The sequence below is a fragment of the Macrotis lagotis genome, chromosome 6 (genome assembly GCF_037893015.1).
Source record: "Macrotis lagotis isolate mMagLag1 chromosome 6, bilby.v1.9.chrom.fasta, whole genome shotgun sequence".
Classification (NCBI taxonomy): Eukaryota; Metazoa; Chordata; class Mammalia; order Peramelemorphia; family Peramelidae; genus Macrotis; species Macrotis lagotis.
The window spans coordinates 12,432,302-12,720,659 of NC_133663.1; the positions used below are offsets into that span (position 1 = coordinate 12,432,302).

The window sequence follows — 288,358 nt, forward strand, 5'->3', positions numbered from 1 at the left end:
AACATATGTTAAAAAGGTATATTCTTATAAGGTATTTTAGGAAGCAGGATCATTAGGGAGTATGTGGATAAAGTTAAGTGAAAGGGAAAGCTGAAGTAATGTTTTTCAGTTGAATAGACTGCAGACCACCAGTTCAGAAAGAGGAAATAGATAAGGTGAAATGTACTTGGGTCAAAAAACCCCCAGATTTTTCTTCTTTCACAATATGGCAAATATGGAAATCTGTTTAACATGATTGTACACGAATAACCAATATCAGATTAGTCATTATCATAGTGGTGGGAAGGAGGAAGAAGGGCAGAAAAATGTGGAACCAACGTTTTATAGAAAAGGCATATTGAAAATTTTGTTTACATGAGGTTGACAAAAAAAACAAAATTAAAATAAAAAAATCAAGTTTACAAATTCAAGACAGGGGTCAAGAAAATGGCTTAGTTAAACAAAAAAAAACCTATTTGGGTTTTAGTGGATTGCAATGTTTCAGCAACTTCTAAAATAAGACAATGATGGGTTTAACATTGGTCAGACCACATAGCATATATTACCTAGCTCTGGACTTTACCTTTAGGAAGGACATCAGTAAGGTACTGAGGAAGAACGAATAGGTGGTGAATGGTCTTTTGGGTAGTGTAAGTTCAGTGGACTCAATCCAGAGATGTCCTGAGAACCTGTATGCTTTTTTAAAAAACATTTTTAACTGTTGAAAGCAATAGGGTTAAGTGACTTGTCCAAGGTCACACATTTAGGTAGCTATTATGTGTCTGAGGATGGATTTGAACTCGAGTCCTCCTGACTTCAGGATGGGAGCTTGATCCACTGTGCTTCCTAACTTTCTGCAGGGAACAACTTCAACATTTTGATATATAAAGGGGGTAAAGGTTTCCTACGCATTGGCAGTGATCATCTTCCTTCTGAGCTCCTGAAAAGCCAAGTCTCACTCCCCATGGGTATCCACATGTGTTCAAATGGTGGCTTGCACATACATGTGCTCACCCACCCATGCACATATATGCCAGCCCTTGGCTTCAGTTGTCTGGGTAGCTCAGTAGTAGAAGGTTTGAATGTTTTCTTTGCTTGCCCTGGCACAGCAATTGTGGTTACACAGCTCTAGCATAAGAGATGAGCTCGGGGCCGCTGGGACATCATTTATTTCATTTCAGTCTCTGCTCCCGCTGTCCTCTAGTTTTTTTCTTTTACTACCAAAACGTGACAGGAACTGAACTAATGAGGATTTGAGACTAGTTCTCTGTAAAAAAGAAAGAAAAAGTCCCCCAACTCCAGGCCCCACACCTGCCTGCTGATCTTTGCCACTGGACCTGGGGGAGAAGATAACTCTTGATAAGAAGCAGTAGCAGCTTCTTGATACTCTATCTCTGAGTCACAGAAGTCTGCAGGAAGGAAATAGAAGACCTGGGGATGAGAAACCACTACCCAGATTCCAAGAAAAAAGGAGTTTCGCTTAGCCCTCCTTGCTTCTCTAACCTCCCCCCACTCAAAACAGATGTTCACTCTCATATTAACATTTGAGTCATAACCTGAAGACTTAACAGTAGTTGATTTTAAAGTGTGATTCCACTCTAGGTGAGCCATCCCTTCCATTTGGAGGGACAGGATCTATTTCTCGGTGACTGTCGTGCAGTGAATCCTATTTCTTTCCCAAATTTTGCATTTTCATCTCTTGAGTTTTTTTAAAAAAAACATAGATACATGTGAAACACCGCCTGTTGCCGTGGTTACTATTTTAGGATGTGAGTAGCTAATTTCATGTTCTCTATACGATTTGAAAAGCATAATTATTCTGGTCTTCTACTACTTCCTCTTTCGTTGGCCCACCATCATTTACTGGGGGGGGGGGAGGGGAGGAGGATGAGAATGTGGTAATTAGTTGAGAGCCTACAGCATTCACCACATCTCTTTGAGGCACTGGTACCGTTATCTAACCAGGCAGCTCTGAGTCTTGAGTTGCAACAAAGACAAACAGGTAAGAAGGCACATTTCTAATTTTTGTCAAACTAATCAATTCGTATTTACGTCACATCGGTTGAATTACTGGCCAAATTACGAAGGGGTGGTGGAACTGTCTGGGCAGTGGGCAATCACTATTTCTCATAGAAATATGTTGAACGCTCATAAACTGAACAATTACACACAAAAAAGCAAGACTTGAAAATTCCAAACTCTAACTTTGTTTTTTGATGATTTTAATGGTAATCATAGAAATGCATTCTTTCATAGTACTACGAAAAGTTGTTAGTTTTGAAACGACTTTGGCATATTTTCTAGTTTCCTCACTAACTCTTTGCTTTTTTTCCTCATTTTTGTTTGCTCATAGCCAGACAGCCACATTTAGCAGGTCTTTGAGTATTTACTATTTTCTTTGCTAATCTATTATTGACTTTATTTTTTTAAATAAAAAATATACTGTAACATTCAGCTTCTACATTTTGTTTTCTTAATGCAGAATTTGGAACTACAGAACATGTTTCTTCAGATAGAGAAGTGTTATTATAAGTGAAATCCTTATCCTTTAATATTTGCCTTTTCCTGCTCTTAACTATGCTTCTCATAGCTACTGATGTTTAAGAATTAAAAATGGTGCAAGAATTGCACCAAAGTTCTCTAGGGTCCTGCCTCTGGACTCCTAATGAGTCCTCTGGACTCATTAGAAGCTCAAGTGAAGTTGACTTTCCTGTATCTGTCAGCAGGAAAAGGCTCTTCAATAAATTGGCCAATAAACATGAGTGTTTAGTTTTCAGTGACAGGTTGATGAATTTTCATCTTCTTTTTTCATTGATGTAATTTTATAAAATTATCCCATTCAAAATTTGTTTCTTTGAGCAACGCCATGAAATCCATATCAATGTTTCATTTTCATATAACAATTGAAAAAATCAGAGGGAAACTGTAGAAAAAAATTCCATTTTATAATATTTTTATTATGAATTCAATCTATCAAATGGAAACACATCAATATGCATTTTTTTAAAAAGTTGGTTGGATATGATATTTTGAATGTTTTATACAGTTTGATTTACTTAAGGGTATATATCAAATTTAATGCCGTTTCTTTTTAAAAGAAAGACTTTTTATTCTTTAAAAAATTTTTGTACTCTATTTTTTAATGGTAGTCAGTAATATTTCTAAATGTTTTGAACTTTAAGAAAAATAAGTTTATTAGGAAAATGACATTTATGTGATAGTGAAATTCCTGACAGCCTTATAGGTAGCCAAATTTATAGTTTGGCTAGTAGGTTCAACCTTACTTTTTAATTTATAAATAGTAAAAGATGAGAAATATGAGACCTTCAGGGTTTCAGGACTAAATGAAGAATGTGCGAATGCTTAATATTTAACATGATTTTGGTGAGACTAAACCTATGGTTTTTGCAAATAATGTTCATTTTGCCATCAACCAGTGATTTCAGTTAAGAGACACATCCTTTTTTTCCCCTGGGTTAATTTTACAAATGGTAATGGATGTTTGTGCTGACTTAAACATAGAACATAGAATGGAGAAGCAAATAGGCCACAAGTATCTTAATTTCATTGTTGTTGCCATATATGTTCACATAACTTGCTACTGTTTGACTTTAGGTAGAAGGAAAGTCTATCTTCCATTTTGTTTTGTTTTTTAAGTATGGAGATGAAAACTTTAGAGAAAATTTCACAGCTTAAGCTGAGTCAGAATTGCGTAGTTAAATTGATAATAGCATGAGGCTATTGATTTCTATATCAATATTTTTATATTATTTGAACTGAGATAATTTGTAAATCAAAATATTTTTCTTTTATTAAAGAACTGAAGAATCATTTTCAAGCACTGTTTTTTATTTATCAAGCCTTTCATTCTAATAAGAAAATATTTTAGGGATCTATAATGCATTTTAATAGTATTCTTGCAAGTCTTTGTGTAAATGCACATTTGTACATTTATATAGTTTAAATATATTTTATATATTTATAACATGAGAATATAAGCTACAAAGGAAAATAAGCTATGGACCAAACTATTATAACTAAAATCTGCAGTTGTATTATTCAGAAAGGATAAGCACCACCAACTGCAATTTAGAAGGGTCTACAATATTTCTAATAATGACGTCTTAGTTATGAAATTTGTATATCTTCCAATTTACGACCAATAGATTTTCTTTCTTTACAATTTTGTTTTTGTGGAAATCTTTGAAGTTTCAGCACTGACTACATGGGTGGGTGCTCTGTGATACAAGGATGACTAGAAAGACCATTTGAATTGTTTTGAGGAGAAGAGCAGGAAGAATTGCAACACCCATTTGTCATTTTGCATGATTCACAAGGGGACAACGCGCCGGATCTTAACTACGATTAAGTTAGACGCTAGCCAGCTCTCCACTTGAAGATGTTAGTAATTAAAAACTATCCTATGCACACTGATTTTAAGCCACAGATAGCATGAAATTGTGAGAGTTAGAGCTGCAAGGTTTAACTTAAGTATTCTTAACCACCATTAATATCCAAAGTGAAACAATCAATTGAATATTTCCAACCAAAGTTGTAATCATTTGATTTTGCAGCCCTGTTATATATTGATTTTTCAGTGCCTTAGGAGACAGAGTTTGCCTCATCTATTGATGCAAATTTCTTTGACCATATTTTAACCCTTTCCTCATCTCTCTATGACAAATAGGAGGAATGGTGTGGAGGCAATTTAGATTTCTATGTTATTATTAATTTATATATATATATATATGACTATAATAATAGCTACAAAAAGTATACCTAATTACACATGTACATATATATTATTTATATAACATATGTATATATTTATATATGTGTGTGTATATATATATATATATATATTTCTAGAGAGTCTACCTTCTCTCAAACACAAAGACACACATATATATCATATGTTATCTACATCTGTCTATTATATACACATGCTTAAGGTACCATTTAACCTAGAAAAGAAAAGAAAATCTCTACAAATGAGGTACAGGAGCAGACTGGAATTGACAAGGCACTCAATCAAAATAATGCTGAACAACAACAAACTGAACATTAAAGCTTTGATAGTAAATGCATTATTCATGGTGGAGAATTCTAAAGAAGAGGCTAGGGTATCATATCTTTGAGTCATAATTAGGTTAATGCTTTTTAGTTAAATAGTGAAATATTTTAGCCAGAAATCTTTCTATTTGACTGCAGCAGCATGTGTCCTCAGAAAGATAAAACATTCAGATTAATTTGTTTTAAGGCAAAAATTTTTTTGACTGGAGTATATAATTTTTATTCAAAATTCTATTTCAGTTTCTTGCGTTAACTGGTGAGCTCAACAGTGGATCAATGATAACTTATTCCATTTAGGTCCTAGCATTAATAACCAGAATATCCACGGGGTGACTCAGGTTTTTAAGAAAGATTTTATTTATTTTGAGTTTTACAATTTTCCCCCATTCTTACTTCCTTCCCCCCCACAGAAGGCATTCTGTTAGTCTTTACATCATTCCCATAGTATGCATTGATGTAGGTTGAATGTGATTAGAGAGAAATCATAACCTTAAGGAAGAAAAATAAAATATAAGAGATAGCCAAATTACATAATTAGGTAATGGTTTTTTTCCCCTAAATTAAAGGTTATAGTCCTTGGACTTTGTTCAAACTCTACAGTTCTTTATCTGGACAAAGATGGTGTTCTCCATTGCAGACAGCCCCAAATTGTCCCTGATTGTTGCACTGATGGAATGAGCAAATTGATCAATGTTGCTGTTAGGGTGGACAGTGTTCTTCTGGTTCTGCTCATCTCTCTCAGCATCAGTTCATGCAAATCCTTCCAGACTTCCCTGAATTCCTGTCCCTCCTCCCTTCTAATAGAACAATAGTGTTCCATGACCTACATATACCACAGTTTGCTAAACCATTCCCCAATTGATGGACATTCACTTAATTTCTAATTCTTTGTTAAGGCAAATATTTAAGATGGCAATAGAAAAGGGTTTGACTTTAAATAGATCTAAATAGATTTTAAATTATAAATGGAATCTGAGTTAGTACTTGTGATAACTCACATAGGCACTCTACTGGAAAAAATGATTGCATTGAACATATTAATTTTCTATATTGTTTAATAGATAATTATTCATCTTAGAATAACTATCCACCACCCCCCCCAACCATATTACATGAGCCTTCCACTCTAAATTTTTTTAAAGGGGAAAAGCAATGCAGACAAATGAACCGCTATGTAGAATCTGAGAGTATGTACATTCTTGCATGTTTGGGTCTACATAGTCGCAAGTATAGATGTCCCTGTGCACATTTAACTAGGCATATATTTATATTTCTTTGCACACACATAGATATAACTATATACCCATAAGTGTATGTGTGTGTTTATAACATTCCCACTCATAGTCATTGTCTTCTACAATGATAGGAAAGAAGCTGTGGATGGTTATTTAAAATAAAAATGCAACAGCATCTTCAGCTGTGTGATAAATTGTTATTTAGGGGCATAGTGGATAGACTGCTGAGGCAGAATTAGGACAAGTCTATCCTCAGGCCCTTATTACCCATGTGACCCTGGGCAAGTTACTTCACCTGTTTGCCTCAGTTTTCTCTTCTGTCAAATGAACTTGAATGAAATGATAAACTACTGTATTATCTTTGCCAAGAAAATCCCCAAATTGGGGCAACTAGGTGACACAGTGGATAGAGCACCAGCCCTGGAGTCAGGAGGACCTGAATTGAAATCTGGCCTCAGACACTTAATAATTACCTAACTGTGTGACCTTGAGCAAGTCATTTCACTCCATTGGTTTGGGGGGGGGGGGCAAGAAAATCCCAGATGGGGTCACAAAAAATCAGACATGACTGAACAGCAGCAATGACAAATTGTTATCTGGTTTCGTCCTGAGGTGTGCTAGCTATGTTCCCTAAGCTTCAAAATGGGTATTTTTGTTTCCATTTCCCTTAAAAAAAGCAAGCAGAAAAACAAACACCCAATGTATTGGAAAGTGAATGTAAATGCTTCATGTTCCAATTGGGTAATTTCAATATTGCGGAAAAGAAGGCATTTGAGTCAGAAATGTAAAGTAAACAAAATTCATTGAGTTGCTCCAGAAGCAATTATGAATCATCTGCTGTGCGTGTGTATGTGCTAAGTGGTGGGGGAATGCGGAAAGGCAAATGTGCCTCTGCTCTCAAGGAGCTCACAATCTAATGGCGGAGACAGGATGAACATAGTTCTGTACCAATTGGCTAGCACATGACTTCCTTGAGGGCACAATCTGTTTGTGCCTCTCATTTTCTCCTGCAATATAATAGATGTTTAAGGAATATCTCTTGACTCTTGTAGAGAAGGAGTAAGATTCTTCACTTTCTTTTTTTAAGGGAAATCATGTGATGGATGCTGGCAAAGGGCTTCTTCCATAGTGATTGCCCTTGATTCATCCTGAAGCTATGAATTGAGAAGAAGACATCATTATTTGTGGTGTATTATGGAGGGGGAGTAAAATCTCTAGGATTAGGCCTAGACCCTATCTTTCCTGATCTGTATTTTATCGGAAAGTGAGATGAATGCAAGTTGTGAAGGTTTGGCAGATATGATGAGATGCCCTCTGGAGGGATGATCCATGGTATAGGAACACACATTGTAATCGTTCAAACAGATCCAAATTCTCAACTAAAGTGGAGAAGATGGTTGGAAAAAAATAAAAAATAAATAGGGGCTAATGTCAATTGCTATTTTTAAATTTTGAACATTTCATTAAGAAGCATCACAGATTCCATGGGATCTTAATAGGACTGAGAAATAGAAGTCCAAATCTATTTTCAGATAAGGCAACTGAGGCCCAGAGGTAATGAATGATTGATCCAAGGATAGATAGATCAATAATCAGGATTTAAAAACAAGTCCTCTTCCTTCTTCCTTCTCACCCATACTCCCCATGTTGACTATGACTAATGGAAATTTCACTGGAGTTCTTTCATTTGTAACTTTGGCTGTGTAGGTGAGATTTTATGCTTTGCCAAAATCCTTCTAAACTTGGAAACAAATTCATTTCATTCTGGAAAAATCACAAGTCATCAAGTTATCCTGGGTGTGTAAAAAAAAATAGCGTCATAAGTCTTTTAGTACCAGGCTTTTTCACTCGAGACAAGCCAATACAGTTATTTTTTTCACACGTAAGTTTCATTTTTAGTGACCTGGAGTAAGCATGTTTAAGAAGGACCAAGGCAGAAGCTCTTCCAACTGTTTTAAGTCACACCTAATTAAAAGTATAGCCCTGATCTTCAGGTACCGGAAAAGTCCCCATTAGGAATATTTCAACCAAACCTATGCCAAGTGACTCATTCAGGCTCATATAACTAATAAATATCCAAGCCAGAGCTTGCTCCATTTCCATTCTTCCATCCACTCTCCTCCACTGCCTCTTGAACCAGTTGTAATACTGTCCTTCAGTGGCCTCCTCCACCAATACTTATGGTTGCCTTCCCAATGTGACACAATTTTTACCACTTCCAAAGAGCCAATCCTAAATTAATCCTCATAATAATAAGTGATATTGTCAAAGAAGTGTAAGATTTGCAAAATGTTTTCCAAATGTTTTCTTATTTAATTCTCACATCTCCAAATGGCAAATGAAAACAACTGACACAGGCAGAAGGTAAATGACTTGTCTGTGATCACAAGTCAAGTTTGAACTCAGCTCTTCCTGATTCCTGATCTGTCATACTCTGTATCTACTGATACATCATCATCAACTGCTTCATTCCCTTTTAATCTATGTACTTTTTACCTTTCCTGGACATTGTTCATTCTGCCTCTTCTTTTTCTTGTCATTTCCATGTCACTCTATAAGTTTTCTCTGAAAAATTATGGTGATACATTTGTGCTTTTCTTCCTTCCTCCCTCCTATTCCCAACCAGCTTAGGCTGAAAACAACTGAATACAGGGAGCTGATTCATTTATACATCTTTCTAAAAATGGCTCATTTAAAAAAAAATGGCTCAGATTGCTTTGGGCCTAGGGTTGGATTATTCATTCAACAAATATTCATTAAGTGCATATCGTGTATTTCTTTGGTAAAAATCCAAACTTGGGGGACAGGTTGAAGAGCATCAAGATGAATAAGACCCTTGAGTCACCGAATGTTAGGACTGCCAATTAGTCCAAACTGTAACTGCAAGAAATCCTCAATAACATTCTACATTCTTAGAGAATTCAATGCCTGAAATCCTTTTCATCCTCATTTCTGCCCATGCCCAACTTGTTTAGCAGACTTTTCCAAAATTCCTTAATACTGGAGCTTGCCCATGGAGACTTGCCCATAGAGACTATCTCCTAATGTGGGTTATTTGTGTCTGACCTATGGCACAACCTTCTGAGCTCATGATAATATTTAGCCTTCATTTTCAAGGAAGAACATGACATTAGGGAGGTGATGCCAGGTCACCACATTATTTGACTTTGAGTGAGGGGAGCTGTGCTGAGTCACCACCTTCACTTTCTTCTTCAGAGCCATCTGAGTCTAATGACCAGATATGAATCGGGACAACTGGAGATGACCTTGGATGTGAGGCAGTTAGAGTTAAGTGACTTTACCAAGGTCACACAGCTAGTAAGAGTCAAGTATCTGAGGCTGGATTTGAACTTCTGTCCTCCTGACTCCAAGGCCAGTGTTCTCTCTGAGCCTATAGTGGCCTGATGAGCCATGGTCAGACGCACTCTACCTTGAACCAGGTATAGTTGATGCCATTTGGTCCTCTTTGAGCATGAAGGACAACCACCACCCGTGAACACTGCCACCTATAAGCGCCACCTCCATGGGTTCATCTGCACATAGTTGTTTGCATGTCTTCTCTCCTATTAGCACATGACTTCCTTGAGGGCACAATCTGTTTTTACCTTTTATTTTCTCCTGCAATATAAGAGATGTTTAAGGAATAGTTCTTGACTCTTGTAGAGAAGGAGTAGGACTCTTCAAGAACCTTAATGTAGTAGAAAAGATAAACAATGTCTACCAAGGAGCATGAATTGAAGGAAACGCATTTATACAGTACTCTGCTAAGCACAGCAAGCAAGTTCAAAGAAAGGCTCTCAGTCCCTTCCCTCAAATAGCTTAAATTCCAATTTGGCAAAACAACAAATACAACAATTTTCGTTGAAAAGATAGCAAGGGCAATTTGTTGTCTCAGATTCTTCGTGATCACATTTGGGGTTTTCTTCACAAAGATATTAGAGGGTTTCGGCATGTCTTCTCCAGCTTCTTTTAGAGATGAGGAAACTGAGTCAAATGGTGGTCTAATGAATTGGCCAGGATTGCACAGCTAGTAAGAATCTGATTTGAAATTGGGAAGATTTTCCCAGGCCCGCTGGAATCTAGCCTTTTTCTACTCCATCACCTAATTGTCCCACAGATCCACCTAGCTAGAGGATCATTCACTTGTGTTACTATCTTCAGTACTTAACAGTGTTTCTGGTTTCTTGTCAGTATTTAAAAATCATATATCTATGTATATCTAAATCTATATCTACATGTATACCTATCTATCTAGATACAAAAATCCATATTTATATATACACATATGTTTGTAAATGTCTATGTAGATATGTATGGATTGATTGACTGAATAAAGTGGATAGTTGGCCTGGGCCTTAATGTATCAATTCATTAGGTGAATGGAAATAATAATAATAGTAATAATAATAATATTGTTGTTCTTACAGTAAGGGACTGTACCAAGGCAGAGATCCAGGTGAACTTCTCCCACGTAAGAGCTGACCAGGCCAAGATGAAGGGGGTCAGAGCAATGGACTGGAGTGTGTTTACTTTAATCTTAGCTTTACACGATCATGGCGCCAGGCCCTATCTTTGATACGTGCATCTCTGTACTTTTAGTCTTTGGATGTAAGAAGGTGCTATTCATGTCTCCCAAGGCTGTAGATTTTCTAAGTAAAAGGGCCATTTAAAGTTGAGATTTTAACTCTTGCCCTGAATTTCTATTTTCCCTTTATCCTATGATATTGCAAGCTACATTTGGCGTGTGTGACTGTTCGTTTGGACTGAAGACACCATCAGGAAACCCTTTTGTTTCACAAGCAGCAGGCAGTTGCAGGCAGACTGAAAGATCTCTAGTGATATCAAGTCTAGCATGCACGTGTATTTTTAGGTTCCTTTTTTAATGGCTCAACATAAAATATCTCAACCAGGATGCTATGGTGAGTAGAGAACATGATCTGGGAGTCAGCAAGATTGGCATTTCAGCCTGGCCTGTAACCTCAGAGAATTCTCTCTCACTCTTAATTGTAGAGCCGGCCCTGACCTGCTTTGGCAGAAAGGGGTTCTTTCACCAAATCTCAAAAAAAAAACCAACAAAAAAACAACCACAATATTTGCTATTCTCTGTATTGCCTGGCCTTGACTGGACCAATGGCAGATGCTTCTTGGATGTCCTCTTCTTCAGTGCCTCCTAGAAAAAGAGAATGGGGAAGCTGTTAGCTTTTCAATGGAAAGGCACCATCTCTGGAACCAAGAAGAGAGGTTCTGATCCACCAAGAGAGTTTTACATGGATGATCTGGTCTGTGTATGATGACCATCTTATGACGACATTTGTTGTACTGTCTTCCTCAATTAGAATTTAAGCTATTTGAGGGAAGGGACTAAGAGAATTTCTTTGTACTTGCAACTCTGCCTCCCATGTTTAGCAGAGTCCTCTATAAATGCCAGTTTCCTTCAATTCATGCTTATTGGTGGACACTGCTTATCTTTTCTACTACATTAAGATTCTTGAAGAGATTCTCCTTCTCTCCAAAAGTCAATCATTTCCCAATTTGTGAAAAAATAGTTTTGGTCTAGGGAGTCTTTGACTTCCTTTGGGCTTCATCTGCCATCTCCCTCTCCCCTTGGGGCCCTTTTCTCTCACTGACAAGTTCTTTCTGGAACCTTCACTTTGAGGAAGGCCCCAGATCAGCCTTGCTTCCCTCCATGATTCTCTTCTCCCCTCCCCCAACTTTTTAACATCCCTTATTATTTTATGGGTTATCTTCTTCAGTAGAATGTAAGCCCTTTGAAAACAAACACTATCTTTGTTTTCTTTTTTTTACATATTTGTAGTTCCAGTACTTAGCATAATGACTGATACATAGCAAACTTTTAATAAATGCTTGGTGACTCTGGATTTCATTAACCTCTCTAGACCTCAATTTCCTCATATGTCAATCCATTAAAGGAACTGGGCTAGTTGATCTGGAAGGTCAATTCTTATTCTCAGTCTATGATCTTGAAGTTTCTTTTGTACAGCTCTTGTAGGTACTGCTGACTAGTCCTCTCCCACCCTGTAGCAAATAGATTTCTGATGAACACCAACCTTTCCCTTCTTGTCTTAGCCCAGTGACTGGCCCCAGCTTGGCCCTAGAATCCTACATAATTTTAATTGTACTGAAGAACTGTGCTTCTTGGTTTTAGTAATAAAAAACAGAAAAAGCCTGAGGGTACCTATCAGCTGATCCCAGGAAAAATAGGGTTTTCCCTCTTGGTTTCTGACTCGAGAGGAATATGAACCAACCAACTGCTTGGTGTTGATTCCATCCAAACCACCCTGCTTCTTTTTCATTTCTGAGCTTCTCCAGACTCATCCCTTGCTGGTATTTACCATGTGACCACTTCTTGTAATTTTTTTCTAAGTTAGAGCCTTCCCAAGAATTAATTGCAAACAATATCTATGACTTTTGGTGGTTTTTTTTTTTTTAGAAATCCAAATTCCCCCAATTATTTCATTTTTATTTGCAGAAATGAAGCTCAGATCTTGCCAGGATTTTCTAATATAGGATTTAATTTTCTCAGGGAACCATTTGTCTAAAATGTAGGTATAGAAAAAGACCCTTTTGAAAAAGTAATAATAGATGAAAAGGTGAAGTCAGAGGACCTTGGTTTGCCAGGTCTCATGTGACTAAAACTCTTTGGGGGAAATAAAAAGCTTGCCTGTGTGTGTTTGTGTCTGGTTCTGGGGCTATGATCACTGATTTAGACTATAATGTTTAGAACAAAAAAAAAATCTACTTTTGCCCTCTCTTGCCAGACTGACAATCTATTCAAGAGTCAGTGAAGTAGTACCAAGTAGTACCAAAGTTGAAGTTGTCTATTAATAACAACAGAATTCTATAAGGGTGCTAGCCTGGACGCATAAAGAAAATGTTATTTCTACTTCTACTGAGCATATTGGAACAAATTTTACCAAAATTATTAATATATCCATAGGAATACAACATAGTTTATGGCTGGAATTGTGTGTGTGTGTGTGTGTGTGTGTGTGTGTATTGAGACACAAACATGATGACAATGATGATAATACATGACTTTCCTGATGATGTGGTCTTTTGTATATGTTTTCATATCTCTATATGGAGACACAAAATAATAAATAATTTAATTTAAAATATCAATGTAAAGCAATAGGTGACACATTGCTTAGAGAACTGAGTCAGGAAGTTGTGAGTTCAAATTTTGCCCAAGACACAAACTAGCTTTGTGACTGGGTAAGTCACTTAACCTCTGTTTGCCTGAGTGTCTTTAATGTAAAAATGAGCACAATAATGACACCCACCTTGCAGGATTGTTGGAGGATCAGATGAGATTATTATTATAAGGTTGTATAAATATAAATGATAAAGTGCTATGAATGCTGATTCTATTTCCCTTCCCTTTCACTGTCTAAGGATTGTGAAGCACTTTACCCAAAATAATTCTGTAGTATAGTTAAGATTTTTAGAAACTGAGGCACAGAGAAGTACAGAGAATTTTTTTTTGATGCTACTGTTAAGAGTTAAGATTGAAGCCTAAACCCAAGGATGTTTGTTCTTCTCCTACAAAATTGTATAGACAGGGCAGTTAGGTGGCCCACTGGATAGAGCACTAGCCCTGGAGTCAGGAGGACCTGAGTTCAAATCTGCTCTCATATATTTAATAATTACCTAGCTATGAGGCCTTGGACAAGTCACTTAACTCCATTGCCTTGCAAAAACAAAACAAAACAAAAACAAAACCAGAAAGAAATAACAAACAAAATCAAATTGTATAGACATCCATAAATGTATGTGTGTAAATTCCTTGCTTCCTCTGCTCTATGTCAGGTCCTGGGGGTTAAGTATTGAAGATACATAAACAAATAGTCTCTCACCTCTGGGAATTTACTTTCTATTAGGGGGTAAGGAATAGGCATAGTAAAGATAAATGCAAAATAGAAAGAAAACCATGAAGTCACTCTCCAAGGTAAAACCAGTTTATCTTTTATTCTAGAGAAAGAAGGGAATCCCTTGTAATTTATTGAGAGGGAAGTAATCAGGTCATATCTGGTCTTAGCAAAAATGATTATGGTAACTATTTGAAGGATGAATTGAAGAGGAAAGGGACTAGAAATCTCCGTTAGAATGTTGGTTCCTTGAGGAACTTTTTTTTTTTTTTATTCCTTTCCTTTGTTGGTAGCTAGAGTGGTCAGTGCTAGACTGTGATTGAAAAAGTCTTGAGTACAAATCCAGACCAAGGGAATAGGATGGTTAAAAGTAATGAAATCAAACTTAAATAGAAAAGAGGTCCGTGTTCCATGAATAGCTGATGCCCAATAAATGCTTGCCGAGTTGACCACTAATCTTTCTCTCTATATTTGCTATGCTTTAACTTAGGATTTAAAAATGTATTAAAGGGGGCAGCTAGGTGGCACAGTGGATAAAGCACCGGCCTTGGAGTCAGGAGTGTACCTGGGTTCAAATCTGGTCTCAGACACTTAATAATTACCTAGTTGTGTGGCCCTGGGCAAGCCACTTAGCCCCATTTGCCTTGCAAAAAAAAAAAACCCCTAAAAAAAAATGTATTAAAAGTCTTGCGATGAAAAAGTGGTCACCAATTTATAGGCATGTACTCCACCACTGTAAACAGACAAACTGACACCAAGTAGACCTTGGTATGTCCAGTGGGTAAGCCGAACTGCTGCTTCATCTGGACAAACCCAGTTCATGCTCTTGACATGCCTATGGAAGCAGGCCAGGGATTGGCAGCCTCCTCACAGATAGCATGCCAAAGTTTCAACTCCTTTCCTTCTGAGTGAACTCCTTTGAGTGGGGGCAAATAGCCGAGAATGGGCCAAATGCCAAGTTAATGAGGGAAAAGGAAGCAAGACAGTGGGAAAGACAGCATGATGGCATCAGCTGCTCTACAAGTCAATTGTCCTAGATGTCTGTAGAGGCCAATGGCCAAGGGAAAAAGAATTTTACCATGTTCATTTTTTTTGAATTAATGAGACACTAAATTAAAAAAAAAAACACTTTGTTTTAATGGGGACTGAGGGAAGGGACAGTTAACCAGTAATGACATCATGCAATACCCTTCCCTTTCTGATTCCTAATGATCCCTTTTAACTCCAACATATCAGCTAGTCTTTGTTGCCAAACACTTTCTATCATCTTCCAGGCATTAATGAGAATGAAAACTGAAGAAAACAATCTATTTAAGGAATCTCTCAGTGAAGGCAGCATTTTCTAAGAATAAATACCTTTTCAGACAGATACCAAAAAAAAAAATCTAGACTGGTTAAGCCTTTAAATTTGGTTTTCTTTCGAATGGTAGAATTTATGGAGAAAGGACCTGGTGTGGATAGTATCCTTAATGCTTTTATCTTTTAAAAATTTTATAGTTCTTAATAAAATGTAAGGAAGGAAAAATCTACATTCAGGGAATAGAAGGGCAGTTAAATAGTAATAGATGCAATAGACTTGATATGTAGTAATGAAATGCATAGTTGGGGATCAGATGAAAGCTTTTTACTTTATTATAATTTGAGACTATTATAAACTAAAATTCCAGTGTATTCTTACTTCTAATCAGTTTGAGTTTACTCTTTGTGTCTTCTCAGGGATTATTTTCTCTAAATGGCTCTACTTCTGTTTATTATTTCCTTCTCTTCTCTGCAGTTAATAAAATTAAAAAAACCTCTCACCTTTAGTGTGATTCCTAATCCTATTAGTTTATACAGGTAAGATACTTCACAAATTCTCAACAATTTTTAATTCCATCACATTAAGTTATTCTAGCATTTTTTTCGAATCTCACCAAATGTTTTCCAGGATGTAAATTTGAAACAGAGAGATTAAAAAGTTATGTACTTTTTAAAAATAAAATTTTAATGAAAAATACTTAATTTTTCTATTACCCAAATTTCTACCCATTTCTAGAGAATTCCTCTAAAGAAAGGATTTAAAATAAATAATAGGAGAAAAAAGCTCAACTAAATAATCAACACATGTAATATTCTCCAGTCATAAACTCTAGCTTTGAAAGGATTGAAGGGAGGGCTTCAAGTTTGTGCCCTAGAATTTTACACTATTCAATTGTTCTGCAGTTACTAATACTTCTACTTGCTGTTCTGTCTTGTGCAAAATGGGAGTAATAGCACCTCCAGCCAGTGTTGTTGCAAGAGAAAATGAATGAATATTTTAACGTGATTTGCAAACTTTCAAGTGCTATATAGTTATTCTTATTGTTGTTATCAAAGTCTTGAATCCATTGTTGCATTGTTTCTGCTCACATCACTGCATCAGTTCATACAAGTCCTTTAGAGCCTCTACTTCCATCATGTTCGTTGTTCTAATAATTCAGCAGTAATCCTTTGCATCTATGTTCTGTGTTTTATTTAACCATTCCTCCATCTGCTTGCTTCTGGTTTTTGGGGGGCAGTAAAGTGCTACCGTAAATATTTTGGTATATACATGACCCTTCTTTTTGACATTGACTTTCTTGATGTATTATGCTTAGCAGAGGAATTTCTAATTCAGGAATATTAACATTTTTTTTTTTAGATTTTTGCAAGGCAAATGGGGTTAAGTGGCTTGCCCAAGGCCACACAGCTAGGTAATTATTAAAGTGTCTGAGATCACATTTGAACCCAGGTCCTCCTGACTCCAGGGCCGGTGCTTTATCCACTCCGCCACCTAGCTGCCCCAAATATTAACGTTTTTCATCATTTTATTTGCTGAGTAATGAAGTGCCTTTCAAAACTGTTGGACCAATTCACATTTCCATCAGTAGTGCATGTCTTTTCTAAACTCTCTAATACATAGACCATTCTGGGTCTTTAAAATTCACTTTTTCTTTTAGTTTTTTTTTTTTTTTTTTGTAAAGTGATGGGGTTAAGTGGCTTGCCCAAGGCCACGCAGCTAGGTAATTATTAAGTGTCTGAGGCCACATTTGAACTCAGGTACTCCTGACTCCAAGACCAGTGCTCTATCCACTGAGCCACCTAGCTGCCCCTTAAAATTCACTTTTTAGCACTTTTTTGAGTATAAAATGGAAAAGTTATTTTGATTTGCATTTCATTTAATTATTACTAATTTTAGCTTTCAAACACTTAGAAATAAAAAAATAAGGGGGCTAAAAAGAAAACAATTTTCCAATCTGGTTTGCTCAGTCAGATTGAGGACTCTTTACCCCATTCACTTTATAGATGTATAGGAATTAGGAAACAGATCAAGATGGAAAGAATCAAAGATGTCTCCACTACCAAGAGTGGAAATCTCTAGAGATTTTAAGGTGGAATATTAAGCTGGAATCACCCCTACACCTGGCAATCTTTAGGCTCTTCCTAGAAGCTAGTTCTATATGTGGCCTATGATAGGCAACTAATAAATACTTGAAGATTTATTGATAATAATCTCACTATACTAGATGGAAAAGAAAAGAGTCAAAGAGGAAAACAAAGAAATGAACATTCAGGTTTTAGTATCAAATGTAAGATTGGAATTCAGGTCTTCATGTCTTCAACTCCATCACTCATTCCTTTGACCCTTGCTGCCTCACTGTTACCAAATTTTCATACGTGCATATTAGAAACAATATGAAAGAATTAAACTTTTCAGTATTTTTTGTTTGTGGAACATTTGGGTTTTTTATATTTTTACTTCCAGATTCTCTTTCTTCCTCTTCTCCCTTTCCTTATGAAGGTGAAAATTTTACTATAGACTATTCATGTGAAGTCTTGCAAAGCATATTTTCATATTGGCTAGGATGCAAAAGAAAACTCAAAACAAAAATGAGAAACCCCCCAAATAAAGTAAAAAAATGCTTTGATCTGTATTCTAATTCTGTTAGTTCTTTTTCTGGAGGTGGATAACATTTTTCATCATGAGTCTTTGGAATATCTTGGATCATTGTGTTACTGAAAATGGCTGTGATTGACAGTTAATCATTTACAAATATTTCTGTTATTGTTTAAATTGTTCTCCTGGTTCTTTTTTTTCTTGTTTGCATCAGTTTATACATGTCTTCCCAGGTTTTTCTGAAATAATCCTGCTCACCATTTCATAAAGCACAATGGTATCCCATCTCTATTAGATATCACAACTTGTTCAGCTGTTCCCCAATTGATGGACATCCCCTCAATTTCCAATTCCTTGTCACCACAAAGAATTCCTACTTTTTCTTTACATAGGTCCTTTGCATTTTTCATTTGATTTCCTTGGGATACAGGCTTAGTAGAGGTACTACTGGATCAAGGTCCATGAACAATTTCAGTCTTTTGGGAATAGTTTTAAATTGCTCTCCCAAACAGTTGAATCAGTTCACAATTCTACCAACAATGTATCAGTGTCCCAGTTTTTCTACAACCCTTCCAATATTTATCATTTTTCTTTCCCATCATTATGATGGAGTTCTGATCTTCCATCTTCTACTATAACCCCAAAACTTGGAAGCAGGAGTTCTGATTAATCCTGGGAAATAAATGAAAAACATGAACTGAGGTCATAGTAAGAAAATCAATCTGGTGTTTCTTTTGTTGCTGACTTCAACAACTTTTTGATTAAAGCTCTTCCCCTCCTTCGAAATAAAAGACATACTTCATGGACCATGAAGGGTGGGAATGCTGTGCTAAAGAATATTGTGGTTTTCCAATAACATAAAAAGTGTTGTCATAAATTCACCGTTGACGTAGTCATGACAATGGTTCTGGAAATTCCAGCTTCATTTAGAGTTTAAGAGACTATAAAGGTAATGGATTACATTCTCCCATCACCGCTACATTGGTAGCTACTTGTTCAGTCTTTCTATGGGCTGATATATAGAGGATATGTTCAATGATTAAGTAAGTTACATCTGCAGGGCACTCTAGCCAGCAAACTTAGGTTCAAATAGACTCAAAAATGGCAGGTGATCAAAACAGCAAAGGAGTTTGAAATAATGAGCACTTTAGCCGAAAGAGATAGTGGGTGGGGTTACATATGCAAGTTTATTGATAATAATCTCACTATACTAGATGGAAGAGTCAAAGAGGAAGCCTTGCGATGTTTGTAAAGTATTGGAGAATCAAAAACTCGCAATCCTTTTTGAGGTCTGGTCCATGAGTATTATAATCCCATTTTCAGAGATGCAGATACTGAAGAAGTGAAATTTCATTTGACTAGCCACAGTTACACAATTTATAATTATCAGTAGGGGAACTTCAGCCTTTATTTCCCTGATCTCTCCCTCTACCCTGTATGGCAAGCTCCCTGTCTCATCAGGAACATTAAGAAACAGTATTAAGGGTCATCTATGTGGAAAAATGGATATAACACTGGCCCTGGAGTCAGGAGGACCTGAGTTCAAATTGGACCTCGGGCCCTTAATTACCTAGCTGTGTGACCCTGGACAAGTTACTTAACCCCATTGTCTTGCAAAAAACAAAAAAACAGAAAAAACATATTAAAACCTCTAGAAAACAAGATCACCATGTTTCAATATCCCTCTCTTTAGCAGCTGATTACCCTTTGGAAATGCTTCCTCATGGGTTACTAGGACTTTTTTCTAATAACTCTTTATACTGTGTTCCTCTGGAATAGGCAAATGAAGGGGATGCTAAAAAAAAGCTTTGTTCAAATAATTTATATCTTTTTAAAGCATTATGTCTTCACATAAATCATGTGTCTGAAAACATTTTCTCAAAAAAAAACCATATTAGAAATGCCATCTCATTCTAAGACCATTTTTATTTGAGACTAGTGGAAGATCCTGTCATACATAAAATTTAAAAAAATATTCTCTAACATGTTAAACATGATTATACATGCACAACATGTCAGATTTATCACTGTTATGGGGAAAAGGGAGGTAAAAGAATAGGGAACTGAAAATCTTACAAAAAGATAAATGTGGAAAATAATCTTTGCATGGAGTTTGGAAAAAATAAAATAACATTCAAAAGACTATTCTATAACAAATAATATTTTTTTTCTACCTCCAAATGTCAGAAACTAGACAGCTTATTTTTGAGTGATTTTAACCTTTCTCAATTAGGCATGAGATACTTCCAGTATTCTTTTCTTAGAATTCCTAGAATACAGTTCACATTGATATTTTTGGCTCATAGAGTTTCCCAAGTTGATATAGTGAAATTGAAACTGGGTGGTCCACAGGAGAGATATTAGATAATGTTTAAAGTAATCGTGAGCAATTCCTAGAATCTTGGACCACAACAAAGTATTCCTTGATATATTAACGTCTGGACCTAAATTATTTGTGTTTTTGTATATGAGTGTGTTTGTAGTTACCTAACATTTCCAGCCTGACTAGACTATTTTGCAGCTTTTTCATCATGCCCACAGGGTCCTCATCTTGTAGGATCAAATTAGCTTTGGACTCACAAACTCATTCATTCATTTAATAAACTTTTATTAAGTGCCTACTAAGTGCCAGCTTGTGGAGACAAAAGAGGCAACTGAGAGTCCCTGCCCTTGGGGACCTTACGATCTATTCCTTACCTTTGCCCTCTGGGATCTCTCTCTGAATGATAGGTCAAACATAGAGCTACTCCTTAAAGCTAAACCTTCATTTTAAGGAAGGCCATTGGATCAGTTCGCTCTTCATTTCTAACCTGGCTCATTTTCCTCCTGTCTTTTGCCATCTACCTTCCTACCCAATCCTGTTCCACTTTTTTAGGGCAGAGACTTTCTTTCATTTTTTGCATTTTTATTCCCATTATTTAACACAGTTCCTTGCATGAGATAAATGTTTCCTGATTGTTTATGATATCATAGATAAATGTATCTTTGTGCATAGAGAAGCAGCTTGGCATGGGGTTGAGAGAGTCTAAGTGAAGAAGACTTTGGTTTAAGTCCTCCTGATACACATCAGCTGTGTTGTCTTAAAATCTGAGCACCTCTGGTTTGTTTATTGAGGAGTTTGTTGCAGATAGCAATATGTTTATATATAACACATGTAAAGTATTTTTATAAAGAGATGGTGCCCAAATATGTGTATATAAGTATATATGAGTATATACACACATACATACACAGAAGAGCAAGTCCCTTTCAGATTTTGAGTGTCTTACTTTGAATCTTTTAAGATCTTTGTGAGATTGATTTGTACATGAATGCACCAAAAACCTGAAACAGACTATGAGCTGCCCATTGTTGCTGCTTCTTGGCCAATTTACTGATGGTGGCCACCAACAGGAGGACCAGAGAACTTGAAGCAGAACCTTCAAAGTGATTGAATGAAGAGGCTCGATGATTGAGCAACATGGAGAGCAGGACCAGCTCTTCCCCAACTAAGTCTATAAGTGGAGAGTTTTCACCTCAGGTGGATTGGAAATGTGGACAGATCATGACCTCTGGGATACTAACTGAGAGTAGCTGTTGGATGGGTTTTCTCAGGGGTGCCATGTTTATATATGATCTCATATATGTGACTGGTATATATATATATACATATATATATATCTGTCTACATCTGCAATATGTATGAATATAATAGACGGAGTATATTCTCTCTGTGGTCTACCATGGTTGTGTCTCTGGGTAAATCATGATTTCCCTGAGTTTCATCATAATGCTCTTCCTTCTCCTTGCCTTGGCCTCTTGGAAACTGATTTCCTTCAGGACTCAGGTCAAGTATCACCTCTAGGAAATCTTGGTGGCTTCTCCAGCTAGTGACTCCCCTATCCTTCCAATAGCATTCACATGTACACATGTATGTATGCTTGTTTGGGTTTCTGGAGGGCAGGGATCCTTTTGCTCTTTTGTTTGTCAGGCCATCTGTGTAAGCATCTCTCTAAGTTCAGACTTACAGCTGAGATGCTGGTCTACATTAGGAAGCTTTTGTAGATCCTTTAAAATTATAAAAGATTCGGGCAGCTAGGTGGTGCAGTAGGTAGAGCACCAGCCCTGGAGTCAGGAGGACCTGAGTTCAAATCCGGCCTCAGACACTTAATAATTACCTAGTTGTGTGGCCTTGGGCAAGCCACTTAACCCCATTTGCCTTGCAAAAACAATTTATGAAAGACTTTACATAAGGTTATGTTACTTGCTCTCACTAGCAGGTAGGAGCTGTAATTCTCTGCATATTTTACAGTTGCAAAAAACTGAGGCAGAGAAAAGTTAAATGAATTACTTGCCCAAGGTCAGTCAGCTATGACATGTCTGAGGTAGGATTTGAACTCAGATCCACCTAGTTTCAAGTAAAGCCATCAATCCACAATATCATTTAGTTTATTATGCCTTATAGGAAGTATCCCCAATTGGTGCATCACAGTATCATTGATTTTAATTTTGAAAAGGTTTTCAGTATCATCTCATTTTACTCCCTCTTCCTTTAGAGAAGCCCAGGGGAGTTCAATGACTTACCAAAGTCACACAGACTTTGAAAGATCCAGGATTCCAACCCCGGTTCTATGACCCCAAACCTAGTCCTTTTTCTGCAGTCTCGGAAGGTTTACCTGGGAGATTTCTTAGCCAGTTATGGCTCTTTATATACTATTCCTCCCTCCTTCCTTCTAATGTTCTCAATTTCTAATCCATATAAAAACTGTAGTAAAAATAAATCAAGAAAGTCACCTTTCAGACTCATATAGATCATTCGCTGTCATGGTCCTTTATCCCAATCCCCACTTAGGGACCTCATTGTTGCTATTTCTACAGATAGTGAATTTAAGTTTTAAAGTTAAGAAGAATCTGAAAGATTGGGGACTATCATTTCTCTTTTTCTCTAATTTTTATTGTTTTAGTTTCATTCTTTTCATTTCATAGACTTGATCTCCCTGACCTAGTGGTCATTTTGGGACACACTCCATAACTGAATCACATGGAATTGTTGATCTCACTTTCTGACCTGAATCATTTGTCCTTTCCTAAGTGTTTTGTCTTTGTCTCACCCACCCCTCCCCTACAGGCAAGGGATGGGGGAACTCACCACATTTGTGCTAAATTTGGTGTGGACATCTGATCCTCCCTCAGCTCCCAGCTCTAGAACCACATTCATCCACCTGTCTCAGCTTCCCCACTAGCAGGGATAATGATACACTACTATGTCTGGTTTTCTTATTGATTTCAGAAAAAAATAGAGAAAATGGTTCTGGTCACGTTCATTTCACCTAGGTTGATCTTCAGTTAGAAGTCTTTTCATGACTATATAGATATAGATATAGACATAGATATTCAGATTTTTGCAAGGCAATGGGGTTAAGTGGCTTACCCAAGACCACACAGCTAGGTAATTATTAAGTGTCTGAGCCCGGATTTGAACTCAGGACCTCCTGACTCCAGGGTCGGTGCTCTATCCACTATACCACCAAGCTGCCCCCCATGGTAGAATCTTAAGAAACACTCACTCAGTTGACTTGAATTTGTGGTGAGCCATGTGAGAGAAGTACCCAGAAGCACCACTGTTATTATCCTGCCAAAAAAACTAATCGCAACCTGAGCAACCTTCACATAGGAAATGATTTATGGACTAGGTGATCTCCCTCCAGTCATAGGGTGCCTTTAGTTGTTCTCTCTGGGCTGTTCCCAAGGAAAACCTTTCTTTTCCCTTTGGAAGGATTCAGCACATCTACATGCGCAGACATTTTGATAATGTGATATTTCCCATCATGTTCAAAACCTTGGTTCCTCAGGAAATATTAACAAGAAATAGCCATGCCTGAGGATCTAAACCCAACCCCTGTGTCATGTTCCTGCTTGTAGGGAACAGGAAATGGCTCCAGGCAACCCCTAACAATTGCAGGAATGGAAGGAAAGGAGTAGGTTGGAACAATAACAGAGGATGGGAGGAGAAGTCGAGGGGGAGAGTGAAGGGAAAATGAGGGCGCTGCCTCAATTTGGGCTTTCTAAGACCTTCCCCTTAAGCCAGAATTTTTTTTTTTATTTTTAATTTGCTTAGAACAGCATCCACATATATGAATGCTCTGATACCTTCTGGTAACTCAGATTATGAAATCCCTGTCTTTACATATTTTATACCATGTCTTTTCTGCTCATCTCCCTCTGCCCTTCCAACTCCCCTTTCCCTGCTACTTTTCTCAGTCTCATCAGCAGACTTCTTTCAGAGTGGTCGCCTTAGGTTTTCCAGGTAATCTAAAAACCTGGTGGTTTCTGCTCTCTCTCTCCCATCCCAGAGTAGCACATCTATATTAATTTATTAAAAATTCTTCTATTCTATGATTTGTCTGCCCATTCGTTTTCATGCTTAGCTGCCACTAAGAGTTGTAATTTTGCAATACACCCAGACCTAGCTTCCTTAACCTGGTCCTACTCATCCCTCCAACCTCAGCCCTATCTTCATCCTTTGGGCAAATTCTATCTATTCCACTGTACTGTCCCTCCCATCATCCTTCTTTAGAAAAACTTAAGAGTCCATTGAAAATGAGAATAATTAGAACCCAGCCTGAACAGTCCTTGCCTCTAATGCTTCCCACTCTTTGACCCTTTCTTTCTGAGGGGCAGAACAAGGAGCTATCTCCAAAGGTAAAAGGAGGGTCCTCACTGGAGTACCTTTTAACCAGTGAAACCTTAGGTTTGACCCATGTTGGCCATGAGCAGTGAGTTTCCACTCATTTCTGACTGTCTTTGCCATTTGCAGAGAGGATCAAATTAACCAACTTTCCTTCAGATGCTGTGTTAGAACATAGCATCCAAGGAGAATAAAAATCTGGAAAGGACCTTAGAGGCATGATATCCAGGTAGCTGGCACAGTGGAATGAGCCCTGACCCTGTTATTAATAGGACTTGAGTTCAAATCTAGTGTCATACAATTGACATTTGCTAGCTCTCTGTCTTTGGACAAATCACTTAATCCTGATTGCTGTGCATCCCAGGTAATGTCTGATAGTCCTAATTCCTATCTGGCCACTGGATGGAGAAGACTCTGGAGAGGAAAGTGAGACTGGTGACTTAGCACAGCGCTGCCTCACTCAAATCCAATTCATGTGCTTGTCATGGTATCATCTTCCTGATGCCATGTCTTCTTTGAGAATGAAGGAGAAAACAATACAACCTGTCACATAGTAGGTTCTTAATCAATGATTGCTGGTTACTCTGCTCCAAGAGTTTGGACCTTTTTGTGTCCTGGGGTATTTGGCACTCACTCTTGCCAAGCCTGTGGAACTTTGCTCAAAAATCACAATTTTAAATTTATCAAAATATAAAGGAAACCAGTTATATTAAATGTAGTTAATAATGCATCCATGAAAAAAACAAGGTCATGGACTCGGGGTTAGGAACTTCAGATCTCACCCAACGCCCCTCCTTTTGCAGTTGAAAATATGTTAATCAGATGAGGTCATGACTTGGCCAAGGTGGCACTGGGCAGTTTTGGAATCTGGATCTGCTGACGTCATCTTTTCAAGGGCTTCTAAGTAGATGAACCTCAGTTTGTCAGCCAGTGATATTTGATTTCTGCTTCCCCATCCCTCCCTCCAGTGGGCTGATGTTGAGGGTTTCTGATGTTTTACACAATGTGGCTTTGTTTTTTAATGGTCATATGTTTATTCCATAACTAATATGTTTGTTCTTTATTTTTTAATGAAGGGAGGGGAGGCCATGACAGCTGGGTGAATTGGATTTGAATGAGGGGAATGCTGGGCTAAGTCCCCAGCTTCATTTTCTCCTCCAGAGCCAGATATGGATCAGGACGACGGGAGATGGCCCTGGATGCCAGGCTGTCGGGGTGAAGTGACTTGCCCAAAGTCACACAGCTAGTAGGTGGCAAGGGCCTGGCTCCAAACTCCCGTCCTCCTGACTCCGAGGCCTGCGAGGTGGTACGCGTCTAGTAACTGTATCAATAAATAAATCCATGAACAGATTAAGAGCTAAATAAGTAAAAATAAGTGTTACTCAGCACAGGGATGCTTAAGCCAAGGTCCAAGAACACTTCAAGCACTCCTCTGATCAGATTGTCCTCTCATTGGCTTCCCTTGTCCTGCTGCCCTGATGCTGAGGAAAGGGGCTCAGACTGGCAAGGGATGGGCTGGCTCTGGGGCTCCAAGCGGCCGACGAGCTTCTGCACTAGGGCGACATGAAGGGACATTTGGGGTGTCCCTGGGGTCCCGGCCAGGATGCCCAGGAAGGCCCGCCGGCCTCAGGGGCCTCCTTTGCAGCAGGCTTCTCTGCCACCTTCGGGCTCACCTGTCCCCCCCGCCCCCCTTCCCGGTGCCAGGTGAGGGCCCCTTTCCTCAGGGCCCGTCTGTGGGGCCAGGCCGAGGCGCTCCCCAGGTTCCAGCACCTTCCCTGGCAGCTGGAGCATACCACTAGGAGGGAGGGGGGATGCTGTCCCGGGGCCCAGGGCCTCCTGGGCCCCACTCCGGCCTCCCTGGCCAGCAGGCCCGTGGGCAGGGGCTCCCGGGGGCAGCGGCCGCCCGGCCGGCCCGCAGGCCCCAGCTGCCCCCAGCTGCCCGCCGCTCTTTCCCCGTGTGCATGCTGGAGGCTGGAGCAAGTCCGCCCAGTGCTTCCTGGTCGCGTTGGCCCCGGGGGGGAGGGGCGGCGCGGCGCAGCCCGGCGGCAGCAGCAGCAGCAGCAGCAGCAGCGGAAACCAGACAGCAGAGAGATAAGAGGCTGCCCGGCTGGCTCCGCCGCAGCAGCCCCGCGGCCCGCAGCAGCCCGCCCGCCCGCCCGCCCCAGCAATGCTCCTGTGACCAGGGCCTGCCAAGTTCCGCTGCCCAGCTCGGTCATCTTGTCACAGCGACTCCCACAATGCCTTGGGCAGGCCGTCCCCGCTCTGGTGGCCTCTGAAAAAATGGGAGAGGTAAGTTTCCCTTTGGGTAGTTGTTCTCCCCCCTTCTCCTCGGTGGTGGGGACTCCGGGGGGCCCAGAGCCCTGGAGCTGCCGGAGGAGGAAGTGAGAGCAAGCTGGGCGAAGGGACCGGAGCGCCCCGGGAGGGGCTGGCTCACCACGCTCCATGGTTGCATATCACACACCATCTCCAGCCCAGAGAAAGCAGAAGGGCACAGCTGCACCGGGGTTTCCTGTGCGTGCAGGCGTGTGCGCCTGTGTGTGTGTGTGTGTGTGTGTGTGTGTGTGTGTGTGTGTGACAGTGACAGAGAAAGAGACAGAGTGACAGAGAAAAAGGGAGAGAAGAGAGACAGAGAGAGAAAGAGAGAGGGAGGAGAGAGAAAAGAGAAAAAGAGAGGAGAGAGAGAGAGATTGAAAGTCAGAGACAGAGAGACCAAGGAGGAAGAGAGATAGATGAGAGAGAGAGAGAGAGAATGAGAGAGAGAGAGAATGTGAGTGCCCTACAGGCTCTGAGGAGAACAGGGAGCTGTGTCCCCCAAAGTCTGGCTTCTCAGCCCTCTCTCCCCCACCCTGCCATCCGGCCCGCTTTTCATATGGGCCAAATATGTTCACCGAAAGGTTAATTCTCCGCCGCCTGAACATAAATTACGCATGACATGTTTAGCTTGGGCTGCCTTATATGGGGAGTGGAGTATTTCAGTACAGTTTGGTGTTTGCCAAGTTTCTGGGGCGGAAGACGCCCTGCATGAGAGTGAGGTTTTCTTTCTTTCTTTCTTTTTTTTTCTCTCCAGTTTTCTAGTGCGTCACTCAAAAACCATAAAAAGGCTCAGTGGTGAAGCTGTCTCGGTGGACCCTGGAGGGGGCTTTTTCCTGGCTTTCACTCAGAGTGAAGCAAAATAATCAATAATCCCTACCCGGGGCTCTGGGGTTTGGACAAAAGCAGGGAAAATATGTTGGCTCCCCACCCCACCCCCCTTTTTTAAATGGAGTCGGAATCTTTTATTGGTAGCGTTGAGTCATGTGAGAATACTTTGATTCTCTAGCCTGTTACAGTGGGTCTATGGTGGAGGGCTTTTTTAAAAAAAATAAACTCCCCCGGCGTTAGTTTACTGCTGCTCGGCTAGAGACAAAATCATCATTTGTGCTCTGAGGTCTGTAGAGCCCAAGGGAGCGGCTGCTTCTGTGTGGAATCCATGAGCGATCTGTGTTCTCCTCTGTTCAAACAGGAGAGGACATGTCACAAAGTTGATCACCATTAACTTTGTAGGGCGTTCGCCTTGACACGAGCCCGTGGTCGGAAAATGGAGTCAAGGCGACAAAGTTAGGCCTGCACTGAGGTTTCTTTAAAAATCAACAAGAGCACCAAATGAAAGCATACACACACACGCACACACGCACCCACAAATGAGCCCTAATTAATGCCTTTGGATTTGCAGACCTGCTCCAATGGGCTTTGAAATCCTACACCCCCCCCTCCTCCGGACATAGTATTCCCTGCTCCTCTCTTTGGAACCAACCTCTTAATAGATAGACAGCGGATTCAGGCTCATAGCCCACCCCACGCTCTTCTGCTCCATGTTAACACACTGAACATATGAAGCCGTGGGAAGCCTAGTTCTGTGTATCGCTGCTTCTGAGCTACTTGAAAATCAACGGTCGGTAACTCTAAAACGTCACTTTCTCTGGACCCTTTGAAAATACACAGTTCCAACATTGTATTTGGTACTTATGGCTATTACTGTGTGTTATGTGCTTTGCTGTTGAATCACAAAAATATAAAACTCACTTAAGGTTAGCCCGTCACTGATATCCATAGTTTTTGAATCAAATTGAAGCCGTCACCCCCTGAGATTTAGCTTCCCATGAGTTCAGATTTCCATTAGGCCTTCATCTATTTTCTTTTCTTGTGGATTCTCACACAGGTAGCACGGTATTGTTTCTCTCCTTGAAAGAGAAGATAGTCAACTGAAAAAAAATATAGACTGGGAAATAGGATTTTGAGAGGCCTCATCAAAGGTTTCAGTTTTATGTACTTAATGATAGGTGTTTTACTGAGGTCGGGCAACCAGAATAACCTTTGAGTTTTAGGGAACAGGTCATCAACTCCAGAAAATCTCTAATTACAATGCTGCTTAAAATACAATCATCTATTTTTATTATTATCTGGAGACTCAGAAAATCCACATAGGATTGTCCTAGACAGATTTTTTTAATCTTTTTTAAAATCTAATTTTGTACTGTGAAATATATTTGTCTAACATATCTATTTCTTAAATGGCAAGATGGAAAATAGAGAAGCAACTGTGAAATATGCTTTGGGGTAGCATGACTGTGTTTATGTTTGCATACTTCAAACAATTTTATCCTCTCAGTTTATCTTCCTCTTTTTTGATTCTGGCACCCAGGCCTGTCTTTGGCCAAAGGATTTTTATGAAAGGAGATTGTTCCCCCCCAAAAAACAAGCTATCTTCATCCAGGGATAATCAGAATATTCTGATTCTTCTTGGGAAATTATGATTATGCTTCCTATGGGAGAAAGCTTTGTGATCTAAGAGTTAATACAAGGTAACAAGCGCAACATCTTCACAGATTTAAATGCCGAGTCGGCCATTGCAATTTTATTTCCGAAGATTGATTTATAGGAACATATAGAAAATGGTTGGTTTATCACAACAGGGTGGGTTAGCACAGGAGAGAGATAGCCTGAGGGTCAGGAAAATGGAAATCTTGAACTCCAAGAAAAGCAGAAAGGAGTAGAAGGTGTTGAAACCTGTGCATTTATATTAGTCCCATGTGGGCTGGCCAAGGAGCAGGGATGCTCTTTCAGGTTCAAGGACCTGGCCCCAAATTTTAACCATGGCGCTTATCCTCGGCTGACCTCAGACAAGCCATCGAACCATTCTCAGTCTCAGGAGGGTCATCCATCTCCAGGCCCTTCCAGTTTGATAGTAATTTCCCATGAGTCAGTATAAAATCCAAAATGTGGCATTGATCAGAAAGAATATTCCTCTGAAAAGATTCTAAATGAAGTTATCTTTTAAGTTGGAGAAAATGAAGGGCCTGCTATTTGACAAACTGGGATAAAATTGAAAAGCCAGGCTCCAAGAAGAAAGTCTGTATGAAACTTCACTTACTCATTTAGAGATTTGGCCTGGCCAAAAGCAAAGTAACTTCTTTGTTATGAATGGAAAAATTATTTGATCTAGAAATCTCCGTGAAAATAAAGATAGTCACCAAGTTACTGGATAAAAACCCACTTCTTTAAGTTCTATTTTTATTTTCCTTAAACTGCTGTTTAGTTTAGAGATTTAATGGTGAGGTGGTAATAACAGAGAAAAAGCTTATAATTATGGGATGAGTCTTAACACCTCTTGTAGGCCAGAATAGAGTCTGATTGCTACTTAGGAACCCTTTAGAAACACCACACTTATCATTGTCCTGAACTTCCAATTTATTTTAAAATAGAGTTTTCAGTAAATAGTCATTATCTTGAAATGCCTAATATGTGTTTTCTTTTCCCCTCACTTTTTCCCGCCCTAGAGGGGAAAAAAAGTAATGTTGATCCAATATTAATAAAATTACTCAAAAGAAAGGCCTTTTCCTGTAGATAATAGTTAGTTGTTGTAATAGGTAAGGGAAATAGGAATTCCTTTCAGTCTGAAACAGTTGTTTTAGAATGGGAAATAGAGTCTGTAATCCATCCAATTGTTGAGAAAGTCTATAACAAATAAATTTTAAACAATGGTTTCTACCCTTATGATATTCTTTTCATATCTTTTCACACTTATACTTGGTTAAAGATGGTGACCTGAATCCTCTTTGATCCATACAAAGTAGAAGTTTTTCTCTGCAAAAAAGGTGAATAATGGGATGCTAATGTATTCTTTTGGTGGGACCACATTGCTTATTCATGGCAAAAGGAGGCATGGTTTATAAGCAAGTTTGGGGATATTTTCCCATCAGTGTCCATCCGAGTCCAACTCATATATTCTGAGAGGAAGATCAGACCCAGTGATTATATCTGAATTCCTATATCTGACTACTCTTAGATCATATGGAAAATAGAAGATTCAATAAGAAATCTTTGTTGTATGACACCCTAGGTATTAGCCAGGTTTTGCTTTTAAGAATTCATAGAGTAGGTTTTATATCTTGTTTCTGTCTTCTTGAAAGTTCCATGCAATATGAAAAATTTAACTCTGTCTTCTCTGACAAGAAACTCCAAAATACATTATTTCATTAAAAAAAAATCTTTTATGTTTATGGTGCAGAGTCTGGCATGTCTTTGTCATAGGTTCATTTACTTTTTCAAAGACATCATCTTGTCTAATGGGCATGGAATAATCTTAAAAATGAAGCCTTCTTGATGGAGTGTTTATATTATATTTTTATAAAATATGTCTATGTATATTATGTATGTTACGGTTGGTACATTTTTCTTTAAGATCTTTCTCTAAGTCTGTGATTTTCCTTTGTTATAACAGTTCTGGGTATATTAATCTCAAGATGAAATCTGGTCATATATCTAGAGAATTACTTTTCCTATGAGATCAATTATTATAAAAACATACATGTGCTATCTGTGAAATACGATCATGCTTCAAGTCGTGGCTATGTCCCTGCAGAAAACCATCATCTGCTTTGATATTAGTGGAGGTGAAGTGAGGAGGAAGGAAATGAGATGACACATCTTTATATGCCAAAAGATGTGAATAACAATTTAGACCCATAATGTCAAAGCTCTTATTAGGAACAAATCCATTCAAGTACATTTTTTTCCTAAATAGAAAACTTGTCTCCAATGAATTTATTCAGACCACTTAGAATTTATTGATATCATACAATTATTGATATCATATCAAAAATATGAGAAGTATTCAAAAGTTGCTGCAAAGATTTCTTCTTTGCTATATATAGATTCTTGATTTTTCATTTCCAGGCTAAATTTTCCTTAGTTAAATCCTCAAAATTAAAGGATAAAAGCTTCTAGTGATGTAAGGCCACATATCTAGGAATTATTTTTGATTGTAATCTGTAATTACAACTCTGATTGTAATCTGTAATTACATTTATCAGATGATGTAATAGATTCAGGCAGCTAAAGATATTCATCCTTTTTAAAAAAAAAAAGTGCAAGAGAAATCCACATTTTAGGATTATCAGACCAAATCCAATTGTAAAAAAAAAATGAATAATTTTTATCACCATTTTATCAACATTTAGTTAGATGGGGGAGGATCATTTTACATATATTTCTATCTTCTGTGGTAGGGATGATAAATAAAATGAAATAAGGTAAAATGACAGAAATAATTTTTCTTAGGATTTTATTACTTTTTTTTAGGTTTTTGCAAGGCAGTGGGGTTAAGTGGCTTGCCCAAGGCCACACAGCTAGGTCATTATTAAGTGTCTGAGGTTGGATTTGAACCCAGGTACTCCTGACTCCAGGGCCGGTACTTTATGCACTGTGCCACCTAGCCACCCCAGATTTTGTTGTTCTTAAAGAGAAATTAAGGGGCAGTTTGGTGGCACAGTGGGTAAAGAACTAGTTTGGGAGTCACATGGACATGAGTTCAAATGTGACCTCAGATTCCCGCTTTGTGAAACTGAACAAGTCACTTCATCCTCATTGCCTCAAGAAAAAAAAAATGTTAAAATACTATAAATAATTATATTTATTTTGACTAATAGAAATGCATGCTCTTGCCTTCGATTTGACATGCCTTTATTAGTTTTTCTAATATATTTAATTCTCAATCTACTCTTAGTATGCAGTCAGGGCAATTTCTTTTTTGTCTCTTGATTATTCTGTTATTATTATTTATATTTATTTGAGATCAAAAGTAGAGGCCATTTTTGTTCTTTTTTTCTAAATAAACAAGAACTGTAACATATCCTCTTCTACCTACTTGAAAGATACTTTGTCCTCAACCTCATATTCCTGAAGATAATAGCTTTTGGCATTCAGTTCCTTGTTTGGCTCTTTTGCTATGAATGGATAGATACACAATAAAGAATGAAAGAATAAATGTTGCAAAAGCACCAAATAGGAAAATGAACCTATGCTTGGGCACATTCTCCTCAGGGGAAAATAAAGCAATAACAAATTAAATATTGGCCAAAGTCAAGGTGATTGGACAAGTAGATAAATTATGAATCAGTCTATTCTAAGGGTTTTAGATGCTTCACTAAAGAAAGTAAGTTGATTCAAACACGTGTCAGAAATTTTGGGTTGCTTTGGTTCAGTCTAGAGTTTTCATTAAAAAACATAAGTAGCTTTTTGGTTGTGCCCAACTCTTTTTGGGTCTTCTCCAGATACAGGAGTGATTTGTCATTTTCTTTTCCAGATTATTTTGAGATGAATTTACTTAGGCAAAGAGGCTAAGTGGCAATGTCATACAACTAGTAAGTGTCTGAAGCTAGATTTGAACTCAGAAATATGGGTTTTCCTGTCTCCAAGTCTGGTGCTGTATAGGTGCCCATATATCACGATAGAAGACTCTTTATGTTAAAACTCCTATTTTGGGGCAGCTTGGTGGCTTAGTGGATAAAGCACTGGCCCTGGAGTCAGGAGGACCTGAATTCAAATCCAGCCTCAGACACTTAATAATTACCTAGCTGTGGCCTTGGGCAAGCCACTTAACACCATTGCCTTGCAAAAAAACAAAACAAAACAAAACCCTAAAAACCTAAAATTGCTATTTGAAGCTTCAGTAACTTCAGGACACAACTTCAAGTGTTACAGAGTCATTAGTCTTAATCCAAAGTTTCTTCATCTCTCAGAAAAAGGGGTTGCATGGAAATAGGCAAGCCAATTTTAATCAGAAGCTAAAAAAAAACAAGCTTGGATTTTAGTATGAGAAAAGAAAGGAAAATGTGATTGAGAGATTTCTATCCCTGGGGGAAGAATCATCATTGGAAACACTAGTTTCTATATCACATTTAGAAAATCACTTATTTCTGTATCATCTAACAGATGAACAGAAGGCAAAGTCCTGGGTAGTGTGGGAGATCCTGAGAAACGTTGCACCTCAGTGACTATGGAGCAGTTGTTGAGGCAGGACCTAGGGATATATTCAAGGTGCTCCCTGTTTGGATTTCAACTTCTCTCATTTACTCTCTCCTCCACCATACTCATCCTTGTCTTCTCTTGCACTTTTGTTTGCCAAAATTCAATCCAATATTGGTCCATATCCCAAAGAGATCAATGGAAAATGGAGACTAAAATGTACAAAAATATTTCTAGCACTTAATTATGAAAAAGAACTGGAAATTAAAAAGATGTCCATTAATTGAGGAACAGGTAAGCACACCTATTATGATTATGATAGAATATTACTGGGTCATAAGAAATGATGGGGATGGATTCAATAAAAATATTCTTATCACAATTGTATTAAGTGATGCAAAGGGAAATGAACAGAACCAGGTGAATATTCTACACAGTTATAGAAATATTTTAAGTATAATTAAGACAGATATTCTGATTAATCTGATGAACCATTGACAATTCCAAAGGACTTGAATTGGAAAGTTCTTTAGTACACATTTAAGCATGTTTTTCACTTCATTTTTTCCAACATGGCCTAAATTAAAATGTTATGTATGAAATATGTTATGTATGTAAGGATCATGCTGCTTGCCTTCTCATTGGATTGGGAACCTGGAGAAAGGGAGAGAATTTAAAGCTCAAAGTAAAAATTGACTGTTAAATGTTTTAAAATACCCCAAATCCTATCAATTCTTCAAGAATAGCTCAAATGGGGGTGGCTAGGTGGTGCAGTGGATAGAGCACCAGCCCTGGAGTCAGGAGTACCTGAGTTCAAATCCGGTCTCAGACACTTAATAATTACCTAGCTGTGTGGCCTTGGGCAAGCCACTTAACCCCATTTGCCTTGCAAAAACCTAAAAAAAAAATCAAGAATAGCTCAAATGGTGGTGGTATTATAGGTTCTCTGTATATGGGCTCTTTTATTCTCAAAAACTCTGTAAATTCATTCTTTCATAAATCTTCTTAAGTTTTCTCTTTTCCCTTTGGACACAGTATCTCCTTCCTCTAAACTTTGATAGCATTCTTTTGTTAGTCAAATATTTTTCCATCCTTCTTTCTACTGTATTCTTGCCCTGAGCTGAGCCCTGGGAAGACAAGGAAAGGTAAAAGGCTGTCCAGTTTCCCACCCTGTAATGGGAGATAAAACATGCAAAAAATATGTACAAACATTATATTTACAAGATAAATCAGAGATAATCAACTGAAGGAAGACACTAGACCTTAGGCAAATTGGGAAAGGAGAGACATGAGCTGGGACTCTCAGAAAGCCATGGAACCCAAGAGGTAGAGAGGTGAGGAAGGAAAGAGACTTCTCAGCATGGAGACTACAGGGAAAATCCCTGGAATTGGGAGATGGACCAGTTTCTTGCAAAGTGGGACTGGGCTGTTAATATTTTTGACCTGAACACTGTGGTTTAAACATAATAAATATTCTAGAAATTTTTCCTGAGAAAATGAATAAATGATCAGTATTATCATCTAAAATCATTTCACTCAACTCTATAAATTAAAAGAGAATAGGAATAGCCAGTATTATTATTTATAGATCACTTAAGTTGGAGTTTTATAAATTATTTCACTTTTTCTTAAGCTATTTTTTCTTTTGTATAGTAATGGAAGATTAGGAGACATATGTGTCATTGATCTCTTAATGCTGAACCTAGAGTCAGATCATTTTCCGTAGTTCAAATCGAGCCTCAGATACTTGCCAAATCACTTCACCCTGTTTGCCTCAGTTTCCTCAGCTGCATAGTGAACTGGAGAAGGAAATGGCTCAATCACTCCAGTATCTCTGCCAAGAAAACCCTAAATGGGACACAGCTGAAAATGACCAAACAATAAGAAGCCAGTAACTGGCCTGCCTCTCTGGTCATGTCTGCCCCCCCCCCCCCATTTTCCACTTCCTTGTACCCTAGGTTCTGTTTCCTGCCACCTTTTCCTGCCTTTGTGCCTTGCTAATTCCCTTCTTCCTCCTTCAAATGTTCTTGTCCCTAATTTCTATCCTAAGATCTCCTCATCCTTCGGGGTCCAGTTTTAATTCTACTTCCACTTTGACTCTTTTTCCTGATCTTCTGCAGAATTAATCTTTTTCTCCTCCCACTTCCCCTCTAGGACTTTGTCCCTCTGTCATAGTTTTTATCACCATCTGCCTTGCATTATAGTTATTCATGCAAATATCTTATCTTCCCTAGGAGATTGTTCCTTTTGTAAGGGCTAGGCCGACATTTATCTTTGGCCTGGTCCACCATTTTGTACACAGTATATATAGGCACAATAAATGGTTTTTGAACTAAAAAGGAATGTTGTGGGAAAGACTTCTATTTCAAGTTGCATTGGAAAGATTCTGTGTGAACTACAGCCTAGGTTTAGCATCCTGCCCCAGGCCTAGCCTTGACCTCTGAAATCACTTCTTGATGCTAGACCTGCATGAGTCGTCTTACTGTCCTGAACCCCGACTTGTCCTGGGATCTGCTGACTGCTCTTTGACTCTACAGTCTCTTTCAGGGAGTCTGGGGAAGTCTTTCTATATAGAGAGGCAGACCTGAAACTTGTGTCTGGCCTGCTCACTTTCCCTAGGGATAAGAACACATTAACAGAATATAGTGTTTGTGATAATTTCCTGTTCTGGTTTTTCAAAAATTTTTTCCCATTCCAGTTTTCTGACACTGAGGCTAATAAACAGAAAAATGGTCAAGGGGGTTGGTATTTGGAGTTAGAGAAACAGAGCCTGAATAAATCCCACACCAGCAAATCAATGGCTAAATAAGCAAGAGATGGACCTACTAGAATCACTCAAATAGTCCCCACCACAAAGTGGGAGAGATTCACTTCTGGACAAGGCTTCATGACTCCACACCAGGGTTCAGGCTCTGGTGTCCGAAGCTCATTGGCCTCACTTCCTAGTGTTCAAAGTGATACACTTTCCAATAACCTAGCGTTGACATGTCTGTTCTTCGTCTGCAAAGAGGTGGTTGAATTAGGTGTTCATCGAGTTCCATTTTATTTTTTAAAATGGAAAATTATATACCCTTAAGTGACTTTACATATAAAATGCATACTGTAGCAGTGTCCTAAAAGTCTTAGGGCAATTTGAAAGTCTTTGGGATACCCATAAATACTTCTAACCCATATTTAGGCTTTAGGACTCTGGGCAATCTTATTTAACCTCTGAGGACTCCAGGGGGCCTTCTAAATATATTGATTGTAGATAGAACTCCGTCAGCATGGGTAAAGAGAGAGTTTTATCACCAGGAACTCTCTAGAACAATGAAACTATAGGTCTGCTTCTCCTTGGTATGTGTGTATGTGTGTGGTCAATCAATAAACATTTATTATAAATAATACCTATCATGTGTGAGACATTCTGGCAAGGATTGAGAATACATAGAAACATAAAAAAGAATGTCTGCTTTCATGTAATTATATGTGAGTTTATTTATAAAGCTTAAATTATCTTTTGGAACACTGTGTGCATGCATGTGTGAATGTTTATGTGTTCATAAACAAATCTTTATATCAATATACATAGGCAGATCCATTGTCTGGAATGTAGACTGGGGGCAGAGGATTTGGAAGGAAGGATTTCAAGGGTCAGGAAGAACTGAATTTGAAGCCCACCTAGAGGCTTTCTTGACTGTGTGACTCTGAACAAGTCCTGTCATTTCTTTCAGATTTAATTTTCTCATCTGTAAATTGGGAATAATAACACCTTCTCTACAAGATTGTGGTGTAGATCAAATAAACTGAAAGAAGACTTTGCAACCTTAAAGTCTTATACAAATGTGAAACATTTTATAATCATATTTATGATCTAGTAATATGGGATATTTATATTATATATGCATAGTATAAATATAATTTGTTTAATATTGTATATACATTCATGTAACTTGAATGTATATAGGTATTTATATATTATAAATTGAGCTTTCATACTTAATCATGGCAAACATTATCTCTAACCAATTCCATATTTCAATGAGTAACTAATTTGAAATGACCCTGCCACAGTGGTCTATCATATATATATGACAATGGGGAAGATAATCTCTGAGCTATGAGATATTACTAAATCATAGGTGTTGAGCAAAATTCTTCCTAAGCATTCAGCCCCACCCTCTTCTCTAATGACAGCCTTATCATTATCATCTGCACAAGCTAATGGCCAGAGCAAGGGGAAAACACACACACACACACACACACACACACGGAACAATGGCTCTATTTTTATCTCCTATGTGAAGGCTAATGCCCTTCCTCAATTTAAGACACAAAAGAACTGGTTTAGCTCTGATTCTTAATGTGAAAAATGCCTGACTGGTGAGGCAGGGGACTTGTTTTTGAATCCAACTGTAGGTACTTTCTACCTGCTCACTGTCCCTGGATCTCGGTTCCCTGATCTGCAAAATGAGGGGCTTGTACTAGCCCCTTTCCAGGTCCAATGAAATACCAGTCTTGAAATATTTCAATATATCTGGAAATTAATTTTGGGGGTGATAAATGCCACAAATTGCCATTTTTCCTAAACAAGTCTTTTAATATTTGAAACAAAATAAAAATCTAACCAGCATTTGTCAGCTACATTTCCTCCTGACCTGATTATTTATTGAATAAAACAGATTCATATTTAAATTACTCTCTGTTACCCTAAAGCATCTAAGTAAATGGCTGCTATGATAAGTGGGAACTCTCCTTAGGAGGGGGAGATGCCCATTCCTTGCATGTTGAGACATGTACCATCGATGTAGATCATACTTCAATCCAAATTATTTATATGGGAATAAGTTTATTATATCTTTTGTGAAGTGACTTAAAATTGATATTCTAAATTACCTAAAATTTGGGGAGAGCATACCTTGTTTTAGTTCTGACCATACAGAGATCATTTGATGAAGTGACTTTTTTTTAGTCCCATGATTTGAGGGTGATTTACCTTTGGCTATATATTGGCATTGGGTAATTTCATTTGTGTCCATTTCTTTGTGACCTCTCTTGGGGTTTCCTTTTTTCTTTTCTTTTTTTCTTATTTATTTTCTTTTAACATTTTTTTTCTTCACAGAGATACTGGAGTGATTTTCCATTTTCTTCTCTAGCTCATTCTACAGATGAGGAAACTGAGGCAAACAGGGTGAAGTGACTTTGTCCAGGGTCAAATAGCCAGAATGTGTCTGAGACCAGATTGAAACCTAGGAAAATGACTCTTTGATAACATGCCCAGGTCTCTATCCGCTGTAACACCTAATTTCTCGGTTACATAATGGCTTCAATTTTCTCTGCTTGTTTTCCTGGCAAATATTTTGAGACCTTGTTCTCATTCCTCTTTACACTGTTAGAACCTTTTATCTGATATCTTTGCTTGTGTGGAAGACAAACGTCTATCTCATCTCTTTACCTTTTCAATGGATTCAATAAACGGAAACTCCCAATAGTAAGCTTCACTCAAAATATTCACCAAAGGAACTAAGGGCAGTTTCTTCCAACTTCACCATTTCTCTCGTTTGATGACTTATGTTTACCTAAAAACAGAACTGTTTGTGTTTTTCTTGGAGAAAACAGTTTTAGATAAAGGCTTCAGAACTCAACTAAACTCTGAGCTTCCTCTCTTTTTGCAGTAGTTTGTAAAATCAATGGAGAGGTCCTTGGTATCCTTAAGAGAAAAATTACTTTTCTTTCTGAGTTTTGAATTTGTCCTGAAATTTAAAAAAAAATTGAGTAATTATTTCATTTAAGGAGATAACACAATAATTAGGGTGTTTGTGTGTGTATGTGTTTCCACTGTGGTAACCAAATTTAATTCCTCATATAATTATTTCTACTAATAGTTCTGCTTTCAACCAGGAATCTATGTTTTAGAAACGAATGTGCCTCAGTGGATGGCAGACTGGTCTCTGCAAGAGTCTGGCTTTGGTTCAGTACTCACCCTTCCTACTGTACAATGCTATGCTCTGTGGCTCTGGCTTGGAAAACTCTTAATCATAGTTTTCTCAAGTTTTCTTTAAGCCTCTCTTGGTTGTTATTAAAATGGCAGCTTGTGTTTGCAGGGGGAGTTTCCTCACCTGGAAGAGTCTCATTAACAATGCAAACACAAATCCAGTGACCATCCCTTCTAAAAAGATAATACGAGTGACCACGATTCATTTTTGTAGGAAGCTAGAGCATCTAGAAATTTATATTATAAATATATTTTAGCAACAAGTATTTGGTGAACTAATTAGGTTTTCCAACTAGTTGAGTAATTATAAAGGCCAGGATTGACAACTGTAATCAGTAAACCCAGAATTAACATCCAGAAAGTTTATGTTGATTACTTTGCTGACTAATTTTTTTTTTCTAATTTTTTTCTTATGTCCCTAGCTTTAGGTTGTTCATTTTCATGATGTAGAAAGTCTAAATAGTGTCTTTTTTGATGAATATACTGACATATTACTACCAATCATGCTTCCCTCTAGTTACACTACTTTTTAAATCTAATCTTGTTAATTTTTTGTGAATATGCTGTTTTTTTCCCAAATGGAAGGATAACTCCTTGAAAGTAGGAATTATTTTATTTTTTTTTTGTTAAAGTCCTGTCATGTTTCCAAGGACAAGATAGTGATTGGCACATGGAAGGAACTTAATAAAAACCAGGGAGATGCAGGATCAATCCCACAGAATCATTACATTCCAACAAGTTTAGGCCGTTTCACATAGAATAGAAATTTTTGTTGCTGCAAGAATTATTTGCATTGGGTTTCTTTACATGTTTTTAAAATAATTGATGAAAGCAGTTGTTTTGTAGAGGGGGAAAAAGGCTGTGTCATTGAAATGATGGATTATGTTGTGTCTGCCATATAGACGACCTCATCAAAACAAGAAGGTCTTGCTCAACGTGATTCCATGATTAAATGTCCACTACTTCCTGCTGATTTAGACCTTGTATCATCTCTAACAAGAAACACTTAAAATGTGCTATTTAGTTTTTATAGTAGTGTTAAAATACTATCCTTTATAGGCTTAGCAGTAAACACAGGGTGCCTACAGAATTGTGACTTAAATCTTTAGAGTTCTTTGTAAAGACTCAGTGAAAGGAATCGAACCTGAACTTCATTTGGGAGCAGGGTGACTTTTTTCCCATTTAGCAATTGATTTCCCACTCCTTCCACTGAAACTATGATAATTCCATTTTGTGGCTCTGCCTTAGAAGGTATGCACAGAAGGCATCTTTTATGAGTAATTGAGATTTCTGGATCTTCAAATTGGGAGTCGGTCTTTGGTCTTTTAGCTTATTCCTTTGCCCACCTTATTAATATAGAATAAACAACAGATTTCTTGAAGTGGAATCCTGGATTTATTCCTTTTGTGACTTTGGCAATTCGTTGATATTCTCTTGGACTCAGTTTGCTTTTCTGTAAAACTAGAGAGTCGGTCCTACCTTGTAACCTACCATTTAGCTTTTGATATTTGTTTCATCTATGACTTAAATATAAATTATTTTGTTTCTTTTTTTAGAGTTTTACAGGTTTTAAATTTGAGGATAATGGATCCATATGCCAGTAATAGTCAAACAAGATCATTTGACAATTTCTCATATCAAAAGACTTAAGAAATTAAATTAATATAATAGATCTTCCACTTTCTGTAGAAAAATAGTAGGGGACATGAGATTGTGCATTCCTTGAGAGTAAGGACTCTCTTTTTTCCTTTCTTTGTATCCTCCATCACTCAGTATAGTACCTTAGACATAGTAGATGTCTAAGAAAATTTTAATCCTCAGATTCACCTAAGGGATCATATGATTTCAAAAATGTGAAATATATATACACATATGATATAACCCCCCCCCCCAATTGGAAAATTTCCTTATAGAGAACATCGTGATTCATTTCAATTAGCACTAATCTGTCTAAGGCATTGTTTATTTAGGGGTCAAAATTTTCTGATCATTTTGTCTTGCTTCAATAAATATGTTTTTTGGACAGGGCTTTAAAAGATAAATCTTATATTAGTAGTTAATAATATAGGAAATCTGTTTATCTATATTTCAATGAGGTTGAGAAGCAAATTAGCCCCTTATTTATCATTCCCAAGTTCTTTTCTGTTGAAAAGTTATTTGGCTATTTTGTTACCCTGATATCTCCACAAAACCTAAGGCTCAAAGGAACATAGTTTCTCCTATTTAACGATCAACCATTTATCTTTGCTAAATTTTTCAAGTTCAAACAGGAATCCCAGCCCATCAGAGGTTTGGTGTCCTGTAAGAATTTATTCAGATGAAAAGGAAACTACTATAACTGGTCAGTAGATGAGAAAAGCAATTGTTATTTATTTGGATTGGAATATTCTGGAGAGTCTTAGTGGAGAACTTGTAGATTGAACCTGCTGTTGAGAGAGGAGCAGAGCTTAGTTTCAGTGTACAAGAAGCAAGTAAGGGATTTGTATGTCTGAGCACGTATGAACATGTGAGGTGAGGGGGGATCTGTGTTGTGAACAAAGACCTTGCAGGCTAAGCCTAGCCTCCTAATAATACAATCAGTCTAGTCGAGTAGATTGATTTATGAAGAAGAGGTCATGAAGGAGATGAGGTTGAAATTAGGCCACTGGAGTTAGATTGTAGATGTCTGACCTCAAAAGCCAAACAGATATTCTGACTTTAACCTGAAAACCGAAAAATCTAAATGTTTTTTGATTAAAGTAATAATAAATCAGAAGATTATTTAAGAAGGTTAATTTGCTAGTTTGCGGAGAAAAAATTGGAAGAAAGATTAGTAAAAGAGTTAGAATAGTGTTCAACTGATTGGGTAGAAATAGATTAAATAATAATTTGTGCAAGGCTCTAAACTAGAGTACAGGAAAGTGAGAGGACTAAAGGAGTGACTCATGGAAGAAACACTTAGAATGGACCCAAAGTGTTGATTCATTGGATATGGGGAGGGGAGGGACATGTCAGAGATGACTGTGGGCCAGACTGGGAGTGAACTACAAATAGAAATAGGGAGGAAAAATGGGAGAGCTAGCCAAGTGGAGGAGGAGTCATGGGTTCTCTCTTATTCGAATATGATATTGTGAAGCCTGGCCATGCAAAACCCGAATTCTTAGTGCATGTTTTCTGTGGTCTGTTGACTCACACAATGGTGGGCCTTATTTTAAGAGGGATGATTTTCATTTGTCAAAAGCATTTCTTGAATTTGTATTGAATTTGAATAAAAATGGACTATTTGTTGACATGCATTAATCTTTATTTTGTTTTCATTTTTTGGCTTTTATTTAATTTTTCCTTTGCCCCTGTTTTTTTCAATTCATTGGACTTCTGTTTTTTATTTACTTCATCATTTCAGTCATTTTTTTTCCAGTCATGTCCCATTCTTCATGACCCCATTTATGGTTTTCTTGTTAAAGATACTGGAGTGATTTGCCATTTTCCCCCCCCTGTAATTCATCTTAATGAATGAGGAAACTAAAGTTAAGTGACTTACCTGGGTCAAACAGTAAGTGTCTGAGGCCAGATTTGAATCTGGGCCAAGCAGTCTTCTCTACCTCATCATGTGGCAGTCACTTTTTTTCACTACAGCGCTTAGAAAAACCTGTTTATCTTGAATCTCTATCAAAAGAGAAACTTCAGCAGAAGATTTGTTTGTTGGTTTGAATAAGAGGTATGGGGAAAATGTGGGGCAATCCATCCACCAGTGCAGACTTCACTCTGCTTGGCCTGAACATGTGAGTCCCACCAAGTGAGATTGAAAGCCCTCATCTATACCACAGCCAAAAATGCACATTTTCCGAGGGATCGTGGACAAATTTCAGTATATGTGGCATGTTTTGGGGTCTATAGAACTTCCTGGGGATTGTACTTATTTGGCCTTCTTACCTCTGTGGTCAACATAGACCTGTATTGACTTCCTATGAGTGTGGCAAAAATATTCTAAGAACTTTTACTAATGATCATGTGTTAATGAGAACCATGAGCCAGTACTAAAACATGCCTTAAGTCTATTAGTTCTTGAGTGGTTTCCACTAGGTGGTGCAGTGGATAAAGTGTAGTATCTGGAGTTAGGAAGACTTGAGTTCGAATGCAAACTTAGCTGACTCCCATTTATTTAACTGTAAAATGAGGATCAAGAAACCCCTCTTGGGGCAACTAGGTAGCGCAGTGGATAGAGCTCTGGAGACAGGAAGACCTGAGTTCAGATCATAATAATCAGACACTTAATAATCGCCTAGCTGTGTGACCTTGAACAAGTCACTTAACCCCATTGCCTTAAATAAATAAAAGTTAAAAAGCAATAACCCCTATTTCCTAGGATATAAGTATCATATGAGATAATGTTTATAGAAAGCTTTTTAAACTTTGGAATGCTATCTAAATACTTGTTTTTATCAGGTATCATTAACTTCACTTTCTAAATAAAATCATCATTGTAGAAAAGGGAAAATAGGTTACTATCAGAAGAATTTCAGTTCAAGTCAACAAATACTGATCAACACCTACAATGTTCTACCATTTTTGCTAGCCTGGGACCAGTAGGGTTACGTGACTTGCCCAAGGTTATACAGCTGGTAAGTATCAAGTTTCTAAGTCTGGATTTGAACTTGGGTCTTTCTGACTCCAGGGCTGGCGCTCTCTCCTCTGGGTCACCTAAAACATAAAGTAGAGATAATTTCAGAGGAGATGGGGATCATATAATTCAAAGTATAAGACAAAAGGAAGCATATAAACTTTCTGCACAGACATTGGCTAGAAAGATAAAATTATACACTATTTTTAGAAATTCTTTGATTACTGATTTACACTGTTCATTTTTCCTGTTAATTAGTTATTATATCAATATCTATATCTACATCTATCTTTCTATCTATCTATCTATCTATCTATACACTAACTGATCGCTTTAAGCACCTAGAAAATTGGATATATTTCTGTACCCCATTCCAAGTTCCTCCACCCCTAATCATGATGCTTTTCTGGAAAGATGAGGGCATAGAGTATAATTTATCTGAATCCTATTTGTACTGATTCCCTGAGGAGAAATAAATCAAAACACCTGAAAGTGACAATTGAATTAACTGGTTCAATACAGCTTTTAACAGAAACCAGAATCTTTTGTGGATCAAGCTATTTTGTCTTTAAAAAACATTTTTTTTTAACCTCAGGATCACCTAGTCAATTATTATTGATGGTCCTGTAATTTAAGAGTTAAGATGCATATGATTGGCTAGGTGGTGCAGTGGATAGAGCACCAGCTCTGGAGTCAGGAGGACCTGAGTTCAAATGCAGACTCAGACACTTAATAATGACCTAGTTGTGTGACCTTGGGCAAGTCACTTAACCCCATTTGCCTCGAAAAAACCTAAAAAGAAAAGAGTTAAGATGTATAAAACTTATTAATTTTAGAGCATTTCCTGGGCCAATGAAAGGCTAAATGATTTGATTAAGGGTCATTGCTGTTTGTACTTCATTCTTGAAGACCAGGACATGCAAGTGAGTTGGAATTAAGTGTTGGGTTGCTATTCAGTCATGAGTTTTCACTTTCTCTTCCTCTGGAACTATTTGGGTCCTGTTGCCAGATATGAATCAAGATGACTGGGAATGTCCCTGGATGAAGTGGGGAAGTCTTGGGTTTTGTTATTTTGTTTGTTGGTTTTGGGGGGTTTTTTTTGGTTTTTGTAAGGCAATGAATGGGGTTTAGTGACTTGTCAAAGGTCACACAGCTAGGTAACTATGAAGTATTTGAGACCAGATGGTTGGTTTTTTTTAAACTAGGTCTGTCTCAGAACACAGTATGAGATTCAGCAATTCAGTCACTCAGTTAAGAGAGAGATGAGGCAGAGATTAAGAATGATCTTTTCCAAAAAAAAAGAAGGAAAAAAAATTGTTGGGCGGGGAAGACCCTAAGAATTTCTCAGTGATTAAGATTGGTATGAAGAAGAAAAAGCAAGGAGTTTCTTTTGAATATTCCAATCCCAAAAAGAAAATCAATCTGGGAGGTGACCCCTTGTGGGAGAAGAAGTATTTTAGACTGTAGCTTGATCTTCTGAAGCAAACACAATAAAATAATAAGCAGATAATAAGCACTATGTGATCTTTTAATGTCTGCTCCTTTGAGCCGATGGTTTCACTGACCACAAAGACATAGCTTAATGTTGGATCTTGTCTGCAAAAATTCCCTGTTCAACCACTCAGTCTTTCATAAAAGATGCTCATAATACATATTAAGATTATTATCACAAATACTTTGTAAAGAAAAGAAAATAGACATGAGGGTCATTTGCTATTATTATTTGGGGGCTAGTCTTCTTTAATAATTAAATACTTGATTTAAAATTTTTTCCCCCCAAAACATTTTGCATCTTTTCTTTTAATGTTTTTAGAGTATATAATTCTGCCCTAAATCTGTATTGAACCCAGCATGGAATTTTTACGGATGAGTCTACTTGGATGAATGCAAATACTGATCTCTTCCCATTGTTGTTTTCTGTCTTCTGTTTTGACGTCTTAATGAAAACTTGTAATGTTAGAGTCCTAAGACAGCGATTTCTCTTTAATGATGAAAAATGTTAGAGAAACCTTGATAAATCTTTTACATTTTCTTTTTTTCTTTGGTTTCCTCCTACTTTCATATTTCAGTGCCTCTCAATGATCTGGCTTAATTGTCCTTCTCACCCATGCTTTCTTCTAAACTCCCTTTTTCCTCTACCAATTCTTAATGCTTACTGAGATGAAATTCAGGATGGAATTGCCTCAATCATACAAGATCATCTCATTTTTATTATTCTAATTCAGTGTTGATATTTATCTTTGCCCTAAGAAGCTGATGATGTGGCAGTATCTACCTGATTCAGAAATGAATTTCCTATTTTCACCCCATTTCTTCCTGTCAAATTATACTTAGAATAATTTTAAAAATTATATTATTTAATGTTAGCTATATCTGATAACTCTGGAGTCTCTCCTTGATTGAAATATTCTTTATGAATGACTGAAAATGCTTTTAGTTTTTATTCAGTGATATTTCCCTATCTTCTCCAATGATTACCTTTTCATTGAATTTACTGAATAATAAAGTGTATATTGACTTAATTATGAGTCTTATCTAAAATTAGGTAGAATTGTCCTTCCTCATCATCTACAACAGTTGCATGCACATAACTTCAATTATCTTCATGGTAGTCTTTTAAAAATGTTTGTCATAGTCATTCTTTTATAAAACCAAGAAATGAAAGACCATGAATTCTTGTTTCTTGGTGTTTCTACAAGCATGGGAAAACCAATTCTAGGGGGCAGTTAGGTGGCACAGTTGATAGAGTACCAACCCTGCAGTAAGGAGGATTTGAATTCAAATTTAGGCTCAGACACTTAGTAATAACCCAGCTGCGTTACCTTGGGCAAGTCACTTAAGCCCACTACCTTACAAAAACCCCCCCCCCAAAACAACTCTCCAACTTCCAACTCTGACTCTTCATTGTTGTTATTGTGTGTTTGTTTTTAACTGTTGTTGCTGTCCTTACATTATGTACATCTTTTCATTGTCTAGTTGCATTTATGTTGACTTTATCAGAATTGATATCTGGCTCAGTACTTCTAGGAGAATGTCCCCTCAGTTTTACTCAGATCTTTTAGAATAAAATTGAGTTGCTTTTCAGTGACATAATAAGAGATGATTCTGGGAACATTCTGCAAACCCTTTCTACGAGTGTCTCTGTAGAAAGAGATGACGGCAGAGCTGATGGTCATCTTGTTTCATGGACTGCCATGAACATAAAATTCATGACCAAGTGGTCATCCTGTGACTGCTCTCACGGAGTTTTACCCATCATTTATTGGAAGACAGTGTCCATTTCTAGGATTCCTGTTTGACATGCTAGAACTTTGCACAAATAAGTTAACATCATTCTGGAATAGCCTTTAGGACCTGGTCAGTTCATATCTTGAGGTAGACTCTCAGTAGAGTGAACTTTGCTGTTATTGATGAGAGATACATATCAATACCTCTGAAGACAGTGACCATTGGCCTTCTGTTATGTGCATCTAAGCACATAGGAAAGAGTCCTTAACATTTTTATGTGTCAGGGACATCGTTTGGGATGTCTGATGAAGCTAAGATCCCTCTCTTCGTAAGCTTGTTTTTTAAATGTATGATATAAAATGGACAGAATCACAAAGAAATTCAGTTAACTTGAAATATAGTGATCAGAATATTAGAAGCAAGTGGCCAAACTGGAAAAGCCTGGAATTGGGTAATAAAATTTATTAGTATTGTTTTCTCAAGTTTGACTATTATAGAGAACTGTGGGCTTTTTTGTTTCATGTCTACCCATAGCTCTTTCCTTAATAGTTCCCACTGCCCCAAACAACCACTTCATTTTCTAAAAGAATTTTTTAACTAGAGTGGTTATTGAAAATATGAATGATTTTTTTAAGGTGGATAGGGCGAACATGAGAAAAGATCCTAGGAACTTGTGCATCTTTATTTTTTCTTATGTGTCAGAGGTCTTCAGATGTTGGTCACCATCAGTAAGGAATTTCAGCTCCATTTATTCTACCAAAGAATAAATATTGAGCCCCTACCATGGTTCCAAGCTAGTCGTCATTAATCCATGTTGAAGGTGTCATGGGATCTTACACTCTAATTGACCCTCCTTTTATTAACAACTTGTTCGGGTGGCTATTGTCTTGAAAATCCTTTTCCCTGAATGCCCAGGACTAAAGCTTACTGTATTTATCAAAGCTAATGTATTGAAGGAAATGAGGACAGAAAGATAATGATGATAACAGTAATTCTTAGAAACATAGGCAGGTGAGCAGACAAACATTTTGCCATACATAATCCTAACTAGGAATTGCTTGGGGATTCTCTGAGATTTAAGAGGTCATGATTTTTAATTTTTACATTCCAACGATAATGGGAAACATATCACAACGTTTTATTGGTACAAAGTCAACTTTTATAAAGTGATTTTTATTAAGATTAAACTGGATGGATTAGCTTTTTTATGAGATTAAATGAGAGTCATTTTTCGATCATTTCATATATAGGCATGTTATATGTGAAATGTGTTAACTTTCCAACATGGTAATGAAGAATTTCATCATCTTTCCCTTGTTCCATAATGATTTCTTTTCCTAAAAGAAAAATCTTTGGTGTAATGCATGCATTAAAAAACATAACTATATTCAACCCCTGTTAACAACTTTTAAAAGCAAGTCAAGATGTAGTTTCTTTTTACTAAACAGTTAATTAGTAAATGAAACAGCTTTGCCATGCAATAGTTTTCTCTTTTGTAGAACTCTGAGTCTGTTCCTCTTCCCTCTCAGTAGCTTCTTCCTCCCTGAGAAACAATAATTTACTTACTTTTCTAGTTCCCTTTCCCTGACTTCCATTTCGGTTTTGCTTTTCCATTTTTCCCCGAGTCCCAATTTGCCTTCTTAGAAACTAACTAAATAAAGTGTTCATCATCAGTAAAGTCTTGATTCAAGCCACCTGCCTTGAAAGGTTGAGAAGGCATTTGGGGAGTAATGCTTCGTCATCAACAGTCCAACTGGGAGGTTCTTATCTGGTCTTGGAGAGAACTTACTTGCAGATCAGCCATACTCTCTAGACATAGTAACTAAGCTCATTGAGTTTTAAGCATTTAATTAAATGGGAGAACTCATTTACATGGCTTAAAGCTTCCTGCTGTGAGACTTCCTTTGGTGTAGTGGTAAGAGGGTTGAACCTTAATTCAAATCATGATACAACTACTTACTTTTAGGACCCTTTGGCTATTGATTCCATCTCACTTTGGTCATTTGCAAAATGATGAGTTTGTGTGGATGGCCTGAATGAACACTTTTAGGTCTCACTTAAATATTAAATTAAATCTTATTTAAATGGTATGCTAGGGCTTCAAAGAATTTACTCCTAATGGCTAATCCAAGTATTTCGCACCAGATCTTCCTCTTTCCACCCATAAAGAGCAAACTCCTCAAGGCCAGTAGCATTCTCATTTTTGCTTCCTTTGTACCCCACTCCAGTATCTGGAGATGTAAGGGGTCATGATTTTTCATTTTTAAATTCCAAGAACAATGGGAAAATATCATATCAAATATATTTTTGATGATGTTTGATTAAAAAAAAACATTGTCAGTCTTTGATCATAAAATTGATAATTATTTAGGACTTTAGTGACATACAGACATTATATTTTATGATCTTCCCTTCAACCCTGTGAAGGCAGTGGGGTTATCTCCATTTTACATATTAGAAAACAAAGGTTTAGGAAAGGTTTAGTGGCTTCAAATTTCTAATCCCTTCAAACTTGTAGGTTAGAATTCTTTTTCACTACTTCAATCCACACTATGGTGTTGTAATAATAGCTAATTAGTCATTAGGTACTTAGTGTCTTGTTATCAATGAATCAACAAACTTTTGTTGGGGGAAACTGTGGGTGGTTTTGTTGGCTTTTCCTTTTTAAAGGGAGCATTAACTCCTTCGATTATCCCTGGGGCCATCTCTGGGGAGTCTGTCAACAACTCAATAAACATTTATTAAGCTCCTACTATGTGGAAATGGGTACACAAAGAAAGGCAGGACAAAACCTCTCCTATCTAGGAACTCAGTCTAATGGGGCAGGCAATGGATAATCAACCAATTAGGTACAAACAGAAATACTTGAAATACAGATGTGTGTGTTTGTGTGTGTGTGTGTGTATTATTGTAAATAATCCCAGAGAAAAGGCACCAAGTTTCAGGAAGACTGAGAAGACATCTTGCAGAAGGTAGGACTTAAGGTGAGAGAGAAGCCAGGAGGCCGAGATAAGAAGGGAAAGTGATTCAGGTATGGTGGGAAAGCCAAGGGAAATCTCCAGAATCAGGAGAGGAACTGCTAGGAGATCAGTTTAGTTAGATCAAAGAGTACTTTCTTATGGGGTGGGGTTTGGGTGAAGGAATGTTGTGAGATAGGAAGAGTCTTGTAAAGCCAAACAAAGCATTTTATGATGGAACCTGTAGGGATGAGCCACTAGTATTTATAGGAGCGGGGAGCCAAAGATGCCATGGCCAGCATGTGTGTTAGGTAGCTCACTTTAACAGCAGAATGGAACCAGTAAGAAATTGAAATATTCTAGACCTGGGGTTATTGATGAGGACCTGAATCTGGATCGTTAAATTCTCAGAGTTGAGAGTGCAGATGCACATGAGAGATGTTATGAAGGCAGAATCGACAGGACTTGTCAAGACAATGGATAGGAGGGATGAGAGAGAATGAGAAATAGCTGGTGATATTTACATTTGGAGCCTGGGTGACTGAGAAAATGGTGGTGCTCGCTACAGTAATGGGAAATTAAAGGGAAGGAAGGTTTGGAAGGTGTGGTCGAAGATAATTATAGACTTGTTGAGTTCAAGGCAATGTAGGAAATAGCCACTGAATTCATTATTTCAAATAGTCATTTGGAGGTAACCAGACTACAGGTCAGAAGAAAGGTTAAGACAGGACAGTTAGGGGGCGGCTAGGTGGTGCAGTGTCCAGAGCGCTGGCCCTGGAGTCAGGAGTACCTGAGTTCAAATCCGACCTCAGACACTTAATAATGACCTAGCTGTGTGGCCTTGGGCAAGCCACTTAACCCCGTTGCCTTGCAAAAACAAAACAACAGCAACAAGACTGGACAGTTAGAATCGTAAATGATCTGCATACTCTGATGGCCAAGGAAAATTCTGACAATCACAATTTCTCAGCACCCCCCCCCCCTTCAATACTGGCAATATATAGTTTCAAGCATATCATGGAGTGAAAACCTTAGGGTAAAAAAAAAGAAAGAAAAGTGCAGCCTGGGATGGGGGCAGATGAAGTGATGAGGGGGAAAGGAACTGACTCACCTGCTTTTGGCATGCTAGTGAGATGCTCAGGACTCTTGTAAAAGAGTTAGTATAGCTATTTCCCTTTTCCCTCCCCCACTGACTTCCTCCCTAGCTCACAGACCAGTCACTAGCAGTACAATATCTTACAGAAGCCAAGATCTAGGATTTAAGCATTAATCACCCGGATTCAAACAATTCCATCAGATTGTCATATGGAAAAGTTTTAAAATTTTATGACCCTATATTCATATTGCTGTTGGCCACCCCCAGGTTCACACAGATGAGCAAGTTGCTCCTTTGGGGACCATGGCCTTGCAGTGTCTCTGTTCTCCCTGAAACAAACACACCAAACCTTGCAGTTCATTGACTTTACTTGTTATTGGAATTTGACCCTGTGAGTTAACTTTTCACTAGGACATGAGTTTCAGAGCCTATATCAAGGAGCACTTCTAAATGGAAAGTGAGTCAATAGCAATGGATGACCATGTTTCACACTAAAGTGAAACACAGGCTTGCTTATTGCAATGAGGTGCTGCTTTTTCATACTTTCTTGGCTGGGGTCTTCAATTCAACTACAGCTTTATCATGAATATCCAGAAATGGTTCGGCACTCAAATAATACACTTTTTTTTTTTACTATTTTTGATAATAACATCTTTTCGTTTTAGTTTTCATGGTGATGCCCATTATTGAAATTTGTGTTCGTTCTGTTTCATTTGTGATTTAAAATATTAGCAAAACTCTGACTCTCCTTATTGTCCCAAAGTGTCCATTTCTACCTCAACAGTTTTCAGATTTTTTTATGCCATTAATTTCTAATAGTGTCTTTATTCTCATGAGTATCTAATGGGGAAAAAAGAGACTCTGGGACTTGAGGATATTGTTAATTACAATTGTTCATTTTAAGAAAATGGATTTATTCCTCATTGTTTAGAAAGGAACCATGTCTTTTTAGAACAGTAGAAGATATAAGCAAAAAATCACAATGGATTATTTTATTTAATATTTAAAAAACTATCCAATAGAAATATATTAGATATGAATTTTAAAGAGAATTTAAAGATTATACTAGCCATCGTCATTTTACTGATGAAGAAACTGAGTCAGTTTTGGAGTTGGAAAGTAACTTGCTTAAGATCACAGTGATTGTACCACAGTATGATTTGAATTCAGGTCCTTCAGTTTTTTCCTGTACCTTACTGCCTGAACATGGATAGTTTGGTATATGTTATCATTTAAATAAATTCTAGTTACTTCATTTCCAATTACCTTATAAGTTTCCTGAGGAAAGAGACACGCCCCTCCCCACTTTTTTTTTTTTTTTACTTTTCTTTATATCCCCAGCACACTAAAAAAATTTTGATACATGGGAGGTATGTGCCTGTTAACTTATGGAAATGCTTGTTGGTTGGACTGTCTACTTTGTCCCAACAGTTCAGTGCTGCTATTAGAGGCTAGTTAGATAACAGGATTTAGGTAAGAAGTAGGGATCTCTACCCCTAGCTTTATTAGTGAATCTTCAACCATTATTACATGATGGATATGAGGCATACAGAAAACAATGGCATTCTCCTTTGGCAAGGAACTTCATTCCTAATGGGAAGACAACTAGTGCAAAGATAAGTAATTGTAGAATATTTATAATTGTAAGAAGATGGAATAAAAAGAAGTGAAATTCATGATACTTAGGGAAAGACGACACTAGGAGCTTGGGAAATAAAGTCTTCCTATAGAAGATCGTTCTACTGGGTCTAGGAGGAACAGAGGGGCTCTTTGAATAGAGATGGGGAAGGCATGGATTTCAACTATAGGAATCAGACTGAGGGGATCAGAACAAAAAGAGCTAATTAGACTGGATTACAGTTAGGGATGAGCAGTAATATTTAATGAAAGTGGGAAGATTCATTGGTACCAAGTTGTAAAGGTCTTAGAAACTCAACAGAGGAATTTATGTGAAGCTACTAGAGTTTATTAAGTGGTGAAATGACTTGCTCAGATCTGAGTTAAAGAAACATTTATTTCCAGGAGTACCTGGGTTCAAATCCGGTCTCAGACACTTAATAATTACCTAGCCATGTGGCCTTGGGCAAGCCACTTAACCCCATTGCCTTGAAAAATCTAAAAAAATAAACAAAAAAACAAACAAAGAAACATTTATTTGGGGATGAGAGTGATGAATGACTTGAGGTCAGTGATCAAGCAGGAGGCGAATGCAATAATCTGGGTGAGAGATAATGAAGTTCTGAGCTTAAAGGGGTGGTTAGGTGGTACAGAGAGAAAGCGTTAGAGGTAGAAAGGCATGACAGGGTTGCTTGTGAGCAACCATGAATAAGATCCAAGAAGGATACTGAGCAACAGCAGAGTCTTAGCCAGAATGAAAAAATATAGAGCTATCACTATATTTGGCACTTAAATCCACAGTTGGAGAGTTTTTTTAACCACAAGAAAGTAATTTGTAAGTTATTATGAAGTATGAGTGGGATATTTCCAACTGAGCTTAATTTATCAGTGACTCAACAGGTAAGTCTTCAAAATGTAACTGTTATGCATTATTATAAATTATATGTCATTATATATTTATATGTATATATTTTGTATATATATTATTGTCATTATGTATTTCTTCTCTGAGTTTGAGGACCATAGAAAAGTTAAGCACTAAGTTTGCCTAAGCATCCCGTTTCTTAGTTGTTTGGTTTTGAATCTAGTAATTCGGCTTGTAATTTCAACACCAAACAGCATACCAGGCCATTTCAATAAAGAGATGTGTGCAAGCATCTCTAGAGTTTGTGCTTTCCTGGGTTCCCTTTGCCATTAGCCTACCATGGGAATGGACAAATATCATCAAATGTTTGTATAGCTGTGACCTTCCTATAAATAGCTGTTGAATTTCATATTCAAAATTCATTCTAACATCGTAAAGGGATACCTTTCTTGTAATACCCATTGTGAAGAGGGAATTTCATGTTTAATTTTTTTTTTAAATGGGACTAGTTCTTCTTAATTCACCAAATCCAAAATGGTTTAACCACATTTTGCTGTTGAGATAGTTAACAGCAACCAGGGCAAGTGAAATAATTTGATAAGATAAACTGTAGAGACAAAAAGTATTCAGTTATATGAATTAGATTATTTATTACGTTATTTTTTTGCTTGGTAACCCTTTTATAAAATATAGGCATAACCTTAAAATGATAAAAAATATGACTGCTAATTTTTAAGCGTGGCATTTCAGAAGAGAAGTATGCTTATCCAGAAGTAAAAAGAAAAGTTCAGTCGCAAATCAGGAACAGAAACCTTTTAGGTGGTATTAGAAAATATCTTGTAGTCATCTTCAAAACTGGATAGGATTAAAACCTGGAATGATTCCAGGTGACCATTTTGTCCTATTGCTATGCATAGAAGAAATCATTTATTCAAAGTCTATAAAGGAAAGTCTAGTGTAATTAATAAGGAATAACAATAGAACATTGACCTGATCCTCTGCATGTATCAATCTCTTATTAAAGAACAAATAACTGGTCAATCTAACCCTAAACGGAGGCAGATTTTCAGGCACTTAGATTTTAAGTGTGTGGTTTTTTTTAGTTGATTTTTTTATGTTTAACTTTTTGTTTTATTTTTTACTAACCACCAATTTTTAGTTCTTTTTGTACACCTAGTAACTTGGGGAAATTGTTCTCTTAGGGTCTCTTCTTAGCATGCTGTTTTCTTTAGGATTAATGAGCTGGTGCCTTCTGGAAGACAGAAGGACCCTCCACGGATACGGAGAGAAATATAGAGTTAATTAGATAACAAGTTGCTGTAAAGAATTCCATGACTTTGGGAGTCAGTCCTACATATCTTCCATTAGATACACTGTTCTCTGTCACTTGACTTTCCAAAGAAACATCTTTTCATAACAGTTTCTTAAGAGTAAGAATAATCTCTAGTACAATCAGTGAAACAATAGTTAAAAATAAAAAGTTAATGTCCTTTTTATTTAAAAAAAAATCCTTGATTTCCAGTCCTGGAGATGCCACTATATTTAAAGGCTAGAAATATGATAAGGTTTGTTTTAAAATATTGGCAGAAATATTAGTTAAGTCCACTGTCTTCCAATCAAGATGGTTGTCAAAATTACGATTTAAAGCATTTGGCAATCTGGTCCAAAATCTTTCATGACTTCCATGTTATAAAACTATAATAACATTCAGAGTAAGGGAATAAAATATCTCATCATCAACTTATAATGAGAATTTTCCTTGATAAAGAGATCAGAGGAGAAACCTCTATAGATTATCTTGATATTCCAGTTTTGAACAACGTTGTAGTTTTGTGGAAGACATTTGACAGATTGAGGACATCTGGGGTTTGAAGCTAAATTTTTCAAACAATCTTCTAAATTGTCCAATGTGAGGGGGCAATTACTTAGTGAAGCAGATGGTTTTTATTTTATTTTATTTTATTTGGTCTTTGTTTTTGTTTTTTATTTTTGCAAGGCAATGGGGTTAAGTGTCTTGCCCAAGGTCACACAGCTACTTTAATATAAAGTGTCTGAGGCCGGATTTGAACTCAGGTCCCCCTGACTCCAGGGTTGGTGCTGTATCCACTGTGCCACCTAGCTTCCCCCATGTATGGTTATTAAAAGATCTCTTCCCCTAACCATACACAATAACTACCCCAGGAAGAGAATACTTATGGGTGCCCTATAGCCTTATGCCCTGAGATCAAAGATCTATCATGGAAATTCATTAAGAACAGTATATGCAGGAGTGGCTAGGTGGCATAGTGGATAAAGCACCGGCCCTGGAGTCAGGAGTGCCTGAGTTCAAATCCGGTCTCAGACACTTAATAATTACCTAGCTGTGTGGCCTTGGGCATGCCACTTAACCCCATTTGCCTTGCAAAAACCTAAAAAATAATGAATAGTGTATGTAATGAAGATAGAACTGTTCCCACACTTTTGTATTAGTCTACTCTGCTCTTTAAAATAATACATTAAATAATTTACCTGATAATTATCTAAATATCTTTCATCATTACCTGGCATTATATCATCAAGTAAATTTTAAAGTTTGTGAATACTATCATATATTGTTACCTATTGTCATTTTAATTATTGTTATTTTGAAGAACAGGAAATCATCTCCTTGCTATTTAGGAGTTTGAAAAGTATAAATGCTTTAAAAACTTTACATCAGAATTAATATCTTTTTTGAAGTCATGTGAGTAGAAAAATCATTTTAACGAAGTTTGTGATGGCTGGCTGCTAACTGGAAAGCTCACTTGTAGGAATGTTTGTAAAAATATTTGTCTAGTTCAACTATTTATAGGAAGGTCACAGCTATACAAACATTTGATGATATTTGTCCATTCCCATGGTAAGCAAGGGCAATTCTTCTTTAGGATTGATACCTTTTCATATTTGTAAAGAAAAGGACATCATTTGAAGGTTGGAAAAACAATGTCAATGTATTGAAAACAACTGATGGAAGTTATCTTTGGAATCTGTTATTTTGGAGGGGGAGGAGATTGAATCTTTATAGTCATTCAACAAATGGTTATTGTTACTAGCCCATATATATATATATACATACATATATATATATATATATTTACATATATTATATATATGTAAATTGTTATAGATATATATAGATATATAGATATATAGATATATAGATATATAACAATTTTAATTGTATTCCATAACCATCTTCCTAAGCCAAAGAAAAATAAATCCTTCTTTATGAATTCAAGCTTTGAATTCTTTGAGATTTTAAATGATTTGTCTTCTTATTACTGGAAGAGCAGTACTTACGGTCTCCCTAATAGAGGACTGGTAGAGTTCATGCTCTATCTCTGTGTGATGTGTACAGATTTTGTGACCATTGACAAGTCATTTAAGTTTTGCTGACTAGGCATAAATCTAGTGTACGACAGTGATGGAATATTGTGCTTGAAGACATGATGACTGGGATGCTATTAAAAATAAACTTGGGAAAACTTGTAGGAATTGATGAAAAGTAAATTGAGCAGAACCAGGAAAACTATTCATATAATAGTAAAGACAACCTTGAAAGACTTGGGAACTGGTAGGCACAATTTCTGCCCATAGTGATAGAGTGATGGACTCAAGAGGGCAGATTGAAGTATCTTTTTCTTTTTTCCCTCTCCCCTCCCTTCTTCCCCTCTCCAGTTTCCTTTCCCCTCCCCTCCCCTCCTTTTTCCTCCTCTCCCTTCCTCCCCCTCTGCTCTCCTCCCTTCTCTTTTCCTCTCTCCTCCCCTCTCTTCCTTTCCCTATCTATTCCCCTCCCCTCCACTCCTTCTCCCTCTCCCTTCCCCTCCCCGTCCATTCTCTTCCATTCTTCTCCCCTCCCCTCTTTTCCCTTCTCCTGTCTTCCCCTCTCCTCTTCACCCCTCCCCTCCCCTCCCCTCTTCTCTTCAGCATGGGTTCAGAGCATTTCCATAAAAATGAATTTTATAGACTTTTTGGAGTATTCATGAATCAAAAAGAAAAGAATTTATAGAAAAAACTTTCACTTGTTACTTGTAAAGTTACATTAAATTATTTTATTTATTATATTTGTCTTTTTTATTCCTTGATATACCTAGTGATTTATTTACTTTAAAGTGAATGTACCCATTGGGATGGGTATAAGGTAAGGAAAATATGCACGTTAAAAGGACCTAATAAATACTAGTTGAGTTTCTTTCCCTGAGTCCTAGCTATTAAGGACTGATCTCTTTGCTCTTCTCCCAAAGGTGCCTCTTGGAGGGTTGTGATAGTATAGTGTTGCTTTTCAGGTTGATGATAACAGTGTCAAAGGAGAGTCAGTCAGAATATAGTCCTTGCTGAGCAGGGAGCTGAAAATAGGAGAGAATGAGTCCTAGCCTCCCTTTCAGCCATGATCTAAGGCTCTCTGAAATTTCCAAGGACACACTGGATTGAAGCTTGCATTTAATAGCTTCTTCTCCAAAGTTATCAGTTCTCATTTAAGTCTCTCCCCTGAGGGGTACAGGACATGAAAGCCCACTGGCCCATTTTGTTTAAGATGCAGTCAAGTAATGACAGGCTTCCTTCATAATTAATTGGTTCTATTTATTGGATTTTCTAGAGTAGTTATTTGAGTTCTTATTGTATTTAATTAGAAAAATGGACTTTACATAGTTCTCTCATAGCAATTAATGTTTCATGTGGTCTGTTTTAAGTTCCCTCCACCATAATAACAATTGAAATTCCTATGATATGGTCATTGCATTGAATAAGAGAATCTTTCACCAAACCTTGATTCCAAGGTTTCTTCATCTTATCTCTTGGTCGATGCTGCAGTGAGACCTATTACATGGTGGCAAGTGGATTTGGAACAACTTAATTGCAGAAATGATTTTATATTCAGATATCAAAAAGAAGCAAGCATATTTATAGTTCTAATTCAACAGCAGAACTTACGGTAATCAATAAACATTTATTGAGTGCTTATTGCATATCAGATTGGGGTTTACATAGAAAAAATTAAAATTATTCCTAACCCATGCAGTAGATAGAGCACTGGTCCTGGAGTCAGGAAGACTTGAGTTCAAATCCAGCCTCAGACACTTACTACTAATTTAGCTGTGTGACCTTGGGCAAGTCACTTAACCCTTTTTACCTTGCAATAAGAAAAAAAACCAGAAACCTAGTCTTGATCTAAAATAGTTTATAGTCTATCAAGAAAGCTAGCAGGTATCCATTCAGAATCCCAATAAAGCAAATCAGTACAAGTGAACTGAGCATGGGTATTCAGGGAAGGATGGAACAAGATGACTGAGAGGGAAGAGCAGGAACAGCTTTACACACCAAAGGTGGCCCTTACCCTGTGTCTGGAAGGAAGAGAAGAATTCTAGGAGGGAGTAATAAGGAGGGAGCATAGTTTAGGTTTGTCAGATAGCTAGTAGGAAATGAGGAAATTGAAATCCTGAGTCAGATTGAGGAAGATCTTGCTCTGACATAATTACATCATTTAATTACCTATATTATTTTAAAACACATCTTTTGGCAACTGTTAAAAATCACAATTTTTTTTTTAAAAAATTAGTTACATCAGATAGTACCTGTAATAAGTGATTTATTAAAATAAAATGGTCAAATTACTCTAGCTTGTTCTTGTTCTTTCCCTTTCCTCCTGTCTCCACCCTTCAGAGGTAATAATTTACCAATTTATTATGCCATTTAAGGTTAAGAAATTGTAGGTCTTTTACAATGGGACATTGAGTCAACCACTCTCATTTTAAAGATGAGGAAATTGTGGTCTGGAGAGGTTGAGGAAATTTGCTCAGGATCACATGGCAGGGCAATGAGGTCTTTAGACTCCAAGTACAATACCTTTCTTACTCATTAAACCTCTTCAGATCCCTCTTTATTCTTCAAGTTATGTTTTCCTGATGCCATCCAATTTGCTCTCCTGTGGATATTATCTAGTCTTTCAATATCCTTTTTGAAATGTGAAAACCCAATCTGAGCAAGATTCTCTGTTGCCTAATCAGCACAAACTGTGGGAACGTGCAGGTGCCATGCTTTCCTGTATACTCTTTAAAATTAGATCAGTATTATTATTTCAAACCTGGATTGCTATTATGTCCGTTTTCTTTTCTCTCTGAAAATGTTCATGCCCCTGAGATTATTTTTTTCCTACTCAGAACTTGAGCACCTAACAACCTTTTTGTCTCTTTAACCTTTCTATAATTGTCTTGGTTATGATGACCCAGTTACTATAACTTTGTAAAATGTTAGTAATCTTAACTTGAGAGTGTAGGAATTTTCAGTTGATTGAAAGTAGAAAAAAATCTCCATTTATTCATTGGATAATCTAAAAACTTTGTTTTTTCTTCTCTGATGAACAATTAGAAGAATGGTCTGGCCATTTATAGAATTAAAAAAACTTCAGTTCTATCACATGGTTATTCTTCAATAAACATTTAGCGTCTGAGAAATTCAAACTAGGAAAGAGGCAAAAAAGCAAAATGATCAATTGAGATTGGTGGCCATATTTCTGAAGAGTTGTAAACAATTTTGATCCAGTAAAATTAGAAACTCAGGACCTCCATTGTGATAGACAGGTCACTCTAAATAATAGAAGGCTCTTGTGAGAAAGTTAGAGGAAGAAAAGATTGAGTGCTGGGCAAATATGAGGAGGGAAGACCTGAGTTTGAATGCCATTTCAGACAGTTAATAGTTATGTCATTCAGTTCAAGTAACTTAGATTCCCATATTCTATCATTTATAAAATGGGGATAATAATGCTACCTTAAACAGTGCTTGAGTGGATTATATGAGATAACAGGTAAAACGTTATGCAAGCCATAGGCATTATATAAATATTAGTTATTATCATCTTCATCAACCTCATCATCCTCTTCATCTTCCTCCTCCTCCTCCTCCTCATCGTCATCCATGTTGACCTCAGGGTCTGACAGTTCCTTATTTATGTGGAAAAACCATCAAGGAGGAGACCATTCTTCATCTTCATCTTAACTACAACAGTAGTTAAGTAGAAATCGATTCATCCTGAGTAGGTTGGCAACTGGGGAGTGGGGTGAATGTTTTTGGTTTTGGCAATCCATAAGAATGAGGAGAAATCAAGTACTATGGAGCATCTGTTTCATTTGTTATGTCTGGTACCTTGGACGTTAGCTAGTAAAATCTTTTTCATGCATATGCCATTAGCAGAATACCAACTTGGAGAGCAAATTGCTAAAACTCCAATAGTCTGCTTTATGAAATTTCAAAAACTAAAAAAATAAACTCATCATTTGAAAAAATATAATTCCATCCTTGTAGAATGGCCTGCTTTTGAAAAAGGTGATAAATTCAAATGCTCTGTTCTTTTAGAGACATTGAAAAATAATTAAAACAATGTTCTCGTCACTTAATTTTTTTAGAAAACATATTCTTTCCAAGAAGAAAAAGAAAATATTTTCTTTCATTAAAATATATTACTTATGGTAACATACAGTGGGTTTATTAGCATTTGAAATATTTTAAGCAATAAATATTCTAAATTTTGTCTATTTTAATTTCTAATACAGTCAACATTCATTAATGCATTTCATATATTCAAAATCTCTTTGGGGCCCTTATCAAAAATTTTAAGATTATAAATGGATTCTGATACCTAAATATTTGAGTATCATTGTTTTAGGGACTCTCCTCTCCAGTCGCTCCCCATTGCCACAAAAATAAAATCATCCCCTTTTGGTTAGTTTCTGAAGCCCTTCTTTTCTTTTCTCCATCTTTCTTTCCATTTGTACATTATTACTACTATCGCAGCACTGGGAAGTCCTGGCCAACTAATCTCTGTTCTTTGCACTAGATACTCTGCTCTACTTCTCTGTGTCTTTGCAGTGAGTGTCTCCATTCTGCTCCCCCCCCCCCCCAATCTCCATGGCTCCAGTGTTCTCCCTCCTGCTTCTGTTTAGTAGAATCCTCTCTTCCTTCAACATGTAACTTAAGAACTTCTTATGGAATGGTGTCTTGAAACAGCTTGGTGACTTCTTCTCAGAATGATATTTTTGCATACAGGAAATAAAATACAATGGATGCCAATTGAATTAAATACATTTATCAAATTAAAAAAAATCCATGTCCAAGATTAAGAAGCTCAATGTCTCTTTCTTGATACCCCCCCCAAATGCGAGTATTCCTCTTCATCTTGTAATAAACTATTGTGTTTTTTCTCTTTGTCCTTTTGATAGTTTCTCCTTATACTTCCATATGTCCTTGGCATTTTCCTCATTAGAATGCCAACCTCCTATGATTAGGACTTATCCTCCTTTCTGCATTTGGATTCTCAGTGCTTAGCACAGTTTCTGAACATGGAAGATCTCTAATCAATACTTAGTGATTAATTTATTGATACATATTCTAAAATAGCATATTTTTAATTCTTTATTAAGTTTGAACCCACTTTCATTTTGTTTTGTCTGAATTAGTGGCAATAGGCACTATTTATGCAATCATATTTAATAATAAAAATATTTTTAGACCATCCGTGTAGAAATTTTCTGATTTTCAAAGGAGAAGAGTGATATGTGGCTACACTCCATGACTATAAGAGCTATTATTTATAGAGCACTTTTGCCCTTGCAAAGTGTTTTACAATTATTATCTCTTTTTGAGAATCGTGTTGAGGGATGGATACAATCATTATCCCCAGTTTACAAAATGGATCGGGATCTATTATCCTCTTTTTAGATGATGAAACTGAGACAAACAGAGGTTAAGTGATTTGCCAAGTCTCTCAACATGGTTAAGATTGGATCTGAACTTGGGCTTCCTGATTGCAGTTCCTGGGCTCTCTCCATTACACCACTTAAGTGTCTCATCAATTATCAACTGGAGATTAGATCAGCAGTGTGGACATCTGTGTCTAGAATTCTTGGCCATTGATAGGTAGCATTCCACACACAACATCTAGCTAGATCACGTTTTCTTGCCTAATAGACTGTCTATCATGTTGTCTAAAACAAGATTAGGAGAGAATGGTCTAGTTGGATGCTATGTCACTCATTTGATCTTGTCAGCGAGGCTTTCGTCTTCAACATATAGATCAACTATAGTAATGCCTCATGAAACACTCCCACTCCATATACCATTATTGAGTTCAAAAGATGTTATTCCTGGTAAAGTGTTGGTGGCAAAGTGGAAGCAAAAAGAAGCAAAAGACCCGAATTCAAATCTAGTTCTAAATATTTATTAGCTGAGTGTCTCTAGGCACATAATTTAACTCTTGTTTAGCCTCAGTTTCTAAAGTAAAACACTTTCCTCTTTTTTATTTGATACTGAGTTCTGTTCTAGGTGTTTGATAGAATTTTCAGTATCAAAATCTTTAGAATGTGGCAGTTGGACTTGGTTGGAGATTAAAAAATTCTTTTGATTTGTTTTGTGAAATAGTTCCCAATTACATGTAAAAATTTTAACAATCATTTAATAAAACATTTTGAGTTCCAATTCTCTCCTCTCCCCCTTCTTTGAGAAGTAAGGAATTTGATATTTGTTATACCTGTGAAGTCATGCAAAATATTTTCCATATTGCATCTTACAAAAGAAACCACAAACAAAATAAAGCAAAATTTAATGAAAATTAGAAATCTGTCTCACTCTGAATTTAGAGTCCAGCAGTTCTCTGTTTGAAGGTGGATAGGTTTTTTTTTTCATCATGGGCCCTTTTAAATTGAATTGTCTTGGGTCATTATTTTAATCAAAATGGCTAATCTTTCATAGTTATTCATCCTTCCAATATTGCTGTTACTGTGGACAATGTTCTCCTGGTTCTGCTCCCTTCACTTTGCAAGAGTTAATGGGTTTTTTTTTCCTGGCACTATCTTTCTGGTCATCTCTTACAGTATAATAGTGTTCCATTAGAATCATATACCACAACTTTTTCAGTCAATCCCCAAATGATGAGAATCTCCTCAATTTTCCAGTTCTTTACCATCATAAAATTCTTGCTATAATTATTTCTGTACATATAGGTCCTTTTCCTTTTCCTTTGACCTTTTTTTTGTAATTCAGTAGATCAGAGATCCTTAACTTGAAATCCTCAAGGGACCCAGGAACTAAGAGGGGGAAAAAATCATTTTTGTTCCATCAACTCCTAAATGAAATAGAGCATTATCTTTAAAGATTTTAATGTTCTATTCTGAGCCAGGGGTACAGAGATTTCACCAAATTTCTTAAAGGGGTCCATGATACAACAATGATAAAGAAGCCCATTCTCATGAACAATAGAAGATGGAGATGAACAAATCCTCAAAAATCCAACTTTGATTTAGTGGTTTTTGCCTTTTGATGAGATTGACTATGGAAACCGATTCCATTGGAATCAAGATGTCATTGTTGCCCTTTCCAAATTTGTGGATGCCCCTGAATTCTATCCCTAATCCCCAAATGCAGGACTGCTAGAGGATTATTTCTGTCTCAATTGATCTTCTGATGCTGTAGATCTGATTCAGGTCAGGGAAACCTGCTAGTAAGTTAATGATTAATAGTGACCTGTGTTCATCTGCAAACTGATAGGGAGTTGAGTATTTCAGAATCTTCCTGGACCTGGGATCTCTTGTCAATTAGGGTATCATTGCTTCAAGATAGTAAATGGGACATCAGCATTTATGAGGGGATTTCAGGGAGGGGAGTGGGCATTCCTCCTACACTTCAAAAAATCATTTTTCCATAAGAGCAATTGTTTAACTCCAAGGTTTAACCTGCTGTCTTGAGGTCAGCATACTCGACTGAACAAATTGACTGTAGAATAGTAGGAGAAAATAACAGAAGAAAGTTATTCTGCCACTTAGTCAATGATCTGAGGCTTGAAATTATTGTACTACCTTATAGTCATGGAGAATGTCCTGAAAATTCTCCAAGCCAGTGTCCTCATTCCTTTTTTTTTAATCTTTTACTTTTCTTTACATTTTTGCATTTTTGATCTTTATTAGGTACTGTCCCAACCCCATCTACTTTGTCTTATAGATTAGCTTTCTACATGTCTCATTCCCCATTATGGTAGCTTTCATTGAACCACGCAAGGCAGGATAAAGAGGGGACATAGGAATGATCTGACCCACTGCTTTCCTCTCCCCATGAGGAATCTGTATTTCAGAGAAGGGACCTGATCTAGGGGAGTGGAGGAAAATGTGACTAAGAAGATAGTGGAGGTGCTAGGGAATTGGGGAGAGCCAGCCTGAGGTTAAGGGTTTAGTTTCAAAGGGAGGGACGAAGGTGGCAGAGTATCTGAGTAAGGTCGAAGTGGAGCCAAAAGGTTTGGTTAAGAAAGGGACTGGTGAGATTTTGGCATGTTAGAGAATGAGATTCTGGAAGGCATTGGAAAGAATTGTGGAAAGCAGACAGAGGAATTAACTGATACAGAAAAATGGAGGTATTTCTTGCTCTGAAAAATGGAGGAAAGGTCGAGGAGGGTGATGGGAAAAGGAAAGAGACTGGATCTATGATTTCAAAGGTGTAATAGGGAGCTAGCTCTAATAGAGAATGGCAGCATGATCTCTGTAGGATGCTGGGAAGTTATGGGGTTTCCCTGGGAGTCTCCCAGGCAGTGTGCTAGAGGTTGGAACTGAACTTGGGTATTGCTGGATCTCTATCTCACTACAAAATAAATCCAGAATAATTTGGAGAAGGCAGAGTTCTATGAAGGGCATTTGTTTTGGAAAAACATTAGCAATGACAATAGCACTGGCATACACAACCTTTCAATAAACAATAATTTCCATTAAATTGGATTTGTACCCAAATCTCTCTAAACCCATTGAACATACTTCTAAGGAACAATTTGTATTCCCCACAAATTATAGTCAGAGGACTCTGGGTACAGTAGGTGCTAAATAAGTATTGGTTGAGTAGAATTGTATCCAGGATGGGTCTCCAAACAGCTACATTTGTCCTATTTCATTTTAAAAGAGAAAACTGTTATTTCTTCCCTTATTTGTGTATTTACAATAATTATGGTTTCATTCTTCTTCACTTATCTTCCTGCCCAAAGTGGATTTTTTTGACTAATTTTCAAGATTATCTCAGTATTCAATTATATTATCCACTTGGAGCAAGGGGCATCCTCTAGCCCTCCCTCAGTTAATGGAATCTCAGATAGTGGTTGGTTATCTCTCTCCATACATACCCTTATCATTTCTCTAGTCAACCATACCAGCTTTCTCTTTGTCTCTCTCTGTCTCTCTCTCTGTCTGTTTCTGTCTCTCTCTCTCTCTCTCTCTCTCTCTCATCTATTCTATATTTCCCATCTCTCTGACTGTTTCTTTTCCTTCATTAATGCTTTAGACTGCTCAGTGGCATCTATAGTCATGACTGCACTCCTGTTGCTGCTCAAGAATAAAGTGATTATTGATCCTTGTTCCAGAGCTTTCTTTCAAATACATGGGTGATGGCTTGTTATAAAATATGGTATTGGGCCAATTATAATGCCCTAGACTTTCAGTGTGTGTGGAATTGAAATGCTGATGTCTCTAGAGGGGCACTGATAAAAGAGCCTTTTTGGGTGGGGGGGGAGAAAGAATTTTAAAAAAATATTCATAGAACCGATGCTGATCAGTATAAAAGGGCCAGTTTTCCCCAGCTATGGTATTTACTCTTTTTATTATTTTTTTAAATGATCTATGATTTAATTAGGGGTGAATGTCATCCCCTCAAGCAATGCAATCCCTCTCATCATTTTATGTTTTATTCGTCATGATTTTCTATAATTCCTTTCCTTCTCCCCTCTGAAAAAAGGCACATTTTATTCTTCATGATTTTCTATAATTCCTTCTCTTCTCCCCTCTGCAAAAAAGGGTCATATTTCCAAGGTGGAACCTCCCTGAATTTAGTGAGGCTGTTCCTTAGATGACAGATAACATCATTTGATGTCAGGCCCATGTGCAAAACCTTTGTAGCTAATGAAACTTGCTTAAACGTGGTCCCTACTAGCCTTGCCTTTGAGAATGTAGAGACAAGCCCATATCATTTGAAAGCATTGGAGTTAGACCAGTTTGGGAATAGAAATAGTTTATTAAGATATATTTTGATGTGTACAAGTCTTTGTCTCAATTAGATAGTTCTGAAACAGAATGAAATTAATTTACTCTCTTCTTCAAAAATTGTGTTTCTCTTGTTCAAGTATTTCTTGTGAATATTTCTATAACCTGAACAATGAAGACATCAACATACCAGATTGTGTCAACATGGGGAAAAAGTGACAAGAATAGGTGTGTGAGGAAGATAGAGTATTTGTATGCATAGCCTTGTGGTTCTCACCTTTTTTGACAGTTAAATGACTGACTCAAATTCATGGCTTAGTTGATCAAAGTATAGGCCTAAGTTATCTAATATCAACTTATCAAATTATATTTGAGAAAATATCAAATTATATCTGAGAAAAAATTGTTAATATAATCAAATTCCTGGTGAACGAATATTTTCAATTATTATATTTTAACCTTGATTTTGGAGAATTTCTCTGTTCTTTGATTGGTGGAGAGTATAAAGGTAAACTTATCAGAAAAGAGGTTTGGGGTTATCCCAAGAGAGCTTCCTCTCTTTTCATCTCCCCCTCAGCAACAGAAGTAGCAAAGTTTTTTTTCCAACGAAGTAGAACATCATTTCATCTCCCTTTTCTCCCCTTTCTAATTTCAGTTTCAGTCTAAATTTTGTGGCCTAGAAATGAGTTTTGCATTTATAACTTTATTCTTATTCAACTAAGTGCCTCATATATCAACTTATCAAACTATGTTTTCATGGAAATAGTTAATGACATTTCTGGGCTATAACTGTACAGTAACATTTTGGTTAATTGCAACTCAGCGAAGCCACGATTACAAGTAGCAAGAACTTTCCAGGTTTCAGCCTTTGGAGGAGTTAAATCATATGTAAACAATTTGGTAGCAGAAATAGGCTAGACAATCAACTAACTGGTATAGATATAAAGTCAGTCCCATCAGAGCCAGACCCCTTGACCTTTTAGGTAGGTACAGAGACACGGAGACAGAGAGATGTCCACTTCCAAAGGGAATTTTCTTGCCAGCAAGGACTTAACCAATGTATTTGTGAAGTTGTGATCCCTTCCTTTCAGTCATCTTTGAAGGTTATGGCAAAAATACTGCTGTTGGCCTCTTAGTAGCCAAGGGGATTATATGCAGCTGACTTCGATTTGTTTAGAACCCAATTATAGAAGCCGCAGGGTAGAGTCCATAAAAGTCTTGACTTTCCTGTCAGGAAAGTTGAAATCTTTCATCTGACCCATCCTGTATGACCAGGGAGAAATCATTTAACTTGTCAATTCTCAAGTCATCCTTTAGGACTTGAAGTTTTGAAACTGAGCTCTTTGACTTTATAAAAGTATAATTTGCCATCACTAAACATACTTTAAAAGTTGGTTAGGCTTTCTTATATTGTCATAAGATTTAATAAATGATTTTGCTTTTGTGACTTTCATTAATTCATCCAAAGCCTATATATCACATTGCAGCCCTTTCAGGCAGAACCATATTCATACAGTGTCTGCCTTCTAAAAGCACTACATATTCATGAACTCTAAAAAATAAAGGGAACTTCTTTGGGTAAACTATTCTGATACCATAAATAAACATATTGCAGTTTTTAAAAATATTGCTTTGTGTTTGAGATCTAACATTTGCATTAGTATTCTTTTATAAGAAAATCTTTCTTTTTGTCAATTCTTTTGGTTTCAGAAATAAACCTTAGCCCCCCCCCCCCCAAGCAGTTCCCAATCAAAACTCCAGTGAGCTTGTTTAAGTTGGTATTCTTCTGTATTTTTATAAAATCATTCAAACCGTTCAAACAATTTGACATATTCCTAAGACAGTTGCTTAGCCCATTGCATGGTCCATAAGCTCTTGATAGATGGTTGTTGATTAACTGACTGGTTCATTTTTTTATACAGCATAGCCCTTCTCCTCAAGGAGTTTACCTTTTAATGGGGGAGGGATATGTATAGATATGGTGAAAACTTGTAAGTAATTACAATGTAGGGAATGAGGGGAGCAAATTATTTTCAGATTAAATGTTTTAGAATTGTTTCAGGAGGTTGGAACTCATTCAGCTAGAGGAGGGGACTGTAGATCAAGGACACTGTTACTGAAAAGAAAAATGGAATCTGGTCAACTAAGGTTTCCTGAGGATTCAGAGTAGGGCAGACATGGGTTAGAATGGGACCAAAGACTTAATATGTTTGTGAAGCTTAGCTCCATCCTTTTCAATGACCTTTGAAAATTGGTAGCAAAAGTCCCACAGGTAATAAATGATGGGTGCTGGATACATCAAGTGGCTCATTTATCTGAGTCTTTGAGCTGAGCTTTGAAGGAAGAGAAAGATCTGAGCAGTACCTGGGGAAGGCAGCATGTTCTGGGTATGATGGATCCTCTGGCAAAAAAACAAACAACAAAACCCCAACAAGAAGCTAGGAAATAAAATCATTCTTTTTCTCAGTGATCTCCTGCTTCAGAGATCTGTCATTTTACAGGTTTGGGTCTTTTCTCCCCCTATCAAAGATAATTTAGCTGATGGTTTTGAATGTTGCTGTAATCAGCACATTGAAATTTCTGGGTATCACTCTGGTCAAAATCACAAATAGATTATAATTTTCTTTATCCCCTTATACCTGATTGCAAATGTTCTGAGTATTAATGCCTTTTCCCACTCAATACCATTTTCATATTCTACTGGGATCATGTTTAGGCGTGGTTCCTAGTCCCCCAATAATATTTTGAAAGACTGTAAATATGAGGACTATTTCTTGTTTCATTTCTTGTGCTGCATAGCATATATAAATGTTTGCTGATATAAGGGCTGCCAAAGGAACTACCTCTAAAGAAGCTTGAAAGGATTCTGTATTTTGAGGGTCATGGTGGTGGTCTACTCAATTTTCAGAATTACAGTTTTCATCTCATAGGGCCACGTCACAAAGTAGCCAAGATGTCATTCGAGGTTCTCCATAAGGAAAACTTCCTAGTTGGAGTCCTTCCCAGATGAAATGAGCTACCATGAGCAAAACAACCTAATAATGAGCATTGTCCCAAAATGTCATAAGCCCTTTGAGAAGGGATGGGTTTCTTCCTCTAAAAAAGATTGGTTCTCTGATGGATTTATGACAATGAATGCCGTCCCTCCCAGAGGCAGAGCTGATGGTATCTGAACACAGACTGAATACAGTTTTGTTTTCTTTTTCTCTCACTTGATTTTTCGTGAGGTTTTTTCTATCTTTGTGGGGGGAGGGGATCATATTTACTTTTTCCAACAAGACTATTGTAGGAATGTGTAAATAAATACATGGCCTTCATTTTCAAAGACCATGACATCAGGGAGGGGATGCCATGAAAAGCACATGAATTGGATTTGAGTGTGTGCGTGGGGGGGGAAGGGCTGTGCTGAGCCCCCAGCCCCACTTTCCCCTCCAGAGCCATCTGGTCCAGTGGCCAGAGAGGAATCCCCATGGCTGGAGGTGGCCCTGGGGGAGGCAGTCAGGGTGAAGGGACTTGCCCAGGGGCTCCCAGCTAGGACGTGTCAGAGGCTGGATTGGAACTCTCATCCTCTGGGTCCCAAACCAGTGCTCTGTCCACTGCACCCCAGCTGCCCTAAATAAAGGAAAGGGAGGAGTGGGTGCCGTGGTGAGGGTGACCCGGAGGATGCCGGGGCTTCAGGACTGTTTGGCCTGGAGAAAGGGATCTTGGAAGGTTTGGGGTTTTCAGCTTTCTGACTCTGGGATTATTTCCATAACAAAACAAGCAGAAATCCACAGGCCCGCCTCTCCCCAGACTGGGCGGATTTACCTGGGGGAGGGAATGGACCTGGGCAGGATCCCCCCCCTTCCCCAAGCCAGGGCCAGGGGGCTGGGCCGCCCACCCCGCTCCCTTCCTTGAGATCTGCTGCTGCGCCCCTGGGCTCGCGTCTCCCCAGCGGCCTGCCAGCCCTGCAGTTCTCCCTTTCCCCACATGACCTCAGTCTTTGCTGGCATAAAGGCTGCTTTTGTTCCTCCCCGGCCTGCCCCGGCTCTATTGACAAAGTGTCTGCGGCCTCAATGGACTAGCGGGCCGCGGGGAGGGTGCCCGGCCGCCCCCTCGGACAGCCGGGGCAGCAGAACGCACCGTCCGTGCCCCCCCCCTTCCCGTGGGCTTCACGTGTCAGGCCGGGAGGCTGCCCAGGGCTGAGCCAGGCGGCGGGCATCCGGGCAGCGAGCTGCGGGCGGCGTGCTCGCCTTGGCCTCTGGGCCGGGCCGGGGGGCTCCGGGGCACGCTCCCCCTACCGCATGGCGGGCACGTCCGAAGGCCCGGCCCGGGGCTCCTGCTGTGGCCCGGGGCCCAGCTGATGGACGCTCTCCGCTCTGAGCCCAGTCCTGAGCCCAGTCCTGAGCGGCTGACAGGCGCGACCTTTCATAAGACAGCCCACACGATTGGCTCGCTGCCCGGAATCTTGCTGCAAGGCCGCCTGTGATTGGTCCTCCCCCCCCTATCATGCAGCGCTTCGCAGAGGGAAGCGACCCCTTTTTTAATAACCCGCCGCTGGCTGGCTGCAATGGGCTGCACCGTAAGTATCCGGCGTGGCAGCGGCGGGCAGGCGGGCAGGCGGGCAGGCGAGGATGGTGGCCGGGCCCGGGGCAGCCGGCGAGGCGGCGTGGGGGAGCGCGGGCGAGGGCCACTTGGTCATCGGTAACCCCTCTCTTCTCTCTACAGGTTGGTACTAAGAAGTGCCTTTCCTGACGTCTCTGCCGCTTGGACCGCTTCTAGAACAGCCCCTGCTTTTTGCCTTGCTTGCTGCCAGCTAGACCGCGACGACAGCTCATCCGCCCTCCACCCTCCGCCTCTAGCCCAGACACCCCCAGTCTACTTAGCAGCAAGGGGGAGCCTCGCCTTAGGCTGCTTTAGTGGCAAGAGCCAGAGTGAGCCAGAGACAGACAGAGGCAGAGAGAGAGGGGAAGAAAGGGAGCTTGATTGAGCAAAGTTGGCCGGCAAAGCAAAGCCCAAAGTCAGAGCTCTTCTGCCGGACACCCACCGAGGAGGAGAAAGAAGCCACCCCAGTCCCATCTCCATGGTTGCCCTAAGGCTGCCGCATCTGTCCATGCCAAACTAATCCATACCAATTGCACCACAGAGCCCCGTTGCCAAGGCAGTCGTGGGGAGACCCCCCCCGACACCTGGCCGAAAGCAGCGTGCGGAAGGGGCTGCCACGTTCTCCACGCTTGTTTGGGGGCTCCCCGGTGGCAGTGAGAATGGGGTATTGAGAGCACAAGGCCGCTCGGAGTCCCCCCCCCTTTTGGTAAAGCACCGATCTGCTTGGGATCCTAGCATTTCTCGCAGAAGGCCCCCAACCTCTTTCGATGAACAGTTTCATGCTGGGAATTCCTAGGGGGATCTCTTTTCCTTGAGATTGACAGCCCGATTTTCCATGTACCTTTAAAAGCACAGGGATCTATTTGGGGGACAGTTTCATCCTTTTAAGTCTTGACAGTTTGGCTTTTTGGGGGGGGTCGGTTTGGTTTTGTGGGTTTGTCTCGCTGAAACAAAAATTAACTACCTGTAAAATCTAAACATGGCTGTTAGTGTCACGCCAATTCGGGACACCAAATGGCTCACACTGGAAGTGTGTAGAGAGTTCCAAAGGGGCACTTGCTCTCGAGCAGATACGGAATGTAAATTTGCACATCCATCGAAAAGCTGCCAAGTTGAAAATGGACGAGTAATCGCCTGCTTTGATTCATTGAAAGTGAGTAAATATTCTATTATTTTAAGGGTAAGGTTTTAGGGAATGAAGGAGAGAAAACTAGAAAGAAACCCTCAGTCTTCGAAGGACAATGGTCCTTGTGTAGCAGTTGAGATAAAATATGGGGGATGGTTTTATTGTTGATTTTGTGGTTCTGGTCTGTTCTGTGGGGATCTGAAATAGAGTCCTGTCTCACTTGGACTATTGTGCCTACCTCCCTCAGTCCTGCGACCCTGGCTTCTTATACAGGGCAAAACCTCTAGGTGAATCTCTGTGTCACTTAGGAGAAGACAAATGTGGAAAGAGACCTGTATGCATGTGCCTATATAGTAGCAGACATGTGGCTATGTGCCTCAGTTTGTAGATATGCAAAAATTGATAGAGATGTGTGTGTATATCAATATAAATACATTTATATTTACAAATAACATTTGTATATACACATATATATATGGAAAGATATATTGATCCATATCAAGTTGAGTCCTAGGGAAAATTGATTCAGATGCTGCTTCTGTGTTTGGGAGAGTAGCTGGAGAATCATGGATTTGAATCTCTGTGGATTAAAGAGTAATATGGATAGATGATTAAAGTTTTTTACAGGGTGCTATTTGTAATTTTTTTAATCTATTCACACTCATGATATTATAAGGACTGAGCCTAATCTGGGTGGCTAAACTATCCTACAGAGAAGGTAACATTAAGCAAAATACTCACTATATGCTTGGGTAGTTTTAGGAGAAGCACAAACTTTTTTTTTTGCTTTTCCTGTTGAAGAATTGAGATCTTAATCTCCAGATATTTTTTTAATGTACCAGAAATCCTTTCTTAGCAGTTTTTAATTCTCTTGGCTTTAGATTTGTAACTCTCTCATGTGGAGGGCCCTGGTTTCACGTAGCATCTTCTGGGAGCACCACAGTCCCCAGTGATTTCCTCTGCAATTCGTTGGCAGAGAAAGATGGCATCAGGTGCCTAGGTCAGGTGTCATGTTTGAAAATGGAACTTGTGAAAGACAGCCGAAATGGCTTGAGATTTGACTTGTAATATAAGAGGGTTGGATGGAGTTGGCTGATCCGTTGACTGTTTTCCCATCATGTTAACAGCATTGAAGCTTAGTTCACTTTCTAAATCTTTTCAAAAAGATGATTGACTCCTCTCAGATTTTCCTAAATTCAAAAAAGTGACATAGTCTCAACAGTCTCAAAAATTAGTCTCCTTGGCAAAGTACTATGGTTTGCTTAGGAGGCCTCAACTACAGTTTGGGGCCATCTCTGTTAAACTCCAAAAACTGAACATTCCTTTGAATAATCTATTTAAAAGTATATGTATGTATTTTTTTCCAAGAATATCACTTAACGTCTGGGGAGAGTATAGATGTGTGAGTGAGTGTAAGTGAATGTGCATGCATTGGAAAGTAAGAAACAGAAACAAAGTAATTTTAAAGCACAAAGAAGAAGTAAATGAGAAGCATTTCCTTAAGTGTAACAGCCGGAACTTATGGGGCCTATTTTTTTTCTTCCTTTTTTTGGTGGGGTAGAGGAGAGCAGACTGTCTTTATGAGTATAACTCATTTGCCTTTGTAATTTCACATTGACTGGATGCAGGTGTAACCAGCAACTGGTACCCATCAAATGGAGGTAAGGGGCTAATCCCCATGGCAAGGATCCACCTGTGGCCACAAGTAACCCCAGTTTGACCCAATTCCTTGCAAGCCCTGTTTTTATCCTAGCAGATGGTTGAGGCCAGACATGCTGCTGCAAAATAAAGGACAGACTTTGCCATGGCTGAGACAGTGAAGGGTTTTCACAGAAGGACCCCTTCCACAGGCTTTGGGAACCCCGTGAACCATTAAGATTCAGGGGCTTTTTTCCCCCATCCTTAAATATTTTTTTCAGTTATGGATTGCTCCTGACCACAAAATGGCCCCTGTCTGAGCAAAGACCCGGCATTCCACCATGGCGTGTGGCATGGTGATAATCTCCACCAGTGCCACCGTCAAGGTGTCTTTCTGTTTCTGTTTTTGTTTTTTTAGTTTTCAATTTCAATACTTGATGTTTTATTCACAAGGACCTGAGTGGAACAGTTTGTAACTGCACACTTTGTCCTTCCTTATGTTGTTTTTCTGTTCTTCCTAAAAAAAAAAAAAAATGAAAAAAGACCTTCAGTTTCTAAATAATTCCTCAGTTATAGTAAAAACCATTTGGTTGGATTTAGCAAAGGAAAGAGGAAAACATAATGAAAATTATGTGAAATGTGGATTGGCGTTGGACAACGTCCACTTCATGATTCCTCTGGTCCTCTGTTTCAAAGAAGGAAAGCTTTAAAAAAAATGCTCTGCACCATAATTAAGCAAACATATGTTCCATAATATCAACAGTCCCAAGAAAAGCCCTATTTGTTTCTTGATATGACATTTAATAGCCTACCTTCCAGATAGCAGTCCTCCATTGTTCAGCCTTGTGGCTACCACAGATTAAAAACATATTTAAAAATCATTAGAGACAGTCTGGTATTCCTGTTCGAAGCCCTACTACCGGGGAGAGTGGTGGAGTTTTCTCCAACCCCCAAAATGGCCGGGCCATTTGTACAAAGTCAAAATCGAAACGATCGGAATTTTACAAACTTTTGCAATATGCTGACTTATTCACTAAACAGTGTCCTAGGTGCTGCCGAAAGCCAGGGGCCAGTCTTCTGCTGAGCTTCTGAGTATGAGATAGATGTAGTCTGTGTAATCGGCTATTTTTAGCATGTTAGGAAGGCAAACAAATACTTGGTGAGAGGACCCTGTGAAATGGTAGTACCCTTCAGCTGTGCTGCCTCTGCCCTTGGCTATGTTCCCAGGTGTCTTAGACCCAAGTTTCTCATTGGGAAAAGAGAATGCATTTCATTGAAAAAGAGGAGAAAAGCACCGAAAGCTGTTCATTTATTTACATGAAAACAACAGACACGTTTCTGAATCTTAACTGAGGCAAATTAGGCGAGGATTTTGGTTTGTTGATGGTCAAGTCACCTTCACTGAAAAGAATTTTTTCCCTTCAGTTGGACTTGCTTTCTACTAATTTGAAAGTATCAGTCTCCTGGTAAAAGGGGAGGCGGGGAAAAATGAATAAATGTGTGAAGATAACAGAATATAGTAAAGTTAGGGCCTATGGAGGTGAGTCAGGCCTAAGCTAGAATATCATTACCAAATATAGCATGTACAGAACTTTTTTTTTTCCCCTGGTTTTTGTAAGGCAGTGGTGTTAAGTGACTTGTCCAAGGTCATATTGCCAGGGAATTATTAAGTATCTCAGGTTGGATTTGAACTCTGGTCTTCCTGACTCCAGGGTCGGTGCTCTTTCTGCTGTGACACCCTAGCCGCCCCCAAAACTTTGGTTTTTAATAAGATTCCCTCCTGTATACCCTAGGACATTTTATTTTTATAATCAATGTTTTTATTTGCTTTCATCTCAGACTAACTGCACTAAGTTTAGAATCAAACTGCTTGCAAGTTGCATATTGAGAGCATTAAGTATCACATAACTTTAGTGGTTTTGAAAATCTGTTTTACATTGTGACGGAAGGAGAGTTTCTTATTGTTCCTGAAGGAGATACTGATAAATGGGGAGGAGAGAGGCCTTCCTGCTGTAAGTTGTCATCAAAAGTCATGCATTTGGAGTGGATGAATATAGGGACTGAAGACAGGGTTCTCAATTTCCCCCCCCCCCAGTCAATAGTACTTTATGGGCAGTTTCAGTTCAACCAATGGGGAGCCTCAAGGGACCAGTTTTAGCTTAAAGAAAGGCAAGGCTTTGATCCCCCCTGAAAGATTAACTTTTAATGATGAAAGGAGTTATTTCAGTGGGGTCAGCAAAGCAGGAATCTTTTCTACTATAATTTAGTGATTCAATTTATTTACTTGATTTTTATTTATTGTTACATTTTTTGTCTACCTACATAAATTTTGGGGGTTCAGGTGGGTGAAATTATCAGCATTCCTTCCTTCTAAAATTACAGACTGATTTTCAGGGTATGGGGTCCAAATGTGTTCCTCTAACAACTTGGTCTCCCGGCTCTCATTGTCAGAGTTGGAGTCTGCAAATCTTGTCAGATAGCCAGCTAGCATTTGTAATGCATCTGCTTTGAGCCAGGCAGTATATACTAAGCATTGTTAAGCAATCGCTTTAATCACCATTGAGTGAGGGCTACCGTCATCATTCTATCTAGCCATTCACATTTTGTTGTTTAGCTTATAGATATTACCTTATTTTATTAATAGAGCTTGCCTGGAAGGTAGTTGCTGCTGTTATTCTCATTTGACAGATAAGGAAACTGAGGCAGACAGAGTTTAAGTGACTTAGAATCTCACAGTAAGTAACTGAGGGTAGATTTGTTCTTCTGTCTTCTTTACTTTGGATCTATTGATCTATCGTGACTTGGTTGCCTCTGATTATACAGGTGCCCTCGCATCCCATTAAGAAGGCAAATAGATCTATAGTAGATAGAGAGTAGTAATTGATGTGAGATGAGGCCAACCTTGCTTCCAACACTGACTGTGTGACCTTGAATAAGTCATTCAACCTCTGTCTGCCTCTGTCTCCTCATCTGCTCAGTCCTATTATTATTCCCTACCCTATAGGATTGTGATGATCAAATGAGATAATACACGTAAAGCTCTTACAAATCTCAAAGCATTATTAGTTTACTTTAACAATTTTATTCAATTTAAAAATAGCTCCCCCTTGTTCTTGTTTGTCAGCAAGCATTTATCAATTGACTATAGATTCGGCACTCTGCTATGTACTGTAGATAGAAAGGAAAGTGAAAGACCATCCTGGTCCTCAAGTAGTTCCCAGTGGGATGGGGGAGGTAAGACACCAATAGCTATGAATAGGTTAGATACTAGATAATTAACAGAGGGGAGATATTGTCAGTAAGATGCAATTTGGTAAAGGCTTTCTATAAAAAGTGAGATATTCATTGGGAGTTGAAGAAGGTCAGGGAAGCAGAGGCAAAAAGGAGAGGTGACATTCCCAGAGTTTGGAAGTTGAGTCTGTCACTTAAGGTACAACAAGAAGACCAGTGCTCATGGATTGAAGAATGTATGGTAGGATATATGGTAAAGACTGGGAAGTTAGCAGGCGGTTTCCATTCTGCAGGGATCTACATAATAAGGAGCCTTGGAAACTTGCCCTTTAGTTAAGTCAAATCTATAGATCAACAAGGGATTGAATTGTAAAATGGACAGATTTGAATTGGCAACTGTGTCGTTTTGAATGTTTAAATTTTTTTTGGTCTTTTTCCAATTATCTTACTTGCTTTTTTCTTCATAAAAAAAAAAAAACCAGAAGTCATCACATAATTGGTTGTCAGAATCAAGAAGACCTGAGATCCAATCTGGCTTTCTAGTTGTGCAGTCCCAGGCAATTTACTTAGCCTGCATTTGCCTTGGATTCCTTATCACTAGTTATAATGGCACCTTCCTCCCAGATTGTGGTGAGCTTCAAATGAGACAATAATTGGAAAGTATTTACTACAGTGCCTTACAATAGGAAGTCCCATTTATACATGGTACCTAATATTGACCTTAACATCTTTAGTATGTCATTTAAGGATTTTTAAAAACCATACAATTGCTATCTTCTCATTCAGGGACAAAACTGACTCAAATAAGGTAACATTTGTTTTATAAGTTTTTTTAAATTATCTAATCTTAAAAAATTAAAACATATCTCAAGTTAAAATTCCTTATGAATTCATCATCTCCTGTGCCCTTCTCCAATTGTCCTCTTAACTTCCCTATTTCTTTGGATGGCATCACCATTTCCCCTGTAAGTTGGTTCAAAATATCGGTGCTATCTTTGACTCATCACTCTCCCTCAACCACTTCATATCCTGTTGCCAAGTCCATTGGGTTCCTCTTTTCTTCTCTCACTCCCATTACCACTGTCCTCGTTCAGTCCTTTTTTGAATGCAGAACTGCCACTGTTATCTTCCTACTGATATAAACCTTTTCCCCATTCAAAATCCTTTGCTAGTTCTCTGTAATCTTGATAAAATAGATCCTCCTCACTGGGGTCTTGCACAATCTGATTCCAATCTACCTTTTTAACCTATTTTTATTCTCCTCCTCTTTATATATTCCATATTTCCATCAAAGAGTTTTTGATAATATCCTGCCTCTATGAATATGTGTTCTGGGCTGCCATGACTGGAACTTACTCTGTGTTATTCTTGCTGTGAATCTTATTTCTTTATATAAATATTAACATGTATATGTCTGCATACATATATGCATATCTGTCTGTCTCTGTCTCTGTCTCTCTCTCTCTCTCTCTCTATATATATATATATAGGAACTGGTTTATAGTACAAACTATAGTTCCAAATACAATTTTACTTCATTTAACTGACTGGATAGAGTGGTGCCAATTTAAACTTCATACTCAGGGTCCCAAGCTCCTCTCATGTTTTTTTGTAAATTTTATTTATTTAAAACAATGGGGTTAAGTGACCTGCCCAAGGTCACCCAGCTAGGCAATTATTAAGTATCTGAGGCTGGATTTGAACTGAGGTCCTTCTGACTCCAGAGCTAGTGCTCCATCCAGTGCACCACCTAGTTGCTCCCTCTCTTCATAGATTTTTGTAGCAGAAAAGACTTGAAGGGTCATTTATTGCAGCTCCCATTTTGAACTCATGAGGAAACCAAGGGTCAATGAGGCAGTGCCATTTTCTAAAGATTAAATCACAAAGCCAGTTCTTTTGACTGCAAACTTTAACACTGACCACTTCAGACCCTCTCTCCAATGTGCATCTTCAAAATCATCACCATAGTGATGCTTTCTGTTGAACATTCATGAGAAGTTTCAAGCTACAGGTACAAGATCTGATCTAAAGCAAGAATGTTGCACACACAAGGAAAACCCTACACCAGAAAAACCAGGGATTACCCTTAGTTGTCATCACAGAGAGGTAAGAAATTTAATGTAGGAATCATGGGCCAGTAAGGGAGGATAAATACCCTGCGTTTGGTTTGGGGCAAGTTGACTCTGGCATTCCCTTGGTCAAGGATTAGCAGAGGATTTATACTATCACCATCGCTAATCTGTTACCTTTCCCACTGAGCAGTGTCTCCCTTCTTACGGATGGAGACAAAGCTTCTTATTTCCTTGGCCTGGGATCCTCCTAAGAGAGTGCCAGCGCTGTAAAAGAAGCACCGTCTGGATGAGTACTGAAAAGCAATTTTGCTTATATGTTACTGCTAGGACAGATATTATAACTCTCAATAGGAATGGAGAGTTTGATTTGGGGCTGGTAACTCTTTTCATACTCCCTGTGAGACCTGAATCAAGTCAATTCGCCTCTTTGTGCCTTAGTTTCCTCGTCTGAAAAATGAAGGCTCACATGACCCTTGTGGATCCTCAGATCTAAGTCTGTGATTATGATAATTTCATACATCACAGAACATTGCCATATAGGAGGTACAAGGTCAACATTTAAGGCACTGAAATTTTGACTGACAGTGGCACCAAGCAACAAAGAAAAAACAAAACAAAACTAGAAAGATGTTTCAAATAATTAGTCATTTGAAGCTTAACTATGTTAGCATATTGCTTTTTCCTTGAACCCTAGGATTCATTTGAAGTAAGCTTAATTGCAGCTGTCCAACCCATATATGTGATGTGTGAGACTGTGTGTGTGTGTATATGTATGTGTGTGTGTACCAACCCACCCCATCCACAGTTACTTTTAATACTGAGTGGAGAGAATGGTCAGATAGAGCAGTTGAAAATGTTGGCGGGAAAGATCAGAATTCAAAATCTGGTTCAGATACTTAATAGATGTGCCATTCTTGGAGGACACTTGATCTTTGTCTTACATTTTCTAATTGGTGAGACTGAATGATTGCAAGTGCAAGATTTCTATCTCATCATGTTGTAAGGATCAAGTGTTTTGCATTTGGCTGACTATAGAGTGGTCTATAAATTACTATTCAAATCATTTTGATAAACAGATACCAAAGAAGAAAAATGAACAGGAGAGCAAAGGAATCTGACCTTTACCAACAATTCTTGGACTATATTTATTATATGATGTATGTTGAACACATGCTCTGATATAGATATATTTATTAACATGCGTTTAATTTGTGTGCATTTAAGGGTTAATCCAGATGGCAAGAAGGAGGAGGATAAAATGAGATTCATTTGTTGACTTCTGAGGGTCCGTCAGTTTTTATTTTCTTATTTTGGAGTTTTGCATTATGAAAACTATTTTAGTAATAATGGACATTTAAAGTTTGCCAAGCTCTTCAAATATGTTATAATTTATGGTCGTTTCTCCATTGATAGTCTGGAACTGTTGTTTCATCTATAGAAAGAAGAGTAACTCTACCTGAGGATAGTTCCTCCACAAATGTGTATTCAGTGATGGCACTGATTAGTCAAGGTCATATAGTCTCTACATGTCAACTGTGGATCTTGAGCCTAGCTCTTTCATGGTCTCAGTCGTCCTCTCTCCCTCTCTCCCTCTCTCTCTGTCTCTCCATCTCTCTGTCTCTCCATCTCTCTGTCTCTCTGTCTCTGCTTCTGTGTCTGTCTCTCTCCTTCCCTCCTTCCCCCTCTTTCTTCCACCTTCTTTCTATCTCTGCTTCTCTCTCTGTCTCTTTGTCTCTGTCTGTCTCTCCTCCCTCCCCCCTTTCACCTTCTCTCTGTCTCTGTGTCTGTCTGTCTCTCTCCCCCTTTGTTCCTCTATCTCTCTAGATAGAACTCTAATATTTAATGATGAAATCATATAACATAGGTGTTGAAGTGTTCATCATTTTACCTATTGACCTTGAAAATATTCCGAGATGAATGAAACAAAGACAATTTAAAGATCTGTTCATTTTTGGGGAAAAAATTTCTTAAAGGTTTACTTTCTAAAGATAGAAATATCCAAGTAATTTAGGATTTTATTCATTTTAAAATAAAACTGCTTAGCCAGATGAACATAAGATTCACCCTCATGAAGAGACTGGATTGGATTTGTGGTATTGTACAAACACTGCAGCTAGGTAATTAAGTGTCTTAGGGCAGATTGGAACTCAGGTCCTCCTGACTCCAGGGCCGGTGCTCTATGCACTGCGCCACTTAGCTGCCCATAGAATATATATACACATACATATATATATATATATATATATATATATATATATATATATATATATATATGTATATATATATTTAAAAAATATGACCTTTGTCTTATGCTTATTATATATAATTTTGTGTAACATTTATTATATGAAATGTAATAATTTAATTCTATTAATGATGATTTTTCTCTAAATCTAAGACCCTAAAAGCAGAGGATCCTTTATAAGTTGAATCACTGCACCTTGTTTCCCTTCATATCAACTATGCAGAATATATAGCAAAGCAAGTTTCTTCTCACCTTAGATTAAAGGTGTTTGGATATTTCTGACATTTTCACTAGTGGAGACTTTAAGTTAAAACCTCCTATTTGTGTGGTAAGCACATGTAGTTGTTTGCTTTTGTGGTCAGTATTTTTGGAGTGGGAATAAACACGGCAAGGCTCAGTGACATGTAAATGAACTCTTCTACTTTAGTTTCAGAGAAGTCATGTAAGCGTACTGATGATTCAGCCCGACCTCTGGATAAAATAACCTGTTGTGCAACCTGAGAAATAAAGACCGCCCCCGACACTTGCCTCAGGCACTGGTTCTTATGCTCCCTTCTTAGATCATCCTCCATCTTCAGGACTTGGATACAGTGAGGGTCTCGTAGGGTTCCCCAACAATTTATAGACTTGAATGCTTTTATAGAAATAATTGATTTCAAGGGTATTCAAGGAATGTGGCACCATTGCACACTTTCTTTTTTTTTTTTAAGAAATTATTAATTTAAGACAATGAGGTTAAGTGACTTGCCCAAGGTCACACTGCTAGGTGATTATTACATATCTGAAGCTGGATTTGAACTCAGGTACTTCTGACTCCAGGACTGGTGCTCTATTCCCCTGCACCACCTAGTTGCTCCCTTTGCTCATTTCTGATGAATTATTCCCAGTCTATTTAAGATCAGGTGGATATTACAGGTAAGATTGACAGGAATTACCATTAAATGACGACATAGCTTGTATAGTTGCTCACAGTACTCAAGGGCAGAATCTAAGAAAGCATTTGCTAATTTTTAGTGTCTTTGGCCAACAAGGTGCAAAGGAAACGACCCCAAGTCTAATGGATTGCAATTTTTTATAAGCAAAAAAAGACAGTACCCATCTCTCATGAGCTGATGAGTACTCCCAGATTTTAATCTCCTTTCTTTAGACCTGTGAGTTTGTTAGCCTGATAGGTTGCTATCTTCCTTTTAGAAAACTCCATTTCTGTGCCAGCCATTATAGAGCATTAGCCCTCTTTTCTGTTTGTGGCCTTGGTCCTCTTAGTGTGTTTTAAAAAGATTTCTGATAAGTTCTTAGTCCCTGATCATTTCCACATATGAAAAGCAGCATCTGAACTTAATAGTGAAAAGTAAAATTCACAAAATAAAAAATACAGCAAATCAAATCCTAAGAAAATGATCACTTTTTTATTTTTTAATATTTTTTCCCTAAACACTGACCTAATCAGAATTTGGAATCTCCTTCTGACTGATAAATTGCATCTAGAAGTCATCCTGTTGGTGCATTCAAAACATCATTGGCTTAGATATCTCAGTCAGCTCATTCAATATTCTAAACTCTTTCATTGGATGAAAATGAGACAATGAAAAACCTCCTAAACCGATGTAGCTTTCAATGACTAGAGACAGCTTTTTAAAAAAAGGAAAAAAAGAGCTCTTCAGATGGATGGGCTGGCTAGCAAAATAGGTCAAACACAAAATGTGATTTAGGGAAACAAAAGAGCTGAAATTAGTGTTAAGTGGTTGAAGTAAGAGCTCTCCTTGATAAGTAGTACTTTACATTAACCAGTCTTTCTTTAGGAAGAGGGAAAGGACAAAGAGATCCTCAAGAGAAGGCTCACAGGGGGACCCTTAGGAGTTTTTTGGAGGACCATATGCATTCACAAGAAACCCTTCTTGATTTGATTGCCACATTTACTTGGTCCAAAAAGTGGGAACTGTAATGTGACAACCCACAAGAAATAATCACCTGAATTAATAGTGGATTATTTTCATTATTATAAATTTCTGCTATTTAAGCCCCCATTTTTATGTGGCATGATGTAGTCATAAATGGAATAGAGATGACCACTCTATGCAATCCAGCATATGAATATATATAATTATATATAAGGACCAATTGGGAAAATTTCTCTCATACATTTATTTGATTTCATCTAAATATCTTATTTATGTATTTTTCTCATCTAAATGTGATTTCATTGGTTTGGGGAATTTCAAACCTTCCTGAAAATTTCTGGACCTTATGATCCACGAGGCTTGGTTGGTCAATTAAGAGATTGAGGGACGTGCTCTGGGTCACCTACTGAGTATTTGTGGATGGCAAGAAGTAGCAAGATTCACTTGCCACTTTTTTCCTAACTAGCATTTCAATGCCATTTTTGAAAAGAAAGATATCATATAGTAAATACTTTCAAACTCTTTTGTTTTGGCAAAAGCTTAAACTACCACCTCTTCTTCCTTGGAGGAACATTGGTAAAAACTGAAGGAATAATTTGACTGACACCAGTTGAAATGTATGTTAGGATGTACAATGAAAAATAATTTTAAAAAGCATGAGTTTCAAACTTTTTTTTATTACTGTGTATATTGAAATAGCATTAATACTATAACTTTGCACTTGAATGTTTTGGAATTTGCAATTTCTCCAGATACTCCAAACCCATGTATACTATATCCAAACATTAGAAGATGACAGATATTCTAGCACGTTTCATGAGAAGAGGAAACAAAAGAACTATTGAGAGCTGAATTTGAGAAAAAAAACTAAAAGTAATAGCAATTTTGCCTAGATTAGTGTGGTTGTACCTCTAAGTACATACTATATGTTTCCTTGAAAATGGATTAGGTTGCTTGTCTACCTAGTAATATGTCTCAGAAATACTAAACCTTGGTCTCAAATGTCAAATGTCATAGTCTTCTTGTAGAATATTGGTCCAAGTGATGTGAAGGTCAGTTAGAAAACTGGAAGTCTGTTGTTTTCACCACAGTATACAAAGAAGCACAGAGACAGTGGATTTAATTAAACATTTTAATTAATCCTCTAGTTATTTTTTAATAAGGTTAATTTTGGAGATTCACTGGCCTGATCAGACTTGTCTGATGCATGTAGATGGGAAATGAAAGTGATTACATTTAAGAGAAACAATGCAAAGGAGTGGTTGGTAGAATAATAGACATCACATGTGTGTATGAAAATGCATTAACATTTTGATTTGAAGTTTGAAGTATAGCTGAGTACATTTGAATGATGAGGTGACGAAAAGAAGTCAATGATGACAATTGTGTGAATACCCTATAGAAGATCTCACCAAAAGTCAAACATAGATGAGTTTTCTTAATGGAGATTATTTATTGGAAGAGATGGAGTTTAAGTTTCCAGGCCGATAGTTTTTTTAAATGGATTATTGGATAAATTTTTGACTAAAATTGATGGAAATATCATTCCTTAGTCGGATAAGGATGTAATTAGGGAAATTCTGTCTTTGGATTCACTTCCCATCCACCAGTAAGAGCTTGTGAAAGAAGCGAAAGTGAGCAGACACTTGGAAGGGAGGAAGTGGTCATGTTATTTATTTCAGAATTCCAAATAAGTATGAACAGAAACCCCAAGCAAAAAAACAAATGCTAAACTTTATTCAGAAAACTAGATTTAAAAAAAAATCAAAGTTGCACATGTCCAAGAAGCACTTTCCCAATCCTCAAAGCACTGTGTAAATGCTAGCTATTAGTATAATAAAAGGGAAAATGGCTTTAGAGAGAGAGAGAAGGGTCTGGAGCAAAACTCTTCAGATATGATCAGAAATGATTATAATGAGGAAGAAAATGATGGGGTGAGATAGGAAGAAACCCAGCTGACCACATTCAAAATCAACAAAAAGATTGTAAGAAGTTCCATGAAGGATAATATTAATGGACTTTGGCAATTTGAATAATCAAGAATGATTATAAAAGAATAACTCAAATCTTAAAGAATCATATTTGAAAAGCTAGAACCAGAACACATTGAGATTTCTTTAAACAAATGCTTGGCTCATTTTAAAGGTCTCTTTAATCCTTCTCCCTATCTTCTTCTTTCATCTCCTCCTCTTCCTCCTCCCTCTTTCTCTATTTGGAACTATTAGGCAGGCAAGAAACAAATGATATAACTGAGCCCATAACAGTGCAGATATATAAGGATACTTTCCCATTTTCACATGGAATCGTGGTTGGATCGAATTTGTTCCCTCCAGAGATATAGATAGTTGCCTATCTGCATTTTCTCACCACTCTGACCTATGTCCTCCCCAGAGGCCACAGCCCCCTATAAATATGAAGTTCTAACCTTAAGATAGCTGTTGATTTGATTTAGTTTTCATATCTAAACTGTATATATGGACCAGAAGAAAACGGTTCAAAAGATGTTCTTTTGAAACAATAGAACAAATAAATTGATGTTTCCATTACTGGTGAGATCAGTATGTTCCAGTGACATATGGAGACTTTCAGAAAGTGATTGCAGGCTTGGGCCATATTGGTACAAATATGGAGTCCAGGACAAGGATTAAAGGCCGGATGCCATTGGATGGAGTGTCTCAGTTTTGGACCCTCATTTCAAGAAGGGCACGTACCCAAACACTGGAGTATATCTCAGGGAGAGTGACAATGAGCTTATTGGTCCTGGGACCCATTTCCTAGGGAAACTATTTCAAAGAACTGGAGCTTTCTAGACTGAGGAAGACAAGATTTTTGGAGGGATGGAGGGAACTTGAATGCCGTGACAGAAGTAGGATTAGAGTTACCATGTGGAAAGCATACTAGACTTACTTAGGGAAGCTCTGTCTTTTTCCATCCCCAAATATGGAATGAATGAATTGGTGTTTTTTACAAGTTGTCACATTTCAGTGAAGTTTTAGGAAGAACTTTCTAATAAATAGTATTGATCTGGGTGCAATTAGATGGCGTAGTGGATAGGGCAGCTACCTACACTGGAGTCAGGAGGACCTGAATTCATATCCAGCCTCAGACACTTTAATTGGTGCCTAGCTGTGTGACCTTGGGCAAGTCACTCAAACCCCATTGCCATAAATAAATAAATACAATTTGGAAAAGTAAAAATAAAATTTGAAAAATATTGATCACTCTACAACCAGTTTAGTGAGATGCTTGGGCATATTGGACTTGGGAGTCAGAAGACCTTATTTTCAGTTTTTCATCTAGGATACCGAGTATGTGAAATCTCCAGTCTTGGTCTCGTTTTCTTTTTATAAAAATTTATTTATCATTTTATTTTCCCCAATAACATGGCAAAGCATTTTGACATTGAGTTTTCAAAGTTTAAGTCCAAATTTTCTCCCTATTTCCCACCCCCCCATAATTAGAAAACAATTTGATGTCTTATAAATATGTCATCATGCACAAGATTTTCACAATAGGCATTTTTTTAAAAGAAAATAGAACCCCCCCCAAAAAAGAAACTACAATAAAATTAAGAAAAAAATTCTCCAGTTTGTATTCTCAAAGCAGACAGTTCTTTAGGGATGGATAGTATTCTTCATCATAAGTCCTTGAGAGTTGTCTAGGGTCATTGTATTGCTGAGAAAAATTAAGACAGTCACAGCTGATTATCCTACAATATTGTTGTTTCTTGTACACAGTACATTCATTTCACTTTGCAGCAACTCAGATTTTCCCTGATTTTTCTGAGAGCATCTTACTCATCATTTCTTATAGCAGATAGCATCCCATCATAATTATACCACAAGTTATTCAACCATTCCCCAGCTGGTGGACATCCCCTAATTTCCAATACCTTGCCACCAGAAAAGAATTGCTATTAATATCCTTCCACATCTAGGTCCTTTTCCTTTTTGTTTTTCTTCTCTTTTTTGGAATACATATCTAATAGTACTATTGCTAAGTCAAAGGGTAGGCATGATTTTTTAACACTTGGGACATGGTTCCAAATATATACAGAATGGTGGAATCAGTTCATAACTCCACTCACAGCGTTTTAAAGTGTCATTTTGCTTACTTCCCTTCCAACATTTGTTCTTTTACATTAGCAAGTTTATTAGGTCTAAGGTAATTTGGTTTCATTTTCTTAATTTCTTTTAAATTCATTAAACATTTAATCACCTATGGAATAAAGAATACTAGATAAGAATTGAAGGTGAGACACATTTAAGTAAATATATAGTTTCTCTTCACTTGAGCATATCTCTAAAATGGAATATATATGGATATCTATCTAGGGATCTAGCCATCTAACTTGTTGGATTACTAATTGTGAGAGAAAGTACTTGGTAAACTCTAAGGGAGTCCATATGTAGATGAGGATTTACTGAAGTAGTCCGATCTTGAACACTTCTAGGTTAAAAGCAGCAATATGTGATATTAATAATCCTGTTTCACAGACCTGTCATTAAAAAAGCATTTTGGAAACTACATGAATAAGCTATCCTTATTGAGCTTATGGTAAAGAGAGCTGTGTCCCTATGATGGGGCACATGCAAATTGGGGGTAGGGTAGCTGCTTCATCGGTCGTATTGTAGCCCCCTCCCCGCCGGAGAGATTGCTCCCTTTCCTAGTTCAGTTGACGTCCCAATTTAACTTATATAGTCCAACAAATAGGACATCTTTGTCTCTTTGCTAACTTCATTTTAGGGCTATTATGATTACATGCTTCATTTGTAGAAGGTTGTTTCATTCTCAATGGAGATACCTACTGGTATTAATTATTAATGCATCATTTTGCAATAATACAAATTTTGTATTTGGTAATTCAGTTGCCTAAATTAGTGACTGAGTTTACCTTTGTACTCTCTATGACGAAAGGGTTTGCTAAGTAAAGTCTAATGCAAACAGGAGCTGAAAATCTGTCAGACCTCCATCACAGAACATTTTTTTTTACAGCATTGGGAGATATATAAACATTTATAATACGTTCATTAAAAATGAGTCTCATGTAGTTATTAAAACAGTAGGACTACTTTTTAATAATACTCTGTTAGAATTATTGTAATTATTTAAAGTAATACAATTTACATTTATTTTAAAATCACTCCAGAAGGGAATTTTCTATGAATTTCACTAGACCTGCCCCTCAGTTAGTGATGATTCATTATGTTTTCTTATTTGTTGTTTACTTTAGTTAATAGCTTTAAGCACCTATTATATATTCTGGAGCATAAAAAAGGGGAGGAAAAATTAAATCTCGGGCTAGTCACGTCAAAGTTTGAATTTATTTTTATTTAAGTAAAAATAACAACATGGGATAACTTGGTTAATCAGAATAGTTGGAAAAATTGTATAAGCAAGGTTAGATTGGAGGAAAAAGTCTCAGGATTTTGAGACAAAATTACTACAGAGAGACCCAGAGAGACATACAAAGATACATACCCATTTTTCTTTTTCTAACCATCCTTAGCACTCTTATTTTAAGGATTATGTCCATTTAGCTTCAGTTTCCTTATAGAATTATTATCATTTTCATTCTCATACACAGGATTATAAAATACTAAATTTGGAAAACCCCACAGAAGTAAACAAATTCATTCTCTCGATTTTGAAATTAGAGAAAATAAGATCCAGAATGATTTTGTGTTTGACTCATTGTCATGAGACCGAAATGATTTTGTCTGAGACGGAATAGCTAGGTCATGGCAGAGTTGAAACTCGACTCAGCTAGGATTTTTTTTAACCCTCTTTATGTTACATAATTTTGGTAGCAAAAAATAATGCGCTTTAAAAATGCATGGTGATTTCAAATATTCAATATGGTTTGCAATTTAAATATCTAATTTTTAAATTGCCTTATAAATTGTCGCCCCATATTCTTCATTTAGGAATCCCAACTGTTTATTTGGGGGGGGTTCCTCAAAAATGTTTTCCAGATATATTCATCTCAAATTGTATTCATTTAGCTAAAATACTTGTATTCATTTAGTTAGAATTTTATAATGGTTAGTTATAATTTTATCTTTTGACATAAATTGCAGATATATTTGAAATAGGTAAAAATGACAGGATTTCTAGGAAGTACAAACTTTTTTGAATATAGCAACATTAATTATAATAATATATTTAATGATGACTTCAGATATAAAATGTCACTTTTTCAATTCCATTTTTGGATATTGAATGTATTTCAAAGAAATAGAAAAGTATCAGTTTGCTGAATATTCTTTTCATATTAAAATGCAGAGAGTTCTAAACAATATAAGGTAAAATAAATGAATGTAAAATATATATCTTGTTTATTACTTCTGTATAACTCATTGCATTATCTATGCCTTAAATCTTGTGTGTCTAATACCCAATTCCTGCCTATTTAAGGCTCAACATCAATTGATAATAAGTCCATTCTGGAAAGTATAATAATATTTCTTAAACCATTCCTTACAGGATTCTCAGATATGTTTAACAACGTATCTCATTTTTGAATACATGGTTACCAATTTCCTGATTCAATTTCATATATTCCCAGTTTGGGAATTTAATAGAACTTCAATGTTCACTTTACTATATCCAGAAATCATAGTAAATTTTCCTATATCCAAGTTTTCTGACTCTTACCTAAGCGTAGGATGGTAAAGAAACTTGGGTTCACCAATCTCACCCTTTGATTTTGGAGATGAGGAAATGAAGGACTAGTGAACTGAAGCAGTGTTGTTAAAGCAACATGGTACATGGGGCGGCTAGGTGGCTCAGTGGATAGAGCACCAGCCCTGGAGTCAGGAGGACCTGAGTTCAGATCTGACCTCAGACACTTTTAATAATCACCTAGCTGTGTGGCCTTGGGCAAGCCACTTAACCCCACTGCCTTGCAAACAAAAAAAAACCCCTAAAAAAAACCCCAGTATCATGGTACAGTAGTTGGATGCCTGGGCAATTTGCCAGACACACATTTGTCTGGATATTTATATATGTGTGTAGGTCTACATGTAGGTATGAAACACATACACACACACACACACACACACACACACATACACCCCTTGGTGAAATCCATTGCATTATAGATTTTGAGCTGAGAAGTCCTTTGAGACTATGTAGTTGAAACCTATCATTTCACAGAACAAGTGGTATTTATGTAGCGGCTCAACTATCATGTGTGTGCTGTTATCTCATGGGGATTCCTTTCATGTTTGGGTTGGACTAGATGGTTATTTCCTGCTCCCCAGTTCTATGCAATCAAGACCCATGTGTCCATGTGTTTCCATGTTTCCTTCTTCTACTTTTTCCTTTTTCTTTCTTCCTTCTTTATTCATTTTCTTCTCTCTCTCATTGTTCAACAGTAGAATTGGTATTCTAGCTCTGATCCAGGTGGGCATCATCCCTTTTTTTTAGGAAAAATGTCTCATGTATTGTAGGTAATTAATAAAAATCTATTTGAAATTGTCATCTCACTTAACTTCAATTATCCTCCTGACACCTTCCTTCCTTCCTTCCCTCCCAGGGTTGTTCGGAGTCCAAAGCAGAAAATAACTGTATGGTACCTAGCACAGAATAAACCGTAATGAAGGCTTCTTCTTTTCCTCCTAATCTTCCTCTTCCTCTTTTTCCTCCTCCTCTTCCTCCTCTTCCTCCTCACTTTTGAGTCATTGAATCATGTTAATAAAGCTAGAAATTGAATGTCTGAATTTGACCTCATTTATGATAGAATATCCTAGCTTATTGTTAGGTACATAGTAGAAATTTCCTGATGAAATTCTCTTTTACACACTTTTTTATCTGTGCTTGTTTTGGTTGTTTCTGACTGGAATTTTTGGTGAGGGAAAAAGGGATATTAAGAAATATGAATCATTTGCTTCTTTAAAATAAAGAGTCAGATGCCAACTGGGTTCTTAGATTTCCTAAATCAGGTCTTATCTGGTCTATTCTAATAGTCTCCTAATTGGTTTGCCAGCCTTCAGTCTCTTCTCTGTTCAATCTGTCCTGCCGACATCTTCCTTCCTTCCCTCCCAGGGTTGTTAGTAGACCAAAGGAGAAAAATAGTTGTATAGTGCTTAGCACAGTACCTAGCCCAGAATAAGCCACATTTAAGGCTTCTTCTTTTGCTCTTCTTTTGCCACCTCCTCTTTCTCCTTCTCAGTCTCTTTCTCCTTATCCTTTTTCTCCTCCTAGTCTTCTTTCTCTTCCTCCTCCTCTTCTTTTTCCACCTCTTCCTCCATCACTATCTCTGGTCTGACCATGTCTCTTTCATGTCAACTCAAGTTCAGTGCTTGTGTTCTTACCTTGGATTCCACAAACTTTTAAATATATATATATATATATATATATATATATGTATTTTAATAACTATATTTTGATATAATTAGTTTCCTGTTTAAATATATTTTATTTTATGCTTTCAAAAGCATCATTCTGTGAATAATGGCATCTTAATGAAGGCTAGATTATATATGTAGTGCCTATGCTTTCCATAACAGTCTACAAATTCTCCCACTTTTTTATTTAACATATAGCATAGGGCTTGAAATATAGTGGACGCTTGTTAAATGTTCATTTACTATTACAGCATCTTTGGAAGGAAGGTGATTTTGTTATTCCCATTTGCTCTGATTTGAACTCGGGTCTTTCTGATAGTGGGCTCAGTGCGCTTACTACTAGAGCTGCTTCTGTTTTGTTTACCCGGGATGGTGGGGGTGGGGGAGGGAATCCGTGAACATCAGTCCATGATGCAAAAATGCTTAAGTTAGTGTTCTAGACAATAATTATTTTTAGTTGGCCTTATAATTTTTTTTTTTATTTATTGAAGGCAGTGTGGTTAAGTGATTTGCCCAAGGTCACACAGCTAGACAATTATTAATTGTCCAAGGTCAGGTTTGAACTCAAGTCCTCCTGACTCCAGGGCTGGTGCTCTATCCACTGCACCACCTAGCTGGCCTTTAAATCTCTTTTCAAGTTTGAGTCAATAAACCTTTGCAATCTTATTAACTCAGCTCCATGCTCTCTACAGTCTAGCCTAACTCTGTCCGTGTCACCTCTCTACAATGTTGTCTTCCCTCAACATCTCCTCTTAAAATCCCTAATTTGCTTTAAAACCACATTAAACCCTATTATCCATGAAGTCTTTCAGTATTACTTTTATAGCTTGTTTCTCTTCCTGAAAATAATACCCATTTGAAACTTTCTTCTATCTGTTTGTGGATCTTTCCTCCCTTAGAATGTAAGCCCTTTGAAGCCAGGGACTTTCCCCATTATTTTTCTTTGTTATCACAAAGATCTAGGATAGTTTAATACATGCAGATGGATTGAATGATCCCGAGAAAGAACTCAGTTTGACAGTCATGTAGATTAATTTTACGTTTGAATTCATCGAAGTCGTCAATAATGTTTGTCCTTCACTTTTTTTTTAAGGTTTTTGCAAGGCAAACAGGGTTAAGTGGCTTGCCCAAAGCCACACAGCTAGGTCATTATTAAGTGTCTGAGACCGGATTTGAACCCAGGTATTCCTGACTCCAGGGCCAGTGCTTTATCCACTACACCACCCAGCTGCCCCTTGTCCTTCACTTTTGAAGGAGACTACGACACTAGGGAGATGATGCCATGACAAGCACATGAATTGGATTTGAGTTAGGGGGGCTGTGCTAAGTCCCCAGCCTCACTTTCTCCTTCAGAGCCATCTGGGTCTAGTGGCCAGATAGGAACTAGGATAATTGAGGTTGGCCCTGGATTTGGGGCAGAGTTTAATGACTTGCCCAAGGTCACACAACTAGTGAGTCGCAAGTATCTGAGTCCAGATTAAAACTCCCATTCTCCTGAATCCAAGGCCAATGCTCTATCCACTATGCCATCTGGAATATATATTTTGATTGCTCAATTGAGTTTTATTTCCTTAAACTCCATTGATTTCTGTACTTGGTCAGACTGACTTGTAGGCACTTCCTGGGAAATACCTTGAGGTCCTCTGTCAGGTCTTCTCTTTGTAGGAGGTATGCTGAAGTCTGTTTGACTGGGTTCTTCAGCCTTGTGGGTATTTTCTGACTGTCTAGACCACATACTGAATTTTGTTATTTTCAAATATTTTGCAAAAGTGAATTATGCTTCAAAGCCTTCCTGATGAATAGTTAGTTCATCTGCTTATGACGAAGGAAAACAGTATAAAATCATTTAACCGCAATCACAAGCCTTGAATGTCTATCTCTGGAGACAAGACTTTGAATTTTGTTTAAGAATTAATTGTTAGTGAATAATTTTCAAACTTTATTTTCTTTCACATGAGAGAAATGGGATGAATGATGTTCTCGTTGGGAAATTCTAAGGCAGATTTTAAAAACTTAATCATCTTGGGAGTATGATAGCTGTGTTTACTGCAGTACTTTAAATAATTTTGAATGTGAAACATGTAATTTGATCATTTCCCAAGCATTCTGCTGGTTAAAGAAATTGTGCATTGGAAGTAGGAAAATTACTTTCTTGATCAATAGGACTAAAAATAACAGTTATAGAGCCCTTTTTCATAAATATTATCTCATTTCACCATTACAGTAACCCTGAGAGATCAGTGCTATTATCATCTACATTTAACAGATGAGGTTATAGGAAGAGACAAAATGAGGTTAAGTGATATTGCTCAAGGTCACTTGGTTGATAGCATCTGAAGCTGGATTTGAACTCAGTTTCTTTGATTCTGAGTTCAGTATTATAACTATGCCCCCTAGCTGCTCACAATATATTCATTTACAGTCTAATATGATTTCATCCTTAAGCATTTATATCACAACCAGAGCCCAAGGAAAACTACTTTTGTCAGGAAGGATGGGAGAGAAGGAAGAAAAAAAGAGACACCTCTTGCCTGACCTTAAAAGGCTAGGTGTTGTGAGTCTGTGATTCCTAAAGCACAAGGGGGATCTGTTCCTATTGATTTTTTAATGGAATGAAAGACTTTGCAGTTGTTGAATATTTATCCATTTTTTTATTCCTTCCTCCTCATCTCTCCCTTCCTTCCTCCTCCTTCTTTCCTTCCCTTCCTCCCTCTCTCCCATCCTTTCTCTCCCTCTTTTTTCTTTTATTTCCTCATACTATAGCCATGGTTTTGTTTGTCTAGGGAACTCCTGGGGTCCCAATCTACCTTCCATTAGTCATTTCAGTACCTGTACCTTTTCCTAATTGGCCTTGAGAGGTAGAGAGGGGTTGGAAGATGGTAAGTGACTTGCCCAGGTTTATGGAGCCACTAGTGTCAAGTATTGGGAGAAATTGAACTAGGTATCATTCATTCATTCATTCATTCATCCATTCCATCAATCAGTCAATCACTAAGAATTTGTTAAGTATCTTGTGCCAAACAGTGGATTTTCAAGCAAAGTGAATCAAACAACACCTTTGGTTGCAAACCACTTAAATGATTTTGCTCTGAGGGCAGGTCTTTTCCCATCATACCATCATATCTATTTTTCTGCCTTTATCCCAGGCATGAGAGTCTAAAGTGTTAAGGACACTAAGACTTGGAGAAAAATTTTTGTCATAAGATAGCAAACATAAAGTCCTTACTTCACATCTGGTACGGTGAGAAAGGCAAACCCAATTCCCCCTCTCCAGATGCTCCCAGTCTAACAGACTAGGTAGCATGCAAACAACTATTCACAAACGATACATAGACAGGATAAATTAAGCCTAATCGATTGAAGGAAGAGTTGTTTTTTGGGGCCACGCTTTTCAGAGTGTTCATCTCTATTTTGCTACTTTCCGGCCTTGAGATTTTTTCCCATCCCTAGAATTGTCTCATTCTCACCTTTATTGTTTGGAACATGATATTCCTTGGGACAATTTGTTGAGAGACCTTTTGCAGATATCTTTAACTTCAGGGGAAAGTGGATAAGGTCAGCCTGTTTGGGGGAGCAAACTACTACTACCCATCTTAGTATGGTTCAGCATGGCTGGGGAATGAGAGGAATTCCTTACTCCAACCCTTTGATCTTATCAAGCTTGGCTTCTGACAACTAGTAGCCAAGGACAAATTTACTTTGAAGATGAGATGCATTAGGAATAGACACTGGAACTGATAAAACTCTCACAACATAATGCAGAGCAGATCTTGCCAATTTGCATTCAGTCTGACAAAGAGCCAAGACAACTAAATGAGAATGCCAACCAGTTCCATTTCTTCTCTCCCAGCTGCTGGGCCTTCTTTAGATGAGAACACAGGTCACTGTGCATCATATTGCTGATGCCTATGTATTTGATGAAAGATCAAAATGATTGTTTCTATTTTTCATACAGAGTAGTTCACATATTTGCTTAACCTTCCATTTAGAAAGGGAAAAGATCCTTTGGCATTTGTACAATACGGTTTTAAACCAGTGGAATAGTATTCCTCAACTTATTTGTCCATTTATCTTACTTTTCCTGCAAAACTATTATATATTTTACTTACCTGTGAATGTAAATATGACTCTGACCTTCCTTTTTAGATCAAAATCTAATACAAAGTGTTTCTTTAGGTTCATACTGGTCTCCCCCATCTCATATCATTTTTAAATGGCTTAAAATCATATGAAATATTCTTTTAAAATCTTTTGGACACTTAATATTCCTATGGTGTAGAGATCCTTCCCCATGAGTAATTGACAGTTAAATATTGAATAGCTTCTTCTGATTGGCTTTGTCCCTGCCTATTAGCAATTTGGAAGGAATTGTTCCATTTCTAATTTTATAGCCCTATCTTATTTTTTGAGTGATAGTATTTTATTTTGTAAAAATATCTCATGTTTCTTTGTTCAGGAATGTAACCAAGCATCCAAGTCCATGACTTTTCATATCCCTCTAGTCCTTCCCCCATGACTTTTGGAAAGCTCATGCTCCTTTCAGTTTCTCCTGTTTTTTTTTTTCTCATTTTTTCTCATTTTTTGCCGATCACTTTTCAACTTGACTGAGGGATTTCTCTTATTACCCCTTAGAAATCAATCAGTTCTAACCCAATGAACTGATTCCTCTCTGTTGTCTTTGTCAGGGGCATTTCAAAAAGTCTGTGTAATTCCAATTCTGGAAAAATGGCCTATTAGATATAGAACAATACAGGTTTTTTGCCCTTTATTTTGGAGAGATTGAAGATGGGGAAAGATTTCTGATTCTACTGGGCTCTCCAAATAGTAGCGTAGCGTTACTATCGGACCCTGGAATACAAGTTGTGGTTTCCAGTCAAATCAGCACCTGATTATTGAGTACATCTTTCTCCCTGTTGTTCATTTCATTGATTATTGTCTGTTCTGTTGTTCTGTGTATTGATCTGTTATGTCTTAAATAACTGAACTATATAATTTCATTGTTAAGGAGGCTCAAAGTGCTCATAGATAGAGATTCTTACACTTTTAATTGAGTTCATTATGTCAGCCTTTTGGCACATTGCAGAGCAATTAGAGGAGAGGAGTCAGCATAGAGAAGTCCTGCTATGGGCAGGAGAAGCTCTGCAAAGTGTGTCTCTGCTTTGAGGGAGCAGCCAAGAGCACTGCAGTAAGACCTTCCTGGATGGAAGCAGTAAGTTATTATTTAGGCAGCAGTAAAGTCAAAGCTGGGATTTTTGTCATTTTTCTAGAGACAAGGCCAAGACAGAACCCCTTAAACTACCCTCTCGGCATTCAAAGAGAATGTACCTTTTTTGAATGGGGTTATTTTAACAAAATTTGCCCAATTTATTTTTGATCTGTATTGAATGTTGTAAGAATAATAAGATTTTTTATCGAAGATGTAGATGAGGTGAAGTGAGCAAAGAAAGTAAAAAAAGGGAACTGAAAATATTTATTCTTTTTTTCCTTTTCTTTCTTTTGACTCTTTGCAAAAAATTGGTGGGCAGGAGCTTGCCATGTTCTTTGGTAGAAAAATGATTGATTCCTTGCCCTTAAATTGTATTTTCCCTTTAATTTTTTGCCATTCATCTCTTGTATGATGATAAAAACATTCTCTTTGGAATGAGCTCATGGTTCAGTGATCCTCCTAATGAATATTACCATGTGTCTCATTGGCCTCATGGCTCCCACCCATAGAAAAAGTTTTTATTCCTCATCAACTCCTTTCAGTGAAGAGAAAGTTTTCCAGCCAACATAGATAATATCAGTGCTTTAAACAAAACAATAAAGACAAAACAAAATAAAATTTCATTAGTCAGTAGTGGTAAATGGAAAGTGCTGAAATAGCATTGATGAAAATTCAACAACTGGCATCATCAAAGTTTTATTTACCCCAAGTTTTGACAAAATTTAGAGAAGGGTCCTTTTCCAGTAGCTAAAGAATGCCCATGTTTTTTCTATTTTAACTATTTGTTTCACAAACCTAATGTCAAGAAATTTGATTCCTTTTTCTTGATGGACTGATTTATTTTAGTCATAGTATCCAGGATACTTATTTGCCCAGAATATAGAAGGAACTTAATAAATGCTCATTAAAGAAAATTCATATAAAGTTCAAAATAGTACGACTGCTTTCCTCCAAATAACTACTTTAAAGTATCTTCATCTGATATCTTGGCAATGAAAATATGATCCAGACTGAGATGACAATTTTGTATTGTAACCCTTTGGTTCTCTTTATTGTTAGTAAACAGCAGAGACAATGAATGGATGATTGATTGAATGAACAGTGTTTAATTAAGGATTTCTGAATGTGCTAAATTCAGAGAATTCAGATTTTTGTCTTAAAATGAGATCCCTGGTCCCTAGTAGTTGACACAAAGAGATAAAAAAATGTGGCTGAGTGGTGGCCAAAGGAATGTTTAGGGAGGTGGGGTAATGCATGGAAACAATAGCAGGAAAAAATGACTAGACAATTTGCTTGGATGGATAGATGGAATGTGAAATATGAGATGAAGAGTTGGTGGGAATCTTCTATTTTGAAAATATGGCATCTCAATATTTAAGTTATAGGAAGAATGAGGGACCTATTCAGGGGACCACTTTGCTGCACTGTCCATGACAACAGAATCTCTTATTTGTAAGGTAGTCACAGAAACATTTTCTTCTCAAAACCATTTCCGCGTTTTCAACTAGTGAGTCAACAAAATCTATTGAGTGTCCATTTTAATCGGAGCCTCTCTGCAAGTTCTAAGGTTTTAGTAACTTTTCACCCACATTGTTTGAATAAAAGATCTTTTTTAGACTTGAATTCTCTGACTTTTCAAAAAAGGTTGCTCTTTTTTTCCCCCTTGAGTTTCCCATTCCAACTACTGTTGGAGTAAGAACTCATCATCTTCTCTAGAATAGATTTAGATTGCTAGGCCTATTGATATTCATCATGAGTGTTTATTTCATACTGATCTCTTGTCCTATGAGGGACAGCATCTTCTAGGAAGCTTCCTGAATCATTGACCCATATATGTATATATATATATATATATACCTAGTTTTGGACAAATTATTCACTATGCCTCATGGGAATCAAACAACTCTTTCACTGACGTAGTCTTCTTTTTTATGTGTGTTGATGGGATAGAGCTGCTTTCTTGCTTCTTTTCCCCTAGGACCTTAAGCAAAAAGAGTTTATTTTTTTGTCTAAGAGCATTTTCTATATGTTTTACAATAAAAAAAAGCAACTTTGGGCTCATTAATAACAAGATAGCTTTCCCCCCCATCTTTTACATTTCTTCTGTTTTGTTCACATTTCCACTTTGTCTCTTAATTATAGGAAACCAGCTGTTCTACGTGTCAAGAATATGCTGAGTTATATTTTAACCAGTTAAATAAATTGGTTTGAGAATGCTTAGCTCTTAAAACACAACTACCACCTAAAGTGTATTTGAGATTGGATCTTTTGAAAAGAAACTTTTTTAGAATTGTGATCCATCAAAATACTGCATGTAGTAGTTGGCCAGTCTCAACTTCTGAAGTGGATTTTCGATGATATAAAACACATCTTTAATTTGAGAATTCTGCTAAACATGCCTTAACTCATTGATCCTCATAAATATGTACAATTAAAATTTTCTATCCATGTATTTTTGTGATACCTGTACACATAAACACATGAAGAAAGCCAACAGCTATATTTGTTTAGTTTCTAAAGGTCAGAAATATGAACTTCCTCTTGTAGCAAAATGATATGCTTTGAGCAAGTAATATCAGAACTCGCAGTTTATTCTGTGGATTTTTATTTATAAGCTATTGACAATATCAAAAGCATGAAGCTCATTGACTTTAGAAGATCAGGAACAGCTTGTTATGTTATTGTGGAAAATAGGGTGGATTGACAATCAATTTTTGCCTGCAGTTTCTTTTTCCTTCATGGTTGAGTCAAACAATTTTCCACTGTCTAATGGGATAAGGGAAAGGGCTTCTAAGGCAGTTAGACTCACTATTAGCTGAAAAATATTTTTCTTAGGAACTTTCTATAGAAAAATAAGTTACTCAGGGGAGGAAATGATTAGTTGTAATGAACTTAAAAGGATAATTTCATAGACAGATGTCTAACACAGTATCTCATAGTTCTGTAGAATATCTTCAGATGGTATGAAAGTCTCCGAGTTTTCATTCAGCTCTTGATGCAAAAGCCTTTTAGGTTTCCTTTTCTCCAGTTCTGTTTCATTTTGAAAGAAATTCCAGTGGATACCAAGGATAGCTCTGCAGGTGATGTTATTCTGATTTCTAAAATTTTTACCTCAATTTATACTTTGAAGCCACACCTTAATTAAAAGAATTTGCTTGATTGATGAGAAATCACTTGATGGTTTTCATCATTTCTTTCCTAACCGGTTTGAAAAGATCCATTGCCCAGCAGGTCCTATTCCTTTCATGACTCAGTGCTTAGGCTGTGTATTCTTGATGGCTTTATCCCTATGACTTATCTTCCTTACTCAAATCATTGAAGGAATAGAAGCAAGATCAATATTTAGTTTGTTTCAAAAGATCACTTTTTGGGTATCCTCCTACTGAAATGCTAGGAGGATGGACTTAACACAGTAAGATCAATTTTAAGAGTAATAAATATAAAAATCTTATAATTAGTTTTAAAAAATCCTTCATAACTACAATGTGCAAGAGAAGTAGATTGATAGTAAAGTTCTGGGGCAAGGGTTATTGAACTGCAAACTCAGTAGGCATCAAATGACTGATTTGGTAGCTACATTTAGATAGTAAATGGAAAGCATTAAAAACCTAAAATGTGTCAGTTATTTGCCTTAGAATTCGGAATGCTGACATGATTTTAGGTTATATTCATAGAGTTAAGATGGCAGATAGAATAGCCTTTTGTGAACATCTTATTCAATGCTTTTAGAGGAAACTGAAGTCTGGGTAAGTTCATTGAAATGTCATAAAGCCATTTCTTTTTACTTTGATGGTCAGGTGCATTTATTTCATTGATAAGATGAGAGAAGCGATCCAGATGATCTCCTTTCTACCTTCAAATCTCCATTATTTTATCCCCTAAGATTTACTTTTAAAATGTTGATTGTAGGAATCTTTAGTATAAGTTCTGTTTTGAACTTAACCCCATTAATAATGGACACTTACCAAATGGCCTAATCGCCTGAATTGAATGACTGTTCTCCTTAAAAATCAAGTGCCAGCCCAGGTTCTCTAGCTTTCATTCTTTGTCAACTGAAACACCAAACAGATTACCATCTTTTCACGGATATCTGTTGTCCCCTTCCAGAAGACTTACTGAGGCCTTGGCATCCATAGAAAAGAATATTAAAAGCCCTGGAAAATGCTTTGAAAAATATGCCAGACAACTAAATTCACAGAATCACTGAGCATGAAGAAACCTTTGAAGTCTTCTGGTTTCAACACCTAGGTAATAGCTCAGTGTAGTAACCACAACCCTGGAAGTTACCAGAATAGGAAGAAATCAGAGTCAGGTTGGACTTATCTTGCCTTGGACACTTGATAGCTGTTTGCTCTGGGGAAATCTGCTTACTTAGCCTCACTCTGTACTGCTCCTCTCTAAATTGAGAGTTGGACTAGATCATTCCTAAGGTCCCTTCTAGGTTTCAAACTACGCATTCTCATTTTTCAGAGTAGGATACCGATGCCTAGATGGAATGGACCTACTCAAGATCACGCAGAAAGTCAATGTCAGAGGCCTCTCTCCCCAGTCCAGAGTTCACTCTATTGATTGCACATCATAATGCACTAATTTGTAGCTAAGATGATGATATGTATTGCAGAATGTATTTTACTTACTCCTTCTGATTATCAAGGCTTTTAATTGACCTTCAGAGATACTCCTTGACATGTGAGAGGCATAATGGAAAACTTTGCATCAAAACCACAGACCTTATTATGGAAGATTGTGCTCTGTGGTGTAGACACCCAACTTCCTTGTTTTAGAGAAATCCCATTATGGAAAGTCTTTGTGTCTGTTGAAATTAGCAACTCATATTTTGGTTACAGTGGTAGATTTTTGTAGCATTTTGCATCTGCTCTCAAGATTTGTTCAATATTTTGATTGGTTTTCTGAATGAACGTTTTTTTCATTTTTATAAAGGATAGACCTTTGAGGGAGGGGGAAGAGTATATGTTCAAAAATTACAGTGACATAAGATATCACAGTAAAAAATAAAAATAAAATCTTAGTATGGGTGTGTGTGTGTGCGTGAGAGAGAGAGAGAGAGAGAGAGAGAGAGAGAGAGAGAGAGAGAATATCTTGAGATCGAGATCGATTGATCTTGTATGGGCATCACAAAAGAAATTGATGAATTGTCCCCCCATGATGGACACCCCGAGTCAATGCCACATCAGAAAACAGCAAAGTGATGTTCCCAATGGCTTAATCCATATTTATTGGTCAGGTTAGTCACTGTGCCCATTATAAGAGCTCTATTGTAGAAGCAGGTGGCTGCCACCACAAGGAATATTTGTTTTTTTAGAGCATCATGTAACTAGATGGTAGCGTTTTTTCAGTGATTCTACTGAGAATATGGAGAGATATATTCATTAGCCTTTGGTGTTTGTTATGAGATTTAAGCTCTTGGGAGGTTGACAAAAGCTGCAGCAATTGTATTTGTTATTGTTACGATAGTAATAGCCACAAGAAAAACGAGAAGAAATTGAACTCCTTGTAGGGGATTTCCCTTCATCCCTCAGTGTTTAGAATCTCAGCATATTCTGGTTTTAGCAGCAATCTGAGGATTGTCTCCTTAAGTGGAATTGCTTCTGGAGTTGCTACAACAAATGACACCTAAAGTCTTTCTCTCAAGTTTAAAAAAAAAAAGAAATCCTGATCAGAGACTAAAAAAGAAACTCCGTCGGATGATGCAAAATACCACCCTCCTGACATCACAGGTTAATACTAGGGGGCATGGATAAGGCAATACCCAGTAAGGTATTATGCACTTTGGACAGGATCATCTCCAGGGAAGATTAGACACTGAATGCTTTGATCCGATCATGTGCTAGAGTAGAGTAATTAGAGAGCTGGTAACCCAGTCTCTGCCACTCGCTTCAGCATTAAGAACCAATGCTCAATGAGCCATTCTGGCTGATATCTGCCAACAGTTTGTAACAGCCTTCTGCTCTGAGAGGAAATCGGGCTATTGCGTTCCTTTTAAAACGTTCATGCTTTGTTAAGAATGAAATGGATTTCCAAGGAAGAGAGGGATTTAGCAATAATCATGAAGAAACTGCTGGCTGGGTGAACTCCCCTCAGGCCCACAGTCAAAGTTATTATCATTGTGATCAATGAGCCTCATTGCAGAGATAATCCCAGAAGCCTAAAGGGTCCCCACTGGGTAGCCCTTCACATTTCGTTTTGTATTGTTTTGAATTATCTTACTGGAAGATCAAGAGGGTTATTTCACTGTCATCGAATCTGGCATATTAGGAAATAGTAATTGCAGATATCTGGCAGAAAAATAGCAAACGCATCATATAGAGATTTGTCAGTCATTGTTAGTCACAATGGGGTGGTAGCAAGAAAAAGCACAGAATCATTTGTTGGTCAGTCCATCAGTTTGCCGCCTCCCATTATTGTGTATTTCTGGCAAGTTTCATTAAAAGTATACCATTTTCTAGCAGGTTATTCTTCCTCTAAGGAAAAATAATGGAACTGAACCAAATTACATTAAATAAATCACAGATAGAGTCAAAGTGGAGAGAAGAGAAACACTGAACATGATCCCGTGTATTAAAGCTGCTGCCAAGTTCTTGAGCTTAGGCTCCCTCCTCATGCAGAAGTCAAAGATGACATAAGTAGTTCTTGTTCTCAAGGAGCTTACATTCAACCAGGGGAATTCAACAGGTAGAAACTCCCAGAATAAGAGAGGTATGATTATGCAAAAGTACATTAAAACTGAACACTGTCCTGTGAATAGATCAGTTTATCTATAATTGGATTCAGATGGGAGAAAGGGATTTGAGGGTCCTCAGGTGGTCAATTAAAAATGTTTGCTTCATTAATAGACAATAAATAAATTATTTATAAAGAAATTTGTAATAAATTTATAAAATTTTCAACTAAATTGGATATTAGACACCATGACATAGAACTTGGGATTTGGACCTGTGATTTGTGGGGGGGGGGGGCATAGGAAACTCCTTGGCAAAGAAACTTATACCTGGAGAGGGACACAAGAGAGTTTGCCAAGAGCGCAAATGAATTATGACCTCACTAGAATCCCATAGCCAGTGTTTGGTAGAGCCGGAGTACTTGGCTTTGAGGCCATCTCTCTTTCTACTAGTGAATGGAGTCAGGAAGACCTGACTTCAAATCCTACCTCAGATACTTTCCAGTTGTTTGACTTTGGACAAATGATATTACTTTTTTGACTACTTCAGTTTCTTCATTTGTAAAATGGGGATAATAATATCACTGATCACCTAGGATTGTTGGGATGATCGAGTGAGAGGGTGTTTATAATTAATAAGTGCTACGCAAAATCTAGCTATTTGCTGGTGTCATCATTATCATCATCATCATCATCTTCGGTATCATGATCATCATTACTTGCTCAGAATTGGTTAGCATTGAATCCTGGGCTAGGATTCAAGCCCATTTCTTCCTGAGTCTAGATCTGATGGCCTCTCTATTACTGCATGTTGACTTCCAGATATTCATAAAAATGGTTTTCTTTTATTTAAAGAAGAAATTCATTCTGTGGAAAAAATGATAGTTTTGAAAACAGACATAACCTATCCCTTCTCTCCCAACACCTAGCAACCATATACCTGTGTATTTCAGCCTATGAGAAGCTCCCAAAATAGAAATACACATCATGGCAATCATTACATTTGGACACACATTCATGTGTTTGTTGAATTTTTTGGCATTTCTTCTATGTCACATGCTCCTCATGAGTCAGCCTTCTCTTGGTAACTAGGGCAGGGAGCAACAATGGTGATGTTCAAGGTGTGTTTGAGTTGGAATGGCCTTGAGCTTCATTCAGAAGTATGGAAAGATTATTCTTGGGGTTATCCCAGTATCTTTTCTTTCCCTTGGGTTTTAACTCCTTCAACACCATACCTTTTTGAAGGAAACTAATCCTTAAATGCCTTAAAATATTTTTATTCAGGACTTTGATGGACTTCAGGAACAAGGTGGGATGAGCAACAAAGAAGAGTGAAATGGAAAGGGTTCTTTGTTCCTTTCCCCCCCCTTCATTTCTTGCACTTTTAGTGAAAGTCTTCATCTTTGAGTTTACCATTACTTTCCTTTTTTAATCAGTATATTCTGAATATAGTTTACTCTCCAAGTGAGAATACTTTAGCTCAACTATGGCTTTCAATTTCTCAAATTTGGGATTAAGTCCTGTAGGATTACTAGATCACTGTAGTAATAGTTATAAAAGAATGCCCTCTTGAAATGACACCATTGGTATGACTAAAGAGTGTTTTCTTTTGTAATTGCTGATTCTTCATCCCTGATGTTAATTAAGATCCCTTTAATTCAACCAAGTATTTTAAGAACCTTAAGGAGATGTTAAAATTAGGTGATAAATGCATTTAAGAGTCATAAAACAAAGGGATCAGGGAACGTATTCTGGAAGAAGTGGTATGGAAGGTTGGCTTTGAAAGCTCAAGGGTAGAAGTAGGGAGTAGGAATGACTCTAAGTTCCTTCTCCATTTTGAGGAGACTCAACTTATACATGAAATGATTAGTGACTATGATGACTTTGTTGTCCTGGTATAAATTAAGTGCTAGGTGGTAAGATCTACACAGTTAATAAAGAGGTGAGAACAAAGATGATTGGGGAAGGAGTATCTTTCCCCATGTTCTAGTAAAGGAATGAAGGACTTCCCTGTCCAAAGAAGAGTTCAAACAAAAGTTAAAGATTACTTTTTGAGGGTGCTGTCAAAGTGATGCCTCTATTTTGTCCTATTGCCTTATGGGATTATTTTTAGTATTTGACCCTGGGAATCCTACTCTATATTGTTACTATTGCATATCAGGATGGGATGAACACCTTGTTCTTCAACTTTACGTATTCACTAGATGTCATAGGCCCAAGGTTCCAGTCTTGACTCTGTTATTTGTTAGCAGGGTGACCTTGGAAAAGTCACTACCCTAGAACAGAAATGCAGAAACAATTGAGAGTATGAAAGTCTTCTGTGGCCATTCCATTCACAAATAGAATTCCCTCAAAAACATGTCAGAGAAGTGGTTATCCAGCCTTTGCCAAATGATCTTCATGGAGGCATGCCTATTTCACTTCTGGACAGCTCTGATTGTTATGAAATTTTTCCTTGTATCAAACCAAAATTTCTTTTTGGAAAATCACAAATCCCAGTTCTGCCCTCTGAGAGAGCAAATATTTTCTCTCTTCCACATGAACAATCATCAGGTATTTTAAGACAGGTATAATGTCATGTTCCCACTGCTATATCACTTGGGCTCAGTTTCCTCATTTGTAAAATCAAGACAAGATGAGTTCTAAAGATCCTTCCATGTGAAATCTATTGTCATATTACATATGAACTCATTGCCTTTGAGACAAGACATTGAATGAATGAAAAATTGTCACATCAAACCAAACTAATGATATGTCCAACAAACATCATCTATTGCATTAATGCCATATGTATGTATTTTTTTCTTTTCCAGAAACCATGATTTTATTTCCAACTACCACCTTAAAAAATTAAAAGATCTACCTTCAGCTTCTAACACTATTGAACTCCCCCTTTCCCTTTTTAACATTTAAAAATGGAAGATACTGAGACCCAGGAAGGTTAAATAATTTCTCCATATATATTGGAGCTAAGTTTTCTAAGTCACTAAGAGTCTTTGTTTCTATTATGCCAACGAAGATCCATTACTACATTTCTGACATTTTTAGCAAAAGAGGAAGTTCATTTTCCTTAGAAGAATTAAGAGGAACAGAGGATAATGGCATGGTCCTCCCTCAAAACCAAATCTTTCTAAAAAATTAACCTGTACCGATCCACACAATATTGGTATTTTAATATAAGGAATTAATCATTTTGACATTTTGCAAATAGTGACCGAGTGTCTTTCAAAAGGAAACAAGCAATTACTGTAAATTCTCATCATTCCTATTTTTGCCATTTCTCTTTTGCTAAGTTTTGATTTTTAAATCTTCCCTATAACCCTTCCTCCTAATTTCTTTAGATGATCTTTAGAGATGAATAAATGACTTTAATACTTCATGACTTTCTCTTTTCTAAAAGACATTGGAAGATAATAGATGTGAAAGAATTTTCAGTTCTTCTTTAGAAAGTTACTATGGAAACATAGGATGTTAATTTTTGTGATGACTTTATTGCCTTGCATAATCATGATGTAAATTATAAAATAACTGAATTAATTTTTTCCTTCTAAAATTCTTTATGATTTTTCATTTTTAAAAAATATTTGAACTTTATGTAATCACCCTGTCCTTTAGGTTTAAGTAATTTAAGATACTGCCCAGCTTCATTTGAAAATAGAGGAAATGCCTTGAAATCAGAGCACGTAGCATAAATCCTCAAATGCTTTATTGAAAAACAGTTTGCTTATTCATAGAAATTATATATTGTTTCTAGAAGTTGATGCAAGGTTATTTCCCAAAGTAAAGGTGGCATTGTGGGGAGAAATAGACCTTTGAATACAGACCTATTATGTCTTTTCTAGGGGAACTCCTTTTCAGGAAATGGGAACACAAATGGTATTCTCCATGTAGCATCTGGCAACCCTAGATTTGCAACCCAACTTGATTTGTTGGGCAACCAATGCATCCTTAAATCATTTCAGTGGGGGGAAAAGGTGTGGTATTTTGAATTGGCTTAATTGTACATTCTTAAGAATTGAAGACTTGAACCCCTTAAAAAATTTCGAATAAGCACTGGTTATTTTCAAATGCTGAAAATAGAAACAAATCACATAAATGAATGAAATGGAAGGAGATGCTGAAAAGTCAATGTTACTCAACCCGAAAAGTACAGCAGGGGAAAATATGACAGCGTGGAATAACAGGAAGATTAGTCACTTCTGGAAGACAAGAAACAAAAAAAAGGAAGAAGTATTTAGGACAGGAATGTGGAATTGGATGTGTGAGTGGGGAAAGAAAGAGATGAGCTAATAGGGTGAGCTGCATGGGGCTAAAAACAGATAATGACTGCCCAGATGAAACGGCAAAGTAGAAAGTTTATGATAGGAATAGAGAAAAAGGAAAGTAGAAGAAGCCTGTCATATCTGAATAAGAGGACCTGAAGAATTAGAACTGGCTCATCATTAGCCCAATGGACTTGCCTTGAAAACTATTAAAATATAGAAAAGTAAAAAATATTTCCCTCAAAACAAATTAAGCCTTCAACCAGGTATTTGTGTTAGAAAATAAAATAAGTGACTCAAACATCTTGAACTAGGTGTGATGTACCATGAAACACTGAAGCATGTTGGGATTGAAAGTTGTGATTCACACGGTTTTCTTTTTACTAAAGAGGGTAATTCGTCTTCCTCCTTTGCCCTTCCCTTCTACTCCCACCTCAATTTCAATAATTACTTCTACAGATATTATTATTTCTCTATAGGCAATATTTAGAAATCTGGTAAGAGAAACATCCCTAAACGTTCCCCACCAAATAGTAATGGAATTATATTTGCTATTCTTCCCCCAATCTTTGTTTTTTTTTTCCTTTTTTCTTTTATTTTCCTTGGCAAGATCACTGGGGATTCTTACCAAGCCCCACGTAGTGTAGTCCAAAGTTTATAGCAATTTAAGAGGCAGGATGAGATAGTGGTTCAAGTCTTCCACTTAAATGAACTAGCTGTGTGTATCACTGGGTAAGTCACCAGTCTGAGAATGTCAAAGGCTGCTCTCTGAAACTCTCAATTAGGGGGAAGCTAGGTGGCGCAATTGATAGAGCACTGGCCCTGAAGTTAGGAAGACCTTTGTTCAAATCTGGCCTCAGACACTTAGTTGTTGAGTTGTGTGACCTTCGTCACTTAACCCCATTGCCTTAAATAAATTAAAAAGAAAATAAAAAATAAAACTCTCAGTTGGAGTACTGTTGCATTTGTGGGAGAAATTTCTACACAAGAAGTTGATAAAAACTCATATTCCAGCTAATAATAGCCATAATGAATCATCACCTCAAGGATTTAGAGATGTAAGACTTTGGAGATTATCTAGGGCAATTTCCTATTTTGGAGATGAGGAAACTGAGGTCCAGAGAAGGTTAATAACAGTTCTACCCTCTGACCTGAAAATGCAGGGTTCCCTATTTTCAGCCACTGTGTTTGAAGAGGTCCAAAGGTGGTGGCTCTTGATTTCACTTCTCTTTATTAAATAAAAAGAGAGGGATCTTGAGGCTCTGGTCATATTTCTTACAGAATTAATCAACAGGAGTTATTTCCTTTTTTGGTGTACACTTCCCAAGTGGAATGAATGGCTTCATGTATACATGAAACTGGACACTGTGGTTGAAGACTCAAAATTGCCTCAAACTGTCTTCTTTGCTTCTGACAGTAGCTGGCTAAGAGGACACATACAGAATATTCATAAAGTGCGGGGGGCTAATTAGCTCTTTCCATCTGTCCTTTCCAGCCCAATGCAGTCCTACCTATGCTATCCTATACCAGAATACCATATCTTACCATATCGTTCTATATATCAGATCACAGCGCGCTCGTGTGGCTATCTGTGCCATCCTCTGCTGTGTTCGGCCACCCCTCCCACTGCCTTTCTCTCTCTAGTCTTTCATCCATCCATCTAAAACCATCCTTCCTTTCTCTAACTTTCTTTTCTTTCTTTCTTCCACTCCTCCCCTTCCTTCTCTTCTCCTCTCCTCCCACCTCTCCTCTTCTCTTCTTTTTTCTCTTCCTCTCCTCTTCTTTCTTTTCCAACCTCTTATTACTCGAGATTGTTACTTGCCCAGATTGCATAGGTAGTTCTAGATAGGATTTGCTCTTCCTTAAATCTAAAGACTTTTGTCCCCACCATGGTGGTGGTGGTGTTCAGTCCACTTCACTCATGTCTGACTCTTCAGGACCGAATTTCACATTTTCTTGGCAAAGATACTGCAGTGGAATTCCATTTCCTTCTTCAGCTCATTTTCTAGATGAGGAAACTGAGGCAAATGTAGTTAAGTGACTTGCCCAGGGTAATACAACTAGGAACGTCTGAGACCAGATTTGAAACCAGAAGGAAAACTCTTCTTGACTTTAGACATTGTACTCTCTGCACTGTAGTATGTTGCTGAGGTATCATATCACATGGTAAACTAACACTAGTAGAACCAGAGAGTTTCCAAATGCACTAAGGACTGTGAGATGAATAAGTCATTTCACATTTTTCTGCTTAGGAATGTGGGCTCTCAGGAGCTTCTCCTATCTAACATGGTTCTTCCTGCATTTATTGAAAGGCCATCTGATAAAATGGAATTGTTAGGAGTCTATGTCCATTTTCCTATGTCTTCTTCCTCAGGGACTGCAGAGGCACAGTTTTTACTGTTAACTCTACAATAATGGACTCTTTGAAGAAATAGTTTGTCAGAATGATATTGAGATGCCTCCCCATTATTAATGTCTCCTCCTGCTAAACCAGGAAAAGGCTAAGACTCTTACTTCTCAGAGATAGGCAAAAAAGCAAAATCCCCTATTCTTTTAGAACTAGGATTATGGGAGACAAGTGGGCTGTGATTGCTTCTTATGCCATCCTTTACTTAGTCCAGTATACTTTTCTTAAGGAATATGTTCCTTAAGTGAATTTCTGAATACTTTTGCTTTAAATCAGCATTTGGATTACAATGTGAAATCATTTGACCTTTTAGTTGAATCCTGTGGCTACCATACTGTAACAACTTCTCAAAAGGTGTTAGAGGCAGAAGAGAAGATTGAGACTTTTAGTAGAATGACTATTGGCTAGATCTGAGTTTGAATCCCACTTCTTCTCCTTGCTTTGTGAGCATAGGAATGCTGCTCATCAACTCTGATTGTTTTTTTTTATATTATTTGTTTAAAGCAATGGGGTTAAGTGACTTGCCCAAGGTCACATGCTAGGTAATTATTAAGTGTCTGAGATTGGATTTGAACATAGGTCCTCCTCACTCCAGGACCGGTGCTCTATCCACTGGGCCACCTAGCTGCCCACCATCTCTGATTCTTGAAGAAACTAGATATAGATTTTGTTATTGGTAAGATGAGAGTAATAATCTGTATTATAGGGTTGTTATGAGGGTCAAATGAGATAAGCGCCTTTTTTAAATCTTGGAATTGTACAAGATTGCTCAGAACTTATGTAAAATAATATCTATCTTTTTCTGTAAAAGTAAAGAGGAATAAATTCCACATTCTTCTTGCTGATTCCAGTTCACCAGAAACCTCAATGCACAATCATTATGTACATTCCTTCTTGACTCATTTTCCTGAGCTTCAGTTCAGCTTTGGGACTTCCAAATCTCAAAGTCAGCTTTAGGGATATAGGGGAAGTAGAGAAAACTCACAATGATTTCAGAAGGTTATTTATTCTCTTGTCGAAGTGGAAAAGATGAGTAGATTTTAACATTATCCAAATACTTAAAACTTTCCCAAGGAAGTCTTAAGTGAACTTACTTTGGGTTTTGACTAAGATCTCTTTGAGCTCTTGGAGAATTTGAAACAAACTCATTGGAGAGCCTTTAGGGCACAAGAGTCTCCAAGCAGATTTTTTTCATCCCCAAATTCTCTCAATCTATATCCTTTTTTAAAGGTTTTTTTGCAAGGCAATGGTGTTAAGTGGCTTGCCCAAGTCCACACAGCTAGGTAATTATTAAGTGTCTGAGGCCAGATTTGAACTCGGGTATCCCTGACTCTAGGGTCGGTGCCTATCCACTGCACCACCTAGTTGCCCCCAATCTATATACTTTCAATGCAGTTCTCTTAGGGCATATGAAACTCCCCTCTAAGTCTAAACAATTACGTGAAATTATAGATAAGATAGACTTGGAGTCAGGAAGACCTGCTTTAAACCTACTTCTAAGACTTACTTCACCATGTGAACCTAGCAGGGTAATTCAGTTAATTTCTCTCAGCATCAGCTCGCCCATCATCGCATGGGGACAATAACCCCTCAGAGGGTTATTGTGAGAATAAAATGAGTTTCTATTTGTAAAACAAATATTAACTACTGCTAGTGTTAGTAGTATCAGAGAGCACACATCAGATTCTATATTAAATGGCAATTTGAGTAGCTTTCTTTATTATAACATTTTCTGAGAACCTCAGTGGCCTGGTTTTGTTATTTGTGTATCCCGAAAGTAGGAAGTATAGTCATCTCATTCTCTGAGAATCTGTAGCAAATGTAGTTATAAAATCCCAGTGACCATTTAACATTAAGGCTATTGGGAGCAAATTGGGATCTCAGTGGAAGGAAAAGCATAGATTCATTGAAAAAAAAATGAATCTTTTATTCATCCTATCCAAATGCTAACATGGCTGCAGATCTTTGAATTTAGGGATCCTAGAGGAAGAGAGATGGTGGTTGGACTTGTGATTTCCTTGATGGAGTGAACTCCCATATAAGTTCAGTGTAGTATGACTCTGAACAATCTTGCCTTCAAGTTTGGCAGCCAACATAAGAGGTTAAGAATCACATAACACTTTCATTTTTTTAGTTATTAAGCAGGTCGGTGAGTCACACCAATCATTTCATTAGGCCTGTCGCCGTGGGCATGGTTTTACACAATCAAGTTGAAACACGTTTTCTTCTCTTTCAGCCTTGGAAGGGGGTGGTGATGGGATGTCACCTCCTTCATTGGAGACCGCAAACATGCCTCAACCCCTTTGTTTGTTGCCTGGTTGTGCTCCCTCCCACAAAAAGAAAAGCAAGGGGAGAAATTCTTTGAATGCTTTTATCAGATTTAAATTTTGACTTGTGCAAGCCATTCATCATTTAGGCAATGTTCAGCAAAGCAAACTCTTGAGATATATGAAGAAAGTCAGAATGCAAATTAATAATAAAAGCATGAGATGAATACAATGAGGAATGCCACTTTCAACTACAATGTCCTCTAACTTTTTCCATCCTGCTTATGAGAAGTCAGATCCCCTCCACTGTGGAGACTGGATTTCTTTAATATTTCTATTCTTTCCCTAATAGCCTCATGATTGGGGGAGTGATTATCTTGACTCTTCTCCAATCCCCTTGTTCTTGGATTGGTTTCGATTTAAACTGCTCTATGGATTTGTGATTTTAAAGAAATACATAATGTCACATGATGAGTCTTGAAAATGCCTTCTTAAAAACTGTTACCTTTTGCTCTGTTTTCCCATCATATTCTTCTAGCTGCCCAATGAATTCAGTGACACGGACAAACGAAGTTTTAAATGGATAACATGAGAGTGGCAGCAAAATGTAGGAGCGAAGGAATCTTTGCCCAGTCCCTGTCTGCAAGTAAGATAAAGATTCTGATGCTTGCTGCTAACCTATCTCCCAGAGGGTCAAAACCATTGCAACAAATCGAACATTTCTATCAAGTGCATTTTTCCCAGACAGATATAGTAGTCATGCTGCCCTGAGAAAAAAGGGTCCATACAATGAGTGTCTTATCATTGAGGCCTCATTGTAAAGTGCCTTTTCTTTTTTTTTTCCATTATTAGGAAATTACAGTTCTTTTCACTTGCATGCCAAAAAAAATGTTCTTTTTGCTGTTTCCTTCAGATAACTTAAAATTAAAACATGCCCAGAATGATCCTAGTAACAGTGTTTTTTTTTTTATATTCATGTACCTATCAGATTAACATGGGAGCAGATTTCAAACATGATAAGGGAGAGGGAACCACCTGTTTGGGACTATTTTAGGAACTAGTACAAGGGAACATGGACAGTCTCTTTAGGTAAACAAGATGGCTTTGGCTAGCATCCTGCAAGGAGGTGGGTCTGAACAGTCTGCCCCAGCTACTGCTGCTGCTACTGCTGCTTCTCCTTTTGCTGGCCAAGGGAAAGTGGCTGACCTGGAATATCCTTTACTCTTGGTGCTGCAGCAGGCAAACAGGAGATGGGTTCAGGGGCACCTTCTGGATCCTTAACATGGCACCCTGGCGAGAGGAAGCCGTATCTTATATCTTGAAGAGAAAGCATGGAGGTGGCTAAAGGATGCTGGTGAGTGAATCAGGTCAATGGTTGGGAGTCAGTATGATAAGATGTGGATTGGTCAGGTCTTCCAAGTGGTAACTTTGAAAGGGACTAAGAAATAATTCATGATGTCTCATCTTTGAGTAAAAAGATAACTTTAGTCTATACTTCTGTTATGCTCATATAATTTTACTCATCAATCAATACCCTATAGAGCTCATAGCCATGATGTTGCAGGAGACCAGAAGGAAAAAAGATGCTAAGTATCAATGTATGGTTTCTAAGGGATTATTACATCTGTCTATTTTTTTAATCACGTGATTCAGAGGTAAGAAAAGTATCTTGACTTCTTTGTTGGATAATTCTTTGGGAGGTGTAAAAGTGAAAGATATTTTGCTTTTCTCTCATACCATAAATATTTCCATTTTCATGGAAGAAGTAGACATTAATTCACTGGTGAAACTTAGAATTAATGGAAAGACTTAGCTGTTTTCAACTGATGAAAAATTCTCAAAGAAAATGGATGAGGTGATTGAAATGAGTAGACTGATGCTGTTTATGTTCATTTGTCTAGCTAGCTTATCAGCTTGAGATTTCCTGGGGTTTTTGGTTAACACTCATCAGCTAATTAGACAGACGCTTACGGAATGACAGGCTAGCCATGTTGGAAGGATCAGAAGATTTAAAACTAGTTGTCTTCAAGATTATCTAATGGAATACAAGAAAACTGAGAACTGAAATGAAGTGACTTTTCCAAGCCAACTCCAATTTTGAATGGCAGAGATGGGAACTGATGCCAGGTCTCTAGTTCCTGCTCCCTTTGTCCTTGCATCTACATCATGCTCCATCTTGGAAAAAATCACTTTAATTTCTCCAGGCTTACAATAAAACTCTTAAATGACATCTTCTGGCTCATGCATTCCATTATTTGTAACAAATTAATTAACCAGCAAACATTTATTAAGCACCTACACTATGTGAAGTATTGTGCTGGGGCTGGATACACAAATAAGAAAATGTCACAATGCACTGTATGTTCCATATACAAATTACTTTATCCAGTGAGACCAAGTACAGTTTCCATTCATTCACCTAAATATTTAGTTGAGTTCTTTAAGATGCTGGAGTCAATAAAACTTTGTTGTCTTTTTACAATGATGTGGCGAGAGCATCCCTGAATCCAAAGTCCTATTGGAATGGTTTTAGCTGTTGACACATCCTCTTACATTGGTGGCTTACATTGATTAGCTTACCTTGTCTTCCATCAGAATTACTTGTACAGTATAGTGTTTAGTTTCCATTTCTAAGGGTGATTTCTTTAGATATTGTTGAAGAATTGGATTGATGTTTGTTGTCAACTGAATTTCATTTAGTATTTCCTCATGCACGTAAACCTTGTGGGAATTAATTTAATAAGAGCACATTGATCAGATAAGCAAGCCAGATACTTCTCTCTTTGTGAAATCATGGGAAGTCATTCTTTGGATTCCAAGGGCACTGGGTGATTGACTATTTAACCCATTCTTTGCCACAAAGTAGTATTCTTCCTCCTCCCTTCCCCCAACTTGCTGTTCAGTATATTTTACTGATTATAATGACCTTGTGATACAAGATCACTACTCAAAGCTAACATGGCCTACATGAGGGCAAACTTACAAATTGCTAGTTGAGTTTGGCTTAAAATCAAACAAAATTCTTAGTATTGAAAAACTAGTTCTGTTCTCATCTAAAGCACGTTTCAAGAAAGAATCAACTGCAGTATCTTTTATTTTTATGTTTATTTTAGTACAACACCACAAAATAAGACTTTCAGTTTTAAAGGATCATAAACAAAGAGATTAGAGGGAACTAAAAGGTTAGTTTATCTAATCTCTTCATTTTATAGATGAGAAAAGTATCTCTGGGAAATCAAGTGATTTACTCTGTCATTTAAACAATAGAGCAAATAATGGAGAGAGGATTTGAATTCGAAGCCATTCTTCTTTGTATTGTTCCAAATCATTTAAATAATAAAAACTTAATGTAAAAAATGGAGAAAGTATTTTGAAATGATTGGTCAGCCCTTACATGGTATGAAATAATAGATTTCCTTGCTTAGAATTTAAATGGTTCTCAGTGTCTTTCTGAATTCCATCAGGGTTTTGCCCCCAAATTTACCACTTTTGTAGACACTATTGTTTTGTAGTTTGTTCAAAAAAAAGTATCCATAGTGATTCTTGAAATGTCCCAAATGTTGAAGGCAATATTTATCAGAAATACAAGTGAATGAGAAACTTCAAACATATAAGAAATCTTATTGTCATTTTGAAAGAAGGAATTCTTGAGCAATAAAGAAGCATTAAACCCCATAAGAAAAGAAGCTAATTGGCTAATTAATATTCCAATTAAAGCTACATCCCAAGATAGCAGAGTTATTGACGTGACTAGTCCTTTCAATCATATTGACTGTCTCTTCCTTTTCCTCTATTTTTTTACCTATTTCCCTCTGTTCCTCTACCCCTTTGTTTGGTGTTTCCTTTTCTGCTGAGCAGTCTCTTCTTCCCCATTTTTCTTTTCATTTCTCTACTGCTTCCTTTGGCCCTTTGCCCTTTAACCACTTCATAATACAGATCTGAAAAATATTATGAAACTTATTTTTATTGAGAAATGTTTGACTAGAGGGTTCCGATTTAGACCTGGAAGAAATTCAAAAGGTCACCTAGCCCACCTACCTTGTGTTCTATATGAGAAAACTGAATTTCGACCCTGGACAGTGGCTTACCCAAGGTCAAAAAGGTAATAAATAGCAGAGCTGGGATTTGAATCCAGTTCTGTGGACTCCCAATATAGCATTCTTTGCACTCTGATTTTTTTCTTCCCATCATCTTCAGTCTTGTTGATTTGAAAAGGCTAAGCCCACTCATTATGGGTTTTTTTTTGTTTTCTGATTCCCCGTCTACTTTCAACCCTTCCTCCCCCAAAAAGCCCCTCAACTAAACTAATCTCTACTTCTGCTGTCCCGAGACTTGACTTGTTAATTCAATGATATGTAGAACTCCTCAGTGAAGAAAATCACTCTCTCAGGACAATTGTCACCTTCTCTTATGGTTTCAGAGAATTGCCTCTAGAGCACAGGGTCCACTCCAGTTTATATCTGAGCTGGGACTCAAACCCAGGTCTTTGTGACTTTGAGGCCAGTTCCTTAACTGCTACTTGCCTCAATTCCCCTCAGTTCTTTTAGTGTTTTCCAGTTATCTCCTTTGTCTCCTTAAGTGACTTTTGCCAAAAGGGGGAAAAAATGAAAATGTTCCTCACCGTTGCTATCAATTTTGGAACTTAAGAGCTAGAGTCATTTGTTTCATGTTGATATATCCATACTTACTGTCATGTCTATTCATGACTGTGCAGCTATGATGTGGCAGAAAGATAACTGGAATTAGCCAAGGTCTGGGTTGGAGTCCCTTTGCTAATATTAGCTATATGACCTTGGGCCAGTCACTTCCTCAACCCCGTGCCTCAGTTTACCCCTCTATAAAATGGGGGAAATAGTACTTGAACTCCCCACCTCACAGAGTTGTTTTGAAAAGAGTGCTTTGTAAATCTTTAAGCACAATGGATATGGGAGTCATTATTGTCATCAGGTTTTGGCTCTCAATGGAATGTTCGAATAGCTCATTTCCACAGCCTTCTTTGTTCTCTCCCTCTCAGCTGAAGTTTGCAGGCCATAATTTTCAGTCGCTCTGTAGCTACTTGACATGACAAAGCTCTTCTCCCTTTTCCAGGGTCTTTTGTGGTGGGCGGTTCTTTCTTTCCTTCTTCATTCCTTCTTAAGTCACTGCCGCCTTTTTTGAGAGAAGGACCCATTCCTTCCCCTGCTGCCACTATTTGAATTCCTACGCTGGATGCTGAGATGCCCTTTACACCTGCTCAATTGTTAAAGCTTCCCAAGCTTTGGCTGTGGCTCAGTACCTCCCCTGTCCAAACCCTAAAGTCTTCCCAGGCTCCGATTCAGTGGTAGTAGCAGGTGTTGGACTATGACCACTCTCTCCTACCTTTTAAGACACTGGAAAGAAGATAATGGCTGTGGGACATAGGCATCTTCCAGACACAGGAGTCTTCCTCAGAAGGTAAGTTTGTTCTAGAGTTTGTGGGCAGTGATTAAGAGCTCTGGGGTGGGGGAGAGCATCCTCTGTTTCTACACTATTCTATTAGCTGCCCTTTATTGGAGATAGATCGTTGGAGCACTTTATTTGGAATTTTGTACTGACCTATGGAGCCAGCTTAAGTTCTTGATTGGTTTCTTCATGGGCTACACTATTTTTGACTTTTGCTCTAGGTTCCACATTTCTCTTTTCTTTGAGTCGCCATAGAATTCAAACTTGTCTTTGGGAGTAAAAAAAAAAAATATTGAGGCCTTTATCCCCATCTAAACCTTTCCTGTGGCATTCTTTGAACCCCCTTCCTGCCATCTCTGCATTCAGTCTATTTTGCAAGAGGAGGCATTAGAGTGTCTCCATCTCTCCTCATTTTTCTTTCCCTTCTTCCTTGGTGTGGTTTATTCAATAGGGGTGTAAATACGGAAGCTGGAAAGAGGTCACCTTGAAAGTTTTGCAGTTCCCTGAAGAGACATTAACCTAAGCCTATTTGTGAACAAATAGGACCATCCACTCAGAAGACCAGGCCTTGTGCCATTTATGAGTCACAGCTTTTGTTTATTTGGGGAATAATCTGTGATGTGGCATTATGATACCTTCTTCCCCCTTCCTTGGTGAGGTCAGTGACAATCTGACAATCTAGAGCCTGGTCTTTGAAAACTGCCACTCATTCAATAAAACAAAAGCAACAATATTTTATAGACTAATTCCTTCTTTGATTCCAATGTCAGGGATGAAGATTTTCCATTTAATGAGGAATTGAAGTTTCATTTAATTTTAGTTTAGTTTATTTTTTTAGGTTAGTTTAAATAAACAAGAATTTAATTGAATTTTAAGGTGAGGAAAGAAAACTTTTTGATGAGCGACTGACACTGAAAATGAAAATTCTCAGCTTGTCAGGATACATAGTGATGAAACATCTTGTTCATCCAGTGTCTTTTGTTGACCATTGGAAGGATTAAACCTTTCATCTTCTTAACAACAGTCAGAGAACTAAACTCCATTTCCATTGGACTCTACTTTGTAAGAAGACTGAAAATGAGGTGGCAGCTTCTCTTTTTGAGCATCCATACTTGTTTCATTTCATGTCATCCAGCAGAAGAACAAAACATTCTTCTCTTTTTGCCCAATGTATCGTAACCTCAGAGGTGGAAACAGCATAGAGTGAAATCCCATTTACTTACCCTCTGTTTCAAAGGGAATAATGCAACTGGGTCTGACTTCTTGTTTTACCATCTGTACATTAAAAAAAACACAACCATTATAAATTTTGGGGGAAAATGTGTGATTTAGCAATCTCTTTAAAATGCTAAAAAGGTCTTATTATTGAGATTTTAGAGAATGATCTGTATTTTTAAGCATTTCAATGTGATGATTTATTTGTACATTTTTTAATTAGTACAATCACATTCATTATATGTACAAATTCAGACCTAAGAGAGAATAACTAATTGTTCAAAATTAAAACAGGTAAATCTAGTCTTAGCACTTTGAAATTGGAGCTAAAAGGGGCAGCTAGGTGGCACAGTGGAAAGACCACCGGTCTTGGTGTCAGGAGGACCTGAGTTCAAATGTGATCTCAGACCCTTAACAAATTGCCTAGCCATGTGACCTTCGGCGGGTCACTTAACCCCATTGCCTTAAATAAATAAAATTAATTTTTTAAATAATTAAAGGGGCAGCTAGGTAGCGCAGTTTATAGAGCACTAGACCTGGAGTCAGGAGCTTCTGAATCAAATCCAGTCTTAGATACATAATATTTACTTAACTGTGTGACCTTGGACAAGTCATTTAATCCCATTACCTTGCCCCCCCCCCCAAAAAAAAGAAATTTGGAACTAAAAATTAGGAAAAAATAGGTCTTCTTCTGATTAACCTCATTTTATGGGCAACAAAACTAGGAAGGAATGTGGCAGGTAGCGGTGCCTAAGACTTTCTCCATATCTAGTGATCTTTGGACCAAATAAGGATGCCTCCTGAAGCTTGTTCCTATGGTTATGAAGATAATCTTCATCATCTTTCACAGAGTATTTACAGTTGCTGAAATATTTTGAAGCATGAGTGGAAATGTCAGAGGAGTTGATGAACTGGGGATGGATCATATTTGATGAGGTTCACTACAACTATTTTAATTCTTGAGATTGCCCAAAGTTCCTAAATAAAATTAAGCCAGGTCTTTTCTCTCTCCTTTCCTTTATCCATTCCCCAATTTTTTCAGGATCATCTTTTACACTGGGTTGCTTTTTTTTGAAACTGGGTGGCCAGGAAGGAGTTCTTGTGTTCAGTTCTTGAACTGAATCTTCCTGTAACCTTCTGTTTGCTCCCTCAGTTTCTTGCCTCCATAATAATGACTGTCATCATCTTATGTTGGAACTGATAGGATTGTGAAATCAAACCCAATTCCCAGCAGCTTGGTTCTCAATTTTCAAAAGTTTCCAAGCCTTTTGTTGTGGAGTTTTTAGACATCTGGCAGGCTGTTTATTTCAGTCAATGGTACTAGTAATTTGGCATATTTCAGAAAATTCGAATTCCCAATTCAACAAATTAGGACATTGTGCAAATATAAGAGATTCATCCTGCTTTACATAAGCAAAAGTAAATAAATAAATGGGTCAGGTAGGTGGTGTAGTGAATAGAGCAACAGGCCTTGAGTAAGAAAGGCTCATCTTCCTAAGTCCAAATCTGGCTTAGTGCTCTTTTGGAAGAAATCTATGAAAAGTTCGTGTAAATAAAATAGCTATTAGGAGAAAGTATTTGCCTTTCTATGAGCAGCCAGAAAAGAAAGACATGTATTAAATGACTAAAAGTCATGGATCTGTATGAGTTCTCGGACCTGAATTCGGGTCCTGGATATCAACACCTGGAGGGAGTATTTGGGGTTCTCTCAGGAAAGATATGATGAAACAAAATTTTAGTTGATGTGAGACGCTATTATTCTCCAAAGAATATACTATTAATCCATACTCAAAAGTCAGGTCATTGAATTGATTCATTCTTTGTTTCTTGTTGAGTTGCAAACATTTCTATCATGGAACCTAAGAAATCTATCACTTCTGAGTGAAGCAAAAAAGACAAGGTGTCTCAAAATTCTTAGTGTATTTGAAAAGCTGCTTAAAACTGCACAAAAACTTTTGGGACACAGTATGGCACTTCAAAGAGCTAGCCTGTTTATTAAATTTTTAGTGAAGTGTTTTCCCAGTGCTATGTCTCCTTTTCATTTAATATAGATGAAGTTGGAAAAGAATAAATGTGGTTTCAGTATTATATCCGTTGGAATGGAATTCAGTGAGATAGGACGTGTGCAAGTTGCAGACGAGAGTTGAATGAGTTTGAGTTTGGATATAGAGCAAAAGAAGAACACTAGGGGCCATGGAGACACACACACACACACACACACACACACACACGATGGTAATACAGCAAGGTCAGACAAATTACCTGGTTGATGAGTCTGTACAGGAGTGATTAGATTAATATGTGTTCATTTAGATAGGGGCCAGGGAACCTCAGGCCATGAAATCATTTGATCTGGTGTTGGCAAGGCAACCACAAGCAGGACTTGAAATTCAAAAAATCTAGGAACTTATTAGGTGTGAATAAATTAAATGTTTGACCAATGTTGCTATATGGAATGATATTATAAATATCCAAATGACCATTATCAGAAAAAAAAGGTTTCCCACTGTGATTTAGAGGGACATAGATAATTTTTTCCTACATGTATTCTTAGAGTATTTTTATCTCTCTCCCTTCATTGTAACTGCTTTTTATTTATTTTGGCAATTCAGCGTGTGATTTTTAGTTAGGTAGCAAGTTTGGGATGTTATTGGAACAATATGTTTTGACCAAAGAAGGTTTACTTTGCTGTAAAAATCTTGACATCCGTGGCTCCTAAGGTACTTGAGTGATGGTTCTTTTTCCCCTCCTATAAAATGTTATGGGACTAATCTATGTCCTGTTCTATTTTGGCTCATTTTTTGGGGTGGGTGATGTGTGTTATTGTGTTTCCTTCCCCCATCTTAGAAGATGCTGGGATAAATTCACAGAATTTCTGAACTGGAGAGAGAGAGAGGTGGGAATCCCCGCTATAGTATAACAGACAAATTGGCACCTTAGCTACTGCCGGAGGTCTAATTAAATCCATGTGTTCATGAATAGCTAAAATGCCTCCCCTCTCCTGGGGCCACTAGGTTGAGAGCAGATACACACACTGCATGTCTTGGCAGGGTGTAGGATGGGAGAGTCTTGGAATGTTCTTCTTGGTCAAAAAGCATTCATCTCCCATGAATCTGCACCCCAAGGAGTCCATTAATGCATCCCACAATTGGGGTTGTCTCTTAGCTCTTTGCTCTCTTCATCTGTCCCCAAAGGAAAACAGTAAAAAGGATAGGCCAAAGCATGATCCCTGAGGGGTTAAGTAAGAGAGAATATCCTCTCCAAGGACCTGACTTCAAATCCCACCTCTGACCCTGCTCCCCTGTGGGACTGTGACCAAATCACTCAAACTACCTGGGTCTCAGTTTCCGCAGTTGTAAAATAGGAGATTGTACTAGATGGACCAGTTCTGAAACTTCTTTTCACTTTGGGGCTATTGTATGTGTGGTCTAAGCCAGACAGTTTGACTCCACTGGAGAAAATAAAAATCGTGTCCACGAAAGACTCACTACTCTGTTAGAACATTGAATTGCTCATGAACCATCTTTATTTAATAACTTACATACGTCAAAGATTACAGATACAGTGAACTAGGTAAAACAGAAGAGTGATTACTTACTTACCAAAACCAGTGATGTTTGTTGTCTCCATACTTGGGAAGCAAATTGTTAAAACTGAACCTCTTACCTAAATGTGTCCCATTGAGGAGGTTCTACTAATCTAAACTAGTAGAATGCTTCTGAGAAGATGTGTCTTCCCCCATATTTACCCTTAAAATTGTCAATTTTAGGATTAAGTTTTGTTTATTATTCACATTATGTTTATTAATCCTCTAAACCTCTAGATTCTAGGAAATTAGCCTAGTTATACATTTCATAAAACTTTATTGGTTTTATTTTTTCCTCTCCGTTTCTTCCAAGTTTTCCCATTAAGTCCCTCTGTAGGAGGGCCTTATTTGTTTTAATTTAAAATATTGTTCAATTTGATTCATCAAACACCTATTGAATTTCTGAAGAGTGGACGTAGACCAGCCTTAGAGTTAAGAAACAGTCAGCCCACAAAACTTTTATTAAAGAGCCTATTTGGGGTAAGTGCCTTGTTGGGAGACAGGAGTAGACAAGATAGATAAAAATAAAACAGTCTCTGCCCTTAAGGAGATTACATTCCAACAGAAGAGAAAACTGATCCACATATAATGAAGTAAAAAATATATGCAGGAGTTGTACGTGTTACATTTTTTGAACAGAAGCCGTTGAGGCCATCAGGAAAGGCTCCTAAGGTATGAAAAAAGGAAGACAATTTATTCTGTGTCATGGATCTTTTGCCGTTTTGGTGAAACCTATGGATGCCTTGTCAGAATGATATTTTGTTACCTACATTCATAATAATAAAACAGAAAAGCTCACTAAATGTAAGGGAGACGTTAGTGGAAACAAAGATGGAGAGGGTTTTTCCCCTCCGATCCATGTTTATAAAATCAATCCACATACCCCAACTTGATGATTTTGAAATCAGCTTTGAGATACACTTGCTGTTCAAGTCGTGCCTGGGACCTGTGTTAACTGTGAGAGTATAAGCAAGTCATTTAACACTGTCCGAGGAAGTCCTCCAAAATTAAAGTGACTAATGAGAGTCTGATTTTGTCTAACGAGGGAGTTTGTCGAGCAAAAATCTCCTACCATTTTGAAAGCAAAGGACTGCACTCTCCTGTCTCTCTTTTCTAAATCAAAAAACAAAACAAAATTAAAAAAAATTAAATGGACTAAAAATTTGCAGAAATAGTTTTCTAATGTTACAATGATCAGATTGGCTTTGAAGATTTTGGCTACTTTATAAACTCTTTTTTATAATAATAAAAGCAAGAATTGGTATAGTCTTTACATTTCTATACCACCCACCTCAAAGTCATTACAAGCTAAGCCTTGAATAAATGGTTGTTGATTGATTGATACGTTCATGTTAGGCATCACTGCCTGAGGATAACAGTAAGATGGTTCTGCTACTATCTGCTGGGAGTATATTTAAAACAATAAAAAACATGTTTTCAGGAGCTTAGCATTTCATATTCCAGAAGAGTATATCATTTCCTCAGATACTTCAGTATTCAAATAAGTTATATTTGCAACGTGGTTCTGTAAATAATTTTCCTTCCTTGATCCCACAGGAGGAGATATTGTCTATGATTTTGTTTTGGCTTATGGGGTCAATTTGGAAGATTTAAGGAGTGAAAAATGACAAAAAACTTTTATTTTATCTTATCTTTTAATCTTTCTCTGTTTATTGCTCTACACTGTCTGTTCTCTGATTCATGTGCATCAAAATTAACCTCCAAATGAAAGGTCTTCAAGTTAGGAAGACGAGAACAGAAAACTCAAAAGGAATGAACTGACACAGCTCTGAAAAGAAACCCTGCTCTCAATACTCGCACCCCAAGTTACATCAAAGTGGAATAAATGAATCCTACAAGGGTACTAAGAAAATTTTAATCCTTCCTGCTTGTCTTCTCTTCGAGTTTCTCTTGTGTTAGTTACCTTGGAAATATGTGGTTGAAGAACCTCGTTCGATCAAAACCATCCCTGCTATTTTCTTCTCCTCATTATCATAGTGAGATAGGGGATGTATTGAAATAAGCTTAGGATGAGATAGCGTACAGAGAACTAGAGTTTGACGTTTAGTTCTTCTTTGATGCTTAATTATTTTTTTTTAACCAACAAATAGTTACCAATAGTCTACTGTGTATGAATGAACTTAATGAAGGGCTTTGTCATAGAGTAGTGACTCTTTGGTTCTTTTCTTCCTCCTTTCCATCCTTCCATCCACCTACCCATCTATCCATCTATTCTTCATATATTCATGTATAAACATACATATATACGTACACATAGGAACACATATCCCTATATACTCACACACAGAAATATGTAATTATAGGTAAATAGATTTATGTTGTTCTTTGAAGATTTTATATCACTCTACAAATATTTCCTCTTATTCTTAGAACTCTTGTTCTAAAAACATTCTGTTTTTATCCCCATTTTATAGATGAAGAACCTGAGGCAGACAAGGGTGATTTACCCAATGTCCTACATCACATTTGACTGAGATCTGTGAAACTCCAGGTCTGGTGCTTTATCCTCAGCACCACCTAGATGCCCCCTAGATTTAGAAATGGAAATGGATCTTGGCATCTATTAAGTCTTAGACTTTATTTTATAGTGGGGGGGGAATGAAAGCCCAGAGCATTACTGATCAAGTAAATGTCTGTGGCAGGATTGGGTTCCAGGTTTCCCATGCCCACCAAATAATAACCAGGCAGCTTTTTTTTAAATGAGTTGACTGCAAGTAGTAGATGGCTATGATGAGATATCATTGCTAAATATGGGATAGAAGGAAGGAAAACTTGGGGGCCAGATGCTTTTTTCATGAATCTCAGTTTCCGTAATGTAAGCTTAAAATGTCTTGAACTTATAAAACCCCAACAAATAACAAACCTAGCTTCATTTCTTTCTCAAATTATCATTTCAACATCCAAGGATCTCTCCAAAATTTAAACTTCAGAAAAGGGTTATTTCTTATTGGTGATAGCTTATTGAAAGATACCTGTCCATGCTTTTTTTTTTTATTTTTCTGCCAAAGAAATGTTATTTGTGCAATAAATGTAAGACCATTGGAATAACTGCATTACACCATGTAATCATCTTGGGATGTTATATCTACGGATGTCTATCTCTTTTTTAATGTGCTACCAATAGTGCCCTGATTCCTACAACTTGAATAGGTCTTTGATATTTTTTGAATAAAAATTCAGGCATCCATAGCTTAATTCAACAAATAAATTAGCCATCTTTCCTCATTCTTATTCAAGTGACTATATGGATGTGCCATGTGTTTTATCACATATTTGGAAAAAAGAAAACAGAACCTTCCAATTCTGCATTATAATCTTTTCACTAACCTCCTGGTTTTTCATTTCATTTTGTTTTGAAATTAACTGGAGGAAACTTTCAGGCCTTGCAAAATAATGAGATCTTTTGGAAAGGACCCTGGACAAAGGAAATTGCATCCTATTTCCGCTCAACCATTAATTCATTCTGTTGTCTTGAATAATTTATTTAATTTCTCTGCATCATCTGTAATTTGGGAATAATAATATCATAGACCCTCTGATAGTTATGGCAAGAAAATTGAAGTGGTAAGTGAAATGTATTGTATTTCTTGAAAAAAAGACAATGATTAAATTATTTTGTCCCTATACTGGTATTTTTTAATGATTAGGTACTTAGAGCTAGGAAATTAGACATTTTTAGAAGCCAGGAAGAATTGAGATCTAATTGTACAGTTTTCCCCAGATTCTTCTATTCCATTTTACTCAATATTAGGCATTAACTAACTGCAATCAGTGGAATCATGTGTCCATCTTTCCTTAGAGATGGAATGTATTAACTCAATCTTTTATTTTCCTCACAATTAGTTCATTTTGATTGATTTTGTTTTAGATGGTTTATTTCTGTTAACTCTACATGAAGATGATACTTAGATAAATGACCTTAACCATTGACATTCAACCTTTCTAAGCTTCCCGTTTCCTCATTTGTTAAATGAGCTTAATAAGATATGTGCCTTAAATCACAATGAGATAATGTTTCTCAAGGACTCTGCCAAATGTGCATCTCACATAAATATCAGTTTTCTTATTATTTTAGTTATTATCACATTATTATCTTTGACTACCTTTGGCATTTTTATGACAACAGATGTATGATGCAAATGTTTTTTCTTCAGACATAGTAATCTCACCAAGTTCTATTATGAAAACCTTAATGCTTGCTATAATTTTTTTTTTGGTTTTGTAAGGCAATAGGGTTAAGTGATTTGACCAAGGTCACACAGATAAGTATTAAGTGTCTGAGATCACATTTGAACTCAGGTCCTCCTAACTCCAGGACTGATGCTCTATCCATTGTACCACCTAGCTGCCCCCTGCTATAGTGTTTTTTGAAAGGTGATATTCATTTCCATTCTAGTTCATAAGTTATGAAAATCTAGAAGATATTTAGGTCATTCACCATGTCTAGTTTATAAATGTTGATTTTAACCAGAATATTGATTAAGAATATTTTGTCTTATAACCTACAAAATGTTATAGCTATCATGTAAAATGCATCTAATTTCAATATGCTCCCAGTAGATCATCTTTCCTTTTATGATGTAGCTAAGGGGTAAAATAAATAAAGGCCTGAACCTACAGTCAGTAAGACCTGAGTTCATATTCAGTCAAAGAGGCTTAACAGAGTGAATTGCTTAATCTCTTTTTGCCTCAGTCTCCTAAAATTAAAATAATAATAAAGGCACCTCTTTCATAGCAATGTTTTGAAAAGCAAATAACATTGTATTTTTAAGTGCTTAGCATAGTCCCTGGCATTTAGCAGGTACTATATTAATGTTTAGTTCCTTTCCTCTTTCTTCTTTAGACATTAAATGAATTATGATTCATTGGTTATATTGGTATACAGTTAAGTAATGGATTAAACCTGTGCCCTTTAGTTATCAAATTTAATGTATCAAAACAGAGAGCTTTATTCCTGAAGCTAATAAAGATATTTCACTTAAGAAAAAACAATCCATGCCTCAGGAAAAAAATTGTCAACAGTTCCAACAGTCATCTTCTTTTATTAAACTGTTAAATTTTTAAAGAATTCTATTCCTATGAAAATGCATTTTTCTTTCCATGAGTGGCTGACCAGTCCAAGGGAGTTGCATCCCTAATGACCTCTTTTCATGCTCTCCATATTACTTCTGAGAAAAAAAAAAAGGTATTCTCAAGTTGAGGTAGTTAGGAGAGTCTCCTGATAATTCCCACCTATGTTCCTGATATAGAAAGGTTTCTCCTCAGGAATTGACCTGGATCATTTGCAATTTCATGAAGACTTAGGGGCTTTTAAAGAATTATTGAGGGGCGGCTAGGTGGTGCAGTGGATAAAGCACCTGCCCTGGAGTCAGGAGTACCTGGGTTCAAATCTGGTCTCAGACACTTAATAATGACCTAGCTGTGTGGCCTTGGGCAAGCCACTTAACCCCATTTGCCTTGCAAAAACCTAAAAAAAAAAACCCCAAAAACAAAAAGAATTCTTGAAATCTCCCTCTTCATGATTTTCTTAGTATCCCCCCCCCCCCCCCGCCCCCTTTGAAAATGTGGTACAAAGAAACAACAGAACTTGGGCCATTTACTAAAACCCAGCCTTAATCCCTTTATTACACAACCCTTCCCTCATTATCTCAGTATGAAATGAGTTCACATTCTTAGGAGACCTTAGAGCAATTATTGTCTGCTTTGTTCATTTGGCAATTAATTGGTAAAATATTTTGTTATTTGGATCTCTTTGTAAATATTTTGTTTTTTTGTGTTAATGTTGTCGTTTATAGCAGATGATTTTAACTAAACTGTTTCATGTCCCATTAAAGAGCCGGGTTCTCATATAGTACCATGTCAGCTTACTCTTTTCCTCCTCCTGGTCTTTTCTCTCCTCCTCGCACCCTTCTTTTCCTCCTCTTCATTCTTCTAGGTCTTCTTTTAGCTCTTCCTCCTCTTCTCCCATTCCATAACAATGTCTCGTGCACAATAGTGACTTCCTGATTGATAGTTCGCTCCTGGATTTAGCCTGAGAAATCTCAATATGATGAATTAGAATATGAATCCTATTGGAGAATATTGCCAAAGAATTGGTTGACGTGCTGCTTGGTTGGTTTTGGTCCTTATCGAAAAAGACAAAAATGACATTACTATGTTAGAAACAAACTGCAGTGTGCCCTACTGTGGTTGATTATACCATTATGAGCTCTGAATGCTCTACCACAGGGCAGGCAGAAATAGGCTAGCCAATTACTGGCCAATCAAAAATCCTTGGCAATTCTGTTAAATAGATTATTGAAGGAATATTATATTTAATAAAAAATGCTTTATAAAACGGTGCCAACTAAAATAGCTTATAGTGGTTGAAGAAAATTGAATTTGTGAATAGATAGCTATATAATTTTAGCTAAATCACTCAGAGTAAATGGCATAGAGTAGGGCAAACAATGAATACTGAGTTGATTTGTAGAAGAATGGATGAGGGGGATTAATTTTATTAAATATGAGTATCGTCATTTATTTATGTCTTATAGATACATGCGTTATATTGTATCCCCAAGGTAAAAAACAAAACAAAACTTTTGACGTTGACTATTTACTAGGCAGTAACTAGTGATTAAAAGACAGAGGTGTTTATAGAGGTATTTTACAACAAATGTTGATGTACTATCAAATAACATAAAATATAATTTTCATGGTTTCTCCTTAGTACCATTCAAAATAATTGGAAAATTATTGGGAAAAAAATCCTTACAGGGCCAATTTCCAGTGTCGTGATCAGTAGGATAAAAGTAGTGTGCCTGAAACCAAAGGACCTGGGGGTGAACTTTGCCTTAGCTTCCAACCTGTGTGACCTTTTTTATAGGGTTTTTTTTTTTTGCAAGGCAAATGGGGTTAAGTGGCTTGCCCAAGGCCACACAGCTAGCTAATTATTAAGTGTCTGAGACTGGATTTGAACCCAGGTACTCCTGACTCCAGGGCCTGTGCTTTATCCACTGCACCACCTAGCTGCCCCATCAACCTGTGTGACTTTAAACAATTCCTTTCCCTTCCCTAAGTCAAGTTTTATAGAAAATGAAGGGGGCAAGAAGAATGTTCTCCAAGATCTCCTCAAACAACAAATCTGACATGGCCTTTATATATTAGAGGAATGTTTTTCTCTGTGCTTTCACATAAGGAATCATATGATAAAAAAAACTGATTTTTAGGAAGCTAGTGACAATTTTTTCTTTCTTTTCATAGAAGAACTGGACATTATATTTCAAAATAAATTGATGTTGCCATCAGAGGGGAAAAATATGATTTGTGAAGATCATTAGTTTATCCTGTTGTTAGATGAAGTCACTGAAATTAGTTTTTTGACCATCCTGTCAGTATAAGGTATATTTCCCTAGACAAATACTTAAATGTAAAAAAGAGCTTCAGTACTTTGTTGAAATTCTCTTAGGAAAAATAATTTCTAAGGAAATATAAAGGTGATCCAATAATTTTTAAAATAACCTAGTTTTTTTTCTTTTTTTTCATTAAAAAAGTATTAAAAAGCAAAATGAATTTTTAAATGCCATTTTGAATAATTGTATTTTTTTAAATTAAGTTTTTGAATAATATGAAAAATAGCAAGATTTCTATCAAATCAGTAACTAAAAAGGATTGGAGGCAACCAAAAAAATTGTTAGGAGATAAAAATTTACAATTATTGGCAAAAATGATCAGGATCCCAAATTTAAAGTAGAATACCAGAGTGATTTTTCAATTGATCGTCACATTTTTTATTTATTATTTGAATCTCAAATACCAGTCTATTATATGTTTTTAATTATCAGTCTGTCAAATTTTTAAAGGGCACAAAAATACCTACTTTAGTTCAAAATAATGAAAAATTTCAGAAAAGCTTTTAGAAATTATCGTAAATGGGAAAACTTCATACCTTTTAGAATGAGTATTCTTCTTAAAGGAAATAATTTCTTTTCCAAAGACTATGTGGAGTGAACAAGATATATAAACATATATCATATATACATATATATATATATATTTCTACTTAACACTTTCATAAAATGACAGTTCTTAAGAAGTCATTAAAAGCCCACTGAACGTAAAATATTGCTTTGTCCTCCACAATATGCCTAAAAGAGAACATTAATGAAACAGTCAACAATTAATGAAACTGGTACTAACTGTTCCCATTAAATAAAACTGAATCTTGAGTCTCCCTTGGTGAACTTGAATGCAGGTGATAAAATATAGAGAAATAACATGTTTATTATGAAGTAAAACCAAAGATAAAACCCATTTGTAATGAAACATCCAACAATCCTTTTTTATTGTTTGAAGTAAAGCTCTTGCTATTTACCAGTGTAAGCCATCAATCCCATTCTTTTTGCTTAAAATATCTAAGCAGTTTCAGTGTGGGTTACATTTTATCTTTATTTTCCCCTCAATATTAATTATTTTGGTCCATTCTCCTTTTTTAAAAAAAATAGGACATTGCTATGTCAGTCCTGATATTTGGAAAAAAAATAAATGCCCAGAAAATTTCGTATGATATAAGGTAGGGGAAAAATTCTCATAGACCCTAAGAGTTTTCTCAACATCTAGCCCTTCTTTCTCTTTGTCCTTTTCCTCTTATCTCTCTCTATTTTAGTTTCTCCATTTCTCTCTCCTTTGTGTGTGTGTGTGTGTGTGTGTGTGTGTGTGTGTGTGCGTGTGTGTGTGGTTGTTCCATTTGGGTCATATTGAGAAATCTAGGGAAAAATTAAGCTAAATATATCTAGGTTGGACAGTATCTCCTTAAAGGAAAATTTCGGGAAAAATAATTTAGTTCAGTGTGATAGGTTATATGATTAGTGACCAAATGGAATTGTTCATGGGAAAACAAATGGAATTGTTCTTGGGAAAACAGTAGGTAGCAGACGGATGATAATGTTGAAAGGCTGACAGTTAATAAAAGTGATCTGGAATACCTTTGGCTGGCTGAGCCAGCCTACACAGTTCTTTGTTGGTTCTCTCTTGCTGATTTGCACTGTGTGAAGCTTTAATGATAAACAGATTAAATTCTTCATGCTTTTTATAACTTAATCGCAGACAGTCACTACATTAGTATTAAAATGTTATTATGTGCTTTAGTATTTGATCCTTTGGATTAACAGAAAGCCCGATTAATGGGTTCTCCAACTCATTCCTTTATAATACAAAGCACATCCCAGAACTGCACATTCATTGATCTGAAGTATTCCTATTTTTAACGCCAGGCAAAGTGTCTTAAGTCTGACTTCTAGGCCCTCAGTTCAATAACCAAGAAAAATCTTACTGTTGTTAGCTTACATGAAAGAAACCACTTCCCATATATTTCATTTTTCATACTGCTGCTCAACAGATACTGATGTCTTAAGAAATCAATCTCAAGTGATCTCTTTTATGTATTTTGCAGGTGTATCTGTGTTTTGGATGAGGCATCACATTGTAAATACAAGTCCCACACTTTATAAATCACAATTCTCATGAATATTTATTAAAATGTCAAGACAAAATGGACAATTTCTCCTTTTTGTTTCAAAATTTTCAATATTCATTACCTATTATACTATTACTTATTAGATAGGTCTAAAATGCTTTTGTAATTGTCACCATGAAAGAAATAATGAAGTTAAAATAATATCCTCATTATTTGCATAGTAAAAACAGCCCTATCCAGTCAAGTTAGGGATCCCTAAGTAATAAAAGAACTACTACTTAACAATCTCTAGTTTCCCCTAATCTACCTGGGACTGACTTGTTTCTGGGCCAGTCTCCCCAATATTCTTGTACAATTCTTTTGCCAAGATTCTTTCATGGGGGATAGGACCTCTCCCTTGCTTTTCTCTGGAATTTTTTTTGCAAGATTATATTCTTTTTCTCTCTCCTCAAACCCTCAAGCAGGCCACCGAAGCAGCCTTTGGGTTGTTGTTTTGCATTTGTAATCAGGAGAAGCCTAGTTTCACAATGGTAGTGTGACCCTAATGAAGTCATGTACTTTCTCTGAACTTGTGTTTTGCCCCAAGTCTCTGAAGAGATGATTAAACTGGAAATATTCCATTGATTTTGTTGATTGATTGTTTATGATGTATTAAAATGCATACGAGCAAAAGATGGTTTGGTTAGGAAAGACAGGAATCGTTTGATCACATCCATTTTACTTGGGCCTAATTATAGGATCAGAGCGGCTTGTTGTTGCCATAGTGGATAGAATATTGGATCTAAAGTCAGGCAAACTCATCTTCCTAAGTTCAAACCTGGACTAGGCACTTACTGGTTGTGTGATCCTGGACAAGTCACTTAACCTTGTTTGTCACAGTTTCCTCATCTCTAAAGTGAGCAGGAAATGGAAAACTCAAACCACTCTTTGCTGAGAAAACTCCAAATGGGGTCACAGAAAGTAGGGCAGGATGGAAACGAATCAATGATGGCAAACTAAGATCTGGAAAGGACTTTTAGAAGTCATCCAGTTCAACTGTCTCATTTTACAGTCAAGTTAACTGAGGCTCAGAAATGACCACGATTATACAGCAGTTAAAATTTTTTTTATCATTCCAATTTAAGGACATTAAATTAGAATTGCTGTGTCTTCACAAGGGAAAAAGGAATCTTGAAAGTAGAGTTACCCAAAGTGATCTGACTTCAAAAGTCTCTTTGAGTTTTCCAATGGCTAAATACACTTGAAGAATTTGTAATTTCCCAATGCCCCCCATTGAAGCAGAGTGAAGGTCATTTGTTAAGGAGATGCTTTAGGGAGGTTCCTGCTGACCAGATTAAAATACTTGCTCAGGGTAATACAACTAGTAAATCATCAAAGTGAGATCTGAACACTGGTTTTCATGACTTGGAAATGAGTACTCTATCTCTACCAAGTAGACATTTTTAAGATCCTCTCTTAAAAAATTTCAACAGCTGTGTTTCTCTGAGATCATATGCCCTTTCAGAGTTCCATCTATAAAATGGGGCTACTAATAGTTTCCATCCCTTGCAATCTTTCTAAGGATCAAATAAGATAACATTCATTGGTCACTGCAAACCCTGAGGATGTTCATCCAAGAGAATTGTCATAAGGACCAATTTAAGTGCTGATGAGTCTGGACTTCTCTTGTTTTCTCCTCTTTTTGTTCGTAGTACATGTCATCCAAGGCATTTAGATGTGTTTGCTAGATATTGTCTCTTTAACTATCTCATTCACTGAGTTACCTTTTGATTTTTCTATATTGTTTCTACTGAATGCTGTGCTTACATAATTAAGTAAGATTATTAAGTAAGCTTTATGGAAGGTAGAGATAATCTAGTCACATAATCTAGTCTGGGATGCATATCAGTTGTGGGATCGGTAGATGCTATTTATTCTTTGAAAATAGTATTCTTGTTGTGGGCTCACAGTCCTCATTTCCTGTTCTCGGTCCTTCTACCTATATCTTCATTCATTGACAGAAGGGAATCAGGCCATTGAGCAGAAGGACTCTAACTTATTGAGACAAACATATAGTGGATAAATTGATTGAAAGCCAAAAGGGAATGTTTACATAAAGGACAAATATGCCATTTAAATTCTATGACAAATAATGGATTATTGATATAGGAATGGAGGCTATCTTGCAGGGAAAAAAAACCCAGATTAATGTATATTTGTATAACATTACACTAAAAAGATTCAAAGTGAATTGTTGGACCCCAAACATTTGAATTTTGCCTAAATCTTCTGAACGGTGTTATTAAAATCCAGTCGGCAGAAGAGAGACAGTTTTAAAAGAGTGTCTAGAATTGATCTCCAAATAACAAAAACCGTAGTCCAATTCAAACTCTGAAAAAGTGCTAGTTGTGGAGTAACAGGGAAGATCACTTCGCCTTTAAGTGCTAAGATCCTAAAAGCTAGGAGTTGCAGAGCCAGTGATGAATGACCTGTTTTCATACCTATCCTTGAAGTCCCCAAATACCCACCCCCCCAAAAAAATTCATAGTGCTTCATTCACAGTAAATTTCCTGTAAATGTTATTTCATTCATTATCATAAAGATTGGACAAAATGAATTATTAGCAGTATTCTCAACACTTAACACCATTATGTATCTTCCAGTATAACAACATTAATGTTGCCACACCAGGAAGAGCGAGAGAGTTCTGGCAAAGTTCAGATCAGATTATTCAAAATAAAATATTTATACATGATTTTTATCTCTATGAACTAAAGAATAGTGACAACAGAAGCAAAATTCACATTCTCATGCATGCGTCAGGTCACCATTTGTTTAAATTCTTTAAAAATAAATTATTGTCCACTTAAAAACCCACAATTACAACTAAAATATTTACACTCAGAATTTCTCTTCATCATTTCCATACCGATTTATCACTTTCTCATTCTATTATTTCCTAATCATTTTTTATCTTATTCAAGCAGATGTAATATATATAAAATGTAAGATTTGTATCTTATTATTATTATAAATATGTAAAATATTTTATACTACAATCATTATCTCATATTTCTTTAGCTCTGATTTGTTGAGTTTGGCAGCTCACTGATTGGGTTGGGTTTTGGAATCAGAGGATTCAGTTTCTTAGATAACTCATATCCTATTCAGACAGCCTCACTTTCCCAAGTGATCAAATGTATGATGTTTTTCAAATTCCATCCAACTTTAAATTTTACAGTTTGCTACTATATACATTTAAAGTTACTTGTTTCTTGATAATAATGAATATCACTTTGGGGTTCCCATTATTTGCTTGTTACAATTTATTTATAATTTTTCTATGATTGCATGGTCGAATGGAGTAAACATACACTATGTTGCTGGATAATTATTGATAAATATTGGGAGATGCCATTTTCTTGTGGAAATTATCATTGAAATCACATTTGAAATGGCCATTTAAAAATGGGAACAAATAATCATCTTCTTTGGATTGTATTTTCTTTTCCAAAATATTTTCAGTTTTCTTTACATTTTGATCAGTGACCTTGAAAGTCATCACTTTCATTGATGCACAAAGCAGGTGATTCCCTCAGTCTAACATGTATTTTTAGATTTCTCTCAAGATTTAGGATTCTAACACAATGAGCATCAGTGTTCACACTGGCTGATCCTTGAAAAGGCATGCTTAGGGTAAACAGAAATAGGAGCTAATTACCCACAAGACAAAATATAATTTCCTTTCCAAATAAATTTAATGCAAACTCTGCAGTCCCAGTTTGGCCAGTGAGTATTAGTTTTTCAGCAGATTCAAGGAAAATATGGAAAAGAAATCAAAACAAAACTCGCAGCAGCCAATGATCAGTGTCCTATAGCTCCCAGTTTTAAGTAAACAAACATGAATCACCAAGGGAAGCGGTAGCAATGGAGTGCCTAGAACCCTTTTGTTCCCCAGTCAGTGTCCAATAATGAGAACAGGTGTAACCATTAATAGCCCCCAATGATCCTCCAGAGCTGTAGATGGGGAAGATGGAGCTGATTTCTTTAACATCCATAAAAGCATCCTTTCATGACTCATTGTTTCTCATGGGAGTAATTCCATACTCATAAACAAGCGAGTTAGAGCTCCAGATTGGTGCAAGATGGAAATCGGTTTGGCTTTCTTACAAGTTATGTACTTTGTAATCCTGCATCGCCAAACGGCAGTGGTTAGGGGGCAGCAGCCATGAAAAAAACATTAGCTTCTCCTCTGGGCTTTGCATCACCGTTTTCCTCGTTGCTAAGATAGACACTAACCGGACCGCCATTTTGCCAAACGTAGCAGACTCACATCCACTTTGTCTTTTTACAACAAAAAAATACAAAAAAAATATTCATCCCCCAATGAAGCTTTAAAAAATAACATACAAAAATGGTCAATATCATTTGCTAGCATGTGCCATTTCCCCCACTCCAGAGACCCAGCAGAATCCCGTCCCCCTCCTTCTTATATAACCGGCATATATTGGAGCCAAGTTACTGGAAACTAAATTTGCCTCATTTTCTATCTCTGCTTGCATTTACCCCTCAAGAGGAACAGGTGTGTTCCTCCACAAGGATAAAAATGCAAATAAACATTTGACTTGAGGAACCAAGTTTGGCTGATGATAATTATATTACATCTTCTAGTTCAACCTTGCTTTATTTCCAATTTTTTGGCTTCAGGGAGACAGGAGGTCAATAATTCACAGTGAATATTGACATTGTTATATGGAATACTCTTTTAAGGGATATCTAAAAGCAACTATTTAGCTTTTTCCCTGCAAATTTAATTTGATTAAAAGAGACAAGCCAACCCAGAGCTATAATTCTTAAGGCATTTGATTTCTTATAGGGGAAAAATACCCCTCCTCTTGTTAACAGCACCCAGAATATCAGGTTGATTTCATGACTTCCTCAAAGCTATTTCAAAGTGGATTCGATTATTTATTACAACATGAGATGAAAGGACAGTCTTGGCTTTTTTCCCTAATACATATCTGGCAGTTAATCAGATTATTGTAAAGCCGAATGTATTTTTAATTAGGAGAATATTCATACTGGAAATTGTATTCATGAACAAGTACATAAAATTGAATCAAAGCCACCTAGGATCCCACATTTTTCCATACTATGCAGAGAAACAACTTCAAACCTCTAGAACCATTTCAAATAGTGAGGGGTTAAGGGAGGGATAAACACAGAGCAGCAGCAGCAGCAGTAACTTGGTTCCAAGTCAGAGAATTCTAAAATAGTTGAAGTTGGAAGGCTCTTCATTTTTACCACACAGATGAGGAAGCTGAGGTCTGGGCTAGTGGAGTAATTTGTCCCAGGCCCCAGAATTAGAAGCAGGGCTTGTCCTAGATCACATATAATATGATTTACAGTCTAGTGGTCTTCATACTATAGCCCATTGCCTCTCCCATAAAAGTCTCATTAAAAATGAGCTTAGATATATTATAACCATTAATTATATAAGAAGCTCCACTGTGCCATCGAGGATGCAACCTGTCCCTAAAAAGAGCTCTCTTTAATCCCTCATATCTAAAATCAGTTTGTTGGTATAATCAATATGAACCATTCAAGGAACAGTAATGTTCTGGCTTTCTGAAGAAGTAAGGGGAGCAGGACATGACTTGGATAACCTTTGTTTCTTTAAAAAGATGTCCAGAGCACTTTGAGAAAATGGTTTCTCCTTGTTTTGATAAATTTGCCTTTAGCAAGCAGACGCATTAAAAAGAATTTCATTGATCTCTTCAAAAATAGACATTGCAACAGGGATGGGAGTAGGGGTTAGCAAAACAGAATGTGTCCCTTGGGTGGAAGGATGCAGCAATGAGGGGCATTTTGGTGCTATTTCGAGTCCATAAACTCAATGCTAAGAAATTATTCTCTGTGGTGTTTATTTTGGGTCTTCTTTTGTGTTCTTGTTATTAAGTCATTTGTGGAATCTGGGTAGCAGTTCACATTTTGAACACAAGCAGGCGCTATTTTCAGATCTTGTATAGTGTGTCAACATGCTGCATTTCAACTCTACAATGCATCTTAATGTTTGAAAGCTTCATGGGGTCTTTGAGCTGTGAGAAGGCAGAAGATTTGTTTCTGACTGGATTCTTACTCATCTGGTTTTCTTTTTCATTCCCAACTCTCCCCCTTTTGCTCTTTCTGCCCTTCTGGACCCTTATTTCCTACCATGGCTGAGCCCCGACTCATCTCCTGTGAAGCTTTTCTTGGTTCCTCCTTCCACCTCCCAATCCCTAGTTGGAGGTCTGTCATCAGGCCACAGAATCTTAGATTTAGACTTGGAAGAAAGACCTTTAAACAGCACTTCTTCACCTGGAGTCTATAGATGGATTTCAGGGGGACTATAAACATGACTGATCCCAATGTACTTGTTTTCTCTCTAAACCTTATGCATTTTAATTTATGCATTTAATAAAACTGTTTTTGGAAAGGTGTTCATAGACCCCTGATCATAGATTCAGGTCACACTAAAAGGTGTTCTTCCTCCTTGCTAGTTCACCTTACCCATTCTGGAATTAAGGAGACTGAATTTCACATTTTGAATAGATTCATGCCCACGAAATATAGACAAGGTCACGGTTTGAAAACCGATCCCAGGACTCCAAATTCAGTGTTTCTTGTTGTTTCTTCTTTTTTACTATGCCAGTCTCTATTAGGAATTAAATTAAAATGATAACTAACTTTTTGTAGCACTTTAAAATGTTCAGAGTACTTTGCAAACATCTCATTTGATTCTCATGACAATAGTGAGAGATAGGCTGTATTATTTCCCCCATTTGACAATTGAGGAAACAGAGACACTAAGGGACTTGCTTAAAAATGGATTCATCAGGTGTCCATTATGACTGAACCAACTCGATATCAACAAATTTGTAGACAGAATACATTTCGTCTAAAAATATTACCTGAAGTCATGTGTCTTACCTGATTTCTGAGTACAACTATACTATAAATAGTTAAAGACAGAAACGACTTCATATTTTTGTACTCAGAGTAACTTTCAAATTTTTGTTGTTATTAGGTTGTTTTTCAGTCATGTCCGACCCTTTGGGACCTCATTTGGGGTTTTATTGGCAAAGATAATAGAATGGTTTGCCATCTCCTCTACCTCATTTTGCAGAGGAGGAAACTGAGGCAAATAGGGATCAGTGCCTTGCCTAGGGTCACATAAGTAGTAAGTGTTGATGCTAGATTTGAACTCCAGATTAGTCTTCCTAACTCATGGCTAAATAATAGGGTACAATTTATCTGTCCGACTTACCAGAAGATTTTGAATAAATGTGTGGAAATCAAAGAGAAGTACGTTGTAGTAGAAGGCATATACATTTGAAATTAGTTCACTCTGACCATGTGACATTGGGCAGGTCATTTATCTCTTTGATTTAGAGTTTGCTCATCTATGAAATGTGATTATTGGACTCAATAACATCTAAGATCCTTTCTACCAATTAGTCTATGATCATATGACATAAAATGGGCATGAAGAGGAGGTCATAAGAAAGCAAACTTTTGAAATGTCTTGGGGAAAAGGACAAGGTAATTGTATCTCCTACTTTGGTGCTACTGCTACCGCTGCTGCTTGTTAGGAACTGTTATGGGCAGATCACACAGCTATTAGTCTTGGGATATTTTCATGTCTCTTGGAGCCACCTCCTTTAACTCATCTGCTAGATACCACCAGGGACAGACTAGTGCAGAAAGCTGAAGAAGAGGGAGTCAAGATTACTAGACGTAAAGGTTTTATTGAACTTGGGGGCCAAGTGGTCAGTGAAGCATTGCCTTTAACTGCACATGGTTTCCTCTTTGGGGGTACCATATTAGGATGTTTCACTTCATGCTCGCAGCAGTTTTGAAATCTGATGAGAGTGAACACATGAAAATCCTGGTAAGTACAACTAGACTATTTGTGAGGATCTAGATTTATCATAAATCCTTTTTGTCACATGGAGGCAGAGCTGAGAGTTTTCCCTTTCCTCTTTCCCAGCCCTTAATGTTGGCAGAACACATCAAGTTTCCATTCTGTCTACAGATTGCTCAAGAAGTTCTAATTTCACCATGCTTGCTCTGTGCAATGAATGGAACCCCTGAGTCAGAATCCCACTGGGGTGACCTCCAGTTCCCTCATTTCTTCACTTTGTGACCTTCAGCCTGCAGAGACTCTGTTTCTTCATCTGCAAAATGGAGTTAATAATTCTTACCTTGTTCATATCTCTACTGTTTTAGGGACTTCTGAGAGTACCAGAAATCTGAGTATGGACAATATCCCTGAGCCATCCCTTTCTGCTTTAGAAAAGAGGGGCTTCCAAGTTGACAATGCCATTAATTGGGAAGTTCTTTGTTGGCCTCTAAGTATATTAATAACTCACTGGCCCTTAATATTATATGATGTAAGTTCCCCTGAAGGGAAACAGTTTGACTTCTGTGTTTGTTATTTGGCAAATATACGGCTTGTGAGGGAAGAAGAATCATTTTGCGGGAGACTGGAAGATTCTCTTTTTGTAGCAGCAGAGAGCCAACCTGCCCACCTGTTCAGTCATTTGACCTGGACAGCTTTAAGAGCTGACATAGGCGGTTTCCTTTGCCGATGTGAGCAGAAAGGGAATCTTTGACATCTGGTGACATCACCTGGGCAGGATGAAGGAGAACTGACTCTCTTATTAACCAATTAGATGCTGATTTAAAGTAAAATTAGGTAGAGTTTAATTGCCTTGGGAATGGAGATGGGGAGGAAGGGGGAATGACTGAAGGTTAGTGGTCTAAAGAGATGGACATTAAAGAGGGGAAGAAGTTTCCCCAAGAAAAATGTCCATCTCCTGCCCATGGAGCTCCATTCACCTTTTATAGGAGGATCTGAGTGACCCTCTCTGGACAGCATTCCTCTGTGTATTAGAATGGAAGCTCCTTGAAGGCAGGGTCTGCTTTTGCTTTGATATTTGTTATCTAGATCTTAGCATATAGGAGCAATCATTTATTTATTTATTCATAGACTTTGGAGCTTGGGAATTGGGGACTCTGATGTTCCCATTTTGCCAAAAACTGAATATGCTTCATTAATCATTGGCAATTTTTGTCATAGTAGTTCAGCTTTTATTAGTATCATCATTACACCATTACACTATAGTATAGATAAGTGACAGATCCATACTGCTTTATGGTCTGCAGAGGACTATAAAGACACTGATTGTCTATTCTGAGCTATTCAGTCAAGGCTGCAGGGCTATTATTACCTTCATTTTCCAGATGAGGAAAGTGAGGCAGATAGAAGTCAACCAACTTTCCTATAGTCACACAGTCATTAATTGACTGGGCTAAGATTGTCTTGCTTTCCAGGCCAGACAAATCAAGTTGATTCTATTATTCTTACTCACTGTTTCCTCTGGCCACATTTGCAAAGTCAATGTTCAGATTTTCTTTCAGTTATGGATTTAGCAAAGAAAATCTTTCTGATACCTAAGGACCATTGACTATTGACCTTTCCTATCCAATGGTTCCTACTTCAAGATCTAACTTGTCAACTTCACAGCTAGATATTTTAGTTTGCCATGGTAACCAGGCACCTGGGCCAAATCCCTGGCGTGAAAGTCTTCACTGTCCAAAATAGCTTCTTTGATCTTGTTTCTAGTCTGGGTGTTTCCCTGAAAGTCTCTGAAGCAGACCTCTTCACCAAAACAACTCCTTTTTTTTTTTTTGTTCTTTCTCTACTATTCCCCATATTTTCTAATCGTTAAGCTATTTTAAATGCAGTAAGTATCTGTCACTTAATTGGATGGGAGTGGGTCTTGAGCTGACCCCTGATAGCTGGGTTGCATTTGGAGAGTAGAAGGGTCGCTGTTTCAGACTGGTTTGTGCGTAGGTACAATAGAGGCATAAGGAGGAGGGGATGGATGGTGAGGAAGTCCTCGGTCTCCCTGGAGCAAAGACTATGGGGGAGAGGAATGTGATCCACTATCCCAGCTCCAGGAAAATACACAGGATATCCCCTGAGATGTGCAGAGAACAATATATTTCATAAAAAACACACTTGAAAGGTTATGTGCAAAAGAAAGCTCCTTTGATTCAAACTTTGCTGCTTCTGGTCCCAAGTTGTTTTCTTCTGACATAATATTTCCCCAGCTTTTTGAACTACTGAATGACAAATTGGTGATTATTCGTTTCTAAATGACTTTTGCTATCCTGGTCAGGATTCTTAAAAACATTGGGAACCATTTTACGTGACAGTAATCTTAACCAAAAGGCAGAGAAGCTATTTTTATCTCCTGGATATTTTGTTAAAAATGAAATGATGCTTAAGTTAAGAAAAATAGCGGGCTCCCTGCATAGCATTCCTTTAGTCATCTGCTGTTCTTGCTATTACAGGTTTTTAAGAGGAAATTCCTATAATTAGATCCTCAGCTTTCTCAGGTAGAAAATGTCATTGAAGAGATTTCATTTCCCGCCACCAAATTCTTTTTCTTTTGGGCAAGTGAGGAGTTAATCATAGAAAACATGCCGGTACATGGGGGGATTTTGTCATTTGTTTCAAGTTTTTGGTTTATTAACCCAATTGAGAGTGACTTACTTGCAGATAAGACAAGGTCTGACAAAGCATTCCTCTTGCATATCACATCACTGTAATATTCTACTGCAGTGCAGATATACAGAGGCTTGGGAGGGAGGAGAGGGATCATTCCGTTTGGGTTTATTTTTGAGACGGGCTGAGAGATGGTAGAAGGATAAGAACATCTCACCTCTTAGAAACCCTTCCATCCTTCAAGGGTCGGTTCTCACAGCACGGAGCCATTTCCAATTCCCTTAGGAAGGCAGGACAGGACGGAATTAAGGAGGTAAGGAAGTAAACAAAGAAACACTTGATGAACCCCCATGCAGGTACTGTGCTAAGCACTTTAGAGATACCTCATTTGGCCCTAATGATAAAGTTATTATCCCCTTTTTAAAGTTGAGGAAACTGAGGCAGTCAGAGGCTTTCCCCAGGGTTACACAGTTAGTAAGGCTCTGCATGCAGAGTTAAACTTGAAGCTTCCTGATTGAAGGCTTCTAACCACCATGTCACCTAGCTGCTTTCCTCCTTGGAATAGCTTGTAATAATTTTGTACTCATTCTTTATAGTCTTATATAGTCACATATAAGTCCTCCTATAAACTGTAAGCTCCCCGAGAGCAAAGACTTCATTTTTTTCTCTTTTTATCTCACATATCTGACATATATAAAATATCTGTAGGTGATTGATAAATAGGAATGAATAAATATGTAGTGATTGTTTGATAATCAGATTCATTATCTGAAGTTCAAATTCCATTCGCCAGTTACATAATAATAACTATAATTACATAGTCTGTGTGAGTGCGTGTTTGCCTGGCTCTGTATGCACATTTTCTCCCTTGAACTTAGTCGCTGCCTTGAGGGATAAATACTTCATGGATCGTCATCTATATTTTACAGTGGATGAAACTGAATTTCTGTTAGATTAAATGACTCATCCAGGGACAAACATTTACTGAATCCATGTCCCCTGACTTAGAGGGTGACCCTCTATTGACTAACATATGGTCCCTTTATAGATTTCTGTAAGCAGTCAATTAACCAGGGACATAAAAGGATAATATTTGCAAATTAAATAACATCTTTATAATTTCATCCTTAAGACAATTAGTGGGAAGCTTATCTGATTCATTTCAACTTTGATTGTCAATTCCTTGAGGGCAGAAGCTATTTTTGCCCCATTTTTGTATCGTCCGGGACCCCAGTGTTCAGGAGAGGTCAGAAGCACAAGTGCAATACTTAATAGATGCCTGTTGACATGTTGTTTCATCAGCACTGAAATAAACAAAATAGAAAAAATGGTTTATTGCTTTATTAAATATTTTAGAAGAAAGTTCTATTTTGTTATTTCAGGTAAGTGGTTTGGTGAAAAGCAAAATATGCTACTCATTGAATAATATTTAAATCAGAATATTTCCCCTGATGTGTTTTTAAAAGTTCAATAACCTATTCTGAGTAATCCTAGAAGTAAGCTACCTCTATATAGGTTAAGGTAATAGAATATAAATCTGGGATACAAAAGATTATAAGAATGCATAAAATTAAGGATTCTTGTCTCATAAAATCATTCCAACATCTATCCATTCAAATAAAATTTTGATTCTTATGCTGATGACAGTCTTGAATTACGATGAAAGAATCAGCAAAGAACTGTCAAGGGACACAAGTCAGTGTTTGTATGGGAATTTGTGCAAACCTCCATGGGCATGATTTTGTTTTTAAATGTTGTCACATCCAACCTAATATGTCTTTTAGAGCTAAACTATAAAGATACAAGAAGATCCATCAAAAGAAAAGAAATAAAGGAGAAACCATTGCTGTTTCTTTACTCCCCAGTGCATCCTCTTCAACTTGGTTATTGAATGCATCAATGACTACGTAATTTGGAGGGTTTTCATAGCCTAGATGCTGTTGTGTGATTGGAGTTCTGAGATGCTTAACCTTTTGAGCCAAATTTCCAAAAGACAAATGATATTTCAATTAGAAAGATGGAAAAGTTTGTGAATGCGTTTGCATGTGTCATGATGGAGGAGTTGGTATGGGAGGTGGGGATGGGGAGAATGGTTTCATGGAAGCTAAAGCTTTAGTTTTGTAGGAAGTGAGAGAAGACTCTGAGAACCAGAGGTTGAAAGGGAGAGTATTCCAAGAATGGGGTCAGCCAGAGTTTTCAGAGGTTTTTTTTTTTTTTAATATTTAAGGTATTAAGTTAGCCAGGGCATCTAGATTCTATTATACATGGAGAGAAGTAAAGTGTAAGAAATGGAAAGGTATAGAGGAATGACATTATTAAGACTTTTAAATCCTAAAGGTTTTATTTTTAATCCTAGAGGTAATAAGAAATCACTGGTGATTATTGAATAGGGCTCTGAGAGATGGTCTTCTAGCCTGGTGGTAGAGTTGGAAAATTGACTCTGGAGGCATTGAAAGTGGGAAGAGACTTGACACATGTAGATTCACCATCAAGCTCATGCAGTAGCCCAGGTCATGAAGCCCTGCAGTGGGGAGGTCACCACCTGAGAACAGAGAAGGAGATGAACCTGAAAGATGTTAGAACTTTAAAATATTTCACTACTTCCTGAGGTCTGTGATTCCAACAAGCTGGGTGCTACCTCTCTGAAAGGCCTCCTCACTTAGGCCTTGAGAACTTGAAACTCCATTGGCCTTGAAACGCTAATTGTTCAATACTCTCTATGTCACAAAGAAGAAGGAGAATAAGATGTTGGTATTGTTGTGTGTGTGTGTGTGTGTGTGTGTGTGTGTGTGAAGAGAACAAAAGTGCATCTAAATTCTATTTATATCATTTGACTAACTCGGTGTAGTAAAGGAAGCTTTCCAAACTATAATTAGGATCTAACCTTCTATTTTCATTTTTGGGGAATGAGAACAGCAACAAAAAGTCGAATATATACAAGTTTAATCACGGGCCCTAAAGTCCACATCTTATTTCTTTCCTCGTTATTTTCTTTAATTTCTAGAAGGAATTCCTTTCTCAGCTCTCCCTAACCTATCTCCACAACAGACTGGTCTTTGCTCTGGTTTAATTCTCAAGTTCACACAGAGGTTGATTAATAAGAAGCAGGAAGCACAGTCTATGAAGTTATATGGTACATTTTGTATTTCCTGATTTCTGAATGGATTTGAGGTCATTAGGAATAATTTTACATCATCTTTGAATCAAATCCAGGGTATCACCATGAAAATGGAGTTGGTCAGATACAATAACTTTGTTATGTTAATCATAACAGTTGAATTATGGAGTTAGAGTTTATCTACTTCAATTTTCTCATTTTGTTGATCAGTATATCAGGATAAAGAACATCACTTCCCCAGGGTCATGGGTATCAGTAGCCAATCTATGGCTTGAACCCTGATCCTCTGATTCTTTTTTTTTCCCCGAAAGTCAATGGGGGGGAGTGGCTAGGTGGCGCAGTGGATAAAGCACGGCCCTGGAGTCAGGAGTACCTGGGTTCAAATCTGGTCACAGACACTTAATAATGACCTAGCTGTGTGGCCTTGGGCAAGCCACTTAACTCCATTTACCTTGCAAAAACCTAAAAAAAATAAAAAAATAAAAAAGAAAGTCAGTGGGACTAAGTGACTTGCACAAGATAATACAGCTAGGTCATTAATAAGTGTCTGAGGCTGTGATCCTCTGTACATGATTAGATGTAATTCTAATGTAAATCTAATGTACCTGTTAGATGTATTTTCAGATAATTCCAAATCCATCCAGGGATTATCTCTAACATCATCTTCTTAACAGTGACATTATAAATTCTTTGATTCACCATCAAGCAAATTTAACATACAACCCTTTTAAGAATTACAATTGGGATAAAAAAAATAGTAAAATAATCTTGAAATTGTGGCCAAGATGGAGGGTCGTTCCTATTTATCTCACCCTTCTAACCATGAATTGGATGGTCTGTAGAAATGTAAAAAAATCAAATATATCTGATTTTGAGACAGAAAATCATTACAGTTCATTCAAAAAAAAATAAAGATCCCTTTGTGTAAATATTCCATCAATTGATTCATGTCATTTACTTGATTTTTCGATCATTTGCCCCAACCCCACCCCCTTCTATTCCTAGCTGTACTTTCATATAAGGTGCTACCATAATTCAGTTCTCCAGGACTAAACCCGAAACTACTTTCCTCATGTAAACAAGTATTTGATTGTCATTTTAGTATTCTCCTTTATAGTATTCCTATTCCTTAGGAAAATGAGTGGAATGAAATTAATTAATTATGTACTAATATCTATTATTTTGCATAATGTGTTTAGAAAAATTTATTTCAGAAATCTCAGATTTTTACCCTTCAATAACAGAAAGAATATAATTGAGAAACTAAGGCTTTTTTTTTTAGCATTTTGACAGTGATTTTTAGGATTAAATGAATTTTTGTGCTTTTGATAAAATACAATAGAATTTAAGTATGACATGTTCAGAATAATATGGTTCTATATTACAGATTATCTTTTGATATAACTTGTCTAGTATGATATGTTACTTAAATACTACAAAGTATTGTCTTTTCTAGAGGAATCATTAGACAAGATCTTGGTCATCTCTTATGAATTATTTATTGAATGGTAACATTTGTGATTATACATAATGTTTACAAGACAATGACAAGATTGCTAAAAGTGAGTTCAACCCCAAGTTGTTGAAAAGTCAATTAAATTTCTGAGAACAGATGATATAATTTACTTCTTTGTTCTGGTGGAGAGGTGGAGAACCGTGTGGACAGAATGGTGTATACATTGTCAGATAAAGTCATTGTATCAACCTGTTTTTTTACTTCCTGTTAATTTTTCTTTTATTTTATAAGATTCAATTTTGCAATCAGAGAAGGAATAGATTTAGAAATTCTTGTGATATAAAAGCAAAAGGACATCCACAAAATTTTTAAAAAGTGATATGAGTCTGACTAGGATCACCTCATATTTTCAGAAAGGAAAGTGGTGATCTTAAATAACTGTGTGTGTGTGTGTATTGGCAAAATCAGCTTACTTGAGCCATTTGTTCTTAAGTTATTTCAGAAGCAGCAACAACTGTGAATCATGAAAATGCCATATAGGCATAGAAGGCAAGCCTAAGGTATGAGTTCTAGAATTATCCCATGAGGAGATATGCCCCTCACCATATAGGTGATAGATTCCATAGTCATGAGAGGCACATTGAAAAAGGCACACCACAGTAAGTGACAGAGTCTGTGGGAGTGAATGGAGAAGAGTCCACTTGGCCATGTTGATTCATGCCCAAAAGTGATTTCCAAGGGAAGCCAAAGCTGCTCAGGAGAATCTTCTTCTCAAAACAGCTGTGCAGATTTCTGATTCATGCCAGACTCTGATACCTCAAGAGTTGGGAAGCAGCTTTGCTGGCAGTAATTTCCTAGCTCTATTATTGACAGGCAGCAGTATCACAATCACTCAGACTTATCGGGATGACAGGTCTCGCCTCGAAGCTGTCTTATTTGCCATAACCACATAACCCCAAGGTGTCTCGTACTGGTCAGAGGAAATCGGCTGAAAATGGGCAGGATGAGATTGTCGGGGAAGAGGAATTGAGCTGTCATTCATCACTTTATTTAGATGGAATTTACCAAGCATGAGCAGAAGGTTTCAGGAGGACCAGAAGGTAGCAAAGATACTGGAGAGATCAGAGGAGGTCTTTGGGGGTGCTTACTTGAGCTATGAGCAAAAATGAACAAGAATTGCCACATCTGTCATCATCTGCTCCATTCCCCAAGAGATGTTTAGCTTCCTGCAGATCAAAAGATACTTAGTTCTATGTCATAAAACACTTCACAAAGAGACAAATTGATTCCACTGTGGTATTCCACTGAACTACTGTATCCTACCTATATTTCCCCCCTAATAAATTCATTATGAATTCAGTGAGCTCAGAAAGGCATTGCAATTATAAGGACACCTGAGGTTATCAATTAATCATGATCAACAACACTGATTACAAATATAAATATTTACAAGGTCTTAGAATTATGAATCTCTAATAGCATAACAGAAATTTAGCTCTTGTGTCTCACACTAAACCAAAAATAGCACAGTGAGGTTTTCTCCATTAGATACCTGCAGATTGCTGTAAGGCCTGCAGTTGATGGGGAACCTAATGACCCTTTCTCAGAATAAGGGTTTATAATACATAAAAATAAGATAATTAAGGAAACCAAGGGTTGATTGAAAGAAAGCTGTATTTTTTTTCTATTTTATATCCCTTGGGGGAGTACATGGACCCCAGGTTAAAAACACTTGTTCCATAGGAATTTATATTTTAAAATAATTTTCATAATTTCAGAAAGTTAGACAAAAGAATCATGTTGCCAATTGATATCTATTTGATTCAGTTATAATTGTATCTTTCACTGCAAAACATAAGGTAAAATACTGTAATATAAGGCTAACACAGTTTGACTTAAATTTGAAATTTCTTTTACCATCCCTTTTCTTGATGTGGTAGAAAATGTGGTAGAAAATACTAGACCTATAATTTCATTGGTGCAGGGAACTTCCAGTCAGGAAGCTCTCCCCACCTACCCATGAAGATTAGCACCTCATCTGCCTGGGAAGTGCCTTGCTTATAATCACACAGTCATCCCTTTTGAGAGGAAGCTTTCAAGATTTGGTGGCAGAGAAGTCATCACAAAGTGAGGAAAGACCTGAATTCCTCTCCTCTTTTCAATCTAGACTATATGCTGCGGATAGGTAGTTAAAAAGATACAAAATAGATAGATAGATGGTGGAGACATCCACATCAGACAGATTGAATAGATATGAATGTTGCATGAAAGGTTTTTCATAGTAGAATTTATAATGGAATCGTAAGGCATTCAAAGATTTGAAGAGATAACTCGACCCAAATCTAATCCTGTCACTTCAGATATACATAGGTATATTCTAAACCACTAAGGACACATATTGATATATTTTCTTTTTCTAATCCTCTGAGGGATAAAAACTATATGTAGTCTTAGCTCCATATCATTTTGATATTCTCTTCCTAGTTGAGAACTCTATCTTTGTCATTCATTACTTTATTTAATTTTAAATGTATTTCCAAATGGATTTCTTTTGTTAGCCCATAACACTATGTATCAGTTATTTTAATACATAGTGTTAAAATTGTCCTATTAATTAATTTTAAGTCCAACAAAGATTATGCTAGAAAACATTATATAATTTTCAGGTATAATCTTACATAACCTTTGGCTGTGCCAATCCCTTGCCACCTCCTGTCTTTTAAATTACCCCGGCCCACCCACCTTCCTGTCTCGGAGCCCAGACGATTATCACCGCTACCATCTGGTACTTACCCAGAGAGAACAAAAGGGAAGAAGAGATAAGCAGAAAAACTAAGGAAGAGGTGAAAATGGATAAAAACATACTCTCAGACCACAAATTGGTAGCTAGAATTAGACCCTCTCGAAGTTGTCTTGAATGAAATCATATCTATTTTATCTTAGCTTTATCCCCTTCACGCAAGGGCAGGGAAAATTGCTTTGTTTTCTAGTATTTAGACTAATCTTTGAAAACAGGCTTGAATAAATATGTATTTAGACAATGTTGAGTCATGTAAAGTCCCAGTGACTGTCCAGTTTGACTGATGTCATCTTTGGCACCTGGATTCTTACAGTTTTATTTAGCACTTGGATTCCTATACACCATCGTTTTTATGGTTCTATTATGTCTTCTGCTTAACAGTGAGTGGAGCTTTCTACGTAGTTCCTGCATACTGATATGTTTTGCTATTTTCTTTTCTAGAAATGCTTTCATAAAATTATTGCCACCGAGCATTTTGCAACGTCTTAAAATGTTTTTTGTTTACTAGATGTTGTTTTTCAGACAGTGAAAGATGGAACAATATTTTAAAAAGTCAAATCTACTCTTAGAATAGGCTTTCGGTTTTTTTTACTTTTTTCCAAATGGAAAAAGCATTACATATTTGTTCTAAAATGGCATTTATTCTGAGTGATTTTATAACGTTTCCTATCACTAGCTCTACAAGCCTGCCCAAGTATAAATCTAGTCTGCTTCAGGATTGTTTGCAATAGAGTATAATAAAGAAAATGACTGGTTAATATATATGTGTTGTAGCATATGTAAGTAAATGGGGAAAATAATTACAAAATTACAACTCCTAAAGAATATTAGCATCTATACTTTGCTCAATTTGTTTGACATCACAAAAAAATTGAATTTTCAGTGCTTAGTGATGTTAATATTAGATAGCAGTTGAAGAAAATTTATTTGTATAATATGAAGAAAATTTATTTGTATAATATAGACCACCCCCAATACCAAAAATCAATTTATAAGTTGTTGTAATTCAGAACATTTTATGTGAAACAAAAGTTTATTTTGGCCTCTCAGTCAAAAAATTTATTCCAGAAATTTGTGTCAGAATCAATATTTCAATAATATTGGTTTTCTTTGCAAGGCTAAGTATTTATTCATTTAAAAACATTATTCTAAGAAGAAGTTAATAAGCTTCACTTAGATCCTATTGCTCAAAGGGGATCATGATTCTCAAAACCATTTTAAATCCCTGAATTAAAGCAAATAATTTTTAGTTGCTTCTTCCTCACCCCCAGGTGTTCTCCACATCACCGACTATTGATGGGTTTTGTTTGTTTCCTCTGAATTTATTTGTTCTACCATTTCTGTAAGCTTCTTGAGGGCAGGGACTCCTAACTGTTCTTCTAATACCTTACTGGATACACAGTATGTTTATTGATTAATACATTTAAATACAAACTGACTTCCAGTTGGTCACAAGGACTAATAGAATATGGCAGTAGAATAAAGGAGAATTTCTTCTCCTTGTTTAGTTAGTAGTGATATATTAATGCCAAAAAGTGATGAAAAGTTTAAATATAGGATAATGTAATTTTATTTGACAATAGAAATAACTCTAGGAAGAATTCATGTGGCCTTTCTTTGCCACTTGCCTTTCAAAGTCATTGCATTGAATACTACTCAGGTCAATGTAAGATTTACTGACTTTTATTTACCAAACTTAACCTGTTTTCCACAAATATTAGACTATGGTAGGCAATGGTAGGTAGGCAAATTTGGTAGGTAGATGCCAGATTATTTATCATGGAATGTTAAATCATGTTAAAAGAAAGTGGAAAAAGTTAAAGCAAATAGAGATGAAGGAATAGATTATAGTTATTACAAGGAATAACATTGGTGACCTTCAGTCTCATTTACCTAAAAGTTTTTCAACATGAGGAATTTGAGGTCTGAAAGAAGAAAGTAAAACATTTAAATCCCTAATGAATGAATTGATCCCAGGTTTCTCAATATTATTTAATTTTATTCAAATTTCAGTGCTCAACAAAGGTATTTGAGAGAGATCTATGGAATCTGTGCAGCATGTTGCAGAAGATGTCATTATTCCATCTTAATCTGGAAAACCCTTCACTAGAACAGCCTCGTTTGGTACTGTGAATGCAAATTGGGTCTTAGTTTCTTTCATGGGGCTTTTTCTAAGGCATGATGATATGGTGGAAAGAGGACTGGATTTCGAGACTCAAGACTAATGTTCTAATTTCACCTTTGTTAATAGCTGGTCATGTAACCTTGGACTATTAATTTTTCCAACCTCAGTTTCCTGATCTATAAAGTAAGGGGTTTGAACCAGATAATCTTAAGACCCCTTCAAGTCTAATGTTCTTTCATAGGAGTCTTAGACTAATGGTCAAGTCAAAAACAAATTTCTTGTTAACTGGAAATTTTCTAATTCTAAATTAATGTCAGAGTGATTCCTGCATCGGGCAGGGTTAGTTAAAAAATATCTGGAATGTTAGATGGGAGCAGAGACAAATGCTATAAAATCCTCAGAAATCCTAATGGTAACATCTTAAATCAAGGGATAATGATTATTAGTAAAATGAATCTTGTTTAGAATCTATTGAAGTTCTCCTTAGGAGATCAGGTTTGTTTCATCTCGTCAGATTTTTGGGTGTTGTGTCAGTACTATTCTACAGATTTCTCTAGTAAAGTGAGGCTAGTTCTCTCTATCATTTCTAAGCAGTTCTACAATGTTTTTGTGTAATAAAGATACCTTTATTTTACACAATTGTTATTTATTGCATTCATCATCACAAAACCAATTGGGACTGTGCAAAGTTATGGTGAAAGCTGCTGCATTTATTTTGACTTACGAAAAGGAAATCAAATAAACCCCTCTAGACAGTCTGAGATGTTTGTCTCTGAGGGTTCCCTTTCACAAAAGCTTTAGCAAGATAGAGAATCTCTCCTGTCATGAATGTGATTTTCCTCAGTTTAGCTTGCTCGCATATGATCTAATATCAGAGTATTGCAATATGAGAAAGACCTAGTGAGCCAAATTCTCCTCTAGCTCAAAATAATGCTTTTGAAAGTAGGATTAACCAATGAATATTACTCTTTTTCAGGGGTTTGCCAGAATGAATATATCCCCAATCATTATGTGTCTAGAGCTCACTGAGTTTTATGTATTGTAGATATAAGAAGTTCATTCTAATTGAACCTCTATGTGCTCACATTTATTCATGGTGAGAAGCAGCCTAGAGTTATGTGTTAAGTTGATAATAATGATAAGGTAGGATACAATTTGAATAATTTTATCCTAGCAACCTTTTTTATTAAAGAAAGATTTTTATTTTGAATTTCACAATTTTTCCTCTGTTCTTGCTTCCCTCCCCTCATCCCCCATAGAAGGCAGTCTGTTAGTCTTTAACATTGTTTCCATGGTGTATACATTGATCCAAGTTGAATGTGATGAGAGAAAAATCATATCTTTAAGGAATAAAAATAAAGAATAAGAGATAGCAAAATTACATAATAGGATAACGGTTTTTCCCCCTCTAAATCAAAGGTCTTTGGTCTTTGTTCAAACTCCACAGTTCTTTCTCTGGATACAGATGGTATTCTCTATCACAGATATCCCAAAATTCTGCCTGATTGTAGCCCTGTTGGTATGAGCAAGACCAATTAAGGTTGATCATTACTCCCATGTTGCTGTCAAGGTGTACAATGATTTTCTGGTTCTGCTCATCTTGTTCAGCATCAGTTCATGCAAATCACTCCAGGGAATTCTCATCCCTCCTGGTTTCTAAGAGAACAATAGTTTTCCATGACATACATATGCCACAGTTTGTTAAACCATTCCCCCACTGAAGGACATTCACTTAATTTCCAATTCTTTGCCCCACCACAAACAGGGCTTCTATGAATATTTTATACAAATGATGTTTTTACCCTTCTTCATCTTCTCGTCAGGGTATAGACCCAGTAGTGGTATTGCTGGGTCAGAGGGCATGCAAATTTTTTGTTGCCCTTTGGGCATAGTTCCAAATTTCTCTCCAGAAAGGTTGGATGAGTTCATAGCTCCATCAACAATACATTAGTGTCCCAGATTTCCCACATCCATTCCAACATTGATCATTGTCCTTTCTGGTCATATTGGCCAGTCTGAGAGGTGTGAGGAGATACCTCAGAGACCTAGCAACCTTTATTTGACAGGTAACTCAATCTCTACTTTCCTTAATAAATACATCAACTATCTCCCATAGCTTGCCAGGTGGTATAAAAGAAGAATATATATGTATGTAGAGAGAGAGAGAAGGAAGGGTAAACAAAGGGGAGACAGACTGACGAAGAGAGAGAAAGAAGTTCTCTTTGAGGATGGGGGTCACCTCTCTTGTATATTTATATTTGTAGTGCCTACTCCTAGATAGGAAGGGATTAAATGCTGCTATTGCTGTTGATTGTTTAGAAGAATGTGAGGACAGTACATCTCTCCTTCTTCCATGATTTATTTCTCAAGGATGCCCAGCATTCATCGGAATGTGATATATCTCCTTGTCCTTTCAAAGTCTTTTCATGCAGTGTACTTGGTTTTGGAAAATTGGTCTCCTCTCTGTAATGCTATCATTTCTTCTCTTCATCTCTCCTAAATCTGAGATCTAGATTCCCTGCTAGTAATATCTCGTTTATATTTTCTCCTTTGAAGATCCTTCCTCTTGATGGGGAAGATGAAGACACAGTAGTAGACGAGCTGTTCTTGGTGCCAGTCCTATATATCACACAACCTGTCCCCAAAGAAGGACCTGCTGGCTCTCTTTTATGCTTTTTACCTGCCATTCTGAAAAAAAAAGAAATGAGCAGAATAAAGCACAATAAAATCAAAGACCTTGTCATTTGTCCATGGCCTTTTGCTCAGACTCAGTTTACCCGGAGTTTCACTTGATTTTTGAGGCAGTATACATTTCTTTGTGCTTTGATTTCATCTTGCCATGTTCTTTATGCATACTTTCTCTTCCATCCTTATATCAACATTTTGCCTTGTTCTTATCTTGTGGATGGCCTAGGTCATCCTTGCTCACTTTATAGGGAAATAGGGAGAAAGGCAACCTGTCCTCTTTTGTTAAACTCACTTCTGAACAACTCTCTCCATTCTCCATCAAGAATTCTTCACTGAGCTCCACGCCACTGCCCATCTCTATCCTAAAGATGAGGATCCAGTTACGTCTACTGAGTCCTGGGGGTTACTTAGACGTAAGTTATGAACAGAGTCAAAAACATCTAAGTAGAAACCAGGAAACTCAGAAAGTGGATGTGGAATGTTTCTTACTGGGATATTTTTAAATCTCTGCCAAATAAATCAACTTACTTTGTAAACCATTGAGAAATGTTTTTGGAATGATACAAGAACAGGTCTGTTGGTTATAGTGAATGAATGTTAGGACAAGGCTGGGGTCTGGAACACTGTTGTTGTGCTGTTGGATTTCCAGATTGACCAAATTGATGGGAATCAGGGTTCTCAGACTGTGGCTGTCAGCCCTCTGGGTTCCTTCCCATTGAGGCAATCCCTAGACAGTTTTTAGATGTACCTGAGGACTGGGGTAGTGGTGGTGTTTTCCTTTAGTTGTACAACATAGCTATGCAGTATGGAAAACATTTCAACACTGTTTATTTGTTCTGTTTTTTAAATGGTTGCCAGAATTTTCATTTTATCATTATTAATTACCTAATTAATTAGTCGTTTCATTCATAGTTAATTATCGTTAACAAATTTAGTGACCCTACATAGATATACTCTTATTAATACTGAAAGATTGAATTAATGCTCCTTTTTATTTTCCTTCAGAGCTCTTCTGGGAGAAGGGGAAAAAGTCAATTTGTCAAAAATTTAACCTTTATGAAAGCAATTTAACCATTGATTTGTGCAAATACTGAATCCAGAGATGTTAACCAAGATACTAAGGACTGGGGGAAGAGGGGGAAGCTTGTTGTCATGCAAGCTAATAATGTTCAAAAGGGGGATCTTCAAGTCATAGATAATTTTATTGCATGTAGATTCATATTTCCAAAAGAGGCCAAGTTTGATAAAATGAATTTGAAACATTCACTCTTTTCTTACACTCACCCATCTCCAGAAAAGTCAATGTGAATTGCTAATTTAGGAAACTATAGATTTGGGTGTCACCAAAATGGGATTTTTTAGTTGTTTCAGTTGCGTCTGACATTTGGGATGTTCTTGGCAAAGATACTCCAAGGACTTGTTATTTCCTTCTTTAGCTTATTTTACAGATGAAAGAATGGAACTAATCAGGGCAAAGTGAATTGCCCAGGGTCATACCAGTAGGTGTTATGGGGCCAGATTAGGACTCAGGGAGATGAGTCTTCCTGCCTCCAGGACTGATGTGTATTCAAATAATATTCTCTTAGCAAAGAAACAAAATCACCTCCAGTGGAGAGACACTGAGAGTGATTTTCTGTGAACGAAAACAGATGGGACTTGGATGCAGGTTATTTGAGCATTTACAAGAAAGTTGCAGATTTTATGTGGTGTCTATTTTCCACCCTCAGTTGGGAATGCATTAGTTATCGACTGGCACAAGCCACTCGTACTAGCGAAAACAGAGAATCTTTTGTGTGGCTCTGAAAACACTCAACTTGTAAAAGCTGGGCTATCACGAGGCCACTACCCCCTATTTTACGTCCTCCTCACTACATTTTGATAGTGTCTTCAGATTGTTGATCCATAGGATTGCCAAACATTCAATTTTTCTATGAGCAAATTCTCATGAAGCTAGTGTGTAAATCATTATAATTGTTTTAGGAGAAAGGAATCCAGTCAGAATGGAAGCATTTTTAGCTCATCGAATACAAAATAGATTTGCCAGCACACCATATAAATCCAACAAAGGAGTGGTACATGTGTTATCAATATTCCTTTGATTTGGTAGTTGGAGGGGGGACTATTTTCTGCATAAAATGGGACAGGATTTACTTTATGATCTCTGTTGTCTATGTCTAAATATTTAGCATTTAGCTACACCTACATTCATTTTTGGTTTACTTAGTTGCGTGTCACATCTTCAACCAGAGCAAAAGTGACAAGCTCTTATTCTGAGGAGGGGGCAGGGCTGGTTCATGCTATCTTAAATTGGACACCTGAGGAGCCGCCACAAAATTAAACTGCCCTCTTGTTTTTGATGTATTCCTGGTTTCTCCCTCCCCCCCCCCCCCACACACACACCCAGAGACAATTTATGAAAAAGTCCATTGTTCTCAATATCCTGAAAAAATAGCAAGGAATAGTGTAAGGAGCAGGGGACCCACAAATAGAAGAGCAATCGAGTGCTAATCAAAAATGTAATAATAGAGACGTGTGAAATCTATACCTGGTTTTGGAGAAGCAGCTTCACAGCATGGTCGGGCAGTAATTGAGGCACAAAACAAACTAGGAATCTGAGCTGCCTGCAAGCTTATTAAGTCAACCAGGGTGATCGGAGGCTGCATTGAGAAGTGTAGTATTTACAGTCAAGGTACGGCAGCTCTGATTGGTCACAGGGAGCAGGACACGGCGCCGTGGGTGAGGGCTGCGTGGAGCCAGGCAGTTCAGTTTCCTCAGAATAAGTAATATCCAGGGGGAAAAGGAGCTGCCTTGGCAAGCTACAGTTCCCTCCTTCCTGAGGCTTTTTAGCAGAGGCTGGATGACCTTATCCCACAACTGGAAAGAAATATCTTAAAGTTCATCTGAGCAAGAATTCTTTCCACAACATTTCCAACATGTGACTATCCAACCTTTGCCCAAAGACCCCCAGGGTCAGTGTAGTTGGAGAAGGGTTTTAAGGCTGCACACACTGGGGTCATTTCCAACTCTGGGATTTGGGAATTCTTGGACCTTGATTGAGGTCCCAGCCTTGACATGATTCACTTATTTATATGGTCCTGAACAAGCTGCTTACCAATACAAAGTTTCAGTTTCCTTATTATTAAAAGATGAGGTTGAAGTGATTTCCAAATTGCTTTCCAAAACTTAAAGGTTGAATCATATCGTTCACCTAGAATTCTCTAGAAGCTAGTCATTGGGATTGTCTTTACCAGACTAGTATACCAGTATTACTAATACAAAAATAATACTGTAAAAACTTTTCCTCCAACATGCCTATGGCTTTTTAGTAGTTTTATACCTGGATTGGTTTGGAGAGTGACCATTCTTTAAAAAGACTAGATGTACAAATGATTTAAATGCTAGGCAGTCATTATAGCATGCCCCTTGTAATGGTAGTAACAGAAGGAGAAGGAGGAGGAGGGGAAGTACCAGCAGCAATAGCAGCAATAGTCGAAGGAGGGGGAGTAGCAGCAGTAAGAATTGACGTAGAATTTTAAAATTTTCAAAGTGCTTTACTTAGATTATCTCATATAACTTTACAACTCTGGGGAAAAGGTGCTATTGTTATTCCTCATTCTATGGATGAAGAAACCCAGGCAGTCAGAGCTTAAGTTATTTGTCTCAGATCACTCAGGTAATAAATATGAGATTGGATCTTAATCCAGCAATGGTAGTGATAGTAGTAGTAGTAGTAGTAGCAGCAGCAGCAGCCATGGTAGTAGTGGTAGAAGTAGAAATAGTAGTAGTAGTAGTAGTAGTGGTGGTGGTGGTCATGGTGGTGGTGGTGGTGGTGGTGGTGGTGGTAGCGGTAGCAGTAGTAGTGTTATTAGAAATGGCAGCAACGGTTGTTTAATAATAATATCAACAGCAAGACTCCATGTGGTCCTTTGAGGTTCAAAAATTACAATTTCCCCTCCACCTCTTTTGAAAGGGAGATGACAGATAAGAGAGTAAATAGTATTTTTCATACAAGTGTTTTCACATGGTGATTAGATATACAGTAATTAAGGGGAATATATTAGTGAAGGAATTTCAAATTCCACTAAAGAATATAATTATTTAGATGTCTGTCTTCTTTGAATTTCCACACAGAAACTGTTGGTTTGCCCAGGGCCAACAGTATAAATCCCTTGTGTCAGTAAGCAGATGTATTGGGTGGCATCTTCTTTTTTAATGAAACATAGTCTTTAGTATGACAAAAGATCCTCTGTAAACATTTTTCCCTAATCAAAATACTTTTGGTTTATTTTCCCCCCCAAAGAATACAGTCGCAAAAGTAGGAAGAGCCTTACTTGAAAGCCTTTTTGAAAACATAAATCTCATAATGTATCAAAAAGAGGAAGTAAAAAAGCCTAGTACTAAGTGCATTACCCCGTATTAGTCAAATAATCTAAGAAAAATTCAAGCAACCCAGGGGAGGCTCTATGTATACCCAGGATCTTTTGTTTCTTGGGAACTAGAGAATGTGCTTGATTCTCCCCTGGGGATCTCCACACTTCTATGTACATACATTTTTCAGGTTTTTAATGTTCAGACGTAAGTGACTGAAAAGATAGTGCGACTAGCTCATATTTTTCCCCGTGCATCTTAAAGCTGGTTGCTATGGCAACAACTTTTAATTGGAGAACCACTATTGCACTAGCTCTGGTATATTTTTCTCGGATACCTTGAATTATTAGATCTGGAATTGTTCTTTGGCATATAGATAGTTAAGCTCAAGGATTTATTTTCATTGAATAATTTCACTGTTGTGTGGTGTCTGTATGTGTGTGTGTGTGTGTGTGTGTTTGAGAGAAAGAGAAGGGGGTCATCAGAATTACCCATCTCTCCCAGCCCCCTTCTCTCATTCAGGGAAATTGAAAAGCCTTGGGAGAGACACCAGGAGTTGACATTCCAGGAATAACTAATTGAGTCACTCTTCACACCATGACTGGGAAGTCAAAGTCAGCAGGTCTATCACCTGGCGAATGAATGAGTGCTTATTCAGATAACATTTCCAGATTTTATGAAGAGTCTGTTTGCAGTTTGCAGTTTTCTGTGTCCAGGACATCCACAGATCTACTTTAATGTTATGGAGCTGGATGATTTATGAAAAACAAGATTGTTGCCAGTTGTTTTGTTTTTTATAACTTATAGGTCTTGAATAAACATGGGGCTGAATGTCTACCAGGATTCGGTGACTTGGACGAGTCTACTGCAGAGTTATAAAAATAGCCTAAATAAACAGACACAGCAGGCCCTATGTAGCTTAATTCTGAACTCTTCCCAGACCCACTTCAACTTTTACAGTGCCACTGTTAGACAAAGAATGTCTCCCTTTTGGGAAGATTAATATTACATGGCTAATTAAAATTATTTGGTGGTGTTGGAGTTGGTCATTTCTCCCCCTCCTGACACCCCATACAACATTATTGCTGAGTTTTCCTGGAAGTCTGTTTAGGTCTGCTGTTTGAGAGTATTCCTCTTTGCCATACTGGTGTCACTGTAGTGACATAACCATATAATGGTTATAGAATAGAATTCAAATCAATGCTCTTAGGCATATTCAATATGAGGTTCAAAGGACCACAGAGATTCAGCCTTTGGTTCAACCTGGACCTGAAGTCATTGCTGGTTGTTCTGTTATTCAGTTATGTATGTCTCTCCACAGTCTATAGGGTCTTCCTGGCAAAGATAGGAGAGCGATGTGCCATTTCCTTTTCCATGGTGTCCCCATTTTACAAGTGAGAAACTGAGACAGATAAGAGTTTAAATGACTTACCCAGCTATTAGGTTTCTGAAATTAGATTTGAACTCAGTTCTCAACTCCAAAGGCAGTACTCTATCCACTGCAACACTGCATTGACTGACAAATGTGAATTAAAGGAAATCAACCCTGTCCAGAGTTTGAAATGACAACATTAAGTGATAGTCTTCGGAAAATAAAACCATATAGCATCACCGTAACAAGGAAAATGGAAAGTGGACACTGGAATCTCATATCTACCATCTTTTCTCATAGTTCAATTCTTCAGGGATCCATCATTTATAAATTGATGCTGATCTCATAACTTCTGCACCTTCATCATAAATTATCTGCTAGTCTTACTGTATCACCTGGTGGCCGTCCTTATGGCTATGAGTCTTCCAAGTTTAGTTTGGCTACTCCTCAGATGACAATTGTTTATGGAGATGTACGTGATGGCTTCCCAGCATGAAAGGACTTTATGGATTTTGGATTTTATAGTCATATATATTGCTTTGTAGAAACCAGGATAATTTCCTTGCCACTGTGAGGTATCAGAATAGGACATCTGAGTATAAATATAAGGCAGAGCCTCCAATGTTCTAAGGCAGCTTCTTCATTTTTATTAATAACCTCTGGCAAAGTTTTTCCTTAGTCCCTTTGATTTTCTTGACCTTTTGTTCTTCCAAAAAAATTTTGTTATTATGTTTTTCCAACTCAACAGAATATGTTTTTGTGGTTTAATTGGGATGCCACTGAATAAGTAGATAAATTTAGGTAGGAGTGCCATTTTTATTATATTGATTTGGCCCTCCCATGAGCAATTAATATTTCTCCACTTATTTAAATCTGACTTTATATAGAAAGTGTTTTATAATGATATTCATTTAGTTTGAGTTTAGCAGGAATATTTCCAAATATTTTATATTATCCATAGTTATTTTTAATGAAATTTTTTATCATCTCTTCTTGCAGATCTTTGTTGAAGATATATGTGGGGTTTTTTATATCCTGATCCTTTGCTAAAATGAATTGTTTTAACTAATTTTTAGTTGCAACTCTAGGATTTTCCAAGTATACAATCATACTATCTACAAAAAGAGCTTTATTTTTTCAATGATAAATATTATTCCTTTAATTAATTTTTTCTTCAATTACTTGTTTTCTAGTATTTCTAACACAATATTTAATAATATTGCTGATAATGATTATCTTATTTTATTCCTTGTTTTATTGGGAAGGCTTCTAGGTTATCCAGATCACAGATGGTTTTAGGTAGATACTTCTTATCATTTTTAGGAAAATTCCACTTATAGATATACTTAACTGATTCCTAGGAAGATAACTGAGGGGATCTGCTCATTCACCACCTTCCCAATACTAGATCCCTATTACCATGATGCATTTTCTTCCACTCTAATACCGGGTTCATACTGTTTTTATGCAAGAACTTCAGTGGTTGTGATGGTTCTATGAAGCTTTCAGAAGTTTCCAGTATTTTAGGTATTCACTTCCCACTTATACATTCAGGGCATATTTTGCCTCCAATCTCTCTTAACATGATACTCTATTAAACATCTGCTGGGTGCCATCCCTCTGTCTTTCCCATGTAACTCATATTGGCAGTCTTCAAAATGAAAGGCACAGTATACATTGGGAACCGTGAAGCAGGCTTCATAGAAAACTGCTGACGTTGACTTTGAACATAGTACAAACAACTGCCTGGAGAGGACTGCCTTTGTTTATTTTTTTCTCGCAGTCTCATGGTTGATTTAGAGTACATATCATGTAAGACTTAAATGTATGGAAGGAAAAAAATGTTTTACTCTAATAAATGCCTTCCCTTTGGGTTGAAGGAGTGGAGGATAGATAAGATTGAACTGGAGACCTTTTGCCTTAGCCAGCTTAGGGGACTTTGGAAGTTTTATTGTTAGACTTGTTAGTTTGTTTTCTTGTAGACTCTTCTCCTTCAAGAATTTGCTGTCATTAGAAAATGTAATTTTTACCTTTAAAACCTCTTCCCTAGACTACTGAAGTAGTCTAATTGGACTCCCTACCTCAGCTTTTGCCCCTTTTTACAAATTTATTTTTCAAAAGCATATTTCAAAGCAATTTGAAATTTGAAAATGTAATTTCTCCTATCCTTGCCCACCCAAATTTCCTCGAAATTCTGGCTTTGTTTAATAATAATGTTTATCCTTCATTCTTGAAGAAGACCTTGATATCAGGGAAGTGATGCCATGACAAATACATGAGTTGGATTTCAATGGGGAGACTGTGCTAAGTCACCAGTCTCACTTTCTCCTCCAGAGCCATCTGAGGCCAGGAGCCAGATGACCCTGGATACAAGGCAATCAAGTTTAAGTGACTTGTCCAAGGTCATACAGCTAGTAATTATTGAGTGTCTGAGGCTGGATTCTAACTCCTGCACTCCTGATTCCAAACTCAGTGTTCTGTCCACTGTTCCATCTCACTAAAGAATAGGAAGAATGACACAATATTTAAAGTCTATGAATTTCATCCCCAAAAGACTAAGTCTTTATCCTTTTTTTCTAGATACATCCCTCTCTATTTCTGGCAGCTTTGGGTGATCCATGATCTCTGCAGGGAAAAGAATACTCACAATAGAGCAGTGCATGTAACAAAAGAAGACCTATTTCTGTGTTTTCACCTTAGAGGGTTCTATGAATATCAACATAAGACCTACCCAGGGAAGGTAGTTCCTTCCACTGTTCAGATAAAAATAGGCAAAAATGTCAGGGAATCAACATGCAGGCTGATAAAAGCTCATAGCTAACCTGGGGCCAGAGAAGAAATGGGCCTCAGGGGCTCATTTACAGTGAAGACAGTGGAGAAACCAAGAAAACTAAAAGGATTTGTTCAAGGTTACACAGTCAGAAAAGAAAAAAAAGAGAGAACAGGAGTTTAGACCCAAAATAAATTAATTTTTCAGCTTAAATTATCTTCAACTTAAATTTATATAGATTTTGATAGATATGAGGCTCTTAATCTTTTCTTTTGTTAGTTCACAACAACCCTGTTAAAAAAAGGTAGGGCATGGGGTGGCTAGTTGGTACAGTGGATAGAGCACTGGTCCTGGAATCAGGTAAACCTAAATTCAAATCTGCTCTCACATGCTTAGTACCATGTGACCTTGGGCAAGTCACTTAACCTCATTGCCTTGCAAAAAATCCAACAACAAATTTAAAAAAAAAAAAGAAGATAGGACAGATATTACATTATTCTTATTTTACTGATAAGGAAATTGAGTCTTAGAGCTGGGAAAGCATTTGTACATTCCTACTTGCAACAGTAACCACTGATGCAGAATTTCATAGGAGGTCTTATAACCTCAATTCCAAACTCTTTCTCCTGATCAAGGATTTCTACATGACAGTGAATTTTGAGGTACATTTTTCTGTTTCTGATGAAAAGGATGCTGATGCAGATAACTTCCAGAATTATCTAGCATTTGCAAACTGTGAGTAATTTGGTGAGATCCTGAACTCTGCCTTGGAAGTATAAACTTCTAAGGAAATTCTTCAATTTTGTGTTCCTTGACCAAACAGTGATATTTATATCCCTGGTCCATTTCCTCACCTTTTAAAGCCATAAGGGTTTTTTTTTTTTGGAAACTCTTTTGGTACATAGTGAGCCCAGATGATCGGATTTAGTCAGAAGCCCCCATTAACTGAAACATTCTCCAACATTCCCAAGTATCTTTAGAGGTATGAGATAATTTCTATTTCTTCCTTCCCATGAGTTTCTAACATATCTTGAATTTCCTTGAGACAAACTTACTCATTCAGGTGAGCCGTATACTTTCCGTATACTTTCCAACCAAGTTCAGAAATGAGAGGACACTGCAGTGGAATGAGCATCATGGATTAGGACCTCTCATATCTTAAAGAGCACTGTAGGATAGGCGCCAAAATCCTGGGCAATCAGTTGTCCTCTGAATCTCTATGGTAGTTTTAAGACATCTGAGGCCTTGAAAAGATTTTGCTGGTCAGAGTAATAGCCAAGATCGTTCCCCAGGAGAACTCTGGTATTTGCTGATATCAACTGAGTGGAATGACTCATCTTTCCTATTAAATTAGGGTGTTCTGGAGAAAGTATTACATAAATTCACTAAAATCAAATGTCACTTAGATATTTACTAGCAAGGTGACCCTAATCAGTTAGTTAACCATTTTTAAGTCTCAATTTCTTCATCTGCAAAGTGGAAGAACAGTTCCTAACTCTAGGGGGACCACATGAGATCATTATGGTGAAAACATTAAAGTATTATATGCCTATGAACCAGTATTATTCCCATTTAAATGAAAGATCCAATATGTAAACATAAGCAATGGCACTATGATGCACCATAATATATGATGAGAATTAGATATTGCATTTAATTTGAATATGACTTTTCCTGTAAGGATCAGGGCTCTTTCTCTTTAAAGAAACTAGTTAATTTGCTGGCTTGTTTTAAATAGTATTCAATAAAACCTGTATGTTTGCTTCTTATTTCTTTGATGTTGGTAATAAGATCCTCTAGTCAGTGTTTTTACTAAGCATCATTCTTACTTAATTGGATTTCTGTATGTTCCCCGTTGATGGACACCTGTTTGACTTGCTTACCTTCCTCTGCTTCCATATTTTCTAAATCCTGCCCACCCTTCAACACCACATTCTCTGTGAAGACTTCCTGCTGGTGTCAGCCTTCCCTCTTAAGTAACTAATGTCAACCTCAATTATCTATTGCCTATCAGACAAATTATGTTTATTATATGAGGACATGTTCTATTAGTGCATAATATGATTTTCTTCACCAGCTGTTATATTATGAGGCAGCTGTGGTATAACATTGAACTTCTCTGATCTGGTGTTAGAGGCCTTCAATTCTGAATGCAGCTTACTATCTGTACGACTTTGGACCATTTCGAATTTCTGGGCCTCTTTTCCTGTCTTTAAAATCAGAGGATAAGACCCCTATAGGACCCATCTAGCTCCACATTCTGTTTTACCTCCCCTGTGGATTGGATATCATAAATGCATCTAGCTGACAAAATGTCACGCAGATACAGGTTCTCAAGTCACTGACTAATTGGAAGTCAAGTGTATGGCCAAAGGTGCCCACAGATCTTCATATCTCCTTGACTTTCCTGTGTCTTTGGAGAACAGCTCTGACTACTGGGAGTTGGTTCTCAACAAGCTTATCAATAAGGGAAATCCTTCTTCTGTTTATCCTACAGAGACCATACTGACATCATGGCTTTCAATAGGAAAAAAAAGACAAGTTAAACAAGATTTCTCTGCAACATTTTCCCAAACAACTCTTTTAAAAATAGTCTTTTACTTACAGAGCCTTTTTGTCAGACTATTGAGAGCAACCAATTTAGCATCAGTCTATTTTTATTCGTGACAATCTTCAGTTCACTCCTCCGTGGTTTTCCAAGACCAGCCTACACTTTCTAAACCAGGGTTACTGGCCGAATTAGCTTCTGAAATCCATACGGTTTCAAAACCACCAAGACACAATGCTCTGGTTATAGCAAGGATGACCGGGAGTTCAGTTGTGCTTCTGAGTCTCTCCCTAAGGCCTGGAGGACATCTTGAGGCCCGAGAGCACCCACACCACAGTTTTATTTCTTTTCATCCTCTTGTCTTAGGTCTGACTTGGCTCACTGGTGCCCCATGATGTCTTCTTCATTTCTGTTGACATTGATCCCCTTCTTGAAGATTTGTTGCCAGCTTAGGAAACGAAAGAGAATCGTCATTTTATCCTTTCTTTTTTGTTGTCCTGCTCCTTGAAAATAGCACATGTTAGAATTATTTTTAAAAAGGACTTCCCACTTCACACAGGGAACAACATATGGAGCGAGATAATAGAAAAATAACAGACCAGAGTAAATCTTATCCCCTCCTAAAAGGGACCCAACTTTTCAATCCCTCCTTTCTTCTTGGCTGACCCTCATGTATTATACATACTATATGGGCATTGTGTTATATATTGACTACATGTGCATGTATGTATATGGTTGCACACAAACATAGAAGTAGTGCTCTTGTGGGAAAATAGAGAACATGTTGAAGTACACAGGAAGTTCAGCGCAGACATGAAATGGTCTTTGTCGACCTCAATTTTTTCATCTACAAAATGGAGGGGAAGAGAATAGCAGCAACTTCATACAATTGTTTTGAGGAGCAAAAACATATTAGAGCTGGAAAGGGTGTTTGAGGCTTTCCGTTTTAATCCTTCCATTTCATGCATGAGGAATTTGAGGTCAGAGAGATTAAATAACTAGTGCAGGAACACATATCTTATAAATATCTTCAGTAATATTTGAGTTCTTCACTTCTGGACTGCATTTCCAATATGGTGTCTCCTTCACCAGCTTGTTTAGTTGCTTCATTTTTCTACTCTTTGTGACCCCATTTGGGGTTTTCTTGGCAAAGATACCAGAGTGGTTGGCCGTTTCCTTCTCTAGCTCATTTTACAGATGAAGAAACCAAGGTGAACAGAGTAAATTGATTTAGCCAGTCACAGGTGTCTGAAACTGGATTTGAACTCATGACTTCTGGGCCTTGGGAATGGTATCCTATCCAGTGCACCACCTTACTCTTCAGAGAAAGGAGAAAGATACCTAGGTTTGTAATTAGTTTAATGAGTTTATAAACTAATATGGAAATATTGCTTAGAATATTACTCTTAGCTAGTAAAGAGGTGCTTAAGCATCCACTTTCTGTCTTGAGTATGTCCTTAATAAATGTGCAAGTCACATTTGGATTGCTTTATGATTGTAAACCATATGCCTTTATTAAAATCTGACTGTGGGCTAGCCAGACACTCTCCTGGGTGCTGAAGAGAGAAAAGATAAATGAAGTATTTCCTGCCCTCAAAGAGTTTATGTTCTCCATAAGCCTAAGCCATAATAAGTCTTTCCATTGGCCTTTGGTTCCTTATAACCTTAGGGGTCTAATGCTTGTAAAATTCAATTTGATTGATCATAGCTATAAACATTCCCCAAGAGACAAATGTCAGAGAGAGGGGGTTTTGTGATTGTGATTTCACTGTGGATTTGTGATATTCCTGGGTTCAGTACAATTATTCTGATATCGTTTGTGATAAGCATTTGGAAAATTTCATCATCTAAAGGGAATTTGTCTTTTTTTTCTTAGACTCTGCAGAAACCATTTGGATCTAATTATGATATAAAAATAGATCTTGTCCTATGTCATCTCTAGGTATATAGGCCCAGCACTGTCATATAACTAACTAGTATTTCTCTTCTCTCTGAGCCTCATTGTCCTCCTTTGTAGACTGAAGAGACGGGGGCAAGGATAGTTATCTGCAAGTGACATGGCAGCATGGAGGGATGTGCAAAATCAAAAGTAAATTAACTGTAGTGTCCTCTCAAGAACCTTCAAGTTCAGGGATCTTTGGAACTTCATTTAAAAAAATAAACATGACTGTTATATTCTATTCTCCTTATATTTTAAAATTTCTTTTTGCTGTTAATATACTAAATATTTTAACCAAATTTTTATTTTTCTTTCGATTAAGAAACACATTTTAACATATTTATTATAGACTAATTGCTGTGCCATACACCAGATACAAAGACAAAAATAAAATAATTCCTGCCCTCGAGAAGCTAATTTACTAATTTTTTCACTTTATAATTGTGAGTTTTTTAATCTTTCACTAATTGGGAATTTGAAATCAGATTCCATTTTAATGACCAGATGTTGATTCACAGATAAGTCATATTTAATTTTCATAAAGTGAACTCTTTTTTTTTTATTTTCTGACTTAGACAAATCTATGTAAAACTATAGTATGTTCTGAAATGCACTATTGACTGAGTCCAGATTGGTAAAAGGGAGGTTTTGTAGCATCGATTTATTTTTTTCTTTCCCCCATCATTCTTTCAAAATGTAGTTAAATTCCAAAGGATGGTTATATAACAACTTGCCTTTGCAGATGTTAGTGAACATGCTGTTTTAGTCTGGGATTGTTCAAGTCTGGTTCTACTTGGAGGTATCTGAACTCTTGAGGTCACTTAACATCTGTGTAATCACTTACCATCTACATGATTTATGCCGTATTTAATATAAAGTGTCTTCCTAAAATACCACTTTGATCATCCCATTCTCCCTGTTCCAAGTCCTTCAGTGGGTTTCAATTGCCTGCAGTCCGGGTCCCTGCTAACTTTTAATCTTTGATTCCATGATCTTATAATTCTTAACGTAACATTCAAGAACTTGGGTCATCTGGTGCCAACACACCCCTCTAAACCACTCTCCTAGGAGAACTCTCCACCCCAGGACATTGGGCCCCATTCATGTATTTTGGGAACCTTCCTGCCTCCATATCTTTATTCTTACCCCCCCCCCCCCCATCTAGGATCCTCTTTGCCTTTTCTCTGGTTGTTTGAAGTCTTCCTATCCCCTTTTCTCTGGTTGTCTGAAGTCTTCCCATCTTTTAAAGTCCATCTCAAGTTCCACTTCCAAGAAGCTGCCCTGATCTTCCTGGTTCACCTTGATCTCTCCCTTATCTGAACATAAGTCCACCAGTCTTCAATATTCACATAGTACTTAGTATATGCCGCTCTCTACCAAGATATCCATTGATTCACCAGCTTTTCAGAGACCACTGTGGGGTATGCACCATATCTAGTAGTAGCCTGGGAATTGTTTAACAATTAGTTCCCCGACACGACACATTTGTATATTCAATCTGTATTAACATTTATGTTTATACAAGCAACAAAATAATAAATTAAGCCCTGGTTGGTAGTTTTGCTGATTCTCAAGGTTTTAAATGCTCCTGCTGAAAACTTAGCTAGATGAAGACATTACGAACGTGTCCCTGCACATCCCACTTATGACTTTTTAATCACCTCTTCTACTTGTGATTTTGCCTGCTGTATGTTTACAACAAAATTGTCTCAATTATTTGATTATTGAGGTCCAGGGCTGGAGTAGTCACCATGAAAGGTATGGATAAATGGGTATATTAGTGAAATTCAGCACCATTATATCAATTAGATCCATTATATAATTATGCCAATTATTTTAAATCAAGTTAGATCAGTTCTGTGGATATTTATGGCTATGTTTTCTTGACAGAGGTCATCTTGAAAGTTCCTAAACCTAACTCTGAATAGTTTGATATATACATACATATATATATATATATATATGTATGTATGTATATATATATATATATATTGACTTTTCTAAAGACTAATTTCCATTTTGTGAAATATTTAGGCACTGCTTTTAGATGTATTATTTCCCAGCTTTTAATCAACAGAGGCTGTGGCAAAACCAATGCTATCACAAGATGAAACCACAGTAAAGTTATCTTACTCATCATTGTGATGTCTGCCCTATTTAGCTCTTACAATTGTTATATCAAAAGGTGTAATGTGTGTGACCCTTTTGAAACAATAAAACTATGTCAATGTGAGGCACTGTTTTTTTTTAATTCCAGCATTCACTAAAAGACCTTTCTTTTTATAAAACTGGGGCTAAAATGGTGAGCACTGATCATCTTGGAGTTCATAATCTTAACCAATATCTTGAACCTGTGCAATCAGTATCAGAAGAGTTGGGTTGCTTTCCTTTTTGGTTTGGACCCAATTCTATTACACGACAGCATTTCAGTTTTACTTTGCGAAGCTATATATACACAGCCTCTGATGTATTATAAAACTTTATTGGTTCCAACTGCCTGATAATTAGACCCAAGTCCTTTCTCGAGGAAGGAGAGTCCCCCCTCCTAGTGACCATGGTCTAGGATTCTCAGCCTGCATTGTAGAGAATGCTGAAGTTCAGGGGCCACTGGATCTGTGTTTGCATGAGCAGGCTATCTGGTTGTCATCAGTACCCGCCAGAGTACTTTTGACTACTGAGGACGATGATATTACAAACTTGCTACCAGAGAATTTGATTCAATAAACATTTCCCAAGTGTTCTGTGCAAAGCATTGGGCCAACTTCTTGACGAGAGAAAGAACAAATGAAATGCTCTCTGCCCCTGATGAACTGTGGTTGTGGTAGAGGGGGGTGCCATGTGAAAATGTTATTCTTCCCTCCCTTCTTCTTACCCTGCCTGGAAACCCTGAACTAGTTCTCATATGCTATGAAAGTTTACTTTCCCCAGTATTAAAACCTCAATACCAAATTCATGCTCTTGTATTATGTTATTTGGGGTTTTTCTTGGCAATGATACTGGAGTGACTTGCCATTTCCTTTTCCAGCTCATTTTACAGATGAGAAAACTGAGGCAAACAAGGATTGAACTTGGGACTTGAACTTAATAGGATGAATCTTCCTGACCCCAGATTCTGCCTTCTATCCACTGTGCCTAGCTGTGCACTTGGAATATTCTAAAGTCCTCCCTCTTCATCACCCTTGTATCCCCATTTTCTAGTAGTCACCCACTACATGCTCAGTGAATGAATATTCATTTTTTATTGAAACCTGTATGTTCCATATAATATCTTTTCCCTTAAAATCTTTCTACTTCTAATTGCCATCTTTCTGTTAATGCTAAGACCATCCATGATTCTTATCACACAATTAAACTTTCTTAATGGATAATACATAGTAGGAATGATAAAAATGTTAGGTGTTGTTACTGTGACTAGTGCTCTCCCCTTCTTCCTGAATTACTTTGTATGTTTTTCTCTGTGTTCCTGTTGGCCCTCCTCCATACTTCCTATAAAATGTTGTCTCATTCTTGTCTTTGTGTAGTCTCACTCCTAACACATGATACATATACAACATATACTTATTAGGGGAATGAAGGAAGAAAGTTTAGGCAATCATATAAATGAGTTAGAACTCTTACGCATTTAAAATTCTCTTATATCATGCAATGCTTTTTAACTGAAGGAAAATGTTTCTTGATATCATCTTTGTTGACAGAGGTGGAATTTAGACTCTTATTCCCAAAGACTGTTACCAACACACCATCATTCTGGATCTAACAGACTTCGATGAAGATCATTGGCTATTGAGACCAAGTGGAAAAAAATGGGGGATGGGGGCAGCTAGGTGTTGCAGTGGATAGACCACCGGCCCTGGAGTCAGGAGTACTTGAGTTCAAATCCGGCTGCAGGCACTTAATAATTGCCTAGCTGTGTAGCCTTGGACTAGTCACTCTTAACCCCATTGCCTTAAATAAATAATTTTTTTTAAAAAGTGGAGGTTGCCAGAGGGATTGATTTTTTGAAATGCTTTGTGTTATATAGAAATAAAGGGGAAAAATTCAGTGTGTGTAAACATATGACCTGCCTTCAAAGAAAACTAAATGTCATTAGCCATTCCCGGTCTCCCAAAGGTGGTAGTTAATGATATCTGCTCAGTTCCCCTCTAGTGATGCTCCAGTAATCCTGTTTCATTTCCAACCTTGTTGACATTTCCAAACAACTTATTTCAGTCTGAGAGATTCTAATTTTAATTATTGTTTTATCCTTGCCTGATGGGATAGCAGCACAAAAGGAAAAATGTTTGGTTCTAGTTGAAATAAATTGTGTTCCAGCACAGTGTTGGTACCAAGGATTTGCTAGTAATTTGTGAGATATTGGCAAAAGATAAATCCATCTTCTGATGGATGCTTAATGCTATGGATGTAATGAGGGCCAAAAAGGAGTCTCCATACATATTGTCTAATTCAGTCAATATAAGTATAATTATTAACTACTTGTGGTATGCTCAATACAAGATAACTCCAAAATGTTGTTTTTATAACTTACATCTACCCGAACATGTCGACGGTATAGTGTTAGACATTGTGCAGATTATGTCAATCTAAAATAGTCATTGTCCTGGGGTAATTTAATTACCTACTTGTGCAGATGAGATGTTCTTATCTAAAAAGATTGGAAAACAATATGTGCTATTGAGTACCGGAGGAAATTCAGAATAGTGGATATACCTATGAGATCCCTTTGCCAAATTCTCCCTCATTATTCCTTTATCTTGAAACATGAAATTTACTATGCAAGGTTCTTAGTGAATTTGGCTTCATTCTACACTTGATTTTAAAATGCAAATTAGTCAATAAATATTTGTGTTTTTGTTCAGTCATTTTAGTTGGATCCAACTCTTCCTAACCCTATTTGAAACTTTCTGGGTGAAGAAACTGAAGTGGTTTGCTTTTTTTCCTTCTGTAGTTAATTTTAAAGATGAGGAAATTGAGGCAAACAGGGTTAAGTGTCTTTCCCAGAGTCACATAGCAATAAAGTGTTAAAAGCCAGATTTGAATTCAGCAGGATGAGTCTTCCTGATTCCAGATCTGGTGCTCTATCCACTGTGTCACCTAGCTTTCCTCACTAAGTATTTATCACCACATTACTAGTAGGAATAAGTGACATGTACAATGGTTTTGTTTGTAAAATACTTTCTTTACATTATCTCATCTGTTCCACAAAACATCTTTGAGGAATGGGTGCTGTGACTATCCCTATTTTACAGATGAAGTAACTAAGGCTCATAGTAAGTTGAAGGGTCATCTCCTAGTAACTGTGAATCTTTCTGACTCTAACTATAGTATTCTAACTCTTTGCTATATTTCATTGCCATATATAATGGATACATACTAAAACAGTCATTCTAACAATAAAGGAGAATTATAAGACCAATTCCCAGGCCATGAAACACTTCCAGATTACCGAAAGAGAAAAGCAACATTGAGAGCATAGTGTTGGGCCAGCCCTAATTAGGTGCTAAATTGAGTGATTATATGTCATATGGGGAATTACTGAAGGAAGACATTCGTATGGTCAGGTAGAGTTTTGTGGAGATGTAGGACTTAAGCTAGACTGGCTAAGATGATGAACTGCAGATGAATTAGCATAAAGGAGAGATTGGATTTGGAATTTCATTAGTTTCAGGGTCTAAGAGTGAGAAGGTTCCCCTGTCATTAGGGGTCCACATCTTTTGCATTACTTCAAGTCTTTGAGAGAAGGGAAGAATGGAAGAATTTGAAGACTAAAAATTAGTCTGGGAGGCAAAACTAAGATGCACTCACCTGAAAGGACATGTACCTTCAGAGAAAAGAATCATTGAGATGGAGAATGGAAGAAAGGGAGGTTAGAGAAGGACCATGACAACCACGTTAGAGAAATTCACTCTTGAGTTGGTCACCAATAAGCAGTTATTTGGCATTCCCTGAACAGGGGGATGCCTATGATCTTGGAGAGACAACGCAAACAAGCAAGCAGACAAGGATCTCTTACCTCTATTTTGGCATGAGTTACCTGGAGAACTGGAACACTCACCCCTCATCCAACTAGAACAATCCAATTCCAGGCTTTATTCTCCCATTGTCTAGTTGTATGTCTCTGAACTCCAACTTCCAACTCTGTGAAATGAGGACTTTACATGAGATGGTTAGATGCCTGGTGTCCTGACATTAGATATTCAATGCATGCTCTATGTACATTGTGTATTGAATAGCATTTAGTCCTGATTCCATAAATGGCAACACTTTATCTGTTATTCAACCATCTGGCAACCCAAGATACCCAGAACTCAGCCAAGAACCAGGAAATATGCTCCCTCTAAAAGTCTCTGAATAGCTAAAAATGTGGTGGATCCTAGGCCCTAAACCTCATGTTCCCTATTTTTGTTTTGATGCTAACTTGTGTGACCCTGGACACAATCATGGCTTTTCTGATCCTCAGCAAAATGAGTCAGTTGGACAATTTCTTTGACTTCTAAAGTCCCTTTTATTTCAAAATCTGTGATCCCAAAGTGAGCTCTCTCATTCTCTGTCTCTCTCTTGCGCTCTCTCCCACTCTCTCACACTCTCTCTCTAGCTCTTTTTGTCTGTCTTGCTCTTTCATATATATATATATGTGTGTGTGTGTGTGTGTGTGTGTATATATATATATATATATATATATATATATTTAACTGGAGCTAGTCTTACCTCTAAACCAGTTTGTCTCCCTAATCCTGTACCTTTCATTGGTGCCCACCCTTTTCCTTTGGGAGCAGAATGTTGGAAGGAGAGCAGAAATATGCTGGCCATCCATCTACAGGTGGAGGAGAACTAGGCAAGAGGCCTATCCTCCAAAGATCATTTTCTCTTTCTTTATCCTCTTTTTTTGTCTCTTTTATTAGAGATACTCGGGCAGTTGTCTTATTGGGGGGAAGCTTTAATGTCTTCCACATGTACAAAGAGAGGGCTTCCTTTTCTGTCCTTAGTGGAAACAAATTAAATCTCCCATTTCTTTGAAAAAAAAATCTGGAAGTTTTAACGGATTGTAAGCTTACTATGTCAGTGGTGTGATTTCCAGTCTGGTTGGCATTTAACTCACCATAAAAAGTGATGCCTGATCAAGTGCTACATTGATAAATTGATGTGGGGAATAATAAAAAGTATGTTAAAAACTAAGGTTTACCAAGCTATGTTTTTTGGACTTCACTTTCATTTGAATCTCATGAGTTATTGCCGTTCATAAAACTAATGCCATCCTGGTTGATATGGGGGAAACATTGTGGATCCTGAATACTGAGATGTGATGCTTACTGGTCCTGTTGGTGGTCAGTTATAGATATACATATATCCCTAAGCTTGCAATCTGTCCCTTTGCCTGAAGAACTGTCCCTTTACATTTCCACTGCTCATTAGTCTTTGAGAGTCTCCTCAAATACCACTTTTTTATCAGGTCTTATCTGAGTTGTGAGCAATCCCATCAACCCACTTTGATCTCCTTTGAATAAACCTATATCCATACAACTCTATGTTCAGATAGAATGCAAGCTTTTTAAAGGTAGAGACTATGTCCCTTATTTTTGTTCACATAGTATATATCTAATAAATGCTTACTGACTTATTGAAAGAATCAAATTTTGACTTGATATGAGACAAAACCTGAAAATGGAATTGGCTTTTTTTTTTTTAGTTTTTTTTTGCAAGGCAATGGGGTTAAGTGGTTTGCCCAAGGCCACACAGCTAGGTCATTATTAAGTGTCTGAGGCCAGATTTGAACTCAGGTACTCCTGACTCCAGGGCCGGTGCTCTATCCACTGTACCACCTAAGTCTCCCCTGGCATCAGCTTCTTAAAGAGGTAATGAGTTCTCCCTTACTGCCTATATCCAAGTAAACAGGGATGGCCAGGAAGCTAAAGAGAATTAATGCTTGGGAAGCAACTGGACTCCATGTCACTGGAGTCCTGGCAATGCTATAATTTTCTGCTTTTAGTTTAGGAAAGGTCAGGATTTTTCTGCTTATGAGATGAGCCAGTATTTATGGGAGAATAAAAGGATGTGTTCTTAATCTCATATTTTGTAAACTTGTTAAAAAATAGTTTAAAGTGTAGTGTTTACATTAAATAAAAGAAAATTCACATTTTCAGTTTTAGAAAATGTTTTATTTACTCTTGGAAATTAAATCCTAGATTTAAAGTCTACTTATACAATCATGGTAATTATAGTTGAAGTTTTAGGAAATGAAAGTTTCTAAGGAGGTGTTCTAGCAAAGAAGACTCTTTAAATGTTGCCTCCTTAGTCTGTCAGAATGTCCAGACTCTTCTTTCCTCTGGGGAAGACTGTTATTCTTTGAATCAGAGACTTTCTTGTGTGAACACCTGGCGCCTTCCCCCCGCCTGAAACACAATCATCCTCTATTTATTTTCATGAATCCACTAAAAGTCTGCTGATTGTCTTGAAAATAAAGAATTTAGCTACTATTCAGGAAACATCCGCAGGGCATGTCATGAAATCCTGTGAGTGGAAGACATCTTACAGAAGTTAGTCATTTAACTAATCCTCTTTTACAGTTTGGGAGATTGAGTCCTCTATGGGTAAAGTGACTTTTTTTTTGGTTTTTGGAAGCTAATGGGTTTAAGTGACTTGCCCAGTGTCACACAGCTAAAGTAATTATTAAGGGTCTGAGACTGAATTTGAACTCAGGTCCTCCTGACTGCAGGGCTGATGCTCTATCCACTGCACCACCTAAGTTGCCCCATAAAGTGATTTTCCCAAGACCCCACAGATATATTGGGGGCAGCTAGATTGTGTAGAAGTAATAACAATAATAGTAGCTAGTATTGACATGATACTTTACTATATGCTTCCAAAGATTATCTCCTTCTATCCTCATAAAAACCCTGGGAAATGGGTGCGGCTACTATTCCCATTCTACAAATGAGGAAACTGAGGCTAAGAGGCATTAAGTGACTTGTCCAAAGTCACACAGCTAGTAAATGGTGTTATTCTTTCATTCTCTTGGGTCTAACTCTTCATGACCCCATGGAACCTAGCATACCAGGTCCTTCTGTCCTCCATTTTCTCCCAAAGTTGTGTTGGTTGTTTCCATGATATTATCTAATTATCTCATCCTCTAATATCTCCTTCTCCTTTGGCTTTCAATCTTTCCCAATATCAGGGTCTTTTCCAATGAGTCTTGTCTTTTCTTTATGTAGCCAACATATTTATTTAAGCGTTAGCTTCAGTATTTAACTTTCCATGGGGTAGTATTTAAACTCAGATCTTTTTGATTTTTAAGTTCTGAACTTTCCAATTCTACCTCAGACACATAGTACTCACTGTATGATCCTGTACAGATCACTTAATCTATCAATCGGCTTCATTTTCCTAATCTGTAAAATGGGAATAATAAAACTTTAAAATGCTAAATCAGTGCTAACTGTTATTATTACTAGTATTTATTATAGTCATGGACAGATCAAAAGCTAAGACCACAATTCCTGATTCTGTGCTCCTCTTCCTTCTTCACCATAAGGATGTTTGAATTAACCAATGACTTTTTCCCCACTTTCCATGAATGATTGAAAGTGAGAAAACAAATTTTGCATAGTTTGTTGGTATCAAAGTGATCCTTTAAAGTCGCAGATTTGGAAAAGCTTCTAGTCCGAAGGTCTGAAGCAGTGCTTTGGTCTTCTAGCTCTTGATGACTTGATGAAGGATTTTGAGGTTAGGGCAGTACTGTGCAATTTTGCCTTAGTCTCTGTGGCCCCTTCCTCTCCTTTCCCCATGCCCTTGGGTCACTGGATTGGGCTCATCTAGTTGGAAGGATACCCAACTACTAGCAGTCTGGCTTCTGTTATAACTGCTCCTTTTTTGCAGCTGCTTCTCCTTGTGTCTTTGTCATTTATCCCATGGCCAAGATGCAAATCCAGTTCCCGATGAATAATGTCAAATTGCCTTGGTACTGTAATATTGCAAGCCACACAAAGCACTATGTATTCCGCATTCAATGACTTCTGTTGGGGCAGCTGGTGAACATCTGTTTTCACTTTTGTGTCTGAAGAATAGCCATACTGTTTGTTATATTTGGCAAAGACAAAAGAAACAAAAAAAGGTATATTTAAATGTCTATCAAGTCGATACCTCTTTCTCTCCTCATTCATTCATTTCTTCATTCATTCACTGATTCCACAAATTGGTAGTGAGCAGCTAATGTGTGCTAGGGATATCACTAGGTTCCATGATGAATATTAGACTGTAAGCGCCATGAGGGTAAGGACAGGACCTTATCTGTCTTCTCCAAGTGCAATTTCTCTGCTCAATAGATCCTTCATAAATCTTTCTTCCATTTGAGTGAATGGATCAATACATCTCTCAGGTCATTTTATTAGTATGGTTACTTCCTCCATGACTCTGCCTTGACCAACCTGTTTTCTGATGTTGCCTTGGGCCCAAATCCCTTGCAAGATGCCCGAATCTGAGGATTCACTGATTACAGTCAGCTGTCACCAGATCCATATTGGAAGCTTTTCTGATTTGGGGGAATTAACTAGAGTTTTCACCGGAGTGGCTCAATGAGGCATTGGATATGCATGACGAGAAAAGAGGATAATTGATTGTTCTAGTCCTTAGGAAGCAGGAGGGAGAGTGGGAGGGAGACATACATGGAGACACAGAGAGAGAGAGAGTGAGAGAGAGAGAGAGAGAAGGAAAATAGAGACAGAGGGACAGGCAAAGAGAGAAAAAAAGAGAATAGAAACAGAGAAAGTGAGAGAAAATAGTGACAGAGACAAAGAGTAGAGAGACAGAAACAGAGAGATGACAGAGAGAGAGAGATGGAGACAGACACACATAGAGAGATGCATACAAAGAAAAAGAATTTATTAAAAAATGTCCATTTAATATCAAGTCACTCTGTAAACAAATAGAACCTTTTCTCTGTTCCTAATAGGGACAAACAGGCACTAAAGAGAAGATGGGAAGAAGGATGGGATGCATAAAAGATCTTGGCCATAGGGGTCAGTTAGGCCCCGGAAACAAAGCAGCTGGTGGCTTTTGAGAAGTTGGAATGAGATGAGCAGGAGGAGGGAGCATGGTGGAGGTCCTTCCAGCAATGGCAGTCAGGGCTAGACCCAGCACTTAGAAATGCAGACCCCCAGGGGCAGCAATGGAAAAAATAGACTAGACTGAGAAAGGGGACAAATGCAGAGCAAAGCATTTCTCTGTTGTCTGGTCCAACTGGAGGCTTTATGGAGATCCCTCAGTTCCTGGTGCACCTGTTTCCTGTCATGGCTTAGTCAGGAACCCTGTGGGAAGGGCAGCAGGAATGCCCACCCCCATGGGTCTTCCTTCCTAACCTCCCCAAGCCTCACGATATGTTGAGGTCAACTCCACAGCAACTCAGGGCTTACTTCTTATTCTTAGCATCAGTGGAATGCCAAAAAAAAAAAAAAAATTTCTTTCTGACCTGACTTTGTACAAGACCCTGGAGAGAAAGGGTATAAAATTGGTGCTGGAACCAATCTGGTCCTCTTCTGTCTCTCCCCTTGCTCTCCTTTGGGACTGAGGAGGCTATAGAAGGCCTGGAAGAACTAAAATGAAAGTGTCAGAGCTCAGCACGGGAAGTCATGCTGCTGCCTTCGAAAAGTCTGGAGTGGGAGAGAAGATGGAAATGTTAGTGGGAGTCTTGTGGAGTGAGGATCAGGGCCAGGAGACAAAGCTTGGGTGATCAGTGGCTGCTTATAGGGTCACCTTTGATTCTGATGACAACCCTGGGAAGTAGTTTCTCTTGTTAACCCCATTTTATGGATGAGAAAAATGAGATAGAAAAACGCTAGGTGACTTGCCCAAGTCCACAGAGCAAGTGCCTCAACTAGGAAGTAGAAAGATTGGGAAGGAAAAGGGACTTGGGCATGTAGTCTAAAAAAATGGAAGTCTTCCTCACAAGTTCACAGATTTTGAGTTTAGAATCCTAACTTTTTTTAAGGTTTTTGAAAGGCAATGGGGTTAAGTGACTTGCCCAAGGCCACACAGCTAGGTAATTATTAAATGTCTGATACAAGATTTGAACTCAGGTCCTCCTGACTCCAGGGCCGGTGCTCTATCCACTGCACCACCTAGCCACCCCTTAGATCCTAACTCCTGAAGGAGCTTTTGAGAAGATTTTGTCCAACACCTTCACTTTCTGGGGGAAACTCAGAGATGGCAAGAATACAGCAGTCATGATTCAAAATGAGGTCTTCTTTCTCCAACTCCAGTGATTTGTGCTAGGCAGTGGACAATAGCCAGTGAATTCAGACCTGAGTTCAGGCCTGCAGTGGATACTGGAATGGGGACAGGGCCACAAGATGGTGCCACGGCAGAATAAGGCCTTGGAGCACCATATTCCCGTTTCTCCCTGAGGACTTGTGTCCACCTAAGACTCAGTTCTCTGAACAGTCTGAAGATGCAGATTCAGTTGTTAGGACATTTTCTTTATATAAAATTCATGTATCTTACCATTCACAATTTGTAAGCAAAGCCAATTAAAAATTCTCTCTAGGGGCGGCTAGGTGGCGCAGTGGAGAAAACACCGGCCTTGGAGTCAGGAGTACCTGGGTTCAAATCCGGTCTCAGACACTTAATAATTGCCTAGCTGTGTGGCCTTGGGCAAGCCACTTAACCCCATTTGCCTTGCAAAAACCTAAAAAAAAAATTCTCTCTGCCTCAATTATGCTCACAGCTGGCTGGGCAGCCATTTGGCTGAACCTATTGGTTTATCTTGGTAGGTATTGGTTCCCTTCTCCATCCTGCTTATGTAAGCAAACTTCCCTAAAATGAAATGGGCCACTTTTTTTTGTGGAAGCCTGTCCCTCATTACCCTCATTACCAGATGAATCCAAACCAAGGAAAACTGAGGGATATTGTGAAGGGGGACCCTTGTCTCATTCTTTTTTCTTTCCTTTTTCTCTTTCTTTTCTTTTCTTTTCAGGCATTGGGGTTAGGTGACTTGTTTGAAGTCACACAGCTAGGCAATTATTAAGTGTCTGAGGCTGGATTTGAACTCAGATCCTCCTGACTTCAAGGCCGGTGCTCTATCCACTGTACCACCTATCTTCCCCATCCTTGCCTCATTATGTAAAACATAGAAGGGACAGTCGGGTGAAGCTTCTGGATATTCATAAATACAGAAAACAAAATAAAATACAAAAGGCCACATGGAAACCAATTCTATTAAAATACAGTGATCAACATAGTAAAAACAAACAAGTGTGTGGGCCCCAAGTCCTAGATCCACGGGGTGGTGCTCTAGAGAACAGCCCTTCCCAGCTCCGACTTTTCTGGAGACCATGATGGCTGCTGAGGCAGCTACATTTTCTGCCTCTCCTCCTCTGGTCAGGGGACAGGTCTAGTCCCAACAGCCTCTCTTTTAAGCCATATCTGGAAACTTGAAAATCTGGTCCCTGAGGCTCTCCCTTAATGCTCCCAAGCTGGTTGTTGAGCAGCTCCTGGGACTTCAGCCTGAATGTTGATATGGTAGCAAGAGAAAAACATCATGTGATAGCCGTCTGCTTTCTCTTCTCACTTTCACATTCTTACTTATTAAAATAATGTGTTGCTATGGCTTACATTTGTATGAGTCACATTATCTCTCTACTTCCCATCTTAAAAAGTATTTATGAATATTCTCCACAGTATCTGATGACACTTCAGACCAGGATCCCCATTGTGTTGGAGATATCTTGTCTAAAATGATTAACTGATTAGTATGAGCCCAAAAGGCTTTCTCTGTCCTAACCAAAGGGAATTAAGCTGGCCTTCTTTGCCTTTTGGAATTCATAGATTCCCAAGGGGTGTGTGGATAGATTGTAAGGGATTCCATGAGGGGGAAAATGATAACTTATATCTTCACTATTGTCTAAACAAAATTTTGGATTTTCTTCCCTTATTTACAAATGGTATTTTGAGGAGTCCATAGAAGCAAACTTTTCTTTAGCAGATTCTGAAGGGATCTATGGCCCAAAAGAGGATTAGAGAAACTGAACTGTGGGGCTTCCAAGAGAAAAGATTTGCTTTTTTCTATATACTTAGACTTTAATGAAGAAGGACCATGATAAGAAAGGCTGAGTGCTGGCCACAGATCCAGTAATATTTGAATTCGAGTCCTGACTTGGATGAAAAGTGACTGTGAGACCATAGGTAACTCATTTCTCCTCTAGGCTCTGATGGCTCTCTAAGGTTGTGATCCACAGAGAAGGTAGAGAAATTGCCTCACGGGAAGATCCAGAGCTGTTCTCTCTCTCTTGATAGAGCTAGTAACTCAAAATTACCATTGCTATTTAGTTTTCTAAATTGATATTGGATGTACTATCCTGATTTAGAAATACCAAAATGAGACCTTAGATTTAGATTTGGATCTTTGAGGCCTTCCAGTCCCTTCACTTTACAGATGAGGAAACAGACACCTAAAGAGGTAGCCTAAGAGACTTGGCCAAGGTCACTAAGATAGCTACAGGGAGGATTGGCATAGTTTTTTGTCTCCTAATTTGAGCTTCCTTGGACCATATTGTTCTTTCCAGAAGCTCTGTCTATTCAACTTTATCAGTTAAAAAGTTTATTTCATTAAAAAATATAGATTAATTATAGCTTGTAGGAATTCTACTGGGTTCCTTTGGCCCTTTATAGTTTTCCTGTTTTATTTCTGATATTCAAATGGTCTTATTCAGGTGATATTTGTCTTGGGAAGCAAGTAAAGTTTTAACAAAATATAGAAATGTATCATGATGCCAATCCAATAAAAAACATTCTGCATGTGTGTGAGATGCCCTGAATGCTTAATAATTAAGGTTCTCAACTATTAAGACCAGGGACTATGACCAATTCTTGTACCCTTGCTAGCCACACCCCACTTGACTTCCAGCAGTAACCTCGAGGATGGAAGTGAATTCCAAGAAAACTGTCACTTAGGTAAAGAGATATTTTTCAAGCAGTTGAGGAACCAGTAGTTTTAAGCCTAATTTGTGAAAGTACAAAATTGAACCTCCTCAAGGAGGTGAGAGAAGCCAGAAGAAACTCCATCATTTATCACCACTTCCCTCCTTGTGTTGCCTTTGTTATTCCCAACAAGAGTGAAAAATACAGTCTTGTTGTGGAAAGGATTGCCACTGTCAGATAGTCACAACAATCACTTTCAGTTGGACAATCCCCATGAGCTTATGGAAAGGGTGAGAATGATATAGTGGAAATGAGAATATTCTGTTCATTCTGCCAAAATATTATTCTCTAGGTCACCAATACTAGTGTTTGTGCCCTTCCTTTCTAGCTATTTCAACATAATTACTGTAATATATTCCTTCCTTGACCCTGGAAACACTTGAGAATTTTGAATGAAAACTTATAAAAGTCTGGATTTTGGAGAAATCTCAATGTTTTTAAGATGAAATTGAGATGTAAAGGTGAAGGCAAAAATGTTTGCATCTATTTGTCATTGCACCCAAATAACTCAAATCATAGTCTCTATGAAGCTTGTGAAAGAGTTCTTTGGTAATGAGATTTTCATACCAATGATTCTTGGCTTGTGGTTAGTCTCATTTAGATGTGAATTAAAAACTAATCAGTTTGAGGGAACATACAAAGTCGCCTCTCGAACAGACTTGCAAATTTACTACTCACAGGGGACCTACAAAGTTGTGTGAAAATAAACCCTAGAGAAAACAGGTATAAATCAAAAACATATTTTGTATTTTGATCATTATTATCATTATATAATAAGTGCTATCTTGTTAGACAGAGAATCTTGGAAGTAGAAGAGGGACTTCATATGCAAAATATACTAAAGAAATAGGGTTTCTTTTGAGAGAGCTCACTAGCTCTTGATCTTTCCATTTGTGTAGTGAATTGTGCTTCCTTTTTTTTTAAATATAAATATGCCCATAGCATTCAAATAGTCACAAATGCCCCTATATCATTCATGTAAGTATTTAAGTCAAAATCCTCTGCAAAATATAGTGTATTTCCTGCTTGGGGATTCAGTGGATAGAGGGCTGGGCCAGGAGTCAGGAAGATCTAAATTCAAATCTAGCTTCAAACTCTTAATAGCTGTGTGACCTTAGTTGAGTCACTTGAACAAGTCACCCTTTGCCTTAGTTTTTTTCATCTGTAAAATTGGCTGGAGAAGGAAGTGGCAAATCACTCCAAAATCTCTGCCTAGAAAATCCAAAATGGGGTCATGAATAATCAGGCAGGGCTGAAACAACAAAAATGTAGAACAATGTCTTTTCTTTGATTTATAGTCCTGGAGACTTGCTTGGGTCCTGAGAAGATAAGTGAGTTGTTCAGGATCATTCTACCAATAGAATGGCAAAGATCAGAGGAGACCCAAATCCTCCTGTCTGCAAGCCCTAGGCTTCCTCTCACACATAGAGTAGAATACACAAATGCAAACTTTTGTCAATCCAAAAATGTCTTCCCTTATTGGAAGTAATAACTTGAAGCCTAGTTGATTTGGGGGAATTTGACTGCTTTCCTCCCTCCCTTCTTCTCATACTCCCTTTCTTCTTTCCTTCCTTGCTTCCCTTTTTTTTTCTGTTTTGCTAATGTGTTAAAGGTAAAAGCATAAAGGATCTATAAACCAACCTTAAAGAATTTCACTGCTCTCTTCTTAGCGTTTCAGGACAGTTTTCTATGAATTGATCTTCCTGTCTTCATCCCTTTTGCATTTTTAAAAAAATCTTCTATCACCGAGTCTAACAAGTATCATTGACATGCCTCCGTGGCAGCGAGCCATCATGGAGGTATAGAGCCATCAATGTTTCTAGTGCAAATTATCTGGCACCATCGTTGAAGTCTCTTTGTGAGAGGAATATCCATTTTTCTAGTTTCATAAAACATATCCATGGGGAAAAAGCAAATGATTTTCAGTGAATAATTTTAGTCAATTTAGGAAGTCAACCGATAAATGCATAAAACCAAGTACAAAGGACAGCAAGAAGTAGTGTCATGAAAGACAACTGAGCCAATAGAGGGCAGTTGGGATTCTAACGTCTGTTTCATGGACCCGTAGTCAAGCAACATTAATGCGATTGTTTCTTAACTAACTATAGATGATTTATTAGTCAACCAACAGAAGGATTATAATGGCTTATTGGTTGCTTTTGGTCAGATAGTTTGCATTTCCCAGTTGAAACACAGGTCATATAAATAAACCATTTATTTTTATAATGTACTTTTTTTTTCTTTTAGCAAGATGAAACAGTCTCTGCTTTAGTTTGACAGTGATCTTTGGAAGTGTTTGGACGTAGAACATATTGGTGTCCCAAGGAGCTTCAAGTGATTGGAAAATACCTAGCTCTCTCACTTCCAATTTTAAGGCTTTGCAATAGCAAAATCAACAATGTCAGACCCTTTAAAGATATTGCTTCCAACTAAATGTCACTGAAGTATAAACAGGGTGTTTATAAGGTCCCCCCTTTCTGGGTCATTCACTCCTTGAAGACAATGGGCCTGGAGATAAAGAAAATGCTATTCAGCTACTCCTTACCAGTTCCAATAGAACAAGAGGGAGTGAATGCATTGGAAAGGAAGGGCAGACAATGGCTTTCTGGCATACTCAAATATGTGCAACATCTCCAATTCCTTGAGGGCAGGACCTATTTCTGCTTTGAAATCCTCAATTCTAAGGTAGTGTCTAGTAAATAATAAGGGCTTAATAAATGCTCATTGGTTGATTTAACCATTGATTGATTCTCTCTATGAATTATGAAACTGTCATATGAAACTGTCCTCAGCTAGAGCACCAGCAGATGAAAATTTCTATAACTCATTATGGTCATTATTTTCAAATAATCTTGTGCCAAAATAGGCTACCAGAAAGTTTAATGACCTTTGTGAATTAGTTGTTAGGATATTATTTGATTCCCCTTTCCCTTTTCCATCCCCCCCCACCACCACCATTATAGTACTGAATTTGACTCTCAGGGTTAATATAAGAGTTATTTAGTTGTGTAGGGTTTCAGCTGGGCAGACTTCAAAATGATTAATGAGAGTTGCGCAACCAAAAAACCTCGTGAGTTCTCTGGGAAACAGTCATGGTATCTTGGTGTTTGAGTCAGAGTGTGATTGCATTGCGTCAGTATTGAATCTATTTTGGGGTGCTCTAATATCATTAGGTCCAGTAACCAAAAATCTTCATCAAAGTCAGGAATGTTTTTAAAAAAGGAGATAGGAACTGTAACTATATATGAAAAGAAAGTGGTTTTTTAAAATTGATTAAGAATCTAGGCCCAAATTCCCATTTTCCTACTTGAGATTGGACTCTGATCAGGAAACTCATCTGAACTTTGGACCTCTTAGCTTTGGCGGAATTTCAACAGTTGACTATTATAATTTTGTTTAATTATTAGAAATAGTGGCTATGCAGGAGTTATATATGTTCATGTGTTTGTATTTTGTCTTCCACATAGAATTTGAGGAAGATTAAAAACTTTAATGTGATACAAAAATAGATTTTCTTTTTAAAAAACTTTTTAAATGGAGAGAAAAATGATTTATTACTTGGCACTAGTTCACAAAATCTTTCAAAATCCATTTCCACCTTCTTTTATTATTAGAAATACTGTTTAGATTCTTTTGACTTGAAACAGTCTCATAGAAACGGTGTATTGCATTTGTGCATAAAGAAATACTCTATGAAGGTTATTTCAGATGGTCATTTTGTGAGTATTTTAACTTTTTCATAGCAAATCAGGTCACCAAGAATTTAATAAACATTGATCATGTACCTGGAGAATGCGCACCATCCTACAAAATAAAATAAATAGAAAAAAAGCTAGTTCCTTCTCTCAAAGTGCTCATGATCTTTGGTGAGGAGACAACATGCTGTGTAGAAACAAGATGTAATATAAAATCATGAAGAGGCTTAGAGTGAAGGGGAGACCTGGAAGGTTTGCTGAAGATGGAACAATGGTTGAGACTCGGACAAAACCAGCAAAGCTGTGAGGCAGAGAGGTAAAGAGGGAGAGTGGTCTAGGCATGGGGGAGAACCAGAGGAAATGGGCAGAGTGAGGTGATGTAGTATCAGTGAGGAGAAAGGAAGCCATTGTTATTAGATGACCGTCATTGAGGTGGGGAAGTGGGGAACCCAGGAGAAAAGAGGAGCAGGTTAAGGAAGACAGGAAGGACCATGTTAGGAAAGGCTTTAAAAACCAGAGGGATGGTTTTCTATTTGACCTTGTAAGTACTAGGGAGCTACTGTGAATAGTTGACTGAATGGGATGACATAGTGAGACTTACTCTTTGAGAGAGAAGTGAAAGATGGTCTGCCCTGGGGAAGACTTGAGGCAAGGAAGGCAATCAATGGGAATAATTTTGGATTTGGAGATGAAATCTGAGTTTCGGGTCTGATTTTAGTTCTATGACCCTTCTAACATTAAGCAAATCACAGAACCTCTTGATTCTCAATTTCTTCATCTAAAAAAATGAGGAGGGGAGTAATCTAGGCAAGCCGTTAAATCCTCCCCAGATCTAAGTCCTGTGATCCAAAATAAAATGTGAAGGAATTGCTATTGCCTAGCTAAAGAAGTTAGGGAACAGGTAAATTGAGTGCTGTCTTCAGATATCATGGAGGAGCCATCACCTTGATCTTATCCTGAGATCTCAAAATATGGGATGAATTTTAAATATGAAAATTTCTAGTTGGATGCAAAAATATTTCTTAATATCAAGGCACTAATTACTGAAGGGAACTTCAAAAACACAGAACATTCACATTCTGATTATGCAAAAGGAAAGTTGGTGGTTTTAGCAAGGATTTGAAAGAAATATAAAAAGAAAAGTATTTAGGAAATGAGTAGATGTTTAATAATAATAATAAGCATTACCTTTTCTATTAGTGCTTTAAGGGTTACAAAAAAACCTTTACAAATATCATTTAATCCTCACAACCACCCTTGGAGATAGGTGTATTATTATCCCTATTTTGCAGATGAGGAAAATGAGACAGACAGAACTGAAGTGACTTGTCCAGAGTCATAGTGAGCGTTGAAGAAGAATTTGAACTGAGGTCTTCTTGAATCCAGGTCTCCTGCTCTTTCATAATATGGAAATGTATATTTATACATGTTTCTATATATCGCTTGATGTGTGTTATTTAATGCTTCATAATATAATTCTAACTACATTTGCTTGTATTTGACAAAACTCTGGGAGTCTCCATCTCTAACAATCTCCTAAGAAAAGAATAAATAGTATATCTATTTATTCTCTTCTTAATATGGTAAAAATTTATTAAGGACCTTTTACCTACTGAAGGTAAATTGTTTGAATTTGAAGTAAGGTGATATTACATGATCCTTTCCATTTTTTGTAGTGAAAGACTTTTCTAATAATCTTTAAACACAGATTTAAAAAAAAAGACAATCTTGACCTATTCAGTTGTCACTCTCAATCATTTTTTAGTGTCTAATGTAGAAGGTATCAAATTTATTGGTAACAAAATCCTATATTTCTCATTGCTAAATTGATCAATCTGGTTACTTTCTTAAGTGAGGGTCTCACAGTTCAGGAATAATTACAGAATTTTGATGATTATAATAAAATATTACAAAAAGCAAGTATCTTTTTTTGCAACAGGAATACCCTGGCCAGAGTGAGCCAGAGTGCAGTTGGGAAGATCTCCATTTGATGCTTATTTTAAGTTCTTTAATTGCCCCCCCCCCCTTAAAAACTTGGGCTGTTTTTTCCTTGAACCTTTAGGAAGGCTTATGCATGGGTAGCTTTGGGTATTGTTATTAAAATGAAGTAGTCCCAGGTAGCCACCATACTGCTACTCCTCTTCCTTGATCATCCCTCCTCAGTCTTCCTCTCTGGGCTTTCTTAACAATCGCTAGTCACTCTAGCTCTGGGTTTGACAGAGTCCCCTCTGACACCTACTGGCCAGGATCTCTGCATGCTCAGGGCTTGAGCAAACCCTCATGGCCAAGTTGTAGACAAGGTGCCAACATATACTCACAGGGACTTTCCTCATCACATTTCAGCCCCAATCCCTATTGGCATCTAATTCTCGATTTTCTTTTTTTTCATGCAACAGAATGTTTCTCTATGCAGAAATTTGACCACATGCCTGCTATTGGGGGGAAAAAGATTGAGAGACTAACAGAGAGAGGGGGAGGGAGAGATGGAAAAAGTGTGTGTGAGAGAGAGAGGAGAGGGAGAGAGAGAGCAAGCAAACGCATTCATTATGTATTTCCAAGAAAGGAGCTGGTTTTAAGGAGAGACTAGGCCTGGGTTAGCTGGGTAAATTGGCCACTCTTCTTGAATCAGCTCTTCACAGTAGGATTTTATCTTTTAATTATTGTTGAATGAATTTCCCCAAAACCATATCAACAAGCTAAAAATCCTGCAAATTCATATCAAAGAAAATGAGGCAGGATTCCCTTTCAGTAGAGAGCAATTAAGTAACAAATAAATAAATGATTTTTATATTATCAGCCATATGGTGTTTTTGCATCTCTCTCTTCACACCTTTTAAGTGTAGATAATAATTAATTGGTTGTAATTCCAAAAATCTTTTGATATTTGGGGAAATAACACAGCACCACCTAATAATTCATTTCTTTTCAACACTGTGGGAACCTAATGAGATATGATGCCAGAGATAGCAATTCAGGTCTATTCAGTTGGATAAAATTTTATCAAAGGTTTACTTCCTAAGGGCCTCAAACAGAAGCCTTCGATAAGGACATCAAATCAGACAGAAAAAAAATAGATGTTTGCCTTGTATTCATTTCAAAATTACAGAGATAATTTTAACCTTTTCAAAACCAAAATCAAATGGTTTCTCATATAGAGACGATAAGCAATTTAGAGAAATGAAGAATTTCCAGAAATGTTTCTATCTTGACTGCCAACATGGTTTCTTCCCAAATAGTTTTTTAAATTGTCTTGCCATCCTATATGGGAAAAAATCTTTTTACAACTATTTTAAGTAAGAAGACCATGAATTCCCCTGAGAATTGTTGGCAAATAGGAAAGTTCACAGCATGTCTCAGAGCAGAGAGATGGCTTGTGAAGATGCTTAAAAAAAACATTTGAATATCTCAACCATCTCAAAGGAAATGTTGTTTTGCCTCAACAATTGAAAGAAACATTTCTATTTTAGACAAACCAGCATTTCAAATGAAAGTTGGCTGAATGGATTATTTTATTTGGAAAATACTTTGTAGTGTAGACAGTGTTCCCGTCAATTTGGCAATAATCCCTTACCTCCACAGTGTACACAAATATGGTCAGTCTTTTATTATTATTATTATTATTATTATTTTTATTCCCTCTAGGTTTCTGCATTTAGCAGTTAAAGATCAAGTGCCTGTGAATTGTGACCCAGGGAAATATTCTATTCCTATTGTATCCCATATTTGGGATGGGTAGAATTCAACAAGTAGAGATGAAAGAGGGCATTTAAGACAATTATGTTTTCTCTCTCAATGGAAAATTACTGCAATCTGATACAGATAGAGTTTTGATTCTCACCACCCACCTTCTTTCCTTCCTTCCTCCCCACCCCCCCCAACACAGTTATCAAACAACAGAGACGTTTCTATTTGAGATTTTGAATTTCAGACATAGCCTTATTACAAACTCTTTAAATACATTACAGAAGTGATTAAGGACTCCTTTTGCCATGAATTCTTTACTAGTTCTCCCCTTAGTGGAAACTGAACATGGTATCTTAAAAATTTATTTTGACAAAACAAACGCTTCTTGCCCCAGCCTCAGAGGACCATGGATCAGCAACTCCAGAGGGACCTGATCAGTTATTTTTCACATAAAGAAACTTAAGCCCATAGGGATGGAGTTAGTTAAGCAACTCTATACAACTCTCCCCTCCTCCGTCCATGGGTTTGTTAGAAATAATAGGTTTTATTTGCTAATTTCCTATTTCCATAAATATGAGAATATGGATAAATGTGAACCTTGGCCAAGTTTTGATAATTTTTTAAAATTATATTGAAAGAAATTTCAAAAAGTTTTTAAAATACTACCCAAGCTCTTTAAAAAAAAGAAGAACAGATGTCTCAGCTGAATAGCCATCTGCCCTGCCTCCATCAACTCATTTTAATGGTCTGACCAGGAAATCGTTTTATGGACACTTGAGTGAAGGGGAAATGTAACGGCTTTTTGAACAGTTGTACAGTATAGTAGATAGAGTCCTGGATTTGGAATCAGGAAGACTCATCTTCATGAGTTCAAATCTGGGTTCAGATGTTCCCTAATTATGGGACTTTGGGTAAGACAGTTCATCCTGTTTGCCTCAGTTTCCTCCTTTGCAACATGGTCTGGAGAAAGAATTGGCAAATCACTCTGGTCTCTGCTAAGTGGGGTTGGACACCATTGAAATGACTACATAACAGCAATAACCATTAACCTGAGTCCATCTACCCTTCAACCTACCTCGACCTAGCAAGAATACTGGAAAAGGAATTTCTTACATGGGCAGATTACCTAAAGTCTAGAAAGAAAAAGAATAGGAAAGCGAATCTTCCAGATCCTTCATTAGGATTTTCCTCATTTTTCAGGTTTTTTCCTTCCTCTAATGTCCAACAAACGCTTCTTGTTTTTAATTTAACCCTATGAAAGTACAGAAGGTACCTCCAGGTGCAGGGAGGAAAAAATACAATAGCGGTTTAGGAATTCTGAGCATCTCCATCAAGTCATTAGAACAAACACCAGAGATGGAATGGAGGAATTATTGATGAAAAGCCCAAGTTCCCCAATTGAAATGCCCCATAAGATCACAGAGGAATAACACAGATTCTAGTCAACAGAATAATTTCCAAAGGGGAAAAAAAGAATGCTTTGTCTTCTTGTCAACTTGTTGGCTTGTTTGTAGTTACTGCCTACAGACCTTTGGGTCAAGCCATGTCCTATGATAGCGACGAGGGAATGACCTCTAGTTGTCAACACTGAATAAGAATTAATCTTTTGTACTGTCCTATCACCAGTGGCCCAGTAGGATTCCTCAGGCTGAAATCGAATCCCCATTTTTCTTACAAGCCCTCATGTAGATCACTGTCCTGCTGAAGGCAATATTGTCTATTATGTATGTATATATGTTTTTGCAAGGCAAATGGGGTTAAGTGGCTTGCCCAAGGCCACACAGCTAGGTCATTATTAAGTGTCTGAGGTCGGATTTGAACTCAGGTCCTCCTGACTCCAGGGCCAGTGCTCTATCCACTGCGCCACCTAGCCTCCCTGTCTATTATTTATTATGTGTTTTAAAGAACTCATTAGATTTTTCTGTCATTGATTGGAGTTTCGGAATCTTGAGGAGGAGCTTTTAGAATCAATCTCGACCAACCTTTTCATTTTCCAAAAAAAAGGAAATAGAAACTAAGAGAGCTTAAGTGATTTACCAAGATTGATGGAGCTGGTGAGTGTCTGGGGCAGGATCTGAACTCAGATCTTAAACTTTGTGAAGGTAAAAAGGAACCTTACCTTTTCTAAATTCTGCATTTCTCTCTGGGCTCTGTGTGCAGTTCGGCAGCAAATGAATATATGTTGAGTTGGATGAGCTGATAGTATACTGGATTAGAATAAACTGAAGTGAATTTCTCCCCGATGAACCACCCAGTCATCTGTCGGACTATTAGCTTGGCATGCTGAGGGATGTTGTCAACACACCCCTATCTGAAAAAAGATGCATTGCCTTGTCCTAGGCTCAGTATAAGTCAGAAACATGTGGTGTTTATAATAATTGCTAACACTTCTATATCGTCATTGTTTCCAGAATAAAAGGGAAAGCCAACTACTATTTATTATGCCCTTTGCTCCAAGGTAGCAGTTGCCTACAGAGTACAGAGTGAAGCAGATCTATACTTTCTGAAATTTGCCTGTGTGTCTTGTGGGTTGCTCTGTAGCTGATCCATCAGCCTGGAATGGGCATCACATGAGCTTTTTTGTTTCTCCTTAGTTTGTCCTGAGGCTTTGGCTGCAGCCAGTTCTTGGCTCCCCAAGAAGCCAAGCCAATATAATCAACCATCACTTAGTCAGACATTTTTTCGCACTTTCGTAGGAAAGTAGCAGATCAACTCTATTGGAAGAAACAGTGGCCAGTCTGCCACAATCAAAAATTTATCTCTTTGATAATTTTAAATATGACTGTGTTATAAGGTAAAGGGAAGGACAGGACTGGCTTCTCATTTTTTATAGTGTCCTAATGCCATCATAAGTAACTGGTCTTTGATTTGAGTAGTTTAGACCTTCTTGGTCTACTGGGTCTGGCAAAGACTACAGAGGGTGCCCGCAGGAGAGCTGTTAATTGGAGAGCCCTATAGGATGGGCCCAGAAAACTGAATAAGGCTGAGTGTAGTCCCACTTAATTCTTCTGTTTTTATCTTGACTCATTTTTAGTAAGAAATGTGATACAGGAATACTTTGGCTCAACATTTCCTATTTGGTTCCCTTTTACAATAAAATGTTTTTTTTTTCCTTTTTTTTCCTGGCCTGCCCAGAATCACAGCAGCTGTGGTTTCCAGGAGGTTGGCAGTTCTGCCCCATGGGTTTGACTTGGCATCTATCCTCATTGTTTTTTTTATTTATACTGAGACAAATACCTCACATAAGCAGAGAACTGTTTATAGAGTATTTCCCCAATAACATTTCATTCGAACCTCACAGAAACTGAAGTAAACAGAGCACAGATTATTCCCATTTTCCAGATAAGGAAAATAAAGACCAAGAAAGTTAAATGACTCAGCTAAATACATATGATCCACAAATATGATAGATATGGCAATCTAAGAATAACCAAGACTCTATTTATTTCATATAAAAAATTTTTAAATGAATAATTGTTAGGAAAAAATTCAACTTCTCTTGTCCAATTTTTGACCTCAGAGAATTTTTTCTTGTTTGTACGTGGTGCAAAGAGGGTTTTAAAATCTGGTACCTAGCACCTTCTTGTTATTAAACAAGCTTTATTATGCAAAGATTATTAAAATGACATTTGACTGGCTGTGAAAATGAGGGTCATGCATGTTGTCAAGCATGCCAAGAATGGGGACAGATGGCTTAAAAATCCCTGCTTCCCTGACACCAAGGGAGCTGAAACACATCATTCAAATTAGATTTCTTGGCATATTTCATAATAACCATAAGTACCATGACTTACTAAGTTAAATTACAGTGTTTGGTCAAAATATAACAAATTAATAAACAGGTTGTCCGCTTCTATTAAAAACTCCTTTTTATATACATACTGTTGCTTCTGATTAGGATCATTGGTGGAAGATGGTTTAGAAACATTGTAGGGAGGGTGGTGGTGGTAGTAGCAGCAGTAATATTGGTAGTAGAAGTTATAGTATTTGTAGCAGTAGTGGTGTTAGTAGTAGCAGTAGTAATGGTAGGGCAGTAATGATAGTGGTGGTAGAATAATAATGGAAATAGTAATAATAGTGGTGGTGGTAGTAGTAGTGGTAGTAATAACAGGTAGTAATTGTGGCAGTGGTAGTAGTGGCAGTAGTGGCAGTGGCAGTACTAGTGGTAGTGATGGTGATGGTGGTGGCAATATAATTTATACTATTGCTACTACTACTACTACTACTACTACACCAATAAATTCAGGATCAATCATAACCATGTTTATTCAGCCTTAGCCAACTCTTCATGACCCCATTTTGGAGTTTTCCTGGCAACTACACTGGAGTGGCTGGCCATTTCCTTCTCCAGCTCATTTTACAGTTGAGGAAGCTGAGGCAGACAGGGTGAAGTGACTTGTCCAGGGTCACACTGCTTTTAAGAGTCTGAGGCAGATTTGAATTCGGGAGCTGGTCTTCCAGCTTGCAGGCAGGCAGTTCTGGGCACTGTGGCACCACCTAGTGACTTTAGTAAGGATCACTGCTAGAATTTCTAGAACATGTTGTGACAAAGAATGGAATTTGATTTCTTGAGAGAGGGATGGGAAGCCCTAGAGGAGCTCCTCAGCAAGTTAGAGTCTGAAAGTCCATACGGATTGCCAGAAGGGGAACCCAGGATGTGTTCATTTCAAAATCAAGTCAGTATCCAGGATTCTATAGATATTCTAAGACTTAAAAAAAACACTATATCCACTGTCTCATTTAAGTCTCTTATCTACCCTAGAAGGCATTATTATCACTATTTTACAGCTAAGGAAAATAGGCTTAGTGAGAAGGAATACCTTGCTTGTCATATTATATAATCATAAAGCATCCATGCTGAATTCATTCCATAAACATTTTAAAATGCAGATTGTAAGACTGTAGAGACAAAGAAAGGTCTTTTCTGGTTCATAGTCTAGTGGAGGAAAGAAGGTGCAAACAATTACGTGTGACCCTACCTACAGGATACATGCAGGATGAATGGAAATACTCAACAGAAGGAAGATACCAGTGTGAAGGCAGATCATGAAAGCTTCCTCTAGAGAATGGGGTTTTATCTGGGACTAGGAGAAAGCTGGGAGGGGCAGGAAGCAAAGTGAACAAGGAATGATGGATAGATAGCCAAGGAAATCACCCGGAGTTGGGAGATGGAATACTTTGTTCAAGAAATAGCAAGGAGACAAGTGCAATTGGACCAGAGACTATGTGTAGAGGAGTGACATAACGAGTGAGAAGACTGGAAAATGGATGTGGGGCAGATTAGGAAGGACTTCAAACAGCAAACGGCATTTTTAATTTGTTCTTGCAGTTTTATTGCTCTATGATAGTTTGGTCATGTTTGCATTTTAATGATATCACTTTGACCGCTAAGTCTACGATGAATTGGAGTGGAGAGAGAGACTTGTTGGCAGGGAAACCCACCAGAGGTTACTGTAATATTTCCAGGGGTCTTACAAATTCTCAATTTTGCCTGAATAATGGCCTGGATTTTTTCCTTCTTGTTTTTCAGAGTAGAGGTTTAGGGCTCATTGCTAAAATTATATTTCCAAATGTGTCACTAAGTTTATGTAATTTCTCAATTAAGAAATAGAATAAAAACAGGGAATCGTTGATGTTGCTTATTCAGCATGATTAGACTCAAAACAGTTGACTGCTGGAACATTCTGGCATCAAAGTTAATCATCTTGCATTGCTCCCAGACATTATAAAATCAGATGTCATAGTGTTGCTAGCAGTTTCAAATATATTCAACTGAAGACTGTTATCAGTTATCAACTTCACTTTGAAACATTTCAATTTCCACTTATTTTATAGTATCAACAGAATATATTTCAATTAAAAATGGCAGATATTTTATTACCATTGTTTCTAAACTTTCCACAGATTTGAAGGTAGTTAATATCAAGAATGTTGTCTTGTTTACTTTATAAAAGAAAAATGAGAAGAAATTCCAGAATTTTTTTCAAATTTGTGTTTATTGTTTCTCTGTTATAGGGTCGCTGTTCAAGAGAGAACTGCAAATATCTTCACCCACCCCCCCACTTAAAAACACAATTGGAAATAAATGGACGCAACAACTTGATTCAACAGAAGAACATGGCTATGCTGGCCCAGCAGATGCAACTTGCTAACGCCATGATTCCTGGCGCCCCGCTACAGCCTGTGGTAAGCTGGCATCTGGGTAGTAGTCTTATTATCCAACCACATTTTAGGATCCACTATCTTTTCAAATAGGCCCTTGGTGAGTAATCTTACCTGAAGCAAGACAGCAAGTCTGAGAAGTTCAGCACTTGCTGGGAACCAATGGCACCAAGCTATAGAAAAACACACTTTATAATATAACTATCTTTCTGGTAATGATTGCAAATGGTGTCCAAGACCATGAGGAAAATAAATTCACCAGTTTTGCTAATGTTCTTTGGTAGTTCCCAGTCAGTAAGACTATCATCGTCATGTTGAATATGTTCTCCAAATACCACTTTGAAGTCATAGTATTTCCCCCAAGATTGAGCCTGGACTATGGTCTCTTTTACCTGGAGTAGAATTAAAATGCATGCCATCCATCCTTGAGAAGGAGAACACTTTGCTTTTTTGTTTTTTAACAATGAAAGAAGTATGATTTTTTTTCATATAGCCAAACTCCTTTTAAAGTTAGTATAGAAATGAATAAGCTGGAGCAAAACTTATTATCTTCATTTTTTAAAAATTATTGTACATATTATATTATTCTTTCTAATTTTTTTCCATTTCGATTTGATTCTTCTTTCATAACTTGATTAACATGGATCTATGTTTATCAAGTATGGCCTATATTACTTTCTGTCCAAGGGAGGCAGAAAGGAGGGAGAAAAATCTGTAACTCAAAACCTAACAACAAGAAAAATGAATAAATAAATAAATAATTAAATCAGATAGAAAAAAAAGTAATAGCTATGCTGTTAGCAAAACTCTGGGATTATGGATTCACCGTGCAAGTGGATAGCATGTTGCTCCCATGGTTATTTTGTTTTTGGAAATTACAAACTAAGACTATCTCTGGAAGGGTCCAACTGAGACTAGGACATATCTTTCATTCTTGAAAATTTAAGACAAGTAAAGCAGTAGAGAATAAGGGTAAGGAACATTCCAGAAGTAATAGTATAATCCCCTTCTTTACCTGGATATCTAGGGGGAGATGTCCAGTGGTTGGGAGGAGGTAACTTCAGAGAAGAGCCAGATTCCCATTAAAACAAGATGGTTGGAGTTTTTCTCAAACATATTGAAATAACAATTATCCATCCCAATGCAATAGAAATCAGAAAATACGATTCTGAATACTTTCTTTTAAGTTGCATTCATTTTCATTTAAAAATAAGACAAGCTTAAACATTTAAAATTTAAATTTACATTGATGCCAACATACTCATTTCAGACTACTTTGTTGGGGAGAGTTTTCTTACTTTCATTTGTTAATGAAATCCATGAAAATACATTCCTTCCCGGCACAAGATGATAGGATTTCTTGCTTTGGCTTCTTGGACCTTGCCAGCAGCCGTGGGGTATCTGATAGATACATTATAAGTGGCTACCATTTTGTTGATAACATGATATCATCCTTAATGTTAGATAAGTTACACGAATTAAATATTTAAAGCCCTTTTATCGTGTTCTCTCTGTAATAGGAAGCATTACTAGAAGCAGGAAATGCTTACCTTAATGGCAGGGCACTAAATTTGGCAACTGCTCCTCCTGATGGGAGATACTGAGCTACCTGTAGACACTGCTTGCTTGAGTCTCAGAGGACCATTTTGAAACCATTAGTAAACCTGGTGGAAGCAACTAGAGAAAGTTGATGGTCAGTTTTCTAGAGCAACCTCCAGGGTCATCCCTAGTCATTCTGATCCATCTCTGAGCGCTGGACCCAGATGACTGGAGGAGAAAGTGAGGCTGGTGACTTAGCACAGCCCCCGCCTCACTCGAATCCAATTCACCCACCTGTCATGCCCCCCCCCCCCATGTCGTGGTCTTTGAAAACGAAAAACAAACATTATTTCTAGAGCTGTAGGTGTAAGTACTTCAGTGAATGTAGGCAAGAAGCAAAAGACAAAAGAGTCTAATGTTTCATGGGAAATTTCCCTCCCTGATTTTTAGGAAGATTTAGTCTTTTTGTTAGAAATACAGCAAGAATTTGTCCTCATTTTCCCATATTCTCTTTCCATTGTATAAATGACATAAGTACAAGTGAACTTGGGATAATGATTCTTCTACTACTTAGATTTTGTCATCACACTTTTAGTTTCCTGCAGCAATTTTATTCTTCAAATGATCTCATCTATGGCGAGAACACCCCATGCGGTAACTCACTAGGTATCTCTTTGCGCTCTTCTAAAGAAAACAAGCTGGCCCTCGCCATTTCCTTGTTGGGCTAGTGATGAATCAGCCCCTGACAAAATTATAAAGACACTAAAGCAGTATAGTACATTGTAGTGGTATCAGAAAGTGGTTTTCTCAAAATTCCAACGTCTTTCCCCTTTTCCTTCCCATATTACTGTCACTTCAATTTTATGGTTTTCTGTATATTAGAAGTCTCATGCAGAATGTTCTTTGCTCATCATTTGTCATATTTTCCACCTGTGGGGCCATTAGGAAGTCATTCAAACCTCCCTATCATCAATTTCCATATTCATTCCATGGGGATAATACCAATACCTGGAACACCTGTCTCACTGGGATTTTGTGAGATTCCAAGGATATGATGCTAGGGAACTGGTTCCCAAACTGAAGTCCCAGGTCAATATAGGAGTTTTGATCCTATGCTTTAAAGATATATGTACACAATGTTCCAGAGTCAGAAACTTTGAAGCTTGAAATAACCCACTGCTACATTTTATAGATGGGGGAACTGAGGCCAAGAGAGGCTAAGAAAATTATTCATAATCACACAACTAGTCAGTCAGTTTCTGAGATAGAATTCAAACCCAAGGCTTCCTGGCTTCAATGGATTATCCACAGTACTATGATGCCTATGATTATTAAATTTTGTTATATTTTTTATTTTTTTAAATGTAATTCTTCTTAAACTATAAGCTCTATATTACATTGAACACTAAAATGATATGTATATGCACACACATATATATGTTTATACACATACTACACATATGTATGTATATATAGCCATTTCTCTTAATGTAATCGAAGAGAGATAATTTCAGTATCAAACCAGATAACTTTTAAACTTTTGGAAAACTTGTTAGAAGCTCATCTCTCCCAGGAAGATCTAGGGATGCAATGGTCATAGGGCAGCCTAATAGATACCATTATCATGTGCTTCAGAATGGCTTGATCCATTCCACTGGGGGCTCTCCTCTAATAATTGCTGATATTTGCATAAAAATTTAAAGTTTACATAATTCTACTTTGAAACTCAGATTCCAGGGTTCAAGGTGTTCTTGTTATGTTCAGTTTTCAGATAAGGAGACTGAACCTCAGGGAAGTTGTGATTTGTCCAGGGTCCCACAGATAGTGATCGAATGCTTGGGATGGGATATGAACTTGGGTAGACCTGATTCCAAGGTCAACATTCCATTCCCTCCACCACTGCCTCTCGTCTGGGACTTCATGGTAGGGAAATCAACTTCAGGTAATCCATGATATGAGAAACCAAGTGGATTACACTTCAGAGTACCTTTCATGAATTTTAAAGGAGTCCCATGATGACAATAATACTTATGAGGCAGAATAGGATACAAGGTTCTCTAGATTTGCAGTCATAAGACTGTTCCAAATCCTGTCTCTGATATTTAGTGCTTAGGCAATTCATTCTGCACCTCAGTTTCCTCATCTGTCAAATAATGGGATTGCTCTAGGTTTTTTCAAAAATTCAAATTTCTTTCCCATATAACTGTCACCTCAATTCTGCTGTTTCCTCTGACAGCATAGCGATCTCATGCAGAATGTTCTTTGCTCATCATTTGTCATATTTCCAGGAATATCTAGAATTCTGAAATTGTTTTTGAGAGTTTTCTTCTCCAGTCTGCCCAGGGAGTGGTCCAGATGAGGCTTTACTGTTACCCAGGAGTGTCCCAAATAAACACCTCCATATCTAAAAAGTGGCTATAAGCCATTTGGTGTCCTCTTTCCTCCACCCCGTGGTATGTAGTGGGACTCTGCGAGAATGTGTCCGACTTGTATCCAGCCAATGTGAGCACTGCTGCCCAATTTGGTCAAATGTGCCAGCCGCCTTAGAGCATTGTTTGAAGGGATGCAACTTGGAGAGGCAAGGAGAGTAATGGACGGAATTGGGAACAATCCAAACAATTAGCTCACAGGATTAGCCTAATAAAGAAAATAGTTCCTGTCCAGTGCGTTACATATCTCACAGTACTGTACAACTGTGTGCTGTGTTTCTATAATAATTGAGGGGGGAAGTGGAGAAAGGGGAGGCAGAGTGGCATAGAAAAGGAGTAATATAGGAGGGCAAGAGGTTTGTGGGGGGGAGAGAGAGAGAGAGGAGGAGGAGGAGGGAGGGAAAGGGAGAGAGGGGAGGGAGGGAGCGAGAGAGAAGGGCAGAAGGGAGCTTAGAAAAGAAGTGAAAATACAAGAGGGCAAGAGGGTGGGTGTGTGTGTGTGTGTGTGTGTGTGTGTGAGACAGACAGACAGACAAAGACAGAGAGAGAATATTATGGTATTGAATAGAAGAAAATAGTACTAGGATTTAAGGCCAGAGACATCAGTTCAAATTTCTCTTTGTCTCTAGCACTTGGGTTTTCTTCTCTACAAGGCTGATTGGACTGAATGACCTCTACCAGCTCTAAAACTTGTCAACTAATTCACAACAAAGCTTAGTGTGACTTTTAAATGTTTTCAAATTTAAATATTTTAGCACAGTAACATTTGAATACATGGTAAAGCTTAGCAGAGAGAGGCAGGAGCTATTCCCTCTATAGCTTTCTTTATTCTAACCCTATACACTTCTCTGGGAAGAAATGAAGGGACTTGGAATGTTTTTTTAAATCAATTTTGATAGCTTCCAAAATAGCCTCATTGGCTTTTGGTTTTCACTATGTAGTAGAAAGAATTGACTCCAAAAGCCCTGCCAAGTGGTCGAGCCCCCTCAGAAATGAGACTTCTTACTTTTTGATGGGCGTAGTTGAATTCAAAAATATAATCATTGTTGTCATTTCCTTTTTTGTAATTGAAAAGAGAATCATTGTACATGATCATTTTAGATATATTTTACATTTTATTAGTATTCCAAAATAACATTAATAAGCATCTGATGCATTATAGAAATGTATATATGTGTCATGTATACATATATATATATATATATGTAAATATCCTTAATTCTAATGGACTTCATCTCCATAAATCATGACACTGACCTTTATAAAGTTTGAAAATGAAGAACTGTACTCCTTGGTGTGTTTGAATTATTTCCTTTGTGAGCTCCCAGTCATTGGGACTCTTCCTTCCCAAATGATCTTTATGTCTCTTTTCATATGTGAGTCCCAAGAATGTGACATCCTTGAGGGAAGAAACTCTCCTGGTTTTTGTCTTTTTGTTACCAGTGCTGAGAATGATGTCTTGCATACAAGAGTTTAATAAATGTCTGTTGTCCATGAATTCAAGGTTAACATGTAAATGGATAGCTAGACTGCAATGGACACTCTAAGAAGACCAGTGATTAGATCAACAACATTTGCTCCAAATTAAATTAGCATGCATTCATTAAGCACCTACTATGTACCAGATCCTGTGGTGAGTGCTGTAGATACAAAGTCAACCAAAAGACTACGTCTTCCATGAACTCATGGTCTTAGGGGGGAGATGGCATGCAAGCAACCATGTCTAAGGAGGCTACATTGAAGATAAACTGGAGATGAATGGGAAGCCACCAACCTTCAGGGGAATCAGGAAAGAAGGCAGACATGAGGAGGAAGTGCATTCCAGGCAGGAGTAATGACTGGTGAAAATGCCTGGAGGCCAGAGATTATTAGCCCACAGTTGTGAAACCTAGATAGAAGGAAGTCCAGTCTCCCTGTACGTTAATATATATTTGGAAAATGGCTCATTGAATGCCTAAAAACTTAATTCTAGCTGCTAATTTCTGCAGCAGAGCAGAACAATGAACACATCCATTAATTAGGGTCCAGTGTGCACTCCTGTTTATTTTCAAGGCTAATCACTGATTTGTTTTTCAATGAGATGCTGAGCTTCCTTGGAAGCTGTGGGTATTAATTAGTTAGTGAAAATGTTCTTTTTTTTTCCATTTCACATCATAGCCCTAGGCTTAATCAGTACAGTAAAACATTACTGTCAAAATACAAACAAACTAACAAGTGATTAGCCTTGAAAATAGAAGTGTAAACAGAACTGAATGGGATTGCTAAGTGGTCTTCCCTAAGGTGGGTTTTAGCTAGCCCAAGGCCTAGAACCAGCCATTTTCTTTGTTTATCCATTTATAACCTCAATAAATGGTTACTGGGACACTTGGAGGAGTCCTTAGTCCTGGATTCTTCCCTTCGCTAAATGCTCCAGACAAATGATTTTCTGGGATCTCATTGGTTGGTGACCTTCAAGTGAAAATGGAGGGCAACTTGGTCTTTCCAGTTTCTCTCATCTCCTTTACGAGTCCCTTGCAGGCCAATTGCACATAGCGTCCTTTTAGAACACTGTGTTCCAGCCAAACTGACCCTGCTCCAGGACTGCTTTTCAAATCTGCTACCTCTGCCTTTGCATCCTCTGGCCCCCCTGCCTAGAATTCTCTCCCTCTCCCCTCTCTGAGAAGAGTTGGTTCTCATCTTCAACCAGCTTGAGTAGACCCTCCTGCAAGAGTCGGGTCTTAGTTCTCCTCTTTGTTCCTGGGCCCTCCTCATCCTCAAGACACAGCTTTGGCATTACTCTTCATGTATTTTCTAGAAAATGGTCAGTATTTCTGTCCAGGAGAAGATCATTTCCTTGAGGGTAGAGAACGTTTAGTTTTTGGACAGCCAAGTACCTTGTACCTTGTACCTTGTTTAGCTTCTAGATGGAGGGCTTAAATGGAATTGGTTTTAGGATATTTTCTGGAATCATTTGAGCAGTCAATAAAGATATAGGATGATGATGTTTGCCCTTCAGTTTTGAAGACCATGACAATGAAGTAAATTGAATTTAAGTGAGGGGCTGCTGTACAAAGTCACCAGTCTCCCTTTCTATGGAAAGTGAGTGATTAGATAGGGATCAGGTCAACTGGAAGTGGTCTTGGGTTCGAAGCATTCAGGGTTAAGTGACTTGACCAAGGCCACACAGCTAGTAAGTGTCACATGTCTAAAGTTAGATTTGAACTCAGTTCCCCCGACTACTGGGTTCCTCTGTACCATCTAGCTAACCTAGAAATACAGAGACAAAGAAAATAATCCATGTCATAAAGGACTTTGCATTTTATTGGGGGGGGGGCAGAAACAAAACAAATAGATTGGTTATATCCAAAATGGTTCAAACCAACTCTAAAGTAATTTTGGCAGGGAAGACACTAAGAGTTGGCAGGATTTGGAAAGCCTGGTAGCCTGGGTCAAAAGCAGCTGGAAACTCTCCTCATCCGATTAAGGCTGTCCAGAGCAGATCCCAGTGCCTTGGCCTGAAAGTAGGCCTCTAGAGAGAAAAAAGCAAGGACAATTTTCTAAAAACCTGTATTTTTCAAAAATGAAGAAATGGTACCTTTTGCAGCCAAAGGAAATCAAGTCCTTCGGTTTCCAGCTATTTTTATTGATAGGGTGTCTCGCTGTTCATGAAATAGCTCTTGTTCTCTTGAGTGGAAGCAATTTGAGATAATGTGAGGTGGATGAGTTAAGAGTTTGAGCCCTTTGGAAAACTACTGTCGCTGTGGCTTTGCCTGCACGTATTTCTAAGGAGACAGCAGGAAGGAATTTATTCCTACTGGGGGAAATTTGAAAAATAAAGGCTTATATCTTCTTGGATATACATGCAGGAGTAATTCAGGGGACAATCCTTATGAGATTATTATAATAATGAGGATGATTAATAATTAATATAATTTTGTTAATAATTTAATATAATAACCCCACCCCCTTGAGACTTGCCATGTACTTTGCATATGTTAATGTTATATATTCACTAAGATATATATATATATATGTGTATATATATATACATATATATATATATATATATATATATATATATATATATATATGTGCAATAGTGATAAGACTATTTGTCAAGGGGCCAAAGGAGCAGAATGGATGGAGAGACAGATGATCTTGGAGGAAAAAAGATTGTGTTCAAGTTTATGGGGAGGGTAGAGAAGAGGAGAAACTGGAAGGCAAAAGTTTTGTTTATATATAATTGAGGAAAATTGATATAAAATCAAATGAAATCCTAAAGGGGAAAACTATAAGACGTAGTATACACAGTCATAAAATCTAGGGTTTTTTTCCCCCTGTGCTTTTGATATTTATTAATACAAGATGTTGAGTAATTCAGTGGTTGAGTCCGAAAGACATGTTCCTATCCCACCTAAGAGCCTCACTAGCTGTGCAATGCTACATCAGTCTCTTAACTTCTGTTTGTTCATTTCCTTATCTGTAAAATAGGGATAATAACTTCTACCTCATAGGATTATTGTGAGGATTCAGTGAGAAAAAAATCTGTAAAAGTGCTTTGCAGATCTAAAATTCCTATTAATTAATATTACTATGTAAATGCTAATTTTACTATTGTATCTTTTCAATCCCCTGATGGCCCAGATGCCATAAATGGGGCCACCCTAGCTGCCATTGTGCAGAGAGGTTGGGCTCTTTGTGGTAGAGGGGTAACCACACTGAAAGAAGCACGGACCCTTTGAAGAATTTCAATAAGATATGCTTTTTAGCATGGATTTTTCTATACCAAAGGGTTAGATACCTGGGTTTTGTTTTTTGCAACATGGCTAATATGGAAATGTTTTTCATGACAGTATAATCTGTATTAATTGATTAGTTAAGTGACTTACCCAAGGACACATAGATATTGTCTAAGGCCAGATTTGAGCTCAGGAAGGTACGTCTTCCTGACTCCAGGCCCAGCCCTCTATATCCACTGTATCATCTACCTGCTGAAAACCTCAGTCTATTGATAAACCAATTAAAGAGTTGTGTTTAGCTTTCCATTTCATTGATTGCCTAGCTTATTAGAGTACCTCAAATACAGTAAATATTTAATAGCTTCTTCCTGACTATTTACTAAGGTGGCTTATATCACCTTTTCCAAGGTCCTTGGGTATATCAACATCTTGTCCTCTGATCTGAGATACAGTATGTTATTCACTGGGTAATGACTCATTTGTTATGTCAGGCGATAAAATCCATAACCTGTTAAACTTTCAAGAATTCCTGATAATGCAGCTATGAATTCTTTTTGATCAGATTTGGAGATTTGGATGATGATGGCTGGAAGGCATTTCAACACTGAAAAGTATGACTATCCTCTTTCACTTATTCCAAAACTGGAAAAAAAATAGGTGGAAAATTTCAAAGCAATATTATTTAAATAAAAGGTTTGATATATAGCCAGTGTCAGATTACTCACTCTCAAGGGGAGGGGACAGGGAAGGAAAGGAGGGAGAAAAATGTGGTACATCTTACCAAAAAAGAAAGTTAAAAACTATCTTGGAAGAAAATAAAATTAAAAAAAAAAGTTTCCAGGAAATTTTTATCTTTGTTAAGCAATTTGTGTTTATTGATAAGATAATAATAATGTTTATCCTTCATTCTCGAAGAAGACCATGACAAACACATTGGCAGCTCAGAGATGGAGGGGATAGAGCACTGGCCTTGGAGTCAGGAGGACGGGAGTTCAAATTCAACCTCAGTCACTTGTCTCTTACAAACTGTATGACTTTGGGCAAGTCCTTAATCCTGATTGCTTTGCATCCAGGGTCATCTCTACTCACCCTGATTCCTATCTGACCATTGGACCCAGTCATCACTGGAGGAGAAAGTGAGGCTGGGGACTTAGCACAGCCCCCCCCTCACTCAAATCTAATTCATGTACTTGTATTAATAAACTAGTAAACAATTTTGTTTGTAGTGATACCCATGATGTAATGCCCTTGGGATTTAGAATGAAAACAACATATTTGTGTCATTTGATGGTGTGAATGCTAATAGATTCTTTTTTTTTCTCTTTTTTTTTTAGCCAATGTTTTCTGTTGCCCCCAGCCTAGCCGCCACCAATGCATCCGCCGCCTTCAATCCCTACCTGGGACCCGTTTCACCGGGCTTGGTCCCAGCAGACATCCTGCCAACTGCACCAATGCTTGTTACTGGGAATCCTGGTGTCCCAGTACCCGCTGCAGCAGCTGCTGCTGCCCAGAAATTAATGAGGACAGACAGATTGGAGGTAGGAAATCGTGCGGCTGTTGCCACCTCTGATTGGATGTTCTATGCGTTAGTGGGAAGTTCAGCTCTCTGGATTCACTCATTCAGTTCTTAGGGCAGTAGCCCTGAGTGTCCTTTTCATTAGATAAATGCAACTTTCTCAAATAAGCCTGCATATCACGATACAAATGAGGCTAGTTCTACCAGTCCTCTAATGCGATTCCTATATATTTATGAAGATTAATGAGAAAATGTACTTAAAGTGTCTCAAAGAGTTATGGGTAGAGCATCATGCATAGGATAACTACTGTTTGACATGTGAGGATGACTCATATATGGCATTTTTGTTTATCAAACAGTTGCCTAATAAAAATCCTTTGAAAAGGGAAGGAGATATTTTTCTCCTGGCAATTGGTTACTTGAGATTTTTCTGGGAATCTCTCAGAAAGAATAGACAAAACTCAAGACTTTTGAAGTGGTTGGTGTAAGTGTGAGGTGTAGGACAGGTCTGAAGAATTGTTGGTGAGTCTACCACTGAGTGATCATTATTCTTTTGGCAACATATATAGTAAAAACAGAAAATCTGGCATTAGTTTAGAAATAAAGAATGAAGATAATTTCTGCTTTTCCCTGGTTCCTTTTTCTGTTAGCATCCTTCAGCATTTCACACTGAGCAGCTTTACATAATTTTGCATATAACATTGAGATCTCTTTCTCCATGAAAAAAATGACTAGCCTCATCTCATTTACATAATAGGCTGCATAGTAAAGAAGAGAGGCAGTGTGGTCTTGTGGAAATAGCAGCATGTAGAGGCATATGACTTGATGAGGAAAATGCCATCCCTATTTTACAATTTAGGTAAACAAAGATTAAGTGACTTCCCCAAGGTCACAGAATTAGTATGCTTATATCAAGGTTCCACAATTTTTAGAAACTATTTGACGTTGGGTAAATACTTGAGTCTCAGTTTCTCCTCCATTAGAACAGAAACTCTTTTTAAGTAGGAATGAGTTTATTTCTTGTATTCAAGGCCTTTGTGTTTATCCGTACTCCATGAGCACATAAATCCTTGTGAAGTGAATAATGATAATAATAAGTTTCATGAATAGAGTAATGTAAGGTTTGCAAAGTGCTTTGCAAAGATTATCTGATTTGATCCCCATAATCAATTATTTTCAGAGACAAGGACTATTATTATCTCCTTTACAGATGAGGACATTGTGTGAGTGGAAGAAGGACAGAACATGGGAGACAAGGGTGTAGTTTTTAAACATCTGTTCTCTGTACTAAGCATTTTTTTAAAAAATAATTTTTCCCAATTACAAGTAAAAATAATATACCCATCCATAACCCCCTTCCCCCCGCCCACACACACACTTACATACCTACATACATATCTGTGCTTGATTATAACCTTTTGGGCAGGGAGGGGAAGGAAAGGGGGAAAAATAAAAAGTGCACAGCAGAGAACAAAACAAAACTTCCAAGGAAATAAAGAAAAGCTGAAAGCTTTGAATACAACATATAGAATTTATTATATATTTATTATATATTATATTAGATAGGTTTTCTTGAACTAGAAGTTGCATATGGTAATTTTTATTCTTATTTTGTATTTGTTTAAAATAAATTTAAAAAAAAAAGCAAAAACCAGTTTTTAACCTTTGTTGAGGGTTTTTTGAGTTCAAATTCTATCCTCTTCCCTTTCCTGAGATAGTAAGCAATCTGATATTGATTATACCTGTGCACTCATGTAAATCATTTCCATATCGGTCATTTGGGAAAGAAAACTTGATCCCCCCCCAAAAGAAAGAAAATAGAAAATAATTTGCTTGGATCTGTATTCAGATTCCTTCAGGTGGATAGCATTTTTTATCATGAGTCTTTGGTGATTTTCTTGCATCATTGTATTACTGAGAATAGCTAAGTCATTCACACTTAATCGTCATACAATATGGCTCTTACTGTGTGTAATATTTTCCTGGTTCTGCTTACTTCACTCAACATCAGATAATCTAAGTCTTTTCAGTTTTTTTCAGAAATCATCCTTCTTATCATTTCATATTGACAATGGAACAATATTCCATTACAATGATACACCACAACTTATTTAGTCATTCTCTAATTGAAGGACATCTCCCCAATTTCTAATTCTTAGCTATCACAAAGAGTTGCTATAAATATTTTTGCTACAGAAAGGTTTTATTTTCATTTTTTAAAAATCTGTTTGGGATACAGACCTAGTGGTGGTATTGCTGGGTCAAAGGCTACACATAGTTTTATTGGACTTTGGGTATAGCTCCAAATTGTTCTCCAGAAAGGTTGAATCCCTTCAGTTTTCTTGCCTTCCCATATCCCTTTAATATTTATCATTTTCCTTTTCTGTCTTATTTTCTACTAGTCATTTTTACAAATATGTCAATTGATCCCCATATTTGCCCTGGTGGGGAGGTGTAATGAAAATGCTGTCCATCCCCATTTCACAGTTTAAGAAATTGAGATAGAGATTTTGTGACTTCCCCATGCAACATAATTAGTATGTGAATTTTCATTTAATTTTAACTTGTTCCTGCCAAAGTCAGTATACTATCCATTTGTACCACCTAGCCTTTTCTTCAATTGATAAAATAGGTAGAATGTTATTATATCATCTCAAGTTAGTATTCTGAACCTGGACAAGAGTACCCATCATGAAATGGTAAGGATCACTTATAAACTGAAAGACTTGCATACCAGTCTCAAAGAATTTTTAGTTGATCTCTGTATAAACTGTAATCCTCGAATGTTAATACCCAGTCAAAACCCAAAAGCAATCCAATTCTCTCATTCATTTATTCACCAGTCAGTCCATTGGTATTTGCATTCTGCTCACAGGGAATACAAGAACTTTGTGCCCATCTTCTCAATTAGATTGGATGAAGATTCAGCCTAAAGGGTTTTTCCCTTTTTTTGTGGGTCATGGAGTTTGTTGGCAGTGTTTGGAAAGGCCATTGGACCACTTCTGTACATCATGTTTTTAAATCCCAAGATTATAAAGGAAACCCATTATTTTGAAATAGATAGTAGCATCCCAAAATAAGAACTCATACCAGAAATTTCCCTAATGGAAGAAGGAACAAGACAGCAAGGTGGTACAGTGGATAGAGAGTGTAGGATTTGGAGTTAGAAAGATTCATCTTATCAATGCAAATCTTGCCTCAGGCACTGATTGGCTGTATGATCCTGGGAATGACACTAATCCCTGTTTGCCCCCATTTCCTCCTCTATAAAAAGACCTAGAGAAAGAAAAAAGGAAAACCACTCTACTACCGTCTTTCCTAAGAAAAGCTCAAGTAGTGTCACAAAGACATACTACTGAAACAACTGGGCTAAGAAAGAAAGCAATAATGCTTGGAAAATAAGAAAAAAAAACTATTGCTTTCTCTGGGACTAATATTTTTGGGGGGGGCAGTTATGAATGAAATCTTTCTTCCACATGTACTTGTAAACTTAAGCTTATAAATACTTAATAAGTAACGATTTATTTTAATGGAAACAAACCATTAGTTAGAAGGAATACAGAATTATAAAAGGAACGTTCAAGTCACTTTTGCCTCATGAAAGTAATGAATACCAGGAATGTAAAATGACCACTCACATTTCAGACAGTTATTTCCCTTTAATAAAAGGAAATAAAATTCCACTGAAGACCTTTTCTAACACCTCAGTCATGGGGTAGAGGTGACCCTGGGTTACTGAAATGTAGTCTTGTGCAATGCCTAGTCTGCCTGATCTTAGTCAACTGGAAAGTTTTCAAGGAAGGCCCAGGAACGAATTGTCCAAAGAACAAACTCTCTAAATTTAGCAAGGGGGCTCATCAACCAGCTTGGCTTGGAGCTGATGAATTTTTTGGCCCTGTTGACTTTTGAAGACTCACTCCCCTGTCAGAGAGAGGGCACCATCTGCCCTTGTAGTGGGAATACTCATCAATAAAATCACAGAGCCTTGATCTGAGACATGAAAATATAATCAAAGGAAGGATGAAGGAAGAACACTGGATGCCTTCTTCTATTGTTGTCTTGTTTATTTAGCTCTTTCTTAGTATTGTTTAAAGGAAAAATGCCTGGCAAAATGCAGAGCAGTAAAGAAATAGTGGTTATTCTTAATAGTATTCTTTTGGTAGTTTCTTTAATTTACTCATATGCCTCAATATTTGCATTGGTCTGTGTTTTATACCTGAAAGAGGATCTGAAGTTGAGTTCACTGTGGTGACCAATGGGTAAAACTCATTCCATTACAGAATATCAGAGAAGAAGATGGCTCTATGTTCATCCCTTTTTATATGGGATGAAACTAATGTAAAACCACTTGGTCTATGAAAATCACAGAAGGCTGAGAGAATAAGATTGAGAGTTAAGGAAGCTTTTGTATCTCTACTGAATTTCTTTGTCTTTCTATCTGTCTCTCTCCTTATCTTTCTGCCTCTTCATCTGTCCGTCTCTATCTCTATCTCTCCTCTAAGTCTCTATTCCATCTCTCTTGGCTCTGCTTCTGATTCTCCAGACTTTGCTACAAATACCAATCCCAGCTTTCAATATCCCCACTTTTGTGTGTCTTCCCCTATTAGAATATAAGCTCCTTGAAGGTGAGAATTATCTTTCCTTTTTTACTTACATTCATAGCTTATAGAACTGGCCACATAGTAATGCCTTAATAAATTCAGTCTCTCTAAATATCTCTTACCCACCCTCACCACACCACACTTTTCCTCTATATGTCCTTTTTCTCTTTCTTGTTTGCATTTTCATCTTCTTTTCATAAATTTGAATGTACCTGTGACTGTGAATTCAAATATGAAATAAGATGAATAAAAGAGATACAATTAAAATTAATGTAACTAAGAGCTATGTAAATAATAGGATTTTTTTTCTCTTAAAAATAATTGCTTTCTTTCGGGGTAAACAAAGAATTGCTTAAAGGGGAAAATACAAGCTTCGATGTAATTAAAACCAGAATGATAAAAGAAAATATTAAAATTAGGAGTGGCTGGCAAAGCTTATTTAAATTGTAAAATTTATACTGTGGCTAATAAGTAGAATGACATACATGTAATATTTTTCTTTATCTCTCATTTCAAAAAGTAAAAAAGAATCATGTAACATTTGTTTAGATTAGCAATGTTTAGATTTAACAATAAGAAATGAATAAATTTTGAAAAATGATCACTTAAGCAGAAAAACAAAACAGAACAGTATCAAGGAGACCAAACCTAGCAATTGAAGCTCACCTTTTCCTAATAGCAGGAGCCATCTCTCAAACTATGTGGAACTCTGTGAGCTTCCTCTTTGAGGGGGGTCTTCAACAAAGGTTGGCTGGCGATGGAGTTTATACAATAGTAGGCATTTTTATGTGGGGAGTTGACCACCCCTCAGGTCACTTCCAACTCCAAAATTCTGTGATATGAAAATTGTCTGTGAGAATAACCAAGATCACATCCTCTTGGCAGAAAGTCTTAAATTTTGGATCGGGAAAAACCAATGCCAATCACAGCTTTCCCAATCTTGATCCCTTGAGTTTCCTCATCAATAAAGGGAGTTGGTAAAATCAAGTTTAAGGTAGAATCTAGATCTAAATTAAGCATTCTTGAAACTTGTTTGTGAGGCAACTGATGGGTGGGAGGGAGGGGGTCCTCACAGATGAAAAATTGCACAATTTTTCTACTCTAGAGGCTTCCCTTCCTTCTTGGCCAGGAGGTGGGCTGCATCCCAGGGATGGGGCATAATCCACAATTACAAGCAAAGCTAGGGATATTTTCTGTCAGTTTCATGTGCTTCCATTGGAGTTCTTGCCTATTTTTCAGGTTTATTCACCTCTTTTTTTTAATCAAGACTTCAGTAAATATCATTAGTACTGTAGCTGTTATTTGTTCATATCTTGTATCTTTACTTCTCTAGATGCCTGCTAGGATTTTCAGCTTCTCATTATCCAGAGGCCATACACCCAGTGCCATATATAACCTGTCATCAAAATGCATCATTCTGAGGCTTGAGCTCGTCATTATGTTATGAGCAAGGAGAACCTCTAGGCTTGTATTTTCCTTGATTATTAACAACATATTTTCTACTGCTCAGAGGCTCACAAAACACATTGCCCAGAATAACTCTGAGGTATGACATTTATTATTCCCATTTTCCAGACCCGGAAGCTGAGGCTCATAGAGACAACTTGCTTGGGGGCTTCAAAGCTCAATTATGTCAAAGCTGGGTCTTCTGAATCTAAATCTGCTGCTCTTTCTGCTAACAACTTGCTTTGATGTCTTGCAGAGTAGTAAAGACCAGATCTGGAAATAGCAAGAACTGAGTTCTAGCCTGTCTTTCACGCTTAATAATGTCAGACCATGAACAAGACACACAGCTTTGAGCCTCAATTTTTTTTCCTTTGAGGCTCAATTTCCTCATTGTTAAAATGGGGGTAATTCAATCAATCAAAAAAAATTTATTAAGTTCCTATGGGCAAAAGTCAATCTTTACTTTCAAGGAGTTTACAATCTGTACTTTCCCCATAGGGTTCTGAAAGGATTAAATGAAATAATTTATGTAGTCACTATGCAAAATTTCAAATTGTTGTAAAAACACCATTATTCTTTATATGTGAAATTATTTCATTTTCAGAGATTTTATTTGACAAGATAATAAATGCACGATGTATTGCTAATTGGATACATACTCAGTTATTTTTGGTAAAACCCATTCCTTCATGTAAAGCTGCAATACATTTTAACATTCCAACACATCACAGTTCTTTAGGAGTGTTTTTTAATTGCTTTTCTAAATTGGTTAATACGATCTTAGCCAATTTTCTTAAATTTTTTTTTTCTATTTTTCTGCCAGACTTTCTCCCTCGGTCCTATCTTATTTTTGGATTGAATTCCTTTGCTACAACTTGTTAATCATTGAAGAATTTCAAAATACTTTTCAAATAAATCAGTCCCCCTTCTATTCCTTATTTTATTACTTTGAAAAGTCAGGCACATTGCTTGAGGAAGCTGCCAAGACAGATGAAAAAAATAGGAGCAAGCAGTGTTCTGTAAAGAGGAGTGTACTAGAAGGGCATTATGGTGTCCATCATGGAAAGAGAGAGTTGGGTGGCCTTCAAGTCCAGAAATTTGATGCTTCTTCAATATTTTGTATCTGAATCTTTGTGACCCTAATTTGGGATTTTCTTGACAAAGATGTCAGAGGGGTTAACCGTTTTCTTTTCCAGCTCATTTTAAAAATGAAGAAACTGAGGTAAACGAGATGAAGTGAGTTGCCCAGGGTCACACTGTTACTAAGTTTCTGAGGCCAGATTTGCCCTCAGGTTCTCATGACTTCGGGCAGGCTATTCTATCAATTGTATCACCTAGCTACCTGTCTGGTTTGATTCTTGTCTTTGGCTCAGTCTGACTAGGGACCTTAGCTAAGACATTAAACTCAGTACTCTGGGCCACTCTCTGAATAAAGAATAGTTGTAAATTGATGGAAAATATTTAAAGGGACCTGAATGCTCTTCTCTAACACTACCTGCCTATTTGCCCTTGGGGAATGACATGACCTCCTTTCTCTTGTTTCTTCATCAGGCACTAACTGGACCAAAAGTTCACTTCCAAATCTTAGAGATCCTATATGTATCTTCTCTTATTTAGTCAATCTAACCTTACTCTGCAGTTCAGTTGGAGATCTCAGAAGGAAGGATTCTGATGTTGTTACCAGCTTTCTGGTATTTTATTCTGGCCTGGATGACTCTTTCAAGCCTTTTTATAATCACATATTTTCTAAGTGACCTAACTACTAAATCCAATTGCCCAATGATTCCCTCAAGACAGTCCAAGATCATAAAATAAATATAGACCCTTAAAAGGTATCTTTTTTCTTTTTTGATCTTAGAACATAATTTCAAAACAGTGAGTTGATTTTTCTTCTTTTTCTTTTCTTTATTTTTTGTGTAGTGTAATTTGCAAGACCCATGAAAGGACTAAAAAGTCCATCATACTTTTTTAAGAGAAGTGTTGATGCTTATTAAATCATTCCTAGGAGATAATCCCAGACTCTTTATATTACAAAATGGGTAAGCCAGTTCTCTGAGACTAGTTTACCTTTGGGCCATGTGAACAATATCCCATATTTATGAGAATTTTTAATCCTTTGTTAACATTCTCTTTTGGAGGACATTTACATTCTAAGCATTCTAGATACAAAGTGTTCTGGGTATTGTTTATACTCCCACGGAATACTGTTCTTGATGCCTCCACTCTTGAAAGAGGCAATTTTTCATGATCAGGATAATTGCTTATTTGTAGATTTCTGATGATCTGCCCCTTCAAGGAATTTGAATTTCAACATCAAATGACCCATAAATGGATCACCATTCTAATACATTTTTGAACATACAGTTACTTTCCATAATAGGTGCTTAATTAAAGTTGAATTGAATTCAGTTTTGTTTCAGAACATTGTGTGCTTTAGGATGGAAATTTTATAAGTAATGTCATATAAACTATAAACTAATAATGAATAAAAAAGAAATTTGTAACACACATGGAAAATTAATTTGGCTCAGGGGATCTTTGGATGTCAACTGAATGTGTGCAGATCTAAGAAGGCTTTGTCATTTTTTTGACTAGCTCAGGGTCAGACTGTTTGACTTCTGTCCTTTTTTACTTATTTCTTAAATATAAAAGAACATAGTTACTCATGGATGTATAAGAAAGGAGATATTATATAATGGGATATAACCATTATAAGCCAAAGGACTCATAAGGGAATGAGATAAATGTGTTCAATCAACATTGACTGTGCTTGGCCCAAGTCTCCCTCTCTATACGCTATTCTCATGCCTACTGCTTAGGTAAAGTATCACTCTCCAGCAAGTTCCAACTTTGCAAATCTTAGAGATCCTATATGTATCTTCTCTTCTTTAGTCATCTTCTTAGCCATGTAGACAAGGAGTTGAAAGGAACATTGTTGTCATCGCCATTTGTCCTGCACTGTCCTTGCTCCCTGCTGCTGACCATCACCCTCTCTCTCTCTGCCAAATCCTCTCCTCAGAATTCAGTCATTTCTGTTGACCTGAATATTTTTATATTGGTGTTATTTCAGGGGCAGCTTGATGGCATGGGATACGAACACTGGCCTTGTAGTCAGGAGGGCCTGAGTTCAAATTTAACCTCAGATACTTGATACTTATTAGCTGTTTTTACCTTGGACAAGTCACTTAAACCCATTGCCTCACAAACTCCAAAGAAATATTTTAAAAAAAAAAATTCCAAAGTTTGATTGTTGCCCTTTGTAATGTTATATCACAGTCACCGTCTTCCAAACCTACCGCTACAAGAACCTTCCTTTGTATCTTAAGTGGTTGTTGTTGTTTGGCTGTGTCCAACTCTCCATGGTTCCATTTGGGGTTTTCTTGGCAAAGATACCAGAGTGGTTTTTCATTTCCTTCTCCAGCTCATTTTACAGATAAGAAGCCAAGACAAACAGAATTAAGTGAGTTTCCCAGGGTCACACAACTAGTAAATGTTTGAGGTTGGATTTGAACTCAGGTCTTCTTGACTCCAGAACCAGTGCTGCATCTGCTACACCACCTATTTGACTTTACTGGATACAGTTGACTTGTTGGGGCAATTCAATACTTTCGTTAAGGGGATTTTGGTATTTCCATGCTAACATATTGTGGAGAACTTAAAGTGACAAATAACCATTATTTGTTTTGACATCATCAAATTTAAACAGAAGTCTTCCAACTTCAGAGTCAGGGTTCTTTATACTGTCTATTATTAGTCTTTTTTCCTTTTGCAATTCTGTAGAATGTTGAATCACTCAACTGATATTTGCCTAGAAATGTAAATATATTTTAAATAGTCTTATTATATACTTTGGTATCATATTTTTAATACTGTGAAAGAAGCCCATTAGTTTTGTTGGTAGATCACTTCAATTTAATTAAAACAAAATGCATACTGTTCAGGATAATGTGTTTCCATAAATTTGGCTTGGCATTCACCATGGGCATTCTTTGCATACTTTATTATTAGTGGCTTGGATACATCATTAAACATCTGCCTTCTAATTAGCTAAAAATCATATTCATATTCATATTAGCTCTTCAAAGATGAATGATTTGGGGCATCGCTTATTACTGTACCGGGTAACTGGCTGGTAGAGCTGGGCATGCTACATTCCCAAAGATCAGAATATTACACCTCTTCGGCAAAGAGACAGAATTTATTTCTTCCAGGTTTGAAAATATTCCAACTTTGCACTATGCCTCAAATTCTAGAAATAATGCATTTCATTGTCTAATGTAATTTGCTGATAATATGTCAAGGATGTTCTTTTGCACATGAAACATTCTTCACTGTTTTGTGAAAGTTTATTAGAGAGAGAGTGTTAGGAGCATTGACTCAGAAAACAGAGCCTGGCCCCACTGTTGGTGGCTTCCAGAAGCAAGAGTTTCTAAAGCTTCTAGCGTTTTTATCAAAAGCTCAGTCAAATTCTCCAGCCTCATTGGCCTAGAAGTCTATCTCTCTGAGCACAAGCTTTCCTAAAGGCTCTTCCGCATGTCCTCAATGTGACTAATAACATAAAGAAGTTTTTTTTTGTCTTCCCCCCCAACATTGCTTATCTATTTCAACTGCCCATCTAAGTAGAAATATTGTTGAATAGAAAATAATAGTAACAGAGTTTAGAGAAGAGGAGAAAAGAGTTCAAGGAACAAGTCGAGTTCCTTGAAGCTTTAGAAATAGCTGAAATTGATTTGCATTTTGTGATATTTATAGACAAAATGAGAGCTTTTCTTCAGTATTGCTTGTTAATCTAATTTCCCATTTAAGCAAATTCAAAGAAGCATATGGAATTCCTTAAAGCCTTAGAAAGGACTGAAATTAATTTGAATTTTGGAGTATTTGAAGACCATATTTATTTTAATCAAATATATTAGCCTGTAATGAGACATATCTGAATGCTACTGAAAATACTTTATAGTGGGATATTATTTAAATCAATCTATCCATCCATTTATTCATTTATCACTAATTTATTAAGATTCTACTATGGACCTATAATGCTAGGTGTTAGGGATACGAGGATTAAAAACGAAGTGTCTGCCTTCTGTGGGTTTCCATTCTATGTTGGGGATGGGGGACAGAACAATACCATGTACAGATATGTAAACATAAGGTCAGATTAGGTTTCTCATAGCAGATGACACTTGAGATGAGCTTTGAAGAAAACAAACTAGGACTCCTGAGAGGAGGTGAGGACATAGTACATTCCAAGAATACTATGGGAAATGAGCAAGGGAGCAATACTAAACTGGACAGAAATATAATACACAGAAAACTTTTTAATACGAGTAAACCGTCAAGGAGAGAGAGATGTTGTCATTCCTTTGAGAGTATAAATTTAGGAAAATCGGGAAACAATAAAAAAATTTAATTCAAAATAAACAAACCCTGAAATTGAATTTGCAGACTGCTGAAATCTTCTATTGTGTTACAGTAGAAAGAATCTTTGTTTTAGAGTTAGGCCTGAAATCCAGGCTCAATAACTTTTTTCTTAAGAGATCTTGCATCTTAACTCCTGCAGTGTTGTTAAAGCTATGATTTCATTTCATTTTTACAGGATTCTCTCTGGTGCACTGAGTAATCTTCATATCATATAAAAAAGCAATAATTTAGTTTTCTCTTTATCTATGTTTCCCTTGATTTGTTTTTTCCTTAGCTAGCATATCTAACCTCTTGATAAATAATAAATGTTGATAAAGGGCTTCCTTGCTTTATCCCTGATCTTCTTAGGCCATCTAACTTTTCTTGATTTCACATAATGCTGTTTGCTTTAAGTAAGTATTTTTACTCTATTAAGCTCCATTTTTGTTCCTGATTTGGAAATAAATGTCAGATTTTACCAAAATTCTTTTTAGACTATTATTATAATCATATTTTTATTATTTGTATTTATATGGCTTATTATAATCTTCCTTATATGAAACCAGTCAGAAGCTGAAACTTCTCTAAACTTCACTTTCTTCCTTTAAAAAAGAAGGAAGTTGTACTATATGGATGCTAAGTTCCCTTCATTCTCTTATTCTAAAATTGTGAGGTAATTTAGGTGGCACCATCATGCACAGAACTCTCGACCAGGAATCAGAAAGACTCGTCTTCCTTGGTTTAAATTTGGCCTTCAGACACATCTAGCTGTGTGACCCTGGGCAAGTCATTTAACCCTGTTTGTCTTATTTTTCTCATCTCTAAAATAATTTGAAGGAAATGGCAAACTTCTTCACTGTCTCTGCTTAGAAAACTCCAAATGGAGGTCACAATGAGTTGGAGGTCACAATGAGTTGGATACGACTGAGACAACTAAACAACAACTAACATAATTTTAAGTTTTTTAAGCCTCTTAAAGATTCCTACAAAAAGAATTTCAGATTTTGGTTTATCTTTCTTGATGACCCTGACATGGTATGGGCCAGTGACCCGGTGGAGTAATAAGAGATGTGCCAAGCCATTCATCCTTGAAGAGCTAATATAAATATGAATCACATAGAACATATAACTCTCTTTAAGATGAAAGCTGTGTGTTAGATGTGGCTGCTTCTTCCTGGTTCAGTTTAGCAAAAGAATAACATGTTGGTCATGTCGATTATATTTGCATATTGAAAATTATTCATCAAAACCCTTCACAAAATAGGGAGCCTGACTGCTATGTTTGATTAGAATTCTTTTGAAATTGTATAATTAGAGAAGTTGAGCTGGGAGATTCCTCAGAGCCCATTTTGTGGATGAGGAAACGAGGTCTAGAGAAAGTGGTTAACTCTCTTATGTAAGATCTCATAGGCATGGATGTGATCCCAGGTTCTCTGACCTAAGGTCCAGGGGACATTCTCTGGTACCATTAGCCCAAATTTATTCAAACAAGTCGGACCATAACCCAGCTTAACAGTTTTATTTGGAGTTCATCATATGTAGGTCTTTAATGGTCATTTTATTTAATTTTGTCCAAGTCAAATAGAGGTCAACCATCCACTTTAATTGTTTTTGCTGGCACCCTGATCTCTTTACTTCCAGTTATCTTTACCTCTTTCTCTAATTTGTCTCTATTAATCTATTCTCTTTTTTGTCTCATCCTTGCTTTTGATCAAATCCATACCAAAGCAGATTTTCTTTTCTTGCTTTCTCCCCTCTACCCCAATGTTGTATCCTTTAGGGAAGTTCTTTGGAGTAAGGATAAAACTATCTCTCTGCCTTTCCCTTGCCCTAGCAACTTTTAACTTATTCTTCCTTCCCTAGAATCAGTGCTCCCATTTCTTCACCTTGCCTTTCCTACACCAGAAGCCCTGGTCTATTCCCTATCTCCAGAGACCCATTCTTCTGCTTGGTAATGCCGAAATGCCTTGGGACAGCTTGAGTCTATCTTTGAAATTCATTTGAATCATTCTTCCATCCCTTACATGCAAAAGATTCATTGTTAACACCCTTTGTATGATTTTGTATTTTCAAAGAATCTGAGCATTGAGGTATACCTTGTTTCTTCCTCTATTACTTTGTTTTTTAATTGTAAAAATCACTTAGAAGATTAAGAGTTATATGCTAGACCTGTTTTTTCCTTAATGGATCAAAGAAGGAGAAGTCCTTTTTGGAAGTCACAAATGACGATAATGGGTCATGAAGAAGGTTGACCCTAGACCCCAAAGAAGAAAAGAAGATGTGTGGGGAGCTGACCATAACTGAGAAGTAAATCTTAAGGGCTAATCCCCAAAGATGTTTCTGGCCTAGAGACCCTAATCTCTCTATAGATTTTTATTGCAAACCTTTATGAATCAATCCCTTTTCCAGTCCCTTGCCTTTCTCATAAGCAAAATATTTACCTAATAATAAATGCTTATTAATTGATTCCCAAGCCTCCCCCTCCCAGTCCAACATCTACCCTTCTGGGAACAGTTCTTGCAGGACTTCTTCTCTGTAAGTGAGCTGGGAAGAAGAGGAGGAAGGCCTGGCTCTTCCATTGCCCCAGAGAAAGAGATGCTCTAGGTTCTCATAATTACAGTACTGTAGTTCAGATGTTCAGGTATGTGGTGACTTAAAAATCAGTCCTAGAATTCTTCCTATCAGTCATTCAATCAACATACATTTATTTAGCAGATCCTATCAATCAAGCTGTGTACAGATCATAAGGATTCCTACAGGGAAACATCTCTACTTTCTTAAGCATTGTTCCTTAGGAAAACACTTTGCCAAGTTCCAAGTAGCTGGTGGAACAAATGAGAAGTTCTTAAATTGGAGGGAGTAGAGAGGTTATTTTGCAATTAATAATGAAAGGAAGTGCAGTGTTATGTGGCACCTTTTGGGTCCCTTTTTCTTTTCTTAATCAATGGCATACATTTTTTAATCATAATTATAGGGCATAAATCCCGAGAAATAAACATAGTTCTCCAACGTAATTACTGAATGTGTGAATCAGAAAATAGTTTGACATTTTAAGTCATTATAAGCTTGAAGCTCCTCTTTGTTAATTATAAGAATAAAGAACTCGAGGTCTGTATTTGAAAAGCAAGTCAAAAAGTGAAGATGTTTCCTTGGACAAGGACCAGTGGGAAAAGGGATCCTAAGGAAATGAAATGTTTTGGACAGCCCTCTTGTGGAGAAAAGTTGGAATAGCTCAGCAAGCAGCACTGCCTTGATGTGTCAGTCTACTATCAATACCTACTCAATCGAAGTGAGATTAGGCATTTATTATGAGCTTACTATGTGCTAAGGCTCAAGATGTACATATACATGACCAAGAAAGACCCCCTTCTCAAAGACCTTGAGATCTATTGGAGGAAAGAATATACAAACAAGAGAGAGACAGCATACATTGGCAATAACCAACAGAAGGATGGCAGTGGCATTATGGGATGGTGAAAGACTTCTTGAAGATGCCGGCATGTTAGTTGAAACTTGTTGGACTCGAGGGAAAACATTCCAGGAAAGGACATAGACAGGGATTGATGCTGGAGTGTGGAGAGGAAATGTCTTGTTCATAGAGAAGCAAGAAGATTGGTGGGACTGCTTCCAAAACCAGATAGTGGGGAATGTAAGGCATTAAGATTAATAAAAAGGTCAGGGGCAGGCTTTCCAGGGCTTTGAATGTCATACAGAGAATTTTGTATTTGATGTTGAAGATGAGAGGGAGACTTTGCTCCCTACCATGCTATTTAATAAACTCCGATGTGGTTGAACTTAATAAAAAAAAAGTTTAAAAATCAGTTAATCAATGAGAATTTAATAAATGACTACATGATAGGGAGAGAAGGAACTGTGTTAGGCAATGGGGATACCCACAGGGATAAAAGTATATGTGTTGCGTGCTTACCCAGTCCCTAAGGTCAATTTTAACCAATTTCAAAATATTTTAGAAATGAATAGCATGGAAATCTTGAACACAAGTCTACATGTTCAAATATAATAGCAGGTGATTATAGTAATAAATGGGTAAATAATTTTTATCAACAATGAAAGTCCATTAATTAATTAACCTTAATCATTCCATCCACATCTCAGTCTGGTGAACATTAACCCATGGATTAGAAATAATTTCCATTTTGAGCTTGCTCATTTCTTCGCCCATTCTTCAAGGATCCATAATCCTTATTCTTCCACTAAGACAGATTGCAACCCTTCTATAACTTAGCAGGTGCTGTCCCACAGTGGCTGTGATGGAAAATGCACCAGCCTGCAACCCTCATGCTGATGGAGCTCTCCACACTTTCCTAGATGATGTATGCCTATTACTAAAACCAACTTGCTGACTGAATTTCCCCAAATCTCCTTGTATGTACATAGTTATTTACATGTTTTCTGGATCATTTGAATGTAAACTCTTTGAGGGGGTGCCTTTTCCTTTCTTATTATTTGAAAGAAGGTAAACTGCATAGCTTAATTATTCACTAAAATTAACATAATGTGTATATTTTGGATAATGATAATATTTACAGAACTAGTTATAGAGTTGTTTCTGAAGCTTTATTTGCTAATTATACAGGTACTTAATTTATAAAACATTCAGATTATGAATCTTTTTTGCTTTTTCTTGTTTTTAATTTAATTATTCATTTAAAAAATTAAGCCCAATCTAAGCAGGATTCTGTTTGGGCATGACTTTCCTAATTATCTTTCCCTTCTACAGGTATGTAGAGAGTATCAACGGGGTAATTGTAACCGAGGAGAAAATGATTGCCGCTTTGCTCATCCTGCTGACAGTGCTATGATTGATACCAATGACAACACCGTCACTGTGTGCATGGATTACATTAAAGGGAGATGCTCTCGGGAAAAGTGCAAATACTTCCACCCTCCTGCCCATCTACAAGCTAAGATCAAGGCTGCTCAATACCAGGTCAACCAGGCTGCGGCTGCCCAGGCTGCAGCTACTGCAGCTGCTATGGTAAGTCAGGAAAGCAGCTTCCCTTTTCAAAGAAGATTTGAAAAAGGAAATACAAGAAGTCATTTATTTATTAATTTTTATTGGTTTTTGTTATATTTCAAAACTTTTTTTTGAAGATTAGGTTATTCAAGTTTATCCCAATGTTTTCAGAGAAGCTCTTAAACAGTTTCAGATTGATTTAAAAAATATTCTTTACCTAACTCAATCTCTTCTATTCTGAATCAGAGCTGAAACTAAGATGTAACAATCAGAAATTTGCCCCAGCATGCTGAATTCTGAGGTTTTGAGCACCATTTGCTGTGTTTCATGAAAATAGAAACAATAAAGTTTGCCAAGAAATGAGCATGAAAACTTAGCCAAAAGAGGAAGTTATCCAAGATTGGCTTGAAGTGAATTTCTTCCTAATCCTACCCTGCTCTTCCTTCTACCTTAACTAAGGCTGACTGAATATGCATTAGCCTTGGTTTTTGGTACTTCCCCCAGGTACAAACCTTCCTAGTTACAGCTCTGTTCCTGAAAGTCGTGAAGTGTAAGAAGCAGCATGTTTATTTCAAAATTTAACCATCATCCCCGCACTCATCCTAATTGGTCATTCTTTTCCCCTTGGTGTACGTGCTTTGTACACAACAGAAAGTCTTCCTTTCTCTACTCTGCTTTGTAACAAAAATGCAGTCTGGAACACTTTAGGAAAACAATAGCAATCAAATAGTCTCTAATTTTAAGTAAAACATTGAAAAATTAATCTACTAATTTGATTGTCTTGAATAACATTATGGTCGAAAAATAACTGCAATCTCGAGGAGCGTAATTCTATCATTTTGTAGAGAAGGACCACAGTACTTTTGAAGGAAGCTTTTAGATTAATGATGAAAAGAAAATGTATTCTTAAAGTACATTATCATGTGATCTAATAGCTGATTTTTATAGGTTCATTTTCTGTTCCTTGCTTAGCTATTGTTAACGTTGTCTTTTATATAAATATCTATTTTTATCATTAAGATATTCATATTAAATACTGTTGTGTGATATTCATAGCTCAGTAAAATATGCCAGAGCTCTTTTTTGTATGTTTATTGATGAATACTCGAGAGAAAAATGCAGAAGTTAGACTCTCTTCCTATCTCTTCTTTCACTCTTTTTTTCTGATAGAATATCTTGTTTGTAATTAACTACATAGAGGTTGTATCCTCACAATAACAACTTAGTAGTGCCTTTATTGTGCATGCTTAGTCTTGTTATTCGTTGTATATGGCATTCCGATGATTTGTTTTTTTATTTGTTTTTTTCTCACCTACCCAAAAATGCACTGCTGCCCCCATGATGCACCTCTGCTTGCTGTTTATGTTAATGCGCTTGAACCCCACTGGCCCATTGCCATCATGTGCTCGCTGCCTGCTAATTAAGACTCAGTCGGCTGTCAAATCACTGAAGCGACCCCTCGAGGCAACCTTTGACCTGGTACTATGACCTTTCACCTTTTAGCTTGGCATGTAGCTTTATTGTAGATATGAGTTTTTTTTTTAATTTATTTTTTAAAATACCTTTTTTTTTTCCTATTGTAAAATTTTAAAATACAATGGAAAACTGAGTGTGGTTTCCTGATATGATTAGTGGGGAAAGCTACAAAGTAAATCTATGTGTGTCCACCAACCAACCAAAGATTCTTAAATCCCATTGGTCCACATTCAGTTTAGCTGCATTGTAAGATGTGTTGATAAAGTCTGTAGAGGCCATTAGAGTTATATTTATTACTGACAATGGATGGATCGGTTTGGTTGGCATGGCTTTAGAAAGGTTCTCATGTAGTTTTATCTGAGGTAGCTCAGGGGTAAGGTACCTGCATGCCCCTGGTACAGTTTGCATGTTGAGTCAGATGGGGGTGGGCCGGGGCAGGTGGGAGCAATGTCATATGGAGCTTCCCTGTCGCAGTCACTCTTATCAGTAAGATGATGATTAACCTGCTTGGATTTGTTGATCCTCATGGAGCTAGCAGCAAAGCTCGTCTTTTTTTTCCAAAATAATGGCTTCCTACTGTAAGCCTGAAGCATTGTGTAACTTGAAGCACTTTAGTACATAATAACATATGGCTCCAACATGTTTTCTTTAACTAGTGTGTTTTTTTTTCTTAGACTAAAGTAATGCTTCCTTTAAAGCTTTTATCTTGCTTTTTTTTTCTTTTTTTTTTCTTTTTTTGGTTAGTTAAGTCTGCTCTGCTGCTTGCTTGCTCATGGAAAAAGATGGTGCTCCCTAACTATTTGAGCCTTCTACTGATTTTTTTCTTTTCTTTTCTTTTTTTTACTGGTCTTTGTTTTTTATACTCATTCACCACACAGGGAATTCCTCAAGCTGTTCTTCCCCCATTACCAAAGAGGCCTGCTCTTGAAAAAACCAATGGTGCCACGGCGGTCTTTAACACTGGTATTTTCCAATACCAGCAGGCTCTTGCCAACATGCAGTTACAACAACATACAGCCTTTCTCCCACCAGGTAAGGAGTTGGGGCTTTGCCTACAGAGAGTTGCCATGACTTTCTGTAGCTTAGCTGTTTATACTGTGATGAAGCAAGTAATGTACATTCATAAGCAGGTTTTCAGACCTAGACAAATCCAAATGTGAAAAATTTTATCAGATTGTTCAGTAAGAGAATAGTGACTTTGTCTCATGTTGATTTCCCATGAGATGTTTTCTTTGAAATTTAGCATTTTTTTAATGTATTATGGACTGTATGAAATGAGATTTAAGGTCTTTAAAATGGAAATATAGATTAAGCTCTCATTTCCTTTTTTTCCTCTCCTCACTGTCCAAAGGGCTATTTCATTTTATTCTTTCTTTCTCTAAGATCCTTACCTGTTTTATAATTGTTCTTTAGGGGCTAAGAGAGTTGATTTTTTCTGTTTTCACTTATCTCCCTTGAAAGGTAGGTAGAGAAAAGCTAAAGAGAGAAGATGGCACCAGCTGTCTCATAGGTTTTCAAAGCGATTATCCACTGATTCCAATCATCATATTACCTTCAATAAATGTGTTACTTACTACTAGTTTTTACTTTTTCCCCTATGAATATATAAAGACAGGATCCCAGTTAACTTCAAACTTTACTACAGATATAAACTCCCTGTCTGTCAAGATTATTTTCCTTCAAAGGTTCAAATTTGAACATAGTTTCATTTTTTCCCATTAAAGTAGCTGAATCTATAAATGAATAGTAGAAAATGAATTTATTTTCCTATTATAATTCCACATTATTAACTTAGTTCTATACATTATCATTTTACATTTTGTTCTATCCCTAAGATATATATGGGTTTGTTTTACCTAGAAAAAACACAGTAGTAGTTAGAGGATCCATCCTAAAAGTGTGGAAGGACTGACTCTAGCATACTGGCTGATCAAATCACCTAAATTCTCACTGCCCCTCCTCCAAAAAAAAACTATGTCTAGATAAAGCAAGTGCCAACCTGCATTGATGGAGGGAGTTTCCTCACTGAAAGCTTTCTACAGCAAAAAAATTACAAGTCCAATCAAAAAAATATATTTATATAACTATCGAACTGCCCAGTATCTAAATTGCAGGTTGACATATTTGTGAATGAGGATTGTAATTCATAACCTTCAGGCTGTTGGCTAAAATAGGGGATGGCATAAGTAAATTAATATTGTTTAGATGGTTTATTTTAATCCTTTAGTACAATTAAAGTTTTCTAGTTCTGAAACTGAGTTAGGAAATCACTGCAGCTTGAGCCCTGAGACAGTAAAGGATTCAAAATTTTTGAGTTTTTGAAATTTCATTTTGGTAAAGGGTTCAACTGTTTATTTATGGTTGATGTCCTACTTATCTATGTATATTACAAAAAGGCACTAGAAGTCATCTTTGCAATTCTTGCCCTGGGACAAAACCCAGTTAAACTCAAAATTGCCCCATTTGTATTCCCATTCATTCCACTTAAGACTTATTTTATTGCCTAATTTTGATAGAGAGGTGGCCCTGTATATTCTTAGACTAGGACAGTGTGGGGACAACTTCTGACCGGGCCTACCAGATTCCAAAAGCTTATGGGATGCCTACTTTGGCTGGAATGTTAAACCTACTGCCATCTGAAAATCTCTTCACTAGAATGAAGAATGATGAATTTTTTTAGTTACATCAGCACATAAAAATAATTGACTTTGAGACATAGAGGGATTGTAATTTGCATTTCACCTGTGAAATCACATATTATTGGCACATTCCCATCTGAACCATAAAATTCCTTTTTGTATTATTAGAAATATATATGTGTGTTCCAAAAATCTTAAGGTAGTGTAGTTTTAAGCTTTTAAATGTTACAACTGCCCTAAGATTTTTGGGTCAACCTGTATGGATGGATGGATATATATATATATATATGAAATATACAAAGCACGTATATATGAAAATAGATATCTATAAATGTAGATATTTCTAAATATATATTTTATCTCCATACCTATAAACACACATATTTATATATAAAATCATAGACTCTGTCTATATATCCAAAATAGCAATAATAACTTACATTTATAAAGTGTTTACTTTGTGACTGGAATATCTAGATGATACCATGGGTGGAGTGTTGGCATTGAAATCGGGAAGACTGAAATCTGACCTCAGACACTTCCTAGCTGTGTTACCTTGGACAACTCACTTAACCCTGATTGCCTTGCATCTAGTGCCATCTCTGGTCATCTCCAGTTGTCCTGATTCATATCTGACCACTGGACCCAGAGGGCTCTGGAGGAGAAAGTGAGATGGGCGACTTAACACAGTCCCCTCTCACTCGCATCCAATTCATGTGCTTGTCATGGCATAACCTCCCCTGCTGTCATAGTCTTCTTTGAGAATGAAGGACAAACTTCATGAAGCATTTGTGACAAACTTCATGAAGCATTTTACAAATATTATTTCATTTGATCCTCATAATAGCCCTGGAAAGAAGGTACTATTATTAACCCCATTTTACAGATGTGGAAACTGAGACATTGATTAAGTGACTAGCACAGGGGCATACATCTAGTAAGTGCCTATGACTGGATTTGAAATCGGGTTTTCCTGACTCCAAGTCTAATACTCTACCCACTGTGCTAACAAGCTGCCCCTAAATAAATAAAAATCATAGATTCTGCCATTTTGAAAAATCCCATCCTAAAAATTATTTTTTTCCTTTCTTTGCCAATATATAATAAGGAAACAGTTTAGAAAGCATAGCGGATCTCTGGGTCAGTATATGCAAGTCTTTCCCCCCCATCCTCCGGAAAACCCTGTAAGTCTCTAAATTGTAGACAAGTTCAGTCCCTATTCTTTCATCTGAACAAAAATTTGGTTTTAAAACAGACATTCTCTCATAAATTCTCAATTTGCCTACTTAATTGAAAGGAAAATGCACTTAGAATGGCAGTTTTGCCTTAGGCTAGAAAGTGAGGGATAATGTTTAAGCAGGCAATGTGCTATTTATCTCTTCTTGTTAACCAACCAATCCATTGGAAGAAAAGAGGAATATTAAAGGTCTTTCACAAGGGATTGTTTTATTGGTAAGTGGGTCCTACAGTATTAGGGTATTTTTTTTGTTGGTGAGCTATTGCCCCTAACAAATATTCTCCTTGCTGCCTTATGTTCCTCTGCAGTTAATCCCTCCCCAAAGTGTCTGTGTGTATTGTAATCTTCATGGTGATGATAACTCAGACTAAAATTTGAAAGAAAAACCTTTATAGCTCCATATCAGCAAGAGTTTGCAAAGCTAACTGGTTTTTAGCATGCAGACCTAATTATGCATGGAATGACATAATACCATAGGTGAATTATAACATGGAAACAGACCTAGAATAATTAAAAACATCTAATATTTCACACTCTTTGAACTGCTTTTACCAGTAAATACTGCTTCTCTGTATACATTTTCTTTCCCCTGCTTCATCAGAGTTATTAGAAGGACTAATGAATTCTTGCTCCCTGCCCTGCAGCCTTAAATTTAGCCTGTGGTTTTGTCTCGCATTAGCTTCCACATTATTACCAGTATAAATCACTTCTATATCTATTTTCTTCTGAAATGACAGTCTCTGAAGCACTGCAAACCAGAATAATGGGGTATAATCCCCCAGTCACTTGAAACCATAGTATTATTTTTTAACTTGGAAAACCTTTCCCTTGATACACTACCAGCAGTCCTGGCTTTCCTTATATCCACTTGACCCCTTTCATGAACTGTCAGTGCAAATCCTTTTCACACCTTCATTTTTTCCACCGGCTTACCCCCTTTTCAGGTAAGGTTGGCTTGACAATGTACCCATCCCAGTAAAGGGAAAAGAGCAAATGGGGCTAGTGAGACAGGGACAAATTATATATTACTGGAACTCATAATGCATTTTCTCATAAAAACCTTCCCATACCTGGTGATTCATAGTTTTCTATATTAGATCTGATAGATTTAAAGCTAAAAGGCCTCTTAGAGATGATGTACTCCAAATCACTGATCAGATGTGTAAAGGGAGATCCAGAGAGAGTAATTTCATTACCTGTAGTTATTAAAGAGAGTAAGTAGCAAGACTGAAATTTGAGCCCAGGTGTTCAAATTACAAATCTAATACTGTTCCTCATTTGCCACTATGACTCCCAACATTCAAGACTATTTGCAGTGCTTTATCTCTCTTAAAATAACAGGGTGAACATTATATTTGGAGATAGAAAGTCTGGTCCCTAGATAAGGTACATCCCTTGCAATCTGTATGACCTTGAGCAAGATTCTTTGGCTTTTTCTCAGTCCTAGTTTATATATTTATAAAATGAAGCTAACCAGTTTATCAGGCTGTTGCCCTATAAGTAAAGGGCCTTAAATTTTATAGATAGCTATCATTGCTATTTTTCCAATTCAGGTGCAATAGGAGTTAAACATTCTTTAGTAAGCTTGTCTAGAAATATAACCTCTTTGTATAAAACTGTTTCTATGGGGAAAATGCCTTCTGACTCCCAAACCATTATGCAATACCAGTTAGCAAGTTGGTACAAGCTTTTGATTGTTCTCCCTTCACTGTGACAACAGCCCAGTTGCTGCTCTTCTCACTGTAACCACACTTGTTTGATATTACTATTTATGACATTGTTCTGAAGGGCTGCCTCTGAAAAGGTTCCATTAGTAAACACTTTTTGAAAGAAAATTGACCCCAGGTGCCATCACAAGTTATATTTAAGTGGGGAGATGCTAAGTTTCAGGTTGAAAAATAACATCATTTGATCTTTTTTTTTTATATTCAGCTGCTTTAAAAGGACTCTGTTTTAACAAAAAGTCAATCTGCATATGGGAAATGCCTATTCCTGGAGGGTTTTTTATTAAATGAATTAGATTTTCATTGCTCATATGTCAAGGGAAAAAAAAAAAGAGGACTGCTTGGTATTCATCATATTTCTTTTGACATATGCTGGTGGAAGGATTTGTGAGTAATAATGGCGAGGCCTTATCTGCTCACTGCTTAACCTCACCTGTTTTCCCCAAAGCATGCTTCATAAGGCTTGCATTGAAGTCCAGTCACTTTTGAAAGTATCATAAACTCAGCAAAATGTTTATATCGATATGGGTAGCCCAGATGATCATTCAAGTCTCTTGGGTCTAACCCTACCATGGATTTATAAGTGCTCTCCTGGGAATGTGAATCCTTGTAAATGAGGTCTCTGTGAGACTAAACTTCTTTCTATTATCTCATCTTTAAATTCTACATTCAGCAAAATCCAGATTTATGTTTTCAACATTTTGCTCAGTTTATGTTGCATGGTGTTTTCATATCTTAGTTCACAAGTGTAGAAAATGATTGCATTCACCTCCACCACCATCAACTAACCCCACTCCCTGCATAGCCCCATACCAGGTGATGTGTCTCTATCATGCAAGGCCCTCAGGACCAAGGACAGGGAAGTAAGCAAATTGGAATCCCCTTCCTTCTGCTTGGTTGCCACTACATTGTTAAGTTGATTCTGTTTATGGTACTCTTCAATGTTTTCTGAGAAAATGATATCTTGAATTATTTAGTTTAAGCTCAATCCAAAGGAAGAGTTAATGCATTATTACTGTATAGCTAGATCCAGGAAAGCAAACTGTTAGAATGCCATTCTTTGGACAGTAGCCTAGAATTGTTTGGGTTCCCCCAGTCCCGTAATATGTTAGATAGACAGATGTAAGGAAAAACAAGGTGGACCAGGCCCATCTTATGTTGGCTTTGAATCTTCCCCTGGGTCCAGGTCTACCCTGTCACTCACTGGGCCATTGGATGATTGGATTGTGCTGATGGTTACATGCCACTGTTCCCATAATAACATTTTTGTTTCTTCTTTGTTCAAATGAATTTCCTAATTACACGTGTGATGGGTTGTTTTAATTCTTTTCCCTTTTCAAATCCACCTTCCTGTTGCAATGCATGATGGGCAGGCTCAATCTTGTGCATGACACCCGCTGCGAGTGTTGGTAGGTGCCAGCTTCATTTCTTATCTTCAACTGGTGGTACAGCTCACAGCCCCTCAAAATCCACCAACTAGTCTAATGAGTGTGGCTCTCGGGTGGATCAGCTCCCCCCCCCAACTGACAGATACCTGTCAATCAAAGACGAGTCTCATCTTTAATTGACATGGCACAAGGAAATCCAGTCATTGGTATTTTCCTTTACACACAATAGTTACGTTTTTGGTCATCTTTCTGGTGGATTTTGATTGGACTGTGGGTTCTGGTATTTTTTTTAAAAAAAATCTATCTCATAAAAGTAATATATTGTGTTATCTTTGTAATAGTTAATATGGTAATAGACTTTTATACATATGGAATCTACATGCTTTAGTAAACACCTTTGTTCAATAAACACCTGAGATTTTTGAATGTGTAAATATGAGCTCATTTTAAGTTTCTTAAGTTGACTTAGCCAAATAAAGCTGTTTGTGTTGTTTTCCTGATTTGATGGTAACAAGCTTTTTTTTCCCCTTTTTTTCTCTTTCATTTCCTCCTCCCCCTTTCCCTTCCTTCTGTCCTCCTCCCGCCCGGAATGTTGTCCCGCTTTGCACTGTGATTGCATGTCCTTTGCTGCTGACGATGCCTCGTCACGTGGCTTAACTGCTGTGGTAAACGCCCTGCCCAATGGTCCTCCCCATGTTACCATGGTTTCCATGCTGCTACACTCTTCTGTATGTTTGCTTATGTGATTTTCCCTCCGAAAGTTCCCATGGTGCACGGTGCTACGCCAGCCACTGTGTCCGCTGCAACAACATCCGCCACAAGTGTTCCCTTCGCTGCAACAGCCACAGCCAACCAGGTTTGCTAATTTACAGCTTTGTTTCTTAAAATAAAAATAAATAAATAAAAAAAACAGACACAGCTCTAATGGGGCTTAGTCCAACAGCCCTTACGCACATGGAGCTGCCATTGGGAGGTCAATGGGAGCCATATGTCCGTGAGGATTGTGGGTGGTGCTTTTAATAAGCATGGGGATTTCCAATATTCCTCTTGTTGGCCTAGACCTTCTCTCTCTGATGAGTGGCAGAATGCTTTTGTGCCTTGGCTCAGTGCTCCAAGGGTGTTGCAGCAATAGTCCCAAAGTAAATTGAATTTACACTAGCATTTCTGACTTGGTCTTAACATTTTATGCAGAGATACTGAGCACCAAAAGTAGGGACTCTGAGGGTGTTCTTCTAAGTGCACATGTGGAGAAATTCATTTGCCACAGGGTATCTTTCCATTCACCCCCCCCCACACTATTCTTCAGAGAAAGAGTGGGGAAAGAGATACAAACCAAAATCAATTTTTAATGCCACACATGACCACACTTGTAAACTGAGTCCTTTAAAAATAGACCCAATAGATAATTTTGAAAGGCTGCCTATTCAAAAGAAAAATAGTCAAGTGTTGTATGGCACCTCTTAAGAGATGTGCGGAATCTCTTGGAATTTAAGGGAAGAACCCTATATTAAATTGTCCAGAATATACAACAGACTTATTATACCATGATAAAAATATTTATTGTTTTCTCATTCATTGTTAATCATAGAGATTTATGGAGTTGTAGGATGAGAACTATGACCAGCCCTTTGAAATAGAAAGTTCCTAAGTCAAGAATTGATGTTTCATGATGAAGCAGTTAAGAAAAAAAATCATAGATGAAACAAAGTCATTAAATGCTTATATTGGCGAGCTTTGAAGTTACCAAAATGCCTTCTTGATTGCTCATTATGAAAGCAAAGTTCCATAGGAAAAGCAGAATTTAAAGCCATGCGCTATGATAGACCTCTTGAATTCCAAGGCAAGATGCCACTACAGATACCTAATGAGAGCTACTATCCCATGGACACAAATACTATATAGAGTAGAAGAGATCATCTGAGGGCAAAAGAATCTTGAGTTATGGATAGGAATTTTCCCCCCAATGAACTTTTTTTTTTTTGCAAGGCAAGTGGGGTTAAGTGGCTTGCCCAAGGCCACACGGCTAGGTAAATTATTAAGTATCTGAGGCCAGATTTGAACCCAGGTACTCCTGACTCCAAGGCCGGTGCTTTATCCACTGCGTCGCCTAGCCGCCCCCCCAATGTACTTTCAAACATTACTAGGGTGGGGTGATAGGACTTTGTCACAGGGAATTAAATTTGTCAAGAGCTGACTAAACTTGCTGTATAAAAAACAGAAGTGTTTTGAATGTAGTTAGCAAGAGTAATTCATTAACTGAGGAAGTTACAGAATGATGAGTTCAGGTCCATTCTTTCCACCCACCATACAAACTCCATTTTCCTTGCAACCTCAACTGAAGATGTACTTGAGGCAACCAGACTGGGGCACTTTTTGTGGAACCTGCCCCCCCCCCCGATTCCAAATATTTCAGTGATAAGTCCATCTGCTCTTGACAAATAACACTGAGATAATAAAAAAGTTAATTCTGATTTTTTTCAAAACTCTGCCAAACTTTAAACAGTTCTTAGCAAAGAAACATTTATTTTCTTTTTTAATTGAATCTTGTGACAATACCTTACCCTCATCCCCCATTCCGCTAACCCATTAAGCTCATTTACAAGAATGTTAGCTGGGGCATATGTGGCATTTCAGGAAGTAATCTATAGAAGACATTTCTTAATGCATCTAAAGTGGTGTGTTTACCGTAAAGATCAATGAATCGAAACTTCTTTGTCCCATGTGCCATATATGACTGCAGAATTGCTGGTGTAAGCAGCATCACAACAAAACAAATTTCTACACTCTCTTTGTCATCTGGGTTCCAGGGACACTTAACAATTTTTTTGCATTTTGCTATGACCATTTCACGCATAACTTTCTTGGGCTCCTTATAACATGGTTAAAATGTTGCCACCAAAAAATGAAAAGTTAGATATACATATATATGCCCATATATATTATATCTACATATACATGGCCATGTATATGCTTACAGTACATAAGCAATGTGGGTGAATAGCCATTGCCATCAAATGTAACCTGCATGCATAGAGAAGTTCTTTCTGGCCCTTCATCAGTATTGATGGGTATTGAAGGTCCCTGGTATGTTTCCGCAGTCCCATTCTTGATGCTTCTACACTGTTGGGTACAACATCCTGTCCTGCAACAGCAGGAAAAAATGGTATGCGAAGCTTCATTTTGTTTGGAGCCCATTTTACTACTTGATGCTGTAATATTGTATTAAGATGTGATTTTGAAGGATGAGCATCCAAAGAGAAATCAAATCAGTTGCCCCAGCAGACTAGATAGCGACACTTAATGGCCATCCTTGCCTTTGCAGAGTGTGTTCAACATTTGGAAAAATGCTTTCACATATTATCACCCCCTTTTTGTCCTCCCAACCACCCTATGTACTCTGTAGGTCAAGTGTTATTTTCTCCATTTTTATTGATAAGCAAATTTAGACTAGAAGAGATGAAGTGACTTGCCCAAAGGCAGAAAGTAAGGTCATTGAAAAGCCAAGAGAAATCCCTCAGGTCATCGAGAATTCTTGATTTAGAGGAAGAAAAAACTCCAACCTGAAAGGTCACAGTTCTTCTGAATTGTGGAAGCTAGTAATCTTCACATCTAGTTTTCAATGCAATAATGTTTCTCACTTCCTCTAGTGCTACTATTGTTTGTCATATGACAAAATGTGTAATTCAGATATCAAAGCAATTTTGTGGAAAGTTCCACTTGCCAGTTATCTAGAGCTTTGAGTGGTCATGTTTTTTTGGTTTTTTTACTCTCTTGCCACTCACAATTCATGGCTGCATTTTGGAGGGTTAATTTTTGACACATTTCAGACACATTAACAAGGGAAAGAAATGTCTGAAATTGGATGCACGATTAAAACAAAACATTCTTACTCCTCATCGTTTTTCCCAGGCAAGTAAATCTCAGATGTGTGTAGGCCAACAAACAGGGACTGCACTGCATGAACTTTTGTAATTTAACTTCTTTTACTTCCTAAACAACTGGTAACACTTATCTACAATTGTGGAGTAGTGCTTGATACAATGACTTGTTAAACCAACAAAAAGTGAAATTGCTTCTTTGGCATTCAAGTTGATGTGAACTTATTTGTTATATTGATTAAGAACTATCACCTCACGGCTGAACTTGACTTTTCTTAGAACTTAATAATGATGAGATAGTTATCTCGCTTGGTTGTTGGCTGGCTTGCATGGGTCATTCATTAAAAAACATTTTTTATTTGCTAGATACCCATAATATCTGCCGAACATCTGACTAGCCACAAGTATGTTACCCAGATGTAGAAATTTCATCACCAAACAGTAAGTCTCTCATCCACTATATGGAGTTGTCTACTTCCTGTAATATTTTTAAGATTACATAAGCGTACAATACTGCTGTTAAAAGATGTTCAATATGTTACTGAAAGGGGGGAAATCCATTTACTTTTTAAGTATCAGAGCTATTTGGGATATTTCATGTAGATCCATCCAAAAGTTGTAATGTTTCTTAAAATAAAATTCATAATAGAAAGGGGGAAAAAAGCAAATCATATGCCAAGATGAATTAAATTTGGTTTTTTACCCTTATATCACAAAATTACTCTAAGAAAGAAAGATAAAAAAATCTAATCCTAATTCTAATCCTGAGGCATAATTTAGAACCAGAGTCCTAATTTAAGTTTTAGAGATTGCCTCAGAATTATGTTTTCTGCCCCCATACCTGAATTGTTTTCAAAGACTAGAGGTGTATTCATCAATTAATCCAAAGCTCATTGCTATGGATCCAGAGCTATGCTTAAGTGTTGAGCATACAAATAAAGGTCAATATAGTCCCTGTCCTCAAGGAGTTCCCCCTTCTCTTTGGGGAGAACACATGTAGGTAACAAAATAGATGCGAGCTGATATCAGAGGGGAACAGCATAGATGATCAATTTTTATGCAAACATGTGTACAACCAATCGAGTCTTGTCCCTTTTGAGCTAATCACGTTGTGAAGCTGAAACCCTTATTCCAACAATACAAAATATCCCAACATTGCTGAATCATTTTGTTAGACCTCGTCTTCGGCATTGACTTCAGAGAAGCCTCTTGGACCATTTTTGTTTATTTCTAACATCTTTAATGGTGGTAAAGTCTTTGGACTAAGAAGATAAGGAGGATTTGGGGAAACACAGAAAAGTGGTGCGATTCAATTAGTTTTTCTTAGGCACCTACTCCAAGCTAGGTGCTGACCCTTCCCTGTCCTTAAGAAGTTCATAGTCCAATGGGGGAGACAGCAGGAAAACAAGGCTCAGATGGAAATAAGCAGCAGAGGAAAGGCACTAGCATTAAAGGGATGAGGAAAAGGGCTTCTTGAAGAAGGTGAGAGGTGTTGAATCTTCCTTGAAGGAAGACAGAAGGTCAATCTATTGAATCAGGTGAGTCATCAGGGTTAGTCTTTCTTACCACTTTGGATGAAAAATTGCATGATGTTCTATTTATTTATATAGTAATGAGACCAGTCTTCTGGTGGGGTTTAAAATCCTGGTTCTGAGGGTAATTACATTGTTGGAATAAGTGTTTAGACTCTCAGGGTGACAATTTGAAGGGGACAACACTCATCTTGATGGGTAAGTTAAAGTATATAAAAAATCAAACTTATTCCTATTACTTTATACATGTATCTGATTTGCATATTTGTGGCTATAGCTAGTTATGGCTAGCTAGATAGAAGTACTGACATTTAGGAAAATATGGAAGTCCATCTGTGAGAAAAGAATCATGAGAAAATTAAATGAAATATTTTCTTTCTCAAGAATAATTAATGTTTTAATTAAACAAAGGATTGATTATAGATTTCATAATTTTTTTAAAAAGTTTCAATTCCAAAATATTATACTTCTCATTAGGAAGTTATTTTCAATAACTGTGTCAGCTCAGTTGCATGGTAAATAGAATGCTGGACTTGGAATCAGGGGGACCTAAATTTAAATTCTGCCTCAGACATTTATTAGCTGTCTGACCCTGGGCAAGTCACTTGACCTTTGTTTCCCCTCTGTTTCCTCAACTGTAATGTCAATAGAAGGGCTTTCATGAGGATCAAATGAGATAAGATACATGAAGCTCTATAGAGATTCTAGCTGAAAAGAGTAGTGGTAAGAAAATATATCAGTGACTTTACTATGAGTTAAATGACAAGTTAATATAACTCTAAGGCTAAAAGGGGCCTTAGGGATATGGTTTGTAATTTTATAGATGAGGTAAAGAATGACAAGAGAAAGGAGATGAAATTACTTATATAGTATACGCAAAACAATAGTGGCAGAGCAGATACTTAATCTCAAGACCCTAACCGTGAGCTTAGTGTTTCTCCCTTCCCCCATTCCCACAAGCATTAAACCTTTATACTAAATGGATGATCTGTTTCTTTGAAAAATGATCACAATTTCATAAATGTCACGACACAACAAGGCAGCATTTCTGCCATTAACTGGCTTCAAAGTTTGTCACCCGTTTTCCTGGATATTTACTCATCTAAAAAATGATTTCTTAACTTGATTATCTCCAAGATCTCTTGCCATTCTAAAAAACCCAAGAAAGAATGATAAAGTGTGCCAGGTCTACTCTGCCATTGAATTGTGCATAATGGTAGTGGATTAGAATATTCATTTGATGAGTAATGAACTTGTGAAATGAATGGATCCCAGTAAAAAGCACCATCTACTAATTAATTGATGGATGTTGGTATAAGACTTGCAGACCCCAAATTCTCCAAGATTTCTTTTTGAACTTTAGAAAGGAACTTTAGATTACTTGTACTGAGGAAAAAATAAATTTTGTCCTGTGAAAGGACATTATTCTTGGGTTTATTAAGCAGCTACTTAATACCATTGGTTTCCTGTTGAAACTCAGTACATTGGAGCAGCTAGGTAGAAGCACCACTTCTGGAGTCCTGAGTTTAAATGTGGCCCCAGATACTTGATATTTATTAGCTGTGTGACCCTGGGCAAGTCACTTAACCCCATTGCCCCACCGCAACTGGAAAATAAAAACACAGTGCATTATTATTCCATGAATTTCTAAGGGAAGGGAGACAAACCATTTCTCCTCAAACAGAACTCTGTACAGGCTCAGCCTTACTTAATCAACACTGGCATTATGGACGGAGTCGTGTCTAACTATGATGGCCCTCGCTCCCAAGCACGAATTGCAAAACTGCCCTGCAGCCTGCCAGATTCCACTGGTTTAGAAAAGTCAAATTCCATTTTCCCGAGTTTCACCATTTATTAGTCCAACGCTGTGGGTATGCTGGGACCAACAGATGTATTTCCCATCAGCAGATTGTCCATCCTTTCAGATGAAGAAATCTTTGAGTGCGGCCCCAGGGAAGGCGTCGTGGGGGATACCCAGAGTTTTGCCAAAGACATGCTATTCAACTAGACTTTTTTTCTTCCCCCTCCCTCTTTTTCATAGATCACACTAAAGAGAAGAGGACAGTGTGCTTGGTTAGATTAAAGGACAAGGTCGTTAGCCATAATGTATATACTGTCAAGCAACACACCCAGCCAAACCCTCAGCCGTAAAGCATCCACCTATTGCATGTTCTCCAGATGAAAAGACAACATGGAAACTCACTGCACACTGTTGCCTAGCTATTTTGTATATTGAATTGATATTTGTGCTGAGGTGATCTTACTGTTTCCAGAACAACATTGTCTCTCTTTTCTAGCACAGAGAGATGCATATGTATTTTGGTATGCATCCACCTAGTTACTTTCCTACATCCTCATGCCATCTTGAAAAGACAGACTATGGTGTAACCATGATTCTATCATGTATTGGTACGTCTGTAGACCAAGATATAATTTAAAAAAAAAACTAAGTTTATTTCTTTCAAGGTTTACAAATAACAAAGGTGCACCTTGTATTTAAAATTGCCATTATAGACGAAAGTGTGCATGCACAGTCATTTTTGTTGAAGAGTAATATTTTTAATGTAATAGATTGTAAGAGGTGGTGAGGGAGGGATCTGACAGAGATGAATGTGCCAAGCAAAACCATAGCTGTGTATATTTTAAAGTGCATCATGGCTTTCAAAACCATGTTGTTGAAGATTCTCATGAAGTGCCATAGACTGTACATCAAAGTAGAGTATTATTTCTTCAGTGTTATTATTTTCAGAGCCACGTTTTGTTGCTTACTCGCTAATACCAATCAGTCAAAGGGCACCATTCTTTTTTTTGAAACCAAAGCTGTCTCAGAAATGGCCCATTTAACCTTACAATAACCATAGGCAGCACAAGACAAACTCTCAAATAAACACAGAAAACTCACATACTGGAGATATATAGAGAGATAGATATATATAGATATATATATATATAAATAAATAAAATTATTTTAATGCATTGTAGTGTAATATTTATGCATATTATACTGTATAACATGATACTCAAAAAAAAGGGAAATGCCATTTCTGAGACACGATAACAAGAAAACAATGTTTAAGGAACTTGTTTTGCTTCTATTTATAGCCTCTGCAAAAGTCAAAAGACTATAAATGCTTTGCAAAAATAGTTTCACTTTGTTTCCATTCTTCATGACAGTCACATTCAAAATGGTGACTCTAAACAAAGAGGAAGGCAGCAGCACTGTCATTGGATGCATGTTAAACCAAAATATGAAAATGGTAAAGATTTAATTAAGTAGTAATTGGGCGGGTTAAGTACTTGGGTGAATTTTATATGTGTTTTTTTTCTTTTTTGTTTCTGTTTTGTTTTGATTAACTGCTTATAGCCTTAGAAAGCCTTTTACAAAATTAAAAAATATATAGAGATGTGCATTCAGTTTTTAAAAATAGATTCATCCAAAGGAATTCCTTTTTTTCTTTCTTTTTTTTTTTGTGGTTTGGATATTGCAGCTAGTAGAGGATATACACATATATATGTTCAGATATATATATATGTATATGTATAATTTTTTTTGCCTGTTCAGCAATTTTGAGCATTGCTGAAGTGGGGGCCAGGTCACTAGTAGCGTGGTGTGGAATGGAAGAGGAGGAGGTTCCGTTATAGAACCTTCCATACTTCCACGTTTACGGCAAGTTTTTATGCTCGAGAGATAAGCTTTCTAGTATAAGAATGATGTGTTGATTTTACTGATTGTACTGTACATCTATTAAAGCCTTAGATTCTTACATTACGGGTTGGACCCCATACCAATGTAATTTCAATCGTGTTAAGAAAGTATAGATGACTTCACATATTATTGTAGTTAGTTTCATTATAGAATATTACTTATTTTCCTTGTTAAAATGTAGATTTTAATTTCCTACATTTATTAAAAATTGTTTTCATTTTCTATTAACAATTGAATACCATTTCAGTTTATAAAATTTTGTTTTATTAGATTTTACTGATGAATTTTTCAAGACAAAAAAATTAGTTTTTTTCTTTCATAACATACTCAGTTTTGAATTACTTGTAGTGTCATATAAGAATTCGTATTATTGTTAACTAAATGATTTATATTTTACGGATTTAATATTACAGTGTAAGAATGTCAGTCATTGTTAGTTCTCGTCTAGTTTTCATTAAAAGAACAAAGATCTTTTATATGGATATCCTATAATTATATAATCATTGCTAAGTAAGAAGTTAAGTTGTTGCTATGGCAACAATCCTGGCAGACAATTGAGTAATATTTTGATGATTTATTTTGTTTGTAATTAGTTATTATAAGAAAATCTAGATCCTAGATATTAGAATAAAATTTATTTTCTACTGTATCCATTTAAAATGTTAAAGTATTGTTTAAATATTTTTTGAAATCCCTGAATATCAGGCCTTGTTATAATTAAGCTGCATAATCGCTAGATCAAGGGACTTTTTGTTGATAATCCAAATACTCAAAGTTTACGTAACAAGAATTTTAGCGTGTGCAAACTCTTGAGGGTTGATTATGCTGCAGTTTAGCATGTTGGGACGTTGAGGAAAGAAGGTTGACTTTTTGCACTTCTGTATATAGTCAAAAAAAAAAGAGAGAAACCTGTATAATAGTGAGATCTTATTTTGAATAAAAAAAAGTCTATAATTACAAGGAGTTTTGTTAAGGCTAATAAAAAAAAATGACAGGCTGAGCAAAATTGCTTGCAAAAATGGCAGAGTTAGCACTCCAAACCCCTCCCAAAAAAAAGTGGCTTTGCTTTTTGTGGACAGCTTGTAGTTTGCCAGGATTTTTTCAGCTGGAAAGATATACCATCCTTCCAAGATCTCATGACTGACAACAGCTCCACTGGTCCAAATATGCCTGAAGATCATTGCCAAAAATAGCAGGTACTTATTTCAACCATTAAGGTGAAATCATGGATCAGATAGTCCTTACATTATTCAAAACTACTGCATGTTTAAACTATCAAAAAATAAAGAGAACTATATTAAGAATATATACTATTCAAACCAGTTTCTGACAATTTCAGTGGTTAATTGTTCACAAAAAAAAAAATCTTCAAAATGAGTTTTGACTCTCACAAAAAAGTTAAAAATCATGAACAGGCAAACCAAACAGCACACCGTAGCTATCGTTGTTATGTGATTGTTTTTTATTGCTATTAGTGAGCTGTTCTTTGAGCAGGTGAAAACAAAGAAACCTCAAATTTTACAGTTTGAATCTTCCAAATCAGAAGCACTCAAAACAGCGTTGTTATTGACGTTGTCATTTAAAAGTCATGAACCAAGTGATATTTGGCCTAGTTTGTATTGGTATGATTCCACAGTCGCACCAATTGGGTGATGACTATGTTGCACTTATTTGCAACCCTGCAACTTTCATCTGCTGAAAGGACAGACGTGCTTGATTTTACTATTATGTAATCACAGAATTACTTTTGCTTGTAGTTGCTTTCAATTATGTATTCTGTCCTTGGCTGCAATTTGTTTTTATGCTTATTTTATTATTATTGCAATAGTTGACTTTGCTGTATGGAAAAATAAAGTAAAAAAAATTGCCCTAATAAAACTTCTCTTTCTTAATTATATTTTTATATTGGAGGTTAAAAGTTAAATTATTTTTGTTTGTGTCTGTTTTGTGTATTACTCATATATTTTCATAAAATTGTTTATGCACAAACTCCAATGCTTGGGTTTGATATCAGATTGGGTTGTGGATAACCTATTTGGATAGCATGGGAGATCATGGAAACCACTAAAAATGTATCATACTCAATTCATTATCCTCTTCCCTCAGAGTGGTTAAGTTTTTATAAGAATGGACAAATTTCATTCCTGCACAGAATGGGAATCTCAACCCTAGGGTTTTTTTTTCCTGAAAAAAATATTTTTAAAACGTTAGTTGAAAAAACAACTCACATTCTCACAGTCACAGTTCAGGTACAAAAAAAAGATATGATGAATAATACTATATATGTGTCACTTCTGTCTATTTGACCTGATTACAGGATAAGCCTTATTTTTTTAGTGAAAGTACGAATTGGAACAAGGTGTCTTAAGAGAATAGTTTAATTTTGCAAGAGTCATGGTATATAGATCTCAGAGGAAAAAGCCAATGTATCAAAGTTCATCAAAGGCAAAAATAACCATGAAGGAGGGCAGCACAGTAGGATGGTAGAGGACCAACCTTATTGTCCAGAATAACCGATGGATGCTATTTGTGTGACCCTGGGCAAGTCAATTCCTGGTAGATGAAGTTTCCAGTGAAATCACAGGTCAGAGTCTCTATAGATCCTCTAAACATATGACTGATGTAAAGTTGATTCTTCCATTCAGGCTTTACATTTTGACAAATAACTAATGAATCTACTCAAATGCAGAAAGAATGATGATACACCTCTAAATTCATTATGGATCATTTGATGTTATGATAAACCAAGTCCACTACTCTAGGTTTGTCTAAAGGCAATCGATTTTTGGTGTATTAATTTCTCATGTCCTAAAAGTGTTTGTAGTTAAAAAAAAATAAGTATTGCATAAATTAAGTTGAATTAACATAATTCTCTTCTTGGTTAAGTTTAATTAAATATTACATTTTATACCCCAAACTCATCTGTAATAAGAGCCAGGTCTATAAAGAAACTGAGGTAGCATGGGAGATCAGCTTTTTGGATCTTTCATTCTTCATATTTAATTGGCATCCACATGCAGATAATTTCAGTTCTAAATATGGGGTTAGTCTAAGGACCTTAGTTCTAATCCCAGTTCTTCCACCTACTCAGTTCAGTTGCACATAGATTGACCTCTCTCTGGACCTCATTTTATTCATCTGTAAAATGAGAGATGGTCGTGCTATATGTCTGCTAAGACTCCTTTCCATTCTACATCTGATCCAAATGGTTATGATCCATCCAATGTTGTCTCAGCTTTGTACAAAATCACTATTATTTGTGAAGACACAGGATATCACTGAGAAGTGACGGTTTAGATAAAGAGATCCTTCCAAATGAAAGGCATAGAACTACCAAGCTGGGAGATTCAGAGAACAAAACTAGCTACTATGTCCAAGAAACTAATGCACGAAGGAGTGGTAGAATCTTGAAATCTCCAAAGTAGAAAGGAACTCAAGAGATACACAATGAAGGCAGTTTGATGGTGCAGAGATTATAGCGCCACACTTGGAGTTTGGAAGAACTCAGATACTTACTACCTATGGACCCTGAAACAAGTCACTTAACCTCTGTTGCCTCACTTTCCTCATCTGAAAAATGGGGATATCAATAGCCCCTACCTCTCAGTGTTGCTCTAAGGATCAAATGAGAAAATAATTGCAAAGTGTTCAACACAGCATCTTTCACAAAATAAGTACTATATAAATAAAATAGGTTTGGAGTTTATATGGATGTCAGAGCTGAAAAACATTAATGAGAAAGTATGGAGACTTTTGGCTGACTCCTATTTATGTTCCCTGCCCCATCTCACCAGTATTAGCAATCCATCACCACCAAAGTTGTTCATGGGGTATGAGAAATAATCCTTGGAGAATTTCCCTATGATTGCCAGTGGAAAGACCTATTGCATTTGGAGATTGGCAAGATTTAATGAGAAGTCCATCATGTATTGCTTGGACTCTTGAATTTTTTTTTCTATTTTTATGTATTTGTACAATTTCACGTAAATCTAATTTTTGACCATCACCTTTGTAAAGTTCTCTTCCTCCAACCCTTCCGTCCCTGCAGTCTAGGATAGGAAGTACCCAATGTCTTCCAACTGTGATGGCTGAAATTTTCACACATTTGCTGACCTGCAAAGGCAGCTTAGGTGTCCATCGTAGTATTTCATGTAATACTGGCAACATCAAATTAGGATACTATTTGAGAAATGAAGGAAGAGAAGAAAGAATGGATTTCATTATTCAAAAATTAATGTTCTGATCGGCAGCAGGAATAGGATTTGAAAAATAAAATTAAGCAGTAGCAAGCAAAGGATCCAGAAACACTAGTGATAAAGTGATAAGTACTATAGATAGGTGAATGAATGAATGAAGACCTTGCTCCAGTGTTAGACTGATGTTTTTTTCTTCTCTGATCATTAGTCTGATAGATGAAGGATATGATTATTGATATATATGCTGCAAAGGACAGTCTAAACTCAGAATACTTTTGATCTCTTGTCATAGATCAATCTTTTAAGTGTCTACTTTGAGCCAGGCACCAGGCATACTGAGGCCAAAGTGGGGGGGGGTCTTTGCCCACAAGGAGGCGGTATTCTACTTTGGGTCACAAATGGAGCTAGAAGCAGATCATGTTATCTCACCACCAATATCATAGAGTCCTGACCTTGGGGAAGAGGCAAAACTTTAATGAACTTGAAAAGTATAGAAAGGAAGTGAAGGAAATGCACTCTTGCCTCGCTCATAGGATTCTGGCCTCTGGTCACACAATGACTGACCAGATGTTAAACCTTATATCAGAATAAGAGTTACCCAAGATTCTCCATTACAAAATAAAGTCTCTTCTGTATCTCCACATGCTTGCACAACCATTGATGTGGCATCACAGAATTTCTATCTGCCTCTTTCAGAATACAGATAATCTTATAGCCTGTATGTACAGATATGTCACAGGAGAAATCCCCTTTTCCTCTGTCTCCTTAACAAGAATGAGAACCACAAGTTCACTAGATTTATTTACATACCTAAGATCTGCTTGACCTCCAAAAGAAGACTCTACAGGGGTGGAGCAGGACTTGGGTGAGAAAGTCCAATACAATGAGAAGGACTACGACCAGTTTCCCTTCCCTGGAGCCAGGCCTATACAATTACCTGAAGTGTAAATAGAGATCCTTCCAAATGAAAGGGATATATACATTATATATATATATATATATATATATATATATATATATATATGCATATATATATATATACACACACACATATATATATACATATATGTATATATAGAGAGAGAGAAAGAGGTGTATATATGTGTGTATGTATATATATGTATATATATATATATATATAGAGAGAGAGAAAGAGAGAGGTGTATATATATGTGTGTGTATGTGTGTGTGTGTGTATATATATGTATATATATATATATATATATATATATATATATATATATATATATATAAATATCCCTACTTATCTGGCGGAAGAATTTAAGGTCAACAATCAGTCAAGCAACCTACTTTCTCAGACCCAGACCCATCCAGTCTAAGTGATGTACAGTGTTCCTCAAATCTATTTCTTATAACTCTTTTCTTGACTCAAATCATGAATTTTGTCCAGGTTCCCTCATCATTCTATTGTTACTGAATCAAATCTTCCAACCCCTAGCTTGACCTGAGAACTCCTTGTCATATCAGTACAACTCCAATCTGCTGCCTTCCCTGAAGAATCCTTATTTATCTAAACATTATCATCAATTGCCATCACCAGCACCATTACCATCATCATCATCATCTAAACTGATCACTATGCTGCTAGTCCTAAGCCTTAGACTTGAGTTTAGACGTCATCTTTTTCAGCCTTTTTCCTCTGGAGAACTGGAGGTATGACTACCAAAGTCCTCCTAGTGCCTTTCTTTATGGAGTGAAGAAACTCAGCTTACTTTGCTTCCTACTTTGCTACTACTTGCTTCCAACTCCATGGAACAAGATACCTGCTTGCCAGTTTCACCCAGTCTCAGCATCAGGTTGTCCTGTCTCCAGGGCCAGAGCTCTAGCCACTGTGCCAACTAGCTGCCCCAATGCCTTTTTTTTTTAAATGTGCTATCTTCCCATTTAGGTTGTAAGCTTGTTGAGGACAGGGGCTGTCTTTTTATTAATTCTATTAATTGTAGATGCTTGTTAAGTATTTATTTGATTGAATTGGATTATTAGATTAGCACATCATAACTAGCATTTAAATAGTGCCTGCTATATACAAGACATTGTACTAAGAGTTTTATAGGGATCTCATTTGGCTTCCCTATACCTTTTGATGGTGGGACCACAATGTCCATGACATTTATCTCCTGGTTCCCTATTTGCTTTTCTAACTACTCCATAGTTTCTTGTTAGACCAAGATCCAAGTCCTACCTGCCAATCAAAGATGTCTCCAAAGACTCTAATCTGATCCTTTTTCTTCTCTGTATCTCTAAGATTCTATAGCTCCAGTTTCTAGGCAGATGACTTGCAGATCTTTAATCTCTATCCAGACTTTCAGTCCACATCACCAAATACCTGTTGAGAAACTACAATTCTACATTCCATAATCCAAGAAAACTCAATCCATCCTAGATTGAACTAATCATCTATTTTCCTATGTTTCTATTCATCTAAGTTTGCAAATTTAGGTTCAACATTGATTTTTCTTAGTCTTTTACTCCTGTGTAGTTAATCAGTTTTCATGTTTTGTTGATTCTACCTTCTCAGCAGAAATCTAGAGCTGGAAAGAACCTTGGATTCCATCTAGTCCAACCGACTCATTTCACAGATGAGGAAACAGGTTTAGAGAGAATGACTTGCTCAAGATTAACAGACAGAGCTGGAAATCTAAATTAGTTCTCTTCTCTTTCCCTTTCTCCCCACCCCACTCTTGTAAAAGTCCCTCCCTTATCTTTTCTGCCCCACTCTCCAAATTTTAATATACATACTGTAAAAGTTTCATCTCTTGAAGTTCAGAAGAAAACCATTTCCTTTGACACCCCCCACGAGAGGAAGGTTTCAACATTACTAGTCCTCCAGCACCAGTTACTTCTTCCTCTGTATTGGTTCTTCCTTTCATGGTCCCTTTTTATGAGATAATTGCTCCTTTTTGCCTTTTCCTAAAAGAATTTGATGTTTCTAGAATCACCCCACCATATACAATTCTGTCGTAATCTTTCTTTCAAACTATCTTAGCAATGGTGACAGTTTTAAGAATACTGAAAACATTTTCATATATTACAATTTGACTTTAACCAGTGCCCTATGTTTTATGTCACATTTTCCATTAAACGTGACAAATTATCTGAAAGTCTGTCAGATCATCAAATGACCAGTAATTTTTCCATTGCCCCCCAGAAGCATGATCAGGTCTGTTCCCAAGTCCAAATGACATCAGGTTTTAGATTCTTGGTATCATAGATCAAAATAGGAAAACATGTTAGAGTTCTGAATCCAACAGCCCTAGCATTTATTGAATTGGAAACACATCTGCAATATGGCTTCCCATTCCAAATCAACGTGATTCTAGATTAGATTGTTATCTACAAACTAGTTAGGAAATGGAGTGGCAGAACTCATCCACAGGCCCAAAGTCAGACTTAGACCTGTTGCTTTCTATAAAACTAAATAAAACCCAAGGCATTCTTTACACATCATATTGCAATAAAAATCTCATTCAATATTAAAAAATCCATTCACTAAATTAAAATTAATTAGTAACTAAATAATCTAATCCAAAAGAATGAGAGGGTCGAAGAACAAATGAAAATAATCAATAATTACAATGAAGAGAATACCAACAATCAGACAACAAACCAAAATTTATGGAATGCAACCAAAGCAGTACTTAGGGGGGAAAAGTATATTTCTAAATATGTTCATCAATAAAATAGAGAAAGAGCAGACTGATGAATTGGACATGCAAATTAATAAAAAAAAACATTTTAAAATCCTACTTAAAAACCAAAATGCAATCCCTGAAAACCAGAGGATAGATTAATAGTATTTAAAGTAAGAAAAACATTAAACTAATAAATAACATTGAGTTGCTTTGTGTGTGTGAGACCTATAAACTAGATAAACTTTTGGTTAATTTGATTAAAAAAGAAATAAAAACAAATTAACAGCATCAGAAATGAAATTCACCAGCAATTAAGATGAAATTGGAACTATTTTGCCCAATTATATGCCAATAAATCTAACAATTTAAGTGAAATAGATGAATATTTATTATTGTCCAGATAGTAGAAGAGGAAATAGGATACTTAAGCATCCCTATCTTAGAAAAAATAAATTAAATAAGCAATCAATGTACTCCCTAAGAAAAAATCCTCAAGTTTAGATGAATTTTCAAGTGAATTCTATCAAAACCTTAAAGAATTACCAATTCCAAAATTATAGAAAAATAGAAAACAGAAAACTTCTAGCAAGGAGATTACAGCAATATATAACAGATCATGTACTATAGGAGAAATTTATTTATATCAGGAATGTATGGATGTTTCAATATTAGGAAAAGTATAAGTATAATGGACATCTCAAGAAAACCAACAATCATATCCATTCCTATTAAAATCACTGGAAAGCAGAGGAAGCATGAGAATTTTTTTAAATGATAAACACTATCTATCTGAAATTATCATCAAGCAATAGGGATAAGCTAGAAGTCTCCCCATTAAGATCAAAAGTGAAGCAAGGATGTACACTAGCATTACTTGTGAAGGAATCGAATAGGCAATGAGGAAACAAAACTCTAACTTTAAAGATTATATTATTGTGTACTTAGAGAATCAACCTAAAAAACAATATATAAAAACAATTTAAAATGAATTCACATAAATGATTAGCATTTCTATGTTATCAATGAAGTCCAATCACAAGGAATAGAAAAATTCAATTTAAAATAACTAGAGAATACAAGTGTCTACTTGATAAAAAAGAAACTATTTGAATTCAATTACAAAAAATTTTTCACACAAATAACATTTGATCTAAGCAATTGGGATTATATTCATTGCTCATAGGCAGGCCAAACCAAATGTAATAAAATTGATCATCTATATAAATTAATTTACTTATTCAATGCCATGCCAAACTACCAAAAATTATTTGATACTGCTAGGAAAAATAATGGCAATTCATCTGAAAGTCCAAATAGACAAGAATGGCAAGGGAATTAATGGAAAATTAATGGAAAAAATGAGAAAGAAGTTGGCCTAGCTGAACCAGATCTCCAATTATATTATAAAATGGTAATCATCAAAACAATATGCAGCTAGATAAGAAATAGAATGGTGAATCAATGGAATAGATTAGATACACAATTCAGAGTAGTAAATGCCTATAATAATCTAGTATTTGATAAAACCAGGTTCCCAAGCTTTTGAAACAAGAACTCCTGGGAAAAATGGCAAACTGTTTGGCAGATAATAGGTATGGGTCAGCAACTCACATCGTATACGAAGTAAGGTCAAAATGGCTTCACATTGTAAAAATAAAAGGTGATGTCATAAACAGATTAAGAGAGCATAAAATAGTTTACCTGTCAGATATATAGATAAGGAAAGAATGTATTACCAAATGAGATAGAGAGCATTATAAGATGTAAAATGAATTATTTTGATTATTTTAAATTTAAAAGCTTTTGCACAAAGAAAACCTGCCTGACTAAGGTTAGAAGGAAAACAAATCTGGGGGGAGGGGGAACATTCAACAAGTGTTTCTGATAAAGGTCTTATTTCTCAAATGTTTAAGAACTGCCTTAAATTTACAAGAACGCAAATCATTTTACAATTGATAAGTGATCAAAGAAAATGAATAGGCAATTTTCAGATAAGGAAATCAAATTTAAAAATCCAGGAGTCATAGAGGAAAAAATACCCTAAATCACTATTGATCAGAGAAATGCACATTAAAACAACTCTGAGGTGCTACTTCACATCTATCAGGACTGGCTAATATGACAGAAAAGTAAAATTATAAATGTTGAAGGGAATGTGGGAAAATAGGACACTAATGTACCATCAGTGTAATTATGAATTGATCCAATGATAGGAACTATGGTAAAAGAACTGTAAAACCATGCATACCCTTAGATCTGCCAATTACCATTTCAAGCTCTGCATCCCAAAGAGATTTTAAAAAGAGAAAAGGACCTATTTGTACAAACAAATTTCTAGCAGTTCTTTTGTGGTGACGAAGAATGGAAAATTGAGAAGATGCTCATCAATTGAGGAATTGACTGAGCAAGGTGTAGTAGGTGACTGTGATGAATGCTATTGTGCTATAAGAAATAATCCACAGGATACTCTCAGAAATGAATTACATAAAACTGATGTACAATGAAGAGAACACTGTAAAACAGAGCCAAATTGCATATAGGATGTTCAACTATGAATGACTTATTATTCCTAGCAATACAAAAATCCAAGGAAATTCTGTAAGGTCTATGATGAAAAATGCTATCCACCTCCAGAGAAAGGACTGATGGAGTTTGAATGCAGATCAAAGCATCCTTCTTTCCTTTTTTTCATCTTTTGTTGTTTTCTCTCACAACATGACTAATGGGGAAATATATTTTGCATGATGGCACAGGGATAACCAACATAAAATTGCTTGCTACCTTAGGAAGGGATTTGGGAAGGAAGAAAAGGAGAGTGAATGACATTATCACCATTGCCAATTCAGAGTTCTTTACTGGAACATGACTTCTTAGGGGGTCAGGGGAATGCTTGTCCAGTGGATGGTGGGATTAGCTGGATACCGAGGTTCTTGCCACCTCCGAAATTCTGCATCACCACCCTTCTGTCCAATCCTCACATTGTTATGATGTAATCACTTGGAGAACATTCCCCCATCCTGTGCTGTGCCACTTCAAAAGAAGTGTCTCTAGTTTCTCTGATTGAGCTCCTTCTTGTTGCTGTTCCAAGTCCGTATTTTCCTAACGTATGCAGAGAGTGATCCTTTTCCATCCTTCAGCCTGCAGAACCCCAAAACATCAGTGTTGACATTTTTCATGTTTTCAGACAGACTTTGGAAATTAGCTCGTATTCTCCCACCTGTTCTCTCCCTGTTCCCTGTATTGAAGGGAGAACAGCAACCATCAAAGAATATAACTACAGTAGTTTTAAGTCCACTTGGAAGCCATCTATGAGCAGTTGCAGCTCATTCATAAATATAGGGATTAATGTTCCATTATTTTAAATGTACAATGTACAGAAGTGCGTATTTTGAAGCATTCATAGAGCTGCATCATCAGAAAAAAATTAGAATTTTTTAATTTGAAATTTTTTATTGTGAATTTTTCTGTTTTCTCAGATATTAACTATATAATTTATTTTTATAAAATAACTTGAATCTGAATTCAACATACAGAAACAAAAAAAAAAGAGAGGCAAGGGATGTACTAAACTGAACTTTCAGTAAGATAAACTCTATCAGCTCATATGTCTAACATAGGAATTGACTGAACTATATGGGCTCCATCTTGTGACTCAATTCTGTATATATTTCATTTCCCTCTCTATTCAATTTTGGGTCTAGTCCAATTTCTGCCCCGTGAGAAAACTTTATTCAATGATGGGAAAGGTGAGAAAACTTTATGGTACTGTTTGAACCCAGCTCCGAGTGACTGGGAACCAGGAACATTTGCCTCTACCTGTTGCATCAGAAGAGTCTTGCCTAAGGACCAGAAACAGTCAGATCCAAAGACTGATATAAAGAGTTTTCTCACAATTATATCTCAAGTAATCCAAGCCTTCAAGGAAAACCAGACCTGTCCTAGTCAGTTGATGAGGATGAGGATGTTTGTCCTTCATTCTAGAAGACAGCAACATCAGGGAGGTGATGGACTGACAATTACAGGAATTGGATTTGAGTGAGGTAGGGGGCTGTGCTAAGTCGCCAGCCTCACTTTTTCCTCTAGAGCCATCTGGGTGCAATGCCTAGATATGAATCAGGATGACAAGGAGATTGCCCTGGATGCGAGGCAATCCGGGTTCAGTGACTTGCCCAAGGTCGCACAGCTAGCAAGTGTCTGAGGCCAGATTAGAACTCCAGTCTTCTGACTTCAGGACTGGCGCTCTACCCACTGCACCATCTAGTCTGCTATTGTTTCCATCTTCTTCTGATTGGATAGAGACTTGGAGCAAATGGGACACCTCTTTTTCTGATTTTAAAGAACTGGACCAGTTTGCTCTTCCCGATTTGGAAAATCTCTAAACTTTCTTCCAATTGGAAATTAATTTACCTAATGGTGCATCCTGGTTTGCATCCTGTTAATTGTTTTCTTTTACCGTATAACAGTCTGTTTGCCCTTGCTCGCAGGGTCCGGTGCCAGAAGGTCTGGTCCAGATGTGCAATGCAATCCTCACCTGCTAGAGGGACAATGAACCTCTTCATTTCATTTGCTGTGGTCAGTACGTTCACTCTGTGCCCTCTGTCGGTCAGGAAGGGTAAATGCCATCGTTACAGCAAAACACTTGAGACTAAAATACACCTTAATGCAGTAGAGCCAGGAAATGTAGATCTCTGCAACTAAAGAGCCCTGCTTAATTTCAAGGATTGTTCTGACATGATACAAAATAAAAAGCAGGGGTGGCTAGGTGGCGCAGTGGATAGAGCACCGGCCTTGGAGTCAGGAGTACCTGGGTTCAAATCTGCCCTCAGACACTTACTAATTACCTAGCTGTGTGGCCTTGGGCAAGTCACTTAACCCCATTGCCTTGAAAAATCTAAAAAAAAAAAGCAACCAAAACAAACTAAAAAAAAAAAAGCAAAAATTTTAAAAATAGTCAAAATATTTTAGGTTAAAAAATTTAAATTTAAATTTAAATATTAATTCAAATAGGAATTGTAATTCTGCTCACATCAGCTTAGGACTAATCAATTATAAAACACAATAAATGTAGTAAGTATGGAGAGTGGTGTCTGTCTCTTCCTCTGCTAAGCAAAGCCTATTAAAGTTATGTAGCTGGAGGAATCTGTCTCTAAAAAGGTCCTTTTTTTTCTCTAAGAGAGTTTATCTTAAGGCTATGGCCTGTGTTCAACCCAGTATGGGTAGCAATGCTAAAAAGAGGACATCTCAAAATGAGATTAATTAGAACACCTGTTTTATGCCAAAAAGACCCTTATGATGCAGCTTCTCTAAATATACAATGAAATTTCTTCTTCATATTTAAGAACTAAGGGTCAGCTTTTCTTATTCCTTCACTTTATAATGTTCAGTCCCTCAAAATAATGGTTATGTACCAGTACATTACTGATAATACACATTATCCTTAAGAAAAGTTATGTAAATATCAGCATTTTCAAGGTTGTTCATTAAGTCATAATAAAAAGACATTTAAAACAAATTGATGTTCCTCTATTTTCATTAGTAACATATTCCTTTACAGTAAAGTCACTTTGTTTCCACCATAATGTGTGGTTCTTCCATTGTTTTCCTTTGCAATGGATAATTAAGACTATCTTTGATCACATGATAGTCTCTCAAACTAACCAGGGAGAGGTTTGAGCTCTGAAGTAATGGAAGATACTGGACCTGTTTCACCAACTTGAAATCCATCTGTGACTTCGGAGGAGTGTATAGGCTTTCACTATTGCTCAGTGTGGAAAAATGCATTTAATCTTGATTGAATGGGAAATTTTTGTTTTTGTTTTTGCAAGACAATAGGGTTAAATGACTTGTCCAAGGTCTCACAGCTAGGTAAATTATGACGTTTCTGAGTTGAGATTTGAACTCCAGTCCTTCTCTTGACTCCAGGACTGAGCCACCTAGCTACCCCAAGCTGGGAATTTTTTTCCTGATAATTCAAGAGGAAGACTTGACACAAGAAAAACCTCTCCAAACAATACCATGATTTCCAAAAGGACCATTAGATGAAAGTTCAGAAACTGAAATAGTGTCCTTTAGCTGAGAACCAATTTCTTTGGTATTTAGCTTCCATCCTGGCTGCACACCACCACTCCGCTCTCTCAAATTCAATTTGCTAACGTGTTACGGCATCACCTCCCTGATGTCAAGGTCTTCTTTGAGAACAAAGGACAGCAATAACAACCACCACTGTCCTGGGTTTCATTCTCCTCTGCTCAGTTGTCCATTTAATTTTCTTTCTTCCCTGGAAAAGCTTATTGAGAAGACGTATATTGGAATCGGGAAAAGACCCAAGGTCAAATCTTTTCTCTTCCTAGTTAAGTGCCCATGATCAAATTACTTAACTTCCCCCAAACCTCAGTTTCTTGAAGATGAGGCAATCAGTAAATTATTTAATAAGTGTCTAAAATGTACTAGACTTATGGTAAGTGCTTGGGATACAAAGAAAGAAAAAAAAAGACAGTCCTTGCTCTTACGAAGCTCACAGTCTAATAAGGGGGCAACATGCAAACAGTTATGAAAAAACTATATATGTGTTTGTATAGCTATGTTGGTATATATATATACTATACACATGATTTAGATCATAGTATTCTAGATTTAGAATTAGAAAAAAATCATTAAACACAACCTTTCCATTTTTCAGGTGAGGAAACTGAGGTCAAGTGACTTGGATAAAGTCAGACAGGTAATCAGTCACAGACTTAAAGGTTTTTAAAATTCCATTTATTTTAATTTATGGAATAAGAAGCATTTTCATAACGTAAAAGAAAAAGATCATTGAACATGAAAATGCAACTATTTTATTTTTAACTTGATAGTCTTTTTTAAATGTTTAATAGTTACCATGTACATTTTTTCTTTTTTTTTTCCTCCTTTTCTCTCTTGACCCCCAGATATGGCTACCATTAGGCACAAATAGGTACGTATAGATGCGAAAGTATTCCATACATACTTGCATTGATGAGTTCTTTCTCTAGATGCAGATAGCAACTTTCTTCATATGTCTTATCATTAATTGGGGTATTTATAATCATCAAAATGACTTTTTCACTCAAAATTCTTGAAATAATCACATTGTCATGATTCTGCTCATTTTGCTCTTCATTATTTCATGTGTCCTTCCATGTCTTTCTAAGATCTTTGAGCCCATCATTTCTCATAATACAGTAGTATTCCATCATTATATCCATATCCTGTTCAGTCATTCCCCAGTTGATGGACATTCTAACAATTTCCAGTTCTTTGCCACCACAAAGAAAGCTGTTATAAACATTTTTAGAACATGGACATTCTGTTCCTTTCCCTGAATCATCTTTGGAAAGAGGACTAGCAGTGATATTGTTGGGTCAGTGGGTATAGGCAGTTGAATAACTCTTTGGACATAATTCCATATTTCTCTCTCCATATGAGTCTCCCATAATGATTGGATCAGTTTGTAGTTCTACCAATAGATCCAAGATTTTAAGCTAGTTCCTCTGAATCCAATCCAGTACTTTTTTTGAACAGTCTCATATTTCAGGAATGCCCTCTTCCTTCACCTCTGCATCTTGGAGTCCCCGATTCCCTTCAGGGCTCAGCTATTACAAATTCATCTAATTTTTAACCTTTCCCATAATTTGATATTATATATATTATATATTATGGACTCATAGTTATATTGACTTATACAGATGGTACATTTTGTGATTATATTTGCAAGTAATTTTACATATTTAGGATTTGTATTAAACGAGTTATCATATGGAAAGCGCTTTGCACGCCTTAAAGTGTCATACAAATTCTGGATTTTGTTATAATATCAGATAGTATTATTGTTACTGTCCTGCCCAGGTGATTCTACTCAGATCAATATAAAGTTCATTCATGTTGAGAATTCTTTTCATTTTTCTTAGTTTCCCTAGTGGCTCCTAGTGAGTGCTTAAGGGATACTTGGGAAATTCACTTGAACATACTGGACAAGAAGTTTGTTTAGAAAATGATGAATTTAGGGGCAGCTAGGTGGTGCAGTGGATAGATCAGTGGTCCTAGAGTCAGGAGGACCTGAGTTCAAATCCAGCCTCAATAATTACCTAGTTGTGCGACCTTGGGAAAGTCTTTAACCCCATTGCTTTGCAAAAAAAAAGAAGAAGAAGAAGAAGAAGAAGAAGAAGAAGAAGAAGAAAAGAAAAAGAAAAAGAAAAAGAAAAAGAAAAAAGAAAAGAGAAATTGATAGATTTAAAGCAGCTCTTAACCATAGAAATGTAATCATGTGAAAGACCCAGATCATTGCCTGGAGGAGGATTCTGCTCCCTACTGAGACTCCCTGAGTTGGATTCTGGACATTGAGAATATCTCATCAGCATTTGAACAAGATGGATTGAGATCTAAAACTGGTGTCTCCTTTTTCTTGAATGAAACATTGGATTACCCTGAAAAGTCCTTAGTTCCAACTATAACCGGCACTGGCAGGATTCCCAGATGTATTTGTTTCAAACAACTATGCAGGCAACCCCCCGATGGCGAGAACCAAACATTTACCACCACAGCTGCTCTGAGGACAGTGGGAAATGAGTGATGTGTATGGGAGCTAAGATGTGGGATATACAGAGATCAGTGTCGGAGCTGTTTGATATGTCAAATGGACAGGAAGAGGTACGTAGGGTAGCCAGAACATAAAACACCTAGCTGACTCTAAGGGAGGGTGTGGTTAGGACAAGACAAGATGGACCTGGAATAGGGGCACTGAACCTTGTCTCTGACATTTACTAGATGACCAAGGACAGGTTATTTCTTTCTTTTTTTTTTTGTTTTTGCAAGGCAATGGGGTTAAGTGACTTGCCCAAGGTCACATAGGTAATTGTTAAGTGTCTGAGGCCACATTTGAGCTCAGGTCCTCCTGGCTCCAGGGCTGGTACTCTAGCCACTTTTCATAGTTCCTGACTTGGGAGGTCTTTGACAGAATCAGATGAGATCAAGTGTATCAAGTGTTGGATAAATATGAACTCTGATTACATAATTGTCATTAATCCCTAGGCACTAAAGTATATTCCAATCAGAAATTAAGTTGATGGGTAAAAAGTTCAAGAAATGAAATGGCTATAATGGAAAGGATTTTGTCTGGGGTCTGTGTGTGTGTGTGTGTGTGTATGGATGTGTGAGACAGACAGATTCAGATCTGTGGATAAATAGAAGCAGAGACAAAGAAAGGGATTGAGAGGGAAAGAGAGACATAAAGAAGGGAGAGGAAGAGAGTCAGAAACAGAAAGAACTCAAAGAAATTAGATACTATCTTTTTTTTTTTAATTCTCTGAAGCAGGTGGTCGTAAATCCTTTCCTAAGATGCCTGGCTGGCAAGGCCATGAAACCAAAGCTAAACAACCCTCGTGTTCCTAATGGCAGTCAAAGCAGCTGAGTCTACCCCATTATCCAGGCCACTAAATGTTATTTAAGAGCAATGAAAGACACAACACATGAAAAAGAATGCAGCCAGCCTGGCAATTTGCAGGCTACAACAGGTGTAGACAAGGGGAGAACGAGCCTGTGTCATTTAATCATCTATGAGAGAAGGGGGAGGGAAGAGGATGGAGAAAGATGAAAGAACGAGGGGAAAAATGTTCCGGCTTGTTGAGCAAGACAGCATTCATCCAGAATGCCGGTATTCAGGAAGACAGGTGCACTTGCAATCTTACTATGGTGGACCTCTTGAATTTGTTAAAATTGTCTTTATAGTGTAACGTATGACCCAGAACACACAAAGTGGAACCTTTTTAACAATCCTATCTTTGACAATTTTGCCTTCCCATAAGCAGTTTTTTTTCTGATTTCTGACTATTACTTTTAAGACTCAAGCCTGAATTTTTATAGATGTTGATAAAAAAAGTCTTCAGCTCATGCAAAATTACCCAAGACCACAAGACATATTCAATACATGATGGTTATTATTCCTCCTATCCCCTGACAATCTCCCTCCCCCGTCACCGCATACCTCCCACCAGACAAAATGCAAAGACTCCAATGTATTCAAGGAGCCCATAAAAGTTCAGCCCAATTCTCCATCATCTCAGTGAGTGCCATTTTCTTCCCTTTCCATCAGGGACCTTTGTTGTACCCAGGAGGCCAACCTGAGGTTTGGAAGGGGAATGGACTTGAAAATTCAGATCCTCACAAGAAACGCCATGAGGCTTCTATGAGCTACGCCTTCATCTCACGGACTGGAATTATTGGAAAGGTCCATAAATGTTATACAGTCTGCCGAGTCATACTTTCACCAAAGTGATTCACAAAGTCATTCAACCTCCTTAATAACATCTTAAAAGCTAGATCGCCACTCAATCCCAGAAAGAAAGAAACTGAGGAATACTAGACAATGCATTCTCCATCAGCAATGCTATGTAGGAAAAACAGTAATAGGGAGTGCTGGTTTAGCTTAGTTCCTTCCCTAAAGGAAACCTAAAGAAAATTAAACAATCCTAATCTCATTATATGATTTACAGAACACAAATAATTCCTACTTGTATGGAAAAAATGAATTTTGGAATACTAGAGAGAACATTGTTTTTTGATCATAAATATAATTTTTTACTATAATTGCTTCTTCTATGCCCTAAGGGATATATATATATACATATATATATATATTCAGTTCTTTTATCCCAAAGATGTTGATCATAAATATAATTTTTTACTATAATTGCTTCTTCTATGCCCTAAGGGATATATATATATACATATATATATATATATATATACACACATATATATATATATATTCAGTTCTATTATCCCGAAGATGTTGATCATAAATATAATTTTTTACTATAATTGCTTCTTCTATGCCCTAAGGGATATATATATATACATATATATATATATTCAGTTCTTTTATCCCGAAGATGTTGATAATGCCAAAATTGTGGAACTGAAACTCTTCTCTATGATATTGGTTCTGGAAAATGGGCAAAAGAAAGGCTATCAACCCTTATTATAACTGCAGGCAAGAGTTTAAGTCATATAAATGCATTATATAAAAATATATATTTTATTTTTATTTTTTTGCATATTTATATAATTTTATAATTGTTTAAATTTACTTATTTAGAAGATTTGTAGTTAAATAATTGATCTTACTAAATTCTTTAATTCATTTTTTCTCAGATATGATTTAGTTTTGATAAAAACAAACAAACTATGGAAAGTCATGCTCATTGTGTCTTCCCCCCATATAGTTTTAGAGCTAATGGATTGATATCAAAATTGATCAAGACGATCTAATCCAGTATCCTTTTTAACACCAAAACTTATTTACAATACCCTTGACAAGTGATGGCTTGGATCCCTCTTAAACTCTTCTAATAGCAAGGAACTCATTACTGTTAGCCCATTTAATTATATTTAATTGTTGGATTCATCTTCTTTATATGATACTGAAATCTGCAGCCCTATAATTTCTATCCTTAGTTTGGGAGTTACATAGAAGGAGTAGCTCTTCCAAATTTCCCTCAAAAATATGTGAAATCTTTCCCCTGTTCTTCCCTTCTCTAGGTTAAACAACTTTACTGATCTTATATTTCCTTAACACTTCACTTGTCGTCCTCCCACAGATGTTCTCTTTGTTCTCTGGTAGGCCAGTATAACTCTTAAAGCATGATAATCAGAGCTGGACCTGATGTGATGATACAAGTTTAACACTTTGGGGTTCATGCTACAATGAGACCTTATATCATTTATTTTTAAAAGTCCATCTATTTTGTTTAACCAATTAGAAAATGTTCTTAGGTAAATCTTAGAAGCACTAAGAATCATACTAATTAAGGTGAGCAAATGATTTTTTTAATCTCTGATTTTTTCCTGGGGATTTGAAAATTATTTTTTCCAAGATTTTCCTCACTTCATTTGTTCTATTTCCATACCCTGAGAACAGACAATATTATCAAGAGAAAACTAAAAACAACCAATATTTATTTATAATGCACTTTAATGTTTCCCAGTGGCTTTATTTACGTTATCTCATTTGACTATCAACAACACAGTGAAATATTATTAATCACTCCCATTTTACAAATGGAGAAATTAAAGTAGGTAATTTAAGTAATTTTCTCAGGATCATCCAAAAACTAGTAAATGTCAGAAGTAACTTGATATTAGCATTCCAGTAGATGTCAATACAGCCTTGAATTTGGCAAAGATATATTCATGATGAGTAGAAAGGAAATTACTCTATCCTCTGTGGATAATCCAAGTCAGGAGCCCATATGAACTGATGTTAGCACAGAGATTCAGAGAAGAAATAATGAAATTTCTCTGGAAAATAGTGGGGCATGTTCCTTTGCTTGTCCATATTCAGGGATAGTTATTGCAATGAAACATTTCATTTTAATTTTTATATGTTGTAGTTGATATGACTAAGAGAGAACTTAAAACAATGAATCTTATGTAGCATTTTATCTCATGAAAATGTTTGCTGCTATCATGTTCCAAACAAAACACGAGGAAGACCAAGAATTTCTCAGACCCTCAGGATTTGAGTTTGTGGCAAAGTTTGCTGGAAACATTTTTCACCAGCCACCACCATGTCCCAACTTGGTTATTTTCTCCCCAACTGTTCCTAAGAGCTGCCTCTTGGATCACTGTTGACTTCCAGTAGACGTTAGGGTTGGAATCCAATGAGCTCTTGGAAGCCATCCAGACCTAACGTCCTGTGAAACAAACAGATGGACAGTGTGTTCAGCTGTTCAACTCTGGCCAAGCAGGAAAGGTCCTCAGGGGGTCCTTTGAGGGCATGCTTTCTTCATAGTTACTTTGTATTCCCTGTTTTCCTCCATCAAGAAAAATAAATAGGAGGGAATTTAGTTGGGAGTGACGAGTCCTCATGTGCCAATGTCTCCATTACATGGACATGTGGATATAAACTGGAAAGAATGATAGATTTGAATTCAAGTGAAACAGGTTTCACCTTGCTTACATACTGGCTGCATGTTATAAAAAGTTTGCTTAACAATGAGCCTCACCCCACCGCCATACCTCACTTTCCTCATTTGTTGGGCCAGATAATCTCTACGAAGTATGCTATGATAAATTAAGCTATGGATTTAGAGACATAGAATGGTAAGTTTAAAACCTGGAAGAGACCCTCTAGTCCAACTCACTTCTTGAAGAGAATGACTGAGGAAACCAAGGATTATGGTTTATCTGAGACCTCAGAGGGAAGTGGAAGAGGTAGGCTTTAATTGTGGGTTCTCTACCTCCAAAGCCAGGGATCCTTCCTCTCACACTTAGTTGTGTGATCATGGACAAAAATCTTCTCCAATATGAGCTTCAGGCTTCTGATTCATTTAAGGAGATGTGATTGCTGTAATATTGACATCATAGGGTATGGAGGATTAAAATGAAATAAGACGTGGTGGCAGCCAACAAAGAGCTAGCTATAATTCCAGTTGCTCTTATTTGCCAAAGGCAGCAAGAAAAACTCAAAAGCCCTTCTTCAGGTCCTGCTTCGTTCATAGATTCCTGAGTGAACCTGGAAGTCAGGGGAGGGGTGGTAGTGGGGATGGGGGCTGGAAATCCAGTTCTAATCTATTTTGCATTTATCTCAGACTGTAACCTCCATGATGACAGGAACTGCTTTCATTTTTTTTTCTTCCTGTACCCTCATCATCTAGTATTGTGCCTGTAGGACAATGTAGCAGGCAATTAATGCTCATGTGGGTCTGTATGTAAATATAATACACACAACAATACCAAAGTGCATACATGTGAATATATCCTCAATCATGCAGATGCATATACATATAGTGTCTGACCTCTAAGGATCCCATCTCAGTCTACAGTTAAAGACCTCAAATTTGATGGAATGCTAATTCTATAGGAAACAATGAGCTCAATGACTTTAGAAAACCCAAGACTTCCATGAAATAATGAAGAGCAGAACCAAGAGAACATTGGATGCAATAACGTTAATGTTGTTTTAAGAACAACTTTGAGTGAACAAGTCATTTTATCTATTTTAAATATTCAAAATAGCATATGAAGAAAATGTTTTCTGCAACCAGAAGAAGAAATGATAAATAGAAATAGGTATAGAATAGGGGCGGCTAGATGGCACAGTGGATAGAGCACCGGCCCTGGAGTCAGGAGTGCCTGAGTTCAAATCCGGTCTCAGACACTTAATAATTACCTAGCTGTGTGGCCTTGGGCAAACCACTTAACCCCATTGCCTTGCAAAAAACAAGAAATAGGTATAGAATAGATTTAGATATCTATACACACATTATATATGCATATATGTGCATGCACAATATAAACACATATGTATATAAAATATATATAAATCAATTGTATCTAATGAATCTCTAAGATAGATGGGGCAAAGAAATAAAAGAAATTTGCATAATTTTATTATAGATTTACAAGAAATATCAAATTGTCTGTATTAGGCAGGTTCATGTATTATTGTATTTTTATTCTACAGTGTTATGGAAATGCTTGTTTTCTTCCATAAATTAGAATAAAATTTGAAAAATGGTTTAAGAATACTAATGAAGGCTGATCATTTTCTTCTTAATAAATATTTCTAAATGGCAGTTTTACTTCTTTAGTGATCTTGGGGGGGATAAGGCTCTGAAAAAAATAGAAACATGACCAAGTGGTACTCAGAGTTTACAACTAGGAAAAGGTGGTGTTCGAGATTTTCCAGTTTGGGTTCAGCTCTGTTTCCCCTACAAGAGGCAAGGAGGACAGTCTTATTGGAAAGTAAGCACACAGCACTGATTCTGGGAAATAAACAAGTCAATATGAATTCACTCTCTGTTGATACAAAAGCCGTCATTTCAAGGTCAAATTCACCACGATGATTCAAAGGAAAAGTTTCAATTTCCATGTTCAAAAACAGCATCATTTATTTTGGCCTAAACTCCTGTCTACTGGGAAACAAAAGCATATATCAAGACATTAAGCTAAAGAAGTTGTATTCTTGGAAACTTCAGCCTCAAGTGTTCAATGATAGTTTCAAATATTTGTGAGAAGCCAAGAGGCATCAAGGAGTCATCAAAAGAAGGCAGGCTTTAAAGTCAGAGTCCCTGGCTTCTAGGCTTACTTCTGCCTCTATGGGGTGGCTTGGGGCAAATAAGTTCCCATCTCTTGGCTTCACTTTTTGTTGCCTGTAAAGTGATGGGTTCGGGGTGGCTAGGTGGCACAGTAGATAAAGCACCGGACCTGGAGTCAGGAGTAACTGGGTTCAAATCTGGCCTCAGACACTTAATTACCTAGCTGTGTGGCCTTGGGCAGGTCACTTTAAGGCCCATTTGCCTTGGAAAAAACTAAAAAAAAAATGATGGGTTCATACTTGATGACCTCTAAGGTCTTTGGGCCCTTTATCCTATGATCCAAAGAAGGCTTTGCTGAGGTTAGTACCACCTTTTTGACCATCCACTAATCCTATTGGATTTATTGAACCACAGAGTGTGTTATGGAAGGTTGAGGGAAAGATTTGTTGAGTAAAGAGGTTGAAAGGGCATAATAGATTGGTCATTAGCAACAATCTACAGTCTATATGCTAAAAGCACCGGTTCCCCTTTCCCAGGAATGTTCACCTAGCCATGCCTTCCCCACAGTGAACTTTCCTTTTATGGCTATTAGATTAAACCTATAAATCAGAGTCTGCTGAAATCCTTTAACCTCCATATTTTGACATCCGATATGTAATTTCATAGTCCCTAGTTTTGAATCATTTGCAAAAATGTAAAGTATGCCAGTCTTCATCTAAAACATGGGTAACCTTTTGAGGAGCACAAATCCTAGGACCCTGATCACCCTGTTTTAGCAAGAATTTCCAAAGTGACCAGACCCCAAGGGACATATGATAAACAGTGTGAGTGTGGAAAGATGACTTGCATCCCACTTTTCTTCTGGTAGACAAGCTTGATATTGGTCTCCAACATAATCATACCTATCTTTCTCCAATAGTTTCTCCATCCATAGTACAAACTCTTAACTGCCCTTTTCTTGAGTCACAAATTGACCCCTTATGACAAATACAACCTACTCTGGATATATTAATATTGTATTTACGCACTGGTGTTAAGCATATTTACAGGTTAACCATATTCTTTGATCATTTATCGATTGGGGATTGACTTGCAATCTTATATATTTGATGTAGTTCTCTATATTTTAGAAATGAGATCTTTATCAGAATTCCTAGTTGTGAAGATTGTCTCCCAACTTTCTGCTTTCCTTCTAAATTTTGGCATCATTGATTTTACTAGTGAAACCCTTTTTAATTTAATATAATCCAAATCATTCATTTTGTAGTTTATAATGTATCTCTTTCTTATTTGGTCATAAATTTGTCCTTTTTCCATAGATTAGATGGATAGAATATTGTTTGATCTATTCATTTACCTGTGGTGTTGACCTTTATGTTTGAATTCTGTACTCATTTTCACCTTATTTTGGTATAGGGTGGAGATGTGGGTCTATGCCTAGGTTTGTCATACTATTTTCCAATTTTCCCAACAATTTTTGTCAGATAGTGAGTTCTTATCCCAGAAGCTAATGTCTTTGGGTTTGTCATACAGTAGATTACTGTAGTCATTCACTATGGTTTCCTTTTTGAACCTTTCCTAATTCTACTCTATTTCTTAACCAGTAACAGGTAGTTTTGATGACTGCTGCTTTATAGTATACTTTTAGATTTGGTAGAGCTAAGCTATCTTTCTTTACATCTTCTTCCATCCTTGCTATTCTTTAATTTTTAATTTATTTATTTAAGGCAATGGGGTTAAGTGACTTGCCCAAGGTCACACAAATAGTCGATTAAGTGTCTGAGACTGGATTTGAATGAATATCCTCCTGATTCCAGGGCCTATGCTTTATCCACTGTGCCACCTAGCTGCCCCTCCCTTATTATTCTTGATCTTTTGTTGCTCCAGATGAATTTTGTTACTATTTTTTCCTATCTTGGGAAAATAATGATTCGGTAGTTTAATTGGGATGGCACTGAATAAGTAATTTAATTTGGCTAAAATTTTCATTTTTATTATATTAGCTAGATCTAACCATGAGCAATTGACATCTTTCCAATTATTTAGATCTGTCTTTATTTGGTGTTCATACAGTTCTTGGGTTTGTCTTGGGAGGTAGATTCTCAAGAATTTAATGTTATCTATAGTTACTTTAAATGGAATTTCTCTATCTCTTGCTCTTGGACTTTGTTGTTCATATAGAAATGCTGATTATTTATGTGGGTTTATTTTATATTCTGCTACATTGCTGAATTTGTTACTTGTTTCAAGGAGTCTTTTAGATTGTTTTCTCAGGTTCTCTAGGTATACCATCATATCATCTGCAAATGCTTTACTTCCTCATTACCAATTCTAATTGATTGCTTCAATTTCTTTTTCTTCTTTTATTGCTAGACCTAGCAAGTCTAATATTAGTAGTGGTGATAACAGGCATCCTTGTTTCACTTCTGATCTTATTGGAAATGCTCCGAGTTTATCCCCATCGCATATAAAATGTGTTGATGTTTTAGATAGATACTACTTATTATTTATTCTTAAACTTTCTAATATTTGTAAAAGGAATGAATGTTGTATTTTATCATCAAAGGCTTTTTCAGTATCTATTGAGATAATCATATTTTCTGTTGGTTTTGCTGTTGATATGTTCAATTATGTTAGTGTTTTCCTAATATTGAACCATCCCTGCCTACCTGGTATAAATCCTTCCCAATCATGGTGTATTATCCGAGAAATAACCTGCTGTAATCTCATTTCTAAAATTTTATTTAAAATTTTTGCATCAATATTCATTACAGAGATTGGTCTATAATTTTTTTTTTTGCCTATTTTGTTTCTTCCTGGTTAGGTGTCATCACCATATTGGTGTCATAAAAAGGAATTTGGTCGAACTCATCCTATTTTTGAAATAGTTTATATCGAATGGGTTTGATTGTTCCTTAAATGTTGGTAGAATTCATTTTATCTGAACCTGAAGACTTTTTCTTAAGGAATTTATCGATGGTTTCTTCAGTTTCTTTTTTCTGAAATGTTATATGATTTCTTCTTCTGTTAATCTGGGCAATTTGTATTTTTGTAAATATTCTTCCATTTCATACACATTATCAAAATTATTGGCATTCAGTTGTGCAAAGTAGTTCCAAATTATCCCCTTAGTTAGCTCTTCGTTGGTTTCTTGTTCACCCTTTTCATTTTTGATACTAGTAATTTGGTTGTCTTCTTTCTTTTTTTAAAATCAGTTTAACCAAAGATTTATCTATTTTATTGACTTTTTCATAAAACCAGCTCTTAGTTTTATTTCTCAGATCAATGGTTTTCTTACTTTCCATTTTACTCATCTCTCCTTGATTTTCAGAATTTCTAATTTTGTATTTAATTGGGGATCTTTAATTTGTTCTATTTTTTCTAGCTTGTTTAGTTGTAAACCCAATTATAATTGATCTCTTCTTTCTCCATTTTATTCATACAAGCATTTAGAGATATAAAGTTTCATCAAAACTGCCTTGGTTGCATCCCCAAAATTTTGGTATGATGTCTCCTCATTATCATTTTCTTGGATATAATTATTATTTTTATGATTTGGTGTTTGATCCACTCATTATTTAAGGTTCAGTTATTTAATTTCCAATTATTTTTTAATTTCTCTTTCTGTGACCCTTTATTACATGTAATTTTATTGTATCATGATCTGAGAAGTATGCATTTATTATTTCTGCCTTTCTACATCTGATTAAGAGGTTTTTATACCCTACCATATGGTCAATTTTGGTATAGGTGCCATGTACTGCAGAGAAAAGAGTACATTCTTTTCCTCTCTGTTAAGTTTTCTCTAGAGGTCTATCATATCTAAGTTTTCTAAGATTTCATTCACCTTCTTAACTTCCTTCTTGTTTATTTTGTGCTTAGATCTATCTAGTTCTGAAAGAGAGAGAGAGAGAGAGAGAGAGAGAGAGAGAGAGAGAGAGAGAGAGAGAGAGAAAGGTTGAGTTCCCCATTAAAGTTTTGCTCTCTATGTCTCCTTGTAATTCACTCAGCTTTTCCTCTAGGAATTGGTATGTTATACTACTAGGTGCATACATGTTTAATAATGATAAAGCTTCATTACCTATGGTGACTTTTAAGAAGACGCAGTTGCCTTCCGCATCCCTTTTAATGAGCTCTATTTTAGCTTTTCCTTTATCTGGGAACAGTATTGTTACTCCTGATTTTATTTTACTTCAGCTGAAGCATAATATATTTTGTTCCATGCCTGTGAGTCTCTGCTTAAATGTATTTCTTGTAAACAACACTGTAGCATTCTGGTTTTTAATCTTTTCTTTTAAAATTTAACTTTCAGTTTGTTTTCACTTATCCTTTTTCCTTCCCTTTTTTTTTTTTAGTTTTTTTTTTTTTTGCAAGGTAACGGGGTTAAGTGGCTTGCCCAAGGCCATACAGCTAGGTCATTATTAAGTATCTGAGCCAAGATTTGAACTCAGGTACTCCTGATTCCAAGGCCAGTGCTCTACCAACTGCCTTTTCCTTCCCTTTTATCAGTCCCTTCTTCTCATATCTTTCGCTTCCCATGCCCTACCATTTTCCTGTAGAGTAGAATAGTTTTTTTTAAACCAAAGTTGGAATGTATCTTATTCCCTCATCAAATTATAATCATTTTTTTCTTTGTCCCCTTTTCAAGTACCCTCCAAAGTCAAACAATCCTCATGAACCAAAGCATTCAAGCCTATTTTCTCTCCCATTTACCCCCCACCCCCACCCAAGGTACTTAACCCCTTGTTAAGTGAAGTAAGGATTAGCTCAAACCCTGATTTAATTAGCTATAAGAATCTTGATGGGCTCTAAGTACTCGGAGACTCTGAAGTTCTCACTTGAGAACTTTACAAATGATTCTAAGTTATGGAAGACACTGACTCAGGAAGCCCAATTTATGATGCCTTCCTCAAAGAAAGTGCTAAGCTTTGTCAGCATGGTATAACTAAAGTGAGTGGAAGGATAATGAGAAACTTAAGTTTAGAGCTAACACCCATGCTTTTCATCAGGGCTTTTTTTTTTTGCCTCAAAGATAGTGGTGTCATCTTGGACCTCTTCAATAGAGAGATAAGACCCAATAATATCCATATCCTTTAAATCTAATCTCTTCAATTATATTTGAACCTTTAATTATCCTAAGAGAAGTGAGTTAATAGTGTTATATCTTCCCTTTTAGGGTTGTATACAATTTGATGGTCTTGACTAATATTTATTTATTTTTATTCCTTCCCCTTTTCATTTACTTTTTTTCCCTGTATCTCTTGAGTTGTGTATTTGGTGATTGAATTCTCTGTTCTGGTCTTTGTGAGGAAATTCTGAAAGCTATTTTGTTGATCATCCATCTTTTCCCCTATCAGACTTTCTGGTAGTCCAAAGATTTGTAGTTTATCTCTTCTGGATCTATTTTCCAGGTCTTTCATTTTTCTAAAAGGTACTTTATCTTTTCTTCAGTTTTTTCCGTCTTTTTATTCTGTTTGATGGAATCTTATAGTGTCATAGATTTACTGTTTTCTATTTATTCAATTCTAATTTTTAGGGTTTTATTTTTTTCAGTTACCTTTTGTGTTTTCTTTTTAAAGGTGTGTTGAATTCTCAGGTCAAATTTTTACAATTTTCCTGCAGAACTCTCATTTCTTTTTTCCATTTTTCTTCTTCCTCTCTTCTTTGGTTTTTTAAATTCTTTTTAAGCTCTTCTGAGTTTTTGGACTTGAGTCCAGTTCATAGACTGTTTTGAGACTTTCCCTGTGAGGGATTTTTCACTGATTTTTTTTCTTCTGGCATGCTATTGTTATCTTTATCTGTAAAATAATCATCTATAGTAGGTTCTCTTTTAGATTTTTTGCTCATCTTTGTTGTTTTAACTCTGTTCCTGGGGTATAGGGAGTATAGATCCAAGTTGTTGTTTGGTTTTTTGTTTGCTTGTTTTTGCTAGGGCTAGGGTGTGATCCCTGGCTTGTTGGCCAAAATGTTGCCTATGAGGTCCAGGCATTGCCTTTGCAATGGTTTATTTCCTCCTTTGTGTCCAGATTCTGTATATGCAGTGGTTTCTTCCCACCCCAGGCCTGTCTTTTGCCCCAGTGTCGCCAGAGTTCAGACTTTGGGATTAGGATCCTCCTTGCTGGCTTGCTATGGCCACCAAGATTTGGATTGCATTGTGTCTTAAAGCTTTCCACTGACTTTCCTGCTCTTCTGCCTCCTGGGCTTTACTTCCCCTTTCCCCCCCAAAGAGACGGACCTTCACTGAAGATCCTCTACAATATTTGCCATTGAACACTTCTTTGGATTTTCTCTTTTTCTTGGTGGGATCTGTAACTGGAATGTCATTTCAGAGGCTTCAATCTTGGGTAGGGAAAAGCTCTGGGAGCATGTTAGCTTCATGCCACCATCTTGGCTCCACCCATCTAGGATTTCTTTACACTGTCTTTCTCCTCATTCTCCCATCAAACCTTCTCCTTTCCTGAACTTATTTCTCTCAAGGCACCATCATCCTTCCAGTCACCTAGATTCATGACCTTAGTTTCATCTTCAAATACTATGCTTAACCCACATAGCCCACCAGTCTCCAGACTTTGCTATTTGTACCTCAATAGCATCTCTTGCATCTTTCCTCTTCTTCCTACTCTCACAGCCTTCATTGTGGTCCAGACCCTAATAACCCCTTGTCTGTTCTACTGTAAAGAACTTCTTAATTGATCTCCCTACCTCACATCTCTCCAATCTCCAGTTTTCCAGAGAGCTTTTCTTAATGCATGTATGCATGTGTGTGTGTGGGGGGGGTGATTCTAGGCCTCCCAAGACAAAACGGTGTCTCTCCATTGACTTTTAATCAGAGATTTTATTTTTATCTTATCCAACTTTAATGTTTATTTTCATAATTATCTCCCTATATTTTATAATTAGTTAATATGTGCATTTAGGGGTAAATACTCATTTTAAAAAATTGATCAGGATAAATAATCAAAAAAATTTTGGAAATGACAACTCCCAAGTTGATATTGATCCATTAATCATTATTTTTTGTCTGCTAATTCAACCGATTCTTTTTTTGCAAGACAATGGGGTTTAGTGACTTGCCCAAGTACACATAGGTAATTATGAAGTGTCAAGGCTGAATTTGAACTCAGGTCCTCCTATGGCCAGGGTTGGTGCTCTATCCACTGCACCATCCCTGGATCAATCAATTCTAAAGTCAACTGACACTACTATTGTCTAATGCACATTTCCTTCTGCCAACAAATCTAAATCTGCCTTGCTGCAACTTTTATTCATTTTCTCTTACTTCCATCCCTGGATCAATCAATTCTAAAGTCAACTGACACTACTATTGTCTAATGCACATTTCCTTCTGCCAACAAATCTAAATCTGCCTTGCTGCAACTTTTATTCATTTTCTCTTACTTCTATCCTCTGAGGCCAAGTGAGAACAAGACTCACCTCTTTTTCATGTGTTAGCTCCTTCTTAAAATGGCAGCTGTCTGCTTTCTAAGACTTCCCTTCTAAAGGTCAACCATTTCTAATATCTCTAAATGAGGCTTTTAGAAAAAATGAATGATTTTGACTATATTAAATTAAAAAGGTTTTGCACTAATAAAATCAATGCTGCTAAAATTAGAAGGAAAGCAGAAAACTGGGAAGCAATCTTCACAACTAGAAGTTCTGATAAAGATCTCATTCTAAAATATATAGAGAATTGCACCAAATTGATAAGGTTACAAGCCATTGCCCAACTGATAAGTAAAAGGATATGAATAGAAATTATTCAAATGAAGAAATTAAAGCTATATGTAATCATATGTTTGAAATCATTATTGATTAGAGAAATGCAAATGAAAGCAACAAGGTATCACCTCATACCTATCAGATTGGCCAAGATGAAAAAAAAAAGGTAAAATGATCAATGTTGGAGAGGTTATGAAGGATTGGAACATTGATGCATTACTGGTGGAGTTGTGAATGAATCTAATCATTCTGGAGAGCAATATGGAACTATGGGCAATAAAACTAAAGAGCAATAAAAATTGCTCACACCCCTTGACTCAGCCATTCCAATTCTAGGTCTATATCCAGAAGAAATTATAAAAAGTGGGAAAAGGCCTACATGTTCCAAAATATTCATAGCAGCTCTTTTTGTAGTAGCAAAGAATTGGAAATTGAGAGGATGCTCATCAATTGTGGAATGGCTAAACAAGTTATGGTACCTGGATACTATGGAGTATTATTATTCTTAAGAAGCCATCAATGGTTGGAGTCTAGAGAAGCATGGAATGACTTACAGGATCTGATGCTGAGCAAAGGGAGAAGAACCAAGAGAACAATGTACACATGAACAACAACATTGTGAGGTGAACAACCTTGATGGAAACAACTCCTCTTAGCAGTTCAAAGAGCTAGGACAACCATATTTGACTGGCTATGGACAATGTTATCCCAGCCACTGGAAGAAATACAAAAACCAAAACCAATCCTTCAGAATCTGATGAATATTTTATCTCTTGTATCTTTTCCCCTTCATCCTAATTCTTCATACAGAAAATGATTAATCTGTAAGCATGTTTATCGAGAATATTTATGTACAATGCCAACTTGACTGTTTGCCACTGAGGGGAGGGGGGGTAGGAAATTTTGTAACTTAAAAATATACATATGGCTGAAAAATAAATAAATCAAGTTTTTATGGGTTGATTTTACTGCCCTCCTGTGAATTCTTTCTAGTATCCTTTTTGAAGGTGTGCCCAAAAATAAACACAGTATTTGGGGTTTTCATCAACCAGAGTAAAGCGCAGAACTGTTGGGTTCCCTCTTCTGAATTCTTGGTCCTATTAGCTTTCTTGACTGCTATATTGACTCATTGAATCTTACTGAATTGTCATTCATGAAAATCTTTAATCTTCTCAAGACATCTTACTTATTGAACTGTGCCTTCTCTATTTCATAAAGTTGATTCTTTGAATATAGGTATGATATTTTACATTCATATTATCAATTTTTAAATATTTTTCCTATTTCCAAATTCCAAAATATAAATGCATTATTATACATGGTTAATAATTAATTGGCACAGAAGAAATATTACATTTCCTCTTGTTAGTTTAATGTCTATATATCTTTTGGATTGTGTGTTAACATAATGGTGCTTTATTTTCAAAAGTTTTATTTCTTAAACATAAAATAAAAGTTGTGAGAAGAGTCACTTTGTTTTCTGTATTTATGCAAATTTCTTTGATGTCTGCCTTAATAGAAGACAGCTGGCTCCTCTTATCTGTCCTGTATTCATTCTGTCATGATATGTCATTTTGGTTGAAAAACATGAAAAAAATTTGGTTTCACACAGATATAGAGTTTGTAAAGGGAGGAATATTTTAAGAAGCAAATAACATGGTAGTATTATTATGAAAACCGTTTTGACCTAGCAGATGCCCTGAAATGATCTCCCCAGGAAGATACAGATCACCCTTTGAGAATCACCATTATTCCTCATGAGAAACTTTGTCTTTTTCCATCTTTCTCCTTTCTTCTTCCCCTTTTCTAGGCAGCACAAGAGATAGAACTCTAGATCCAGAGGCAGGAAGACCCAGGTTCAAATCTGACCTCAGACACTAACTCTCTCTTAGCCTCAATTTTCTCATCTATAAAATGGGAATAATAATAGCACCCGCCTTCCAGAGGAGTTGTTAGGATTCCGGGATAGAATTCATGGGACGTACTTTGAAAGACAAAACACTATAAATTAAACGAAGTACTGGATGGTTATTGTCATATTTATTGTTGTTATCATTATTCATTTTCCCTCCCTGGTCTCTTTTCTCTTAGCATAATGAGACTCTCACTTACTGACCCAACCTGACCAGTCCTTATATTACCCTTTAGGGAATTCTCTGGGTCATCCTCTCTCTTTCTCTTAACTGATCCTATCTTCTCTATCCAACTCTTCTCTCTTTCTCTTCACATTTCTGAGGCAGTAGACTTATGACTTCAAATAAAAATGGTAAACCCCACAGATGGCCCCTAGCCCATGGGGTTCCGTGAGGGGTCTCCTTCCTGGATGCTCTGGGTCTGGCCTCCATGTAGATGAAGGAGTACAGACTCTTTGGTCAGGAGGTCTGGGTTTGAGGTCTAGTTGTATCCCCATGGATATGTTGAGATCTCTCTGAGTCTTGGTTCAGTTCCTCATCAGCAAAGTTGGAACACTCAGTGTTTTGTGAGGAGAGAACTATGAAGACCTCTCTTCCCTCTTTGTTTCTAGACACTCTCCTTTTTCTTTCCTGAACTCAAGCAACACCACTTCTCTACTGACCTCAGGCTCCCATATCCCCTCACAGGATTCTCAATTAATAGTCTTTCCTTCTGTCCTGAGCCAGCAAGTCTGAAATATGGTGACTTGGCTTGGGGGTACCAATACAGAATTAAGTTCTCCTGCTTCTAAAAGATTGGTTCTCCACCCAAATAATGACACTGTTGCATATAATTGGGAAATTATCTGCTCTTGTCTCAGAAGCTTAGGAACTGAAGGATCATAGGAATACAGATCCAATGATGGAAGGCACCAAAGAAGTCATTAAGCCAAACTACTTCTCTTGAGGAAGCCAGATGACAAGGGGGCCCAGAGCTCTGGCCTTATAGTCCAAAGATCTGAATTCAAATCCTGATTCAGACTCTTGACTGGCTCAAGAAAAATCTCAAGACCTTCAGCCTCCTCATCTATAAGATGAAGATAATCAGAGCAGGTTTGTGAGGATTGAGTTAGATAACATAGACATTTTTGTAATACTTTAAAGTTCTAAATAATGTTTATTATTAATTATTATTACTCTGTAGGGGGAATCTGATGCATAGAGAGGTTAAAATACCAGATCCTGGTCAAATAACTAGTTTTTGAGATGAGAGAGGGAGAGAGGCACAGAGAGAAAATGAGAGAGACAGAGAGAAACAGGAAAGAGATAAAGTGAAAGGAAGCAGAGGCAGGCAGAGAGAAAATAAGGGAGACAACAAGATGAGAGAAATAGGAGAAAGACAAAAAAGAGAGACAGAGATGGGGGACAGAGGCTGAGAGAGATGGTGAGACATACAGAAAGAGGAGAGAAAGAAAGCAATAGAGAGACAGAGAGAAAGAAAGAAATAGAGAGACAGAGATTTCATCTATCTGGGGAATTCCTCTCACATAGGTCAGCCCTCTTCCTTTAGAGATGAAGAAGCCGTTGGTCAGAGAACTATAGTGGTCTGCCTAAATTACATAGTTGGTTTGTGGCAGACCCAAGACTAGATTTCCATGAATCTTCAAAGCATTTACCACTCAACCACATTTCTTACTAAATGTTTTTGCTGACTAAATTTTCCTGTTAAATGAGTGCTGAGCAGAAAGCAAAAACAACCCCCAAACCTCTTTGCTTCAGTCCCTGTTGAAATTATTCTTAGGCACATTGGTTCATTTTCTCAATATTATTAAGTGTGCTAAAATGAACGTAATTCATAAATGATTTTGTAGGCATGATATCATAGAAGGTTCTAACCTTCTAGAATTTCAGTGATGATATAAATTAGCCCTCTCATCCATGGAATAAAGAAATGAAGACTTTAATAGAGTCTATCAATAGATAGAGCAGTAGTCCAGAAGTGAGGAAGATGCAAGTTCAAATTCAGACTCATACAGTTGTTAGCTAGGTGACCTTGGGCAAGTCACTTAACTTCCATTTGTCTTAATCCACTGGAAATAAATGACAAACCACTCTTGAGATTTTTGCCAAGAGACCTCATGGACAGTATTGGCAAGCTATCGTCCACGTGGTCAGGAAGAGTTGAAACGATGGCACCAAATCTGCTCAAGGCAGGAGATGGAATATCATGTTCAAGAATCAGTTAAGTTAGCCAATATAACTTTATTGTAGAATGTATGGAGGGCAGGAGGCCTCAAGTCTGTTGATAACCAGTTGGTAACATGTAAAATCTTCCCCCAGTTGGAATGGGCCAATAAGAACAATTAGTTCCAACATCCATGAAGCAAGTACGACGGGGTGCTTAGATTGATCAGACATCAAGGAAGATAAGGTCACCCTTGCATTCTAGGCCATGGCCAGTCATCTTGACTTCTTTTGTCATCACCAGACTACACCGACTCTGGAGGAGAGGGTGAGGCTGATGACTTTGTGCAACTCTACCTCACTTAAATCCAATTCCTGGATAATTCAAGACTTCACCCTAGGTGCCAATGGCCCTCTTTAAGAAGAAAAGCAAAACCAACACTGTAGAGGAGCAAAATTTAAGAATACAGAAAAGGTGGTGCGAGACTCAGTTGTTAAGAACCTTCAATATTTCCAGGAGATATTTATACTTAATGATATGGATAATGTGGAGCCACAGAAATTAATTGAACAGGGGGTTAGATCTATGCTTTGGAAAAGTCATTTTGGCAGCTAAATAAAAGGTGATTTAGAGTGGAACATGATGAATTAGGAAGAGTTTGGGGGACTGGGTCAATATTCTAATCAGAATTTCTCAAACTTTTGTCTCTTTTTACTTCTTAGAAACTGAGGACCTTGAAAAGGTTTTTTTAATATAGATTTGACCTGTTGATATTTACTTTTAGAAATCTAGGAACAACTAAATGGTGCGATTGGATAGAGCACCGGCCCTGGAGTCAGGAGGACCTGAGTTCAAATTTGGCTTCAGATGCTTAATAATTACCTAGCTGTGTGAACTTGGCAAGTCACTTAACCCCATTGCCTTGCAAAAAAGCAAAATAAATAAAAAGGAATTTAAAGGTCTTGGGATTCTTATGATCTCATAGACCCCCTGAAGAGTCCTAGAGACATCTAAGAGTTCCAGACTACATTTTGAGAACTGTTGGTCTAGATGAAAGATAATAGAATCTTGAACTAGGAAAGTTTATCAAAACTCTGTTTTCTTTATCCTGAAATTCCTAAAATTATTCTGCCTTTCCCCTGACCCCAGACAAACTAAATAACAAATTAAATAGGTTTGCGGCTTTTCTGTAGCATAAGCTAACAGCATATGCAGAAGTGTGACATTCTTCATATCATTTTGAAAGATTACAGTTTAAGACCTCAGAGATAATCATTAAAACCTCCATTCTCCAAATGAATTACCCATTGATGAAGGAAAAGCAGGCTGTAAATGGAGACACAAAACTGTTAAGTAAAAATGAGTGTACTCATTTTAATTAAGTGAACATCCATCTATTTAAGCCCCAACCTAACAATAATTGAAACCAATACTCTAAGGACAAATAGAAAAGCTTCCCTTAATTGTCAACTGTATGTGCTTTGCTCAAATAATCTTTTTTAAATAATGAGGGGAGATAATCTCTCTCTCTCTCTCTCTCAACCATCTTTCTTCTGTTGTTTAAGTGAGAGAATAGCAAAAGAAAAACACTTTAAGAAATAAATTCTGGACTGAGTGGAAAATTATATTTCTCTCAGAGGCAAACACCCAAATTACTCAATTACTCTTAGACAACAGTGATGATTATGCCAACAGAACCCAGATTGTCTCATTTCTTCAAATAACATCCTTAACCTACATGCAGCCCTCTAGGAATCTAAACCTTCATAGAGAAACAAACTAAAAATCAGATCCATTAGGCATTTCCTTTGACCATACTATTAAAAAAATCAATGACATCTCCTCTGTTATGGCCTTGGAAGTCAATGCTTTCAAAAGAACAGTCATGTCCAAGGTAGCTATCTCTATCAGGGATGCCATAATGAGATTCTCCTGACTTTCACAGTCTCTGTAAAGATAGAACATTGAGATAAAGGGCAGGAATGAATGGTAATTATTGCTTTTAAGAAATGGGAGCCCCCAAGGGCATTACAGCATGCATTTCAAAAAGATAATTAGTCTTGTAGGAGTCAGAATCCAATCCTGTTAACAATGAGATTAAAAAAAATTTTATTCACAATCATTTAACTTTTCTTCAATATGGAAATTTTTAGAGAATGAGATTTTAAAAAAAAAATATAGTAAGGTAATAAGGGGAAATTCCCAAATCTTGATTGTTTTAAAAGTTTTAAAGCAAAATAATTTCTGCTAATGAGACTATAATCAGGAAAGAATAGAACCAAGATTTTCAATAATAATAGGCCGTCTCCATTACTATTGACAAAAATTATTAAAAAATGGGACCAGGGAGTCTGTGATAAGACATGTATATATCTACATTGGTTTGGTTTTTTTCCCCCTTCTCTCTCTCTCTCTCTCTCTCTCTCTCCTTCCTTTCTTTTTTCTCACTCTCTTCTTTTTCTGTCTCTTCCCTTTCCTTCCTGTCTCTTTTTCTCACTATTTTTTTCCTCTCTCTTCTCTCTTCCTTCCTTTCATTCTTTCTTTTGCCTACAATGATTTTCAAGAATGATAGAGTAGATGATAGTGCCATCTGAGACCCATCAAACTGCAAAAACTGTGAAACATGGAAATGGTTAATTCTGGGGTTTGGGATGCTATAAGAAGAAAGCTATAAGCATACACTATTGACAGAGCTGAGCATTGGGCCAAGTATCCTGGAAAACAATTTATTCATGCAAGAAAAATTACCTAGCAATATCTAAAAGATGTCAAAAGACAAAAAGGTTCTACATATGACAAAATGTTCATAACACTATTTTGTGTAGTAGCACAACGACCCAAGAAGTGGGCACTCATCAACTGGAGAATGGTTGGACAAATCGTAATATATGAATTTAGTTAAATAATATGACACTGGTAAGAACTGAATATGAAGACCTGCATGACATGATGCAGTGAAGTAAAATAGAACATCATAGGTAAGTACCCAATAACCCTAGGTAATGAAAATGAAAACAAGACTAAAAGGTAGCCAAACCCTGACTAATTTTTATGTGCAATTCTGACCCTATAGAACAGATGACTAAATTCCCAAAGGAAAATACAAATGTTGTACATTTCATGACCTGTCAGACATGGTCCTTACATTCACTGACTTTGCAGTAATTGATTTTTCTTAGGACTGTAATGTGAAAAAGTAATTAGTTTTTTTGCTTGTCCCTAAAAACAATGAGTTGAAGTTGTAAAGAGGCAAATTTAAGCTTGACATTAGGAAAAAAAACCTTCTAAAAATAATGATTTCTAAGAGCAGAATGGGCCACCTCTATAGGTAGTAAGTTCTCCATCATTGGAGGTTTTCCAGCAAGAATTAAATAATTTCCTTTAATTGGGAAATGAAGGCATAATTTTTCTAGAAAGCATTACCTGGAAGTCTACACAATAGCCCCCTACTACAGCAAAGTCTTTGCTTTTGTTCACGGATGTAATGAAGAAAAGGTCATCTTATTTCTTTTGATCCTAAGTAAATAATTTAACTTCTGTCAGTTTTGAAACATGGCATAATAGTAGCATCTATCTTTCACAGTTGTTTTGTGAATAAAATAAGATAATATTTGGAAAGACATAATATAATTTACAAGTGTTAGGTCCTGTTAGTGCTGTAATCATTGAAATAATAATTGTTGTCATTATTATTCCTAACTCTCTAAAGGATGGAGAATTTCAGGGACTCTTGACTGAGGAAAATGCCTTGGAGTGATTCACTGGTGCCACTTAGGACTTTTAGAAAAGGGTCTCCATTTTTGCATTTTTAAGTCATCCCTTTGAAATGGCAGGCTAATGGATTTGAATTTTTCAAAGTCTGGTAATATATTCAAATATGCAACATCTTCTCATATAGGAAGTTTTTGAATTTTAGAAAAAATTATCAAAATACTTTTTTAAGGAGTGTATGGGAAGAAATTGGAAATGGTATCCTCAAATCGTTAAAACCAAATATCTCTCTAGTAGGTAGCATTTGGAGACATTCATCAATATGGTATTTAGAAAAGTTCTTATTTTCTTTTGACCCATAGAAAATTCAGATGTCTTCAAGTTCTTTGAGTGTAGCCAGGGGAATGCATATATAAAAACAGATTCCTATGTAATATCAAATGCAGACTGGTGCCAAGAGAGAACTCTTACTCAATACCACATAATCCTCTGAATTTTCAGGGCTGGATAATGGTTCCAATTTCAGAACATTAGTCAATTAGCATAGTTGGCTTACTATCTGAATGAAAGACGCATTCCAGCCCTTAAAAATGAGAACCAAAGGATGAAATCCTTCTCTCCATGCATTTTTCCCATTATTCCTTGCCCTTCATTTTGAATGAATTGTCTCTTCACCCAAGACCACAGCAACTGTGGGATAAGGGACAAGACTGATTAGGCCTTGCTATGCAATGTAATATGTCAACTTACCCTAAAGATGACCATCTGGAATGATTAGTTAAGTGACCTAATGAACCATAACGGCTTGTCTGAACACTGTGTCAGATGTCAACCTCTCGATATTTAGAGGTTGCTTTTGAAAAAAGGAAAAGTGTTTCTAGAGTCATTTTCTTGACTGAGAAAACAAGTCCTATCTGCTGTTTCCTAAGGATCTGGGTCTTCATCCTCTCAATCTTTTCATCCAGGGTACCAGAATGATGGGAACCAGTCATTACAAAGATAAGAATGACAATGATGTGGATGAGGAAGAGGAGAATGAGGACAGTCACTCTTTTCTAAATAGTATTTCATGATTTACAAAGAGGTTTCCAGACCACAGCTTATGAGAGCAATAACCAAGGACTTGGCTTAAATAAAAGAAAGTACCATCTGGAAAGCAAATATATATATACTATCTCCTCTGCTTTGTAGACGATGCTGACAAGGCACTATGGGAAATTCCTTGTGTGGAATCTTCTCTATCTATGCAAATAGGCAACTCATCTATTCCATAAAGTCTTGGGACATTTCTTGGATCACTGAGAAGTTAAGTGTCTTGAACATTGCCACAGAGCTAATCCTGCTAGTGGCAGAATTCAAACCCACATCTTGCTCAGTTCAAAAATAATCATTTCTCCACTACTCAAGCTGTGTCACTATAAGCTCTGAGATTTGGCAGATCGTGAGAAGTGATAAGCAAAAAGGACAAGAGATTCAAGAAGAGATGACAGTGTTGCATTAAACTGATCCACTCAAGTGATGGGCTTGGGAAAGAAAAAAGCGAGATTAAAGCAATAATAATGAGCTGGGACATTACTTAAAGTTGGAGGGATTTGTAAAGCAAAAGGAAGTCATGCGTCAATTTATTTGATTCCCCAGTAGCAGATGCTTCAGAAGGGAAAGGCTTCAGAATCATTTCTAAACTGTCTCTGGTCCATTAGTTATAATTGGCGCTATTAAAAACTTCAAGCATGATCTATTTATTGGCAAAACTACTCATTATCAGTAAATGAGGGTCCTCAGTTTTTCAGTAAGTAAGGAAAAAGACCACGTAGTAGGCTTACTAGCCTCTGTGTCATTTTGGAATGTGGAAGACAATGAAGAACAGGAAGCAGGACAGAGGAAAAGCAGTCTGATGGATGACAGTCCCAAGTACCACAGATGATGGAAACCAATAGAATTGGATGGAATCAGCAATGTAGAACCAGCAATAAGCTTTTGTTCCCTATAACTGCTGGGAAGGTTCATTAGGGGTGTCCCCCTGCATGGAAAGGTGTTATCCATCAATACCAGGCCAGTGTTACAGAGATAACAGACCAGACTCCCCGGCATCCATCTATACCTTTCAAAGACAATAGATTTCCTCTAATTATACAAGGGCATCTAGTGGTACAGAGATAATCATTTTCTTTCAATTAAAGTGATTTATAGACAAATTTAACTGAGAGAGGAAAGTCACACTTCTGCACTCATGAACTTTTCAATTTAATTCAGAGTCAAAGAAACAAGACTCAGGTAATGACATACTAGAATCAATTATAGGATGGAATCAAATATCAAACGCCATATCAATATTTGATTTTCTCATTTATTCCTCTTAACTTTGAGGTTCATCCATTCTTTACTATGAAGATTTACTCTCCCACATCAGAGATGTTCAGTTTTGCACAAGATTCTTATGACTCTGAATGGGACTCGAAGGATTTTTATCTCGTCCCACTCACCAGTGGTTCTGATTTTCTAGTTCTTTCGCTGAAAATCCAAACTCTTGGCTAGGTTTGCAGGAAATATGAGAAATTTCTGGGGTTTGAGACAAATTGTCAACTATTCTTGTTTGAATACTTTTAAGTCCTAAAATAATAATGGAATACGACATGAATCAATGGTTAAAAATGTTAGAAATTAGGAGAAAACAAGTATATTTGTAAAACTTCTCTAGTCACCAATCACAGTTCTTGTAAAATTTTGGTTTTATATTGTTTGGCTATATTGTGTCTTCCTCTGGTTGACTTTTTTTTAATGGTTTTTTGCAAGGCAGTGGGGTTGAGTGATTTGCCCAAGGTCACACAGCTAAGTAATTATTAAGTGTCTGAGACTGTATTTGAACTCAGGTCCTCCTGACTCCAGGGCCAGTGCTCTATGCACTGTGCCATCTAGCTGCCCTTCTGGTTGACTTTTAAAAGTTAACACATCAGTGAGGGATAACAGGCTATGATTCAGAGAGACTGCTGACCTACAGATAGCTTCAAATTTGGGATGGATTTCTGGGGTCCCAGGAGTTACAAACCAAACAAGTATCCAAAAAAAGAGAATCTTAAGCAGTCAGAAGTCACAAATCTAGATGTGGAAAAACTCTAAACGTTGTTCTTATTATATAGATAAGGAAACTGAGGCTTGGTGATGGCTAGGTGACTTAGCCAAGGTAACAAAGATTGCAAATGACAAAGAAAGCTTTATCCTGGGGTGTTTGACTCCAAATCTGATGCCTTAGCCATTAAAACATTGAGTTTCCGAGCCCTATTTTTGTACTTTTTTGATATTTCAACAAGCCAGGGCCAAGAATCTAGGCACAGAGAAGCAACATCTTGCAGCACATGGTTCTACAGATGTTATACATCAGTTGTTGGTATGGACAGAATACCAGACCTGGAGTTAGAAAGACCTGACTCACATGTCTCAAATACTTGTTAGTTGTGTGATTCTGGGTAAGTCATTTAACTTTTTTTTAAATATTGGTTTCCTTATCTGTAAATGGTAGTAATCATAGCACCTCCATCCTAGGATTGTTGGGAGGATAAAATCAGATAATTGCAAAATGTGTGTCATAGTACCCAGGACAATTAGATTTAAATAAATATTAGCTATTATTTTTATTATTTTTAATATACTAGGAGAAGCACTAATGGTACCTGGCAAACTTTCTGTCTATACTTTTTGGACTGAACTGCTTTAGTGGAAGTTTGGGCATTCTCTCTTTTTTTTTTTTTTAAGGTTTTTGCAAGGCAAATGGGGTTAAGTGGCTTGCCCAAGGCCACATAGCTAGGTAATTATTAAGTGTCTGAGACCAGATTTGAACCCAGGTACTGACTCCAGGGTCGGTGCTTTATCCACTGCACCACCTAGCTGCCCCACATTCTCTCTTTCTGAACCTTGGTAAGACCCCAGCAGGTTCCAGGAACCTCTGGATGACAGCTCCCCCAGGACTGATTCCAGTGAGGCAAGATGAGGAGAAGAGTCTACCTGCTATGATGAAGGATGAAACTTCAGTACCACTGGGCCTTTCCATTCTCCCTGTAGATGATCTTTCTTTTAGGTATTATCTCCTCCAAGTAGAGAGCTAGAACTCTCTTATCTGTATGTTTAATGCTGGGCAAGCCTCCCCTTTTTATGTGCTTTTCTACCTCATTCATTCATTCCCCTGCACCATACTTCTCTTTCCATCTCTGGGAAATAAAAGGGTTGGAGAAGATCATTGAAAGACATTATGACAAAATAGAAAAAGCCCCTGCTCTGTTCAAACTAATTGCTTATAGATATGTGACCTTGAGCAAGCTGTTTAAATTTTCTGGGTCTAAAATGGGGGAATAATGGCCTTCCAGGGACCTTTCTAGCAAAATAAACTGGGACTAGGCATGAGTTAATCCAAACATTAACCAAGGAGGGAGAGGAGGGAGGAAAAATTTACATTCTTGACCATTGATAAGAATCTCCTCCCACCCCAGTAAATCATAATGATTGGAATTGGAGACTATTGGTTCCCTAGAAATCCAAATGTAATGTGATCACGTTGATGGGCTCCTCCCACCAACTGTGTGGCTCAGATTCATGCCTGACCATCTTCGGGAAGCAGACTGGCTACTCCTGATGAATACTTTGGCTAGAGAGACTCCTGGTCCTTCTGGGAGGAACAGGTAGTGACAAGGAGGGCATAAATGGCTGCTGGACATGTGATCATGCTAATTTAAGAAAAAGGATCTTTCCTATCAAAACCCTTCAACAGATAATGATTGGAAAACAGCTAGATGAAGCAGTAGATAGACTTCCAGACTTGGAATGGGAAAGCCCTGAGTTCAAATCCAGCTGTGTGATGTTGGGCAAGTCTCCCAGTCTCAGTTTCCTCATCTGTAAAATGAGGTTAACAATTGTAATTACTTCAGAGATCTATTGGGTCAAATAAGATATAATTTATAATGTGTTTCATGAATCTTAAAATGCTGTATTGGGGCGGCTAGGTAGCACAGTGGATAGAGCACCAGCCCTGGAGTCAGGAGGACCTGAGTTCAAATCCAGCCTCAGACACTTAATAATGACCTAGCTGTGTGGCCTTCAGCAAACCACCTAACCCCATTGCCTTGCAAAAACCTAAAAAAAAAATGCTATATAAATGCTGCCTATGGTTCTAAGACTGAAATTGTCTGCTAAAGACAAGTGAAGCAATGACTCATCTTTCAATAAGATTTCTGACCACAAACAGGGCAAACTGGGTGGTCTGCCCAGAGCTTAGATTTGTCCTTTTCTTAGGAAATGGTCTCCACAAACATTTCCCCTTCAGCTGCTTGAGCTCATTGGACACCGTTTCTGGTACACTTGTTGGCCACTTTAAACGATTCCATATGGTCCTGAAAGGAGAGACGCTGAATTTGTGGACTGTTATGAGATGCTTTGGAGGGGAGAGCAAACCTCCCAAGTTCTGGGGGCGGGGGGATGGGGCATACCATTCCTTGTCCCAGGAAAATACTCAGGAGACCACCATATGCCAAAAAAAAAAAAAAAAAAAAAAAGGAGCTTGCCATCCCTTTTCTATGAAGTAGTTCTGAGCTTGTGGTTCAGTTTCCAAATAAAGAAAGAAAGTGAAGCTGGTGTGCATCCTGTCTTATTCAGATTGTGCGTATGTGTGTACAGTTGTGTGTGCGTGTATGGCTGTATTGCATGTGCGGTTGTGTATCCCTCTGATCTCATGAGACCACACTGGAGTTCTCGTGAAGAAGTCTCTTCTTCCAGCACAGATAGGGAACTCTGCTTCCTCTTGGGATGTCTGGTCTGCCCAAGCAGCTTGGTCAGTCCAGTGAAGACCCTGGGTCTTATTTGGATTCTACCTCTAAGTGAAGAGCAGATGAAGTACGCAGGTCTTAGAGCTCTAGAACACAGCAGAGACCCTCTAGTCCAAGGCTCTCATTTTGCAGATGAGAAAGGAGAGAGTTCTTGACAATGCCACACATTTATGCAGCACCAGAAGGTTCACAAAGCAACTCATTTTTTTGTTGTTATTTTTGCAAGGCAGTGGGGTTAAGTGGCTTGCCCAAGGCCACACAGCTGGGTAATTATTAAGTATCTGAGGCTGGATTTGAACTCAGGTCCTCCTGACTCCAGGGCCAATGCTCTATCCACTGCACCACCTAGTGCCCCAGCAATTCACTTTTAACAAAATCCTTCCTAAAGCTCCCCTGGTCTTCAGATTGACATTCTATATGAATGGAGATCCTCTGAGGGTTGAGGGTACCTCGGACCAGAGGGAGGAGCGAGCCTTGGCTGCTGAGGTCAAGTGGAGGCAGAGGTCTCAGAAGCAGGACCAGGGTGCAAGTCTTGCCTCAGACACGGCCTGGCTGTGTGACTCCAGGCCAGCGCTTTCACCTCTCTGTGCTCCCCCCGGTCACTCTCCAAGGTGCTTAGTCACAGAGGGTTGCGCATCTCCATCAGCCTAGGCAGTTGGCAGCATGGATGACATCAGAGATCTGATCCCAAAAAGTTACTAAACCTCTGAGAGGATAAGGAACTGATATTATAATTATTAGCATACAATTAATAAAGGATCTTAAATAGAATTTAGATATCGAGGTCCAAATTCTATTTAAGATACTTATATCTCGTACAATGTATAAATGTGTATTTTTATGGTGTGTATCTATGGTTTACCTATAGACCATATGCTTCTTTGTTCTAGAGGCAGCTAGCTGGGTGTCACTGGATAGAGTGTTGGACTTGGAGTGAGGAAGACCCGAGTTTGAAAGCAACCTCAGGTTTGGGCAAGCTAAGTGACCTTGGATAACTTAACCTCTTAACCTCTCTTTCTAATCTGTAAAACAGAGCTAATAATATCCCATCTTCCAGAGTTGTCGTGAAGGGAAATTGAGGTCTGCCTATTCATATCTCCCCTTTCTCCTCCATCCTATAATTGGGGGGGGGGTGATTTTTTTTCTACCCAAGAACTTAGATTTATCTCTTAAATTTTATTTTCTTAACTTCAGTCCTTTACCCAAGAGACAACCCAGGTCCTTTGGGCTTCTCACTTTGTCCTCACTGTATTAGCCATCCTTTCTAGCTTTGCACTATCTGCAGATTCTTGAAGATACCATCTTTCTTTTTCCAGAAGAGGTCCAAGGACAGATCTCTGGGCTTGTCTAGGCTCAGAGAAAGCCTGTTCCATTGTCTTTGAGGATGGCCGAGAGTGGCATAGGCAAAGGTTGATAACTGTCCATCTGCACCTTCAGAGGCAGCCCATGCACATGTCATCCAGATAAGGGAGACAAGAATTGTGAGGATGATAAATCAGTAAAACTTCATTTTTCCAAACCTCATTACTTGCTGCCTATTTATTTATTCAAGGCATTGGGGTTAATTGACTTACCCAAGGTCACACAGCTAGATAATTATTAAACATCTGAGACTAAATTTGAACTCAGGTTCTCCTGACTCCAGGGCCAGAGCTTTATCTACTGCACCACCTAGCTGCCCCATGTTTGTTGCCTATTTTAAAATATGTCAAGTCTGTAAGATCTAGGCCAAAGATGAAGGATAAAAAGGGCAGTAACTCAGAGAAATACAAAGTCCAGATGAGGCAGTCTTAACCTGCCCCACAGATGGTGCAAAGTCAAACTCTTGTGTAGAATGGAGCCATGGGAAAGAATGGGTATTACGAGGGCTCTGTCAAACATAAATGTTAAAGGGGAAGCAGCAGAAAAGACTTACTGTGAGGTCAGAAATCTCTGTTATCTAAACTCAGAGAAGCAAATCATCAAATTGCATTTCTGGGGACTTTCCAAAAAGCATCTACTCAATGATAATATAATAATATATGTTATAATAATAACCAGCATTTATATACAGTTTTAAGGTTTGCCAAGCATTTTACATTATTATCTCATTTTATTCTCACCGCAACTTTGGGAGGCAGGTGCTATTATCATTCCTGTTGTACAAGTAAGGAAACTGCGATAGACAAGGAGGTGATATTATCATTCCCATTTTACAAATAAGAAAACTGAGGCAGACAGGTAGGATGACTTGCTCAGGGTCCTATGTCACTGTCTACGTTATCTGTCAACTTCTACATCAAGGCAGAGAATGTCTGTTCCAAAGGCTCTACTCATTTATGAATTATTGTGATGCTCTTGTAGCACGCTTCCTATGGAACTACTTTGCCAAAAGTGTCATTTTTAATATAGACATTGGACATTGAGTGAGAAAACGGACATGATTGAACCCTGATGAATCCAACATAAGTGCAGCAGGGTAGATGCTACGGGTTGTCCATCTGACCCAACATCATAGTCTGGCCTTACAGTAAGTATATTCAACAGATGGGGCACCACTTTGTCATTCAGCTGTTTCCATCATGCCCAACTCTTCATGATCCCACTTGGGCTTTTCTTGGCAAAGACACTGGAGTTGTTTGCCCTTTCTTTCTAGAACTCAGGGTTAAGTGACTTTCCCAGGAT

The 288,358-nt window shown here is 37.2% G+C and overlaps 1 protein-coding gene across 20 annotated transcripts; it reads left to right on the forward strand.

The window, feature by feature from the left end:
- Positions 1–1,874: 1,874 nt before the first annotated feature.
- Positions 1,875–243,350, forward strand: MBNL1 (muscleblind like splicing regulator 1). 20 transcript variants are annotated; one of them, XM_074190776.1, is made up of 13 exons: positions 92,921–113,988; positions 114,579–114,696; positions 117,201–117,444; positions 118,709–118,775; positions 197,119–197,289; positions 207,286–207,489; positions 223,656–223,913; positions 225,318–225,371; positions 226,247–226,400; positions 232,342–232,377; positions 233,118–233,212; positions 236,601–236,675; positions 239,808–243,350. In XM_074190776.1, the coding sequence occupies exons 5-12, from the start codon at positions 197,221–197,223 to the stop codon at positions 236,655–236,657; spliced, it is 927 nt and encodes a 308-aa protein (XP_074046877.1). In that variant the 5' UTR covers positions 92,921–113,988; positions 114,579–114,696; positions 117,201–117,444; positions 118,709–118,775; positions 197,119–197,220; the 3' UTR covers positions 236,658–236,675; positions 239,808–243,350. The 20 variants fall into 20 exon arrangements, with proteins under 20 accessions (XP_074046880.1, XP_074046871.1, XP_074046861.1 ...); XM_074190770.1 differs by lacking the exons at positions 117,201–117,444; positions 118,709–118,775 and adding an exon at positions 1,876–1,981 and having other exon boundaries at positions 113,881–113,988; XM_074190773.1 differs by lacking the exons at positions 117,201–117,444; positions 118,709–118,775 and adding an exon at positions 26,892–27,027 and having other exon boundaries at positions 113,881–113,988.
- The last annotated feature ends 45,008 nt before the right edge of the window (positions 243,351–288,358 follow it).

Bases quoted from the DNA above. Each gene is read 5' to 3' on its own strand.
- MBNL1 (XM_074190760.1), top strand. From the start codon at position 72,940: ATGGCTGTTAGTGTCACGCCAATTCGGGACACCAAATGGCTCACACTG. The intron at 197,290-207,285 runs GTAAGCTGGCAT...TTTTTTTTTTAG, and splicing joins GCGCCCCGCTACAGCCTGTG to CCAATGTTTTCTGTTGCCCC. The intron at 232,378-233,117 runs GTAGGTGCCAGC...TCCCTCCGAAAG, and splicing joins GACACCCGCTGCGAGTGTTG to TTCCCATGGTGCACGGTGCT.